Here is a 285,411-nt window from a genome sequence, read left to right as displayed (position 1 = left end):
CTCTTTATTGGCAAAATAAGATTTGACTTTGTCATAGTGAATGGATTTTTCATACATGGAATAATTTTCAAGTGATATTTTTTTGTTTTTTAAGGCAGTTGATTTATGAAATCGTAAATATGCTCCATTGTTATCTTTGTAATCAATTTCATCATTACTTTGCTTTTGCCTTAAGTTGGCATACGAATTTAGATCTTATGATTCGTCGACATTTCTATACAAAGCAAAATTTATAAGCGATTTCTTATTTACACTGAAAAATCGATTAATCCTCTGCAAAGTAAAATTGCCAGTTGGAAAGTTTTTTAAAATTTCAGTTATATTTATCTGATCCTTAAACGCCATCCCTTCATTCATTCATCATTCCAAAATCGTATTAAAAAGCTTAGTAACATCCATTCAGTCGGGTATTTGAAATTAAACTGTGGTTTCTAATGACTATATCTACGTGCCAAGTTTTGAAGCTCCAAAGGTGACCGCATAAAAAAACGAAAACTTACTCAGCTGATGATAATTGCCAAATCTTCGATAAAATTATAATAGCCAGAAAAATCGGGTATTCTTACAATTCATGGATTGAAACTACAAGTATAAAATGTTTGATTTTATTTATGATAAAACTATAAACTAAATATAATAAAATTTTTTTATAAAGAAAATTAGATCAGTGAACTTTGGACCTTCCATTAAGATCGATACTGCTTTACTTACGAATTCTCTAGGACGATAAAGTAACTGTGCATGACCACGAATATATTTAGCAAATTTCAATATTATCTACAGTCACGAGTGCATTATTTCACTTGCTTGCTAATACAAGGATGATGTTGGTTGAGACAAAATCAATAGTATACTGCAAGGATAGGCCCAAACGATATACCTGAATTCTTGAAAGAATATTTGCTTTCATTTTTCAAAACGAGTCCCTATACGCAAATTATTCATCATAAAGTTTTCTCCAAAGAAACTACAGAAATGTGCATACTTCATCGGAACGAACTCACGGGACGGAAACGAGAGAAGAAAAAAATCCCTTACTCCTTGTAATAAGTCTCGTGGCAGAGTGAAAATTCTAGTCATCCGCAGCCCGACAACGCCGACGATGTAAATGAGATAACGCGGAAATTACATTTAAACGCGAGTAACGAATGCACGTACGGTGTTTCGCAGCCCCTCCTCTACACTCCTTATTTGCCGTCTTTTTCCCCGTGATGCTGTATTTTTGCGAACGTTTTTATACTCCCGGTTCTTTTTCCGCTCGGCTCGGCCTTCCTCTCTATTTTTCCTCTTTATCTTCCGGCCCGACCCGCACGAGCTATCTCGCCACTGCTCTTCGCTCCCTTTTTTTTCGCCCCACGACCACTGCCATCCCGTCGCCGGCACTGAAAATGCTCTTACGTATGGAAGATTATCATTGCTCGCAGTGAGATTCGGCCTTGGGAAACTATCGGGCGATCCCATGTTTTAGGTTTTCGTTCTTAATTGCTGCCATAAATATACAGTTGCGTGTGTAGCACTTTTTTTTACCACCTCTTTATATCGTTCGCTGGGTTTTTTTTTGCCTTGAAGGGATTACTACAGCTATGTATAATCTACATGAATTAAGACATTTTATAAGTACCATTTTTCTTTTGCTACTACACAATATTGGCATAGTAAAAAAAAAATTTAATTCTTATACAGTCACGAGAGTGGACGAGCTATTAATTATTTATTAATAGTTGAGGGTAAAACCTTCAAATCAGCAACTTATAGACCCGGGCAAAAACGACCTAGGTATCACTTCTCCATCGATATCCAATAATTTCCCCGAAAAACGATGCCGACCCACACACATGAGTACACCTGCAGAAAGTATGAGCAGAAACGGCATCAGGTAACCAACCGAGAAACTCATTAGCGTGACCAGCAAAAATGAACAGCTGGAGTTAAAGCACGAGGCATATCGGCATCAGCGTGTACCTATTCTCGCGAAATAATGAAGCACAGTCATAAGCACGTAGTGTATACATTCACCCACAATCGAACCCCGATATCGCCGACCCTGTGTACACGTACAAGTACAATGGATGTGGACTAGTTTTGTGTTTGCCCGCTCGTATATTGCCGATGCAAGGGATCCATTCACTTTTTAAGGGCTGTACATACCACCCGAGCCATGCACGTGTGCCCAAAAGAATGGAAATTAATTTTTTATACAAGTGTGGCTCCTTTCCGAGGTATTTGGAAAGGTTTTTTCAGGCAAAATTGCTTATCAGCTCTTTATTCGACGGATCGTTTGGCTTTGCCGTGTTGAAAGGCCTCGGCGCGTCTCTTTTCGAGGCAACCGAAGTAAATAGGAATCGTCGATGTGATTGGCTTTCTTTCGGAACAGCTGGAGCTCCGTCATTTCACGGAGGGCGCGTGCGTTTGAGGGAAATTAATGAGATTTCGCGACGAAAGCTTTGGCTGCCGACTCGTTCTAAATAATTTTACGAGCCAGCCAACACCGAAACGGAGCGTCACTTTGAGCTGAACGTTTTTTTCGTCGTAATGAAAAGTTCGATTGCACGGCCAGCGGATACGTATATAACGTGTGTGTAAAATTCGTTTGATTGATAATTCTTTTTGTCCTTTACCTGGCGTAAAATCAGAAATTGTCACGAGTTGTCGAATGTACGAAAAGTACTAGCTTTTTGCATATGAGGGAGAACTATTATATTTTTTACCCAAAACATAAACGTAGTTATCACAATTTCCAATGAATAGTTGTATAAAAATTCTCACTACTGTTCCAGTTTGACATAATATTTTACTCCACCGCACGAGTAAACAGTTAGTCATTATAATTTATCAGCGGTTTCTCGTGAATTCAAATAAACATTGTATGCATTCGCTGACCCGAAAATTGAATTCCCCTTTTCAAAGCCAAGGCGCGAGAGCTAATAGAACGTAGATGGAGCAACAAAATAAATAAACAAATTCGCTTTCTTCGCGAAGTTTGTACTAGTCGTCACAAGCTACGTTAAATAAGCACAAAGCAAGGAAGAAGTGGGCGGGGGAGCAAGGCGCAAGGGCGAATTACACTGAGTGCACTGAGTAAGCACTGTTTGCGAGTGCCTATATCGGCTACACAAGGACAACACCGACGACGACATTTTGGACGACACAGCCATTAGAGACGTCTACTCGTCGCTTGACACAATACGCCGCTGCACGTCTTACGATGATACGATGTACGTACATACACCGCAGCCACATATGCGCGCGTTTAGTCCTGTTTAGGGAGGACGCGCACGTACAGTAGCAGCAGCAGCACTAACGCTAGGTATGCTGGTGTAATTTTCAATCGTGATGCATCAGCTTTTCCTTCTTCCTCTTGCTCTGCCATTGTGCGTTGAGTTACTGTGTGTGTGTATGGGTGAGTTCGTCCTGTGAATTCATCAAAAATAAGTTGACAAGACGTGCGTAGCCTTCTTGGATTAATTATTGGCGCGGATGATTTATATTCTACATAGGTACATCTTAGTCTTTGCTGTGATGTTGAACGTTGATGACTAGAAGTATACCTTATTTATCTAAAGTTGTCTAAAATTTCATGTTATCTTTATGTTAATGTTTATGTTGATAAATTTTTAACTCAATTTTGAAAGATAATCTAGATTCTAAATATTATCACTAAGCACTTGAAAAATATATTTCAACTCCAAATATCAATTACCTTTATGAATTTGTCGAGAAAGCCCAGAAATAATTGTTAGTACAATTCTGAATTCGCTCATTGACTGTTTACGCATAGTGCAATTACAATTGTTAATTAAGCAATCGATACATTATTTGCATACTCGAGTGAATGTACATTCGATGGCAATGTCGTATAATATTGATAATTAATCAAGGAATTTGGTTGCGGATTAGTTGGTTTGTAATTATTTGCCGGAAATCGACAAAATGTAGTATTAACGAAATTAAATAAATAATCGGTCATGATTGATTGGAAGGGGTTATTTGAACAATAATTTTTTTCACAAACTTTTGAAATCATTGGGTGTTTTACAAAAAATTAAATGATAGAAGTTGAACTGTTAAAAAAGTGTAAAAATGACATCTTTATAAAAATATAGATTCACGTATTTAATTGAAATATGTCGACGTCACCCTATTGTTTTATCTTTAATGTATGAGGAAAAACTATTTGATGCCAACTTTTCTTTCCAAACGATGCAATACTACTTCAGAAAATCGCTTTAAATGTATACTCAATAGAAAAGAGCTGAAATCCGATAGATAAGTACTTCAGATCCTAGAGAATACAATACCATAAATTTTTCACGAATTTTTTCAATTGTGGTTATGGTTATGTGTAACTGAGAAATTACAATTTTTTTTAAATTAATAAACTATTATACAAACTTTAAGTGCAAACCGTGAAAGTTATTTTAAACTGTCTAAATCAACTACAGTACATTAGAAAAATCATTTTTAGATGTAACATCATTTTGAGCAATCAGTAGTTACAGTCAGTGAATAGTCAGACTTGAAAAAAAAACTTAAAGTAATTCATTTAAATATTTTTGGAAGGTACTTCAAGGTACTTCAAGACACGGTACATCTGAAGAGTCGTAAAATATCTTATATCCAGGAAATAGGGCATTATCCGAACAACTTGATGCAAGCCATTCGCATCCTGAGCGTAAATGCATTATTCATGCCTCGCTTCGCATCATCGGGCGCAGAGTATTGAAAAACCGCCTGTTCCACGTCGTTTTCTTTTTCTTCGTCTCTCTATTACTCTCATGTGTGTGCTATCGAAAATTCAATGAGATTCCATGCTGGTAATCGATCGTCTTGACAAATGGGAAATTGTACTACGTTCGAGAAGAATATGATAAATCTACTTTGAAAAATATATTTGACGAAAATTTGTCTTTTACTTTGGATGTAACAAAAGCAAATTATCGATTCTTTGCTATTTTTACTGCTCAGCTAGTGAAATTGATTTGTCAGTGAACATTTACTGAGTGTAAGTTTTTTGAATCAAGAAGTCTTGTAAATGTCATGAGAAGTCATTCGAAAATGTCATTAAATGACTCAAAAGAATCTCGAAATCTTTCAAAGTTTAAAAAAAGTTTAAGTATCACATACATGAAAAATTTTCATCGAAACGTTAAAATACAACCATTTGCAATTTCTACAAATTATCAGTTTAATTTAAATTTGTTTTCTACTTCTGAATGCATTTACTCAAATGATGATTAATCAAAATAACTTGCGATGTACATACAAAACTATAAAACTCACACCTGGACTAAGTTAATCAGCAACAAGCAAATTTTGCGTAATATCTCCTGAAAAAACATGAAACAAACTCATAAGCCGATTCGTTTATTTTTTTAATTGTCTCGGCGAGAAATTTCAAAGTATTCACAGCTGTATTATTTCCACTTAGCTTTAAATACACGCAAAAATTTGTCTTACTTATTCATCGTACTTACAGCAAAAAAATGCCACTTTCATTATTACCGCAACCCCAAATGGCCCCATTCTTTATTTCTCCCCCTAGGCAGCAGCAATTTAATAGGCACTGTTTTCTACCCGAAAAGTAATAAAGCACGAGCAGCCCCTTACCCTCGGTCTCAATACTCATTTCCAAATGAGCAATGCAATATTCAAAAAGTTCAAAACGTCCTAACCCAGTTTTTCCTCTTCGCCGCTTTCTTCCTGTCTACTTTTTAATTTTTATTTTCTCAACTTTCTTCCTTTCTTCTCGCAATATCCCTCGGTTCTTTTCCGACTCAAGCACTTTATTTATTATTTTTTTTTTGTTCGCCCCCACCCCCGGCGCAAAGGGCAAACACAAATACAACTCACCAATGGAGCGCGAAGCTTTAAGATTGTTTTAAAAATTCCACCAGCCCCTTTCATGGAACAATTATGCAGCAGCCGAGGGACAGAGGGCTCAGCTTGCTCGGCAAATATGTCGAAAGGCGGGACACACAATGCGCACAGAAGGGGTCCGCTCGCGTTTCGGAGTAGGCCATGCAGCCAAGTGCCCGTTACGCTGGGCGCGTTTATAATACGACAGAGCAGGACCACGGAGGGGAAGAAAGAAGGGGGTTTGAAAAAATACAGATCAGCCAGTGTATGTGCGCGTGTACCACGCAGCCGAGAGGATAATGAAAAAAAAAAATATATATATAAGCGGTGGACGAAACAAACGAGCAGTGTATAGTGTAAGGTTTCACGAGAGAGAAGGGGGGAGCTTAGCCGAGATGGTGTGTGCACGTACGTGTTCACACAAAAGCAGCGAGCCTAGCTGGATAAAAAGCCCAAGAGTCGCCGAGTCTGCGGAACGCGAAAGGGCTCCGCCCTTGCTTGCGGCCCATTATTCGTCGTCGGATTAAGAGCCGAGAGCTTTTCCCGCATTTTCCAGCCAATTTAACCAGCCCCGGAATTTCAAGGGGCGCCATTCGCGCCGAGACTCTTATTCCGCCACGCTTTTAATTCTTACTTTGACAAAGCGCTCGGGTAAACACGCGTGCTCCATGTACATGTATATTACAATGGGCTGAAATGCGGCCCACGCACTTCGAGGCTTTGTAACAGAGTTTGCGTGAGGTGCATGGGTGTTTGAATATATGGGCCAGGCTGGGCTTTTGTCAAGCGCCTCTGTTGAATTCGATATGTGCATAGAGAACGCGAGAATTGTCGGGGGACGGGGTGGCGATGGGATACAAAAAAATATGCGAGGCTTTACGGATTTTCTTTTTTTTTCCCCAGATAAAAATTGTACAAAATTGTTTGGGCAATATTCATACATTTTCAAAAATCGCTAGTTGGTTACAATTTTTTTTTTTTTTTTTTTTTTTTTTTTTTGTGATTCACTCGATTTTGAAACACGATACCTTATACTGGGCTACGAAACCTATTTTCGTCTATTGATGATTGCTTTTGTAGGTTTTACATCTATCAGATAGGAAACGCTGGATAAAAAAAAGGAAATTTAGTTTGTTACATTTTTATTCTAGTGAACCCTGGTAGAAAAAAAAAACTGCCTAGTAAATCAGAGCTGTTCCTAAAAACACTCGTTAAATTGAACTTTGAGCTGAAAAAATTCCAAAAAGAAACCCAGTGGCTCAACTCTTGCGATTGAATTAATGTTCTTAAAACCAAGGATCATTACTCTTTATATACATTTTTTTTTTTTCTTATCATCTCTGGACGAGCTCGTAAAATTGCTACGATAAAGTTACCTACATTCTCTTTCGTCGATAGTCATCGAAAATTTATGCATGACTCGCAAAATGATTCAAGACTTTTTTCTCGACAAAACCAAATGAGAAGGGACCTGTTAATTTTAGGAAGCTTATTTTCACGCCTCAAGCTTTTTTTCCCATGCAGTTGCTCCCAGTTTGTCATCAATGCGCAGAGCTGGTACCCTGTATATTCTAATGTGCGTTCAAAGTTTACTTCGTAGTTCGAGATTTGCTGCGAAGCTGCTGCGACAGTGACAACTGTTTTGAGACAATGAGAGAAGCAAAGTTCTGAAACACAGTTATCGCTTCGTGCACGTGTGTGTCTTACGACTTTAGACCTTGAGTTTTGTCAAATGGTGAAGACAGCACGTCATTAAAAACAACCCTGTTTGAAAAATATTGTATGAAAATATAGATGTTTAAACCAAATGATACGAGTCTCAATTTTTACTTGGAATCAGAATAAAACTTGACATTTCTGTTCATCCGGTTCCACCAAAAAAAGGAGAGAAAAAAATCGAAGCACACTTTTATTTCCATCCGCAGCTACACGTAGGTGCGCATGAAAAAACAGTGATGCGTGCACGAGCTAAATTGCAGTCACGTCCTCGATCCTTTGTGCGCTGCCACTCTTTCTTCCATCGCCGTACACTAGCCTCGAAAACACACACGCGGAGAAGAAGAGTGAGAGACGGCTACAACGGATGGACCGTATAAAACTATAGTCATCCATTTGCGATCGCGGTCGTGGTCGCACAGTTGCCCGCCCCAAATGAATGAATACCTATGGAACTTTCTCCGAGTCGTTTCCTTTAATTAAACTACATAAACTGGCTATCTATACGTGAAGCTTCAACAAATCCTTTGTAGCACCAGCAACCCCCTTTTCCTACTCTGGTCTGTTAATATGATTGTAGAAATACAGTAAAATTCAAAATAATAGCTCATACATGTTCTGCCTTTTCTCCATTTCGAGTCAAATGTTATAGAAGAACGAGAAAATAAATAAAATATTTCATTAGAGCTAATGGGGGAGGATTTTTTATCAAAAAAACAGCAATGGCCGACTGAGTGGTTTTTCTAGTTGTGCAATGTGGGATAAAACCCTTTTCCAAAAATGGATTGCACCCAAGTAGCTTATCTGTTGGTAATTGAAAAAGATCACATTAAGCCAGCGTGAAAAGGAGCTTTTTTTAAAACATGGCAAGAAAAAAGGCTTTTCAAATTTAAAGGTAAGAGAAAGAAAGCTTTTTTACTGTTTTTTTTTTTTTTTTTTTTCTTAAATAGAACTTGTGCGTTAAAATTAGTAGATTTCGTCACTGGTGCGTATCTCTTCCAGCTATTTTTCTTATCGAGAACGCATCAAACGCCCAACATAATTTGAAAAAACGCCCGAGGTAAGAAAATTAATGTAAATTATTGATGTAAAACTCAAAAGCAGAGTAATTACAGCAGCTTATTTAAAATCCATGATTATTAGATTTTCTTTTATCGTCTTAACACAACTGAAAGCTTGTAAGCACTATCGCAATTAATGAGCCAAATATTAACCAGAAATTCCTTCAATAACGCTCGACAATACTCATCAAAAAAACAACAAAGCGCCGTTTTTCCATCCACTCCGAGTACATCGTTCTTTTGTCCGAAGTAAGAGCTGCTGTGTATCTGCCCTCAGCGTGTACTAATGCATCTGCATTTTGCAGCAACAACGCAACTCGCTCCGACGAAACAAAGTTCCACGAAAATTTTTCCTAAAAAATACACACCATGGAGAAACTTCTTGCTATTCTTCGTTGACCCACATTCACCGCTGAGTGAGAATGGAAAAAGCTGCGATCGATGGCTTCCACCGTAAGCGCATGTCTGCTTGTGCGAAAAAAAAGACGATGCATCAAAGGTGTTTTTCGATGATTGGCAAAGGCCTCAAAACCACCGTGTACCGCAGATAAACGAATAGTCTGACAGTTACAGGTCTGGAGAAAAAGGAAGGAACCAAATCAAATTGGTAATGCTCTGGAGTCGTCATTTTTCTTACAGGTAGATTTTCGCAGCTGGTGTTCGCACCTTCTGGATATTTCCCCTAGCAGCGTTCGTACTTCATTTCCTAAGGCATTATCAGAACTAGTTGCCACTGGCGCGAAGGGAAGCCACGATCGTTTGACTCGGCGCTTAGTTTCCGCTCTTCCCTCTGCATCCGGAAAAATTAATGCCCCAGTGAGAGAGGGACGCGGGGAGGAAAAGTAGGACGAGGAACTTGATTAATCTTGGCTTATTTTCTTTTCTCTTTCCCTTCTTACTCAATATCTTGGAATATTTTATCCGAAAGCGTGATGGATTCGCCCTGGTCCTCGTAGGATAAGAAACTATAGGAAGGGTATTACGAGTAATTTATATGCAAAATAATGACGTTTTGACATGTATACTCTTCAAAAGTTCCGATGATTTATGTCCAGCGAGAGCTTTTACTTTCTTATTTAGCATTGGAAACTTGCAAGACTTGAAAATGGTTCGTAAAACAATCGCATAATGAATTGGACCAGCTTGCGATGGAACGTAAATATTAATTACCTGGTGTACAACGGATGCGAGCTCGTCAGATAACAGTTTGAGCAATTCTCTGCGTAAAGTTGCGTTACACTCGAGTTAAAACAACAGTGGGGCTCTGAATTTACGAGAAATACTATCACACGTAAATTTCAGGAGTTTTCAACTTGTTATATAAATTTTGGACGCACCGTCACTGTGTTTCCTCTCAGCAAGCTGAGCAAACGTTGTGTTATGCAGTAAGTTATTACTTTCATTGGAAATGTTCGGTCCGTAAACAATGAAAGCCACTTGATTTCTATTTTTTCCTTGACAAGTGTTATTGAAACCACATAAGTGGTACAACAAGGAGCGACAGTCGCTACGCACCAGATCAAGTAGATCAGATCGAGTTTGGTCAGCCACAATGAGTTGTCAAAAACACACAGTATTAAAACTACATTCACATCATACACACAAAAACTGCAGATAAGTGGAAAAAAATTCACATATACTTTGGATTATATGCCAAATAATAAACACATGCCAGTGAAAGTAGAGCAGATCGAGTTTAGTCAGCCGAAACTAGTTAGTCGTAAGAACATAAGTTTTATTATTGTTTCATTCACGCCCTACCAAAATAATGATGTATTAAAGCAAATTTATTTATGCTCTGAATAATAAAGCAAAACAATAGAGAACAGTAAGTATAAACAAACGATTCGGTTGCACTGTAGTATTCATCTGATGGTTAGGCTCACTATACGACTGAATAGACAAATGTCAACCGCGTTTCTTATCTGAGCGAGATATTTTTACAACCTCGCAAAACTGTTGAGCGAAGGGGAAACAAAGCCAACTTCCAACTGATATCGTTCGACGTTCAGTCGCTAACTTCTACATCGTATCGTGTGGCGTGCAGTATAGGATAGAGTGTTTGACGTCAATGGCTGACGATCGCAGGCCCGCGCATAGACACTCGCTGTAAATTGTACACAGAGCTTCGAAATACACTTCTCCAAACTTTTCAAGTGCCGAAAAATCAAAGAAAAATCCTCGCTATCCCTGATTTGCTTGAACCTTTGAAAAATAAGTCGAGCAAAGATGACGCTGGAGTCGGGGAGTGAAAAAAGGTACAGCTCAGAAGTTGGAGAGTAGCGAGTGGCAGGGCAGGCGAATTAAGAAAATTCACTTTGGTACTTTCATGCGGGTTTGAATTTCCGGGTCAAAGTTCCTAAAGCAGCAGAGGACGTGGCGTTCGTAGGCTTGACTACTTTTTAGCTGATTCCTTGTTGCTGAAAATTCCCGGGATTATACAACCCCTTCCCTTCGGTAAATTTCTTGGACGAAAATTCATCCGGGTGGCTCGTTGTCTAGTGCAGTTTACTATGAGGAAATTCCTACTATTACTCTTCGATCATTTTCTTTGATGGACTTTAATTTTATGATACGTAGGATTGAACTTTAAGTTGAAGTAATTCATCCTCGTTGACCCATTAACATAAATAGTACAAAATTTTATTTCATCACATATGCGTACAAAAAAGAAAAGAAGAAAAAAAATTTTCATTTTTTTTTAGATGACATTGTATCTCTTACAACTAAAAAATCGAAACCTGAATTTTTTTTCTCTGAAGCGTCCATAATCCTGAACAGTACATTAATTTTAAAAAACTGTACTAAAACACGTGAATTCCTGGTCGTGAGAGCCGATAAAAGCTCTTGAGTATACGACACGACAGCGCCCGGATTCAAATTTAGTGCCCACATGGCCCACGTAGGTACTCCTTAAATGCCTTTATCTCTCTCTCCCTCCAAGTAACCCCATACCTGATCTCTTTATCGTAAATCCCAAAGAATCCCCACGGAAAAGTGAGGGTAACAAACTCGAGTGTTCAAAACAATCGTCGTTCTTCTAAAAAATCTTGGCACAATAAGATTATCATACCGATACCGTAGATATATAATTAAAGAACACAATAGTTGGAGGCAATGCGTGGATTATAAATGACACTCGGTGAGAAAAAATAATTACGTTCTTAGGGCATCCTTTGTGCGTAATCACCCCATCAGTTACGTGAGAGTGGGAAGGGGATGGTAATTAATGATTCGGTAAAGCAGGATCAGGTCCAGAGGAAAGCGAAAGACAGGCTGCAAGAGCAGGAGGTGGGCTAACAAAAGAAGGTGGAGAAAAGTAACGGATGACGGTAAATAAAGCAGTTGTCGAGGGGTAGTTACAGGACCGAAAGTACGGTAATAGAGTGAGCGGACGCGGGGTGTCGCGAGCTAGCGAGAATTACGACACCTCATTTAGCTCGCCGCAACTCCCTTTCTTCGCTCGCGGCCTTCTGGTGCCGAGTTTCCTTCTTTTTCTCGGACTTTTGTTTTTCAACTTTCGTCGCAAGTCACCCCCGAGCTTATAAACACCGACGCAAGCCTTTTACGTTGTAACACGGGGCTTTGTTCTCTCCGCAGTTTCTTTTTCTTTGTTTGCGCACGCACGAGTGGAAAGTTGGTATGAAACTCCGCTCGGGACTGATTTTACATTTATAATACTCCCGTGCCCGGTGTACGTGCGGTTAATTTTTACGTTTCTTTACAAGAAAAAGTTTGATATATACGCGTGATCTTCTTTTTTCATATCATTACGCTCTGGTGAGAATTTATTCGGAATAAGATGAGCTCTCGCTCGGGTGACTTTTAATCCGTGAGCACGGGATGCTTGGGGTAAGTAGTTAATCTCCGAGTATTTTTCAACACGTGTATTACCCGACATGAATTTATATGTACAGATATCTTTTCCGGGTTCAGGTATAGTTTGAATTTAGTAAAATCGGATTATCAAAGTATTATTTACAAAAAAAAAAGTTAAATAAAAATTAAAAAACAACGCGATCAAATGTAATTCCACAGAATTTTTCGCACTTACTGAGTATTATATTGATAAATTCAGTCTCATTCGCGGTTTTGAGCGGATTTTTCATTCCAGGAACCACGATGCGTTTCTCAAAGCACCTGTACCGGCTCACGCGTATTCTCTCGCAGCGCATAATCCGAACGTAATCGCGTTACGCGTGCAACTACACGTACAACCATCGACGTGTTCTTGGTTTACAGTTACTCGAATGGCGCCGTGATTGCGTGTCTCGCTAATTTTCGCTAATGTGCTTTATCGTCAAACGCGAGCTGGATTTTCGCGCGTATATTTTCACTGCTCCGTTTCGTGATTCATGTATTCGCGTACGCGTGACGCCGGTCCTGTTAAAACGAATTACTGTCAGGGCTCATACAATATACAAGTATATTTGGGATATAATTGTGTTATAAGTTGGTGAAAAATTATAAACAACAATGCTTGGTGTATTTGTGCTCAAAACGCGTTATTCGTGTACACGTTTTCAAATGTGTGTGAGTAAAGTGGTACTATTCGAGGAAAGAAATTCCTTTTAAATAGTACTATAAGAATCTCATTAAATCAAATAACAAAATGAATCAAATAAAATTATCATTTATCAATCTAGCATGCCAGCTATTCTTACAACTTTCTATGATAACATAAGCGAGGCAGGTATAGACTCCCATATCTGCTTAAGTTTACGATGTTTTATTGAGTGATATATTTTTTAATCACAAGTCATACTTTTACACAGCAAAGGTTTTTTTGAATCGGAAGATTATGAATTGTAAACGAAAATATCCAACATCTGTTTATTTTTACCCATATATAATCGAGAGCTTCAGCTTTACAGCACAAAACATAATTTTTCTTAGCCAATAATAGCTTTTTTCTTAGTCTAAATAAAACTCTGTACCTGAAAAATCAAAAATCCGTAGTACGTAGTCCTTGTGCGTTCATGCAACCCCTTCTGTAAACTACATGCATACTTAAACTGGAAAAAACCTCCCTCACCTATTTTCGGATTGCACATCTATTTTCCAACGAACTACGAAGAGCGCCGTAAACTCATGCAGATTTATTTAAAGCCTCGTCAGCGCGGTATGATATGAAACACCACCAGCGAGCCCGTGCACACGCCCACTCTTCCCGTATAATACCCGTCTCTTCAATATGCGAATATTTGTCAGTAGGTATACCCCCATAGATTGGCCCCATTCACGCGTCCGCGAGCTCACCACGCTCCCCAAAAGCACATTCCGCGACGCATAGTAGGTAAATCATCTTTATCGCCTCGACGTTCCATCCCTGCGGCAGCCTCGGGCGCCTCTTTCTCTTCCTTATTCGTCCGCAGTGGCGCACGATGGTAGAGCCGGTTGGTCCTCGTTTTTTCTTTCGCTTTCGACTCGCAGTAACTGCATATCCCTTTGCTGAATCCACTTGCGTTTTGCGCTAAAGCCTGATGGCTATGTATCTGAATCCTTGGACCCCATCTCACCCACCACTGAGTGCGCTTCAGTTTTTTTTTTCTTTTTTTTTTTTTCTTCCGTCTCAAGACCCTTTTCTTCGGAGTTTGCAAAGACACTTTTGAAATCTTGAGTAGGAAAATGCTCAACCATTTCTTTCAACTCGGATCAAGCTTTACAAGCTCACTCAAACGATATTATAATTTTAGAAAATTTCAGGGAAAAATGACAAAGAAGAAGAGTCGGGCCACTCCGATGAATAAGTAAGTGTATTTCAAGCGTGACTTGAAATCTGATACTCCCGTAATTTCATAAAACGTTGAAGATCGTAACAAGACTCTGCGCCTTTTTTTTTACGCGGATGCACTGCAACAAAGTAACCACAGGATATCTGATTTCAAATCACATAAGGGAAAGAAGGTTGTAAGCAATATCCCTATTTTGCTTGTGGTGCACGGTATACATACCTCAAAGGGTTATGTAGAGCTTTTTGAGAAAGTTTGAAATAACCACACAAATATTTTTAAAGTATTTGTTGTATGTAACAAAACCTCAAATAATGGAGCCTAACTATCAAGTAAATGGGAGAAGAATTTTTTAATAGAACTTATAATATTATACTGCTCTGTTACTATTTTTCAGCTCTCAAAGTAGTACAGTCCACGTTTGGTCAGACATTACACGCAAGTGGAACTAAGGTGGTTCCTGGTGATTCGCCATGTTGGAAAAATTGAATGACTTATTCATCACGATCCCACTAGCACGTCTTCATTTTTTTAGATTTTTCAACCGTGTAGTTTATGATATGTAGCAGTTCGTAGACAGAAATATTAACATATATATAGGAGAAACGGGAAACGTGCTAAGAAGCGAACAAATTCCGAAACATCTTCGAAACGTGATTTATGACATTCATCAAAAATATATCCACGTATAGAGCGAGAAAAGTAGGACATTATAAAAAAAGATAAAATTAAATTCAACTATACACAAAAATATGAACAAAAACGCAAACAAGCCTCTAGACGCTCTATACTACTTTTCACAGGCGTCTTTGACCCTCTGCACATCGCAAACAGACATTTCACCAAATTGCTTCTCATTTTTTTTTCTCTTACACGTAAATATTTGTGACACGCGTACAATTATAATATGAATCGACAATGTAATATTTTTCTTGATTTTATTGGTAATATTTAATTTCGATTTTCTTAATTTCGAATTACTAGCAAGTTAAAAATTACTCAAGTTTCTCACGATAGTTGTAGCCTTTTCTTATCATAGGACCTATCTTGAATTTAAATAAGTAAAGCAGATATTATAAGTAGTGTAGACTATATTTGATCAGACATCACTTGCGAGTCAAATCACAAGTTAAACGAGTACCGGATCTACAGTAGTAAAGTCCTCGTTTGGTCAGCCATAGTGTGTACGTAGATGTGAATCAAATGTTGAGTTCGTCGTATTTAATTCAAATAGTGTAGCTCGACGTTGGTGAGACATCACGTCTATGTAAAATTATTGCAATTAACAAATATGAAAGGTAACCCAAGTAGTACAATCACGTTTGGTCAGACATCACGACCGAGTAGAATCGTAGATCAAATATCGTTTGCATTCGGTTGTCCCGTCGCATCGAAATGATGCGGAAAAATATTCCCATGAAAGCTTCTAATCCGATCATCTACGCGATACGACGCAAAGCCACTTTTCACGCGTACACACAGCCTAGGGCAATCAGCGAAAAATAACGAGCTCGAGCGTGATGCGGTGAAGTTCAGCCTTCCTCTCACGTTTTTCAAAACAAGAATAAACCCTCCTCAGCGTTAAAAAAATCGAGCCCGAGATCAGAGAGAGCACAAAACGGTAGTCGCGTCGTCGACTGGCTGTACTACATCAACTCCAGCGGAAAATTGCAGCCACGCGCGAAAACTGCGCACTGCAGCTCTTTCTTTCTCTCCTGCACACACCCATCCCCTTGCGAAAGGAAAAATGAGAGAGAGTCTGTTTGTTCCGGTTCGCCGGAAACAATCGGGCTACATGGGAGACAGGTATATCGTCGGCCTGGTCGTTTATACACTACTACTACAACTGCTCGATCCGCGTCGTGCAAAGAGAGGACGGGGGAGAACAGGAAGCGAGCTTTTTCGTCATTTCCGCTCACGCTTGATGCGTACGAGCCGACCACTGCCCTGCGGGGAAATTTTCGTGGTACCTTACATTCCTTCTTTTTCTTCCTCCGACCGTAAGAGTATGAATTCGTATGTTCGCGTGGGTGTAAGTGACGCAAGATTTATACGCGCTCGTTCGCACTGGGCGAATTATACGCGCTCGCGAGTCAGCTTGCTTTTTCTTCATAATACGAGCCATAGGGGGGTAGGGAAAGGGGAACCCCTTCGGTTGCGGAGAAAGTTTATGCGGCGCTGATTTTCGTGTTGCGCGTTTTTTGGCTACTGCGCGCCGCTGAGCTTAAACAGGGAGGGGGGGGGAATTAATTGCCCTTGTTAAAGACGCGAGAGGCGAAGCTGGGGCGAGACATGCCGACTTTTTCCCTCGTCCTCCCCCAACCCTTTTGTTTTGCTTGCCAACCATTTTTAACTGCAATTACGAGCTGAAATATACGTAATGCGCATGGTACGAGCTGTCTTTTTTCATACCAGGATTACTTCTCTCGTTTTGATTGTGAAAATTTTTATTTTTCAGTTTTCAAGTCGTTAATTGTACTGACTGATGTGGAAACTGTTAATGTAAAAAAAAAATAATAATGATAATAATTTTTATTTTGCCCCACGATTTTTACCCAATAACTTAAAATTCAACTTGTAAATTATTAACATAATATGCACGACAGTTATTGTCATCCAACAAAAATTTTGCCGAAATGAGTTAAGATCAACTTGCTGAATAAAAAATGCTGAATCCTAGCCTACTTACTCCATGAACTATTGATGAACTCTAATTTAAATTAACCAAACGATTGGACCCAAAATCCACAGAGATGAAATTCAAAATAATTCTCTAACCCCATCCCCCCTTTCACGAGCTCACCAAACAAATGGCCCTCTCTGCCAAAACAAACTCACCGTCTGCAGTTCATCCAAAAAGTGCATCTAAAAAAATCCCTCCCTCCCTCTTGACCCTCTTGAGCTCTTGGCAAACAGGACAGCTCCTACGAGCTAAAAAACAGGATCACACCAAACACCGCAACGCGACGCCCGAACGCGCAACAAATAGCCCAGCTTAATCTGCCCTACACCCCTAACTACTCTCTCTCTCTCTCTCTCTCTCACCTTGAAAAAACCAAACATGGACTATCGACACCAAGCAGAAAAGAGCACCCGAAGGCGCAGCCTCTCCGCACATAAACAGCCTCCGTGTACAGGACGAAAATAAAGGTGGGATTCTCCGGCGCAACATTGCGCGCGCCTCGGAGCAGAGTCAGGGGCACACAGGAGCCGAGCAGCTTGCTTGAGCCAGAGTCGCGCGCGAGAGCTCGTGCCGGTTGGACACGGGCGTTGATTGTTGCGTTTTCGAGCTATCGGGGGCAACATGCCGAGAGATACGAGACCGGTATAGTGCGCTCAAAGTGAGGTGGTGGTATATATACATAAATATATTTTTTTTTTTTTTTTTTTCATCGAGAACACGGAGGGGGATTAAAGTGCTCCAAAAACCATGCAGCCTGACAGGATAATCGTGGGGTGGTGCTTCTGGTGGCTGGTTTGCACCGCATCGGTGACGCTCGGGGCTCTGCGGGCCAAGGAGCTCGGCGATGGCAGGCGTGAGTCTCTTCTGGCACTTGTTTATTTTCCCCCTCTTTTTCAGTTTTTCCCAGAGTTTTCCGCTCGAGTGTTTCGTTGGGACGGGAGTCTCGTCCCGCCTTTTTCCCTTCTCTGCTTCTTCTTTTTCTCTGCCTCCACTCACTTAACTCCGCTTTATGCGAGCTTTTAGCCGCTCGTTAGGAAACAGCCGTGCTTTTAAGGCTCTCCTTTCGAGGTGCTCAGTCTATCCCGACGCCTCTGTAAGAACCGCGCTGTGTGCGCGCACGCGAGAGAAAGATTTCGCGAATCGATGGAGCTGGAATGTCTTCCGGAATTTTTTTGTTTTTTTTTTTTCTTTCCTTTTCAGTACCCAAGTTTTAATGAGTGAAGGGTTGTCCTCTCCGAGTCCTGCACTTTGATCCTTCGTTGACCGAGCTGAGGAATTTGCAGAGCTTTTACGGAAGGAGCTCTGATTCGAGATTGCTGAAACAATATTTGTTGAAGTGATTACCGAGGGGTCGAGGAGAGCCTCTTGAAGCGCCGTTCGTTGGAATTTTATTACTTTTGAGTGCTCGGTTTTCGTCAAACGCTCGATTCAATGGGAATACGGACGAATTCACATCGTTTTTGCATTTTTTTATTTTATACGCCCGTGACAAAATTAAAATGTTTTTTTTTTTTTTTTTTTTTTTTTCAACCGTGCGTTCTTGTTTGATCGCGGAATGTAAAATATTCAATTGGTAGAATGAAAAACTCAACCCTTTCAACATAAAAAATTCGTTCTCAATTACTGCGGTACGATATAAACCGAGTGCAGAGTAATCATAAAAAATGAGTCGTTTCTAAGATACAGCGGAAAATTGTAAACAAAAGTAAAAGTTTTTACAAACAAATTTCTTTTAACGCATTGCCTTTTTTTTCTTCTCGTGACATCTATCATTATTTATCGTTCCTATGGTCACTGATTCATGCTCGGAATTAATTTACATCGTCTTGCCGAGTCTTAATCCTAGGACTGCAAAAACTGCATTCGTAAATCAAAATAAATCCTCCGTCACTCATGCGCAATGTCACCATAGTAGTTGATCATTTTTGCCATTTTATTGAACGACTGAAATGAATAATACGTTCGATACATCAAATCTGACAGAAACAAGATCTCGAAGCGTTCGATCATTCAAGCGCATACCTCTCGGTGAGTGGGCCCGAATGCTCCGTTTGAACTAAAAGTGTCCTGTCGGATTGGTCCAACTACCATCGTAGAATGCTCTTTCTGCTGGATCTTTTTAACGAGTAATGCTGTTGAAACGCAAATCGCGCTCTAACGAAGAACGAGGGAAATGTCCGAGGAAAAATTTCAGTGGGACCTTATTGAGCTTAATTAAAGTTTTCACGAGGATGAGCTTTTACTTTTTTTTTTTTTTTTTTTTTTTCTTTCAACTAATACTAGTGAGAGTTTGAAAAGGCATCTCTCCGTTTATAGATGCAGATTTTTAAATGAAATTCTGAATAATTGGACGTGAAAACACGAATCAAATCAATTCCGTGAATGCGCGTACCCCGCCTCACTTCCTCGAATGAATAATTATAACTCATCGATGCATAAACCATTAATCCCCGAGTGCACGATAAAGACGTCTGGTGTAAATGTAGGCAAAGAGACATACACCGATAAAATTAAGAGTGTAGGCAAGCACAGCGTGAAAAAAAACAGTCCGAAGCGTATGACAAGCGCGTCCGAGTAAGAGGAGCGGATGCACGTGCTATCCGGAAACCAATTAAAATCTCAGTCCAGTGCTGGCAAAAGCCTATCACTATCCTCGCGGCCATTTAGACATTGTTCCGTACAGCTGCGTTGCCCGGTCGGCAGAATAATTTAACTAGCTGCTATTGGAGGCAAGAGATCGCGAATTATCGCGGTCAGGGTTAGCCCACTTCCGTCTACGAATATGCGGGTGTGTGTACGTGGACGGGAAAGTTCGTCGCGGCTGCTTCTGGCAACTACTCTTCTTTGTCGTCTCTCTGATGGAGTGGCGTGAACGACAGCCCCCGACAGTTTGCCAATCGAAAGTTTGCTTTTCGCCTCTGCATCCCCCCCCCCTTCCGAGGTTTCGTTGTAATTAAATTGTTGGTTATCGAGATCTAGGGCTGTGGGTTTAGTTTTTATCTTTATTTACGATTCGAGTACCATAAGGCTCATAACATTTTGCTTGTAAATTTTATTGCATCGGAAGTAATTTGAAAACTTGCCTGTTGCTCGTGCACAAACACGCAGTGCGCTGAAATGCGCGGAATCTCTCGATGCTTCATCGACACTGAAAATTTATAACAGTCATCCGGCTCTCATATCTGAATATTAAAATATTCGCATGAATCAACAATATTCGTGAAAAATTTTGTTGATATTAAAAAAAAAAAAAAAAAAAAAAAAAAACAACAACAACAATTTTCAATACGCTTTTGAAAATTGCTTCGTCGATTGCTTCGGCAACAAGAGAAAAAAATATTACACACACCAACCCCGTGGAAGATAAAACGGGCGATCAACAATAGCGCTCACTTTTCATTATTATTTCCATCAAATTTCCCTCTCCTGCCAGCCACGAACGGTCTCCACTGAACAAGCCTACAAAAATCGAGAATAAACGTGGCTCGTATATGTATCCTCGATCTCCTCCATCGTTTAGCCCGTATCCAAATCTCCGTCAATACTGTTCTGAAAAAATCAAGTGCGGTATAGCTCGTGTAACGAGCTCTCTCTGTTTCCCGAGCGGTCAACTCTAGCCCGACGACTATGCTGCAATTAATGGTTTCCGATCGAGTACCGGTTCGGTTTCCTGGGACTCTCAAAGTTTCTGCCCCTCTACACTGTACACGCTCGAGAGAAACAGGAAAGCGAAAGAGAGAAAAGTTTTTCTTCACGCAAGAGTGGAACATAGAAAGTTAGGGGGGGGAGGGAGGAGGGTGCGCACTAAATCCCTCCTTTGCCAGTCGAAAAGGAGTGCCGAAAAACTTTCGTTCGCTGCGAGTAGTAAATCTGAACAAGTGCGCATGTAACCAAGTATCTTCTAGGCGACAGTGCAGCTGGTACACACACGTATGGTAGCAAGAATCCAGCGAGAAAAATAAGTCGGTCGAGGGCAGACGAGAAAGAGAATACGACAGTAAGGTTGATTCGTCATTAGCTGGACAGTGTAACGTCTCGAGACGCTTGTTTATAGAGCACACCATCTTCCCTCGAGTTAAAGAGAAACGCGGAAAACGAGTGCAAATGTCACAAGGGACGAGAGACGGGCACAGCTTAATTATCTCCTGGCCATAAGGGGAGTAAGTACAACTTGCTGGAGGGCCACTAAACGCACACAGTGGCGACGGCACACTCGCTCTCTCGATTGCTTTGGTGCTCCGTAGGGCTATCTACACTAGCACTGTCGCTTGTCGCTTCCGGCCATATAAGCGCGTAAACACGTATGCTCGCTGACTCTCTGGTAGTTCCCCTCCGGACTCGAGGCTGCCTCCCTGGTATGCGTGCCAATGTACGGATACCTCGAGTTCGCGGTTTGGGCATAGTAGAGTGTGTATGTGACGACGTTCGGTGCTCACACTTGCCGAGTAAACAGCAGCTTCGTGGCAAGTTTCTGAGCAGAGACGCGTGATTCCTGACAATCAAGGAATTGAGGACGGGAGGCGTTTTAGCCGAGATCCGGGGGTGGCCCCGCCTTGGTTAATGCGAAATACCACTCTTGGCATTGTGCGCCGAATAAGTTTTCCGAGAGGTTGTTGCCGGTGAAACGGAGGCTTTTGTCTCTCGAGCTCTTTTCGCGATTTTGCGATGAGCGCGCATTGTTGCTGCTTGGTTCTTTTTTTTTTTTTTTTTTTTTTAATCGCACGTGCGCTGGGATTCCAAGGGGCGAGGAAAAACGGGCGAAAGAAAAAGAACAAGAGACGATTTTTCATCGCTAGGGAACTTGGGTGGCCTTTTCTCGAGTTTAGCGGATGACGCGGTGGTGGGGGTCTTTGCATTTGCAACGTCACGGCCATCCATCGCGCCGGAGCTGTGGATGAGAGCCCCCCGGCGCTGAAACTCTCGAGCTCGCGTGCACGAAAGAAAAGTTTAAGTACAAGTGGAAGGGATCAGCGCCGCCGCGGGCAGACAGACAGAGTCTCCGGGCTGCTTTGATCGCGGAGTGCGATTGTACTGTGATCGATGATCGCAGCTGGAGAGGTGAGCCAGAGGTGAGGGGAGAAGAAGGGGAAGAAGATACTTTGACATCGGGTGCGCTCCTCGTCTTTTTCTTTATTCTCCTTATGGAGGATGCGCTGCTTAGGAGCCCGAGGCACTTGGTGGGAAGCAGATAGTCTGGCAAAGTTTGCGCTCCTCGGGGGATAAATATCAATTTTCGCGGTAAATAAGCGCACAAGATGTATCGGAGAGGTTTGATCAAAGCTCGTTGTGTCGTGTGCATAACAGCCAATTTTTCTGTTAATTATTTAGCTGACACATCAACGGTAAGCGTGAGTTTCTATGACTGCGTATAGTATCAAAATTAGGCAAGTAGAACTAGGCGAGTTTGGTCAGACGGTTTGAAGCATTTGTACTTCGATGTATTGTCGATTGACATGGGATCAATCACATTTCAATGTCGTTTAGAGATTGATTAATATCATGTTACCAACATAGAAATTAGTGCGAGTAGATGCATGCGAGTTTGGTCAGACAATTCTACTCATGTTTCCAAATCATGCAAGTAGATACATACCAATTCAATCAGACAGTATGTATTATACTAAGCTACATACACTGGCTGATGATGAAAAACTTTCACATTTTTTTGGCCTTTTTTTACTTTGGCGATTGTTATTCGCGCTATTATTGTTTTAATGAATTATGGTACACAATCAGCAAAGTGTATTCAGTATTATGAAGTCTCGAATCTAGTACTAAATGAATGAAATACTACCTTGCTTTTAATAACAAAAATTATTATTATCATTATTGTTGTTATTATTATTTACATTTAGCGAAAAATAAATTGTAAAATATTTCCTCTAACTATTATTCTTGTTCGCTAAACCCGAGCAAGAAACAATTAAGCCGTTCAAGTTATAATCCGATGTTGAATGGCTATTTTTCTGCTGTATAATTTGAAAAAAAATCTATCTCTTAAATCCAAAACGAAAAAAAAAACAACATTTTCCATTTCAACGCATTTCCCTCTTCCATAATCACATATCTCTGTTCTGCATGACGTACTATCGAAACACCTGCAGCAGCAGCCTCTTGCACCAGACCATTTCACAGAGTACCTATCTAGCGAATATTGCATACTTAATACAACACCCAGCGTTGGAAGCACGTGCACCGCACTTCCTTACTTTCCTTTCCCCCGTTTTCCCTCATATGCTGTTTTTTTTTTTTTTTTTTTTTTTTTTTTTACTCCTTCACTCCGAAATCTTGACCTATACGCCGTCATGGGTACCAAAAAAAATGTAGTAGGAAGAGGTGAAGGAAACGAGCGAGGGGCAGGGAGAGTCATCTGCATAAATGATTTACAATACCAGTATTACGGGCTCTGGGGCGACGCGCAAATCCCCGCCTTAGCGGATTACGGGTTTCAGGGATGCGTCGATTTTCGTTTTATTTTCCTTCCAACGATAGAGGCTAAAATTTCGTGTACTGCGTGACGTGTATTTATAGAGGCTGAAATTGCAAATCGGTGTTTCGCTGATGAAAGTTTTATGCCCAGATTTTATGAAGATTGGTGTATTTTTACGACGAACGATTGGTGTATCATTACTTTTATATTATACAACGCTTCAATCCTGGGAATGATTTTTGTTTTTCATTAAAAACAAAAAAAAACAATTCCGTATATATCCTGGAATTCGATCAAAAACGATCGATGTTTCCATTCAAGCGAATCCATTTAAACATCAAAACAATGAAATGAAAATACCGTAGCTCTCACAGCAGGAAAATACCAACAGATTTATTCAACGGTCTCTCTATCGCAATAGGGAAAACAAAAAATCAAGCCAAGAGAGCGTGAGCCCGCAAAACTCGGGAGAATTTAGCGACGTTGTAATATGCAAATGCATTACCAAACCACGCATAAATAATGCTAATACTCGAGAGACAAGACAGAATGAAAGTAATGTTTAAGCTCTCGGAGTGCAGCTTTGAAAGTTCCCTTCAAAGGATTTAAAGACTAGGATTGATATTTAAAACCACAACGGAGTTTCGTTATCAAGTGGCTCAATTGAAACAACTTGTGCAGCGCCCTTTCACCAATAAGTACCAAACCTCTACACGTACGATACATTGATAATTCCAAAATGCGACCGTTAAAAAAAAAAAAACTAACTTTCCAATCTCAACGAGACACCCATATGAGTAAAGTACGATAGTACATCGTTAACCCGTGCTCTGCCAAGCCTTGCAAGGTCTAAATGCAGATAAGACACGGTTTGGCTCCGTAACGGCAACTCACCTCGTTCGCGTATTTACCAATCACGTAGTCTAGCAAAAAGACGCGTGACATGCACCTGGAGCTCTCTCGAGCTCGATACCAATTATCCAATCATTCGCAATCAGCAGGGAGCTCAATTTCGCGTATAAAACTGCACGCCCGATGCAATTACATCTCGCCGTGCTCCAGGCGAAATTAAATTATCTTACCGGCACATCCGCCAAACTGAAAGCGGCATAAACGAAAACACTTGCGAATCTTTTCTCGCGTGCAAGACTATTGTTATACGTATGCTCGCTTCCTCGACCTTATACGGCGAGAATCTCAAGCACGTCCCATCGATCGAAAAAATACAGACGTCCCATCGGAGCGAGCTGTACAGGACAAAACACGATCGAGTGTATAGTTGTACGTAAGGTACGGCAGAGGCAGAGCGCACACAGGCACCTATACAACCACTACGCAAACGCCGGGCCATCGCTCCCGGAAGATGAGCGCGAGCACATATACAGGGAAGGGTTGGAGGGCGGGGGCGCAACGTTGATTAGAGCCACTCGTCATTGGGCTTGCCGTTGAATTACGACGCGTCGTCTGTCCATGCGTGTGTATATGTATACATCCGTACGTTGCTACCCCCTTCGAGATCATACGGAGCTACCGTACTGCATCTGTGTACAGTGTACATGGGGGTGAGTAGTGCATGGTAGTCGTGGTGATGGTGGTGATCTAGTGAGCTTCCCCCGTATACAGCAGTTATGTATCTCAATTCGGCATACCGCGTATCTATACGTGTGTGCACATCGCGCGCAGAACAGGGACGCGTTGTCAGCTACACAGAGCTGGACAGAAAAAAAAAAAAAAAAAAAAAAAAAAAAAAAAAAAAAAGAGTGCGACTTCGGCACGGGCATTAGGTAGCACGTGGATGATGGATGCGAGCCGATGGCGCGACAAAATGAAATTTATTGCCAGGCATTTTTTTGTTTTCTCCCCCTCCTCTTCTTCGTTTTCAATGACTCGCGCGCGAGTAATCCATAATTCACGTGTCTGTAGTTGGCGACGACGGAGAAACCACATAGCAGTGAATTTTCTGAAATTTCCAAACGGAGGAATTCCGCAGGCCGATGGGCCCCGGCCGGCACTTGAACTGACTGACGCTCATTGGTTTTCGCCACGTATCTGGGAACCTAAAGACAGTGTATTTACCGGCTGACGACTCTACTTGCTCAAGATACTTTGCACAAACATTTTCTTCTTCTTCTTCTTTCTATTGGGAAAAAGTTTATACAAAAAAATGAGGTTTGACCCACGACGACAGAATAATGTGGTTCAGTTGTAGAAAGGTCAATCTAAATATTTTCAAATATTTACGTATACTGTTACTCATTTCCATTTTTGTCTCATCGAGCAATGCCCACGAAATTTCGTCGGGATAACTCGCTTTTGATACCCAAGATCCACCACCATAGTTCTTAAAACTTGCAAGTACAAATCATTGTGATCCTGACGATGTGATATCTTACAGTTTTTAAATCAGCATAGGCAAATAATTTTACCAAATAATAATTCGTTCGACTGATTGATACTTTAATGCGTTTCAGCATTGATCGAACGCTGATTTGCTCCCCAACAAATTAATCACCAAACTATGTGCACGGGCATACACTACTTTTAACAAAACTTGCTTAATTAATGATCTCCAGTAGCATCCAATCCCACGCATATTTCACAGCATAGTTTATCAAACCACACGGGCATGCTCTTAACAAAATTTGATTGATCCATCTGCCGCTTCATCCCGAACTCCCGTAAAATATCCGACAATCCATTTTCTCTTGTATGATAAAAGATAACTTTCATCGCGGGGCAGTAGACCAGCCACCAAAAGTCACATCTGAATGCATAACCGAGCACCACCAAAACCTCAGCAATGTAGTCTCAAAGGCACGTTCAAAAAGCCCCTTTTCGCTCGAGGGGAGGGCATTAATCATCCGAACAATACACGGGCCCGGGAAATGACCAAACGAAGGATGGTAGAAAAGAAAGGAAATTCGCGAGCTCGATAATTGTCAGCGTAACTCCTCCCTCCCTCCTCCTCAGTAGTATAGTCCTCGTAAAGCTGACGCGCAGCTGCGGCCCCACCACCAGCGGAGCCGGTGCAATAACAGAGTTCTTACGCCCCCGTCTTCCGATCATCCCCACGGTTCTCTCACACCACCGCCAGCAGTTCCCCGAAATCACATCGATAAATCAAACGAGTGGTAAAACACCGTAGTCGAGGAGCTACTTCTTCTCCGTACCCTCGTGGTAGCTACTTCGTTGTGGGAGTGCGATTCCGGTCCTCCCGATTTCCGAGCACGTGCGCTCGTGTCGTGTATGCAAATGCGTGTGATGAACGTCGGGCTCCGTACACACGGACGGGAGATATAATTATTGCGTATATTTGCGCGGGGGTTATTTTACGTGGCAAACAAGGTTCTCGTTACCCACCTGACTGGATACGTCGGTATTTGTAAAGAAGAAAATATGGGGGAGGATTCAAGTAGCTCGAGAGCGAGCGAAAAATCAAATGTGTGCTTGCTTATTTAATTATACTTATTCCGGGGCTGGAGCATTGGCCCGGCTTTATTAACCGCACAAAATTTGGTCGAGTTTTTGATAGGAAAAAAATTAAGTGTGTTTGGGATACTTTTGTTGCTACGGATATACTTTAATTTACCTGGCGCGGACAAGTCGCTATGCGCTTATGCATCCCATAAATTGTAAAGAAGAATAAAATCCAGAATCGTCATGACAAAGAATAAATATACGAGGTCCTAGAGACCACGAGACACGCGAGGTGCACCGTTAACTAGATAAATCACATAACTGTACTCCGACGGGTTATAGTACATGTATGGAACGGTAAATAATACATGAAGAGCCGGAGGGTGCGTTACACGGGCCAGCTCTTTTATTGCCCGTACGATACGTACACATCACGTTAAGAGAGAGAAAAAGAAAACAAAAAACTACGAGTGCCCGTAAATCCTGGTAACGTGGCCAGGGAACAAATTATCCACAATCACTTACACCGTCGCTCTCTCTCTCTCTCTCTCTCACAGTGTGTCCTAACAAAATACGTAGCACCTTTAAGGTACATCGGAGCACAGCAGTGACATCGGCCTTAAACTATTGCGGTCTGAGGGGGGGGGATGGGGTGGTTTGGCCACAGTAGTGTATATCAACCCCATTAAAGAGCAGCAGCCATCGTGGTGAGACCAGTAGAAGACCGGGAGGTAAGCGATTCCATCGATCGCGTTGAGCAAGCACTCGATCCGGCCGCAACGATTCCCCGATTGGGATCGGGCGCAACGCGAGCGAGCATCCTAAGCTCTCTGCTATTCTCGTTAATCTCAGGTGCAATGGGTACCTCGTACTGTTTGGTTATACTTACGATTTCGTAAACACACAAGCCCGTGCGCGCAACCAAGTTTCGACAGCATCGCGGGAGCAACGGGTCTTATGACACGCGCCATACATAATCCCCGTGGCACTTCAGCCCCGACGTGGCAACTTGTACGACACGTGCGCGCGTCTATCCTCCGAGTTAATTAAAGTCCTGCCCAGCCGCCCCTCGCTCAACTCGGATTCCTTCGTCTCGAAATCGCTCTCGCGTTGCCGGTATCCTTGATTCAAACGTATCGCTTTGAAAACATGCTCAGGTACCCACGGCTGAAGAAGAGTAAATTAATCGTGGCACGACGCCAAACGCGCGCGAGCGGTGTATATCATTTCTAATGAACTCTCCAGCCAACTGATTGATGCGTTGGTAGAAGTATAGGAGAAGGAGGTACCTTTTTGCATGTAAATTCCGACTATATGGTCCAAGTGTATAAGAGGCCCTGCTTTTGATGTGTGGACGCATGTCTATATAATACATACGAGTGTTATTACGAGCCACATCAGCAGCTAGTTTTTGACCAGAGGAGCGAACGGCCCGGAGCCAACTTTGTTAACTTCTCGTATTAATGACGTATACGCGAGGAGGAGGTGCTCGTTCGCTCACCGGCGAGTGTGTATGGGCCGGGGGAGTTGGGGGTGAGTCGGGCAGTACCAATATACCTACTCTCGGACTCGGTGCTATTACGGGCTCGTAAAAAAGCCGCGAGTATACTCGGGACGCTCGTAAATTGTCGAAAAAGCGCTACCCCCTCACTCTTGCCGGTGCAGTGGTCTACACGGAGCCAGGGCGAGCTCGGTGACCTCATCTGTCTCTTTTCCCGTGCCGAATCGTCGGTTTCACCTGCTCTTTTTTTTCTGTTTTCTTTGTATACGCTTTCTGCCTTTTTTCGAGGGATGTCGTGCTAGCTACTTTTCTGCTTCTTGATTTCCCCCCTTTTTTCGCCCCTCGTTGACGGTGTCTGTAACTTTTTGGGCGTCACCGCGTGTTATTTTGAAACTGAGGGTAATTTTTTAGGCTTTACGTTTATTAGACTTACTTTTAGTGGTTAATGCATTCGAAGCTGTGACGAATCTATAAGGGCCTTATCTAATAGGAAAAATAAACTAAGTTATCCTCTGTAATTTTTTTCATTGGGCTTTTCAATGTTTCCATTTGTATATGTAAGTAAGTGTATATACAAAGGTATGTCATACTGAAGAGTTGAAATTTTACTCCAATCCCTCTCAGTCGCGAGCAAAAAACCAATTATTTTTTTATTTTTCATCATATTTGTGGTTCCGTTTCTTCCTTTCAATACAAGCCTTTGAAATGCATATCATAACGGTATTCCATAGTATGAAGATAAAGTTATCTCATAAATTTGAGCGTAACTAGACATCATTATTATGAGAAATGTTTTTTTTCCCCCTTAACTTTACAGTCAGTTGTTACGGCAACTGTAGGCTTCGCTCATGATATATACGAGTGCGATTTTTCATCAATTCAATAATTCAATTTATCGTAACGAAAAGTTTTATTTACAAAATAACAAAAAAAGGTATTAAATAAATGAAAAAAGGTGCAAACAAAATTTTCAACAGCGAAACATTTTAAAAGTTTCCTCATTCCCCTCCCACAAAAAATAATCAAACCAAATCAAATTTCCTCAAATTTGTTTACCAATAAAAAAAAAAAAAAAAAAAAAAAATATTCTCAAACTCGTAAAACAAAAGCGTACACCAATATAAAATACAATGCACGATCAAGCAAACATTTAATCAGCAACAAAAGCGTTTACCTTCCGCTTTCCACACACAAGCCCACTCGCACACTTCGCGCTTGCAAAATGAGTTTGCAAAGAAAAACAAATGAAATATAAAAAACCTGAAAACCAGACATGCGCACGCACTCGCACGCTACACATCAAATTTCAAAATCATGAAGGTCCGACTCGGGTACTCTCTGCGGTGGTGGTGGCCCTTCGCGTGCGTCCAGCCGCAAACCCGCAGCAGCTCCTGTGCCACGCATAAATACGTATATACATAATGCATGCATCCACACGTACTCGAGGGAGGAAACGGACGAGACCGGAGCTCGACAGCTGCTCGCTGGAATTATTAACGAGCCCGACTTGGCCGGCATTAATACGTCGGATGATCACTGATCGCAAGCACTTGTTCCTAACAGCGTCACACCCGACTGCAATTCCGTTCCTCTTTTTGGCTTTCAATTGTTTTTTTTCTTACTCGTGTGCTCATGGTAAATGCAAGACAAATAAAAATACCGAGTGCATGCGGTGATCGGACGAGTCGTTAAAGTGAGGTGCATGTAGACGGCACATCAAAAAACAGTCAATTTTATCGATCATAGGTTGAATTCAAGTGAAATGACCAAATTAGTTGAGGAACGTAATGTTATCGCGTTGATTTGTAGTTGTATGTAGCCAAGTCTGAGGAATTTTGCGAACGAGCAGAGCAGAGAGATGTCTATTCGGGTATCTCCCATGTTGCACCTTAAGTGGGATATTACTGTACCGTTCGAAATTAGATCGCAAAGTCCAAGGATGGTGGTTTGCAGCAGAAGAGGGGAGGAGCGAGTTTTGACTTCATTATGGGTGCGACGGTGTACCGGGTGTCGCTTACGGCTGAGCGGAGGCAGTTTCGCGGTTCACGGGCGATCGGCTAAAGAGACATTGGCTCCTACCTAGGTATTGAAACCATTTTAATGAAAAGGTTAATCGAGTTTTTTTTTTTTTTTTTTTTCCTTCTCGTTAAAAGGAATGGCTATTCATGGTGCTGATTTTTGACTCAGCGAGGATACGAAAATGAAACGATTTCTTTAAAACTGAATGGAAAATGTTGCTAATTTCATTTTTATTTTAAAAACTGCGACTCATGTTTGAAAAGCATACATCAAAAAATTGTAGTCAAAGCGATGATTCATAAGTCTTTAGAGTACTTAAACAGGAATTTTTTTTTCTAACACAACAATCCCTATTCTGTGAATATCTTCAATGAAACAATAATAATCCTCTAAAAATATGCAACTACATGTTTTAATTTTCGTATATAAAATGAAAACATAAAATAGTAGAAATGCAAACAAGTACAACTGTACAGGCAGTACGATTTCCCTCCTCCTAAAATACTTTCCGCGAGTCATACACGCTCGAACAAAACCATTAACTGCTCGTGCTCTACAGAATAATCAACCATCAAACCAAATAAAGTCAAAGCAAAAAAAAAAAAAAACTTGCAACGAAACGAGCCATCAAATAAAAAACACGGAGAGCAGGCTGGTCCCTGTACTGCGCTCTCCGACAAATCCATTAGAGATCGGTAAATAATTGAAAGTGCTCCCAAAGCTCGCGTGATGTCGCACGTGCAGGAACATTTCTTTAAATCGTTAATTTTTCATCTCAAAATACACAAAAACAAATCTAAAGCATACATCGCTCGTCACCCGCACGCTAGGGTGTAAAAGTCCGCAACCCGAGGGTGAGAGAGACGAATTGAAATAGAGATTGCTCGTTAAAGTGAAAGATGCAAAGGACCAGAGAGAGCGAGAGAGGGCGTAAGTGGGGATATGTGCAAGCAGAGTCATTTGGTTTCTGTAGAGAGCGTATATATATCTAAACCAGAGATCCCAAGAGCTTCCCCCTCGGCGCGACTCAAAGCTGCACTAGACGCAGGACGGAGGAGTTGGATAAATAATTACGCGAGCCCTCGCAGCGAGAGTAGGTGTGCGTGCGAGCGTGTGCGCGCGATGAAAAGTAAATTAATCACGGGCTCCCTGGCATTTAGTTTTGGATTTGCGTTGCAAACTCGTGTCTATCGCGCTTTTCGCACTATTCGCGAGTTTATACGTTTGCGAGGGGCTCCAGCTGTAGCTCGAGTACACCCGATGGCAGCGGATACTTTGTGGTATTTTTATTTCGTGTTTATTCCGTGGGACGCTTCAAATCGAGGCTTCGCTCTTGTTTACGGCTGTACGCGTTGCTTTTCGCCAAATGGGGATGATATATTGGGCCGAGCTTGCGAGCCAATGTAACTCGCGTGTATTGTTGATCAATAAGCGAGATGTAACTATGGGGGTTTGCGCCTCGATGCTTCGTGAGCACCTTTTATTGTAATATAATGTAACGACTATCGAAAGAAAATTACCCTGCAAACAGCATATTGTTTACCCTTATGGGTCCCGTAAGATTTTGAAACCTCGTGAGTGAAAAAAGCTCCAAGATACGTTGAACGAGATGGTTGAAAGGAACAAAAGCTCGCGCGCAGAGGGACTTATTTTACAGAACAGTGGAGTTTGGGAAGGAGATCCTCGCAGAGAGGAGGTCACAGGAAACTAACCATCCAGCTTCAATTTCCTAGTTCTGAGCTTTAAAATTCAACAATATTTTAGAGCTTTTCTTTTTCCATTTCACCACGTTCACCATGTATTTTGAATGCATCGCCAATAACGTTATGCCGCAAAGTATGTATTTACTTGAAATCATTAGTACGAAAAGATTGGAATTAATTATTTCGAGTAAAATGAAAATTAGCAACAAAAGTGCATCCCCATGGAATAAAAAAAAAAAAAAAAAAAAAAAAAAACTACAACAAACCGACGAACGTCAAACACACACCGAGTTCACTGTTATTTTTTAAAAACCACCACGAGGACACGCGTCAGAAATACCCCACGAAACCTCCCTGTAGCCGATGCAAATTGTGTACGCCTACCACAGTATCAGCAGCAACAACGACAACAGAAGCGAAAAATCCAAGCGCAACTGTATGCAACGAAGCTCCATTGTCTCGTCTCGGCGCGCACACCTGGCCTGCTCCGCTTCTATCCTCCCGGGCTCCCCAATCCCGCTGATTGTGTCATTAATTTTGAGGCTAGCGAGAGAACGGGAGAACGAGGAGCAGATAGGCAGCCGTGCAAATGACGTGTCACGCTCGCCTGTTTACTAATTCGTCGACGAGACGCGGTGGCCGTGCTCTCCCTTTTCCGCGTCATGGCTGTTTTAAAATTTTAAAACAAATAACGTGGTGGCGTGTGTACCGTTACCGGACGTCCCCTGCTGCTGGTCTTTTAACTTTTCAAAGCGAGCCTTAATTGACATATTTCGACCACGCAGGTAGGCTCCTATGTATATTATACAGGGCCAAACGAGTGCTCGTCAGTTGATCGAGTTGTCAATCTTGGGTACTTTGGATTTATGAAAGATAATAGACCGGGGGAGCCTACCATGGATTCAAGTGTTTCATCGCTGTCTGCTCAGTATTGTTTTACACAATCGAGCCCGTGACAACAGCAGGCTGTGCGCCAACCCTGCCCAACCGGTTGCTTAATCGAAAAATCACCATGCAAAATATAATTACCGATGTGTCTCTCATCAAGTTATCGGATAATTTCAACGTCAAGTTATAGTATTTGACCTACCTTTGTACGCGAGTTGATGATTAACCCGTGTTAATCAGGGTTGGTGTACAATGTACACGGGGCAAGTAGAATTTTTTTAATCAACAACACATGCGCTTTTTAAAATTTCATAAATTGTTTTGATGGATGCTTTTACAAAGTTCAGCAGCGCATTCAAATCGATTTCCAATAGGATGCAGAGTAAAAGGGAATCGTGAAAAACCATCGGTCCGGACAAAAAAAAATATATTAGAGGTGTCGATCCGCGTGTGCGCATATATTCGCGTCTGAGTGACGCTAATTGATTGAATTTTGCCTGATACTCCTACTTCTTTATCTCTGATTGAAATCTCGTTCTGTACATGAGTCGCAAGTCACGTTTCCTGTGTAACAAATAATTGCACGAATAAAAAAAGAAAGAAAAAAACAAACGCATGGCCTATATGAATGAAAAGTACAAGTTTGAAGACGAAGGAATAATCAATTAAATTTAATTGCGTGTCCTCCGTGTGATTGTTAAAGTTTGAGATCCAAATTAATGGAGACGTATGACTTTAGCCCCGAGAATTACGGACTGAGCAGTAACAGCAGATGTTTCTCTGCTCCATAATGATAAGCGAAAACGTTGCGATGCTCCAGATAAAGTTAGCGCAACTATTGTTTTGTATTCATCATCATTAGTGCGATACCGATATTTTTATTTCCAAAAAGTCAAGTGTCAAGTTGGCTAACGACGCGAAAAAGAGACTTGGGACAACAATAATTACAATCAAAAGTAAAAGTACTAATTTCGTGAAACAATCACGTAGAAATTAAATCTTGAGTTTCCTTACACGTAATTTAAGCTAGTCGCGTATTTTACGGAACATTGTCGCAGTGTGCCCAACAGCAAAATTTCCTCCGACGACCCATGCACGGAAGATGCGAGCAACCACTGCATTAAGCCTTCAAAATGCCACTGACTAACGTGAACGATGCCAGCCAACCGTACATGTGCTGAGACTTTTCAGTCAACGGCCCTGTGAACACCCGCACCGCTACGCCCTCGTCTTTTGTTCTTGCGTGCGTTTTCCAGCACAAACGCCAACCATACACGTTAGCGTTTTACCACCACTTGGCCCGTTCTTTTCTCTCCGGGGAAATAAAGGGAGCAGCCCACTGTACTTTCACGACGCGTCCCAGGTACAGATCCGGTGCATCATCGACTCCACTCCCCTCGAGTTCTATTAATGAAACTCTGCAAGTCCCGGCTGTGTACTTTTATTCATTGAAAACACGCAATCGTCGTCCAACGCGTAACCAATTATTTGCAGTGGATGGGAGGGACAAGGGGAACTCCATAGTCCGCAGTAGTACGAACCGCGTGTAGTCAGCCCGGCCAATCAATTTCACACTTCAACTCCCCGTGTCCCGATCAACTTTGATCCACCGGTACTGTAAATCAGGGAAAATTTCAATCGTTACTTACATACATACATACATACGGACGATCTTTCCCGGCCGAGTCGGAGATTAACCTTCTGGCGCTAAAAGCCGCGATAACTCACGGCTTCCCTGTGCGTAAATTCAGCGCGGGACTAACGACTCAAAGACACCTCGCATTAAAATATCCGCCGCATCGCAAATCACCCCCCTCTGGTGATTCATCGATCCATCCACCACCACAGGCACTACCTGCACGATAATCATCTTTTAATATTGCACGACCCCCGCGGAGCAAAACGAAAACGTGCCGAGTAGTCCCCCGAGGAGTCCCCAAACATTATGCAGAAGCGCTGCAGCAAGCTCTTCCATTCATAACCAAGTGGCCCCTGTCTGTTTCTCTCTCTCTCTCTCTCTCTATCTTCAGCCCACCCACAGCTCATTAACAATAATGGATCGGTCTAATCAAGCGGCCCCCGCTAAAGTTGGACCTGCGAAGGGAGCTCTTTTGGTGAACTATGGATGGGCACTGCGACGCTTTCGCACTTTTATCTACCTCGAGTCGAAAAGAGCGGTGCGTGTATCAAGCACACGGCGTTGTGAATCAAAGATGGGGATGTTGTGAAAATTCGAAAGAAAAATGTGCTCCCCTGATGCTGGATTTAATTGCGCGTTAAGAGGTAACTCCATCCGTGCGTGTAAACATTCATCGGGTGACGATGAGCAGGTAGCTTTCCGCTTGAAAGTTAATGCAAAGTAGGTGGGGGGTGTGCTTTTCATTGGGGACTGTCGCGCGAATCACTTTGATATTTCTCGGCGCAAAGGTGCACTCCAATTATGGTCAGCAGAGAACGGAGACGCTCTTGAAAATTATCCAGGCGGCTCGACGTGGCTCTTTCAAACTTGTCGGAAAAACCAAAGTTGTAGGAACTATATGCGTCAAAGGGGGGGGGGGTAGTGAACCTTGGATACCCTTGGGGTAGCACGGAAAATGAAATTTAAACGACGCAAACAAGCATACGTCACACGTACATGGTCCAACAAACCGACCACACCGTCCAGTTACGATGAATTAAGCGAGCGCTGCATCTTTCTCTAGCCCCCTAAATGGAGCCCACGTGGTCGACCAAGCTCGTACATTGGGGTCTAACCGATACGCCGCGTAGCCGACCACCTATACGATACGAGGGTCCCTTGTACACGCGCAAACAGTTAGAAACAAAACAACAAACGGCTTCCATGCGGGTATTAACGGGGGGCAAAAGGGAGGCAACGATACACAGTACCCGTATATGAATGCTGCGGGTGTCGCGAAGCGTTGCGGTGGTCCCTGGGGATGAATCACGCGGGGAAGGCACGTGGATTCACAAATGAGTCGAAAACATGCCCCCAGCGTTTAATAACGGCACCCTAGTTGATTTTTTTTTTTTTTTTTTTTGGAAAGAACAAGTGTTGACACTTTTACTCTCGATTTCATCGTGTTTGTAAAGATTACGAGCAAACGTTTGACTGAACGTGACCTCGCGAAATTGTAGTTGTTTGGCCGCAATTATCAATCACGGCAGGATGTGCTGGTCGATTTTTTACGACCTTACCGATCGTAGATTCGGCTCGTCTCGGAGCTCAATCGGATTCGCCGCAACGCGCCTGCCGTTCCGCAACTCGAGTACGCGGGTTAGGGGGAGAGTAGCTTCGATTTTCAATGAGATCCGATGCCGAGCTTGCCTGGGGAACCAAGATAAATCGACGATACCTATTCACAGGGGAGTTTCGGACGGGCTTCTACACCCGCGCCGCCACTGCAAGACTCCCGTGCGGTCGATTGGGTGTATTTGTGAGGTTTTTTTTCACGCTTCACAACGCGATTGTTAGTCAATTCAATTGCAATGAAACAGCCGGCAATTGTTGAGTTAATTTTGATTAATTCAAATGGTATGAAGCGAGCTTTACGATACAAATTTATTTTAACTTTAATTTTGTTTTCAGACTAAATTATTCGCTATCCTTTGATTCGATGGTATTTGTTTAACTCGAATGGCAATACAAATGGTAAAAAATATACAATGTTACATACCTATCATAATATCCAAGTTTTCATACTTGTTAAAAAGTACAAAAATTATTACGCTCCCACTGGTGTAAACTACGTACACGTGCGCGTGCCCTTTGAGTAATCCACTTATTTCTTCATACTCCGGTACGTGCTAGGATAATTACAAGTTTACCTCGTATCAGCAAATCCTTCGGTCTTTCATATCTACGAGTACGTTTTCAATAGCATCGAATGAAATAATATTTGTATGAAAAAAAAAAAAATAATAATAATATTACCCAAAGTCAAAGGTTGTAATCTCGTTCAAAACAAACTTACGCTTTGTTATTTAGGAGATCGGTGTTGTGAAAATACCGAATTAAACAGATAAATGAGAAATTGCGTTATCCCACAGAACGAGGAAATTTGAGAGAGTTACGTTGGAAGAATTTTACCTCTCTGTCTCTCTCTCTCTCTCTCTCTCTCTCTCTTTGGGGCGTCCAGCTACGCGTCAACTTAATTAAAACATAAATCAAGAGCCGGGAATGCTGAAATTACATTTGAAATCAAATATAGGTGCAGAGACTACAGTGTTATTTTTAATCAAAGTTTTTTATCTTCTCTTTTTCGTGGTAAGCATGATAACCCAATTCCATAATTTTGAGCAAAATTTCAATCCACAGCTTTCCAAATCGATTAGCCCTCCATGGGGTTGGAACTTGAAAAGTGATGAAAAAAAAAATCGACAATCCCATCATTATAACATTTTCGCGGAATCGGGCGAGGACTCGCGCATCAAAAAGACGTAAAAAAACACTGAACCGTGTGGCCTTTTGTCAAAGCTTAGCAAGCATAAGCCTCCCTCCTCGAGCTCCTTATACTTCCGTAATCGAGAGACGAGTCGCAGGGTGGGTACGAGCAACTTTGACAAAAAGAACATCTTGCACGTGCGAGTCTCGGGCAGAGCGCCAGAGTGGCCGTAGCGCAAAGCAAGGGTCGCGCGGAAAATCCAATTCCCTGGCACGAGCTCTCCTCTCGAGCGCGGAGCACACATACACCGGTGTAGTATAGGGTACCGAGGAGAGAAAAAAAGACTCTGGAGCTTACACGCGCTCGCGTGTGCGAGATGATGAATGGAACGTGCAATAGTCGCGTTTGCTAAGCAAATGGCCAATTGCGCGCCACGCTCGAGAGTGCTCGCTACACGTGCAATGTAATGGTGAGTGCGAGCACGTGAGCTTGCCTTGGCCTGGTTGAATTTTGCCTGCTCAATGGGTGTTATTGGGGGATTTTTGGCCTTCCGATCGATCGATGGATCGATTTGTCGGGTGTTATTTTTTGTACCCGGGAAAGCTCGTAGAGGTTTTTTCGGGGCAAGAACGTTTATACGCGGATGGCCATTGCTGCGGAGGACAAGCGTGGGAAAGGGGCTTTTGTGTCGTTTGCGGCGGGAAAGGAAAATTCAGTGCTATTGCTTTGGATTTTTGGGGAAAAAGAACGAATGGAGGTAAGGAAAGGGGCGAAGGGGCTTGAGAAAGCATTGCGTTTTTTATCGAAATAAACTTGTAGCGTTGCAGGAGAGTTTGGTATAGGGCACACGTTCAACGGCCTTTAGTAAAAAGAAATCACCTTTGCGTTTCTCCAGTATTGACATAGTGTGATATCACATGGAAATAAATTTTTTTTTCTTGGTCTAATGTTTCACACAATCGTCTTCGAAATATTGATTATCATCGAGATATAAACTTAGTTTATCTGTTCGTTTCATAAACAACTGTGGTTGTTTTTTTTTTTCTACTTTGGACGAAAATTTTCAGAGAATCAACAGCTTGATGATCATCCTTGATTTTTAGGTAAACCTATTCCACATGAAGAAGTGCCTTAACCAGCAGTGACCTTCCACTGAGAACGAGAAATCAAAGAAAGTCCTGGAAATCAATAAAATAGTCTTTCCTTTAAGTCAATGTTTTTTATTTCAATGTAAAGCTTGAACGGTAGCCTCTGCGACGGTAAAATGGTACAATGGACCGGAGAGAGAAATAACAAACCATATTTCTGAAAATGAAAGACATGTAATAACTCCGGAAAAAGTGACAAACTTTGTTTTTGTTTTCTCGTTAAAGAAAAAACGCAATTACCCGTAAAACTTGTAATTGGCTGTTGTAATGAAAATACAAAAGAAAAATAAAAGCGAGAGGTGCAAAAAAGCCTTTGAAGCGTATTCCGCATCAAAAATTAATTGACCAACAATAATTATACCTACGTTGTGGGTACGTGCCACGCGCACACTCTAAAATTAGTTGCTTTTAAAAAATCCGCTCCTTAAGGAGATCCCACACTATCGCTTGATTGCTAAAGACCCATCAGGCACCCGTAGGTGCGGTGCACACTACCTGATTGTACTCGAAATACTTTTTACAATCACTCCGCGTGTAATATAATTCGATGAAGAAAAATAATGTAAGTACGTATGCGTGTGAGATATTTATATATATTTACAAACACATAAAACCGACTCTCCAGCACAAGAGGGCGTAGCAAAAGTACCATCGTATATTTTTAAGAGGATTGCGCGCGTGAAACGGAAACAAACCGGAAAATCCCACATTACAAGCCCAACGGCGAAAACTCCTCGCTCACGTTTTGGCTGAAAAATTAAAATAATATTCCAAAGAGCGCGAGTAATCCCCTTAACCAACAATGGGGAATAACCCCGGCGCGCGCGTGCAAGAGCCGTATACGCGCGGATGTGAGTGCCGCGCAAAAGTTCAGCTCATTTCCGCGTGTACGTATACTGTATATGCGGTATACTTATTATTGCGGACGGAATAAATCCCCGGGCAATGTACGCGCGAGGGCGCTTCTAATTTATTTTTTTACCCCTTTTTTTCCACCCTCCTCTGCCGCGGAGGGATAATAACCCCTGCACACTCCCCCGGCTGACCGCGAGGCTCTTCATTTATTCACGGCTCTCCCGTCGTCCAGGGTGGCACGGCGACGCTTTCGCAGCGCGCGTCCGAATTTTTTTCATCCCCTACACTGTCCCGATAAAGATTTCCCCGTCTCGGGGAGTCATCAAATTTCCAGCGCGGCAGGATCTCGTCTAGCTGCTGTGGAGCCGAGGGCACATCAGCGACGGAAGGAAAAAAGGATAAAAAATCAAATCGACGATCGAGTCTCTCGTATAGGTACACCGGTGGTAAATGCGGCAGCAGAAGGTATCCTACGAGAGGGGAGAATGGCTCCCGGACGAGATGTGCAATTTTCAAAGGAAGCCGCACACATATACATATGTGCATACACCTGCGATGTAGCCACGTTGCGGCTTTAGTTCTCTTTCTTTATTTCTTTCTTCTTTGCTTCTTCCAGCCTCTCTGAAGTAGGTTAAGGAGCCACAGGCGTACACGCGCGCCCACGCTCTCCTTGAACGTGGTGAACACGCATCTGGACTTCTTTTCTTTTCTCTTTGCATGAATTTTTGTCTCGGGGTTTTTGCGAATACTTTGTTTCGTCCCTTCTTTTCAAGTGTCTCGCCTTTGTTTTTCATATGCTCAAAGGTACAAGTGTGTACCCCATGCACTGAATAACTCGGTAAAAGATATACATACCTGGGCTCGCTCTCAAAACCAAGTTTCTTCAGATCCTCGTTATTCACAAAGTGTACAATTTAATCACAAACAATGACCAATAATAACATCTTCTTTTATTTTTCTTTTACCCTTGAAGCAAAGTATATTCCGCGTGTCGGAGTATCATACCCCATTGGGAGCCCAATGTCAAAGCAGCACACACCTGTGTACATAATTTACACGCGCTCGCGTAAGCAGCGCAGACGTATACATTGTGCCCAAGGACAAGAGTAATTCAAGTCAGCCAATTGACCTTTGAGACTAGAACCTCAGAAATATACATACACAAACACTCGTTACAGAGAATGGTGGTCAAGCAGTAATGATGGTTGTTACAAAATAACAACAATACGTACGACAGGTAGCTTCCATCATCAGGTAAAACAGCTGTACTACATTGCAAACAACAATTGCAGTCCCATTATTTGCTCCTCCGGGTGTATTTTTGCTCTTTTTTCCGCTCACATATATTATCCCCCTCTCGCTACACCATGATCGTTATCGTGTGCATTTATCTATCATACGCATCAAGTTTTTGCCCGTCACTACCAAAAGCGCACCTACGGAGTATACTACAGGCCATAAGTAGGACAGAGAAATGACAGCAAAAGCGGATACACCAAGCGTAAAAACTTAACGAGCTCGCATACCCGGAGCCATAAATGTGTACCCCCCCCCCCCCCACAACAAGCTCAAGCTACGAGGAGGAGTCCCACGACCACCCGAACCCCCATTGTATGCGCCTGTTATATTGAACCCTCAAAGAGCTATACCTCGACTAATTGAAGAGTCGCATTAGCCCGCCAACCCCCTCTACCCTACAAACACCCCTCCCTTCTTATTTTCCCGTTGCTGCGGCACGACACTCGGGAGTTTAAGCGGAAATTGTCGTGTCACGATCGCGGTGCCTGCAGCGTCTACGCGGTCTTTGATGGTCCTCGTTACTTGCTGCTGCTATTGTTGCTGTTGCTCTTGTTGTTTTTGGCTTATAAAAGCAGACGCGTATTACCCATCGTATATAAAGTCGATGCATGCGTATGTATATACTTATATCTGCGGCTTAGAAAAGGGCAAATTATTGGAGGAAAAAAGCGTACATTGTTTTGAAAAAAGTATAGTTTTCATTACCGATACGCAAATACTGTTGATGTTATCACTGGCCCCTTTGTGTCTTCATACATACACACATACACACACACGCACACTTTCATTTGGCTCGTTTGTTCGTTCGTTCCTTTGTTTGTTTATTTGTTTTGCCTACAGTTGGTAGCTTCGTTTCTCCCATACGTAATCACACAAACGAAATTCCTATCTCATTGTTATTCCGTTTGATTCGTGCTCTCTTTCCCTCTATGCGTGTAGTTTTTTTTTTTTTTTTTTTTTTTTTTCATACAAGTTACGAGGCAAAAGTAAACGCACGCACGCAACTACGAATGGATGCGCAATGTTATAGACATGCTAAATTACGCGATGCGAGAGAAATTTTCTTTTTGACTTTGTTGACGGTCGACGCTTGTGTATCTAAGTACATACACGCGTATGAAGTGCAGAAGTATATTATTTGTGTGGGTGTGTGTGGACTTGAGCCTTTTTGAAAGACATTAAAAAAACGAGCTCGTTTGTCAGACATTTTGAGTCATTTTAGGTCAAGAGGGACGCTGATGTTTGGATGTTTATCAACTGCACTGTATGGGTACTTTTGCGTTTTTTTATTGTCTGAAGGGTCTGCTTTTCTTTTCTTCAACTTTCCTGAAAAAAAGTTGCTATTTTTATGTAATTTACGTGTTAACTCGTTAGGTTTTAAATTCATCATGCGCTGATTGCTGTTGGTTCTGTTTATAATGGAATAAAAACTGTACCCAAAATAGTAACATTCAACTCATGAGAAAGTTCGTAAATCGTAAAGGTAATAAAAAAACATTTTTTTTAGTTGTAAGAATATAGTTTTGCGTTATTAATATGTTACGTAGGTCTTGACAATTTTTTCTGCCTCAAACGCTCAATGACAGCGATGAATGACGTTGTAGAATTGTGCTTTCCATCCTCTTGATTCGATTCCAGATCAAAAGATATACAACGCGTGTTACTCCTGTTCGTTTGCACATGTATAACCTACAGCGTCGCGAATCTCATCCCGTACAGCCTCGAAAGTTGCTTCGAGTGTACTATATTTATGTACGTATATACACCTACATCGCCAACTTGGTACTTACAGTAGTTGCTCTCTCGACTGTTTACATCGCATGGCGCACCTAACGTACCGGAAGGTTGCTTACTTTGCCGCTCGCACTACATATAGCTACGCGGTATGTATACCTGGTTTATGTTGTTTGCGAGACTCGTTGCTGTCGACTCACGCGCTTGAATTCACTGCTGTGTTGATAACGCGTTGAACCAACTCATTTTAACGCTGCTCCGTTTTATTATTACTTTTAAGAACAATTTTTTATTAACTTTTTTTTCAAAAAAAAAAAAAAAAAAAAAAAAAAAAAAAAACGGATAAGTGACCATGGTAATACCTGGTTGGAGCTGCAGATGGGAATAGTGAACCGATGGATCCAGTGGCGTTTTGTGCAAAAAATACGACTGAAGCTGCAACAAATAGGGAAACATACGCCATGAAACATACATGAAGAATCGCCATAACTATAAAAACGCAACAGATAAAGTTTACCGAGAAAAACGAGGGTCAAATTATATTTTCAACCAAAACAGTATATAGTAACCGCATACGATCTTTTGTATTGCTATTATTCCCGTCCATCTGCTACTAACTGCTGGGCGGTTCTTATTTTGTTGTTTTCTTTTTCTCGGGCAGCTTCACTTTCCAGTGGATAAACGAACTCTTGTTTTTTGCCGCAGCTAGAAACAAAAACGCGCAATGAAACGCAAAAGACATTCGAATTCAAAGTTGCGAGGAAATTCATGAGACTCTGAACTGTTGTCTCTTACCCATCGAGAAAGTCTCGAGCGCTCGCCCAGAGGAAGCACGCAAGAGCGCATAAAAAAAGTTTGGCGTTGAAAAACTTTCAAGTTGCGAGCAAACTTCGGCGCGCGTGCGCATTTCGCTGCTGCAAAAGTAAGAAAATAAAAAAAAAGGCACGGAGAAATTGGCCGAAACAACTTTGGGGGTGATGGCCTCTTTTTCATTGCCAAGCAGTTTTGAATATCCGCGACTGAAGCGCACGGAGGGGAAAGTTTACAATTAAGTGGTTTATCCCCATCGTATACTTGGATTGGTTCGTGAAACCCGATTTCTAGTCATTATTTTCACTGGATCATCCTTCGAGATTGTCTTACGAAAGAGAAACGCAGCGTATAATTAGAATAGAACCCGCTTGTGCAAAAATCGTGGCAAGTACTCGTACCTTTGCACGGGCAGTAGAGTAACAAGATCTGATGTCCAGTGCCTCGGCGCAAACAAAAAGTATCTCGTCGAGAGCCGGAGAGGGAAAAAAGGAGGCCGAACTGCACGGAAGAGCGAGAAAGAGCAGAAAAGTAGAGAAAGTCCCCTTGGATGCTAACGAAGACAAACGCGGGTCGCATGGGCGTGCACGTGTTTTTCTGCCTCTTGTGCTCTGCAACGTCCTTATGCGCTCCCTTTCGCCGAGGCAAGTGGAGGAGGGGAGGAGGGCAGGACGAATAAATTTTTAACGCATCGTAACGAGCTAGCTACTGCCGGAGAATCTTGGCTCTGCGCTACTTTACCTTGCAATCTCGACGAGCTTTTTTCCCCTCCTTCTTCTTCCATTCTTTTCTTCAAACGCTTATTCTGCAGTCCCCTCGCTCTGTGACTTTTTCTAGTCTCCTTTGCCGATGTTAAGCCGACAGTATGTTTTTAATGAAATCCGACCCAAGGAACGAGGCAGATGCTTTGATTTATTATTCTCCGTATTTGTAAAAGTTGTAGCACTGATTTTTTTTTCATTCAACTCCTGATTTTTTATCTTTTCGGATTCAGCACCAACGAATCAGCAAATTTGTTTTGATAATTTAATTTTCAAAATAATACACACATACCATACAGGTGCACGTTTTGTGAAATAAAAATACGTGTACTATTGCCAATTAAGTATTATACTCGGTTGAAGAAAAATGCGAGAGGCTCGCATGGAGGAATTCTACTTCAAAAAACCAAGCTCAAAAAGAAAAGTGCAAAAGTTCTAGTGCTGGTGGAAAAGCACAGGGTTCGAGTGAGCTTGAAGTGGAAAATTACAACAAAGGAAAAACAAGCTCGGCCGCGTCCTCGAGTCAATTTTCCCTCGCAATTACATAAATTTTTCCCTCCGGCTAACCCTGCTTGCACATTCTTTTTCTCTCCCTCTCAGCCCTGCAGCTTTGCCACCCGTCCTTTATTTACTGCTGCGCACTTGGCTTTATTTTCTCTTTGCGTTTTCGTTTCCATGTCCCTCCAGCAACTGCATGCACGGCCACGTACGTAACGTAAGAAAGGCACGGGCAAGTGCAGAGAACACCCCCTCGCTTGTTCCAAGCCGCTTTGGACTCGTACTACTGTTTTGCACCACTGCTACAGAAAAGAGCACGCAAATACAGAGGAGAAGAAAAACAAAGCTGAAAAACACTGACGCTCACCATTTCCACCCTCTTCCAGCCACAAATACAGGGTACAGTCTAAACATGCCCGATGCAAGAATAGACGAGGGACAGCGAGCGAACGCTACCTACACACCTTCGCGTCTACCCTTCTCCAACCACTGTTCAGCAATGCGCGCATAAATTCCCTCTGAACCATACACGATACTCTCTTGCTTATTTTCCCACAGCCGGTAGCTCGCCGATCCTCTTTCATCCCTTTTTGCCATATTGCGTGCATATGCGTCGGCAATACCTGCCATACATGCGCCACACTCTCTTTGTTCGCGCGCACTCCGGAAGCAACTGGGCTTTATTCGCCGCATTCCTGGTCTACCTATCTCCCGGGATGTAAAAGCATGGGGAAAATTGCACGGGCTAACTATGCGCGCGTATTGCGCCGGGAATAATAATCCAAAGTGCCTTTGGCATATAAAGTAGCAGTTGCTATATCATTGGGTTATCAAAGCTTTGAAGTTCCGTTGCATGATGTCGAATCGGGTGTGCTTTGAAGGCGATACGTTTTTGGAATCATCTTGTCATTGGTGGCTTGTCCAAAGAAAATGAGAATTTTTTTTCTTCATTTGCCGATGATAATCGGAAAAAGGGTTCGTTATTATATGCTTCGATTGGGCATACAGCTATACCGACATCGAGACTCTTCGAGTTCCCATGGCTCTCTACCGTGACGCGTGACCTCGTATATATATTTTTTAATATTTAGACAAACAGGAGGATAACAAATGAAATAATAATCCAGAAAATTAAAAGTACGGGTGGATCGAGTGACGCCAATTAAAATGTATAATGATCGTAAAATTATTACGGAACCTCGGTGTAATTGCTCTCACCTCGGCTGACGATTGTCGCACTTGCTCGAATTTTTTTTTTTTTTTTTTCTCTTTTTTTTCCATGATCCTGTTAATTGAATGTGTTTCCACGATGGAAATTCGATATCAGCAGTTCTTACCTCGAAAATTGGTGTGGGGCTCATTGGATTAGGGCTTCGACGTTTCGAAGTTCGATGGATCATTACGGCTCGACTGAGTTTTTTTTCGCTTTTTTTTTTCACGTGAATTTTATGATTACACTCATTCGGCGGGATTGTGATTTTAATTTCTTTTTAATTTGTGGTGGTGATTATTACGTCGAAAACAATTTTTGCAGAAAAGTAAGGAAAAATAGTATAGAGATTGAAACAAAAGTTTTAATCGAAATCTCAGCGCCACGATGCGATTACTACTACTCGACGATCGATTTTCCGTTCTGAAATAAGCTTTATTCGCCGCGATAAGTTATTGGAAGGGGCTTTCATTTCTGCGAGTAATTGTGTTTAAATTGACAAAAGAAAAAAATCCTAAATCTGAATGAATTATTGCGCAAACCTTATTTTTTATTCGAATGAAAATGAAAATTCTCGTGTGTCTGACAAAACGTAGTTTATACTACTGAATTCATTGCATCATCGATATACTTTTGTTTTTAATGTATAAAATTGATAACATCAATAAATCTATAAACAAATCATTTGTGATATAAAATTAATCCCGAAGAAGTTATCAACTAAATAAACAAACTAAAATGTTTAATGTATGAGAATCAAAATACATAAAATGTGAAATTTTCAAATGCCTGATGAAACTCAGTTGACACAACTGAATCAATTTAATTATCAATTTTTATTGTTATCAAAAGTAAGGGAACAAATAAACTAACAAAAACACAAATATGTTTGCCAAATGCATGGAAATTGAAGTGAATATCATGAAATTAAAAATCCTTGATTGTCTGACCAAACGCAGTTTATACTACTGAACTGATTGCCATACACATATTCACTCCCAATCTCTCTGCACGCATCAAGCGAATCCGTAAACATGACATTATACACGCTTAAACGATATATTATATACTCAACGAGATGAGAAAAATATCAGCTAAGCTCTCGAGTATCGATCTCCACGAGAGATGCAAAAAAAAATTCCCACCAGTCCGTATACGTACCTTTTTCCCTTAGACTCGTACATGACTTAAATAAATCCAGCGTAAGGTTCCCTCAAGTTTTCATAGCTCTCACGAGTATAACAAAACAACGAGAGAGGACGAACGAGGGGTAAAAAGTAAAGCACACAAGTTAAACGTCGGAATAATTAAGACCAAAGCGATTACGGAGGGCCTCGATTTGCAAAAATCGACTATCGATACCCGGGCGGAAGCGTCTTTGTGGAAGAATGGCGTAATCGGAGAAACTTGAGAGCCCAAAGTGTACGAAACAGGGCTTCGGACTATTGTGCGATTACAAGAGCTGCTGAAAACAAAAGGAGTGGTGGAACTTCGGCCGCTCCACCGTTCGACCGCACTGTCGATATCCGGTTTTATTCTTCCTCTCAGGGATACTGAAAAACTTTGATGAAAATGTACGATTTCAGTATTTATATGGCTTGGCTCGATCACCCACGCTAAATGGTTTGAATTTTTTTTTTTAAAGTACAAAAAATCTGAATTGTTATTTTTATTCACCGTAGGCAGCACACAAAGCACAAACCCGTCGATCAAAGCGCGGATCTGCCACCCTCTCGAACAGCAACAAGGATGAAAAAAATGCCACCGTTCAAAATCACCGTGATTAAGTGCCCATCGATTTATTTCGCAATCAACGAGAAATTCCGGCCGTTCCGCATACGTACGTCATACAAACTCGCTGAGATCACAGTTTGCATTGTTGAGCTCATTGATACACAGAAACAGGGGGATGGGGGAGGCAACGCCGGAGTATCACGTGACAGCGCGCGGTATCAATTGGCAGGGTCAAAAATTAATTGACAATCACAATGGAGCCGAGCGAAATTATTGACTCCAACGCGGTGTTAAGCCCATTGTGAATCGCCCGGATGTTTGGCGAGTAGGTCGAAAATTGCGATACAACTGTGGCAAGGTTTCCGTAGAAAGGAGGCTTTTTACTTTTTTTCACATTCGTTAAATCATTCAAAGCAACAAAAGTAAAAACTTTAAGGATGTTCTATGATAATGGAAAGGGGGACAGCTTGAAACGAGCCCTTTCGCACGAAACAGATGTAATGAAAGTCGACGAGATGGAAGATTCGCCGTAAGAGCAATAAGATGGGCCAAAATGGTGCATAAATGCACGTACGTACACGTACGGCCCGTAAAGGTAAAATTTCGCCGTCTCTAACGATCCAGCTGGTACCATTTTGAAAGTACAGTCAATTTATATAACGAGCGTATGGTAACGAGGCGGAACGAAAATTGTTGAGAGATAGTGTTCAGCGATAAATGTGAAATTATTATCTACTACACGCTTCACTGGCTGTTGATTAATAAGCGTCGCACGACGGCTCTCATGAATCAATTGTAAAAATATCCGTAGTGTTTCTCGCATTGCAGGGAGGAGATATTTTAATATTTATTTTCCTCAAAGTTCGTCAGCTCGGGAAACCAGACATTCTTTGCGTGGAGCAAACCCAGGGACGAGAAACCATAAATTCCAGCGGCGCCTTTTCTCCCGTACGCCTCGAAGAAAATTCCAGTGAGGCAAAATCGCTGGCGTCGTAGTAGAGTCTGCGGCGATTGGAAAACATCGTAAATCCAAGTATCGATCCACTGAAACTCCGTGGGCGAATATCCCGTACAACGCGGAGAGATGGAGAGACGCGCGCGCGATCGTCCGGTAATTTGCGATAAATCACGCCATCTCGGTACTTCGGGGTATGATTTTTGATCTCCCTAGGCATTATCCATTTGTTCGCGGAGTGATTTTTCTTGCGGCTCCATTTTATCGCTGTTTTGCATTTTTCACATTCCTTTTTATCTTTCTTTATTTTATTTACCGATAGCAATACTGTTTTCGGACTGTCTTGATTTTTAACGTAACTTTAAAAAAAAATATATCTACCCTACAAGTATGCAGCGTTCCTTTGTTGGACGTAACAAAAAATTACAGTAAAATGTGAGTTTACCATGTAAGGACATTTTTTTTTACCGATAAACACCAAAATATATTTTTCTAATACTCGATGAAACTTGAAAAAACAAAAATTACTTCATGAATACAAGAAAATAACCCAAATCACCTTTCCGTCGAAATATTCCTTACATATACACAAAAGATCCAGCCCCACGAAGTGGTACTCTGATATCTTTTTCCTGCGGTTGCAGTACCACATGCACGTACAGTATAAATAAAAAGGCTTTTCACTCCGTTATCTAACCGGTTGCAGGCTCCTTTTCAGCCACCCTACCCTTGTCCACTTTAAAAGAATTCTTCCCTCCGAATGCCCGCAACGCGCGTATATACCACACCCAAAGGCAACATGACACCGAAAAACAAAAAAAAACAAAAAAAAAACAAAAAAAAAAAACAAGGAGTCGCCATCGTTTTCACCCCACACCGCGCACACAGATATGCAGCACTCGTCGATTTTCTGATCGATGGCAAAGAAAGAGGTGAGAGGAAGGGGGGGTGCACAGAAACACACATACTACACGCAGGCAGCGTAGAGCTGCAATGCGGCTCGGCTTCGTCCCTTGGCCCACGGTTTTTTATCTTCCCTTCTCGGTCTCTCCCACTCCTTCGCTTCCTATCTTCTTCGGCCCTTTGGTATAAGATACAAGAGCCACCAGCTTACTCGCACTCACACTCAAACACGCAAATGCGCTCGCCTTTTTGCTACCTTGTGCTGCTCACTTTTGCCTCCTTTGCTCTCCGCCTATAGTGTTCTTTTTCCTTCGTCTCTTAGCAGCTGCTACGGTACGGCGGCCCGTCTTATCGAAATTCGGCGAGGCTGCAGTATTTCCTCTTTGCTCTGCCTCTGGGCAAAAGAGAACATGAAAAAAGGTGACGCGTTTTTTGTGGAATGAGGTATTAATCCTCCTATAACTCCACCACTGGTGATAAGCAAGTTTCTTCGGTCCATTGCTATCTATGTTTGCTTTGCAGGCCACACGCACATTTTCTATAATGTGAATATGTTATCGTATGGTTCCTTCCATTGCGAAACGTATACCAAATTAATTTTTTATGGGTGTACCTGCTATTAATTTCGCGTAACATAATGCCGTTACGAATGTGCTTGGTAAATTAACTGAGAATCACCCCAAATGCTCCTACCTCCGGTTTTGATTAACAACCAATATTTGAATTACATTCCAACGATCATTTTCGTGTTGCTGTTCTGGCAATTTTGTTTTTATCTTTCGTCTAAAATCTGAAATATACATGTGTAAGTATACACACTACACGTAACTATTTCAACACCATCAAGTCACAGTATTTTTCCAACAACTCCCCAAGTAAATTTTGTAATCCACGCAAAACATATACTATCAGACACGAAAAGTAACAAGAATCTTCGTATCCTCTACAGTGAGCTTTCTGCCAGGGAGAATGTATTTTAAAAGGATTTTCACAGCAAAACACGCATACAAAATCTACGAACTCTAATTAACTCGAAAGAGAAGTAGAATATATATAACTCTCAGCCCCAGAAATAATAAATTTTCCCTCGAGAGCCACTCGTATGAGTGCATACACATCGGCAACGACAGCGTGGTATAAAAAAAAAAAAAGACGGAGCTTTCTTCTTCCACGCGCACCTACCTACTTAGCTCGTCATCCGCTGCGCGTGTGCCGAAATTACGCTCCTCTCTACATTAGCCCCCACTGGAATGTGATTAGCTCCTCGGCGGTGGATGGCTTTTTAATTTCGCGCACCCTCCCTCGCATTCCGGATCATTAGCTAATGGAGAGAGCCAAAAAGGAAGGGCAAGAAAAGTCAGCACCGAAGCAAAGTAGCTTGCACCCAAAGTGCGAACGGGACCAGTCTCTGTGAAGTCATCGATTCGCGAAACGGAGACCGATGAATCATCGGCTCGAGCAAATCATTGGCTGTATTCTGGCCCTTCGACTACCGGTTTCGCTCGCGATCTCCGTGGTGCTTCTTTTCTTCTTTTTTCGTCTCCGCTGTGGCAATAATTCCATCTGCGTGTCTCTCTCTCTCTCTCTCGAGCCAGCCGAGAAATTTAATAAAGAAAACACAATTGTGGGGGAGGGAGCAGAGCCCGCAGATTGAAATTTGTTTGTAGAGAATTTGTATACAGATATAACGGGAAAAGGTGGTGGAGTGATGTCAGCCCCGGGGCTGGTGACACGGGTATCAACGTCAAAGTATCGAAAAATAATTTGATTCAACGGTCCCGGCAGCAAAGTATCGGCATTGATTTTTTTTTTTCTTTTTTTTTCATGCTACAGCTTTTTCTCGCCATTGGTTGTTTGGGTGTATTATAATTGATACGCGATCGGTTGCTGGATAAAAAAAAATGAAAAAGGACGCAGAATAAAAGTATTTTGAATTTAAATTTGAATTTGCATCCATTTAAGGGGCAAAGGGCTTACAACTTTTGGTGTTCGGCTACCCACAAGTTTATACTTATGTATAAAATTTACTTTTCGAACTTTTCTACGAAACGATGCTTTGTAAGTATTTTTTCGTTTCAAATAAAATTTGCCGTTGGTACTTAAAACTGCTATGTGATGAAAATTCGCCGATAAAAGGTACAATAATCATCAGAATTTCATACTAAAGCATGAAGGATGTTGGCTACTAGGATAGCTCGCATGAGTGTCAATTTGTTGGCTCCATTCACACTTTGATGTCCAGCCCTCGCCACAACTTGATTAAATTTAAAACAACGCAGTAACAAGAGTAACATATAGCAACGCGAGTTTAATCACACTGCGCGCCTGCGCTTTTTTAAAGCTCACCTAGCACGCAGTAACGTGCACAAACGGCCTACACAATTATGTGTGTAAATTACGCTGCACGCGCGGGTGATAATATAATTATTCCTGGGCGCAATGAAGCGTCAAACGCGCTGCAGTAGCTCGCTGGTTTATTCTCCCGTGACAACAAGTGGAGATTCCAATTAATTTGGCGACTCGGTCCTCGATCCTACTCAGCCTCGCTGCTGCTGCTGTTTTGCCGCTAAAATTGAATTATCCGCGTGTCCAGCGCCTCCTTCCGGCTCATCAGCTCGTGACTAAAGCGCCAGAGCACGCCCGCTCGTGCAAAAACGCTCGATGCACTATCACTCTATACGTTTCGGGGAAACTGCACCTGCACTTTGGTGCTTGAAACTCGAGCTTTTGCTTCGCTCTACGACTGTTGACCTTTTGCGTGCTCGAATCAGATTCTGTTCGTCTATCGATCGTCTCGATTTTGCTGTTGAATTGCTGGGTTGGTATTTATGTACCGTGTATCATCGATGAAAAACTTTGACATGACAATCTGGTAGGAGACGATTATTCAAATAGGCATAACAATCTGATCCCACTTTGTAGACTCTATACGAGCACAAGGTTATTTTATTGCATGTGCATTATATATCATCGAATGTTTACGTAAATTCAAATTTCTACAACATTGGGATTTACGTGCGGAAAAATTTTTCAAAGGCGGATAATTACACTGAATAATTCCCGAAATAATTCCACGACGATTCACGCAAGTGTGTTCCGAGAAAAAGTTGTAAGCGTTTAATATTATCAAAAATAATCGGTTTTTTAACCATAAGAGTAAGATATTGACGTTATAAAATGTGGGTTTGTTGATAAATGTGGGTGTCGGTCAGGTGTCACATAAAAAAAAAACTTTCTCATTTTTCACAAACTCATCAGCTTAGTAGGTTAAAAATGTCATCAAAGAAACGTCACGTATTCATTTCACTAGATTAACCCGGGAAATTCCATCGAAATGAGGGTATAGGAGCAGCGCGAACATCCCATTGAACAAAACGAAGAGTCCTCCATCATTATCATGAAAATCAAAAACGATTTCCTTTGTCGTTAAAGGTCACCCGCAAAAGAAGACCGAGGCAGACCAAAATTTCACCTCATCTTCCGTCCCCTCCCTCCACCTTCATCGAAAATGGATTCGATAATGGATCTGGGCATTGAGTGGTCCTTTTCTCAGCCACTCCGAATGACCCAGAAACTCTCCGCAAAGCTCATTTATCGCTCGTGGCGATTCTCCTTTTTCTTACCCCCTATCATTTTCACGAGAGTCTGTAACAAAGCTCAGTGGGTCTATATGTGAAGGCCATGCCTTTGGACTTTCGGAAAATTTACCGCTCCGACAAACTCTTATGAATGCAAATTTGGGTGTTTCGAGTAGATCCATTTGTCGGGCTCGTTATCTCGTTTATATCATTGAAAAACCATCCTAATTGATTGATATATGTTTTTTCTAATAATAACTGATTGCTGTCGACTTGCATGATAAATGGGAATTTGTTGTATTTTGAAAATCGTATGAAAATCTCGAGTATGGCTACAAAGTGTGCAGCCTCTTGAAAACTCCAATCCACTAAATATTTGGTAATTGTACGATTCAGAAGTTCAATTACCTACCTTCTAGTCATTTTTGAATGTAATAAATTTCTGTGGATCTATTCAGGGGTATTACTACTTTTAAAAAATATTATAAACACATATATGACTCAAACTACTTCTCAAAAATTACTTCTTTCGCTATTTGAATCATGACAAAAAATGGATGATTATCTGTTACTCGTAACAAATCACAACTGACTTGTGATCACAATGTAAACAGTCTTTGATATATTTTAATAAATTACATCCAACATGAAGTGCAAATTAACGACTAAAACAAAATAAAAAATAAAAAGTCGTTAATTAATTTAATCTGATAGGTATCTTCATCAAGTGATGACCAACAGTATTAAATAAATGACAAAAACATTAAATAATTAATCGCGTTACAATTATTCCACCAAACATTTTTGCTGACAAATTGGCCAATCATCATTATTCCAGGTAAATTTTACAGAGAACGTATCAAAAGCTAACAAACAATAATTCTCCCTGCTTCTGTACTACATCCCTCTACCGTTGAATAAAATAGCCCAAACATTCCCACACGGAAACAATAATATCGTCTCTAGGTACAACTTTTCCCGTATGCGCACCGCGAAGCGGAAATTCCGATACACTCGGTGAAAATAAGTACCTACACGTTTGTTGCCTCTGCGCCAATACCAGACAGGATTGGATAAATAAGAAGACGAAATTAAACGAAATTTCCACCCTCTACGCTCCACCGGGGAATTCGATAGCAGCGACGCGGACAAACGACAGCCACGCGCCGCGCGCTCATCCTTTTCTCTGTCGAAGATTGCAAGCTCTTTGAGACCCTCCCCTCTACCACTGGACGAAAAATCCATACGAGTATCAGCTCGGCATTCCACGTCGACGTCAAACAAGAAGAAACTAAAAAATTTCATTGTAGCACATGACCGCCGCCATAAATCGACGCTCGGATAGGAGTGACAGACCGATAATGCCTGTCGGACTCTAATATCGTCGTCATATCACGGATTTAACAGGACGTGTTGAGGAGCTTAGCTGTTTTTTTCTCTCTTTCCCGCCCATCTAGTACTGACAAGCCGATGTCTGCTTATGCGCACTGCGCACGAATTTTTTTTCCTTCTGGAGTAAGAGATATGAGTTATGTCCGAATTTTTTACGGGCCTGCATAAGTACCGAGGATATAGGCATAGCTTACAGCTATAGCTGTAAACATTGGCCAAGTGTTCTCTTTTTTGTCGCAAAATTACCCAAGTCAATTCAACGAGTGAAAAAGTTGGTACTTCTCACCATCCCCATCAGAGCAATAAGACATGTCTGACCAAGCGTTGACCATTTCTACTGATATACTTTATCTTGATGGTTATTTTGTCAGATATCTCAATGAAAATACGCTATCAGCTGTCTCATGTATTGTCCCTTGAGATCTTTATCAGAGAAAGGGAGAGAAGAAGCGTCTGACATAACGCTGACTGTTTCTACTGATAGCCATTACTCATGGGTGATTTCGTAATAGTTATACAAGGGTGTAAGTATAATGGAGTTGCACAATGAATTGACTTACAAGTTATCTCTCCCGATTTCTATCAGAGCAGTATCAAACGTCTGACCAATCGTTGACTGTTACCATTGGCAGTCATTATTTCGGGGTTATTTGTAAGGTATCTCATCGAAGACGCACAATGAACTAGATAAAAATTTGTACAGCACGAAAAAAGCTGTAAACCACTGACTTGGTAATAATTGACTAAACCATCATTTGTACCGGGAAGGTTAACCGGTGTTGTGCCCTAGAGAATACATATACATCACTCGGTCGAACGATCACTGTCAGACGTCCCATCAGCACGTCAGGGGGCATTCCCCCGTAAACCCAACCATAAATACCTGATAATCGAATAACCGTAAAAGTAGCCTCTTTCCTCATCTCAGTCGCGGCAAAACTCATAATTAAATCTAAATCACTCTCACGCGTATAATTTAACTTTGCCACTAACGAGATACCAGTGGATCACTGCTAACTCGTAATTGAATCGGAGCTCCCTGTCTCCGAATGAAGAGCGAGAGATTACGTGCACGGGCGCATAAGTCGAACCGTACCCTCCACCTCTCCCTCACCTTGAATCCAAACCGAATAAAAACAAAATAACAAGCTCAAAGCTTGCTAGGGGTGAAAACACGTGCAAACACAGAAAGCCTCGGTGCTTCACGCTCCCGGGCGTTTGTAAAGCACGAACAGTTTCTGAGTCGTGAGACCGTGAAGGTGCGTTTGATTGCTTGGCGTTAGGGCACACACGCTCTCGGCTGCAGTTGAAAGAACGTAAAAAGTGTTGTCTTTGGTCATCCTGGCCGAGGGGCGGAGATACTTTTTGGTGCTGTCCCACGAGGGAGGTTGAACAATAGTATAGAGTGCAGTTTAGTGGGTTGTTTTTTAGTTATTTCCCAGCAAGCAGTTGTTCCGTTGACTCACCTTCAAAGAGATTCGATCGGTTGGTCAGTTATCGGAAGACGAGCTCGGTATCTCTTTTTGTCTTTTATACAAAGTAGCAAATGACAAATTTAATTTGACTGTTCCTAAATATATGCAAACTCCGTCGTGGAGTGCGTGAACAGCCACAACGAGCCGACAGGTAAACGTTTCGGGGCATTATGATCATAACGCGCGTGTCATCGTCACGCACGACATCCGAAAAATTGATAACCATTATGCGACGAGGTTTTCGCCCGAAAAAAATCCATTTCTCCCGTTGCCTTTCAGCCGCTACGGCTGTCGATAGAAGGTGGAAAACGTTCCTTACTGACGGAAGCAAAAATCCCTTTTTTTTCCAGCGTCATCGTGCGACGTGGTCTTCCACAGCGACACAACCAAGGCGGGCCTTGTCACGTCACCCGGTTATCCAAGCTCGTATCCACCGAGGACGAGGTGCAGGTACGAATTCCAGGGCCGGGGCAAGGAGAGGATACAGATCGTCTTCCAGGACTTTGACATCCATCGCTCGCCCGACGTCACGAAAGAGTGAGTTTTGTTTTTTCTTTTCTTACACAGAAAGCACAAATATTTCGTCGTTTAATAAAAATTGAAAAAAAAAAAAAAAAAAAAAAATGTAATTTCACAAAAAATAGAAAAAATAAGAGAATCAGAGGACGTTTCTAAACTGATTTCATTCCACAGATGCGAGTCGACGGACGCGCTGGTGGCTTACGTGTCGATAGAGAGCAAAATGGAGAAGATCGACTCGTTTTGCGGCGAATCACCGCCGAGGCCGCTCATGAGCAACGGACCCCGGCTACTCCTCGAGTTCCAAGGCATAACGTCCTCGCGCCACGTCCGAGGCTTCAAGGCCACGTACTCCTTCACGGAGAGTAAGTACGAAGCAAGAGTTTTTTCTTCTTTCGCGGCTAATACGCCGATATATGGGTACCAACTCCTTGTTGGACACAGCACTAACGAAAATCCAATATTATTTTTAACCTTTGATAACTTGGGTCATTCCAACTCGTTCGGTAGTTATAATCGAGTAAAAACTTTAATGGGACACAAAAAAAAAAAAAAACACTTTACACTCGTTCAACGAAACTTCCTTCAACTCTCGTGGGAGAGATATTTCAGTTCGACAATGTAATTGCGCGACACCGTCTGAATAGGTATAGGGCAAAGTAGGACAAACTGCCGCCTCGTATCCAATAAGGGACGAGGCAAGTGATTCTCCTCATCTCCGTCCCTCCCGCCCTCTCAAATATTTATCTCGTCTCGCGTTGTGTACCCACTTCTGCTGCTCCGGCGCACGTGTATCGACTCAACTGGAACGCGTGTACACCCATACTGCGCCTCCCTCGCGAGTAGGACCTCGAGAATTTCCAATGGATTTACACTCGGCTTACAGCAGCAGAGAAGCTAAAACTAAGACTCCGGGTATTTGCGCGCTGCATGCATAAAATACAGGAAATAGAGCGGGGGTAAGGGAAAATATGCGCCTCGCTGGGGCACATTGGTGTGTAGGGGATGTAACGTGCAGGCGCGTCTTGTCTCGTTGGATGTAGAGTTGGTAGGCTGAAAATCACACGGTACTCCCCCAAGTGGCTTCTCGTTGATGCAACCTTTTCTCGTGACGCGTTTCTGACACTGCTCTGAATTATAAATCGATTTGGGAGCACGTGTACCCGATGGGTTATTCGTTTACCTCGTGCACTATACTTATTAGCTCAATTTAGGCGACACAGTTTCCGTATAATACAATACAAAATTGGAACGTAACTTTTGGATAAATCTACGGTGGATGTTGGTACTACTCGGTGCGGCTGTTTGGCTTGTAACGTTAGCGCAAAAAGCACCTGCGGGCGCATCGTCAGCAGATTTCTCCGGTTACAGTGTAAGTAAGGAACTGCCCATGTATTGCCAAAAGACAAGAATATCAGTCTCGGAAAACAATATAACGAGTCAGAAAGCTTTACCTCGTGGTACAATATAATGACTAGAATCCAAGGTTTAGACCGTGAGATTTGCATCTAGCGATCGCCGAAAAGTTACTCGGTTCACGGAAACTCGAAAGCCCCGTGTCTCGGTGTATATATGATGGTAACTCGTGGGGGTTACCAAAGTTCTAGCCGAGTATGCACTGTGCGACTTCTTATACACACATATAGTATATAAAATACGAGCTTATTCGTGTACATATATGTATGGGCGCATTTGCATTTTTCAGCGCTTCCGATAACTTATATATAAAATTGTATCATGCCCAGTGGTGCTGGTTGTACTTAAATTTATGAAATCTCTCTGGGTTTATTAGCCAACCCTGATACTGTCTTAATTGTTATCTCTCCCTCTTCTCGCGATATACACGTATAGAGCCGAATCATTGGGATACGGCAAGTTTGGAAGACGTTCTATTAAGCTTTGGCTAGAAAGTTTCGCTCTGGCAGTACTTATCAAAGTTTTAATTGTTTCAACTGTACCGGCTGTCATGGCGAAATGAAGTGTGTGTGTGTGGGGAGGGAGGAGAATTTCATTTTTTTTTCTTTCCATACAATAAAATTAAATCAAATTAAAACGAGTATTTTCGTTAAAATTTATATGCACATTCATCTATAAACGCACCATTTCACATACTTTTTATACATTTTTCATACTCATACAATGCTATTTTAATAACAAAATCAATATACTTTCCGGTTATTTTAAACAAGTTTTTTAATCAAGGTGAAATTGCAGCATGATTATGCATTTTCATTTTCATGAAGCTGTATAAAAACGTTGTACATAGAACGGCTTTGATTTTGTGATTTTTTTTTTTTTTTTTTTTTTTTTTTTTCAACTTGTAAAAGTATTAAGAACTTTTGATCAAAATTGCGTTTTTAAAAATAAAAAAAATTGCAATTCTAGATTTAAATTCAATTAGTAATTAAAAACTGACCATAACTAAAAGCTTTTCAATGCTACAAAAATTATTCTTTGTTTTTTTTTTAAATATTTTCCAAACCTTTTTACGAATGTTGCGTTTTAAAACCAAACCAATCCATTAAGATTATGATTTCAAGTTTGAATAGTAAATAAAAACTGACGACAAATAAAAATTGGCCAACGCCACGTAAATTGCTTAATTTTTGGTTATTGTTATTATTATTTTAATTTTTTTCATTGATTTCACACGAATTGATTGAATAAAAATCCAAAATACTACAAAAATTGTAGGCAAAAACCCGTATAATATACACCTATACAATGAAACAAAGTTTTGCAACTCCACCAAACACCCATCCATCTCACCTCTTCTCAACATAAAACACACTGCACCGTGACACCAACTCTTTCGTCATCCTTCAGCTCAAGACCATTACATACAGGAGTCACAACCCTCACTTCCCCCGCGAGCCCAGAGACAACATAAATTACCACCTTGCAAGCCCCAAGACACACACCAGCTCTCATCCCCGTGGAGCCCATGGCGCTGCAGAGCTCGACCGCGAAAAACTTTATCAATTTCGCGAATTCCAGGGAGAGAAAAGAAAAGCTAGCCACACACGACTGCCTCAGCTACAGCTGCAAAGTCCCAGCTCGGTTGCAAAGGCCCTACTCCCTATATTCTCCCTTCACTCCCATTGGACTTGGTTTTTTTTTTTTTTTTTTTTTTTTTTTTTCAATTTTCCGGACCCTCCATAGAGCTCAATTATATCGGCTTCTGCACTGCTGAAAGTTAGTTTGACCACCCACGCGATAAGAGAGATTTTCGCAAAAGTACGCGTTTAGCTTGTACGTATACGAATGTACGATAGGTGGAATACGAGGCTGAGTCATCCTAACTTTTTGGCTTTGATACACGTAGAGGTACTTACAGTCCGAACGTTATTTGGGTGTTTTTGGATACTACGGATAAACTCAAAGGAGACCAGTGTAACGTTATTTCATCATTATTTTTTGTGAAGCTACAAAAAATATACCCCAATTTATCGTCAACAGATATTATTTATCGAAAAACCTGAGTTTCCGTATGAGAAATAGGCGCAAGGCTATGTTTGCGTGAGTGTGCCATTTTTTTTTCTACTTATCATCTTTACGCTTCGATGATGTTCGGGCACTCCAGCAACAACAACAACTTGTGCCGCTTCACGAGTCAATTAGAGGACATCGGAGAAGCATAGATCGAAAAGGTCCGATGCTTTTCGATCGAACGGACGTGCTCTGTAATATGCACATCGGGGCAGTGCGTGCGCGTTGTGTATACATAACATGTCAATACGTGACGCTTGAATTTTTTTTTTTCTCTTGGCACGATCGTTCTTTTAGTGACAGATTTTTTTTTCTTTTTTTCTTTTTTTTTTTCTCACAATTTAAAAATGAATGAGCATTTTTGTGATAAACATACAATGTCCCCTTCGGTAAGAGTTTACGTGACGTTTTCGTGAGATCGGAGAAAAAATGTCACATCGGTTTTAAATCTTTTCGTGGATTCCGGAAAACGTCGACTTCGATATGAGTTGATACGATGATAAAAACTGCAGACATCGATGAGATGAAAAATTACATTTTCATCTTTCTCGTGATTCGTGTGGCGAAATTCTGAAAATAATCATCAGTTGGTTGCATTTGCATTTATTTCCAAAGGAGCTACAACACAGTAACATTTACAATTGTATTCACCTACCGCCAATTGCAGTAAATACAGAGGTAGCAAAACAATTTAAAAAAAAAAAAAACCCATTACAAATGAAACAGACGAATAAATGGTGCCTAATGACAAAAGCGTGTCTGCGTCAGAATGAAAGTACCTAACCCCTTCTAATTTTGACGAGCTCAACTGTCAGGCGTAATAAAAAGGAAGAATACCTAAAGAGCAGCAAAAAAAAAAAAAAAAAAAAAAAAAAAACAAAGCTGCCCCGCAAAAGTGAAGTGCACTAAACTAAATTGGACGCGCAACTCGACGAAACAATAATACTAAGAGAGGCGAGTGCCGTATAGTTTTTAGGTAGGGGTGCGAGCGCCGGATTGGCCCGCGGTCAGCTATCCAGTTCTGCGAAGCATCGACGGTTGAAATTCGTTTTTGCGATAAATTCGCGTGCACGACACTCGCACAAAGAGAGAGAGAGAGAGAGAGAGACGAGGGGAATTCAATCCACAGAGTTGGGCGCCTGTCATTTTCAGCGCGCCGTTTTCGCGCACGCACCTCGAGCGCTCTTTTTTTTCCCCTGATGGGCGTGTTTATGTGCTCTTTGGGGCTTGGGAGTAGGATAAATAAAAACGTGGATAAACAAAATACGCGCTGCCCTCGATCTAGGGGATCGTGTATGAAAAATGTCTCTCTGCGTGTGTGCTTGTTTGTTTACCATTTGAAGTATTTTATTTATATATTTTTTTTTTTTTTTTTCTTTTGAAAAGCCCCAATTAAACTTGATCCTTTTGGTCCCCTTTATGATCGCATGGTTTTTTTTTAATTAGAAGGGAAACAAATATTATTCGTAGAGGGAAGGGAACAGTATATTTTTTCGCCAATCACATGTGCCATACAAAAGCTTTTTATTCGTTGGGCAAAAAAAAAAAAACTTGCAAGTGATTTTCAAAAATTTTCTTTTACGATCCGGTAGTTCAACACGGAGCTTTGTTTCAAACACCCAAAAATATACACTTTTGGAAACATGAAAAATATTGCACGCTTAGTTTGAAAAACATGCTTCATCACGTAGCGAAAAATCAAAACTACCCAGAAAGAGAGAAAAAAAAAACAAATGTACGAGTACGTTGCTGTAAGAAAACGAAGGGGGAGCGGATGGGAGGCCGAGATAATAAGAAACAAGGATAAAAAATGAGCAACAACAACTACGACAACGAGGTCTCGCAATGTGAGCACTGCAGCCACCGACAAATGCACTTTTTTTCGTATTTACTGGTAGAATCCCATTCGAGCACGGAAGGGTAGCGTCAGCCTATTTTTAAAATTGTTTACGCTCTCGTCTCTACGCTCTCCCTGTTTGCTGTTTCCGTTGTTACAGAAATAATAGTCTCTCTTTTATATTTTTCTGCAGGCTTTGCAAACTGGAAAAAATTCCGCTCGCGGGGAAAAAACAAAAACAAAAACATTTTTCCTCCCTCTTGATAACGCACGCGCTCTGGCTTTGCAGAAAAATTATAATTGCTCGGCATCAAAAGTCCATCCATCTACCGCATCGCTCTATCCCGAACGCACCAATAAAATGAAAAAAAAAAAAAAAAAACTCGTTTCACGCGCAAGTGCAAGCACAGACACAACCCAATCGACATGTATCTCACAGTCAGCCCGTAGCGCCGTACTCCCCCGGTGGAATAATCGATCAGATCAGCGGGACGCAATCATCGCGACAATACGGACTGCGGCAGCGGTACACGCGCACGGCTTATTTCCCACGGCGGCGAGCCGTGAAATTTGCAGACACGGTTAAGCGTGTACGGGTCGCCACTAAAAGGGGTCGTGTTCGTGTACCGCGCAGCAGTGGACACAATGTGTTTAATACACGGTGGAAGGAACGGTGTGATTCGCGCGTTGCTGCTTCCGACACGGCCGCGCGAGATATTGATACGTGCCCCTGCGGTCGCGTCTCGCCGAACCGCATTACGCCAGCTCATTGAAGCTGACTCGAGGCGTTTTATCTCGCGGAGGGTTGGTCGGAAAAAAAAAAATTATACCGCGGTGTATGGCTTTTGGGCAGAACAAGTGAAAGTATCGGATTCCCATGGGCTCGCTTTACATTGACCATGTCGTATAAACAGAGGCTATTAATAACAGACGTTGCTCTGTTTTTTTTTTTTTTCCCTCGTTCGCAGATTTTGGGATAACAACAGGCAAACAGGAGCCATCGTACCCCTGCGCCTTTGTGTTCAATAGCAACGAGACCCTGAACGGGACCTTCACTTCACCGAATTATCCGGGATACTATCCGCGGGACACGGAGTGCCATTACTTCTTCAACGGGTTGGCCAAGGAACGGGTGCACATCCACTTCTACTTCTTCGACGTCGAGGGAGTTCTGCCGTGAGTTATACTTGTATACCTATACTCATAAAATCCTCATCAAATCTATATACTACACTCGACTGTACGTCTATTAGTACATATGGTCAAATTTACATTACATGTGATTTTACACTTGAGCATTACACGTAAGATGGTACCTGTTGACGTGGCCAGCAAGCAAAATGACCTGCTAATCTGCATTGCACAACTGATTGTCAAAAACAAATTTTCCAGTTTTTCAAAGTATAAAATATCTTTAAATTAAACAGAGACAGTAGAGCCCTACCCGACAATACACACGTGCAACTTGGGTGTTTTCCGAGCTAATTAATTAATCAAAGCCACTGTACCTACGAGCTCTCGGTGCCTTCCCCGTTACGACTCTGCAATCAGAGTCTCCCCCTGCAAACGCATCTCCCAGTCGCGGTAGGAGTATTATTAGTCTTGTTCATCGTGGCCCTCTTGATATCGGATTACAGATGCGAGGCAGTGACGGCGAGCGACTTTGTCGAGTTCTCGAACTACATGACGCGCGACCGCAAGTACTCGCGCCACTGCGGCCAACTGGCCGAGTTCGACGTTGCCTCCGATCGGTCGTTCTTTCGCGTCACCTTCAAGAGCAACGATCGACTCGACGGCACGGGCTTCAACGCCAGCTACGTCTTCGTCAACGAGGAGGACAACTACACCCTCAAGACCCCCGTCGGGGCAGCTGGTCCCGTCGCTACGTCTGGTGAGTTGTGGATTTCGATGCAGATTTTATTCTCCCCCCACTGGAAAACTCCTGTAATTTAATATTACCCTTTGTGGTATTGTATCCAATGGCACGTGGGATTCAAACCGATGCTTAGGCGTGAGCTCTACTGATGATGGCCATTGTTATACTTTGTGCTATTAATTAGAATGCAATACCGTGAAAGGGAGTATGGTAATAACGTTGGATATAATACTGGGGTTATTAATTACCACACGATGCTCAAACGCGTCAAATGTCGGTACTGTGCCCATACTTTCGTTTGTAGTAACTACTGTACAATTAACTTCATGCGTTAATTTAACTATATTAATATAAGAGTAAGCACGCGTCACTGTGAAATTAATGTAAATTGATGCGTTGACAATAATACCCGTGGTGTTTGTAGGAAAATTACTGTTGCACGCGCGCGTATGAACATTGTTCGTTTGACATGAAAACTTGTGCGTCAGATATGTGGTTCCTGGCAATAGTTTAAATAATGTTCCTCGTACTGCAGATCTCGTTTGAAACTTTTATTTCCGATGGCGGGCTGCACACCTAAAAGTGTTGAACTAAGTCAAAGTAGATAAAAGTCTAATTTGCTGGAATGATTTTTTTTTTTTTTTTTTTTCTCTTGTCAATGAATTCCAACATCATAAAACGGACAATTTTTCCAAAAGTTATATACATCTCGATGCGAGAGATATACCGTGCAAAAACATTTTCTCCCGCCTCGTAATTTTCGCCAATCGAACGAATCTCTCTCCACCAATCCCCTCCCCCCTTCACCAAACCTCGCATGGCGAATCCGGACAAATTAATTTTCCACGATCAAGTCCCCCTCGGCCGCTTTCATGCGTAAATTGAGTGCTTGTTAGCCGGTTTGCTCGCACACGTTACATGATTTTCATACATACATGCTCGCGCGCGTGCAAGCGTAATGCTAATGGTCGTTATTGATTGGAGTATAATAAGCAATCAGCCGAGATTTCGCGATGATTTGCTTCGCGCCCTTTCGGCAGTTCATTAATTTGCGCGGATCATACCGAAATGCACGCTCGCGCGGATTATACAATGTTTGGGGTACGTGACTTTTTTTAACGGTATAACGAATGGTTTGTACTCTTATAATGAATTTCATGTCATTTTCATTAATCTATAAAAATAACGGATAACATTCGTATTTCGTCCAGAGGAATTTGAGTGATGCCACTTCGTGGCTAACACGATTACCCACAAGAGTGCCAAGCATTGCTCTGTGGAAGGGGGGGGGGGGGTGAAAAATATTTTCACAAAAAAGACAAATTGTACGTGGAGCGTAGGAGTAGCAAGACTTTCGTGCAGGCAGGCGTGAGACGGATTTTTTCGGATTTAATATGCACGCGTACAACTTTGGATGTACGTGCCCGAGCTTGTCACTTCTGGGCGTGTTTTTTTTTTTTATTTTATTTTTTCTCCCGCGAGGGACGAAAAACATTTTCTGCTCTAAATGATGTTTGGAGGGGGGGAAAAGAGGGACGCGAAGGTGAATTGTTGTGCGCAAACTTCGCGTTACGTGTACGTCATTGAGATGCGCTCTCGGGGAGGGGAGTGGAAGTAGTAGAGCTCGCGTTATAGTCAGACATCGCGTATAGTAACGAACAAGCGGACTGAAACTTTTATGCGGACGGAAGCGCGGTGCTCTGGCGAAGCATGAGTATATTCTTTATGTTATTTTTCGCCTCGCGTCACGATTACGCTGCACTTCAAAATCTTTTTACCTCCTGTATTCAAACGTGAAAAGATGTAGGGAAGAAAGAAAAATTTAAAAAAAACTGCTATATTACGAGCTAACACTCTTGCTTGCTTTTTAATACGTGGATCTATGAAATGCAAAGCAAATAGTGTGTATCCACCAACAGACTTTTTTTGCCTCGTAAATATCCGCTATTATTTACAGGTCACGATCCAAAACCTTTTTTCCTCCGGTCCATCAGCTACATTTGTTCTCCTCGAGCGCAGCTGTGCTCGACGCACAAACAGGCAAAATTTGACGGAACCTAGAGGACAAAAAAAATGAAAAAAGCCACGTTCTTTTCATTAAAGACATTCGCGTGTTAATCAAACGTAAAAGCAGTTGTATTGTAGTTGGACCAAGCAAACTCAGTGTGAGAAAGAGCACGTAATTAACGAACGGGTAAACTGTGTCGATATAATATTAACGTGCGCGATACATCAACAACTTTTATTTTGCACCATTTGATTTTTTTTTTTTTTTTTTTTATACATCTCCTATTCTTCCGCACCCCTGCTCAATCAGACATGCCATTGAAAGGAAGAGAGTCGTAAATTTTTAACAAACTGCAGCGCTTCGAGCGCGCGGATCGATATCTTTTTGCTTCCAATGTGAAAAAAAAAAAAAAAGCTGCCGTGATACGCCAATTTAAAGTTCTTTTAAGCCCCCCTCACACTGGATATTCGCGCGGATAAAAACTCGAGGACGTGTATATACATACATGTGCCTACCTTCACAAATTGCAAAGATGAAAGCAACGATGGATAAAACATAAAAACAACACGGAGGAAAATTAAGAAAAAGCGCAAGAGAAGCGTGGCATCATCAACAAAGTTCTTGATTACGTAACGAATACCTGATGAGGTTGGCCGCATTTTTGCCACAACTGACGCACCTTGGGTCGCTCGACTCTTCGACGGAGCCCATCTCGAGCCCTAACGAAGGGGGTAGGGAAAAAGAATCATTAATACGTAACGAAGAGACCAGATCCGAGAGAGAGAGAAGGGAAGCGAGTGGAAGGCAAGTTATGAGACAGGGGGAGAGAAACAGACCCACCCCGTACAATGTATAATGCAATGTGTCATTAAAAGCAGAGTGATGATACACACCCACTCGCACCTCTTCACTCCGAGGCTCGTTTCTCACCTTTCCTTTTTCCTGTGTAAATACACCCCATTACCCTCTTTCCAGATATGCAAGACACCTTCGGTCTTTGCCCGAGTCGTCGTCATCGTTCGCTTTTACCGCCCCGCCGATCTAATTAAGGCATTCGTAGCACTTGCTCGCGCCCAAAAATCACGTACGCTCCATAAACCCCCAGCGTCGCTTTTAATTTCTTCTACTCGGCGTGAGAGCTGGCTCTTTGGCAACAGCATTGAACGCAGCAGTTGTTTTGCTTTGGCTTCCGACTTTCGAGCCCAATTAACACTTATTGCTTTCGCGAGTGCGTGTACGGGAGGGTGAAAATGGAGAGGTACACGGGAAAACACGCGCGTATGGAGGGTGAGTGCTGGGTATTCATTAACGGCGATGCTTCGCTTGGATGGATTAACCGGAGGGTAAAAAGGGTAAGCTATTTTTTTTTTTTTTTTTTTTTTTTTTTTTTTTTTTTTTTTTTTTTCAATCCATCGAGGTACGTAAAATTTTTCGTCCGAACGGAGCTTATTACGATGGATGAAAAGAGGGTGGACTTTTACTCGTTCGGTCCCGCGTTTCACCAAATTTTGCACGGCTAAAGTATTAACATACGCAAAGTGCGTAACTACAACTGAATACCTATATACTTTCGAAAGGAGAAGAATACACAGTTTGGCCGTGAATGGGTCCTGAGAGCGAATGGAAAAGTTTCCGCGCGCAAAACTTTGTTCCGAAATAAAGCACAGGACTCCGAAAGTACAGTTTCGCGGATTCGTGCATATAATATTCTGTTGGCTCTGAAACGCAAGGTGTGGGTGGGGTGTGAAAATTGTCGCGCAGACGTTCTCGTCTCCTCCGATTCAACGAGAAGGACACCACGTCTCGCCGGGTTTTTAATTAAAAGTTCTTGATCGAAGCTGATGAGCACCGATAAGAATTCGATTGCACGAGTGCTATCGTGGTGTGAAATTAATACTTGCAATTGCCATTTTTGCATAACCAAAAGCTCCCGAGTTTCGCCCCAAACTCTCTCTCCTCTGAAACAAAAATCTTGACATCTCGAATGCACCCTCGATCCGATGGTGAAAAAAAAAAGTGGGATCGGAGTACCGGTCCCTTTAGCAATTTTTAACGCAAATGAAAAGGTTACCTCAACTGTATGTATACGTATGCAAGGAAACATTAAGGGGACCGAGGGATGTTTATGGGGACGTTTCGATTTCGAGAGCAGGGAAGAAGAAAAAGTGGAAGGAGAAGAAGAAGGAGCAGTTTATGGGTCGGGGGGTTCTTGTGGGTTTAACGACCGTTGAGAATCCGGGGCTAGTCATGTTGGGGGAGAGAGTTATGCTCATTTCAGGCCGGCATTCTATGCGCTCGGGCAAAGGTCACGGAACTCTGTAACTTACGGGGGATTTATCCCAAAGTGATGGGATTTCTAGCTCTTTACCAGATGCATAGGCGCACTATTTTTGAAAGTGCGTCCTTTCCTAAGGCAATTAAAGGACTAAATGAAGGTGTACTCTATTTTTTTCTGTATTTCAATCGCCAAAGATGGTACACTTTATAAAAAGTACGTATTTTATTCGCATGAAAAATGGTATGCGCGGACAGGTATGGGGTACACGATATATCCCGGGTGGCTTTTGATCGCGGGAATCCCAAAGGGTGGGGGAGGAGAGCCGTAATGCGAGTAATCCTCCGGCTAAGAGAATCGTGAAAAGAAAAGCGGAGGTTCAAAGAGCCGAGACTCAAAGGGAAAAAAGAAGGGGGTGCGAACGGGCTTGTACACACAGAGAGCTAAGGAGATAAATGGAAACGCGAAATGAGATTTTCCCCCGCTTTTCGTTTACCCATCGCTATGAAAGGTTTTTCCGGCCGATCTAATGGGGTGCGGGCGAAGGGCGGGCTTTATACAACTCTGATCTGCATAAACTGTAATGTAGCTTCTCGCGTGGAGTCAATGAGTTTTGACATCGATTTATTACCGTTTTCTATCCATTACAACATTTTCGCCGACACCCCTCGAGTGGCGAGCTGCTCTTCCCGATCTCGGGTACAGTTGCGGCGTAAGATACTTGAGCCCGTGTGCGCGTACCTATGTATATATATATACACACACACAAAGGCATTGAGCCGCTCTCGAGCTTCCTACTCTCATCCCCCTGTGTAGCGGTGGAGGTGCACTTGAATCCGCTTTGCGCGCTCGAACAGAGTTGCCCCGCGAGTGGCCCCTTGATAAAAGCACACTTGGAAACAATTTATATTAATACGAGGCTCCTCCTCCTCCTTATCGTCTTATTGAAATTTTCCACGCCGAAAGCAGTACAATGGCCTTTCGTTTTTTTGTTTTTTTTTTTGTTGTTTTTTTTTCTCATTAATGTCACTTTCATCCACACGTAGACGAATGAAAAGTTATACCCTCGTCACGTTAGCACACTTGGAATCAAAGTAAAAACCTAGTCCAATCGGATAACTGCCGAGGAAACGAAAAAAGGGGGACCGGGCCCTCGATTGAATTGCACCACTTAGCGCAATATCGCGCCTGTACTTCGATACGCGCCCCGAAATTGCCTCCTTTTCCCCGTTTCTCATCTCCAAAACGCCGATCCCGCCGAAACTTTCCTCTCGTCGGCCGATCTAATAAATTCCCCCGCCCAATCAAAGCATACCTCACCCCTCGCATCGCAACTTTGCTAAACGAGCACCTGCAGCCCACAATACCCGCTTTGTGCCCTCGCGGCGGCGCGTATAATTAGCACGGGCGTATAAGCACAAACACACGCGCCGGGCCGAAATTCAAGCTCGTAATTTGCTGGCTTGTGTTGCGCTGTTACAGGCTGTTGGCTGCTAATGCTGATCCTGCTCGCGCTACTTACGAGCCACCATCATCATCAGCATCGGCAATAGGACCGATCGGCGGCTTGGAAGGGGCAAACTGCCCGAGTTGTGCGGTGGGAAAAGAAGCAGCCGGGGAGCAAGAAGTGACTTTTGGACCCGCTGCTTCGCCGGGAGGAAGAAGAAGGTGCGCGCCGAGCGTTTGTACATAGTACGCGAGTGTGAACGAGAAAGGGGCGACGGCGAGTTTTTCGCTGCTTTGCCGCCGAGTTGCGAGAATGGCTGTTGTTGTTGTTGTTGTTGTTGTTGTTGTTGTTGGTGTCGTTGTTGTTTATGGTTTCGACGTTTTGTCGCGGTGGAGCGGACGTGCAAGAAGCCAACGACGACCTCGATCTTTCTTTTTTTTGTCTTGGGTTCAAAGTTTGGATGAATGATGACGACTTCGTTTGTAGATGCTTAGGTTACTGTCGAGCCATTTGTGTTTTTTTTTCTTCGTTGGGGGCTGTCGTGAAATTTCGACTATTTTCCCCGCGATTAGGAGTTTTTGGAAGTTTAAGGGAGAGCGTGTTGAGTACCGTACGATTCGAGAATTTTATTTTTGAGATGAATATTTTTTGGATACGAAAATATTTACCTATGGATGACGATCTTCATACATGTAATTGTCTTATGATTTTGCGGCGAGTCTAATTACTGGTACTTTTTGATTCGTTTCATCGATTAGGGTTGAAATTGAGAAGGAGTAAGTATTAGTTAGGAAATTTTTATAGGAGTACATTCATTTTTGTCGACCATCAGAGACATGGACAGTCACTGTTTGTGTAAAAATAAACTATAGTATAATCTTACATAAGCGCGAATGTAGATAAATCTTATTTTTTTAAGCTATATTTTTATTTTGTAAATTTATGAAACCTCTATGATTCGATATTTCATTTATGTTAGTTATTTTATGGAAAAAATTGAAAATTTATTTCCATTCTTGAAGTAAATACTTTGATTGATAATATAAATAATTTATATAAAATCCTTACGTGTAAAAACGTTTTACGACATTTACAAATTCAAATTCTCATTTTTTTTTTTTTTTTTTTTTTTTTTGCTGTGTTTTTCGTTAAATTAGTAAAATAATTGTACGTACTTACTACAAAAATTGCACTGCACAATGAGAATTGTAACATTTTTATGCAGAAATATTTCCCTGCTTAAAAATATCGTAAACATATGCGTGTATTGTTTGCATGATAAAATAAAATAAATAAAAAAGTATACTCTGTTTCTAACAGCAACTTTTGCAAGCACTATTATCAAGATTCTTGAATTTATGACACTTTGTTTTTTTTTAATCACCTTGCACCATAAAAAAAATTGTTAATATCAATATTGAGTAAGACAATTGTAACTAAACTTTTTCGAATGACAATCTTAACCTGGCAATAATTGGAGCAACTTTTGCATTTAACTAAATATTTTCTATTGCACTTTTCTACACCAATCGACCCAACTACGAGCTTTTTTCCACCATTAAATTCCATTGTGCAGAGTCACGCCTAAAGTTGGCCTACATGATGTACATACATTACATGAGACTATACATACAGAACCTCAATAGAAAAAAAAAAATATCAAATATACAGTATAGCGTGAGTGCAGTTTGGATGTATTTTAGGCATTTAAACTCGTACGATTATTTTTCAAGGCTCATATAGTAACTGCAGTTTTTAATCACAACATTAATTCACTCCAAGACAAATTTTAAAACGTATAAAAATTCATGGAGCTAAAAAAAATTACTCTTACTCCTTTTTAAGATGTTTTTAAAATTTTTAGAAATTTTTTATTTATATTTAGAAATAAAAACTTTGTATACAGACTGTTTATGCTCATATTTGTTAAATATTGGAATAGTGAGATTATGTAATAGAAATAAGCGACATTACTGTTGTAAAAATTATTTGATTCGCAGCACAAAAAAACATCCATATTTTGATACGATGCGTTGGTCTTATTTTTATTACATCTTTACGAGTACGATAAATTCCCCTTTCGTACTGCATCGTTTTTTCGACTATGCGAGAATGCCGAAAGGAACTTACGCAACCTCCTCGGGGATAAAAGATAGCTATATCCGTTTCATAATGGAGTTCTCATAATGCGATCCTAATGTCGTACTTGAAATCATTTTCCTTTTCTATCCACGATAAGCGAAATACCTTCCATTACGGAATTTAATAATATCGAATCGGATCTGAGTAATAGAAGACCAAATTATACCTCTTCTTTCGTAATTTCATTCGCGCTGCATATTATTGAATTATTTATTCTTCCGTAGTATTCTCATTATATTCTTCCGCTATTTCATTTTGGATAATGTTACGAATTTTCATCAACATCTAACAAATATGGAGCAATTGTAAAAACGTTTTTATGAACTTTTTTGTCTGTAAAAAGAAATTGCAAGGTCCAATTTTCACTATACACATAAAAATAGGTGTTTTCTCCTCGCACCAACGATGATTAATCTTTGTACACGTCATTTTTTTTTACTTATAAATATATGAGAAAACTTATTTACGATATTTAAGATGTTCATTTTTCGAATGGCACATATGCAACAGCTTTCTTAATTGGTACTGTATTTATTATACTTGCTCAAAATTTTTATTAAAATAATGTTAAGCACGTGAGCCAAGTAAATAAAACATGACTGAAATCATGAATTTGAGTAATACTATTTAGATTTTCAATAGATATGTATTAACTAATTATCTGTATATGTATTTTTCATTGAATAATTTTTAGAAAAGTCATTGATGATACAAGCATAAAAATTTTTAAACTATACTTTTTATCGAAACTTTCATAAAAAAATTTTAACTCTAACCACACGTTTACAAACAAAAATTTGTAAAAAAGCACTGCACGTCATTTCAAAAGTTTCTATTACTTAAAATTTCTTTCACTTGATAGGTATATGTACTAATTGAAGTATGCACCTTGTATTCCTGAGTTGAGGGTACCATAAATACAAGTAAAAAATCTTAATTATTTTATGCAGCTCTGTATCTGTAAAAAAATTTTCTCGGAAAATTGTATTCAATCTTACTTGAATATTTTCGTTAAAATTATAACAAAGGTTTAAGACAAAAATACATTTGTAATCAAATATAAGTTATCATTATTATAAATTTTTTTTTTTTTTTTTTTCTAGTTTTGATTATCCGATATGTCATAATTTGTGTATAACTGATGATTTAAAGATGAATAAATAAAAAAATTGTTGTATAAATATCTATATACGTAATGAATGCGCAAATTCAATTAAAAAATTTATTGAATGACTAGAAAATTTTCACGTTAGACTGTTGTGAGTATTTTTTAATATAGGTTTTACGAAATGTTGACCCATTATTTATGTTTCATAGTTGAATTATAATTGATTGATGCGCAAAAAAGAGAGAGAGATAGCATTGGAAAAAAAACTCATATAAAAAAGAGAAAATAAATGCAGGTGAGTGTCATAAATATAAATATGTATAAAATTTGACTATATAGTTGTAAAATTTATAAAGGTGATGAATGCCATGTACGATTTATCGAGCGTTGAAAGCGTCGAAATACGAATAAAAGAATCGAGTTTAAGAGAAACAAAGATGTAATAAGAAAAAATACGTTCTTTCTCCGTTTCTTCTATTCATAGAGATATTAAAGCTGCCTGTGCGACAGAAAAATGGTTTTAAACTGTGTGATTGTTAAAATTGTAAATAATCAAGGACTGTCACTATCACATTGTCATGAAAAATCTCACCCTGTACCAAACAGTGCACTATTAAATAAAAAAAAAATCCTACTACATTTTAGATGACCAATATAAATTTATTTAATTTAAAAAACTTTTGTGTTCATATAATAAAACAATTAAAGTATAATTATTATAGTACGACATCATTGGTAAGTTATTTTTGTTTTTTATATTGATTATAACTATTGGAAAAACGACGGAAATTATCCTTTTTAAATTTGACTCTAATTGTCATATCTAATTGTCAACCAGGGCGATCCCAAAGGTACCCAATGATCGTCCTGAAGGAAATACTCACAAATGAAAAAATCAACTATTTACTTACTAACAGGTACAAACTTCATAAATTTATTTATTGTTGATCAAGCAAATTCAAAATATAGAGAATAGTGAATAAAAATTTATATTTAAAAAATGTAGTCAAGAACTACTTTGGTTGTAAATCAACGAAATTGATTGTACTTTCCAAATTTACGATCTCGAGCTCAATAATTTACCATCGCGACAACACGCCTCTTTTGGAAATGCTGTGGAATCCTTATACAAGAAAACACGTTGGAAAATACATTTTCAGGGAAGCGAATCGATGGGTCAACGAAGCTTGGAAAATTTTTAGTTTACCATGATTTCAAAAATCGATTTGATTACATTGAATTTCAAATGACTACGAAAGGTCTTATTTTTGACATCGTATCTTTTTTTCGGTTTTTCTTATGCCTATAATTGGTAAAAAAATGCTTTTTTAATATTAATTCAATTCTCATTTTCAATTTGATTAAACTACAATTGTTTACGACGTATCTGCCGTATTTCTAAGGCTACACAACATTCAAATAAAAAAACATACACAAGAAATATTCATTTATTACTGACGTTCCGGAACATAATGGGATGTATTAAAAGGTTCTCTATTGTAAAAAAGAAATGTATCATCTCCATTAAATATGTCACTGCACATACAAAAAAAAGGTAAGTGAATAAAAAAAGCTGAAACTTTGAGCTCCTGTGATCACTAGTCGGATTCAGGACACGCGTCTGTCTCATCGGCCTTTTCTCTCTCACTGTAAAAAATATTGGAAATAAAATGAAAAGGACGAAAAACTCATAAGCTCGAGTGATGCGATAGGCGTGGCGTGCCTTTTCCAACTTTGATCTCCCAACATCCTTTTCTTTGTCTTTTGCCAGATGCAAGCCTCAGAACGGATGACAGATTATTATTTTTGTGATTTTTTTTTATTTTTACTGTCGATTTCGGCGTTTTACTATTTAAATTTTACTATGAGACGGAACATGCTCAAAGGAAAAGTTGAGTGAACGTAAATTTGTCAAATAATAGTTGGTTCGTATAAAAAAGACACACACACATAAAATAAATGGATGGGAATATAACATCAAAAGCTTTTAAAAATGAAAAATACGAGCGATACAAAGAAATAAACGAATAACCGTCAGCTGACATTGACGGAGCAGAACATTATTTCAATGTTAGAAAAATATGATACCTACTCCATTAATAACTTAGTTATTTTATTGGTAAATCCTGATAGTAAAATATTATATTTCATCACTTTAATACTATTTGTTAATGAAAAATAAAAAATAAAAATACCCCATGAATAATTTCAATCATTTGCTTAAAAACTCTAAGAGACCTAAACGAGTGCAAGTAAAGAGACGGAAAAGGTTCCAGATATCGATTTCAACTTTCCACCGATCCTTGGTTATGCAAAACTTTTATCACGACTTACGTAACCCACCGACATTTTTTAACTCCCCAAACGCCACCATAAATCGAAACACAGATTTCCTTCGTATAAATTTCAGCGAACGTCTCTTCCTTTATTTCCTTACCCCCCCACGTGAGCCTAGAAAATTTACTTGTATGCGTGCATAGGCGGAGACGTGTACGACCGGTTCCACAAAAATTCGCCATTTAGTTTAAAAATAATTTTTTTTGAATAAACATTATTCTTTGTTTATCTTTGAAACTAGGTTTATTTTGTTTCTAACATTATTTAATACGAGGGAAAAATTGTGGTAAGAATAAAATCTGCATGCGGAAAAAAATGTTGGAACCTTGCGATTTTTTGCTAGCAAGGACGAGATAAAGCTAAACTATTCCAACAACTCGACTGTTATAATATAATAACCCCATCTGTATAGTTAAACAATTTCTTGGAATTCTCGTTACTCGGCTCCTGAGATCTCGAAAAGCTTAGTACAAGCGAGTGCCAGAACTGCACTTATACTCGAAAGTAAAATCATAACTTTCTCTCAATAGACTTAAGCAAAGCTTCAAATCCTGAAAATGCTCGATTCAAAGTGACCAACAAAAATATACCCATAGTCAACAAGCCAAGTTTCGAAAGGACAACAATCAAGGGTAAGCCGAAATCATTCTGGTTGTGCAGGATCTGGGATACACGAGGCTTTCCGCGACGATTATTCAAGCGCCTCGACTTAGCGCAAGTTCATGGTCCACTGCACGGCACCCGATTGTCCAGCAAATATATACACGGTCAGCTAACGCGAACAATAACTTTCCAGCCGAGGAGATTTCCCGTGGCTATACAACCGGTGCACCTTAGGTGGAGCACTTATCGACTGCACCAAATTCTCGCTGTGTACCTTATACCTACATATATATTCCTATCCGCGGTTTATTTCCTGTCTCTCTCTCGTTCAATAGTTCCTTACAAGTGTATGTATGTACGCGTGTGCTTTGTAGCAGCGGCGGTTGTATCGAGAGAGTGATTGCGCCGCGCAAACATTCGCCCTTTTCCGAAGCTGTATTTGAATAAGCCGCTGAGTAAAGAGGCTGCAAGGAGTCACGGGGAAGATTGACTGTGTTAAATCCCGGGAAATTTCGTATTCCAAACGGCAAATATCCTCAGAGGACGGGAAATTGGCACAAAATCTACCACCTGTATACATTATATATACGGGCAACCCCCTATTTTTGTCCTCGGCTGTAATTAATGTTTTCACTATTGTCAGATAATATAATCGCGCAATTTCAATGCACAAAGGTCAACACCGTTACCATTGTTTGTTTAACTCAATTTTCTCTCAATTAAATTCAATCCGAATGCAACAACAATAACGTATACAGTTATCTCGTTGTTTTGTCTTTTGCATTTCTTTTGCAAACTATTGTATTACATGCATTGTATGGTTGAATCAAGCAACAGCCCCCCATGTAACTCTGGCTCTCTATGTGCACACTGTGAGACAACCGGAAAATTATTTAATCACGATTACGTGCAGGTGTATCGTGTACGGGGGGGGGGAGCTACCAAAATCTACAAAAGTTTGGGAACAGTGGAAGAGAATGTCTGCTCGCGACTTCTTGACGAGGTGCTCGAACCCAAGATGAAAAAATATGTAAAAAACCCCGCATCTGCTCTAGGACGCAGCTTGAAATTTCCGTAGCTCCCGGCGATGCAAAAAGTCGCTCGCTCCTGCAACCAGTGCGCGCTATATCGCCAAAAAAAAAAAAAAAAAAAAATCGTGCGACGAAACGTCTGTCTGGTGAGTATAGCCTATAGAGGTTGCGGTATAGAGCCGAGCTGCGGCAGCTGTTTGGGGAGTCAATTTTACGGCTATGCGCGGAAATGTTATCGTTTTCGATGTTTCGATTGACGAGTGAAAAAGTGAGGAAAATGCCTCGAGCACAATAAATTATTGTACTGTTGAAACTTTTTATTGAAATTTTAATGCATTGCTCAAATGTTTTGGTGTAATTACCATTATTTTTCTATCATTTTTCTCCATTTTTCAATTTACGGTCAAGGGTGTCGAGCTTTTCACTAGATATTATACTACCTTCTTTTTTCTAAAAGAAAAGCGCTGGTTAGATTTTTTACTTCAAACTTTTTACGTGCTCACCTACATTTTCCATCATTTTCATTAACTTTGAAGCTGCCTTCCCAGGGAAAAAAAGCACATGCTCCATGAGAGAATAACATTGCACTTACACTTTTTCCCTGGGACGGTAGAAGTGCCTAAGATTTAAATACCTTAGCCAGCCTTCCCCTTTGTAAAAAAAAAAAAAAAACGTGCCTGTTAGATTTTTTCTTCTACTGGCATTATAAAAAAAACTACCCTTTTAGTATCGTGTCAAAATAAAAAAAAATAAAAAAAGCGTACCTGACGACTTACACATTTCTCAGTAACCAGATCGTTATATTAATTAATTTTGATTACATCTTCCTTACTTACAACATACTTATCACGAAAACTCATTATTATCATCACTTTCTACAAATTTTAATAAACTAAAACTGTTAATAAACAAAAACAAAAAATAATAATAATAATAAACTAAAACACTACTAGCAAATAACAGATGTGAGTAATTGTAAAGTTACGCGATGAAACGCGAAAACTGCAAGTGTCTCGCGCGCTCTCTCCTGGTGAGCTTTTTTATGCAAAAAGCCCGCTTCGGCGCTTCGGAGCTTAAAAAAAGGGGGCGCTACTATACACGGTCGCTTTCAGGGCGGCGTCTGCTAGCTGCCGCCCCTCCGCGTCATATATATATCGTGTGTGACTGCACGCGCAGTCGCGCTAGACGCGTCTAACGCGCCGCCGTTTCCTTATTTCTTCGACTCCTCTCCTTCTCCTCATTTTATTTTCCTTCGTTGTTCTTCCTTCTCCTTATATTAAGTACATCCGTTATTTCTCCTCCGTTTCCTGTGCGTATAAGTGTGTATACGGTGTAAGGTGTATAACACACACCCGTTGTGCGTGCATGCACCAGCAGAAGTAATAAAACCTATAGCGCGGGATCAGCTGGTTTGTGTCCCGTGCGTATAAATATATTATCAGCTGCACACCTGCGCCGTTAAACTTATCGTGTACGTTCATAAGAAAATTAAAACTGGCTCATTAATAAATTGTACAGAGCACTGTGAGGCGTGTGTGACACTCGAGGGTACCTGTCCAACGGCAATGTTTTCCCTACAAAGGAGTATACTGTGAGTACCTTAACAATACAGCCAGGTAACGCCGTCTGCCTCTTCTGTGCTCCGAAATTTAATTTCAGTACTGCAAAATACATAAGTATATTGTATTATCTCTTTCGCCCATCACCTCTCGATTTACAGGCGTATATGTACGGGTGGGGGGAGGGATGATAATTGCACACCTGATATGGTTTTTCCTTTCCGTCTCATCGTTGTCCTCGTGGTGTTCGAACGAAGCAGCTAAAGCTTGCAAGCGTAAAATTAAAAAAAAAAAAAAAAAAAAAAAAATTACAAACGGAGAAAGTGTCAGAGCAGTGACATTCGGCCTACCTATATATTCGAGTTGCACACGTGAAAGATAAAAAAAAAAAGACATCAACAGAAAAACATGCACACACACCGTCCCTGGCCTTCGCTCCACATTTAGATCGTCAGCTGCTCGTTATATTATACATACAATATAATAATGCCCGCACTCTCTTACGTATACCTATTCTTCTTCTGCTTTGTCTCTCTATATACTCTCTCTTTTTTTTCATCTCTTTCTCTCTCTTGCTCTCTCGTCCTATATTTTGCCCCGCTCGCACATACACACACTTTTATTAGCAGTGGTGAACACCTTGGCGCTCCGAGAGAAAACGAGGTTAAGCTGTTTTGACCTCGTGCCATGTCTCTAATAATTATATGTCGATGTAGGGGTGTGAAAAAGGACCGCGTCCATTTTTTCGTATCGGACCATCCTGGGACCGCAACCGGGCAGCCCCAAAGGACACCCGTCGATCGGTACACGCAAACGTTAACTTTTAATGTAAACATTGAAGGGACGTGATTTTTTATTCACCCTCCGACAGTTGAATCATGTTATTCTTTAAACTTAATGATTATCTGATTTTTAACGCATACATTCTTTATCAAGAAAGGAAAGTAGGTAGGTAGGTCTGTAAAACTAAAACGATGTATAGAGACAAAGGGTTTCGGGCACGCTTCAAGCATTTACTTATATACTTACGTAGATCGGTATATCGTCTCTGAAATCGAGCGAAATTTTTAATTTTGCAATTGTTATAACAAATAGGCCAAGTAGCCCGATTTCATTGCACCCCCTACGGTGGTCATCGGCACAAACGGATATAAGTAACGAGGGATTTAAACCGGTCGATGACAGAACCTCGTGGCACGTGTCTCCTCGGCTCATCTATATACGGTCGATACTTATGTGTGTGGCAAGAAATAAAGTAAAGGGGGATGATTAGAGAAACAACCCCCTATACTTATGGGCAAGTACATACAAGAACGCGAGCGCCGAAGGTCTTCGTGTGCTACGGATCGATAGAACAAGTCGCGCGCCAGATACGAATTACGCACGCCCCCCGTGGGGTGTCTTTTTTTTTCCTTCTGTATATCCTTCAATTCAAGTATTAGCGTATAAGTAGGTAAATCGACAATTCTGGTGAAGAAAGCGCTGTTTCAGGTTTGATCATTTTGGCGCAGAGCTATGAGCAAAATGAAAGTGTAAGAAACACGTGTCTTTGCACCTTTTTTCCACGTTGACTACAACAGCAGGTGTGATTCGTTAAAGTTGAAACAAAATTTTTTTGTGATAACGCTATATTATTAGACCCTAAAATGTTAGATAACGCTTTATTCCACGAGCACGTCAAGGGCAACACTTTTAGTTGTTGAAAAACGCGTGATAACAATGGCAGATAAGAGCATTAGTCTTCTTATGTGATCGTTGCATGGTTTGGAAAAATCGATAATACGTTTCGAATTGTTCATTAACCTACTTGATATGCGTATGATTTTTATCGCGAATCTCAAATCTCGTGAGAAAATTTTCATGCCGATGTAAGATAAGATAAGTATTGAATTATCTTCCATTTGCGGAGTTATATTGAAAAATTTAGGATAGCCCGACTATCGCTTTTCGACAATTACTCGCTCAAACAGGAGACCATATAATTCCCAAAAAAAAAAAAAAAAAAAACAATAATTACAATACTCTCTGTATTCGATACTATACAAGAACAACCACATCACAAACCACAAAGCCATGCAAACTTAGTTATGATAACATTGCAGCGCGAGAGAGGCGTCCGAAGAATTTTTCCCGCGTCAAATAGTTTCCTGGATCGGAATTTTCCAAGGATAAAATGGGAAAAAGCATTATTGAAAGTTTTTGTATTCTGTTTACTTCGAAACAAGTTATTTTACATATATTTAGAGATACCGCGCTTCACTTCCGTTTATAAGTTCACGGCTGTTTTGCAATCGCATCCGAAAACTTTTCACCCTGTAAATTTATCTCTGTGTCGTGCAAGGAGCTATTGTCTTATCACGTGGAAATTACTTATTAACTCGTGCTTTTACATTCACTATTAAGTTATAAGGTCTGTTGATATGTAAATGAAAAAATTCCAAATGCACCAAATTTAAAGATTTTTTTCAAGCACATCGTCATAGATACAACCCCAAGGGCAGATGCGAAAGTAAGATAAGACGTGAAAATCAATGGCCTATACGACTTCGACAATGCTGTAATGGCGTTGGCACGTGCAAACGTTGGAAACGTCCTTGTGACAAAGTCGAAAATTCATTCATTGTTTCCTCTTTTACATAATGTTGCAAAAACGCTCGAGTTACTGTATTCTATTTTGAATGGTATTTATTTATTCAAAACTGTTTTCATTAAACTAAAACTACGTGATAGGTATATACCTGTCAAATTGAACAAAACAAAACAAAAAAGAAGATATTCAATAAAAGCTACTTAAAAATAAACTCTCTAAGGTAACACAAAATGTCGCAAAATGAAAAGGTAACAAACTTATTCGCTAAGAGTGCTTCGACAGTTCACGTTGGACGTTACCGTAGCGTGTACCAAGCGAAAATTTTCCATAATGACCCGCAGTATGCAGCCTCTTTCTCTCTCTCTCTCTCGCTCAATCTCTCGAGTTTCCGGCTCCGTTCGAAAGCCAGCAATCATAAAATCATAATTCCAAGAAAGTCCATCTCTTTCTTTCTCTCTCTCTCTCTCTCTCTCTTTTTGAACTATGCGGGACGTTCCACATACTTCAAAGAGAAAGAGAGAAAGGGTACCCTTCGTGTGTACGATATAATTTTGTTCATCGAATAACTCACGAAAACTCGCTTCGACCGCTACAATTTCAACTTCCTCGGGTACAGTCTACAATCATAAGCAGTAAAAAATTTTGCACAAAGACCGGACCGATTTAACACGTTTGCAAACATTTTGTAATGTATTTCCATTGAGTACAGTAAAAGACATATTTTTGGTCGGAAAAAAAAAAAATAGAAACTTTAACTACACGTTTCAAACGTGTTGTTTTAGCACACGTGGATTTAGAGTGAGAGATGGGCCGAGCGCGCGATTACACGCCGTCAACGAGGTATTTTGAGATCCCAGAGCCTTTTATTATTTCGGGACCAACGCCTATACCCATGCACTGTTGTAAAGCACCGACTGAATATTATTATTTTCCGGGCTACGGGGTCGAGGCCTGGGAAAGCGGAAAACAGCATTGTACTCCATGGCTATAGTTTCAATGTGACCCAAATATGGGACTGTTAAATTAATTTTTTCATGAGCTCATATACGGTGTAAATTTAGATACCCGATGTGGTTACAAACGAGGATAGAGTCATATTGAGAGCGCAGGGAGAATAATATACAATAGCACGTAATTATAGTAGCGTGCGGTAAACGCGTGGTATATACCTGTATTCGCTGGTTACAGCTATGGCCACGCAAAAACCGGATTGATCTACGCAGCGCGAACGAAACAGCTGTTCGATATGATCATCAGCTGTGCAGATATGAGTCAAGTAGAACGAGTTTCCGCTAATGTCCTTCCCTTCTTTGTTCTCTCTCGCTCTTCCTTTTTTTTTTTTTTTTTTTTTTTTTTTTTTTTTTTTTTTCTATAGCATGTATATAAGTGCACAAGTACGCACTTGAGAGTACATTCTTGCGATTAGGTAATTTTAAACTGTTACGTGTCATTGTTATTGTTTTTAAGTTTTTTATCCATATGCCAGTTTTTAGGATTTTTAAAAAATTAAAATTTCGACCAATCCACGAGAATCAGCGAGTTTCATACACTTTTAAACTCTCAGCTGAGATTATTTTTTTATTTGACTTATTATTTACGTACAACAATAAAATATTAATACACAGTTTTGGAAACAATACTGATGTTTAAAATTTCAACCAAATACAATTTTATAATAGACTCCACAATGATATTTATTATTTTTTAATTTTCGATTTCATCAATTTATTACTAATACTGAATAATAGTCGCTTAAAATACGAAAATCGATAAAATTCGATTCACGATTATAACGGTATCTCCTTTGTTCCGCGATAATTTATCAGAGTTTTATAGTGAAAAAAGTAGCCTTTAACAGATTTTCGTCCAAGTTAATAAGTGTACGAGCTTTCATTTTTACGTAGCAACCTACTTAATGAGATAAGATTAGGTAAATAAAAAAATGATAACGTAAAGCGTGATTTATATCTATGTCAAATCTTTTGTTTGGTTTTATGCTCAAGGTCCAAAGGCACTGAAATACCTGTTAGTTAATCCAATAGTTACTCAATTGGTTCCTTTTTTTTTTTTTTATTTCCAACCTACTAATATATTGTACATTTTATTTTTATCCAGTATTTATGTAATTACTTTTTACGACGTGACGGATAAATGCACAAAGTTTAAAAATAAAAAAAACACGAAAAAATTAGAAAAATGACAACTTTTTTCGATATTTACAAGTCTAATGTAACTTTTCTTTAATGTAAATTCGTTCCAATAATGTTTATAATTTACACCTCGGGGCTCATAAATAAATTTAAAAATAATTTACATTAAATAATACCACTAAAAAATTTGATGAATTGAAGCTTTGTCCTAATTAATTATTGAGTGCAGAATTATTAATAAGTAATTATGTTATCATGGAGTTAAGGTGATTTTTTTGTAATCTAAACTATGTTGTCATGCTCAATAAATTTTTAAAGACTCAACCAACTTGAACCACTCATTCCACAAGCCTTTCGAGCGTGAAATAATGAAGCAACTCTATATATGTATATTCACATTATCTTATGGATAACACCCATACAGTATCATAGTAACACGGTAACCTTGACAAGTAAAGAGCGAGGTAAAGAGTATCGAGTGACCATATACAGCTTTTATTCTACAACTTTTTGCATCACTATATGGCACAGCTTTCGTAGAACTGTATCAAAATGCGATAAAATACCTACGTCATCCACCGAATATAAAAAGGCAAAGTGCGCGTCACCTCCATGATGTATCACATTAATTCTCGCCCCGAGCCTAGTATCATCATGATATAGTATGACCTTCTTTATGTTTCATGATTTCCTTTATATGTTTCCTCTCTGTAGAACGTGCGGGAGAAATGGTAGCGGACCGAGCGGCGCGTGGACTCGGGTACTGCCGGCTGCGACGTGCCGACATTACCCCCAACAACAATGCAGGGACTTACACGAGGTACAGGGTGATGTAGTGCCTATCAACATGGTCCAGGGCATCGGACATCTGCGCGATCCTCGTCTCAACAAGGTTTTATATCTCCCATTGATTAATTAATATGTTGAGTGGAGTAATTAAGTCCATGATGACTTTTGGCGCAAAACGATGCTAATTGAATTAATTCATTTATCGAGTACGGCCAAGTGTGGAGACGTGTTTCTGTTCTCATGCATTTTTAAGCTGTTGTTGTTTTTTCTTTTTTTTTTTTCTTTTTTTTTTTTTTTTTTTTTTTTCCACACGTAGTAAATAACTTGAAGCTGTTAGAGTTTAATTATTATATTTTTACATTGAAAAATGTATACTTTTTTCGCTAAATTAAAACTATCTATGATTAGATCTGCATTTTGTGTTGAAAAAATACATGAATAATAGTAGAGCTCTGAGAAATTCTTTGACCGTGCGAAATGGAAACTTCATTGAGAATGTAAACATATCGATTTATTAGTCGAACGCTCGCAAATCAAATAAGCTTGAGGCAAGTAGCTATGTTTACATGAAAATTTCAAAATGGTTTTAAAAAAAATTTCGATTGTAATTGATTTATTACTAATTAATCATTTAATAATTTTCAATCATCATAAATTTAATACCTACTCTATGTAAAACTCTTATAACTTATCACCTATAATTTTTTACAATTTTATAGCTAAAAAAAAAGTAAATTTATTTATTAACTTGTTTTTAAAAATCCCCAATTTCATATTACAAAATTTATTTTATTTTATATTTTGTACAAGCTACAAAATTAACAAATAAATTTATAAAATGTGTATGAACATGCTCCACATCAAATTTTTAATTTGATTTAATGTCCATTACATTATTAATTTATAATATTAAAAAACAATTAAACTTTACGTTTTTTAAAATTTTTATTCGCCATAATTACATTATCTGCCATTTACGTAATTTGTAATTAGAAAAAATACAATTGTTTGTTACTTCTATAATTTTCAATCGAAAATTGTTTAATTAAAAATCACCAAAGTATTTTTTTTATTATTATTTTTTTCAATTTAAAATTAAAAATAAAATAGGTAAAAAATGTGTCATTAAATTAAATACGTATCTAGTTTTTCACGCTTTTGGTATGTATTAAACAAGTAATAAAGATTTGACATTCAATTTAAATATTTGGTGCGAGGAAGAAAAATATTAACCCAATATTATCGTGCTCGTATTAGAATAGTGGTATATTTGCCTCGTTCATTTAATCCATCTTGACTTTGAAGAATTTCTATGAATTCTATATTTCCTCTGTATGTCATGTATTCACACTACCTCTACGAGTCAGATTGACCTAAAATAACCTTTTGATTGCGTGACAATCGAGTGTTTGTAACGGATAGTACATAATTCTAAAGGTTTTTTTTTTGTTATACCACACCCCGCTATAATATTTCTCGGGTCCAAAAAAAAAAAAAAAAAAAAAAAAAAAAAAGAACAAATTTACTCTGAATAATGAAGCCACTGACGAGAACAGTGCGAAGCTCGTTTGTCGAGCGTGAAAAAATAATGGAAAGAGATGGGCGAGGAGCCGAGCAAACAGTAAAGCCGGCGATTATAAAATTTTTAAAGGGCTTAGCCTTCACGCTGGAGGAGCGAATAGCACTGGGAATCCACGGGCTCCAGCCGCCGAGATTTAAGACCCAAGAGGAGCAGCTGGCTCTGTGCAAAGCTTCCGTAATGAAGTACACCGAAGACCTGAACCGCTACCTCTACCTCGTCGAGCTTCAGGTAAACGAGAGTGTGAATCCTTGATGGGATGATAAATATAAGTTCGTTCGTTAGATTATTGAGAGCCTTTCCAATATTAAACAACTCAAGCTTTTTTTTCCCCATTTTCCGTGTGTTCCTCTTATGCGGAAGAATGGGTGTTTTAAATTATACGCAGGTATACTTGCACAGCAGATTTAACTGGGAAATAACGTTACGTGCGTGTTGAACACTCTCATGAACGGGAGTAAGTATACGAGTACTTATAATGGTTGTTTTTTTTTTTTTTTCCCCCGACTGTACAGGAACGAAATGAGCGATTGTTCTTCCGATTGTTGAAAGAAAACATTGAGCAAATGATGCCGATCGTGTACACACCAACGGTTGGTCTTGCCTGTCAAAAGTTCGGGGTGATATATCGTCGCCCGCGGGGTCTCTTCATCACCATCTACGACAAGGGACACATCTACGAGATCCTCAACAACTGGTAGGTTGCCTATGCAATTTTGCAAAAAAAAATACAAACTCCCCCTCCTGAACTGTAAATAATTACATTCAATGTACATTTATCGTGTTTCGAAAAAATTTCATCCATTTTGGGATTCTCTTATCTAGAGTTTTTTTTTTTTTTTTTTTCTTATGCATCAAATTAACACGAAATATTAATAAAAATGTGTTTATCTGCTTTTGCCGAGCGCGTGAATTCCGCGTGTTTTCCCAGTGTAGAGCCGAGACGGCCAAGGATAAATGACTATTTTTGCGCTCCGATGCGTACAAGCTAAATGTAAAAATATAATTGGCTATACGCACTTTCGACCACGCGGTGGATGAACGCGCGTTGCTGGGCTACACCTGCAAATACTGTCTCGCGTGCGAGCATATTTTTTTTCAACGACACCATAATTTAAAATGTGATGGTATCACTGAACTGATGCTACCGCGCGCTCTATAGAAACCAATCATCTCCGATTCTACCGATATACTTACCGATCTATTGGGGGAAAAAAAAAATCACTACAGGCCCGAGCAAGCGGTGCGTGCCATCTGCGTGACGGACGGCGAACGGATCTTGGGGCTGGGCGACCTCGGTGCCTGCGGTATGGGCATTCCCGTGGGCAAGCTGGCCCTCTACACGGCCCTGGCCGGCATAAAGCCACACCAGTGCCTGCCGATCACGATAGACGTGGGCACGAACAACGAGCAGCTGCGCAACGACCCGCACTACATCGGCCTGAACAAGCCGCGCACCGTCGGCCCCGAGTACGACGAGCTCCTCGACGAGTTCATGTCCGCGTGCGTGAAAAAGTACGGCCAAAACGTCCTCATACAGTTCGAGGACTTTGGCAACCACAACGCCTTCCGGTTCCTCGACAAGTACCGCAACGCCTACTGCACCTTCAACGACGACATACAGGGCACCGCGGCGGTCGCTGTAGCCGGGATCATCGCCTCGCAGAGGCTCACCCGGAAACCCATGAGGGACAACAAGTTCGTCTTCCTGGGAGCCGGAGAGGTGAGCCCCCATTTTCACCCATCGATGTACCCAAATGTTTGTTTGGGTTGGCGATGAAAAAACACCATTCCCTGTATATGCGAATTTAGGCGGCAATCGGTATCGCGGATCTGTGCGTGCGAGCTATGGAGGCCGAGGGCTGCTCCAAGGAAGAGGCACGCAACAACATATGGATGCTGGACATCAACGGGCTGCTCACCACGACTCGGAAGACCGGTGACCTGGAGGGCCACAAGATTTTCTACGCCAAGGACGTGCCGCCGGTGAATACGCTCGCCGAGGTGGTCAAGAAAATCAAGCCGTCCATCCTGATTGGTGAGTCGGTGAAATTCATCATTTGCCAACAACGCACGCATTGTGTGCTTGACTTTTTTTTTTTTTTTTTTGAGAAAATTGTTTATTGTCATTTATGTGTGTGTATCGTAACGCAGGCGCTTCGGCAGCGGCCAAGACTTTCACACCGGAGATCTTGCGAGAGATGGCCCAAAATAACGAGAGGCCATTGGTCTTTGCGCTGAGTAATCCGACGAGCAAAGCCGAGTGTACGGCCCACGAGGCTTACGAGCACACCGAGGTAAATTTTATTCGTACGTGTAAAAAAAAAGGAGATAAATTAAAATTAAAATGTTTTTTTTTTTTTTTTTTTTTTTTTTTATTACCAGGGCAGAGTTCTATTCTCGTCGGGCTCGCCTTTCGGCGACGTGAACTACAAGGGTAATATCTTCAAGCCGGGCCAAGGCAACAACGCGTACATATTCCCCGGCATAGCCCTCGGTGTGATAGCAACCGGCTGCCATCACATACCCGAGGACATGTTCCTGCTTTCCGCCCGCGAAGTCGCTAATCGCGTGACCGACGAGGACCTCGACCAAGGTAGCCTATACCCGCCCCTAAACGTCATACAAGAGTGTTCCATCGACATTGCCTGCAAGATCGCCGACTACGCCTACAGGCATGGTAATTAATGATGCACATGCATATATACACATATTGTATTCGAATTTTCATTGCGTTTTACGGAAAATTAATCGCGTGTACCGCACTTGATTCTTTGCACGCAGGAAACTTGGCCAGTGAGTATCCGGAACCAAAGGACAAGCGCTCGTTCATCATAAGCAAAATGTACGACTGCGACTACGACAGTCCCCTGGCCAACATGTACACGTGGCCCGAGGGCTTCAGCAATCCGCGCACCTTGCCCGAAAAGTGAGTACCTCACACTCGAGTGACATTTATTCGTAAAACTCGCTGCAACTGGGTGATGGCTGCAGGGTATATACCTTTCAATACCTATATCTGCACTTGGAAAACGAAAATCGATGTACAGTTTTATAGATTTAGAATACGCAGCGTAATTGGAGACAATACTCTAAACTTATATCAATGATGGCCCAATCACACGCATGCTATAAGTTTTTATCGGTAGTTGATCTAGCTGTAGTAATATTTTAATCGTCTTTCGCAGTAATTTTTTCATTGTATCAGTGTGGTGTACACTTGATATTGAATGTTTTTAAGCTTGAGTAACCGCTTATTATTAACTCACACCAATTGACTTGTTCTGACGCTAATAAGCTTCAATGCCACCATAGAAACACCATAACTTGCTTTGAAAAAAAAAAAAAAAAAAAAAAAACTATCCTATCAACGCCACGATACCGATTTAAAACGATATTTCGATCTAATCACCACGACGATGTAATCGCGATAGAAATAACGGTTAAGTGTTTGATCGGCATAACCGAGCATCGATCATCACTCCCGCAATCAAATGAAGCAATTATTACTTAATGCTTATCGAGGCACAGTCACGGCAATGCGGGCGCCACTCGGTCTCGATTGATCACTTTGAGAAGCAGTGCACAGCTGTCTATATATCTACACGCGTATAAATTAACAGCACGTTTATGTACATGTATTGCAATATATGCACAAGAGAGTCTTTTCATTCTCTAACCGATCACTGAGTTTAAAATTGAATGTCGAATGTTAATTGACGGTGCTAGGGAGGCTAGCGACTGCTGATATTTTTTTTTTTTTTTTTTTTTTTAATGTATGCTTTTATGATTATATACTTATGACCTGCTTGGTCTGCTAGTTTATGGTTAACAACTAAGGAGCGGTAAAACAGACACTCGCACAAAACATGGTTTTATAGATGTGTTTTTATGTTTTAGCAGATAAATTTAAGCATCAATAAGACGTTTCCTCGTCACTTCTGAAACTTATTGACAGATTAATTTTTTCTTTATTTTCATAGCTTTTACCGTGATATCGAACTTTTGTGGTAGCCGGTCGAAGATAAACGCCGATGACGATACGTGTATAACACACGAGTAGTAGACGGTCGTTCCTCGAACTACTCCAAAGTGGTAAATAAATTACGATTATTTATCGACATATATATTATATACCTGTATATTCATAAATGTATTCAAATATTGTCGTTCGATTGATATGTACTATTTGCAACCAATCCAACAAAATGATTATATTTGGAGTAACAACTGCAAGCGTCCCGTTGAAATTACATTCATGTGGCCGTGACTGATAATTATGAACATTCAACCACCCAAGCGATTCGAAATCAAAACAAAGCTTTACTTTTCTCCCGCATGCGATCATAACAAAAGAAAAAACAAAACTTTAACGTATCTACAAAAAAAAGTCCAACGACTGCACGCACTGTATTGGCAAGCAATATTTACCATGTATTTTTGCATGCATGATGATGTGTCCTTATGAAATTTAAAAAAATCAGCCATAAGCATGCTTAGGACTTACGAAAGTATGGATTGTTATGCGAAATCAAGAGCGAGTAAATGCACGTATCCTTGGCTGCAAACGTTTTCATAGGTTTTGCAATCACAATAAAAAAAGTGCAACCAGCATACACACCATTCTGGGAGGGATGAAATAGTGATTAACGCGGTACATTATGTATTAACTGAGGGTGCATTTTTGAAGAATCAAAAAAAAAAAAAAACGTTAACTCAAAAAAAAAAAAAAAAAAATCATAGAAAATTTTTCTTATCCAACAGCTTGTAACATGCCTGATCCCGAAGATCTCACGAGCAAGGCAAGGATCAAAAGGGTCGTTCTACATAATACAAAAATATAACAACAACAAAAGTACACCTGCGCGCTTACGCATCCCTGTCGCATATAAAACACACATTTAGCTCAGAATTCAGTCTTTTTTTTTTTAATTGAAGGTCGCGCTAATGTTTTGGATTTCATTGAAATTACTGTGCGCGTCTCGATGAGTTTGAATTGAAAAAATTGCACACGCCGCTTGTATACCGCAAAAGCTATAATCGTATCACCGTGAACGTTTCGCAATTAGTAAATTTTCCACGTTGACGTTGAACATATTAAGTACACGTGTGTTATACCTAAAGATTGATGATTAGAGGAGAGGAAAAATTGATTATTGAACGTTTTGTTTTACCTACTACAAAGATTTGAGTTTTCGAAGACTTTACCATACCATTGTCGTCTCGATAAATCGACTATATATCATATATTGTATACTGCCTTCTTCTTCCTTTTATATGACATGTATACACGTATCACACTCGTTATTATATACATTTCATTCATGTTGACGTAGCGAAAAGCTAATAGCTGTTCGTTTTTATTAATTTTTTTTTTTTTTTTTTTTATTGTTATACAACGATCGTTTAAAGTAACTAAGAGTGTTTCGATGATAAAAGATGTATTCTTTGATTTATATATGTGTGTTATACATATAAATATCTAAATATACACGCGTTCATGTAACCACGTGATTACCCAAAAGTAATAATAATAATAATAATAATAATAATAATAATAATAATAATAATAATAATGTAATACACACGCGCTAAAAAGTGTATACAACTCCATAGTTCAAATACACGACGAAGAACCGAAGAGAGTATTTACTAATAAATATTTACTATTATAATTACGACCGCGCAGTATGTTTTGAATTTTGGTACTTACGTTTTTCAGATTGAATATTCGGTAAATGTTAACAATTTATCTCCAATATCATAACGTACGCTAATACTTATTGAGTGTTGAATAAAAATCACAAGTTAAATGGTTAAGCCGGGAGAAACAAATCTTCACTGTTCAAGTAGACTTAACTTAAACATAACTCAAATGAGATGAAAAAACTTAAAAAATTGATTAAATTATTAAAATAAAATAAAACCTGGATTGTGTGATTCTTGTCGATAATGGAAAAAAAAGTTTAAAAAAAAAAAAAAGAAAAAAAAGACTTGTATTATAAATGTTCAATCTTCTTAAAAAATCTTTACAATTTTCTATAAAAATCTTCGTTGTGTCGCGCTTCAGTTGAAATGTATTCTTTGTGCATACCGTTGGCTCTGCTGTTAAAATAAATAAATAAAGAAGTTGTCCAATGCTGCAAAAATGTGTACGTGATAAAAAAAAAATAGACAAACAAAAAAATGTAATTGACACGTGCTATAAAAATCGTCGACCGACTGATAGAAGATATCACACGAAAGCCAGCAATTGTGATTTCACGAAGAATAAATAAAAATAATAAAAGCAAGCAACAATAATTAAATACTTACAACAATTTACGACAACAGTATTTTTCGTATATATACGCATGTGTATATATACACATGTATATTTACATTTTACAAAGCAAAGCTGTGTAAACTCGTGTATTGAATTTTACAACCGACGCAAAGCAGAGAGGCTTTTGTTAACATGTGGTTCCTACGAGTACGCGAAAAAAAATATAGAAAAATTTTAGTTAGCCAATTGTCAATTAGATATGAATTTCTATTTAATTGATATGTCACAAATAGGAAATTTGATTTATTTAGCGAATTACTTGATTCTCTGGAAGGAAAAAAAAAACTATAATGAACACTCGACGATGTAGCATTGTGTGTAATTTTAAAACGTTTGAAAGTACATCTACTCTTTGTAAATGTGAAATCGATATTTTCTATTGTTGCGCTGTATCCTTCAGAGAATGGATAAATTTAAAAAATTGAAAAAAATATTGTAAGACAGAAAAATAAATATGAGACGTTAATCGTTCTTATAAATTCTTTTATTTGTATAAACACCATCAACATGCATCTGCATACTTTACAATATTAATTTTTTTCTTCAGCATCATCATTCATAATACTATGCTTTCAAGAGCCCAAATGATGACGAGGTTTCTGCAATATGCAAGAAAACCGAAAAAGTAACAATCAGCAGTGTTTCATTTAATTCAGTCAACAGAACCCAGAATCCGACTTTGAAGTAACTGGGTAAATAATTTGTTTAGTATTTGACTAAGTGATCATAGACCCAACTAATATATAATTTACCTATATATTATTCTTTGTAAGAAAAGTAAAATATTTAAATCACATTTATCAAAACAGAATATTGTTGATCAAATCCTATATAACAATCAGACATGACGTAAAACTGTAGTCTCATTGGTCCTGCAAATAAATAATATAATTCTTGTTGTATTAAAAAAAACATAACTCTCAATCCAATCAAATCTAATCGCTCTCGAACGAACTAAGATTCAAAGAAACTCGAAATAAACTCACCAGGACATGATGGCGTCTTGAACTGCAGGTAATGCATCTTTCGTGGTCCATTGATACCAGCGACACGCTTAAGAGCCCACAACTCGCAATTTTCTACGTCTCCCAAGATCAGGAACCAGCCCTCATCTTTAGGTCTATGGAAGCGCGGACAGTGTGCTCTTAATTGTGACTGTGAATGGTTTTTCCGCTTTGTGCCCACCACTAGCGTGTACTCGCTATCTCTGTACAGCGATATGTATTTTTTATCAGCACTTTCTGCTATCTCGATTTTCTCTTCTTTCTCCGTATATTCTAGATCGCCTTGTAAGGCCAGGTCTATACACAGTATTGGCATTTCTTTTGCGACTTGGTGGATCTGTAAGTTAATAATTTATTTTCCCAATCAATAAATAGATAATGAATTTCATTCTTCGTTACTCACCTTATTTACTTGATCGTCGATAAACTCATGCAACAAATGGTTGGCCAAACGGCCATAATTGTTGAAAACAGTCGCGCAAAACGCTGGCAAGCTCTTTGGAAAATCTGAGAACAGGTGCAGATGTTCTTTTTCGATGTATGGTAAAGTAATCAAGCTGGACTCGTCGATCCATCTAGCTTGCAGCACCATCTGCATCAAATGCATCACTCGAAGTGTCGAGGAGAGTAAGCCACGTTCCGCAACTACGTCAATCATAGCCTTGAAAGGTGAATTAAAAAAAAAAAAAAAAATTTAATTACATAAATCATAAATTTTTAGGAAGTTTAATTTATCAGTATGCTTATTTACCTGTAATATTCTTATAGACTGATCGAGTACGGATTTTAAATCGGTATAATAATCAGCGCAAGGCAATGGTAGTCTCGAAAAGTGTGCTTGCAGCAATAAGAAAGTCTTTGTGTTTGATGAATCGTATGATAGTCGTTCAACTGGAAACCGGCACATTTTGGCTAGTTCCCTATTTGAAGAGAAAAAAAAAAAAAAAAATTAATTTTGAATCGCACCTATTGATTAATAAAGAACATAAGATAAGCTTACTCGTTGAGTAAATCTTCGTTGTGTCTGACGGGAAGCTCATCGTACTCGTGGGAGTTGCACATCACCCTTAAGCATTTTTCCAAAGAAAGATTGTCTACTAAATGTTCGTTAAACATAGCGATTGTCTGATGTGACAAGTAATAATATGAAGCGATTCTTCCTAAAGGAAGTGAACCTATGCACTGTTCCTCCTGTGGAAACATAAAAAATTGTCATATGTTAATTTGTAGCTAATAGGAATGCAAGTGTTGAAAAAAACATAATTACCTCGTCATTATATATACATTGGGATTCAATGAGCAGCGTTAGGGTATCATCTACCAACTTTGACAGGTACGAATTAACAAACTCAGGTTCCATGCTATCGAGATTATAGTACTTGGGGTTCTTTAATAATCTGCGGAAAAAGTAAGTCCACGTCAGATAATCCAAGAACTCTTGTTTCGTCTTGATGGTTCCGGCCACAACTTCGGCGTTGATGTGATCGGGCAATACTTCGAGCAAACTCGACTCTACGGGGAAAGGCTCGTACAAAAAGTGTTTGTAAAAGTTTTTCTTGACATCGTGAACGAGAACGACAGCGACACCAGAGCTATCGAACTGCGGCCGACCCGCGCGACCCATCATCTGCAATACGTCCGTAATGGGCATGTCCACGTATCGCTTCGTCTTGCCGTCGTAGTACTCGGTGCCCTTTATCACAACCAAATGAGCCGGGAAGTTAACACCCCAAGCCAGTGTCGCTGTTGCAACTAGGACTTGTATCCTGTTGTTGACAAACAGCTCTTCCACCGTTTGACGATCTCTTTCTTCAAGACCAGCATGATGTAGACCAATCCCGAATGCCAGCGTAAGCTTTAGATTCGCGTCCTTGATGTTGTCCAGGATATTATCCATCTCCCGTTCCGGCATATGAAGCCACTGCTTGGGATTGTCTTCAGCAGCTAGATAGGCAATGAGGTCTAGTGCAGTGAGCCGAGTCTGACGTCGCGACGAGACGAAGATGAGCGAGGGACTGTGAGGGGCGTGCTGTCGAATGGCAGCGAATGCCGGCTTATTCATCGTCGCCATACGTGGACAGTAGTGTTTGCCTGCAAATCCAGCTATGTGCACTTCGAGAGGTACCGGTCTTACTGATGGCCTAAAGTTGTACAAACCCATCTGCGTATGAATAACATTTTTTTGTTTCATTTCATTGAATAATATATTACCAGTGTAAAATAATACTCATGAAAATTATGTTTGACAAACCCTTTTTATTCCAAGCCAGTGACCCAAGTCAATAGCATTAGCCAGAGCCGTTGAAAGTCCGATGATTCTCAAAGTTTTTGACGTGTGCGAGGCGATAAAGTTTGTTCTCGAAACGATAACTTCGAGAACTGGTCCTCGATCTTCACCCAACAAGTGTATCTCGTCAATAATGATGAGAGCCACTTTCTGCACGTAATTTCTCGTCTGCCAACTTCTACTGATACCATCCCACTTTTCGGGCGTCGTGACGATCACATCTGACGTTGAGATTACTTTTATATCGGGCGTGACGTCGCCCGTCAACTCAACCACGCTCTTGCCCAGTAGTCCACCTAGTCGCTTGGTCCAGTCTTTCATTCGCTCTCTAACCAAAGCTTTCAACGGAGCGATGTAAACAACCTGAGGAAATTGTTAACAGTTTAACCATAAGGACCGATTATTTTACAAAACAAGACAGTTATTCTCCACGTACCTTTCTATCTGGTTCATTTTTGAACACTCTCATCATGGCTATCTCGGCAGCAATCGTTTTGCCTGAACCTGTGGGGGCTCCCAGAAGTACGTTGTGGTCTGTGTGATACAGACAGTGGAAAATTTGTGTCTGAATAGGATTAAAATGAGTAAACTTGTATAATTTCTGAAACTCTGAAGCATTTAACGCCGTGACTGGTAATGGCTGTAGTTCTAAAAGGTCTGCAAAAAGGAATTTCAGGTTTAAGTAGCGATGCAATTGAATCTGCTTTGGTGAAAATTCAGAACAACGTAATTTGTGATCTTACCAGTGTGCGGTGGATGAGATTCAGGTAAAATCAAGCCTGAAAGTCTCATAGCCTCAATATACTCGCAACCCAACCAGCGGTCGCTCACAGCTTTTATAAAATACTGATTAGGCAGTGGTTCACTCAGTGGAATCGTCATGACCAGATCTTGTCCAGATGCCGTCACTACCTATTGAATATTAGATTTAAAAATTATTATTATTATTATTGCATGCCCAATAATTGTAACACCGTGATAATTGGAATACTCACTTGTTTTTTCGTAATTTGAATGTACTCGTAGTGATAAATGAAATTGCTATCTGGATCTTCAATCCACAGCCAAAAAGCTTCTGAATTCTTGCCGTGAATTCTGTCGTTCCACTTGAAATCGGCAATGATTTTTACACGGATCCTCAAAACCGTGCGAGTTATGGGCTGCAAAGTAGCATCGAATTCCAGAGTTGGAAACTCGTCGCAGCATTTTTTAACAAGAGCTGCCCACCTTTGGTTGCGAAGTATAATTCCTATTAAAAATTAAATCAATTACGATAATTTGTTTAAAAAAATTACAATAATTAATTTTTAATAATCGAACCGATTTCTTTGACATCCATTTCCCGCAATCTTCCAACAGTAAGATCGCGTTCTTCAATTTTTACAATAACTTCAAAAGGCAAACAAACAAACTGGCGCAGAGCACTCATGTGATCCCATTGTTGTAGCTCCATCATCTTTGCCATCCCGAGCACTCGACTGGCCATGATCGCGTTATTTTTACGAAGCATCATTTCAAACAAAGCTCTACATATACGCACTGCATTCTACAGAGGAAATGGCACTGACTTACTGAAGAAAATTTTAAAGTAAATAAATTTACGTTTAACACTCTTACCTGCGTGATGTACGCTTGATCTGACAGCAAGGAAAACGACTTGACTCTTCCTCTCGAGAGGAAAGTCTGAATCAAAATGTTTACTTTTCCATGTATATTTTCCTTGCCTCCTTGTGGTATAACTTCGCAATTTTCTGATTGCAGCTCCTCCAATTCTTCCATTTCATCATCTCGTACTTTGAGTTGTTCAAATTCTTGAGAACGAGATACCAATCCAAGAATGTCTGCCTCAGTCATTATCGGCTTCATCAAATCGTTAAATATTTCTATCGTATCGTATTTCAAATAAAAGTAACTTGCAGTTCTTCCTAAATCTGAGCACAAAAAAATATTATTTAAATGTATAATGTCAGTGTTTACGATACTAATGAAACGTTCGCTGAATTTAGAGACAATGCAAACCTGTAGCATTCAAGTCACCAGTGGCAGTATTATATCGGATCATTTTGGCCTTGTCAAGCGCCATGGCTGTATTGTGTATAAACTCTCTTCGTTTTTTCTCCAAATTGGGATCATCAAGTATTGTCTGATATTCTATGCCGTAAGCCAAATAATTCAATCTCATTCGTACAAAAAGGTATGTATAACTCAGCCATTGGACGGCTTCCTCGACGTTTGATACTGTACCCAAGACTATCTGTCAATTTTCAACACATTAAAATACATCAAATATTACTTCAACAAACTTGAATAAATTTACGTACTTCAGCATTCAAATTATCAGTCAAATATTTCAGGAAGCTGCTTTCAATGGGAAACTGATTGGTCAAAAGGGACAAGTAATGCGACAGCTTGTCATGAGATGTAATGATAACTGCGTGTCCAGATGTATCGAATTGCGGTCTGCCAGCTCGACCAAAAATTTGTAAAACGTCAAGTATACCCAAATCCACGAAAGATCCATGTTTTGAATCGTAAATTTCAGTTCCCTAAAAAGTAGAGTGATACATACATATTATTGAAAAATAATTATTTATAAAGTTTTAGGTAACACTGTCCAATAACTTACTCGAATTATCACAGCATGTGCTGGTAAATTAACACCCCAAGCAAGCGTTGATGTACAAACAAGAACTTTGATTACTCCTTCTGCAAAGTATTTTTCAACTAAATTTCTGAAAAATAAAAATCACATTAATGAGTGCTTTAAAAAAAATTAATAGCACACAAAAAAAAACTAGTTTCGTACCTGTCAGTGCGTAACATTCCTGCATGATGCACCGATAAGCCGTGCTCAAACAGTTCACCAAGATACTTATTGGGAGATCTGGCAAAAGCTTTGTGTGCCAGCTTAGAGCCTTCCTCAGACAGGAAAAGGGCATGAGTTCCATTTTTGAGTGACAATTCTTTTAGAACATTTGCCGTTCTAACTGTTGCGTTTCGAGCATGAACGAAAACCATTACCTACAGAAATATTAAACAGTCATGAAATTATATTTTTCGAATCTGTGAAAGTATAAAAATATTTCCCACCTGATATCCTTCGCGAACCATTTCGATCACTTGATTGTAACACACGAGATCCATATCGCTCATTTGCTGCATTGGCTTGATTGCTTTGACGCCAATAAAAGTCTGACTAAGAGGTACAGGTCGGAATCGTTGATCAAAGTAAAATAGTCCCTTGTACGGGTTTACCCTCAAAAATCGTGCAACATCAACGTAATTCGGCAATGTAGCCGACAAACCTACGATTCTAATCATACTTTGAGATGATTCAACCTACCAAAACATACATAAGATTAGTAAACGTTATTCTATTCGATTAACGAGACTGAGTGTATATTACACCTACCTGTCTCAGAGTGCGAGCGACAAGAGCTTCAACGACGGGTCCACGATCTCCGTGAAGCAAATGCACCTCGTCTATGATCAACAAACGGACAATGTGTGTCAGTGCAACGTCTCCAGTACCCTTGCGCGTCACGACATCCCATTTTTCTGGCGTAGTTACAATCATTTGCGTCTGCAATATTTCAGCTTTTGTTAGCTGCATGTCTCCCGTCAATTCTCGTACCGCGATACCCAAGCCTCCTAGTCTGCAAAAAAAAATTTAATATACAAGATTGTATCGACTGATATTGCAATTGAATATATCGTATGATTTACCTTTTACTAAAATTAGCGGTCATTTCAGCGGCCAAAGCTTTCATCGGTGCAATGTAAACTATTTTGAAATCATTGGTTTTCATAATACCATTGTCTATGTACAACTTTATTTGATGCACTATCGTTAACAACGCGACATTTGTCTTTCCAGCACCAGTAGGCGCGCAAATAAGTAGATTTTCATTTGTGTGATAAGCAGCATCAAAAACTATACTTTGTATTCTATTTAATGATTCCATGCCCTTGAATGCCATTTGTCCAATCTGGAGTAATCATGTAAAGCGTTAAAGATGGATTATACAAAGTTCCTTTTGATATTTCAATTTAACACCAACCTCATCCAAAGACGATATTTTAACAAGCTTGTTCCCAACTGTTAAAGGTTCCATGATTGGAACGGGAATGTCTACTTGCTCGCAAAGTTGAGAATCTTTTCTCCTAACGTTTTCAGGCAAGATTAATTTTTGACCTGACACATAGCCTGAAAATAAAAACATAAAAAATCATGATTTTATTAGCCCCTAAACTAACTTCATTAATTAAGTGTTAACATACCAGCTGAAGCTGTCGCATTCAATTTTGAATCAAACACAAACGGGTATACTTCACGAGCAACTATAGGAGCAATGATTCTATTCTTTTTAAACAGTGGCTCTGTTTTTGCAGACAGAGCTTCTTGTCTTTTTAATCGCAGGTCCATGGGATTAAACTCTTCTTCTTCTTCCTCTAAATACTTACTCTCAAACTTACTAGCTACCTTTTGTAATTTTTTTTCTTCTTTGCGCACTTGTTTCTTCAGTTGTTTTTCTTTTTCCGAATGAACTATCACCTGCGACGCTATTTGAGGCTGCTTTTCTATAGCTTTAAAGTAACGAGTTTCATTGATTAGAAGACTGCAATGAATTGAAAATTTATAAAGATTAAATTAATTTACCATTGAAAGTTTTTGACAGCTTTTGGGCACTCTGCCAAGCCACAATATCTTTTTTATGCTCTATTAAGTACTCTATAAATTCGATGCTGTCACACCCTAAGAAATCAAATAAGTCAGCCTGAATCGAACTTGGAGGTGATTTCAGCTTTTCAAACGTGATACTCGAAAATTCGTCATATGACATCACTGTCTTATACTTCTCAAACGCTTTTTTCATACCTTGATTCACTCTTTGTCTATCAAACTGAAATAAAAATAAGGTATGAGATGTTTTTTTTACATGAAAACCTTATATTAACCACGTACTTCTGTTTTTTTTGTTGCTACTGTTTCTGTTTGTGACATTTTCATCAGTTTATCAAATTTTTCAGTTATAATACTATCCATGTTTGGTTTACTCATATCATGAAGCATGTCTGTTCTAGGCCAATCAACCTTACCATCAAAGGAATGGTAAGGTATATTTGCACCAAAAATTTCGGGATTGAGATCATTATCTGTTTTATCACCTTTCATACTTAGAATAGAATCCAAATCATCCTCTGGTATCATATTCCTGATTTCCAACACAATCTGTAATAAATTATGCATCATTAATTATATTTGAAAATTCTTGTAATCCGAAGTTATTTACCTGTGTAAGATCTCTTAAAGCTCTTTGATCAGATGTACCAAGCAATTGCTTTAATTCTTCCTTTGTATGCTGACTAACAACTTTCTCCTTAATTAACATTTTAAGCACATAGAGAGATAATTCATTAATTATCTCAGCAATTTGTCCCTCTATATATCAAATAATAATATTTTAATCAATCAAATTTAATATTTTAGAAAAAAATGAAAGAAATTCAGTGTTTGTAATATAGTTGTTACCACAAATTTGTGATACAATCTGATGTAGCTTGTTGAGTAATGGTACCACATCTTTAGGCAACTGCTGACAAATTTCATTCCAATTCAAATCTCTGTAAAAAATTAATTGATATCAAAAAATTGAATAGAATACTGTATGAATTAACATAAAATTAAATTTATCATTAAAAAAAAACTAGTACAAATAAACCAAAAAATATTGCACTCCCTACTCCCAAATATGGCAATCAACAAAAAAAAATTATAACTATTCAAAATGAAAGGAGATGATACTACTAAAAATGAAAGGAGATGATACTATTAACTAAAGCACATCAAGTGTCAACGATTACGATAATCAATGTAACTTTGAGTAACCTCATGAACATACTTTTTAAGTCTAGCTGCAACCTCCTGCCTCTTTGCGTTCAGATCATTGTCTTTCAGTTCTATTTTACGACAAAGATCCGTAAACGCTCGAAGGGCTCGAGTCAGGCGCGGCGGCTCACGTATGTTTGAAGCGTGTCTCATCGTTTTTGGGAAAACATGTATAAATGTTTACACAATTTTAAATAAAAATAAAAGTATCGTGCAAGTAAAGTAGTAGATTGCGGACAATTGTTCACCACACTCGCCGACACTGCACTGTGGCAGAAAGCTTCAGCACGTATGCTCCAGGTTCCAGGTATGCCAATAACAAGGACAGATAACCTACTGTCGCTGCCGCTAATTTTCCCCTCTTATATGGGTGTTTTCCGCAATCGTCACCTGCAGCAAGTAATAGTGGGTTGCGCTCTACGTTACCATCAGGTCAGTAAGTCAACTATATACCTTGAATTAACTGGCGCTCTGTTCCGTAATCTGGCCAGTTAAAATAGCAGACGACAGTCAACAGTGATGAAATCTATATATATAGCGCCAGTTTAATTCAAGGTATATATAGTTTTTTTTTTTTTACAGTGTACTAACCTCTGAGACAGTCTGAGCTGTCTGAGAGGTATGTACTATGTACACCACTAAGGTATATATAGTTGACTTACTGACCTGACAGTCACGTAGAGCGCAAATTTAAATTACTAGCTGGTGACGACGATTGCGGAAAACACCCCAAGCGGCGTTACCACCACGACCTACGTAACTTTACAGCCTCTGATTTTATCATTCTGGTAAAGAGAGCACGGTGTAAGTTGTACGTGAAGTTATGTGTAGTAATTAAAAAAATTACTACTAAGTAATGCCATATGGTCGATTTTATTAAACCATATGAATATCAATATTTTTGGAGGTCGACTTTTGAATGGAAAATAAATTGTAAACTTGCCGCAAACAGCACAAACCATGTCAACTTTTTATTATCTATCTATTTAATTAGTTGCGGCTGGTTTATAATTGGTTAAATGGCTCTAATATAAGAGGTAATGATTATTTGGATCAGCGCCATCTAGCGTTGCGAATTTCTGAACTAAAAAGTGGCCCTAAACTTTTGAACCAGAGCTTTAGCGCGTAGAGCCATTTAGTCAGTTATAAACCAGCCGCAACTTATGGTGAAGCTATAGAATAAAAAAACAACGATACATGAGTTTTTTGCGGCAAGTTAACAATCTATTTTTTACTGAAAAATTTATCTTTAAAAGTATAAATACATAGGAGGTCTAATTTTGGTAGAAAGTAGATTGTTAACTTGCCGCCAAAAACACACGTATAATTATTTTTTTATTTTATAGCTTCGTCATAAGTTGCGGCTGGTTTATAATTAATTAAATTGCTCTAATCCTGAATGCTCTGATTGAGAATTTTAGGAGCCACTTTTGGCCAAAAAATAAAGACCGCTAGATGGCGCTGATCCAAAAAATTATTGCTATACTTACAGTAAAGTCACTTTATTACTTATAAACCAGCCGCAACAAATTTTGTAGATAGATAATAAAAAGTTAACATTTTTTGTGCTACTTGCGGCAAGTTTACTATTTATCTTTTACCTTAAAATCGACCTCCAAAACCATCAATATTCTACTTATCTTATATTATGGCTCTTAAAATCGATAGTATTTACAAAATTACAATACTCTAGACCTTTTACCATTAACTCATGTGAGCAAAAATTAATCAGTCCATTAAAGAGACAACCAAAGAAAAAAGGCCTGAAAAAGAAGCACAGTCACACGAAAAGTCTCATATAAGAATGGAGCATTGGATCTCACTTGATCAGAGAAGGTTGGGTTCTTTGTTTACTTATAACACTTAAAATTTACATCTCTGTAATAAATGTATTTTTCAATTAGTGAGATCCGATGCTCCATTCCTAGGAGACTCTTCGTGTGGCTGCTTCTTTTTAAGACCTTTTTTCTTTAGTTGTCTCTTTTCGACTGATTAATTTACGTGTATATTTGATCGTGATTTACGATTTCTGTAACACAAATTTTGTTATGTACATATTATATAAGTTAACTGTTTATTGGAAATCTAAAGTTGAAGGGCTGTTCTTTCATTAGTTAATGGTAAAAGGTCAAGAGTATTGTAATTTTGTAAATATTGTCGATTTTATGAGCCATGTAAGGTAAGTAGAATATTGATGGTTTTGGAGGTCGATCTTAAGGTAAAAGATAAATAGTAAACTTGCCGCAAGTAGCACAAAACATGTAAACTTTTCATTATCTATCTATAAGATTCGTTGCGGCTGGTTTATAAGTAATAAAGAGACTTTACTGTAAGTATAGCAATAATTATTTGGATCAGCGCCATCTAGCGGTCTTTATTTTTTGGCCAAAAGTGGCTCCTAAAATTCTCAATCAGAGCATTCAAGATTAGAGCAATTTAGTCAATTATAAACCAGCCGCAACTCATAACGAAGCTATAAAATGAAAAAATAATAATACATGTGTTCTTGGCGGCAAGTTAACAATCTATTTTCTACCAAAATTAGACCTCGTATGTATTTATACTTTTAAAGATAAATTTTTTAGTAAAAAATAGACTGTTAACTTGCCGCCAAAAACATACGTATGATTGTTTTTTTTATTTTATAGCTATAAAATGAGTTGCGGCTGGTTTATAATAGGCTAAGTAGCTCCAAGCGACAAAGCTCTGGTTGAAAAGTTTAGGGCCACTTTTTAGTTCAGAAATCTGCAGCGCTAGATGGCGCTGATCCAAATTATTATTACAGTAGAGCCTTGTAATCAATTATAAACTAGCCGCAACTTGTGAAATAGATACAAAATAAAAAGTAAACGATATTTGTGCTATTTGCGGCAAGTTTGTAATGTATCTTTTATCCAAAAGTATAAATATGTAGGAGGTCAATATTTAGGTAAAAAATAAATTACAAACTTGCCGCAAATAGCACAAATATCGTTGACTTTTTATTTTGTATTACCAAAATTAATTGCGGCTGGTTTATAATCGATTATATGACACTACTGTAATAAGAGTAATAATTTTTTCCCCACAACACAAACGCTACAGCGCCATCTAGCGATGGTTGTTTAGAAGATTTCTTTGTAGGTTACTCAAAAAACTCTGATTAGACTTACATTTGTAAATGAAGATTTTTGTAATAATTGTTTTGTTGATTGAATTACCAAGTATGTAGTATTTATTACTTTTTGTTTACAATAGAATCCAATTTTTAAGTCTAGCAATTTAAATTAATGAAAATCTAACTTTACATGATCCATACACCAAAAAATTTAAAAGATCATTATTATAGTGTTGCAAAATTGTTTACAGGTATCTAAAACCATATTTACTCTTAATTAAGAGGTATTACTAAAAAGAAAAAATAAACTTTTCATACGTTGACATAAGCGTAAGTAATAATTATATTTTGAAAAATTTTCGTATTGAAGGTTATAATAAGTAAAGTTGTTTTTAGAGTGAAATTCGTGTGTTGAGAAATACCTAACATTTCATCGAAATGAGTTCTAAGGTTCTTAATAATAACATCCAGGATGTAGACTTGGATCCGGTAACGTCGAAACTCATGTTGCAACCAAAAGACTTGGTTAAACTGTTGGACTTGTTGGATGAAGAGAATGCCAACACACCATTAGAGACTTTGTCAAACCAACTGCATTCAGCATTTCCAGCGTGTAAACGCTTTAAAATAGGCGTCACCTTACTATTGCTGTTGCAGAATGTTGACCTGATGCCGAGAGAATTACAGCGAGCAGCTACAATCGCAATGCTCTTTGATCTGTATAAAGGCGAGCCCTTGGCATCAACACCATTTGCACCAGTAAGTATGCATTGTTTTCTGTGTTTTAAATATTCGTCTTTGAATTTAATAAATAACTTTAGTTAACTGTTAAACTTATAATTAACTGTATTATGGAGTCATACTTGTTAAATCATTAATTTTTTTGTAGGTATTTGTTCAAATTTTAAGGACTCCTGATGAGAATGTAGAAAAGGCTTATTTTTTCTCACGTTGTGAAAAGTATTTGGTAGCAAGTTTAATGAATCCAATGACATACAGGGAGACTATGAAAAAAACACCAAGACAACTTCTTCAAGAGTTATACCATTTGAACACTCCACCACAATGTGATTTAACCGAGTTAAAAATGCAATTAGCTGAGCATCAATCCGAAATGCCTGCAACCGCAAAGTGCGGTACATCAGTCGTATTATCTGAAGGTACCAGAATTGGAACAACTAATCTAAACGAAGACTCAAAAAGTATAGGCAAAAGTATTTTGACGTCTCTTGTCATTGGGCCAACGCCGCCGTTTTCCCAAACTTATAAGCCCGAATTTTTAAGGCTTGTACCTCCTATACATAGATCCACAATTGATGAAGTGCCATGGATGAACATGTCTGAGCCAAATCATTTTAAATTAGAATATGACACAAGTATGTGTGCATCAAACTGTGTTGGCGCTGAAGCTAAAAGACTTATGACAAAAGCTTACAAAGGTTGTCTAAGTATATCACAACAGCAGTATCTTGTAAATGCTCTGCAAAAAGATTCCAAGCTTGTTTACCACATAGGTTTGACTCCACAAAAACTACCAGAGCTTGTCGAAAATAATCCACTAATTGCCATTGAAGTTTTGTTAAAATTAATGCAATCAAACCAAATAACAGAATATTTTAGTGTGCTTGTAAATATGGAAATGTCACTTCATTCAATGGAAGTTGTGAACCGACTAACGACTACAGTTGATCTTCCTAAAGAATTTGTACACCTCTACATTAGCAATTGTATTTCGACGTGTGAAACTATTAAAGACCGTTACATGCAAAATCGATTGGTTCGATTGGTGTGTGTATTCCTGCAGTCTTTGATCAGAAATAAGATCATCGACGTTCGAGAATTATTCATTGAAGTACAAGCATTTTGTATTGAGTTTAGTAGGATAAGAGAAGCAGCTGCACTGTTTCGTCTTCTAAAACAGCTTGAATCAGGTGAATTAAATTCAACAAACTTAAATTCAACTACTCCATCAAAAAGCAAAGCTGAAATAAGTTAGGAGGCTGTTTTTACCTTTTATTTTAAGTAAAAATGCCGCAAGTCATTTTGTATCCGAGTGTATATTTAGATATGAATTTATTTTTAAGAAAGACATAATTGTATATAATTTTTTTGTCACATGAAAAAAAGCTTAGTTTAGTTCTTCCAACCGATTATAGTCGTACTAGTATTCAATCTTTAACTAATTTTTCGAAGATTTGAACAAAATTTTGATATTTATTTATTTTAACAATTCATTTAATTTTTAAAACATAAATGTGATGATGTTATCTTCATAAATTCTGAACCAGTTAAGACATTTTCGAAAAATCTTTAAAAAATTTATTGAAAAATACTTTTAAAAACTTGGAATGCATATTTTTTTCCTGGTGTGGTTACAAAATCACAAAAAAAAATTCTGCAAATAAAATTTTTGTAAACGATTAACGTTGTTAAATAGCTTAAGCAATTTTAATAATTTTTTTTTCTTTGTAATAAACTTTTGTTTTTGTATGATTATCAGTTTAAAATATATTTAGTATAATCGAATACTGAACGTATACACTATTTTTTTTTTTACAATAAATATTTTCAACTGATACAAATGTGTAAATATATTTTATTAACCTCGCATTATGTTAAGATTCCACTTTTTATAAACAATACGAGCATTGATAATTTGAAGCAATAATCTTATGCACACATCTTATACTTGAATCAAGTGTATGTGAATAAGATAGCTAATTTTAGTATTTTAAATCAGCGAAATATTAATCAAAATCAATAATTTGGAAAATAAGTTTTTCCAGATTTATATTATAACACAAATATATATAAATATATACTTATTAATACATGTGTATATACAATGTGATCAAATTCTTAATTTGCAAACTCATATAAAATTTGAATAGAAAAAAAAAATATTTCCAGTTACAAAATACAAGGTAAATCTACTTCATTAGCTTATTTACTTATCACTAATCTTACATAATTACATATAATTGAGTCATAACCCTGATTGGTTAAACTTTGCAAGCTTATAACATTTTTTTTTTTTTGGACGACTATTGTCTATCCAACTATTATATATGTACAACTATTTCATTTCATTTTTCATCAATTTATATAATTACAGGATGAACTATCTAACGTACACGCGTTTGATAAATGACAAAAAACATAAACACCTCGACTTAGTCGACAGACAGTTCTTTACACTTTTTAATCCTATCTTTAATAAGTTCTGGTATCACTCCTGGCATGCACTTTTGTGACTTGTCTTTGAAAAGTTTTTTGCTGAAATCTTTTTTTATTAATCCCTTGCCTTTCGAAGTCTTTTCGATCTTTCCGATCCCTCCAACTATGGGCAAGCTTTTTTTCTTTACTTTGGCAGCCAAAGCTTGGGGTGACAAACCAGGCCTGACAGAACCAGACCCGGGCAATTTGTACTAGGCGCTCACTTTCATCTTCTTTTTACGTTTCTTCTTTTTTTTATCTTGGTACTGCTCCTGCTTTTTAACTATGCACATGCGACAATACCAATCTTCGTTATCAGCGGGAGCTACTTGAATTCCAACACATACCCTACGAAAATAATAGATACGTTGTCTTAATATGTTTCAATGTTTTAACTACTCTACAACTTTTTGTAAATAAAATTAAATGTACTTACCAATGATACCAAGCGTCACAGTCATCACATCCTATCATAGGAGATCCATCATCCTGCTTTCCGCAAGTAGGACAAATCCATACAGTTCGCCCACTTGCGTCCTATAATATTCGATTTATTATAGAAATATATGTGTGGAGTAAAAGTTACTGTAGCTCAACCCATCTTCCGAAAATAGTAATTTTCAGTATTTTATAATTGAAGTTTAACAAACAATTTTAATGAACTTGTCAATGATAATAAAACGTTTCACAAAATTTTTAGTAATTAATATATGAATGGAAGCAATGAAAAAGTAAGTGTAAAATGGCAATGAAATCTGAAATATCATTAAACCTGTAGCTTGTTACTTTAATGCCTAAAAATGAGTCGACTACTCAATGCTAATAACTGATAATATAGCAATTTACTAAAATAATTTGGCACACTGAATAGAGATAATAATGATGAAAATAATAAGCCATGATGCTTTGGAAATCGCGAAAATTAGTTTAAAAATTAGAAAAAGGAGATTAAAAAAATCAATGGACAAACCGAGAATTGAGTAATTGATTCCTATCTTGTACAGACTCTTTGCTCTCGATATAAATTTTCTTTGAAAAATGCAAAAAAAAAAAAAAAAAAAAAAAAGTATTTAGAAATTTGTTGAAAGATTGAGAGAACTTCGCTGTGACGTGCAAAGATCCTCTCTGGGATTACTCACCACAGTAACAGCCGATTTCGCAGTTAACGCGAGCCCGCCGTTTTCTTTATCTTCTTTAGTACCGTCCTTTTTCGCAACCGCATCTGCTTTTGCCTCTGTGGCATTCAAAAGCGACGTTTAAGAATCTAACTTAACTCAATATACGAAAAACTACTCGTGCAGACTTTACATGCAAAGATAATTACGTATGATAGTTAAATAAACTTTTTTTTTACCAAAATTTGTGCAAACTTCAAAAAGCTTGTGCTTAGATCAAATTATTTATTAATTTATCAATTGATTAATTTGTGAATTTCGTTAGAGTAAATATTTCAAATATCATAAACAATATTTTATAATTGGAATAGTTAATTTTTATAACAATAGTTGTATTGTTTAGCCAATCATTGTAAGATGTTATTGTGAAAATTTTATTGAATTTATTAAATTAGATATTTAAATCAAAGTGTTGTAAAAACCTTAGTAATTATAATTACTAAAAATAAAGCATCATAACTACCGTGCACTTAAAATTGATAAATTAATTAAATGAAGTAATAGTATAAAAGTATGACACTTAGACACGCAAGAACTAAAGAAAATACAAACAAGATGTAGTTTTACCTAATTTTAAGCAAATTACGTAGTTGACTAGATTTAATCAAATATATTAGAGTTAAGGTAAAAATAACCGTGTATTAAAGATACAGCTTGCAAATTACCGACTTGAGACAAAATCGTCAGAATGTAACGGTTTAAAAATTCCAGATGGCTCATTTTTAACGAAAAAAAAAAGTAAAAAGATAACACTAAATTGTGAACCAGAAAAGCTAGAGCAACGTAAAGAAAATAACTAACTAAAATAATGGACAACAACTATACCATCACCTTCTAGAAAGGTTACAGAAGATTTGAGAATAAATAAAGATAAACAGTTGAGAAGATGCAACAAAAAAAATCGTGAACATAATGGAATGATTGTTGGAATGAGGATAAGGATGATATTTGACCATTTGTTTGAATCTTGAATCTTGTACATTTGATATTCCCGTTGATGGATTGAGCTAACTAATTGATACGAATAAAAGCAGCAAAAAATGTTAATACATTAACCTTTAAAATACTTAGGACCACATTTCTGGCCATATAAAATCATAAGTTATTTTTAGAAACTATTTTTTTCAAACGTACAATATTAAACAACACTTTATAGCAATTTTTTAATAATTAGTTACGCACTTTCTAAGTTTAATATACAATACAGCAAGTCTTGTATAAAGGAAAAAAAAAATTTTCCAACTAAACACGTAATAAATATTAAAATAAAATAATTTTTAAGAAAGTAAGAAAATTTACTGCTTATTCGCATCAATACGCACCTGTAATGCGTACACTTACCGTGAAACAATACTGCCTACTATCTAGTGGTTTGAGGGAGCCATAGGACTCGGTGTAGGAAAAAGAAGCTTGGGGCGAGGGTTCACGATGAGGTAAGGTTTTAAAGACAGGCTTCTTAGGCCCACGAGAATTAAGAGCAAGTGTTGCACTAGAAAAATAAGCATCCAAGGGCAAAGTGGCGTAAGACTCGTGGATGCCTTCCAGTTTCTTACTTGACTTCTGCTTGGGTGGCCTTGTCACTAAAGGCGAGATGCGCGCCAGTTCTGGTGTTGGCTCACGTTTTATTATTTCATCCTCTGGTTTCTTTGGCGGCTTTATCGTACTGTATAGAAAATGAAACAAATAATTAAACTAGTTTGCATTCCTTCTGTTTTAAGATGATTCTAATCTCTACGTACATTTTCTTCATCAAGGCATTATCCGGAGTCGGTGGTCGTGGCGAGCCTCCAGCTGGTCCCAGTTTAAGAGTAAGCTTTGGAACACTTTCAATAATTTTTTCTTCCTTCTAAAAGAGAAAATAATTTATCGTTAAAGCACTTGAAATTTTCATGCCATAAAATTAATATACACATACACATAATTTTAATAATAAAAGTGAAATGACCACGAAAAACTTACTGCCATCTTTTTGTTCAGTTCTTTTTCTTTTCTTTTTTCTTTTTTTTCCTTCTTTTCTCTTATTTTCTCTAACTTTTCCTTCTTCTCGCTCTTATCCTTCTTTTCTTTCAGCTTTTCTCCCTTTTCCTTATGCTTTTCTTTCTTTTCCTTCTTCTTTTTTAATTTGTCTTTCTTTTCTTTCTTATGCTCTTTCGATTTCTTAAAATTCGAAGAAAATCAAATTAACTGAATTCAAGTTTATAATAAAAATATACACGTAACGATTGAAAAACAAGTCTTTACCTTTTCATTCTTATTTTTTTCTAACTTGGAAGGTTTAGCAGTGGTTAGGGCAGGGGATGGAAGCAGAGGTACATATGCAACGGACGGTGTTGTAATCGGTACAAGAGGAGTAGGTACTCCGATGGGAACGTTGCTCATAACCGGTGGCTGGTTGACTAACAACGACTGGTTTACATCGAAATGGAATGGCTGAGTCACGAGTTTTGATTCTTTATCGGGACTTCTAGAGATCTTCGGTTTATCTAGCTGTTGCAGTGGCTGATGCTGGGCCTGCTTGGCAGGAAAAACCTGTTGCAGCAACTGCTGCTGATGTGGATGAGGCTGTGAAGGTGGGTCACCACCAATAAACGAAGGCGGTACAAGCGGTGGTCGAACACATTCGAGCTTGGGCCTGAAAAAACGCTGGCCCAACATCATTGCTGGGTTGGGGGCACCGGGTATCGACGGTATGCCTGATAAGCCTTTCGCGGCCAGCGGCAACGGAAACATTGGATGCGGTATGAGTCCGGGGGCTGTCGGAAACGGTGGGAAAAACGGGAACGGCAACGAGGATGGCATACTCTGATCACGCACAGTGGCAGCTGGTGGAGGTATTAACTGCGGTTGCATTTGATCTGGAGCCTGCGGCGTCTTTGGCCGATCTAGCATGTTCAAGTCAGTTACAGAGTCATTCGATAGACGAGCCTGTACAAATCAAGAATTAGTTTGTTATAATTGGTACTCTTTACATGATTAACTTCAGAGATATGTAATAATGGCACGGTTTCAACAATAATAAGTAAGGTACAAAATTACTAAACTAAACATACAAACGCACATAAAGCCTCACCTTCTTTGGACTTATAATATTCTTAGGAGCCTTAATTTTTGGCTCCTTTTTCTTGCCACCCTTTTCTTTCCTCTTTTTCTTCTGCTGGTCAAAGGCCATAACTGGGTTCGGCACACTCAGTTCTGGCGTCTTTGGAGTGCTTGGTACTCGAAGCTGAGACGGTGACATATCAAACATAAAGCCGTCCGAGCCTGGGCTCATCATACTCATCACGTTGTCTTCTGAAGCACGTACCAAATTGTTGTTTAACAGCGAATTTTGTGGTAATATCGGTTTCTTGTCTTCCTGTTTGATCATCGGATCGACCCGATATCTTTCAAGGTCCGTTACATTAGGAAACAAATTTTCCTGAGGAGCTTCTTTGAGTTTATGCTGGGGATCCGAAAAGACTCGATCTTTGTCTTCTTTAGGCTTGGACGAAATTTTTTTGAATATGTTCAGCTTTTGCTTGTCTGGCTCAATAGGCAGCTTGTCAACCGATTCATCTTTACGTTCATTCATGAACGGGATACTCAAATTCGACAGATTGTCAGATTTCTCAACCTTTATTTTACTCACGTTGTTCTTTGTTTGCTTTGGACTAGTACCAGCCAGCTTTCCTAAAAAATTTTTTGGCAAATTTTCAACTACAGCTAACCGTTTATGAAAAAAAAAATGATGCACTGTTCAATTTATCTTGCAGTTTACCTGATATAGGAATATTAGATGGCCCAGCTAAATTGGAACTGATAACCTTGGCTCCAGACTTGGCCCCCTTCACCTTAGCTACATCCTTTGTTCCACCCAATTTTTTAGTTTTAACGTCCTTAATCTCGTCTGGCTGAAACAGTGTGTCTTTAGGGATTGTTTTTCTTTTCTTATTCTCCTTATTTTCCGGCTTTCCATCCTCGGTCTTCTTCCTAGTTCTCTTTAATTTCTTTTCTGCTTTAACTTCAGGTACACTGGGCTGCGTAGACGGTTGTGTCTGAGTCTGTGGCTGAGGATGCGGCAGTGTTGATGGGGGAGGCAGAGTTGGAGGTGAGAGTGGAGGCGGAGATTCCGGGCGCTCCTGCTGAGGAGTCCTTGCCTCGGGAAGCTTACCTTCACGAGCCGTTGACAAATAACCCGAAGTCGTCATAATCACACTATGAATCTCACGAAGCGGACGGCTCTCTTCAGACAATTTTGAGCGCTTTGTAACAGCCCCATCAAACGAGACTGGATCGCCTGGCCTCTTGAAGACAGCCTGATTACTAGCTTTTATAGGACTATCTTCGCTTGTTTGTCCATTGAAAGATACTACGTTATTATTATTATTGAACTCTTCCTCAAAGCTGTTAGTCACTTGATTCACAGCACTTGTTGCTTCTACTTCTTTAGCTTCCATTTTGTTATATTCTTCTGCAAATGACATCAGTTTTTTTTGTAAAATCGATCATATCTTTGATTTTAGCATTAAAAAAAAAATTTTCCACCTTCAACTTCGGGATACATGGCAGGCAAGTGTTCATGAACATGCACAGGTCGAGTAACAACTTCTCGACTACCTGGCTTTAAAAAATTCAGATGGTTTTCTTTGTGAATAGGCAATTTGGGTACAGATATAGCACAAGGCACAGGTTCAACATTTTTTATATATTCTGCTAATTCTTGCAAATCAATATTCATGTCCTGAAAAGCTAAACCTACATCATCCAAATTGGCCTCACATCTTCCTACTAAAAATAATAATACTTTGTAGCCATCTGTATTAGTTTTAAATAATTTACTGGTTGTAACTTTGAATATTGAAAAATTTATGAATTCTGTAATTTCATCATTTTTTGAAATTGTTCGTGTATCACCAGGTTTAAAAAATTCAATAAGTCCAGAAATTGAAAATACATTGCATGCACTAATGATGATTGATAAAGTTAAATATCTAAACAGAAACTAATTACGGATAGTATTCAGGTTCAGATAATGGAAAGATAAGTTTCAAAAAAAAAAAAAAAAAAAAAAGCTTATCTTATAATGAAAACTCGTTAATGCTCTAATTGCTTTGTTCATACATTGGTGATAATATTTTAAGCTGTGCTAAAGAATTCTTTGCTCATCAATTTTAAATATTCTAAAATTATCAACCTTTAACAATCTTAGTAATCTGTAGTAACAACTTACAAACTTGGGAATACTGTTGACTTAGTTTTGAAATATGACAAATATATTCTTGCATTAGATCAACCATAAACTCCAGTGGAGTAGTATGAATTGAATGCCAGCCTATAGTCTGACATATTTGTGCCACTACGACCTTCAAGACATTTCTTGAGTACTGGGTGGTCATTTTGATCAATTATGTCTGTAAAATAAAAAAATACCATAAAAAAGTTGAATAATACATTATGGCTGTGATGTTAGAAACAACACAAGTTATTTTGAACTATAAAAATACTTTTTACAAAGTCACTAATAATTAGCAAGATATATCTTTAACGCAAAAGTTACCAAGTAAAATAGGTAGAAAACATTTTTTTATTAAATATAAATACTCCTTTTCAGCATATGTTTAACACCAGTACTTGACATTACTAAATTTAGGAAATTTAAAAGTATTCAAATAAGAGTAAGTATTTAAAACCTGAACAGAAAGTAATCAAAGGCATTGACAAACTTCTATGATAAATTGCACAATAGATAAGTAGGTAGTATTGTTCTGAAGCATATTAATACAGTGATAAGTATTTGAATTATTTATATCATATTTACATGGTAATTGTAAAACTTAAAAAGAGCGAACTTTAAAGTGCGGTCCTCTTACCCTCGAGCCCCTATACAACAGTAGCGTATTACACACAAGATTCGTTCACCTTACAATCCAGGGACGGTCGGGGACGGTGTGAGCGAGTCGGAGACGAAAGTGAACAAGTGCTCTTCTCCCACTTCTCCGATCGTCCCAGCGATGGGATATAGTTCCGGCCAGATTTGGGAATTCTCTAGGACCCAACCTCTCTGACGTGGGAAATCACTAGATCAAAAAAAAATTAGTACCAAAGGTGACGCGCGAGATTCAAATAAGGTCCAATAACACAAGCATCCATCACCTGATGACCCGGGGCGCTTACTGGCCACTCTTTTACATAAATAATTATTAATAAATAACACAAGCGCCTATCACCTATTGACCCAGGGCGCCTACTGGCCACTCTTTTAAATAAATAATTATTAATAACACCAGCGCCTTTCACCTTTTGACCCGGGGCGCTTACTGGCCACTCTGTTGAATAAATAATTATTAAAAACACAAGCGCCTATCACCTTTTGACCCGGGGCGCTTACTGGCAACTCTGTTGAATAAATTATTATTAGTAAATAACACAAGCGCCTGTCACCTGATGACCCACGGCGCTTACTAACCACTCTTTTACATAAATAATTATTAATAAATAACACAAGCGCCTATCACCTATTAACCCGGGGCGCCTACTGGCCACTCTTTTAAATAAATAATTATTAATAACACAAGCGCCTATCACCTATTAACCCGGGGCGCCTACTGGCCACTCTTTTAAATAAATAATTATTAATAACACAAGCGCCTATCACCTATTAACCCGGGGCGCCTACTGGCCACTCTTTTAAATAAATAATTATTAATAACACAAGCGCCTATCACCTAATGACCCGGGGCGCTTACTGGCCACTCTTTTAAATAAACAATCATTAATAAATAACACAAGCGCCTATCACCTGATGACCCGGGGCGCTTACTGGCCACTCTTTTAAATAAATAATTATTAATAACACAAGCGCTTATCACCTAAATACCCGGGGCGCTTACTGGCCACTCTTTTAAATAAATAATTATTAATAACACAAGCGCTTATCACCTAAATACCCGGGGCGCTTACTGGCCACTCTGTTAAATAAATAATTATTAATAAATAACACAAGCGCCTATCACCTGATGACCCAGGGCGCTTCCTGGCAAAACTGTTAAATAAATAATTATTAATTAATAACACAAGCGCCTATCACCGTATTACCTGGGGCGCTAATTGCAAATCTAGTAAATAAATAATTATTCATAAGTATGTCAAGCACCTTCTTCCTGAGGATCCAGGACACTTGTTTGCAACACTAATAAATGATAAAAAGTTGATCGATAACATATTAATTATATCACAATTTTGATTGCCTATCTAGTACGACAAAGATCTTTTTAATTGGCGCTCTTGTAATTACTTGATAATTTATTATTCAGTAGTAGCTAGTAAGCGCCCCGGGTCATTAGGTGATAGGCGCTTGTGTTATTATTAATTGATTATTTAACAGAGTGGCCAGTAAGCGCCCCGGGTCATTGGGTTATAGGCGCTTGTGTTATTTATTAATAATTGTTTATTTAAAAGAGTGGCCAGTAAGCGCCCCGGGTCATCAGGTGATAGGCGCTTGTGTTACTAATAATTATTTATTTAAAAGAGTGGCCAGTAAGCACCCCGGGTTATTAGGTGATAGGCGCTTGTGTTATTTACTAATAATTATTTATTTGACAGAGTGGCCAGTAAGCGCCCCGGGTCATTAGGTGATAAGCGCTTGTGTTATTATTAATTATTTATTTAACAGAGTGGCCAGTAAGCGCCCCGTGTCAATAGGTGATAGGCGCTTGTGTTATTAATAATTATTTATTCAACAGAGTTGCCAGCAAGCGCCCCGGGTTATTAGGTGATAGGCGCTTGTGTTACTAATAATTATTTATTTAAAAGAGTGGCCAGTAGGCGCCCTGGGTCAATAGGTGATAGGCGCTTGTGTTACTAATAATTATTTATTTAAAAGAGTGGCCAGTAGGCGCCCTGGGTCAATAGGTGATAGGCGCTTGTGTTATTTATTAATAATTATTTATGTAAAAGAGTGGCCAGTAAGCGCCCCGGGTCATCAGGTGATGGATGCTTGTGTTATTGGACCTTATTTGAATCTCGCGCGTCACCTTTGGTACTAATTTTTTTTTGATCTAGTGATTTCCCACGTCAGAGAGGTTGGGTCCTAGAGAATTCCCAAATCTGGCCGGAACTATATCCCATCGCTGGATCGTCCGCGATCGTCCCTGACCGTACGCGATGCGCAGTTGTACACGTTAGGTTAGGTTAATGCTGTATGAAAACAATAGTTTGTAAATAAATAAGTGCAAATACAAACAAGTTTGTTTACTTTTTGCATTAATGATTAATCTAACCTAACGTGTACAACTGCGCATCGCGTACGGTCAGGGACGATCAGGGACGATCGGAGAAGAGCACTTGTTCACTTTCGTCTCCGACTCGCTCACACCGTCCCCGACCGTCCCTGGATTGTAAGGTGAACGAATCTACACTCACGTCATGATCAAAACAACAACATACAACAGCAGATGCATGACAAAATTGTGTAATGGCACAGATTAAAATCAAATTGCATTAAAAAATGATTGAAAAAACAAGAGCTATAAAACAACCCAAGTACAACACGAGTGTTCCACGCCACAACGACAGGCATTAAAGCGCGGGACCTAAATCCATATCAGATTCTGCTGTAAGAGAAAGAGAGAAGAAAAAAGAGTGTACGAGCTAACTCTTACCTGCTTTCTTGGCTGTATAACTTCTCACAATTAGAAAAAAAAACAACTGAGACAAGAACAACGATACACTTGACAACGTAATTGACAATTGTCTACATTTAGCTACATTGCAAAAAATATATTTTCACGCCGAAGAAGACAGATAAGCGGCACGACGTAAAACGGGAGCTCTGCGAGGCACCGAGCGTCTCCGCCATCTTGGGGAAGGTGTGAAACGCGCTCTCTCTGCCGCCTGCCCTGGCCCCCTCCGATCTGGTCTCAGCCGTCTCAGGTTAATAGACCAATCACCAATGAGACTACTCAAACTACTTATCTTCAAATGCGCAGAGTTTTTTCTACGCCCAGTGTTGGATGAAGAGGATTCCCGCAGAGAAAAGTACATGAAAGTTACTGTCTCTGTCACTAACATACAATGTCAACAAACTTCAATATTTTTTACTGTTTTTACTCCCATTATCCCATGCCACCCGATATTTCGGAGTTTGTTGACATGCGGAACCCAGCGAGCCCAACACTGTCACCGACAGTTGGTACAGGTTGACGCTAGCGCGGCCCAGCGGCCAGCAGCGGCCTACGTAACTTAACTGCTGGTAGCATTTGCGGAAAACTTACAGCTTACAGCTTACCAGCCTCTGATTTTGTATCATTCTGGTAAAGAGAGCACGGTGTAAGATATACGTGAAGTTGTGTGTAGTAATTATAGTAATCATTACTAAGTAGTACCATTGATTGATTTTATTAACCCATACAAATAGAATATCTATATACTTTTGGAGGTCGACTTTTTGGGTAAAAAATAAGTTACACACTTGCCGCAAACAGCACAAACAATGTTTAATCTTCATTTTGTATCCACAAAATTAGTTGCGGCTGGTTTATAATTGATAAGATGGCTCTACTGTAAGTACAGTAATAATTATTTGGATCAGCGCCATCTAGCGGTCTTTATTTTTTGGCATTTTGGCCAAAAGTGGCTCCTAAAATTCTCAATCAGAGCATTCAGGATTAGAGCAATTTAGTCAATTATAAACCAGCCGCAACTCATAACGAAGCTATAAAATGAAAAAATAATAATACATGTGTTCTTGGCGGCAAGTTAACAATCTATTTTCTACCAAAATTAGACCTCGTATGTATTTATACTTTTGAAGATAAATTTTCGAGTAAAAGATAGATTGTTAACTTGCCGCCAAAAACAAACATATGATTATTTTTTGATTTTATAGCTGCAAGGTGAGTTGCGGCTGGTTTATAATAGGTTAAATGACTCTAAACGCTAAAGCTCTCCTTCAGAATTCTAGGGCCACTTTTTAGTTCAGAAATTTGCAACGCTAGATGGCGCTGATCCGAATAATCACTACTATATATACATATTTACAGTAGAGCCATGTAATCGAGTATAAACCAGCCGCAAGTCCGTGCTATTTGTGGCAAGTGTATACAATTTATCTTTTGTACTAAGTGGCAAGTGCTCTGTCTATTTGATAGAATATTTTTGTAAAAACTTTGGCAACATGTGTGGAATATTTTGCTTGATTGAATGTACAACAAACAAAACTAAACCATCTTTTCCTACAAAATCTTTCGAGGTAATTTATCAATTTGACAATTTTCATAAAAGAGAAAAAGGTCTGTTTAAAACTGTACAACATAAAATATTTCTAAACAGTGGACATTATGCAAAAACGTAATTGCAAATCGAGGTCCTGATAGTTTAAATGGCTTAGAAGAGAGTATTGGAGAACAATGGCACATTCAATTTTATGCAAGTGTTTTGTGGATGCAAGGCTCACAGCCAGTGTCTCAACCACTTGTTGACTCTGATTCTAATATACTTTTATGGAATGGAGATGTTTTTTCTGGGAGTTTGGTACATATTTTTTTTCTGTAATTTAATTCTGTTTATCATTAGGTGACAGTAAAAAAACTGTGTTTTCTGTTTTAGTTTGAAGAAAATTTATGTGACAGCAATATCGTTCTGACAGCTTTGCAAAATTCAACTGATATCTATTGTACTATGAAAGAAATCAAAGGGCCTTTCAGTTTCTGTTATTATCAAAAGTCTTTGAAACTTTTACACTTTGGAAGGGACCGATTTGGAAGGCACAGTTTATTGTTCAAAACAACTGAAAATCATGACTCATTACTGTTGACATCTGTAGCTGGGAAGGATGTGAATAATATTGTGGAATTGCCAGCTATAGGGATTTTTACTGCAGATTTCAGTAATGAAAAAATTAAGTTTGGCTGTAGTCCATGGTATGAACCAAATGAGAGATTTTTTAAAGTTCTTGATGATTTCAGTAAACGTTTCAATATTCATGTTGATGTTGCCAAAGTAGAATACTTACCAAAGCTAGGAGAATTGTTCATAAATATTTTAACTGACTGCAATGCGGGTTTTTTAAGGTATGCTGAAATAGCATCTGAGACCACAAGTTTTGACAAAGTGATGGACAATTTATTAAAAATCAGTAACATCCGTGTAACTGTAAATAATTTGCTGTCATTACTTGATGAGTCTGTAAAAAGAAGAGTTAAGATTATTCCTAAGTTTTGTAGGAATTGCACAAAGCTACAATCGGAATCTATAAATTCTTGTCAGCACGCAAAAGTTGGCCTCTTATTTTCTGGTGGATTAGATTCAGCTATATTAGCTGCTATTGCTCATAAGCACGTTGATAGCAATGAAACGATAGACTTGATAAACGTTGCGTTCGAAAAGAAAAATAACTGCAATTTTGATGTTCCAGACAGAAAAACAGGAAGGCAAACGTATGATGAATTACTGAAATTACACCCCGAAAGAAAATATAAATTTATTGAAGTATGATTTGAATTCAGGTACTTCTTTCACTAAGTTTGACCTGGAATACATTTAAAAAAATTAATTAATTAATTTCAGGTTGACGTTTCTCGAAAAGAATTAGAAAAATACAGATCTACTCAAATTTTCAATTTAGTGTACCCACTAGCTACCGTGCTAGATGATAGTTTAGCATGTGCAGTTTGGTTTGCCAGTAAAGCCAACGGGATGATATGTCCAGAAACGGAACCATACGAATCAACTTGCAGAGTATTATTGTTGGGAATGGGGGCTGACGAACAATTCGGTGGATACATGAGACATAGGACAATTTTGAGGCGTAATGGATGGGAAGCTCTTACCACAGAATTGAAATTGGAATTTGACAGGATTTCTGACAGAAATTTAGGGAGGGACGACAGAATGGTGGCTGATCATGGCAGGCAATCTCGATTGCCGTACTTGGATGAAGATTTTGTCGATTTTGTTCAAAAACTTCCACCTTGGAAACGGTATAAAATTCATACTTAAAATTTGATATGATTTCCTCCTTTGTCCATCCATTTTATCACTCAAAATCTGTTCTCGGTTCCGGACTTTATTGTTGTCGGCCATAAATCTCACGGCCCATTGATGCTCTCAAATAAAAATTTTGCATAACAATGAAAATAAAGTCATATTTTCCTTGTACAGGTGCTGTCCAACGGAAAAGTTTCCAGCCGGTCTAGGCGACAAGCTTTTACTGCGTCTACTAGCACACAGCATTGGTCTGCGCACAGCGTCGAAACTACCAAAGCGCGCTTTTCAATTCGGCTCGCGCATTGCCGACGGCAAAGAGAACGCCAAGGATTTATCTAAACGACTGTGAATTCGCACAAACATTACCTACCTCTTAATTGTAACTAGCAAATCAGCTTTCAGTCTTATCTACTATCCAATACAAATACAATTCTTATCTTTAATACGTTGCGGGTATTTTGTTGCTACAGATTTAATGACACCTTTACTTTTTATGCACGCATTCGCTCACCCGCATTCGTAACGATCCAGTTTCTGTCGCAATTGTTCTGCTAAAAAATGTACGAAAACAGCTGTAACCTGCAGGAGAAGTTCAACGCATACCTGAGCCCACCACCAGTAGGTCTGGAACAGGAGTACCGCGTGATATTCTCGCCAAAGGCCGTCGAATTTCTTGTCGATCTGTATCTGCGCTTCCAAAGTAGAGTCGATGAACTGTACGCGGCAAGACTCGAGCGAAAGTACGCGGGTCGCAGGATACCCAAATTCTCCAAGAACAATATCACCGACAGCGACTGGAAAGTCGCACCAGTCAGTAAGTTTGAAAATAATTTTTCTCACTCACATGCGCATCGTCCGTTTTAAAATTAATCGAACAGCTTGACGTTACAGGTGAGCGACTACGTAACCGCCACCTGGACCTCGGGGATGTCAGTCCGAGTGACTACATGCGTTTCACTGGAGCCCTAAAAGCGCGCGTTCAGGGCATCCAGGTCGACTTCGACGATGGCCACTGTCCCACCTGGCAGAACCAGATAATTGGCCTGCATAACGTGTACCGCGCCGTGCGCAACGAGATCCCGAATGTGCCTCGTTTGGCCGATGCCCCGGTGCTGTTGTTCCGGCCGCGCGCTTGGAATATGCTGGAGCATAACGTTAGCGTATCGGGACGTTCGGTACCGGGTCCGCTTGTCGATTTTGCTCTGCTAACGTTCCATAATGCCAAGTTACTGATGGCGAGCTACTCTTCTGGACCATTTTTTTATTTGTCAAAGCTCGAGAGCGCTCGGGAAGCCAGATTGTGGAACGACATTTTTACTTGGAGCCAGCTAAAGCTGCGTCTACCCTATGGCACGATTAAGGCTTGCGTGCTGGTCGAGAACGTGCTTGCAGCCTTCGAACTGGATGACATTCTGTATGAGCTCAGGGACCACTCGTTGGGACTCAACTGTGGCATGTGGGACTATGCGGCTTCAATAATCGCCAAGTTTGGCGAGGACTCGGCCTTTGTGCTGCCGGACAGAAATAAATACGTGAGCATGGACAGGCACTTTATGAAAAAGTATATGGTTCTAGTCGTGAGCACGTGCCGCAGACGAAGTGCTCCCGTTACCGGTGGTATGTCGGCCAAGCTCTTACCTCCTCGGAAGTCGAAAGATTTTGATGATGTTCTTCAGAGCGTTATTCGTAGTAAACTGACGGAGATACAGGCTGGAGTGGATGGTTTCATAATTTACGATCTAAATCTAGTCGAGCACATGAATGATGTGTGGAGCGAGTACGGGGGAGCCGCACTGCGGAGAAGTATAGATTTAGAAAAATTCGAGGAGGTAACGGAAGCCGATCTATTGAAATTGCCCGTGGGAGGAGTAACCGAAGAGGGACTCAAGCATAACATTGCGGTCGGGATACTGTTTATCTTCCACTGGTTGTGCGGTAAGGGTGTCTTTGCTTTCAAAGGAGCCATCGAGGACTCGGCGACTGCTGAGATCTCGAGAGCCCAAGTCTGGCAGTGGATCCGATACTCGGTCGCGATCGAGGATCGAAGCACTGAGACTTCTCCAAAGGCTGTGGTCACGAGGAAGCTCGTCTTTGAAGAAGCTACAGGCATTTTTGAGAGTTTCATGAAGCTTTACGGAATCAACAACTCAGCCAAAGTCAAGCTAGGCGTTGCCTTTAATTTGTTTTTGCAAATTGTCAATCAGCGGGAGTTTCCGGACTTCATCACGACGTACCTAAACGATGCTTATGTTTTTCGTCAAGTGTCGGCTAATCTTTGAATTTTTTTTTTTGGTATACAGATTGGGTTTTTGAGAAAATAAAATTAATAAGTATATACTGCCTTGAAACGTTGCTTGCACATGCATTTTAATAAAAGACAAACTGCCCTGATTGATCCTTTTATAAATTCCCTCCGCGTACTTTTAGCAGAGACGAACTTTGACCGACAATGTGTGAGATGACGTCTTTTTTCTTTAATTACTAAAAATTACATGTCGAAGCATATGTCAATAATGGTCAAACTATAACCTATAAATATGTGATGGACATGGACACACTGCTGTTTGCACTCTCCGTATAAACAATTAAACACTCAAAGCGCTCAAAGCCATCATGCTTTTGTCAACATGTCAAAGTCGACGAGCCCGTAAAAGAGCGCATGAGAATCAACTGACACACGAAAGATAAGATTTGCTGAACAGATTTGTCAAATGGAATGACAAATGACAAAACTGCCGTAGCACCATTAATATGAGAACTCGCAACTTGTTTTGTTGTAAAACTTGTTCCATAGAGTAGATGCGAGATACTTGGAAGTTTATCGTCGTAGATTGATGTGATACGTTTTTCGTGATTTCAAACCAGCAACTCAACATGCTACCTGAAAAAATAGAAATATGTAAGTAAAGAAATATGGATGTTTAGATTGTCGTTAAACTCAAACAATGTTTTTTTCTTCATATTTTATACCTCTGATTTGTGGATATAGCTGTGATACCTCAGGATTTAAGACATGAGGAAACAATTGTACAAATTGCGGAAACTCTGGATGACTTGAATTTTGCGGTGAACCACATATTTGATTCTTTGAACAAAAAAATTGCAGAAAACACTAAAAGGTAAGTGTTTTGTAACAATGATACAAAATAAATCGATTTATCATCGCTACTTTTAATACAGGCTTGAGGATATACGTAATCGAGCTGCAAAGGCTCAAGGAAAGCTAAATTATCTTCAGACAAATTTAAACATGAAAGCTGTAAAACTGTACTCGGCAGCAAAATATCCAGCAGCTCACACTTACCGTGAGTACGAACTAGCTATAAAACCCAAGATGAGAAGAGAAATCAAGCCCTATGAAATTTACAAGAGTCCAGTTCCAATCTCTGACAAATTAGAAACTCCATTAACCATGAGTAGCAAAGTAGAAAATGGACAGTATGCCAGCAGTGCTAACATGCAAGAAAAATTGCAGTTTTATTATGTCAAGTCAACTAGCTCAACAAATGATCATGAAACTGAGAAAGATCAAGCCAGGCTTAATGTTTCATCTGTTAGTGCTCTATTGCTGTGTAATAAAAAAGATTATCGGAGTCGTGTTAAGATACAATCTACTGAAAACGATTATAAAAGCAAAATTGAAGATGCACCAGATTCCATCTTACAACCTTGGCATTCTTCTGAAATGGAATCTCCATCAAATTACATGTATGCTCCAACTTTAGGAGAGGTATGTACATTTGTGTTGCATCGAACAATGGAATGAACAAGATGTTTAAAATGACATAAATTTCAGGTGCCGCTAATCGACGTTCCTCTGTCTTTACCCGATTTGCCAGGAATCGTGGATGACGAGCGCTTTGTTCTCGATCTAAACTTTCAGAGTCCCATAGCACCATCCTCTGCAGTTGCCACACCGACCACTCGTAAGGATCCACCAACATTAGGATCAACAGAAGAGCAAGACTCGTTTAGAAAACTACAAACTACTGGTACTACAGTTCCAAAAGCTTCAACATCGACAGAGCCATCCCCAAAACCTGTTGTACTCACGCCACCAGTTCCTGTTCAGTCGAAAGTAGAGGCTCCAGCACCAAAAGAATCAACTCTGGATGCGCCCAGTCGACTGGATGCACCTCCACCACCTCCACCACCACCACCTCCTCCTAGTTCACCACCTGAGTCAGAGGAACTGATAAAACAAAACAAAGAAGCTTTGATAAAGCCAGCCTCAGCGAAGATTCCAATTCCGGACGATAGAAACAATCTTATGGCTGCGATCCGAGATGCTGGAGGTGTTGGCAAAGCCAAGCTACGACACGCCACCCCGGTTGATAAGGCCAACGATCGGTGGTCGTCAGCTTCCGTAGGCAATGATCTCATGGCCGATTTACATGCCACTCTGGCTTTACGACGAAGGGGAATCGCTGGATTAGCGACAAATCCTCTAGTGAGGCTTTCGAGCATGATACCACCACCACCTAAACCTAGTGACTCGTCTGATCGCAACTCTGCGACTAGCGAGTCCCAGGACGACGATGGCTGGGAAGAGTGAAACAGAGTTTTTGATCATGGACTAATAACGAAAGGGCGGTTGTTTTGATAAAATAAATTTTATATTTTTTTTTGTGCTAACGATTCCTTTGTACAATTTCTATGTATAGTATTATTACAAAAAGATGGCTTCTATCTTTATTTATGTACATTTTCGAGATTTAAGATAATTAACATTCGTGGCACGACATTCGGTCATTTGTATAAAAATTTTAATATTATTTGTATATTATTTGTAAAGGCAAGAAGTTCGATTTTTCAAATAAAATTTTGATACAAATGATTTATGTATAAAAATATAAGTCGCATATTATATACCATACAGCTATTAATTATTATCGTCAACTCCAAATAAAATTATATATTCAGATATATTTTTAACATTATTATCCCTTTTCTCGATATGTTAGTAAATATTGAAGCAGATATTTCAATAGCGTTGGATTAAACATTTTGTAAACATATATAAACTTTTTATGAAAATAAATGTAAAACATGTTATTAGTTTTTTGCCAATTTTAACGTTCGGCTCGTAACAATGTACATATGAGATTGCACATAAAATATTTATATCCAAAACTTTCGTATTAACTTTCAAATACTATTATTCAATTCTTTTTCAGTTATACTATATGGAAAATCGACAAAACCCTAGGTTTTATATCATCAATCGGATTCGCAGATGGACTAACGAGTACATCATTTTTGTCTCTATAAAAATTGTTTTAAAATCTATATACTAAATCGAACACATGGAACACAGACTTAGCCAACTCGTTAGCCAAATTCCGATATCAATTATTAAAATATTAAACGCTCAATCGAACTATGTATTAAAGTCGGGAGCGTAATTCATTGAGATTATCAGATCCTAATATAGGGTAATATTTATACGGGCTACGCGGCAGAGAAACAACGTTAATTTGAATCAACAAATCAACCAAGATAAAAGAAAAAAACTATTAAAGTGCCGCATAGCTACCATCTAAAATATATCAATAACATCGATTCGTTCGTTGTTCGTTGATTCCAAAACCTTACCGAATCACAAGAATCGTCGAAAAAAAAATCCTAGAGAAGCGAGTACAATTTTTGATAAAAGAATACCTAATGATAATAATAATAACAGTGGCAAGTTGTTACAAGTTCGGCGCTACCCAGTCGAGGAAATTTTTGGCAAGCTCGAAGCCGAGGAAGCAGGCAGCGTTGGCTGGGAAAGCTCGCAACATGACAGGAACGACGCCCTTGTAAAGAGCGGCTGGTCCCTCGGTCTTCATTAACTTCACAAAGACCTCTCTCACGCCCCTTTTGTACGTACCCTCGGGTGCTGTAACGAATGAAAGTTTTTTTTTTTTTTTTTTTTTTTAATTATGTTTCGATGATGAAAAAAAAAAAAAAAAAAAAAAAAAAAAAGCATTGTTTCAAAAGTCACGTACCAGTCTGGAGGCGGGATTTCAGAACGTCAGGTGGCATGCCTACGATCCAGTTGGCGATTCCCGCGCAGCCCCCGGCGGTTATCGTCGAGAGCAACGTGAGACTGCCGTCCTCGGCCTTCAACAGTCTTTGCAAGACTTCGTAGGTCGTAAAGTACACTCCACTGGCAGGTACATCTGAAAATATACGAAAACGAAACGAAAATAATAAAAAAAAGTTGTCCCTTCCATATCACATTATCGTTACACCAAAACGATAAAACATAAAAGGCGTCCATGAGAAAAAGAGAGAGGGAAAAGGGAGTTATTGTATTATCAATTAATAATAGAGAGAAAGATGCGCGTGTGGGCGCTCTCGGTATAGATAATAGATAAAAAAAAAAAAAAAAAAAAAAAGGCACACATCCTGTGCGTGCGCCAGATGGAGGAAGCCGCTGCAGAGCGCGCGGATATACAGCGAGAGAAGGAGGAGCTGGCGGTGATAAGCCGCATCGGCAAAGTTCAGTTCTTTTCGGTCCGACTGATCGACGGGCTTTTGGAGCTGTGCTGCCGTTGTCCTCGTGGTGGAAAAATAATTACTTCCAACGCGTCTTGTTGCTTTCGACCCGTTATCGTTACATCGCGTCGGTGGACAATCAATGGTTTTGCCATGGGATACGTTAAATTTTTTCTAAGCCTCCTGGTCTTGGTAAATCCTTTTTTTTTTTTTTTTTTTTTTTTTTCGTAGATATATATTTACCATTGGTTGAAAAATAATATGTTGTTTTAGAGATGGGGTGCTGCCCAAGTCGTCGACATTGGCGGCGTCTGGGAAGTGAAATGCCCACGCGAGTGCTCCTGCGAGTATTTGCGCTACGAGGACCTGCCTCTTCATCAATGGATCAATTCGACCAACGATTTTGGGGTATTGGCGTGTTATTGTTACATATTTATGTAGTCTGATGCATGGTATATTTTTTATTAGAGATTATGAAAGATAAGTCAAACCGTGTAAACTGTTATAGAAAATGATGTTCGAAAAATAAGAAAAACAAAATTAATAAGGATATTTTTGACTTTAGGGCGGTTCGATGAACCAAGTTGACGAGGACCATCCGCTCGCTAACGAACTACTCAGGGTCGCAACGTGCGTGGTTTCCGAAAACCCGATGAAGCTACTGTCGCAGTTACCCGGAGATTTGCAAGTCAATCATTATATTAAGGATAAAAGGGAAAATATTGTATTTTTTCGTCGGTTCTAGTGAACCATTTTTTTTTTTTTTTTTTTTTTATTCTTCATTGCAGGTATTCACGATCTTGGAATCGGGCACCGGCAATATCGAGATACTCCTGCAGGCTGCCGACATGCAACGCTTCACCGACCTGATTTCGCTGGACATTCAAGGACTGGACAGCCGAGATCCCTCCAAGAGCAACAACGTCCCCATGCACGAGAACGACAAGAAAGGCATCACTTTATCAGCCGACACGCTACTACCACTGGGCACAACTTTGCTCTATTTAAACCTGGAACGAGTCACTTTGACAAGATTGAGCGTCAAAGACAAGAGCAAGGCTAGTCTCATAGTCAAACGCATGAATCCTCCGGAGGAAACTTCTCAAGTGATCTCCAGCATTAATCAGACCACGGGCCACAGGCTGATCTTCCTGAGTCAGCAAATGGGCGCCAACAACGACGACAAGGAAATCCTGCCCTACGACATTTACAAGCAAGAGGTGGAGGGCTACAAGGATTCTACAGGGCTTTTCACCGGCCTGGGAGTTCTGACTCATCTTCGGGTGCACGACTGCGCTCTCAAGGACATATCCTGGCACATGTTCGATGGCCTCGACAGTTTGCAGTACTTGTCGCTGCAGAAAAACGATTTAAAATTCATTCCTGAATTTTGTTTCTATGGAACGCCTAATCTCAGACTGCTGTCGCTTGCTAACAATCAGCTGCTGACACTCTCCAGCGTCGATTTGGCAGGGCTTTTGTTGCTGGAGAAGCTCGATCTCAGTGGCAATAATTTAACTTTTTTGTCAGAACTGTCGTTCCCACCCTTTCCGGCTCTGTTGGCCGCCGACTTCTGTGGCAATCCTCTGGATTCGATTTTTCCGAGGTACGTTTTGTTGGACAATGTCACCATATGGTTGTTCAATATTTATGATAAATTTACTCAAGTATTGTTGTAATAAAATTCCATGGTTTTCAGCACATTCGAAATAATGAATAAAACAACTCGACTAGAATTAGGTGGAAACGTTGCAAAACTCAAGCTGCAAAAGAACGTGTTCTTAGGATTGAAAAATTTGCAAGTTTTGCATATTTACAATCTAGACATGCCAGTGATTGAACGATTTATTTTTCAAGGGATGCCGTCTCTGACTGAATTAAAATTAAGAGGAAACATTACAAGCATCGAATTCGATGTATTTGTCGATCTTAATAATTTGATTGACTTGGATCTCAGTCACTGTCATATTACAAAAATATCAATGGATGCCTTCTATGGCCTGGAAAACGTTAAAAGAATTGATCTTTCTTACAATGATATTGAATACATTCCACCAGGGCTGTTTTCCATACAGCAGCAAAAGAAATTGAAGGAAATCATTCTCACTAAAAACAAACTACTGAAATTGCCTGTGGATTTTTTCAAAAACTTACGAACCATGAATAAGCAATTTCAAATACAAAGCATAAGATTGGATGGAAACCCTTGGAATTGCAATTGTGACATGACAGCGTGGAATCCTCACTTGGTATTAAAATTTTGTTAACTGGCATGAGTAAGAAGTATAAGCATGATTGATCAAACAATATTGTTTTCAAAACAGGTGAACAGGGCTAAGGAAACGGCCCCCAGATGCTTTACACCTAAATCCTTGAGAAACTGGGGTGTCTTTTATGCTCTTCGCAAAGGAGGCTTACAATGCAAATGGCCAAGGCGACGCAGGCTTAGGAGGAAACATGCTAAAATAGGTAATATCGATGATAACACCATTACCAGTTAATCGAATATTATGACTCTAATAAGTGGATACACACGAGCCAACGAAATTTGTTGTATGAATATCTCTGAAAAATGTATATGTTAAAATAAAATGAACCAACTTTACCTCTTAAAAGAGTAGCACAAGAACCTTTGAATATACTCCGCAAACCACCTTCAGCATACAACTGTTTAACACAGTCAACTGGGCCCCTGTACTTTGGCTTGGCATCACCTTGCTGTATCTGCAGGAGACACTTGATACGCTCTCCAGGGGCCATAATTACTGTGGTAAATATTCCACTGAATGCTCCAGCATAAAATAACTGTAGCTCATTGAGTTTTTCGTCTGGTGTCTTTTGCTGCAGCTTCTTTCCAATGCCAAAGCCCAAAAAACTCATGGCAAAAATGGGAGCAACTCCAACAAGTGGTGCTCCCATTCCTAAAACGAGACAAATATCAGGTAAACAAAAGCATGGAACAATTGCTAGAGCAAATATTGCAAGTTTTGAATATGTACCTTTGTAAAATCCTCGAAAGCCTTCCTTTGCAACTGTCTTTTTGGCACAATCCCATGTTCCTGTATAAAGTGGCACTTGGTTAGGTCCAGCAATTGGCATAGTCTGCAGTCGTACCTAACGAAACAATAGCCAAAATCATGAGTTTATAATTTTACTTATTTTAAAAAACAAACAAAAAACAATCTGCTAAGCAAGTATGTAACCTTACTTTTATCGTATCCAAAGGATGACCAGCCACAATAGTACAGACACCTCCAAAGCCTCCACTAAGGAAATATTTAATCGGACTGACATTCTCCGACATTTTTGCACTCGCGTATCACAAAATTAAATGAAAGACAAATAAAAATAAGAACTTAATGCTTATTCCGACTACACTTATTGTCTGCTACACTTGTCGCTGTCAACGTATGTCCTTAAAAATACGTCAGTAAGTATATGCCTACTTAATTATGCAAACCATATGATTACAAATCAATGTATTTTTTCTTTCTTTGTTTTTATTGTTCATCTACACCACGATAGAAAAGAAAATAATAAATATACCCGCAGTCGACAACTGCAGCAGTAAAACTGGCTAATAACCAAATACCCTCTCGCTGTCACCGTGTCGTACAAGAGGGTCAAACTAATCGAGATTCAGATTGCGTTTTATTAAACCCAATCATCGGATCGGAACCCGCGCGAGCGTAATATAAAGCTAAAAAGTATGAATATAGCATAACTACAGTATAGTTAAAACTAAGCCGAGCGTGTAAAAAAGCACAAATCATCGACAAGTTTTGCAAACATTATATTTTTATCGATTACCCTATTTATTTCAACGACTTTTCTTTCGTTCCTGTTTGATTTTTCTTGCGGTTGGTTGAATTAAAAAATAAAGTTTTTATCTACTGTTCAATTGGTAGTGGATTACTAATATACTCGTCATGCTTAGTTTTTTAATTTATGTAGTGTGTTGTAGGTATATTCAAACGCAGCTTCTCAGTTTAGCACTCTGCAAATAATTTATCCGGTAGAAATATGAATAGGTACTTATCCACACCTTTGTACGTTGGTCTACTATTATTGTATCATACCTTTGAATCGTAATCCTTACATTATTATTAACTTAATATGTAGGTCAAATTCAACGAAAGATGCTGTAAATTGTGGGACAAAGCTCTAACTGTACTTAACTTCTAAACCGGACGCCAGAAAATTATTATCTGTCCTGCTATACAACTTTATTTATACATTTCGTTAGACTACATAGTTAACTGAAATGTAATACAACTGATTATCACCGATACATTTTAAATCTAAATTGTTGTTCCCTTTAATTCATTACTGTTAAGTGCTAGTAATAATTAATTAATTAATTCTTCCATTTTCCCCTCCTCGCTCCTTCAAACAAAAACAAAAAAAATTAATTCTTCCAAGTATTTCTCATGGGAAGATTTTCTCCACCCCATCCAGAAATAAAATAAATAATTTTTAAATAACGTAATAAATGACCTACTCATGTAACCGAAAAATAAGGTTTAACACGTACCTTGCCAAATATAAACAAAAAAAAAATGCAAACTTTATTTGTCAATCGGAGGAACAGTGATTGAACGTCATAATTATTTAGTGGCCCTGAAAAGGGCCGGTTGTTTAAGTTGGCGTCGAATTTATCCGCCAAAACCGTAGAGGGTGCGTCCTTGCCTTTTGAGTGCATAAACTACGTCCATAGAAGTGACGGTCTTTCTTTTAGCATGTTCGGTGTAAGTCACGGCATCCCGGATGACATTTTCGAGGAAGACTTTCAGGACACCTCGAGTTTCTTCGTAGATGAGGCCAGAAATCCGCTTGACGCCCCCTCGACGAGCAAGTCGGCGAATGGCGGGTTTAGTGATACCCTGGATGTTGTCACGTAGCACTTTGCGATGACGTTTCGCTCCACCCTTGCCCAATCCTTTACCGCCTTTTCCACGACCAGTCATGATTACGAGATAATGCGGGCTATGGAAGCTATTAGGGACCTTCTGCGCCTGGCTGTCAAAGGACGTATGATCGTATCTCCAATCCACCGGCGCGCCGCTCGTCCTCCAAATCCACCCCCTCCACGACCCCACTCTGCTTCGAGGTGGGGGAAGAATTTTTGGTCTACGTTCGTGGAGGGGGTAACGTTTCTGCACTAAACCGGCTGCGACTTGGAGGGGGTAAAATTAGAACCTGGCACACATCACGACATCAAAGATTCAGTATGCCATCGTCAGTCAAGCAGACATCATTGTATATTTCCCTATTCATCTACAATGGCTCGCACGAAGCAAACTGCCCGCAAATCTACTGGTGGTAAAGCCCCCAGGAAGCAATTAGCTACTAAAGCTGCTCGTAAAAGCGCACCAGCTACCGGAGGTGTAAAGAAACCACATCGTTTCAGGCCAGGAACCGTCGCACTCCGAGAAATTCGTCGTTACCAGAAGAGCACGGAGCTTTTGCTGCGCAAAATACCCTTCCAGCGCCTAGTTCGTGAAGTGGCTCAAGACTTCAAAACTGACCTTCGCTTCCAAAGCTCTGCTGTAATGGCACTCCAAGAAGCTTGTGAAGCGTACCTCGTTGGATTGTTCGAGGACACGAACCTGTGTGCCATTCACGCCAAAAGGGTGACCATCATGCCCAAGGACGTTCAGTTGGCAAGGCGCGTTCGTGGTGAACGTGCTTAAGCTAGCACTTCATTTAAACCGGCCCTTTTCAGGGCCAACAAATTTTTCACAACGTTACTTATACTCCTACGTGTATATCTGTCATGTTTAAACTGCATAATTAAGCATAAGAACGGGTGCGGGTACTACGACCTCAGCTCCCTAGTTCTGTTACGACCTTCCCGGAAGCTTGTAGAGCGTACCCCGACGTTCGAGGACACAAACTTAAGCGCAACTCACTTGCATCTGAAAGGATCATGCCCAAGGACGTTCAGCTGGCAAGGCACATGCGGAAAGAACGTCCCTGAGTTGGCAAATTCAACCGGTCCTTTTCGCGGCCAACACCTCATTAACAACGTGACTTACCCTCTTTTTCTGAGATAATGAAATTCTCTGTGGTTTAGAAGGAACGGTTAAGTCGTGCGAGCACTAGGACCTTGTATTCTTAAGCTCCGCTGTGACGGCACTCCAAGGGCTCGTAAAACCTAACCTTGTTCGAGGACACGAACCTCTGCAATTCCCGTCAAAGGGTCACCACCGTGCCCATCCCCAAGAGCATGAAATTGGGGAGTGCGTGCATAAGCTAGCGATTGACTTTTTAAGGATAATATTTCATAACGTGACGGCACGTTATCCGACATGAGGTACCTGCTAATCGTGTGCAAGCACTACGAGGCATCGAAGTATTTTACGAGCAACTAAACAAGCGTATTAACATTTACACTAATAATTACTTCTGTGCATGTTTCGCAAGGAGTTTAGCTGCATACTTGGTAATGAAAGGCTCGTATTCTTTTGCAATTAAAAAATTAACGTTTGATGAAAGAGTTGTGACAATAACACTTAGTTTTAGACCTGTATTACCCGTAATCAGTGCAACAATTTTTTTCCATCTGAAGAGAAAACTGCTAATTAGGTAATTAGCAATTAGCATACGTGACAATGGCCTGTAAGCTCCATCTTGAGTGTAAAAAAATTTTTTCCAAGAAAACGCCACTAGCACCCCTGACGGAGATTTTTCCGGAAACAAAAAGGCAAAATCGCCAACGGGCCACCCCCACTACTGCCTCTTTCTCAATGAGCTGGCTTGTGATTGGCTCGGAGTAGCTGCGATCGCAGCAACGCCGAAAAAAATCGCCTGTCAAAAAAAATGCCCACAAGGCATAGTTAAGCTCTGACTCGTTGCGCGACAAGTTGCATTGAAAAATCTAGTGTTTGAACAATGACGGGACGTGGCAAAGGTGGTGCAGGAAAGTCTAAGGCGAAATCCAAGACGCGGTCCTCCCGTGCGGGTTTGCAGTTCCCGGTCGGTCGTGTCCTCCGACTTCTGAAGAAGGGCAACTACGCCGAGCGTGTGGGTCCTGGAGCTTCGGTGTATCTGGCCGCGGTACTCGAGTACTTGTCCGCGGAGGTTCTCGAGTTGGCTGGCAATGCTGCCCGTGACAACAAAAAAACCAGAATCATCCCTCGTCACCTCCAACTAGCCATTCGCAACGACGAGGAATTAAATAAGCTACTCGGCAACGTAACGCTCGCCCAAGGGGGTGTCCTTCCCAACATTCAAGCTGTGCTTTTGCCCAAAAAAACCGAAAAAAAGCAATTCAAAGAGTAATCTTAGTGGAATACAAAAAAATCGGCCCTTTTCAGGGCCAACAGTTACGTTTGACGTTGACCACTTCTCATCAGTACTGGTAAGATTGTTAGCTATTGATTTATATTAATAAGTTATAAACATATATTCTCTTACGTCGTTTATTCGAAGAAATTTCACGTACCAACGTAGCGTCCCATTTCACGAATAACTTTAATATATATATTTATAAAAAAATGTATTACGTGCAATTTGGCATGTGTATTAATAAACTTTCGTTGTGATTGGAGTAAATTTGACTGCTATGTGAAGTTTCGTACGATTTCGATATTTAGGGGTTTGTGGACATTAGAAGTGTAACTTTTGAGATACTATAATAGAAAAATACAATAAACGAATATAACACGCGCTTGGATTATCTGAAACTCATCAGACAGTATGAATATTGCTTTTAAACTTATGCAAGTAAACAATAATAAATGTAAAAAAATAAAAGTAATAATAACATTAATTGATGCATCATAATTTTAGTTTTTTTAAAAATGTTTGGTTTATAATTTTTCTACACAAATTATGTAAGACATTTATTTTTCGTTTGATAAAACATTTACTTTGATAAAATATTTACGATAGTTAAATAAAACTATAGGTCAGATAAATATATATATATATTTTTTTTGTTTTATTCATTTTCAATATACAAATTCGCCTACAGTATAAGGAACTACTGAATATAATTTAAACGTAATCGCCTCACATCGCTGTTATACATTTATCACGAATCATTGCGAGTTTGGTTTTATATTTCTGAGCGTAAAAAGCACTTCTTACGTAATCCATCTCAATTGCCTTTTTTCCGCACATCAAGTTATTTTCAAAATGGGCTGAGTGAACCCTCTCTCGCGTGAGAAAATATGTTGCATATCTATATATTTATGTCTCTCTCTCTTATTTAACCTTCATTGTGCAGGCATAAAAAATACGGCAAATGCATATATTGGAATTAGCACAACACCCGTGAGCATTTAAAAAAAAAAAAACATTCAGAATATACAGATCTATTATACTGTACTCTGATTGATTTACCTTTTTACTTGTATGCGTAAGTGGTATTTCAATTAATTCTTTGATTCGGTAATTTCAAAAATATACGCTAAATAATTTTTCCACAGCATAAAATATTTTCTACATTTATTTGCGAGTTTATAAGCATCCGAAGTATTTAGCTATACTTAATGGCAGCAGCCACACGGAGAACACAGTTTTATACATTTTTGTTTGTTTAATAAAAAATAACTGAGTGCCTGATGCGTGGCATTGTATACCCGGATGTTTTTTGTTACTTCCACCAAATACGAAATAATCAGGAAAAGTTACACCATTCGACAATTATTCAATCAAAGAATTTGGTTCATGTATTGTCTACCCTATTATCATTTATTTACATTTGAATTTAGTTGACACTTCTCATCACGCTACTTTTATAAACGATACTATAATTATGACATTCATGTTTTCTTACTCCGACAAGTTACCCATGTTTACTGTGATAGTTTAGTACATTCTGTAACATTCAATAATTTTAATAGTAAATAGCTATTGATAGAATTACAAGACAGAATTTATCATTGTTATTTCTACTGTTTAAGGCTACAAGAAAAATAGTCAACTCTTTGTTTTTTTGCATTTCTTTTTTTGTTCGCATTTAGTTAAAACACATGTAGTTAATGCTCTGGAACTTTTGAAGCAAAATAATTGGTTATTAAGTCTATAGTTAATACATGAATAAAAATGGCTATTCTCTATTGTACACATCCAAGTATTTCCTTCAAGAAAATAAATTTTATCTAGGAAGAAACCTGATATTTTCACGTTGTCGCCAAATGTTTTGCGTACGATTCATACCGGCAGTTTTTATGCATCCAAAAAATTCAATTTGAGTGTTAATGTTAAAAATAATTGCACTAAAGGTAATCTAGTGGAAAAATAACAACTGCTGACGTGCTTACAACGATGATGGCATTGAGTTTTATACCCAAGTAATTTTCCTTGTTTTCAAAAAACCGTAAATGGTAATCGAGTGAAATTGTTTTAGTTTTCCAAAATTCTCTGTTTTCTGAATTTTTGTCATTAATAGTATGCATCCTTATGGCACAGTGTAAAAATTTGGAACTCTTTTACTTCAAAAAATGATTTAGGGTCGATTGTAAAACAAAATCATGTGTCTATTCAAATGGTAAGTGTATTTTTACGGTTTACAGTGCACACGCGTACTGATCTCATCATACTCTTTACATTACCTACGCAAATGATTTCAATCTACTGTAAAATTACACAATTATTATGATTATTTAACAATCACAACGTGTTTTTATTTACAACATGAACGAACAATTGTAAAATATATATTTTGTACATAAAATTTTTACATTAAAATTCTTATGGTGTCTAAGTATTTTCTATATTTTCAGTGAAACAATCTCGCATAATTATATTTTTTACATAAACTTTATTGAATGAAAACAAAAAGTTTCGTATTCTCTATTAAAAAATAAAAAATAAACGCTACCATTTTGTATATGTACAATTTTTATCAATAAAATTAGTATTACGATTAAATAAGTATAATAAAATTACGTTTACAGCGTTACATTCAATCCACTGTGGTATTGTCGTAATTATATTTAAATAAATTATAACTTTGTTCATCAATTCAAAGTTCGAAACAATGTATTGTACGTGCCGATAATCGATCGACACACTGTCAACATACATCAATTTCAATACATTATACTGAATCATAAAATTTGGCAACACCTCAAGCATGTAACATTATATAATTCATGTATATACCTACACTTGTTTTTACATGATCAGTGTGTATTTATGTACTTAATTACTCAAGAGAAAAAAGAAATAGGTAACATCTATGCAAAACTGAAATTATTCATAACGACGTATCGCTCATCTGAGCTTTTTTTCATTCACATTTAACCTACAAGGCTCGACTAACATTTTCATTATTGTTTAGGAAGAAAAGAAAAAAAAAAAAAAAAAAAAAAGAAATAATGCGACTACCAAATAAAAAAAAAACACTCCAAGTAGGCCCTTACTTCGAGCTCGTGACAGAGAGCAAAAACGTCCACGTAACGCTCTGCTGCTCTCGCAGGAGTTAAGTAAAACGAAAAAACGCAACGTGCCGGAGTCAACGAATCACCCCGTAGTTAACAAACAAGCCAAACCTGGGGGCGTTTGACGCATCCAAGCTGCAAGCGTATTAAAGGTGAGCCAGGACCTCGACGGCGGCGACCGGAGGCGTTTGATCGCCGCTCAGGATGACGGGCTCGCTCTCGGTCTGGACGATCCTGACGAGGTTCGCGTCCTTCTTCGAGGGCACGAGGAGCGAGCAGGTGCCCGCGTCGTTCTGTCGGCCACAGTAGCTCGGCGGCCGGCTCTCGCGGTTGTTGGCCGCACTCGTGGCCTGGTGGTGGTGGTGGGTTGCGGCCACGACCCCGGCGACCGGCGCGTGGTGGCTTGGACCGTTGCTGCTGTTGGCCAGTTGGTGGTGGCCCGCCGGACCGGCGTAACTGCCGGTGTTGGATCGGTAGGTCGGCGGTGGCGACGAGGTCGGCTGCAGGCGGTCCAACAGCAGCAACCGTAGCCTGTACTCCTGCATGCTCGCCTGGAATTCACAGAATATCATTGCTGGCTATCTATAACATTTTCCTTGGCTTTTCTTAATCACTTGTACAAGTTATACATGTATAAGAGTATCATGTTTCACGGGTAAGTGCACGCACGTACATGTACATGTATTTTCGAGGGCAGGCCAATCAAGAGCACAGCGGTGTATCGCCTACACCCGCATGAATTTGCAATCAACGCGGCCGGCGATAAGCTGCTGCGATAAATAATCGTGCTCGTTGCAGGATGTGTACGTTTTTTTATTTATTTATTTATTTTATTTTATTTTTTTACTATTTTCAATTTGCCCGAGCCGCGTTTCATTAGAATGCAAGGCGGATATGAAAGTCGCAGTAGCAGGCTGGGGAGGGAAAATCCGTGTAAAGGTATGTATATACCTTTCCCAGTTTTCCTCCTCCAGCGTTCCTCTTAATATGCGAATTCTTTCGTGCTTTCTAAAATTTACTGCGCTACGGACGACGTCTTAATTTGAAAAAACAAAAAGACAAATATGAAAAGTTACGCGAGCACGTGCACACAACAAAGTTGTAAGAAAATATTTGGACGGCAATTATCAGTGCCCGTATATGTATGTATATTATGTTACGAGTGTAAAATATTGTTCTTTGTGTAACAGAGCTGTAGCGCTCCCTTGGGAAATTTGCGTTTCTACGTTAGAGCATCAGTCTCCTCCGGCTTTTTTTCCAACCTAGATTTTCTTTTTTTTTTTTCTTTTTTTTTTTTTTTTTTCAGTACGAACAAAACCTGTTCTGCATACGAAGATACGTAACTTTAGGGGAGATTCGGGCGATCTTTCGAAACACGTCTTCAAAGTGCCCTTGTAGCTTCACGCGAAGAGACGCATTCGATGAGTTACTGCGAGATTGGGAGTAAAATTTATTCAGTTGCACGATTTGTGAGAGTGAAACGGTAGAAAATAATCTCGTTCAGTTGTACACATGAAGCATCGTGAAGTCGTTCAGTAATACATATAATTAAAATATGATGTATTGAGCAACAAAATAATAATTATACGTGTGGCGTAAAAAAAAAAAAAACAAAAAAGTAACAATTGTTGCTTTTGGACACTTTATAGCAACGATTTTACATCAGGTGTAAGAAATAAAAAGTCGGCGTAAGCTGCAACGAAGGAAAAAAAGAAAAAGGCATGCGAATAATGTTTGAAAAATAAAGCATCACCTGATAGCTCGGTGGCGGCGTCCTGAACTGGAACTCGGGGTAGATCATGGCCGCGTAAGGGTGCATCGGCCGAGCGGGTGGTATTCTGCCAGAGATGCCGGGCAGCCCGAAGAAGCCACCACAGGCCTCGCGGCTGGTCACCCGCCACGCGACAGCGCTAACCGTCACCAGCACCACTCCTATGCCTGCAACAAACATTTATACAGATCTTCAATTGCACGTATAAATTCACGCGCGAGTGACAACATATATGTATTATAAATAATATGTTGCACAGACTACCCCCCCAACCAGCTCGATCGGCGGGGAAAAAAATGCCTTTCCGTTCGCCTCGCTCTTTGGAATTTTTTTTCCATTTTCAGGGTGCCCTTTCCTCCTCCTCCAATCGACATTCACCTATGTCCGCCGCCCGTCAGGACAATAACACCGCGCCGCTCGGGTGTGAAATATATCGTTCGGGAATCGAGTTATTTGTCACAGAAATCCCATCGCGGGGGGAGGAAAAAAGAGCTGGATAAAGGTTGTCAAAGTTTTTTAATTATATGGGCGGATAAGTTACGGTGATGGGTGTTGCGGGAACGAGGGACGGGTGTAAGCGTACTCGGGGACCATAAGTTCGAGGATGGGATGCTTTGTTGAATAATTTGTTACGGAGGAAAAAGAGACGAGGGGTGCGAAACTTTTGCGGTCTGGACGTTTATTATTCGGAAGTTCCGAGGAGTTATTATTGTTTCCCTCGCTTGGGATCGATATTATATACGATGGCGATGGCTTTGGGTGTCTCTTTCATGGCGCTGTGGATGCGTCATCCTGTCAATTGAAACGTTAACTGTCACGACTGTCTGCGATAATCTTAGGTTCAAGTGACCAATGGTTCGGTACGCGCCCAAATTGAGTTACATTGGATTTTTGCTTGCAGCTAGGATCGAAAGTTTCAGCAACGGCTTTAGCAGTACCCAAACAAAAAAAGTAGGTACTTGCGGTAAACCTGGTTTGTTTACAGATGAAAACAAACGAAATGAGTTCATTTTCCTCGTTGACGGCGGCGTGCATCATAAAAGTCATCGGTGCCTTTTTAATCTAGTGCGCGCAGAAACCGCAGCTATCGCGTTTCTAAAAACCACAACGCCATCCGGACGAGCCCCACCACGCGGTAGACTAATCCATTTCTATTGGGTGAGCTCACCGTAAGTATACGCACGAGTCCTTTCGAAAGTTGTGCTCTCTAAATTTCTCGGAGCAGGTGTACAAGTGTACTTTGGAAGGATATTTTTCAAATAAAAAGGAAAACAATTTAACGGTACTCTTTAATTGAAATTAATTTTCAGCGAAACCCTCTGCTACCCACACGCGAATGGACCTCTCAAAAATGTATGTATTTATGAAAAAGTGTCACCAATTCGATAGAAGACGTAGACACGTCCCACCGTCTTGTCTTACGCAAAAATACGATAAAAAATCGTTGAGCCACACCTATACTTTACCCCACGGTTTGCTGAATAGCGCAGTGCGCGTATTAAACCCAAAAAAAAGTGTCGAAGGGGGAGAAGAAAAAATGTGCACCTGAGCAGTTAAATTTTTGTGAGGCATAGAGAGAAGCTGAATTCGAGAGGCGAAACGGAGGAAGCGAATATTTTACTCGCGAGGCAAAACAGCATAACAATTCGTATATACCAAACGTGTCACGTGTGTGCACGTATCGGAGAAAAAAAGTCACCTATTGCGTTGCGAACCTTCCCCTCGTGTTCGGTCCTCGACAACACTCGTCTTTGTTTTAATATGCGTTGTGTGCTACGAATTCCGGCCTTTGCCCCGTGTTCTTTTTTTTCCCCCCTTCGATGACTTCTGCCTCGATAAAAATAAAATACAGCAATAAACGGAAGACAGAGAGTCCATACATTGGATGACATGGGAACTTAACTGCGTATGCCGTTACCGTTTACTTATTCATCGCAATTATCGATCATTCGAGATACCTATCCGTATATATTCGTCGAAGCGGAGAGTACGTAAATCTTGTCGGTTTCTCTCTTTTTCTTTATACCGTCCTGACATTTGTGCAACCTTAGGGCATGCGGGTACCTTACGAGGAGCCTACCTCGAGGGGATAATCGATATTTCAGGGATGAAAAGATCCCACGGACGTACGTGCGCGGGGTAAACCTACGTATTGGTGTAGGTGGTGGAGAGGTACGATTGGATTTAAAGCCATGGTTTTCGAGTGTATTGTATATAAGTACATAGGTATGTATAATACCAGTGACACAATACTCTCTCCGAAGGGAGGGGATGGGGAGTCCTTTTCGAGATCGAGGGAACAGAGCCCTTATTTTATTTCAGGAAAAAAGTATAATACGTACATTGGATGAAATGCTTTCATTTGTCTCTTATTCTTCGATTATTTAAACACTTGATGTATCATTGGTCCTTGCATGGACTATTTATTGGAACTTGAAAGTCAGTCTTTTTTGTAGCCAATTGGTCGTATTTTTTGCACTTTCCTTACGCGATTTATTTTCTCTGGCAAGCCAAGAAGAAAACTCATTCATACTCTATTCAAGGAACATATTGTAAATTCAGTGGCCCATCTATAAATGACGTGCATACAGTCATTGTTACAGTCACGACACCAACCCAAGCGTATGATTCCTACATCATATTTATATACATCTCGTTTTTAATCTTCGTCATCACAGTTGCAGTGAGAAAAAGACATTCTAACAGAACTCAAAGAGTCGCCCAAGAGAGGGTACATCATTCTTTTTTTTTTTTTTTTATGGGGAGGGGAGTAAAGAAGGACCAAAAACTCATTCGTCTCGTCAAGGATGACGTTCTACAAGTAAAAAAAAAAAAAAAAAAAAAAACAAGCAGGGGCTGCTATTAGCAGCTGAACAGTAACACGAGCGCCGTCGTCATTGTCGCCCCTCCCTCCTTGTTTGGTAGCATGACGAATTTTTCGTCCTCCTTAGGTATGGAAAAAAAATTGTAGAGAATGAAAAATGCGGGTCGACCCTCGATTTCTCCCTTCCTCCCGCACCCTATTTTCCTTCATTATTCGGCGATGCTTTACCATTATATATATATACACGCCACTAGCCTTCAATTCAGATTCACATAGTCAACAATTGGTTCTAAATATATGTATATATACATATCCGTATTGTATTGGAGGTATAACAGAAGGGATACAATTTTTTGTGGAAACATTTTTTTGGCGGATTTACGACTATAAGACGCTGCCTATTATTCCTTTGATTTCTTTTACGAGATACTCTTGAGACTGTTTGTTTTTTTGAGAAAAAGGCCTGCGATGAATGCGGTATCTTTTTTCATAGTTTGTATTACCATTGAGACGGATTTGCAAGATTTATATAAGAGACGTGGAAAAAAAAATAAACGAATAAATGCAGTCTCATGTTTTAACAAAAGTGTACAACTGCAAATTATAATAAACTTTCTTTGGTCTGGTGAAATATATATATTACGATGAATGAACGATCCAATAAATTACATAAAGCGCAATATCGACAAAGTTTTTTCCATAATAATTATCATATTTAATTAAACACATTATTAAAAGAAAATTTTAAATCAATTTAAATACACAAAGTAAATTCTAAGCGACCTCGTAAAAAGTTTCAATAAAAAAAAAGGAGGTCTGCTTTGGCCCCCGCGTGTTAAATTTAAATCAGCGTGAGTTACCTCTTTTTTGTTCTGGTACAAAAAATACAATAATGCCCTCCTTTGTTTCTCACGAAAAACCAGAGAGAGAATATTTATTTTCTTTTTTGCACATTGCGCGTAAGACTTTCCATAAGTCTCCTCTATGACAAATATAGCCAAGGCGAGAAGGCAAACAAGGTCCAGGCCTTGGGCGTACGGTAGATAGGTACACAAGGAACGAGAGCACGTGCGAAAGATGAAAAAAAAAAGGTGCAAGGAGAACTTATTCTATATATATATACCAGCAAGACTCGAGAGTCCTCTTTTATCCCCTTGCTCACTGGCCCACCTGAATCTCGAGGACTCCGTTAGAGAGGATGAACTGTGGTTTATTTCATTTTAGACGGGAGGGCTCCCGCCCGCGGGCTGATTCTATTTTTTATTACTTACTTTCTCGCGGCGTAAATTTCACTTTGCTTCGAAGCTCGAGCTGAGAAAAATCACGCCGCGCGTTTGAACTGATTTTTTACTTTTTCCCGACTCACCTCGAAATATTGATGCAACGAGAAAACAAAAACTCACGCCAGTAAATGACACGACTCTATCATCGCTGTCGAACTTTCCGTGACTAATCAGTATAAAAAAAAAAAAAAATTATAATAACAATAATAATAATAATAAAGATAATGGCCAGTGGTGGCGTTAATCACGTGGGTACACCGTATAAATATACACACGAACGAATGAGAGTAAACGCGAGCTGCGTGACACGGCTCATAAATTCTCGTACGTAGAAGACCGTTGTCCATTCATCCGTTCACAAAGACACGTATGAGCAGTAAAAGCGCACCCCCCTATTGCCGCGCCCGAAAATTCAAACCGTAAATGTATTGTGTACCAGTGCAGTGCTCCCCCCGTGCACTGCCCTTCCTTTCACTCGACGTATCATACGCTCGCTCTTTTCCTTGCTCTAATCTCACTAAAAGCGTCAAAGAAACCCATGCGGCGTCCCGACTCGCGCGTCGACCCACCCTCTCTCGCCGAAAAGAAAAAAAAAAATATCTTCTGCGAGTGCTCGAGCGTATACAAGGAAAACCGGGGTATCCGTGGTAAAAAAAAAAAAAAAAAAAAAAAAAGAAAAACGAAAAATGTAATAAAAGTGCATAAACACAGAAGAGGAAGAGTGGCTCAAAGCGACGGAAGCGCAAAAGAGCAAGCCGGAAAAAGTGGAGAGAAGGGAAAAGGAGTTCAAGCAGGATCGTATTGAAAAACATTGGACGGGGATGATTATGAAGTCAACAAATGTTGGTTTTTTCCCCCCAAGTCAGTGATGCACACTCGTCGAGTTTGGGGTGAGGTGGTCCTATTGTTTCACACTGCGGAAGGTATGGCGTTAATGAAGAGAGAATACGAGAGCGTTTGACGAGATTGTACAGGTACTCGTGCTGCCATGCGATGACATGAAAATACGAAAAACACAAGAACAATGTATGACGGACTGTTTTTGTTTTCCACGCTTTTGTAGTTTTTTTTTTTTCTCTTGTTTTTGCTTTACAAAAAGCTTTTGCATCAAAAAGGCAAAAGGTGAGGTAGCCTTATTACGAAAATTTAGCATAACAGATGCTCCGTCAAAATGGAGTGTTCAATTTGGAAATACGTTCAACATTGGGTTGAAAATATATTTTATATATATGAGTGAAATCCTGTGATTAAATGATCTGAAATGAGCTCCATCAAAGATTGTCTTTGATAACATAATTTCAATCACCCCAACCCACTTGTCTCATGGATGAAAAAAAAGAGATCTTTTTTTGTCCCCCAATTGCTATAGGCACATCTCATCGGAAACAGATTCCAACTTCAAGCGGTTTCGCAAGCCCCGCGCTCGAACCGCGGAAAAAAGCTCTTCGCGCTTTCTCCTCCACCCGGAAAGTTCAACCAACCGCGACAAAGACTGGAGCAAAGTTCAAAGTCAAAAGCTCCCTTCTCCAACGACTCCGGCCAACTTGACTCGGCTATACCACCTCCTTACGCCACTTCGCCCTCGTACGTGCACTCGCAGCTGCGCTCGTGCGCACCAAACAAGCGCTCGGCGAGCCTTAACCCCCTTTTTTTCCCCTCCCCCCAAACCTCCTCTCCTTTGCTTTGCCCCGCGCCCATTTGATCCGCGCGAGCTGGCAAAAGAGCTTCGTACACACACACACACAGCTTGTTAAACGTCGCGTCACCAGAGCAAAGGACACTACATCGCGCTACTTTGCCAAAGTCGTATAGCTGCGGCACTCGAGGGGATATTTTGCAGCCTTGATGGCTGTTTAAGGATGTTCCTTGAGCGCGGCTATTACGTGCGCGCTACACGCGTGCTGTATATACATATTAAAGTGCACGCAGCTGGTATACATATATACGTGCAACACTCTTGCATGGACGCGTGTCTATTTCAATTGATCTTTTGTTCTTCGAAGGTTTTTTTTTTTTTTTTTCTTCTATTTATACTAAAATACGCGAACAATTGGCTTCCGCGCCCAAAGTCCAGGAGACAGCGTGCAAAGGAGAGATCAAAGGAGTCTCGGAGGTGGTCTGCGTATAACCGCGACCATCACTGCACGATTAGCTATAAATACATTTATGTATTTGTAATGCAAAGTAGCAAATTTTACGACTACGCCCTTGGCCCAATTACTTTTACGAGCGAGCGCTTGCACGGCCGATGATGCTGGTTCGGCTTGTATTAATTAGCATCGTTACGAGGCCATTGTTGTTATTTTACCACCAAAGGTCTTGCGCTTCGGGGAAAAAAGGTAAAATTAGCATGGCAAAAGTCGCACGTTAACTTCACCAATGGTCTATCATTTGATTTACGCCTCTCTCTCTCTCTATCTCTCTTACGGCCGAGCATGTCCTTTATATTTTTCTGTACTAATTTTTTCACACTAGCGAGAAAAATGTGCTCTCTCACTCGAAAGTTTCCCTTGAAATGGAAATTTTAATGCTCTCGCGGGAAGCGACTCACGGTTTGGTGAACGCACTTTTGGAACGATAAAAGGTTGTTTTAATTGCCCGATGTTAAACGCTATAATCTACAGGCCACCGACATTATCCGTTTGTTTGAACTCTGTCGGCAAACAAAGCGCGTTCCTATACTATACAATTAAAAAAAAAAAAAAAAAGATCCACGAATATTTCTCAATAAGAAGGAAAAAAAGTGTAGTCACCCAAGCACGAGTGGATGAGAGACCTACCCTCGAAGCCGATCTTTCAATCGGTGCAGAGTAATATTATACTCTTAACATCCGCCAAAATATTTCAGCTGCATGCAATCTAGCAATCAAACGAACAAACCATATGCAATACCAAATCGCATGCTCATATGTATATAATACATACCCAACAAAACGCGTACATTATACTCAAGCGATGAAAAGATAGATCGGCTGTCACGACACGCGTCGACTCTCGCGAAAAGCCCACACCAATAATACACACCCACCCATCGTAACACGTAACGCTTTATTATTATTATAATGTGTGCAGTGTACAGCAACAACAACAACATCGCTGCAATTAACGATTTCTCTCTCGGCGAGGCTTTTCAATGAGCTAGCGCGTATAGAGCGTTCGCTATCAATGCCCCCACCGCCCCGTTGATTTTCCTCTCGGCAATCGAGCAAACGTGTGCACGCGAGCGCATCATATGATGCACCGTAGGCGCGTCCATCTATTCTTTTTTTTTTTTTTTTTTTTCTTTTAATAGCCACTACAATGTTATCGAGGCTACATAGACTTGATTTTCCTTTTTTTTCTTCCTCCGAAGCTTATACCGATCGAAGGTTAAGAGCAAATCGAAGGCTCCGCAACATATATAGGCTCTTTGTTTCTCTACGCGCCTACATTTGTCGCCTGACGTAACCGCGTCGAGGAAAAATCATGTGTACGTTGCACAATTCACGCAAACACACGGGCATATAGACGAGGGAACAGGTAATGATAAACAAAATAAATAACGCGATGGCAAAGTTTTTCTCTAGTTGTCAATAATCGCGAATAATTGGTAGAAAAACCTCTAGTAAAGGTCAATTGAAGGCTGTAAAGGGTTAATCCGCCAAAGTGCAGAGGCCTCCCGCGACTTTTCCTTTATCCACAGCCGAAGAAGCCTTCGTTACTCGCTTCTGCGCCATGGGCTTTGATTTTATTCATACAGGCAGGGGGGGAAAAAAGAGCAAGGAGAGCCAAGCGTACTTTTCCGCCAGCGCGCTTTGTTTGCTCAAAAAGAGCAGCGGCAAGTGCCGATTCAACTCACCCTCTCTCTTGGTTTGAGTGCCTCGGTTGCTTTGAAATGCATGATCGATCGAATTTTCGATGCTTCATAGGAAGGGTTAACGGTATACGTAACACTGACGCCGAGCGGCGTATAGAGAAGCGTGTAAAAAGGAGACAAAGGCCGCTGATAATTGTGTACGAGAGAAGCGCTGGCTAACAGGTTTCACCCATCGTGCATACCTACTACTTACCGATTTTTTTACGCCGATCGAATACTTTGTTATTGCTGATGACGTATGTCTTAGTGTTTACTAGTTTGTGGCGAATAAAACGTTTACGGAATTTCAAACAATTATCGACGTAGGCAGAGGTATACTTGGCTGCTGTTTGAAAACAACGAGTGCTGATGCATTCTCGTGCTGCGTATACTATACATGTTTTACATTGATTACAAAAACATCATTGATCCAAGGTCTTGTACGATTCTTTGCGACTCCTCATTATTGAAAATAGATTCAACAGTTCAAGAAACTCGAAAATGTATTATTCACGGTTCAATCCGCTAACCAGACTAACGAGTCAACGATTCTTAAAATATTATGCGCCATATCATGCAAAAGAAAAAAAAAAAGAAAAATTCCAGACGTGCACATGGAAGCTGAACTAACTTGGCTTTGCGTGAGTTAATGAAATTGCAAGGTCAACATTGGAAAAACAAAAAAAAAAAAAAGAACTAAGTGCTCGGACGCATAAATGAGCTATATGCAAATGTGTGCCCTCGGAAGCGTCGAGCAGGCGAGGAGGAATCGGCGAATAAATTAGAAAATGTGTGGAGAATCGAGGGAAAGAGGCGCACGCGGGGATCCGGAGAGCCAAGGCGGATAGTTTGTAAGGTAAATAGAAAATACTTAAGATGGACCGCGAAACGAAATGGAAGAAATTAAATGTAACAAAACAAACAACTCGCTACCCTGTAATAAATAAATACATCGTTATGTGCGACTGACACATCCATCATCAGATATATAATTTTTATAACTAAAAAAACTTCATAGAAAGCGTGTACAATTGATGTGTACTTATACACACATGATGTAAGTACAAATTTGATGCTCAGTTAATTGTAAGTGGCTGCATATTGACGAGTGGAGTGCTTGATTAGCGGAAGCTTCTGATTGCCCGATGCCTTGATTGACCGAAGAAAGTACGGCGTAGCAATTCAGCTCGAGTATCACGGCAAGCCAAAGTATCTATACACTCGTTTCCGGAGGCCTTTGTTCCTCCACATATGTAGCGATGAACCCAAACGATCGAACTAGCATCATCAAGTATCAACCCCTACTTTTCAATCAATGGACAATTTGTCGATCATTTGTTGCCCAGCAGCACTTAGTATTACGTATCTCGAGTCTGGAAGGGGCATATAGAGCAAACCTGCAAGCGACAAAATTTGCCGCTCAAAACACGTGCTATATATTGTACTATTCTGTTGCCGATCAAAGATTTTCCCTTCACTCGAGCGAGCTAACACGCGAATATCAAAAGAACCAATGCACACCTCCGTGTCGTTCCTGTCAACCATGCCATCAGCGTCACACTCGATTAATATCTTTTCGACCGAGCGAAACGAACGGAAAGAAGGAGGAAGAAGTAGTCACGTAGGTATAACTACAAAATATATGCAGTGTAGAGCAACTCATCCTCACACATATAGATAGTCTTGTAGAAGAAAGGGGGTGAGAGATTATGCTATCAGCCTGCAAACGAGGCGCGACGATCTACGCGTTCCTCTCTCCTCCTTCAGGGGGGAGGGGGGCGACTCTGAATATCCCCAGGACTTGCGCCTCGTCGACCTGCAACGCGTATCAAGTACGAGGGCTCGTGTCGACAGGCATATCCAGCGGGAGACGAAGCATACGAAGGGAAAAAAAAAAGAAGCACTCGCAAGAAAGTGTGAGGTTGCTGCGGCCACCGGATGGAGAGACGACGAGTTCGATCGCGTGGAGGAAAAGTCGGAAAAGCCGTGTGTGCATATGGGCGTCGTATCGGACGTAGCTTTAATGTGCCCTTATTTTGTGGGAAAAAACAAAAAAAAAGAATTTTGTTTCGTCCTCACGGTAGCTCTGGTAAGTACAGGTACGTTGAGTGATCGTTGCAGGCAATCGGGATGAAATAATGGCTCTTTAATGGGGAGTAAACTACCATTCAAAAGGAATAACAGAAAATATACGTGCCTAAGATACACGGCCGTGGAATTTTATTGCACGTACATATTATATACCTACTCTTATGAATTAAACTTCGATATCGAATGTAGGAAATTTTAGTATTTCAAGTTATTGATGGGCGTGTTGTTTGTTTTTCTTTGTGCAAACAAGCTTTTTTGAGAAAAACCAATTGGCGCTCAATATATATGTATGTATATATATATTTTTTGCTTTATTTTCCGAAACAAAAATCAATAACTCGTCTGGTTACACCACTCGCCCCGTCTCCTTGATCCTCGTTCGTGTAAGCAGGATCGGGAAAAAAAAAAAAAAAAAAAAAAAAAAAAAAAAGTAAATAATGAAAAAGCCCATGTGCCGGCACGCCGAGTACGTACGCGTGTACGCGTAGAGCGAAGCAGAGGGAACAAAGCGAATAGTAATGAGAAATCGAGAAAAAGAGGAGCTCCAGAGGAGGAGGAGGCGGCTGAAATATCGAGAGGAAGAGAATTGGGAAAAAAAAGAGTACGAGATGGAGAGGCAGGGCTGCTGTTTTGCACGTGGAAATCGAGCGCAGATGCTCGTATACGTAACGTCGAGGATGAGGAGAAGAGAGAGAGATCCGCGTTATATGTATATACATGCATTGGAAAAGCTGAAAAGAGGCGCACAGACGTGAGAGTAGTGCAGGCTGTCAGAGATCTCGCATGAAATACATATATTTTCGCGTGTATGCATTCGTTTACCCATACTTCATACATACGTTGCGCGCAGCTATCTATATACATGCGATATGGCCTCGAATAACCAACTCGTGGGTTGGGCTCCCCTCGCCTGCACGTCACCAGGTAATGCGAATACACTGTGCGTAACTATACGCGGACGTGGGGGCTTTTAGAACATTAAATGTGCATTTTTGCTTACCTCCTCTGTTACGGATACCCACTTGTGTTTTTTATCATGGATATCAAAAATGAGCTCTTTTCATTTGGATTAGTGAACAATTTTTTTTTTTTTTTTTTGCTATAATAAGTTGGTAGCCACAATGGCTCGACTTTGAAGGGATATTTAGCTAATGCATCGTATTTTACCATAATTACTGCACCTTTTTATCATTAAAATAAACATTTAAGATAAAAATCCCGTGGCCTCGAAAAAAGACGATTTTTCGAGCTGTACGTAACTTCTCTCCCCATAGCGTGAGCAGCAGCTGGGAAAAGCCGTCGCCCTCGTTTCTCTTTGTGGATTAGAACTCAGCCGAAGTAAGTACCTGTCGTCGATGTATAAATTTACATGAGGCAAAAAAAAAAAAAAAAAAAAATTCCGAGTGTACTTGAGTAGCTCTCCTTCATCAACATATACATAATAATGTGCTGTGGTAAAATATTGTTGGATGCCAAAGTAGTCCTACTTGCACAATGAGAGAAAGAAAAAGCATATTCTTGTGAAAAAATTCGAGAATATCACTCGCAAGTGACAATATTCACAAGCAACTCGAAAAAACAGAGCATCAAACCATCATCCAACATCAAACGCAGATCTGCTTTTGTGCTGAAATCGTAAAGGAACTTTTCAATATAATGCCGTGCACCACACACCCATCAAACGAGATTTAATGGGTCTCGGGAGTCTCTTAGAAGAGACTCGGCTAAAAAAAAAAGGGGGGTGTACACGCATCAACCAGCAGGCAAACAACAATATTAATTCCCGAGTTTTTAAAATGCTCTCTCTGTCTCGTCTCCGCGTGGCGAGAAGATGCGCATTAAAAAGGAGAGCGTATCCAGCGTCATCGCCCATACTATACACGGGAGGGACGAATGCATTTTTTTCCAGCTCCCCCCCCCCCCGTCCTCCTTCGTTCTCCCTTGCGGGGGTTGGAAAGCGCGCGGGTATATGAATTATTGATGCGCCGCGTTCGCACACGCGTACTTAAACGCTCGTGTGTGCGCTCGGAAACTCGATGGAAAAGGAAAGCGACGCGTATACATATCGGGCGGCTTCCACGATTAGGTTCTCCCTGTGGCTTTTATTCGGTGTTTTATCCCCCCCCCCTTTTTTTTTTTTTTTGGTGCCCGCGTGCGTGAGTAACACGAAAGGGGATCCCGATGTAAATGCCCCTCGCCCGGGAGGGGAACTGCCCGCGCGTGAGGGATGAATTCATGTCGGGATTAGGGAAATATCAGATTTTTCGTGCCACTCGAGTTATGTCGCGCACCGCTCGATGGGGGGGGGGATACGTTCGCTTGGACTCGCTTGATTTTATTGCTCGATAAATATTCATGTGTGCCACGTTGGATTGATTGTCTACTCCGCGTCTCGAATATGCTTTTTTTTTGGGCTGTAGTCTTGAAATGTTCTTTAGATAATCTTTTTATATTGTTCAGCACGAATTGTTTTTATTTTTTATTTAACACCCGTGACTCACGTTTCCAATTGATTGAGCGGGACACAGCTACAAAAGTCATGACGATAAGTGCCGATTTACCGAAATAAAGCGTTTGATATGTTTAACACTTGGCTATAAGCGGAAGTAAGGAATAAATTATGAATGTACATCGTCAAACGACACACAAAGTAGTATGGTATTACGCAGTGCCAGCTAATACTACAGAGGTACGTGTCAAGCTCAGCCCGGCTTGTATTACTCACCGCGAGAAACTTCATTTATCACAATTTAGTTGAGCCGGAATTTCACTTACTCCACTTGCTCTGGGGTCGTTTCGAGCACGTATATATAGTTACTTCCAACTGAGCGCGAGCAAAGTTGTTTCGCCGACTCGGATGGTTTTAATACAGCTTTTTCGGGGTTGAAAAAACGCGAGGCGCAAAACTCCCCAAGCGGGGGTTAGTTGGATGTCCCAAATGTACGCGAAAAGAGATCGAGTGATGATTTTTACACGTTTTTACGAGGCATTAAATGAAAGTCTTTAGATTTTTCCATAAAGTTTTGATATCGCGAGGTTTCACGGTACGGTGGAAAAGATTAATTGGTGCATCAAGATTGGAAACTTTTTTCCTCTAATTAGGAAGAGCTGTCATCATCGGTAAATGAGACTCGAGGACTTTTACACCGTAGTAATGAGGATTTTCGTCGCAAATAGAAAATTTGAGAGCTTACTCGTAATTTCACGTTTGCTTGGGTTATATTTATAAGTACACCCTCGGGCCGCTGCTTTTTCATCGAAACCAATTATCAATTAATCTCGATTGGATGAAAAAACTGACTACCACCGAACTGGCGATGTATTAATTATCATACAAGCAATAAAAATTAAATTAAAAAAAAAAAAAAAGTAAGTGGAGCACAGCTCACGCGAGATGCAAAAACAGAGAAAACTAGACTTCCAAAGTGCATTTTGAAAAAGAAAAAAAGGGGAAAGGTCGCGCGAGCAAACGAGGGTAAATGTATCGAGGAGGACCAGAAAAGCGTGCATATAATATATACGACGTGTAGCTGCATACGTCAGTGCGTCGAGCGTTACGGTATGTATACACGAGAGCTCTCGCGTCTCTCTTTCGGTCGCGCGAAATGTGGGTCAAGGAAGCCAGCAGCCCGTCGAGAGGACGAGCCCCGGAAAGTTTCGGGCGCTCGGTTGCGCACTGTACCGTTGGCGCAGGGTCAAGGACGAAAATGCATCAGCGTCCCGGTTTCCGGGGCTCGGCCCCGCTCTCGGCGGTGATGCTCATTATCATTATCATCCCGTGCGTGCGTAATTTGGCCTTTTTTTTTTTTTTTTTTTTTTTTTTTTCATCAAACTAGTGTGTTTAGGGATGTGTTTCATTTGCATACATTTTTTTTTTTTTTAATTCAGGTAAAATGTACATCTCGCTTTATTCAGGTTACGTTATCGCAGAGCACGTCCACGTATAGATAAGTACGAATTTTTTAGATGAGAGAAAAGAGTCCCGATAGTGACTCAAAGAGGACTATTGGATATTCTTCTTTTGTCGAATCGCGTACAGTTGAATCGTATCCCTTTATTTTTCCCAAGCAACGCGATATACTGAAATATCGATGGGCAAAGTCTTATTCGCGTGCACAGAAATATCTTTGTTGCTTCCCGTACCAACAAATACACGTGTACAGAAATTAAAAAAAAAAAAAAATGGTCTCTGCATTCCCAGACTCGCTCTCAAGTATCGTAAGTCAATCGGGCACGCCGCGCGATACAGCACGATCATCAAGCCGCAGTGAAACGCAATCACGCGGGCTAAACGTGGTGGTGCATCGAAATTGTACAACCGATGGAGTTTCTTCTTGACTTTGGGGGGCCCTCTTCCTCAGGCGCATTGATTTTTCAACGCAACAACGGTACCATAATGGAAAAAAAAAAGGGTAAGTACTCACCAATCATGAGGAGGGCGACGGCTATGTGGTCGCGGCCGGTGGCCCTGAGCCCGCCAAGCAGAGCGCCCGCGCTCGCGCACACCAGCCCGACGACACCCACGCCGAAGATGGACCAGCGCACCGGCGGTGAGCCCAGGCCGCAGCACTGCTTCGGACTCGCGTCCCTGCAACAGGCGCAAACAATAACACACATGCGTCATTCGACCGTGCATACACAAGCTCATTCTATATGTACATAAAATCTGTCGCGGGTGACCCAGTGAAACATACACCAAGCCCTGCCCCAGCTCGTTTTTTATACTTTTGTACAAAACGGATAGGGGAACGTGGGGCGGAGGTGGGCATAGCCGATAAAATGGGCATGCAAATATTTAAAAATAAAAACATATTTTTAGCTGAATCCTCTGTAATATACATATACAACATCAATAGTTTCTTTATCCAAACAAATTTACCGGACTAAAAGCTTTTTTTTTTACTACGAGCTGATTCAACTCTTAGTCGAAGATAACCTACAAAAAAAAAATTTTTAATCACTTGGCAAATTTATTATATATGACCTACATAATTATCCATGATATTATTCGAAAGCTTAGATCTTTAACTTTGACAGGCTATTTTTTTAATTTTTTTTTTACTTGTAATAAAAGAGTTATTAATAAATAAAAAATATGTGTTGCAAGGGTGGGAATGGGCACCAAGGTGGGGCGCAAATGGGCCCGAGCAAGAAAGCAGTTCCGCATCGAGCGTCTGCTATTTGTAGGTATAGGTATACCAGTTGTATGTGGTTAGCTGTCAGCTGTCATACTTTATAGGTTAGACTATTTATTTTTATTTTTGTTGATTTTTTATGTAGTTTTTTAAATAGTTTATAAAAGTATCGAAGCCAAAAGTAATATCGAAAATGAAGGTGGCGAAGCCTATAAAAATTAATAAAAAAAAGTTAAAATTACAATCCAACCAAGTCGATATACCTACAACACATGATACGATTAGTATTAGTAATACGATTGATAGTGTACTTAACTCAAATATTTGCATCGAGGAAGATTGCATCTAGATTAAAAATATACCAATTATTTTTCAAAACGATATCTAATTCTTTATTTTAATTATTTTTCAAAATATATTACTTTTGAGTGTTGTATTAGCATGAATCAATCCAAAGAAATGCGATAATATTGTTATTAAAATGTGATTTAAAATTACAAGAGATTAATACTTAAAAATTATGTATATTATATTATTTGTTACAATATTTTTAATACGAATACTATAAGTACTGCAAAATAAACTTAAATTTAAGATCAGTTTCAAAACCTACACACTTTCATACTGGGTGCATTATTTATCCGTGCCCATCCGCGCCCCACCCCCTGCTCACCCGTACCCTATGGTGAGGCACGAGTGAGCAGTTTAGGATTTTCTCGTTCTTCAGCATAAAAAAAATATATATTTATAGATTAAAGTTTAGCAAAGTATGGCACGGTAAAGTTAAGGTTCTTACCGTGTCAATAACGCTTGGACAATAATAAAATACTCTAAATTGTTGTCACAGTGAAATAATGAAAAAAAGGTGCCCACCTCCGCACAGGAGTACCGAGAGAACAGATGGATGCATCTCTGTGTACAAGCGCGTGTACATATATAATATGCACTACTTCTTTTAGGCGAGAGTAAATGCACTCAGTGCCCGCGTGAGTTTGTTAAACCCCGACTGTAATGTCGCGGCGTCTGTCCATATCTTTCCGTATCTACTTTTTTTTTTTTTTTTTTTTTCTTTTTCTTTTTTCCTCCTCGGCCGAGCTATACGAGCTCGTGGCGAGTGGAGGTTTTATTTGTCGCCCTATTGTAGAGCTGGTCGACCGACGTTTCAATGCGATTATACGGATTAGAAGTTTTTTTTTTTTTTTTTTTTTTTTGTTTGTCAATGTACCACGCGAGACCCGAGGGTGATGCGTATTACACGCTTGGAGGAGATGTGAGTCGGATTTCCTCGAATCTATTTGGTGAAGTTAAAATAAAAATCCCTATAATAAGTCACTTACAAACTATATACAACGTATATATACTTAATACGAGAAGAAGTTTATCTATAAAACCCTTCGAATTTATATTTGCGTAATTTAATTTAAAAAATGTGAACTTTGCCTCAAAATCTCTTGGCAACGTCTACGCGCGTAATCATCTAGTACACCTGACCTGAATTTGCGAGAAAAGAAAACGCAAATACAACCGTGACGGGGCGCAACTTCATTTTCCTCGCCGCGGTTCGTAGGTATATAATATACGAACCTCGCCTTCTCGGGCAACTCCGCGCTCGGTTAGCTCCTATATGTACCCACCGTCTTCGTTTTCTACACGCATATACATCCGTATAACGTATAACATAATAATAATATTGTATGCACAGCACTTCCTCCGGAACGCTCCCATACTGCGCGTTCTTTCCTCCCAATGTGTGTTATACTGCTCCCCACGTTACGGTAACATATACGGCACTACGTTTAACTTGGTTGAACTCCTTCTGCTTGATTCTCCTCGAAGAAGTATAGGGTGTAGGTATACGCGAGGGCGCGCGTTGGTACATCGGCTCCCGAGAAGATTAAAGGGTAGTTTAGGGCAGTTTGGTTAATCAAAGCGGGTTAGTTGCGCTTTAGCCTTTTAGTATACCGTGGACAAAAAAAAACCCCCCCTATCTTGACGAATATAATTTATGGTGTTATTAGATTTTTTCCTTGTTGGTACGGTGGTAGGTTGGGCAATTTTCGTTCGCCAGCCCCTTGAAATATGACGGAGGAGGAGTTTTGGTCTCTTTTTTCATTTCCTCCCTCATACGGGCGGTGTACTTATCGAGGGAGAGGTCGTTCGCAGTCGTCTTTTCGAGGTGTGGATTGAGTCGTTCGGATGATTTATGCCACGGTGTTTACGGCTAAAGCGGATATATGTATATATAGTTACTACGAGTACACGCGAAACTGTGCGTATATACTGTATTGCGCTGTATTGTACACTTATTGGTCATTTGTATGTAGATTATATGAGGATTATGGGGTCAGGGTCGATTAAGTAGAGGAGAGCGTGCAGGTGAAAACTGTATCTCTGGGTCAATGAGATAATGCTCATAGATTATGGGGGCTGTGTCTAGCTTTCATTGTCCTGTAAATAATGTCTAATGGTTTATTGTGCGTGTTGTATATATACATACGCGTAGCGAACAAAGCAAAGATATATAATAAGCTATATGCATACGCTACGTGGCGAATTGACGGAGGATAAAGTATGGGTATCCCGTGAATTACGATTTTCTACTTGGAGAGAGTGAAATTTCACGGGGTCTAGTCGCCGTTGCGACACGAAAAAGGGATCGCTGTAGTTGTGACCCGGAAAAACACCAATTATCAATGTAGATGTAGATACACCCAAGTTTCAAAAGGACTGCTACACAGCAGATGGTTTTAATTTGCATGGAAAAAAAAAAAAAAAAAATTAAAACTCGTACGCACCAGCCAATAAAAAGAGAAACTCGAAATCAAAAGCACCCAACACACTCTATATGACGCAAACTAAAATCGTCGCGCCTCTCTTATGAAAAGAAAAAAAAGATATATAAATGAGGACAAAAGGAGTGGAAAGGAAGAGAGCCTATATGTATTATGTACTCATTTATACGCGTTTTGTTTATTCATTCAATACGTAGGTACACACACAAAGGCCCATCAAGTGGCGTAAAAAAGGGGCGTACTTGCGTCGACAATCAAAGAGCGATTTGCGGCTGGCTTTTCTAGATTCTCAACAAGTATACGTGTTGTGCGCGTATACATATTATGTACATATATGTACATGAGTATAAGTACGGGGCGTTTTAATTGTTCGTACGAACAAACAGCGAGTGATGAATTGCTGGCGCGTAAGTAAGGTGTATACGCGCGCGAATAATCCACAAAAGAGAGGAGGAAAGTACAAGCACGCTCGGATGCGCGATTATCTCTCTTTTTTTTTTTCCATTTCAAAAAGAAAGAAAGAAAGATAAATACACGGTATACAGAGGCGCGTGCATATATACGTATATTTCCCACGGCTATGCGCGTCGGTGTACCTGTACGCATATTCGCACTTAACGAGTGAATGGAAGGATTACGAGCCGATCTCTCCTTTCCGCGGCTCTGATATTACTGTACAGTGTAGCCGTGGTTGTACCACTCGACGACGACGACGACGTGTCCCGATGAGGGCGTCGAGATTACGAGGGGGCGAAATATTTATCCGCCGCCCCGAGGCTTCGTCTCTCTCCTGCCAATCTCGAGGCGTCTGTCGCCCCTCGCCTGGCGAAAATCAAGCTGCTGCGGAATGCAGCTCCAATCTCGTCTAATTATTATTTTCAATTTGGCCCTGGCTTCGCTCGATTGAATTTACGTCTGGTCCACGCTCCCTTTACCCCTCGTTTCCTCTCTGTTCGCCGCTTGAGATACAAACGTGATTTACTCGCGGTGTGTATACAATATATTACGCTCTCTCTCTCTCTCTCTCTCTCTCGTTTTATTGAACAAAAAAAATCGATATTAAGACGTATAAGAAAGTGGAAGTGATACCCGAGACTGTGCGCTAAAAATTCATTGTTACGAGTACAGGGATTACAAATGCACATGTGGTAAAGTTCACACGACACGCGAGAGTCAACGATTTGCCATCTCGATATAATTGTTGCGAATGGCTCTCGAGTGTGTGTCAAAAGATACGTTGAGTTGATTAAGACGAGCGTTTTACTTACAGGTTTTGCGTGGAGGCGTGAGAAAATTAGATTCGCCTTTTCGTTCCTTTTTTTTAAATAATTAAGTCGTTGCAAAACTTGGATTATTATTATTATTATTATTTTTTTTTTTTTTTTTTCAATGGCTGTTTTGTGATTACAGTGAAGAATGAACAATGTCAAAATCATGACTTCCGAGAGAAAGTTTCCCAAGTGAACAATCGCGTTTATCTTTTCACTCGTTCCTACAATAATACGGATATACTCGTTTGGTCTTTGGAAAGAAAAAAGCTTGACCTATTTTCCCTCATTACGAAAAGTCATTTAAGCCTGAAATGAAAGAAGTAACCCCAAGTGGCACGCTTTACGATTCATAAAGAAAAAAGAGAAAAAAATACAAGCAGTGGTGAGAAATAAAAAAAAAAAAATAAGGACAAAAGATACTAAACAGCAGCCGGCGGGTGTTACGCGCCGAGAAGAATGGGAGTCCTCGTTCCTCATTTTTAGAGCTAGATAGTAAAAAAAGTCGAGGCAAGAATTTCAATTCTTTTTTTTTCTTCTCGCCGTGCCCATACGCCACGTATACCCCTTTGGCCTCCTGTCATTCGCAACCAGTCGACAATTACCGGCCGCTGCGCGTAATCGTGTAATTGGACCCACGTGCATTTCTTGGGCTTTTCTTTTTTTTTTCGCCATGGGTGTGAGAACAAAAAGTTAGATGTACCGAAATGGGACGAAATTTTCAGCGCGGAAGTAATTTTCCCCGACGAATCGTATTGTGCTGATTACATTTTTTGTATTGCACTTTATGTTATTGGTAAAGGATATGTAAAATAACATGATTATTTGAGCTGCTGAGTGGCTTTTGCCACGAGACACGTATACACTTGGGCCTATTGTTAGTCGAGTTGTAACGAGGAACAACAACAAAAAACGCTAACATGTATGTGTCCTCCAACTAAAGAGAACGACTCGTACGGAGCGGGTACTTGGATTTATTGCTCAAACAAAAATCTCAGTTGCGCAATTCTCCGTTCGCACAACAACCGGGTGTGCGAGCGTCTCGTTTGAAAAAAATTCTTGCTCACACCACTTTTGCCAACGACGATCTCCTCGCGCAATTACAGAAGAGACGGTGAAACTCTTATCAGCAGCGCGTGAAAAAAGGGAAAAATATAATACAATGAAAAAGAAAAAAAAAAAACGGGCCTGGAGTTTTTTGCGAAACGTTCGAGAGACAAAACGACGCGCCTACAAGTGTGTCCGGAGAGAAACGCACAAAACTGCGCGAAACCGGGCCAACGAAAGTCGTCATTGTCTTATTCTTTGAGCAAAAGTAGTAACATCTTCCTGCCTCAAAAAGTTTTGTACGTACACCACAGTTGATTCACATCTGTTTTTTTCCTATTTTTTTCTTCCCTCCTTTGCCGTGTAGGTACACAAGAGTCGTTTGACGGCTCATTGCGTCACTTCTCGGGTATACATTCGTCGGCTCCGATAACAACAGCCCGTTATCAACGCCTCTTTGGATTTTTCCGATGTACGTTCCCAAGGAAGCGGGGACTTGTCGAATATTTCCACTGAAACGCGGGACGCTGGGAGAAAAACCGCTAGGTATAACGCAGTTTTGAGCTCGTAACGGGTTTATTGTCCGCGGACTACGCGCGTGTGTGTTGGCTGATTTTTTTTTTTTTTTTTTTCGTTCCACCGACTTCTGTATGCATCTATAAATGTCTCTCCCTGTCAAACGGATCGAGGATAAACAAGGCTGTAACGGGAACTTCCGTCCGCTCGTGCACATAATAGGAAGGAGCGTAACAATTCTCGCAAAGATTTGCTATACCTGCGACGGAGTATACGTTGCGTGCAAAAGTATGATGCGTGTGTGCCGCAACGAACGGGGGAACGATATAAGGTTTCCTTTAGTCCGTTTGGTTCTTGTATACATTGAAGCAGGTACAGTTTTCCTTTTTTTTCCGTAGCAATCCAAAGGATAACTGGAGGAGCAAAGTTATTTCGTACAGGTGTTTAAACCCAATGAAATCTGATTGTGTTTATGGAAATTTGTTGTTTTTTCGTCTCCACTTGGGTACGATGTGACGCGTTGTACCGTTTGTGAAAAAATCCAACGAAAAGATCCACGCCCATTTTCAGTTGCCTAAGAGAATCATCAGTTGTTCATTGTACACCGTAAGCGATTCGATGGATCATAATTACAATTTGCTTCAAGCAAACAATTTGATCCATGAGACACCGTAATTGGCAAGGAAAAAAGGGTTTGTAAATTTTCCGAAATGGCCAAATGGGAGGTTTCCAAACAAACACTCCGTTACTGAGGAGATTTTTCGCCTTTCCCCCTCCCCCCCCCCGAGAAATAAAACGATCTCTTTTTAATTTTTGAGAACATCTTTTTTTGAAGCTTTTGTTCATCTTTTCTGCAACAGTATAGTTAGTAGGTATATATAACTAGTGACGTTAAAGCAGCGCAGGACTCGTTGCCGATTTTTTTTCCACGAGACATTCCAATTTTACGGATCAACCGCATATTTAATCCCGTACACATCACAATTATTCAAAACGCATCGAGACGTAGAAGCTCACGTCCCCATGTACCAAGCGTTTCCCAACATCGCGTTACTCAACACGATCCATCCATTACAAATACACCAGATACACGGACGCTGTATATATATTTCAACGTCGGCCGAGTCAAGGGATACGCTGCTGCTGGGCCAGAAGATCCGTATGGCAATCGATCAGAGGGAGAGAGTCCGTCAGTCAAAATAAGGCACGTAGGCAAACTCGTAAACTGTCCGCAACCGAGCGTGCACTATTAGGTACTCTGTACCAATGGTCCGCGAGCCGATATCCGAAGCCGCAGCAGCGCACGTCCATCCGATTTCCATTTGACCGCACGGAGCCAATAATAATCATCATAGACGTCATCCACTAACGTACATATACATATATACCCACGCGTGATTCAACAAACGCGCTCTTGGGCAGATGACAAACACGAGAAATCGTTTGGTATATAATATAATACATGTATACCTGATGGAGTTTGGTTACCCAACGGGGCACGTGTAACTAGCTATACGCGAGGAGTACAATATAGCCCCCACCGCCCGATGGACCCCAGCTTGCAAGGTAATGGAGGTAGAGAAGGGACGAAAGTTGCGTTTGTTTTGTACACCTTTTATACGTCCACGCGAAGGGGAGAGCGCGAGAGGGCCGAAGAATATTAGATGGGTATGTACACGCGTATTTACCATAAGGACGGCGTTTGCGTGCGCGACCGTTTGGATCGATCGAGGGTGACCATTGGGCACCTAATACGCGTGTGACTCTTTACAATGTTGCCTCCTGTTGGGTCGCTATTGATGACGATGAGGGAGAGTTTTGACCACTCCGAGAGGGGTCAATAGTGGCCGGATTCTATACATGTACCCTTTTGTTGCCGTTGGGGCTGAGTGCGCGGTGGAAAAATCTGTGAACATTTTTTTGATTTGCTCTCGAGGTGAACAAAAATAAATGGGGCCAAGTTTTTACTTTCTCACTCGCGTACACGCGTTATAGCGTTGTTCCTTTTACTTGTCGTTCAAAACAATTATTCCTACAGACTCCTTGGACACGTGAAATAATACCTGATGTTTGAATCACCACTGTGTATAACCAGCTTGAAAAAGTGCGAGTTGTACGGTGACCCAGTCGAGAGCGGGAAAGATACTTAATCGTGCAGGAGAAGAAAACAACACGCCGAGGTCATCGCCACCGCTGCACTCGTCCCATTTATTCACGAGATTTTTCAGCACCAGCCAAAGATCCATCGACCCGCAAACGGACTAAAAAAAAAAAAAAAAAAAAAAACACCCCCCCAACGAGCGACGATAAGGTGTATTATATATACCCACCGAGACGGCAAAACCAACCGACCGACCGACATAGATAGTGCCCACAAACGTATACGACCGAATGCACAGAGAGCACAGCTGGTGCGGATGTAAAAAGGAGTGCCCCTACACATGCGTCAGTTCGCGCAAAGCCACAAGTGCGGTTTTCCATCTCGACCCCCTATTGGCACACACTACGGATACTCCGTTCTCCGTATATACATACCGGTTGTATATAATATGGTAATGGCACACGTATACGAGAAAAAATGGCCCAGTGTTTGTTGACGAAACTTTTCAATTTGTCGAAGCTTCTTTTCTCCTCCCCCTCTCTGTTGTACTTGCGGGCATATAATGCAACACCCATGCATACATCCTCTCGCGAGAGAAAAGCTGCACAACGCCGCGATTGGAAAATGGATAAAAATTCTACGGCGCTCCATATTCGTTTGATTTTCTTCCCCGTTTGCGCAGAGTTTTGCACCTCTTCTACATTTCATTGAATGTAAGGCATCACGTGCTTGCACAAATAATACACGTACAAAGCAAAACTCGACACCCTTAGAAGCTGGTTGGAAATGGAAAAAATTCTCATTTTGCGAAACGTTTAGTTTTTAGTTATACGTATTTTTGTATTCATTATTTATCGCGCGCCCATTTAACACAATCTCGCAAATACGAATAAGTGTGAATTGTTTTGTGTATCTTGTTAGATTATTACAGTGATAGTGCGATCGGACGAGGTCAAGGTGTTTTATAAACATTTGTGATGATCTTACTTTCTCTTTGTTCAATTTGTTGCAATAAAAATTATTTATCATAATATTTTAAGGGTCTTTACTATAATAAATGCGATCCACAGTTTGCGTATACAATTTTGTGTTTTAATTAGGAATAAGGGATTTTAGGAATAACAATAGAACAAAATCAGATTCAATTGCAAGTATGGTTGTTTGAATGACAATAAAAAGTCAGGCTAATCGACAACAGAGATATTAATGTCAAAAGAAAAGTCGATCATTAGGGGCTAGACTCGATCACGTTGACAATTTGTGGAAAAAAAAAAAAGTAATTATGGCTTCCAAAAGGATCTACTGCAAATACCAAGTAACTCGTTCATTTGTAGGAAATACTGCAACTAATTAACTGTAAAATGAGGTTGATCAAACTACACAAATTCTGTACAAGATCGACACAACATTGAAGACGTCACGAACGTAAACTCATTCGACCAAATGAATCAATAAAAATTGAAATATGGGACCGTGAACACTCCGGAAAAAAGCCATGTATCCTCAATAATAATGCAATTACCGGCCGAACGAACGAGAGGGAAAAAAGGCTCGAAGCCGCACGCGATCGGAATTAAAAATGTTCGCCGGGAAAAAAAAGGGGGGTCGGATGGACCTCCATCAAGATAAGTACATCTCACGCCGAAAGCTTCGTTGTAAGACGGACGCGAGGCCCGAGACCAGTAGCCCATCGCTTGCTTATTACGCACTCGAGCATCGCCATCAGCTACATCAATTTCGCGAGAGATGACGCAGGCACGAAGGCGAAGGACGTCCAAGAGAAAAAAAAAAAAAAAAATCCATCCAAGAGCAGCGAGATATGCTGTCCATGCTTTAACGGTACAGGCGGGCAAAACGAGATCGCGCGGTCCACGTTGCTCGAGTACGACCGAGACTCCTGGTTTTTTTTTTTTTTTTTCCCACTCGAAAATCACGTAAATCAGGTTGTATGTACACAGCGAAAACACGCGCTCCACGTGTGTATAATGGGACGTTGTGTATACACGAGCCCTTATGAATATCAAATGAGCGCATACGGAGCTCGCCGATCGATACGCTGACCGACTCGCTCTGATCAAATTTGTCGACAATACCCGAGTAAAGGGTGTTTCTGTTTACACGCGGGGCTTTGACGATTCAACAGAGCGTTTTTCGCGCATAAGTACAGTCGTGCCGTTTAATACCGGTCACTCACCGATTCCGGAAACAACGAGTGCCACTCGATCGCGATGAAATCAAATATTATATCGTCATCGCCCGTCGCGCAACCGAGAGTATAACAATATACGTGCAAATCGATCCGGAAATTCCGACTCGCTGCCGCGTGCGTGTGAAATTCAACGTGTTCCAATACACGTGCATGTATGCGTTCGGAGAGGGGGGAGGACAATCTAAATTCCTCGGGCTGAATTTCAGAGAGGCGCACACGAGATACTTAGGGAAAGCAATATCAAGTGTGTATACGTACGCGCGAGGATCTTGGGTGCGTTTTTTTCCATCCGCGAGACATTTACAGAATTTGACAATCGCCGGGGGGGCCGAAAAATTTGCGGAATTGGAACACGCGGCATATTTCTTGTTCCCGGTTCGCTTTTGTTTTGCAAATCTTTTCTATAGTACGTAAAAATCGGCCCTCTTTTATCCGGTGAGCATATTACGGACATTATTATTATACCGTGCGAGGAAAAAAAAAAAAAAAAAAAAAAATCTCGCTATGTAGGTCGGGTGCGCTTGGTACTTTCCAGCGGTAGCACCTTCTCCTCTCCCATCCTTATGTTAATGCGCGCTTGCATTGAGCAACGCGGAGTAAGCTTACACGCGCCGCAATAATAAAAACCTACATATGAGGCGCAAACTCTATCAATTAGGACTCCTTTGGCACTAAATGCGATTTCGTCATTTGCAGTTGATATTGTGTTCCTGAGAAAATGAAAAAAAAAAAAAAAAAGTATACACGGTTTTTATCATTTTTAATCTAGCATAGCGCGGAGAATAGAAAAATAAAAGCCAGTTGTGTGTGCAGCGATTGCATCAGAAACATAATATAAGGAGATCCAAAAGCGTTGATTCAATTACTCCCTTGTTTCTTGTTTAATACAATGTGATTATTAAACGAGCCACTTAACGTTTTAGAAAAAAATAAAGATGTGTTTTCATTTTATACCCGACAAACTATGCGTTGAAAGATATTATACGCATGGAGCCCGTATCGAGTGTACATAAACGATATATTTTGCAACAGATAGCATTTTTGAAACCGTGTAGCTTTTTAACGCCTATCAATCGCATAAGTACCTACGAATAGCATTTTTGCAAATTACCCGCATATCTATTTACCCTGTTGTACTTGAGAAATATGACCATACTATGTACATGATGTTAAGTTACATCGAACACGTGCAACATCCATCAAATGATTACTAAACCCTCACTTATTGTCTTAGACACCATGAGAAATTATTTTCTCCCTTTTCCTCCATACGCTCCATACCGATACATAATAATTCGTGTTTATGGAGACACGGTCAAAAACTCAAGTTGCCGGGAAGTATTTTTTCGTGTCATTTGTATGGACAGGCGCGTACGGGGCAAAGGGAGCATAGGGAACATAAATCAGTAGCGACGGGTATCATTAATCGAAACTGGCGCCCATTGCTCGGAGGAAAAAAAAAAGGGAGACACGCGTAGAGGCACACTTTTGGCGTCCTGCATAAATAATTGTACGCACACGAGCCCTCTTTTTTTCCCCCCCGTACCTGCATCAGTGCACACGTGGACGTGCACAATAAGAGTCGACGGCACGATGGGTCGCGCAAAAGGCCGATGGGCTAAATATAGCGACGAAAACGACACACATACGCGAATGTTGAAAAAGAGAGGAGAAAAGAAAAAAAAAAAAAAAAAAAAAAAAGAGAGGAATCCGGTCCGTACCAAGTAGTGTGGTGTACGTGTACGCGTACGCCCCCGTAACTCCAGCGGGCACGCGGTACGGCCGCGGTGATCTCAATTTCAAGTCTCGGGCTCACTTTCACGCGGCGCAGAAATAAGGATCTCCGAGAAGAGAGAAAAGAAAAAACATAACCCACGAGCAGTTGAACAGCAAAAAGGAAGAGGAGGCGGCCCACTCTCTTCTTTGGATTTTCGCGAGCCGCTTTCCTGCTCCTCCCCGCAGCAGGTATACACACACGGGTGTGTGTCTATTCGACGCAGTTGCGGGAAAAAAAAAAAATAGCGATGGGTATAAGTAAAATAATATGGGAGAATGAGAGTCGCAGTTTCTTTGCGCGAGGCGGACCGGTAGTTGCGCGATTTTTCGCTCCGCCCGTGCATCTTGAGACAAGGTTTTCACGGACACGGTCTATGAATATTGGCAGCCTTTCCAAGTTTTTTTTTTTTTTTTTTTTTTTTTACTAGTCTCAGAATTCTACGGGATGCACAGCAAAAAAAGGGGACACTACAGCCGCGACCGAGCGTTCCTCGATCCCTCGTCCAGCTGAGTGAACGGGATGGACTACTTTCGTTTCGGATGGGATTATAAGATTTGCGAGATGGAAAGGAGATACCTTGGACTACGAGCTGTAAGCTTTCGATGGATGGGTATGTATATATTTATATGGTAGCGAGAATACGTCGGACGTTATATTTTTTTCTCTTTTGAGAAGCATGTGGGTTTTTTTTTTTTTTCTTCATGTTAGCTGTATCGAGCTGTGTAATAAAGTGGGAAATGTATATATGTATAATTACATATGTTCGGATTGAATTAAACTGGATTTTAGATGATGGATGGCGTTATTGAAAGTACATCCGAAAGTTTTCCTCGTTGGAAAATACAGTTAAAGCTTTGCAGAGCAGAGTACTTACTGTTTCTGATTGCTGTACACCAAATCAACGGCAGCTGGAAATGATACCTATATCGAGGTAACATCGCATCGGACGAATGCACATAAAGCTTCTGATGCACGAATCTATAAGATGGTATATATACATCCACACATCGCAAATCGCCAGATCTGCAGCTCCACATCTCACAGCTGTATATACCAGCGCATCGGAAATGGCCACACATCCCATTCGGGAGCAAGTGCTTTCTAACGGTATTCCGTTCGCAGCATGTACCTTGTAACGTACACTTTAAAAATGAAATTTCATTTCGTATACGCGTGAACGTCAATCGTCAATCATTCGATCTCAGTATACACACGTGTGTAGGTAAAGCTCACTTGGAGAGGCTGAGAAGAAAAAAAAAAGGTTTGTTATACAGAACTTTTTTTTGTTCCTCTCCTCTCATAGTTGGTTGGATGTGGAATACCCATATACAATATGTATATAACCTACACATGACTTGCGGAATCGAGTGATGATAATGGACGTGTTCATTGCGAACCAGAGAACCACAGAACCAGTCGGGGCATTGTTTGACGCTCGAATGCTACGGCGAGGAGGAAGCCATGGAATAATGTATGTGTGTTTACGTACGCGAATACACCCGTAAGCACGTGTGCTCAAGTAATTATAGCGCAAGTGTGCGAAGAAAAGATGCGGCGAACCGCCTGGAATTCGTCGAGTTGAGCTTTTGGCTTCGGAAGCCCGATTAGGACATTTATTAGCGGTGTGATTGTTGATGATCGCGCGTCGGACGTTTTACGTAACGAGTCTACGTACTTTTTTTGCTCCTGTGATTTTTTTGTTTTGTTCTCATGTCTGCCTTTATGCTGGATTTCGAAGGTAGTCCGAGTACCGATAATTACCATTACATGAGGATTTAACCATACCTCTATAATTTTAATAATACTAGATTGAAGTTGAGTGGCGAAGAAATACAGGGGCCATGAAGAGGGTATCATTAAAACAATTAAACTTCTACCTCGGAGTTGGGACGAGTTTTTTCCCAATCGCCTGGCCAATGACCCAACATTTTTGGTACATACTTGGTACTCGACAATGGCGTAATGTATAACGAAATCGGTATGGCGAGATGACGGACAATGCGCTCGTAATGTTGGATGCTCATTCGTGGACTACTCCTTTTTTATTCACTGATCGTGAGGTTTGATTGTACTTTCATCACGATTCACGCCGTCAAACACGCGCATCTCCGTAAGAAAGTGGGAACGAAAAATGAAAAATTCGATTATGCATCGGCATAAACGATCTTTTCCCGATGCCAACGGCAAAAAAAAAAAGAAAAAAGGATTTCCCTCGAGAGACACGTCGGCGGCCAAGAGGACAACGACTCCCCTGTCGTTTCTGAACAATGCCTCATCGCCGCATTATCGGATCCATCGGGATAACTTTGACAGAGTCAGTCGGGGCCCGTCTCTCCCTTTTTTTTCTCTTACAAATCACAAGCACAGCTCGCGATAGAATCTGCGATTTCGCCAACCGGCACACGGGCTTTAAGGCACGTACTTATACACATAGAGATAATGAAGAGCGTATCCGCTTAATAAGCGCGCATATTTTTTTCCTTTCGAGCCCTGCAATGTCGCAATTTACAACGGCGATACTTTCCCAGGCTGCGCCTCGCCAACTTGTGCGTCCAATCGTCACGACGATCATCGCCACCACCATTATATCATACTCCTCGTCCACAATCGTATATATGTGTGCAGTATTGGTGAATATTCTATGTGTACATCGGCACAATGAAAGGAGACGGCCTCGTAATAACAATCATCTCCAGCGTGGAGCGTCTATTACTGTATGCCTCTACGACACATGTGTGCAGCGCAAAAAAGAAAAAGAAAGTGTGTGCGAACAACTACTTACGCACTATACTCGCGCAATTACCTACTCGAAAGGTGAGGTGGTTGCTGTTGTTGCCTCGCATGTAACACGCCGAAGAATAATACGTTTCCGGCGCACATGTATGTATATGCGGAAAGGATCCTGTATAATTAATTATGTGCGCAACGTTTTTTCATAGACAAAAAATCGGTTTGGTGTGCAGGGGAGGCTTGTCCCTTCCGAGATCGCGAGCTATTTGCCTTTTCCCTCGATCGATCACGGTGACTTGATTTTCCGATGAAAGTGTAAGTAGAAGAAAACGCGGTAACGATTTCGTTCCAATACCGATTGTTAGAAAAATCGGTTGATTTTTCGGCCTCACGTGTAACGGCACAGCTTTGCGCAACATTTTTTTTCTTTACCCCCGCACAGAATGAACCAAAGTACCTAATGCAACGCGTGAAACTGCAGTTGGCGATTTTTCGATTTAATTACCGAACCGGGGAGAAGGAACTTTGGTAATTTCCTGACCCACACGTGCATACACGCACGCTCCACACGTACACGTGTAATTATTTAACATCGCCCGAGTCGCTGCGTCTATATGCGTCTCGTTTCTCAAAAGACAACCTTCACCGCGTGAACGCGTAGAGCATTAAACTGCGACCACACCGCGAAGCCTTTTTTTCCTCTCTCTCTCTGTTTCCCGTCAATTCCACGCTCGGCTAATGGAACTTAATAACGCAACTCTCGGGCGTCTACGGTTGCGCGACAATCGTCGAGAAAAAAACAAAAACAAAAAAAAAAAAAAGATAGACACGATGTATATAATTGTACCCTCGAGAGAGAGACACCCTTTTTCCACGCGAGTATAACACACCAACCTTCAATTATTACACCGCGGAGGGAACGTAACAACACACATTGCAATGGGGTTTCCATGAGGCACTTCGGAGATCCCTCCGTGCCGTTTTCCCTCAATACCTAATCATCTTTGGCCTGATAATTCACGGACGCAGTAGTTTGGACGTACGGCATGTTGTATCCACCAGAGACGAGTAGACGACGACTAATCTCTCTGTCTGTCATGTCAGTGCCGCAACAATGGGTACGAGAGCGAGCGTGTACCACGTCTACCGGCAGAGAAGTAGTAGAGAGATTCGAGGGTATACCGCTCTTCTCTGATTAAGCCTAGAGAGACTGGCGCTTTAATTGAACGTCTTCCTCTCTCTCGTTGTACAAAGGCGAGAGGGCTCGAAAGGGAAGAGCTTTCGGCAGGGAGAAGAAAATCGAATACGCTTACACCCCGAGCAGCTGTGGTTTTTTGCTTTACCGAAAATTCGCTTGTCCCCCACATCCTTCATTTTTTTGTACTTGTGGAGATATATTTTTGATATTTTAATGCACTTTCTGTGACAAGTTTCAAAATATTGATCAGGCCAGCGAGTGGAAAGACAAAAAAAAATTTTAATACGTTGGCTTTATTTTCACTCGTCCGTAGTATGTTTTATAAGATAAGCGTCATTAAACTGCAGCGTTGTAATGGATAATATGAATCATTGCGGATAGAATCGTCACATATGAAAATAGATATTTAAAATATAAATAATAATAAGTCGTACAGCAAACACTATAAAAGAAACTATAATACGAAACAGAAATTGTACAATGTTCATGATAAGTGCAGGAGTTTTCCTAGTAATAGTGGAACCGATAATGCTGAACAGCATCAGTTCAAAAATCCTTCAAATGGGTTATTGAATTAATCAATAATTATATCAATAAGATGCGCGGTCATTCCAATCCGTATTCCTGCGATTTTGTACAGAACGCTAAAAAAGTGGATCAGCGCCATCTAGCGTTGCAATTTTATGAACTAAAAAGTGGCCCTAAAATTATGGACAAAATACGACGGTCACAATAGCGCTCTATCCAGTTCTGAGATCGTCACTTTTTCTGAATATAGAAGAGGGGGAAGAAAAAATTGACCGTCACACGAAAAACCAAAAGACGAGTTGGTTACCCCCACCATTCGGGCAAGCTACGCTCTGATTGGTTCGGAGTAGCTGTCGACTTTTGATACATTCGTCTGCCATTGGATGTGTTGTGGCTACCCCGAACCAATCAGAGTAAAGCTTTCTCGCAAAGGAAAGTAGAGGGGGAAAGAAAAATTGACCGTCATACGTAAAACCAAAATTGAGTCAGACACCCCCACCATTCGGCCAAGCTACGCTCTGATTGGTTCGGAGTAGCCACAACATACCCAATGGCAGACGAGTGTATCAAAAGTCGACAGCTACTCCGAACCAATCAGAGCGTAGCTTGCCTGAATGGTGGGGGTAACCAACTCGTCTTTTAGTTTGTCGTGTGACGGTCAGATTTTTCTTCCCCCTCTTCTATATTCTGAAAGAGTGACGATCTCAGAACTGGATTGAGCGGTATTGTGACCGTCGTATTTTGTCCATAATTTTAGGGCCACTTTTTAGTTCATAAAATCGCAACGCTAGATAGCGCTGATTCACTTTTTTTTGCAATTTCAGCATTTTGTACATTGTTACGTATAGGGGTACGCTACTTCAGTAGTGCGGTAGCTTTTGCAACTTTTATAACTATTGAAGTGTCTCTTTCTGGATAAAACACTTGTGAGGTATATTGATTGAGATACCGAAGTTTCGTGAATTGCACTAATTTCTGAGTTTGTAATGTGATGTGAGTATTGGATCAATAAACATCGAAAATTACCTCTTAAGAAAAGTCGTTAATTTTCGATGGTTATTGTTTGTTTTTGACAAAACTGTTCATAATTAATTTTATATTGTGATTATGTATTACCTCATTAATAATTTTTGAAATTGAGTAAGAAACTTGACGTGTGACAAAAGACAATGAACTCAATGTTTATTTCTGCACATCCTTTAATTTAAGTAGGTACTTGCATGTCCAAAGTGAAATCAGTTGTTTCTGAGACTAACAATCGTTAATAAAATTTATAAATGCGTATTATATTGCGTATGGCGGTTTTTTTCCTAATCGCTATATCATTAATGAGTGTATGTTTTTTACAGAAGCACAAACTTTGCATATATAGAATGAAAAAAATGATCATTTATAGTTTGAAGATTTCACACCAATTTTGAAAGATTTTTGATTTAAAAAGAACCATTAGTTATGGAAGACGAGACCAAAAAATCTATTTACGAAGCAGTTTGTTCTAGGGAAGTTGATATTTCGAGAGTTATTTTTTTTTTTCCCAGTAAGACTTTTTATTGATTTCGTTCTTTATTTATTTTAATTTTGTCGTCTAACTCTTAGGAATCCGTCTTCCGTAAATGATTATAATAAAAACTTTGCAACACCGCTACAATTGGTCTATGTTCACGTTGTTACAGCTAGTCCTAAACCAGATGACGATAGATTGCCAATATTACAGCTGCTCATTGATTATGGAGCAGGTGTAAATAAGCGAGGAATAGGAGCTTGGTTTAGATCACCACTATATACACTTTAAAAAAACCAGGTAAAATTTTTTTTATCAAAGAAATCGGACAATACAATTTTTTTACATTAAATTTTTCAGATTAATGGGGTGAAGGTTCTTCTTAAATACGAAGCTGATCCAAATCTTTCAGATGTAGAACATCATACTGCTTTAGGCGACGCAGTGTTGTGTGGTCGAGATTCGAGTTTATTAAACTGCTCCTGGATTAGAATGCCAATACCAAAATTGAAATTTGTGGGTATACACCATTACATACAATTCGTGAAACCAAATTAAATCACGCACCAGCTACTCCTAAGTTATGGGTAGGACGTCAGAATTTTTATTTCATAAATTTACATTCTCCAATTTGACATAATATTGATTTCAATATGTAATAGTGCAAAAAGTGTGCTCTCATTTTCAAATCTTTGCTTCAAGCATGTAAGTCAAGTCAACAGGAGCTCATTGAATTTGTACTGAGGCACGCAAGCGAAATGCACTGATTTACGTCAATCACTTAAAGATAACAGAATTCTATTACACTACAAGTATGCAAAAAAAACCCCTTGATCTGGCTATCAAAAGGAGGTAGTTGTTAGACATTGCAAAAGAGATTTTTGTTTTATCTCATTAAACGGGGAAATTCATCCTCCCGCATCCACAGCCGTACCTGTCACGTTAAATAATAAAACATAGATAAAGTTTCGTCCCTGCGGACACGTAATTGTGTTTAATTCAGGATTAAACTAATATTATTATACCGCGCCAAAGCACGACAATGAAATGCATGTATTTTATTTTATTTTTTTAAATCTTTACAGCAGTGAATTAATGTACCATTTTCATAAACGTGTTTTTCACTTTACCCCGGAATAATAGGCACTGTTACGACAATCCTGCAATTATTATCGATGTTTGAAAATATAGTATACGCTTGATGAATTTAATAACTGCCCGAAAACAACAGTCCCAACTAAAGCTCCGTCTACGTTTGGTGCAAGATCGGAGGGAGAAAAACGTGCCATTATTCGGAGCGTAATAATAACGATAAAATCAGATTACATCAATTTTAATGGAATCCTCAAGGAGCATCAGCTGCGCGAAACACCGAGGCTCCGGCGAAACGAGTGATTGTACTCTCGTTCATTGCTTCATAACAGGGAATCTTGTGGCTTGACGAAAGTAAGAATAATACCATATTTTTTTTTCGTTCGGCTCCGGTGAAACGGCTCATACCGCGCATTTAATTTGCAAGTGTATTATTCAGATCACCGCGTTGGATAGAAAAATTAATGGCATTACTTGCGGAAACTTTTTTTTTCACATACAGAAAGCCAACTAATTGTGTGTACAAATTAAATTGAATATTAAAAATCAGACAACTATTTTTCAGATTGATTGTTGTACAATTTATTGATATGAAACTTAATAACGCATTTTGGGTTGTTTTTGTGATACTCAGTCATTTCAGGACCTATGGGCATTGTTCTCAGCTTCCGACTTTTATTTCCTCTTTGGAAAAAAATGCTGTTTACGATAACTTTACGCACCACTTCATTCCCACCCTGATCCATTCAACGTACACGGTATAAACAAACACACCCAAATCGCGTCCGCATTCGCGAGTTTAGTTCTCTGCGTATACTTTCCTTTTGTTCCTGGATGAAAGCACAAAAGCACGAAGCTAAATTTCCCCCCCAACATCCTCCTTCATTTGTGAGCATGGGCGTATCGGGGCCCATGCATCTACCCACCTCCCACTAACGCATTACAGTCCAAACACAAAGGCTCGGAGATCCAAAAATATTCTAAACACATTGTAGGGGAGCTTCGTGAGATATCGGAAAAAAAAAAGTTGGATAAAAACGCGAGGGCACGCGCAGCAACGTGTAAGATCATAAAGTTATAACGAGGCGCGCAACGATAAAACAGCTGCGGGGAATGAGTATGGGTATATAAATTATACACGAGAGGGGCACGCGCATTGTATATGAGTATATTATACGTAGAGAAGAGTTAACTGACCTGCCGAAGGCGGAGACGCTCGCCGGCACGGGGAAAGGCAATCCGAGACTGAGGCCCCTGAGGCCCAGGTGGGGCGGGGGCGGGTGCAGGAAGCCGCCCACTGGCCCGGCCGGCCCGACTAGCGGCACCGCGCCCGTGGCGCCCCCCTGCGTCGGCTGGTGCAGCGCCACCGGGCCCCCAGCGAGGCCGGCACAGGCGGGCCCGGCACCCCCGACAGACCCAGCTGCGGCGGCCCCCAGTAGGCCCGGGTATGTCGGCGGCAGGCCACTGACGGCACACGAGCCCCCGACAGCCGCCGCCGCCGCCGCCGCTGCCGCTGCCCCGTTCGCCCTTTGGAGGGCCCGGCGATGGTGGCGCCGCAGCCGGCGCTCCCGCCTCCTCGCGTCGCGCAACTCCTCCGAGAGGAGATCCGTGTGGTGCTGGTGGCTCGGGACCAGCAGGAGCGAGGGCGACAGCTCGGTTTGCGCCTCCGTCGAGGCGAACGACCTGACCGGGGTCTGCTGCTGTCTGTCGCTGGCATCGCTCGTAGGAGCCACATCAGGTGTCACCTGCCGATCGAGGCAGGGGGGCTCGACGCCGTTGGTATTGTTGCTCGCAGGGGTGGTGGCAACGGTCTCGCCGCCGTCCACCCTGACGACGCTCACGGGCCTGGGGGCACTCTCTGACAGCGCCCCGGCCATAGTACGCCCCTGGACATGGATCTCCACGGCAACGCGCCTCCTCGTCGCTGCTCTTTCTCTCCCTTCCTCCCGGTCGTGTATCGGCGCGCCTCCCTAAGCTCCGCCGAGGTGATCCTTTGTTCGGGAGGAGCGGCTCGCTCGGTGTATCTTTAACGAGGCTAATTCAGCCCGCTTGCGGTTGGAATTGAGCCTCTCACTTTGCCAAAGACGTCGGCGACGTTGCTTGTCTCTTCCGACGGGCGCACGGTGCTCCACGAGACATGTGCCGTGTATACACTTATATACCTGTGTGCGCTCTCGCGTGTCCTTTTTCTTTCTTCTCCTCCTTTCTTTTTTCCGCTCGCCGCCACGAGAGAGACTCTTGCTGCCTCGCTTCGTCTTTTATCTGCTCTTTGGGTGTTTTTTTTTTTTCTTCCTTTTTCCTCCTCTGATGCACCGGAGGAGCTCTCTTTTCTCGCTCGGTAGCTGGTCGGCAGCCAACGAGGGAAGGGAGACGAAAGGATGCGACTCCTCCGATCGATGGCTCAAGGACTTGCGGCGGCAATTACCAGCGTGTAATGCTGTTTGTCGCCGGCTCGAAGTTAATTTGTTGTACAGACGAGAGTTTTCTCGCGCTCGAAGATATGCCGGGGTGTACAGCATATGTATATACAGCTTGAGGGCCAACGGTGCCGTTGCTGCGGGGGAGGATCGGTTGCGCCCCCACGTGCTACCGATGAAACTGTACGAGGGTGGTGGCCGTCCCGTGTGGGCGAGCCCTTAAATTAACCCGCCGACGCTTGCGGGAGAAACGATGGTCGACTATCATCGTCGCCTTGGGCACGGCGACGTGTTTCGTTGCCGGTCGAACTCTTCCTCTTCGCCGGTGGCTGCCGACGCGAGCGCGAGACTCATGCTGATGACCATCAGCGCGGATCACGGAGAAGAAGACCACCACGACTCATTCCGGTTCCCGCTTTCCTTGGAACTGGTCCGCGTCACGGGCCTCCTCGTCCGCCTCACTGAAACACGTACAAAGAAACAACGAGCGCTCGGTTATTATCATTATTGTTTTTGTTATTTCAAGCATATATATATATATATAGTCAAAGGGGGGACAGCCAGAGTTTTTCACTCGGACCCGCCCATGTATTGCCTATGGGTGTACGAGTGTAAATTGTCAGAGTATAGGAGAAACAGCTCGCGCGGAACGCGATTATTTCCTTTTGTCCGCTCGCGTGATCGGTACGTGTGTCGTTGAAGGGGGCATGGTTGTCGGTATGGATTAATGGGAAATCGGGGGAGCGAAACGAAAAACAGGTGTGTTGGTATAACGCGTGCTTATAACGGACAAGCACCTCGTTCGCACCTTGGTGCTGTTTTTGCTTTTCGATTCGGAAGTATACCGATCAGACTGTTGTGAGTTCTCCCTACCTTCTTTCGATCGAGATCTATGCCCTCGTGGGGTGACTTTTCTTTTCTCCGGATCGCGGTGATCGATGAATCGGTATGGTTGGGGCCTTTTTATCTGTCCCCCAATCGCAACTTATGCATATGGATTTCAGCTCGAGACTTTTTTTTTTTTTTCACGGACAGTACTTGTAACCACGTACTACTTGGACCCTAGGATATCCGTAATCAAAGAATATAATCGATGCTCGTACTGTCATGCTCACAAATTGTAACACGTGATGTCTGTGAATGAATTTCGCCACGGCGCCCGTTTTAGTGGGAGGCAATTTAGTCTCGCCAACTCTATTTGCGGGGGTGGGTCTCGTTATCGAGTACTTACTTGCGTGAAAGTTATTGCGATGATGATTTTGTTAATGACGAGAAAGCGTGAAACCGGCACCGTTGTCTGTCGGAACACTCCGAAAGCATTGTTTATGGGCGTTGAAAATCAACTAGGCCAAAAGTAAATGTATATGCACTTGCCATATCCCAATTTGGAGTGTATATCGTTTTATGGTAATATTATTAACAGTGTAAATGTGATCTCGAGAATGATGATAAGGAAGTATCTTGTGATTCGGATTCTATATACCTTTTTATGCAATGCGAATGAGATATTTATGTAAATAAGTAAGTAATCGACGTTCGTTTCAACATAATAGATATTTTTCAACGCACGGGAAATTTATCACTTGATCATCTAAGGTCCACTCCAGTGATCCGTATATCTCTCAGAGATGAGGTCAAAGTTCAAATATCGATCATATAACCAAAACTATGCAGCAGCTTGATCAAAGGCAAATGAAAATAATCCAAGTACCTATTCAATTAAAAAATAACAAGAACAACAACATTATAAAACTCAACCAACTGCACCATTATTCAGTCTCATTTAAAAAGACTTACGTAAGAGGCGCCACAACCCGAACAACCCCAACCTAATAGAAGGTTAATACACCGGATGGAAAAATAAAAAAATTATAACAGGGAGGACGGGGCGCGCAAGAGCCAAACTTCACATAAATCCTTACCTCCGCCAGACACCCGAGCATTGTTCCGTACCTATACCTACACCTACTTACGGGAAAACATTTTGATTGGCGAGTAGAGCTAAATTGTGTGGCGGCAAAACTTTGAAAAATAGCGCATAGGAAAGAAAGACGTGTAGAGAGAAAAAAGGGAGGGCGAAGTCCGCGGCCAACTCGGTAACTGTACGGGCGTATACGTTACCGTCGTAAATTACCGTCGCGTTCGCGCGATCGTTTTGACAAACGGTACCTCTCCTCTCCTTCTTCCCTTTACTCGCTCTCTTCTCTCAGCTGCTCTCGGCAAGCGTGCGCCCATATACCCATCCCAAGCATGTATTATTATAGCACGTTGGTACACCAAGTAGCCCGTACAGAGTGCGAACGCCCTATAGATACTACATAGGTACACGTACGTCAGTTCCATGGGCTCGACAGTAGTCTTTTCAAAATTTCCATCGCTTTTCACGCGCACGTTCGCACACACTTCCATACATGCACACACCTCTGCAGCTTTCGATGGCAAATGCGACCGACTGACCGAGAGCGCGCGTTCGCAGCTCACAATGGTCATACGGGTACGCGTGTGTCTGTGTATGTGTAGTTTAGAGATCTCGCGCTTATGGACCGTATCCACTACCGTAATGCGAACAGCTCTCGGCTAATTGGCTCTCCTTGCGCTCCTTCTCGAGGGGCCATTCTTTTCTCTCTCTCTTTTTTTATGTAAAGGGGAGTTCCGTTTTTTTTAGGCCCGCGAGTCGCGGTCTTTCTTCCGTTTTATCTCTCATACGCGTGCCGGGGTTGTTACTCGTTTAATTAAGAGAAGATAACACAATGGCCCCGCTAACGCGCCCAAAAGAACGGATGTTTATGATGCGAGGAGAAGTTGCAGTCGAGTTACGAGGTCCCTCTATTGTCGTGCTATTTGTTGTTGGAGGGCTTTTGTCACCATTTTTTTTTCCACGAAGTATGAAAAATACAGATTTTTTGGGGGGATAAATATTATTACGAGTGTCTGTATACTCGAGGAATTTTAACCAATATGGTTTTGCAAAAATGATGACGATTATAATTATGAACAAGTTAAAAGTTAATCGTTACTTAATGGACAATGATGAATATCAGATGTTTTGATTAATTTAGAAATGTTTTTTTGAAACGCAAATTTTGTAATCAATGATACTAATAATTACTTTTACTCTTGTATTACAATAAGTTGCACCTAAACAATTTTTAACAGTTTGTGATCACGAAACAAAAAAAAAACCGAGGTTTGGGGGGAACTGAATTTCACTCGAGTTTCCCCGAGTAGGTATAATCTCTATACACTTACCCGTGACAATCGCTCTCCGCGCGATTTACAAAGACTCGGGCTACATAAGTATACGGTCGATTAGTTCGACTTCCGTACTTTTACTCGAGCCTGACTTTTCTCTTTCCTTTTTCCCATCTTATATGGGTACATCTGTTGCAACACGTACTCGATAGCACACCGATCATTGTCACGTAAAAATTTTTTACTCCTAGAAACCAAGATTACCCACTGCGGGCTAATACATTTTGTTTACGGTCAACATTATTTCTATCTGTTTTACAAAAAAAAAAAAACAGCGAATATTCGATTTAACGTTTGCAATAAAATAACCGGAATAAAAATCCTTATTAAATGTAATCCCTTTGGGCTGAAATTTTAAAAACCTGTTTCCATGCACATAGTCCACGAGTCGGGTTGCAGGTTTATTTTTGTTTCGGCTCCTACACTGTGACTCGACAATCCAATGTACAGTTACTGCTATGGAGGAGAAAAAAAAACTAATGATACCATCAAGCGCGGAGCGATATATAGAGTCCAAAGTGATCCTTTCATCATTTTTATTTTCTATGATGAAAAAAGAAAAGTTTTCCCGCCAAACGATACTTTACTCGGAAAAATATAGCGGATTGTTAATTTCAGAAAAAGTGTTATTTTCTTTCCCACGTACAATCGATATATACGTACCTATCTCTTATCTCAATGAACCCATTAATCATAGCTCAAATAAATTTAAAAAAAAAACCGTGGATAGAAGCGCGAAAAGTCCCAGGAATGAAAGGTAACGCCGTGATGAGAGTACCCGATCAAAAATAGCTCATCGAATCGTCAATTGGCCCCTTCGGGGCACGGTATGCCCATTCGTCCTTAAACTCCTCGTAATACCCATCAGTTTCAGACTGACAGAGGTCATACATGTTCAGTTCCCGTAGATGTAAGGGCTTCGTATTTTCCGCTGCTCACACGTACATTCGTCCACGAGGGGCCCTCGCATTTTCCTGAATACAAAGTAGGAAGCAACTCCTCGCGCGAACGAACTGTGGGGGGGAAAAAAAAAAGAATACGGCGACCGTACACCGTGCGGCAAAACGACGAAACGGGAAAGCGGGTCATGTACCTATACCGAGACGAGCCACGCGCAGCTGGTACAAGCAGATATACAAGTATTTATTATGTACGCATATTATGAGAGCCGAATCAAATGGGTACGCGCTTACCCACACACTCTGCTCGAAATAATCACCTTGACGGTGTTCCCCCTCATGCATGGGTATACCAGCTGTTTTCTACCAGGTACTGCACAAATGTCGTCAAAGTTTGAGGATTCTTGTTTCGTGAAAGTATGGTTAAAATTATTTATCACCGGGTTTGAGCTTCGATACGTTAATGTTCATAGCCAAAATTTAAATTTCGTTGTTTACCTCCTACGGAAATGATGTAGAAACTAGTTTTATGCGAGTAATCTCAACTCGTCTGTTTGGATTAGGTTGGTCTCTAATCATAAAAACCAACCGTTTTCAAGAAGACATTACAACAGAGAATAAATGAATTGTTATGCAGTTTTCAGATGACAAAAATCTTGGAAAATTAGAACGATCGATCCATTTCAAAGCTTTAGTTTTTTGCCCCAAGAGTTTTTCCATTCCAAATTTGCATAAAGTGGGTTTTTTACCAAATTTATCGAGGTAATTGATGGAGGAAGGGTCTGGTTGGATGTTAAGTAAAAAAAAAATTTTAAAAAGTATTTCTTTTATACTGGACCACTGCGCGCATCCAACAAGCGACAAAGAAGATAATGAACCACTACGGAAAAGAAACCGATCGATCGGAAGAGGAAGGAAAAAAAAAGGCGGAAAGGACGTAGAGAGCGCGCTATTTTCCCAAGTCGATCTCGCGCGCTCTCAAGCTTCTCTCCTGCCCGCTCTCCTAGGACACAGCTGTGCCCTCTGCAATCGCCAAGGAACTCGACAAACAAAAACAGAGGATCGAGTACTTGGAGAAAATAGCGAGTGAGTACTCAGTTCAGCTGGAAAATTCCATCCAGCTAATAAATTCTTTAAAAGCCTCCAACGAGGAGAAAGATGCGACCATCGCAGCACTCCTTGCGAAATCCCGGCAAAGACTATAGCCAGGCTCGTCTCCTGGAAAAATCCCAGGAAGAAACTGCAGAAGATAAAGGTCAACGGAGTAGAAATCGACTGGAGCTACTCCGCCAAGTACCTCGGCGTAACGCTAGATCGTCGACTCACGTACGTTCGGCACATCAACTGCACCCGGGACAAGGCATACGGAGCTTTCGTGCAGCTAAAGTCCTTCTTCTTTCTTCTCCTATGCCCTTTTGTCTTCTAGGGGAGTGGTCCTCACGGACCTGTCCCATGCGGGGAGGTTAGTTTTTAGTCGGTAGGCACACCGGGTGAATTCGACACTACCACCGGATTAGCTGGGGTGTCTATGAAGATTTTCCCCTCCCCGCTCCATCAAACAAAAAAAAAACAAAAAAAAACACTCAAACGCGCAATGGAATATACTAGGCACATGTACCATAAATGTATATATATTCCCGGTCGGGGCACTCAGATTTTTTCTGATGGTTCTTGCCAGGTATCGAATCCATGAAACCGACTTAGGGATGAGGCTTAATTTTAAGATAAAAAAAAAAAAAAATACAAAGTGATTTAAAAATAAGAATAAGAAATGTGAAAAGTTTTCTCGATGACTGGTCCTGCGTTACCGGGAAGATATACAATACAAACATACAAGCGAATATGAAGAGACATGTAATGACAGCGAAAAAATAAGAGAAATGTGTACAATGATATGATGTAACGATATTTAAAAAGACAATGTAAAATGATTCAATGAATAAAGGAAAGGAAAAGTGCACATACCCATAGTAGGTCAGTACACTATAATATAAAAAAACAAAAAAAAAAAAAAAAAAAAAAAAAAACCATATTTAATGTGAAATCCTCTCGGCGGCCAGGCATCAGCTCGCGCGATCGGAATCGTTCGATCGGCTAAAGCGAAAAGAGCACCGGAGCGGCCAGACTTTCACTCGGCGGCTGCCACCGTCTAACTTTACCGATACACACGTATATACGGGGGATCGGTAAGCCAACAGTAACCCCATATACACACACAAGCTCTCGGATCAGTGCACTTACACACGGGTTATGTGTATACTTTTGGTAAACGTGTACTCTAATATACACCCACACAAACGAGCCATTCCTCCGTCGAGTCCCCGTTCTTTCTCCGATGCCCAAAGTTTTAAATGCGGGAGGAGAAAGAGATACTTTATCCTCTTTCTGTAGTGCCTCGACACGCGCGGTAGGTTTACAGAAAAGCCGAGTAAGTACCTCACCTGGTTGGCTGGCGTTGCCGCTGTAAAAACGCTTTTTCTCTCTCTCAAGAGCACGAGCGCGCGCGGAAAAAAAAGGGCTAAAGAAAATTGTTGCCGCTGCTTTTACGGCAGCTTCTTGTGTGATAAAGGGAAGGAGAGCTGTGCAAGTGGCGTATTGTAAACACAAGCGCGCCCTCGAGCTAATGGACGTCGCGGTGCACGGGCGTGCGAACTTTTGGCCCCCTTATTTTTCGATAAGTACATATACACATACCACGAGTGCACGTGTATTTTCTATGATGCCTTTTTAATTAAAATTTTTATTAAGAGCGAAACGCGTTAATTAAGCCCAATTAAAGTCAGCAGGTCCAAATTACTGTAATTTCGAGTCCAACGCTGCTAACGAGAGTTGAGTTTCCGCGCGATGACGCACGTACCAGTCCTTTGCCTCGTTTATTTTCGCGATCAGCCTCGCTATTTACCGAATATCGATTATTAAAAGTGTATTTTAAAAGCTCGGGATAAATATGGTAATCGAAAAGCGCGGGTTTTATTAGGCACTCGAAAAGACGACACTCATAAACATATATTTATATTTTGTACACGACGTCTTTGAGACAATTTTTAGGTCATGATTTTTTCAACCAATGAATAATCATTGAAGGACATTGATAAAGTAACTTTGTAATATGATGTCTTGGGTCCCAGAGATACATACTATATTTTAGAGTTTCTCATTCAACATTGTGTTTGTAGAATCCGTCCGCGTACATAAGTGCTTATTACATGTTGCTGTCAACAAGTCTGTTTAATATGATTCGATTTGAAATGTTTTTCGAAATGATCGGTTTATGTAAAACATTTTATTTTTAGTTTTTGTAATCATTCACAAGTTGTATCGATGAAAATGAAGATTTCTTCATTTTACTTGTATTGTACCAAACGATTTCTCGACTGTATCGATGCCAGTTTGCGCAATCTTCACAAGAATCTTTCGTATTATCTTGTGATCTTAAATAAACGCGGCCAGTTGTATTATCACCAACAAATATATGCGCAATAAAATCCCAAGCTCTGCAATCAGTAACGTACTGAAAAATAAATTACCTAATTCAAAGGCAAATACCAATCGTGCGTTGCTTTCATAAAATATGTAGGGATTACAGTGTAAAATGGTTATATACTAAAAAAAAAAAAATCGCAAGATATGCAAGCCGAATAAAATAATTAAGACTCCGATAACGCTACTTTTCTGTATTTATATATACATCCTAACGGATCGTTTGCATTAATTCGAATATAATGTTGCTACTGAAATTATTACTCTTACGTACGGTAATCTGACCGTTAAAATAAACTTCCGGTCAATTTTAATTGTAAAATCACATTTGAACGTAAATACTATTTGATTAATGTATGTGAAACTCAAAAGCAGTATTTGTTTGAACCACAATAATTACTTCAACGGATAATGTGATTGAATGGATGATAATTGTTTCAGCTTGCAAATGTATTGATCTGAAAATGCAAGTACGTATTCGTATACAAATATTTATCTAAAATAAATAGGCATATAACTCTGATTTACGAAGATATCGCTGAGAGCAATATTTTTTTTACTGCTGCAAAAAGACACGTCGATGGAAAACTTGATTTACCGGTATTTTCAAAATAATTGTCTTTATACCCACATTAACAAGAGATTCCTCGAGTTAAATGCCTTTTTTTCCAGCTGCGAAACCAGTTTCATGAGAACAGAGAAAGAAGACGTTGAGATGCATCGTTCTCTTTCAATGACTTTTTGTTTTTATATTGGGATATTTATATGACGTTGAATAAAATTAATTGGCAGATTTAGCTTTATAAAAAATACAACTTTTAGTGAATTATTTTACAAGCTTTTACTACACGAATCAGGATACAGCAATTTATACTTTTATTTCTTTATTCTTACAAAAAAAAAATTGTTTTTCATCCGTCTCCTGAACAAGCTGTACTAACTAAATAATGATTTCTCGATCCATTTAAATTATTTCCCGTAGACAATGTGATAAAGAAAAAAAATGTACTAGAATATGATCTAGGATTTTAAATACATGGGTACTTTGTTCATTTGAAACTATCAAAAAAAATATTGCACCAAAAAAATAAGGTAATGGCTCAAGTTTATGTTATCAACAAAGAGATTTAAAAAAATTTTCATCTCATTGCCGTTAAAGATTAAAATAGCGATTTAAAAAAAAAAAAACCCCGTAATCTTGCAATATATTCGAACCAAACTAATTTCCAAGGCATCCAATAAAATTCGTACCATTACTAGTAGCTAAGTTTCGTACAGTGCATCACGTAAGAAGTACAGTTCGTCCTGTTCTTTACAATTCATCGACTGCATCGGCAGCATAGGGTACGCGGATTAGGTACCTATTACAGACAACACAACGCGCAGGTAGGTATAGGCATGCAATTTAAGAACATGATTATGAAGCCACGACCATAACGATGAAGAGAGAGCATTTTACCCTTTTTGGCTAGCACTTGTGTGTATACAAGAGATCAACTAGAAAGATGGAAAAAAAAATAAAAAAAAAAAATAACAATAAGATAGGACAAGGGAATCAAGTGCACAGTAGGACAGAGATACATTGATGATGGCTACAGGAGCAACAGCAGCACGAAGGAGAAAAAGAGAGGCCGTCCGGTGCACACTGTCCGTATAACAGTAGCATCTATCTATCATGCATCCGTGTACCTATATATTCGTACACATGCAAGCTGTATTCAAGCAGGAAAACGGGCCCGCGCGCTCGTGAAGAAAGTGTCACGGAACGGAGCTCATCCTCAATAAATAAATAAAAAAAAAAAAAAAAAAACATCCCAAGATTAGACACACACAAGGAGCAAGCTAACAATAAACAACGCAGCTTCGTAACGGCTATACTTAGTCGGTCGATGGCTAATTAAAAATAATTTTTTTTAAATGTGAACAAAGAAAAAAAGGAGCGCAGCGTTGCTTGTGCATTGTTTTGTCAAAAAAAACACAAGTACTGTAGTAAAATGTTGGTCAGGAGTTGGACGGATATGCTGAATTCGACGAGTAAGAGTAAATGTACAAGTATACTAACCGTAAATGCATCGAGAGAGCCGTTGGTCCTTCAATGCATTAGTTCATACCATGTGTGTATGCACAGGAACAAGATGATACAAGCAGTCTAGGTATAACTTATTCGCCAACAATGAAACAACTCAGGGGATCATAATGTATGATGATAATGATTATTACTGCACGCGGACAATGGGCACAAACAAACACACACGCGGCACAAATCGAGAAACAAATTAGATGCGTAGAGAGAAAGAGGCAGGACACGCGTTTGCCAGCGAGTCGGGAGAGGGATATATGTATGCAGGGAAGGAAAAGAGTCCTTTGGACTCGCCCGCTAGAGGCAGCGTCCTGGCCGTGAATGTTACCTCGGCGGCATACGGATACAGTAACAATGTATCCTTGGGACACTACTCCGGAGGATAAAACACCAGAGTTGCCTTACGCGGGTGCATGAACATTCGTGAACATTTGACAATAACTAAACGGAAAAACCGGAACGCGTGGTATGCGGGAGAGCACGCGACCACGACGCACAACTGGTAAACACGCAAACACTGCGTTGTAGTATTGTAGGTATACAAGGTGATGAGAAAAAAAAAGGTATACTTTGTACCCGCAGAAGTGTGCACTGCACGCTTTGCGCGACGGGCGAGCACTGAACACACGGCGAGAGCGAGCACTGCAGCCCGGGTGAAGGTATCGAGGGGACGAAGCGAGGGGAACGAGGCGAAGAGAACGGCGGCGGCGGCGGCCCAGGGCGCACGCGAGGAGAGAGCTGGCATGGTGCTGGAAAAAGAGAACGGCCACACCGGCGCGCGGGACACGCGAGAGAGTGTACGTGTGTACCTACGTGGTTTTGAATTCCCGCGTCGTGGGTGTAAATCTCGAGCGAGAGAGCAAAGTTTGCCATCAGCTGCAGCGCTGGATATGTAGATGGATGGGTGTCAGGATATCCTTGGAGCTTTCCACCTGAATTCGTTGAGCCCCATATACACAAGCCTACCTCGTGCTTTAAAGCGACAAAAATAAATTTTTTTTTTTTTTTTCCAATTGATTAGAGATCGACGAAAACGTCGATACTTGAGGATCCCACTGAATCTTCACAGAAAACGAGTCCAAGTCCTAAAGCAAAACAGCACAATAGCACAATATATAATTGACAACGTTTATATCAGCATCTAACAACAGTTACTCGAAAAATATCTACTTAGCCATTAGTTCGTGTTCTCTCGAGTGCCATTCTCGTCTTAGGTAATCAAGCAAATGGTCCATAGACAAGTTTCAAGAATAGGACTATGACTAATCGTCTACTATTTACTTGATTACATGTACAAATTGCTACAATTAAATAAAAAACGTAGCGCAAAAGTTAAAAGTCAGAGCATGTCCAACGATTTCCGTGGTGCTACAAATCAATCGCAGAAGTTGTAATCATTCGAAATAAAAATTAATTTTATTCAAAAAATGATTGTTTGTGACTAGGTGTGAAAATTTAAAGGGATTAAAAAATAAAGGAAATGCTGAACTTCCACACTACATTTGCCTACCCTTACATCTGCGCTCACGCGCGTATACATACTTAGTTAGGGCAACTTTGCCAATATTACCATTGTCTCTTTAAAGACAACCAAAGATCTGATCTTTTTAACTTCATTTGATGTGAATTCACGCAGCTTCTTACACCCAACCAGCCAAAATAACAACAAATAAATGCTAGTGACTGCGGTTGTCGGGGTATAGGATGTATTTTGTACGAAAGTCTATCAATCACATAATCATGCACCAGTCAATAATGGGACCGTCGGCATCGTGTAGTCAAAAAATACGTACATCGGCGACAGAGTCATCGTACTTTTTTTTTTTTTTTTTTTTTTTTTTTTTTTTTTTTTTTTTTTTTTTGTGTTCCCATTCAAGTATTTGTACGCGCCCTAGATGCTTTGTCTTTCTTCCTACTTACTCGTTGGTTATCACTCTGATTGCCCAACTCGTGGTGAGCATAGCGACTTCGAATGCGTCCGTTTTTTCGGCGATCGTCTCAGAGAGCTGTATCTGCTTGCAAATGGTAAAAGCTAATCGCCCCTGATGGAACCGCAGTGCTTCATTCGTGGTACCCACTATTGAGTCGAGCTGCGTACAGGTGAAGGACTTTTGATAAATGATTTTTTTGTTTCTTAGGCTATATTGATACGTGCTCTTCGGTGAAAAATGCTTATTGATGCTCCCGACTCAATGAAAAACTACAATTTTAAATATTTCGAAAAATGAATGTTTTTCAGATACATTCTTCATTTGATAGGTCAGAATTTTTTTTGGTATGCTTAACATTTTTTTTTCATCGCCCCATATCTCGTTTCTCGATGAATGGGGAGCATTAACGAAAGGTTGGAAATCGCTTCTGCTTCAATGTTACCAAGTGTCATCCAGTTATTTTGCTGATGCTATTATTACGCAATACGCATCATTGCTCTAACTATATTGACATTTTGACCTCCAAGCTCCCATAAACGATGTTTTTTATCGATATTTTTGGTAGTGATTTATCACGATATCGATATAAAAAGAAGCGATATCGAAATCCCATGAGGAAAAAACCACGAACACTAGGTTGGGTGTATACACACAAACACAATTTCTACGCGCGGAATTTAAAAAAACTATTTGGTGATTGGCTAATTGCCAAATATATAACGTATTGGTGATATTCAAACTTCGCGCGTAACAATCAATGGCGAGTTGAATTATTTAATTGATCTATTAGTTTGTGTATTGCGAGCTGTTATGTAGTTTAAATTAATAAAGTTTGTTTAGTATGTATCTGTAGTTCTAATAATTAAAGAGAGCATCGGACATGGGGTTAAAAGCGATAAATAATTTGTTGAAACTAACAGTGTTAATGCAAGTTTTTTTAATAGTTATTAAAATTAATGTATTATAAGAAATATTCATTGATTAATTTATAAATTGTAGAACGTTTTTATCGATATTTTAGTATTAGTATCTATGAATTTTAGCCCGATTTCTTGTATTATCAATAATTTTTTAGATGAACATGCATCACTAGTAATTAATGCACCGCGGGACACATTTGCATTAAATCATTGATACCTGAACCCGATAATGCATATAGTACTACGTTTAAACTACTTTAGTGGCCCTGAAAAGGGCCGGTTGTTCAAGTTGGCGTCGAATTTATCCGCCAAAACCGTAGAGGGTGCGTCCTTGCCTTTTGAGTGCATAAACTACGTCCATAGAAGTGACGGTCTTTCTTTTAGCATGTTCGGTGTAAGTCACGGCATCCCGGATGACATTTTCGAGGAAGACTTTCAGGACACCTCGAGTTTCTTCGTAGATGAGGCCAGAAATCCGCTTGACACCCCCTCGACGAGCAAGTCGGCGAATGGCGGGTTTAGTGATACCCTGGATGTTATCACGTAGCACTTTGCGATGACGTTTCGCTCCACCCTTGCCCAATCCTTTACCGCCTTTTCCACGACCAGTCATGATTACGAGATGATGCGGGCTAGAGAAGCTAGTAGAGACCTTCTGCGCCTGGCTGTCAAAGGACGTATGATCGTATCTTCAATCCACCGGCGCGCCGATCGTCCTCCAAATCCACCCCCTCCACGACCCCACTCTGCTTCGAGGTGGGGGAAGAATTTTTGGTCTACGTTCGTGGAGGGGGTAACGTTTCTGCACTAAACCGGCTGCGACTTGGAGGGGGTAAAATTAGAACCTGGCACACATCACGACAACGTAGATTCAGTACGCCATCGTCAGTCAAGCAGACATCATTGTATATTTCCCTAGTCATCTACAATGGCTCGCACGAAGCAAACTGCCCGCAAATCTACTGGTGGTAAAGCCCCCAGGAAGCAATTGGCTACCAAAGCTGCTCGTAAAAGCGCACCAGCTACCGGAGGTGTAAAGAAACCCCATCGTTTCAGGCCGGGAACTGTTGCTCTTCGAGAAATTCGTCGTTACCAGAAGAGCACGGAGCTTCTGCTGCGCAAATTGCCCTTCCAGCGCCTAGTTCGTGAAGTGGCTCAGGACTTCAAAACTGACCTTCGCTTCCAAAGCTCTGCTGTAATGGCACTCCAAGAAGCTTGTGAAGCGTACCTCGTTGGATTGTTCGAGGACACGAACCTGTGTGCTATTCACGCCAAAAGGGTGACCATCATGCCCAAGGACGTTCAGTTGGCAAGGCGTATTCGTGGAGAGCATGCTTAAGCTAGCTATTAATTTTGACCGGCCCTTTTCAGGGCCAACACAATATTCACAACGTAATTAATACTCCCATGTGTATTACCCCTGAATTGTTAAAACTAGTGCGGGTACTGTGACCTTGGCTTCCTAGTTCCATAGTAACGACGTTCCAGGAAGCTTGTACAGCGTACCTCAATGTTCGCGGACACAAAACTTAGCGCTACTCACATTGAAAGGATAACGCTCAAGGACGTTTAGCTGGCAAGGCCGTAAGGGTCATTATCATGCTCAAAGACCTTCAGCTGGCAAGGCGTATTCTTGGAGGACGTGCCTAAGCTAGTAATTGATTTCAACCGTCCCTTTCAGGGCCAACATAGAGTTCATAACGTGACAAACGCTCCCGTGTGTATTACTCCTGTAATTTTGAAACTCCTACGAAAGGACACGTCAAAATAAAGTGCAGTCTTGCTCGAGCGCTCGTATCGAACGCACGCCGGTTACGCATCGCTGTTACTCAGACTTGAGTTCACTCTACACGGCCCTTTTTCAGGGCTACCTCTATTTCTCTTGCCGTAACCGCGATTTAGTTGCGCCGCGCGACTGTTTCTGTTAAATCTTACACCCGCGTACACGCCGCCCTCAGGGGTGGCCCAATTGGCTAGCCCTTCACTAGGGCACAGCCAAACAATGAGCACTGTGGATAATCCACAATTTAGAGTCAGAGTGACTAAACTCTTTCAACGCGCTGTTGGAAGAAACAGAATCCTCATCTTTCATGAAGTCCGCGCTCAATAGTGCGAGTGAAGGTGACAACAGTGCACAATTCCCCGCAATGTCTATCAAGACAAACAGCCGGCCAATGGACCAGCAATCCCTCGAGCTCAAGAGCCGAGATCCGCGTCAACCAATGCAACTCAGCGGGAACGCAGCCCACTTTCCTGGGACACAGCTGTGCCCTCTGCAATCGCCAAAGAACTCGACAAACGGAAACAACGGATCGAGTACTTGGAGAGAATAATGAGTGAGTACTTCGTTCAGCTGGAAAATTTCATCCAGCAACCTAACGTGCTTAAGTGCTCCAACGCGAAAAAAGACGATTTCTCGTTGGATTGTTCAAGGACACGAACCTATGCCATTCACGCCAGAAGGGTGTCCATCATGCCCAAGGACGTTCATGCTGGCAAGGCGCATTCGAGAACGTGCATAAGCTATCACATCATTGTAACCGGCCTTTTTCAAGGCCAACACATTATTTACAACGTAACTTGCACTACCTGTAAATCAATATTAGAATCTAATGCTCAATGGAACTTGCAAATCGTGTGCGAGTACTATGACCCTTGCTTCCCAAGCTCAACTGCAGTGTTGATCCAGGAAGCTTGTAAAGCATACTTCGTTCAAGGACACGGACCTCTGCAATTACCGTCCGTAGAGACACTGCATGATCAAGAGCATTCGAGGAGAGCGTGCCAAAGATAAAGGTTGACTCAAAGATAAACAGCTCGTACTTGTGGCACTCAAAAAAAACGTATAAGACTAGCGACAGGGTACCACTGTGTTTTACTTTTTTGTCTTCTAGGGGAGTGGTCCTCACGGACCTGTCCCGGAGGTTAGTTTTTAATCGGTAGGCACACCGGGTGAATCTGACACTACCACTGGATTAGCTGGGGTGTCTATGAAGATTTTCTGCTCCCCGTTCCATGAAACAAAAAAAAACAAAACAAAAGACTGTTTTACACTTGTTAGCATAACAGTTATTTTTTAGCTTGAAAGAAAACTGCTAATTAGCAATTAGCATACGTGACAATGGCCTGTAAGCTCCATCTTGAGTGAAAAAAAAATAAAATCATGAAAACGCCACTAGCGCCCCTGACGGAGATTTTTCCGGAAGGCGGAAACAAAAAGGGTACTTTTAAAATCAAAATCGCCAACGCTAGATGGCACTCATCCTCAAAAATAACCGTTTTAGCTCACAAAGAAAAGTGAAATGATGAATTAGCGCTTACGATTAGGTCCTCTACATCCTCTCAACTTTAAAAAAATATCCAGATTTCTTTTCTGTAACTTTATTATTGCTCACAGTTGGATAATTTGTTGGAACATCTTTCGACAATAGTAAATTACTAGCAATTCTGCGGACCATCCCCACTACTGCCACTTTTTCAATGGGCTGGCTTGTGATTGGCTCGGAGTAGCTGCGATCGCAGCAACGCCGAAAAAAATCGCCTGTCAAAAAAAAATGCCCACAAGGCATAGTTAAGCTCTGACTCGTTACGCGACAAGTTGCATTGAAAAATCTAGTGTTTGAACAATGACGGGACGTGGCAAAGGTGGTGCAGGAAAGTCTAAGGCGAAATCCAAGACGCGGTCCTCCCGTGCGGGTCTGCAGTTCCCGGTCGGTCGCGTCCTCCGACTCCTGAAGAAGGGTAACTACGCCGAACGTGTGGGTCCTGGTGCTTCGGTGTATCTGGCCGCGGTACTCGAGTACTTGTCCGCGGAGGTTCTCGAGTTGGCTGGCAATGCTGCCCGTGACAACAAAAAAACCAGAATCATCCCTCGTCACCTCCAACTAGCCATTCGCAACGACGAGGAATTGAACAAGCTACTCGGCAACGTAACGCTCGCCCAAGGGGGTGTCCTTCCCAACATTCAAGCTGTGCTTTTGCCCAAAAAAACCGAAAAAAAGTAATCCAAAGAGTAATCTTAGTGGAATACAAAAAAATCGGCCCTTTTCAGGGCCAACAATTGTAGTTGAAACGTCGCAACTATTCCATGATCGTCTATAATGTTTTCAGATCTCTTAATTTAAATTATTTAATTCATTATAGAGTGCAGGTGCCTTTATCAGGTTGTAATTGACACTACCGCCGGAACAGTCGGGGTGTCTGAAGATTTTCTCCTCGCTCCTTCATACAAAAAAAAAAAAAAAAAAAAAAAATGTAATCTAAGACATGGAGCGCCACTTGTTTGCCTTGATATTCTTTACCAACAAAGGAGCTTTTGGCTTGGAGACGAGTTTTCAGTCAATCCGACTCGTCGGACACAATGTTGTAACTTCTTATTTTACTAGTTTTTGGAATTTTGGACTCCTGGGATATTGAGTTCACTGGTTATCATTCGCAAGTTAAAAACGACCACACGCGTCAATGTCTTGGTTCATATAATGCCCTTTTTACTCATCGGAGGATGGGATTCGAAAAGTTTTTAGTTCTAATTGTACTACGTACATTTAAAACTTGTAAATAAAACGATAGTAACGATCGTTACAGCTTATTATCTAAATAAAGTGGAAATGAGGATATGTGTTCCATGCATAATATTATTCAGGCGTATTTTATGTGAAAAACCGCTTACAGTTTGTTATATTTCGAAAATTCGTATCGAGCTTGTAGAGTGTATGTGTATGTACAAGCAACGCAGGTATGTAGACTCATCGATCAGCTTCGTTTCGCTTATAGGTATTAGGTTTACACGAGTAATTGATTTGCGAGAGCGGAGCAAACGTTCCTGAGACTGATAGGCGGGTTTATTGGAAGCGAGGCGATGATTGATTTTGGAAATGGGAAGGCTGGCCAAAGGCATATGAGGACGGCAGGGGTTCGACGCTGCTGCCATGGGCGCAATATTAGGCTTATCGGTTGTGTTCACGGAGATTGCGATAACGAGATTGTGTCTCCCCCGTATGTACAATGTGTTGCGGCGTTAGTTTGGGGTGTTTTTTTTTTTTTTTTTTTTTTTTTTTTTTCCTTGCTTCTCGTTCAAACAAGAGTGACCTGAATTAGGAACTTTTTCAATCTCAATTTGTTGTTTCAGTGTTGAAATTAACCACTTCCAAATATTTTGGACAAAAAGCACTCAAGTTGCGAAGAAATACATGCAATTTAATATTCCGGATTACTTTAGATAAGGATTTTTAAGATAGATATTATGAAATTAGTTTTAGATAAAAGTGCTTGTTTGTAATGATTAAATAATGCACATATAAATTATTGTAGTTATTGTGAATATTTAATACGAGTATTTGATCACGTTGAGTCAAAGAAACGTCTATTTAAAAAAATGATTTGTCAATTCAAGGGTGTTCATTTGTGTTTCAGGGGGAAACAGACAGACTGAATTTTTATTTTGCGATTGAATCGAATACATTGGAATGAATCAAATAATTGTTTCAATCCAACAATTAAATCACAATGCATAATTAAAACTTCATAAGTGCATCAATCGGAGAAATCGGAGCACCGAAGCCGCTTAACTCTATACCTACATGTAGTTGTATGTATATATGTATCGGCCTTCGACTCCTTCGAGACGTTCGAGGTTCGAGAGCACCTCCGAGCTGATGCTTTGTTTCAGTGTACACACGGAACTTCTGTCGCCTATTCTGTTGCGTCTAGTTGTTTAATTTAGTTGTTTAAGATGGCTGACGACGAGTTTGACAATGACGAGTAAGTATTTTAAAATACTTTAATGTTTATAGTTGATATTTATAAAGTAAATTTAAATCTTTTGTTAATATTGATTGAAAACATTGTGCGTTTGACTCTAATTCTAACCTTAAAATGCTTATGTACAGATACCCATTCGTTTTTAATTTCATACAATATTTTTAATCTTATCAGGTTAATGCATTTTTCGTGATTGTATTAGCATATTCACACGTATTATTTACTGCGTACGAATGAAACAAATCCTTTTTGCTAAGCTTCATTGGATGTTATATGGTTATGTTTCTGTTCATCTCTAAGTTATATCTAAATTAATATTAAGAAGTTTGTTTCTGTTATTGTTCTTCAAATGTTTTCAACTGATATTTTGAAATCTAGGGTCGATGAATTCGATGATGAAGAAGATGATAACATTGAAATGGACCAACCAGAATATGAGGCAGAGAACTTTGAAATAGTTCAAGCAAATGAAGCTGGTGGTAGTGGTGGTGGTGTACAACAAAGTAAAAGAATTACCACCGGCTACATGACAAAGTAAGTTTTTCATTGACGTTAATTTTGTTTTTTTCTTTATGTACTGACTTTCACACAAGTGTGAAACTTTTCATATAGATATGAGCGTGCTCGTATTTTGGGAACCAGAGCACTACAGATAGCCATGTGTGCGCCTGTCATGGTAGAATTGGAAGGTGAAACTGATCCCTTGCAAATTGCAATGAAAGAATTGAAACAGCGCAAAATTCCAATTATTATAAGGCGATTCTTACCAGACCACAGCTATGAAGATTGGGGAATCGATGAATTAATTATAATTGACCATTAATTCCTAAGAGAGTAAAATAAAGTTTTATGTGTAGCAGTCATTATTGTGAAATTTAAAGTAAGAATCAACTGTAAATATGTGAAAAAGTTTTATTAAATGCTAATTATCAAAAAGAATAACTTAAGCGGGTTAGTTATTTGAACAGTGTCGTATGATATGTTATCAAGTGTGAAGTGCGTTATTTGATTGAAACATTCCTTAGTTTGTCTGCTATAAGATTTTCATTGCTGGGTGTAAGAAGAGGATTTCCACTCCAGCAGGCAATCCCACTTCCATTGACTACAAGGTCCACCTGTAGTTTTTCCCAAACTTTCTTTTTTGGATTCAAAACCTCATCGGGAGTTCCACTTTCATATCCCTCAACAATAACTTTGTCCCCAGCTTTACTGTTAACTGGGGGCCTCAAAGGTTCAACTGCTCTTACAGGCTCATCCCTGTAATAAAATGAATCATGTAAAAACTTGACTTTATTTCATAATTAAGCAACTAAAGACTTACACTGATGCACAGAGAACCATCCCATGTGATGCAACTCCTCTAAGATTAGCTGGTTTCAAATTAGCTAGAACAACTACCATCCTGTCCTTCATTTCTTCAATTGGAACATAGTTAACAAGACCACTAACAATGGTTCTAGGCCCAGACTCTTCTCCCAAGTCTATTTTCTCTACGTATAAACTGTCTGCATCTGGATGTCTTTCCACTTCAACAATTTTTCCAACCCTAATATCCAATCTTGAAGGAACAACTTCATCAGCTACTGGTTGCGGCTCTGTAAAATATACGTTTAAATTAGGTGATGAATAAAATAGTTTTGTGATAATAATAAGATAAATAACTTTTTATTACTTTGTTTTTGAGGAGGTGGATAGGCTTTTGAGGTAAGAGACTTGAGTTTTCCATCATTTGCAAATTCTTTTCTAATAGGATCCAACACTCTATTTATATATACTTCTACTGCACCTTTTAAGTCACCTGGATGAATCTCTTGTTTGGCAAAAGAACTTTCAAGGTCTTCATAGTTGCCAAAGGTAATGTCACCTCCTGGAATAATATAAAAAAAACAGTAGAAGATGAAATAAGAAATTTACTTAACAAATAATAATGAAATATGTACCAAATTCAGCAGATCTGGGTACAAGATACTTTTCATCATCTTTTAAAAGTGGGAAAAGAACAGACTTTGAAAATGAAAGAAGCCCATTGTCTGTAATATTTCCTGGCTCGCAAAAAGCTTTCTTCAATTTTTTTTTAACTGATGCTGCATTGTCTAACAGATCAATCTTTGAGTCTTCCTCTGATGAAGACATCTTGGCTCCAGCTAATCCTGGTACTAAAAAATCACACTGATTACGCAAGACGTCGGTATAAGCTTTTCTCTATTTTATTTAAATTAATATGCTCAGCTTACTCATTGGGTTCATTAGATGAATACGTTTTTCATATCCCATTGAAGGTAAATACTTTTCAGAAAAAGTAAAAATTTTTCTCTGGTCTACACCTCCGAATTGGGCATCAACTTTTAAATATTCTTCATCCAAGGCCTGCAGACCAGGATACATTAATCCAGATAGTAATGGATTGGCTATTTGCTTAACTACTTCTGCGCCAGCTTTTTTTGCATCATGTTCAGTCACAATAGAACTCAGCCTGTATAAATCTAAAGTATATTCTCTAAAAAAATAAGATTTCAATCAATATCTGATTTTACTAGTAGTAAAAAAAAAAAGCACATTGTAGACATAAAACTCATCATATTACTTGGACAACTGATAATCTGTTCCTTTAACAAATTTCAATTTATCCAATGGAACGTCAATGGATTTTAGCATGGATTTAATGATAGCCTCGTAGTACTGGGTTCTCAGTTCCAGTAGTTCCCAGGGAGCCTTCATGTTGTCAAGATAAGCATGAAGATCAGCAAAAAGTATGGTAACCTCGGCTCCAGCTCTCAAGAAATCAGCAATTTTGATCATTGGTACAAAGTAGCCAATATGAGGCTTGCCAGTGGTGGCTGTACCCCAGTAAATTTTCAAATCCCTCTCTTTCAAAATTGCTTTAAGCTTCTCGTCTCCTAACCATTCAGCCAAATCTTTAGTAATCAAGCTGTACTTCTCTTCCCATTTCAGTTGATCCATTTTTGTGGATCTGTTGTGGCTGCAAGCAGTGAAATAAGAGCGGCTCTGTTTACGCTGGAGAGGTAGAGACTGATAGAGCAGCCTTTGACTGAAATTTAACGTTTTTTTTAACAAAATCGAGTTTTTGTAAATACATTTGAAAACATTGAGACCTTTCATTGGAAAAACAATTAAAAATAATTATAGACCGAAGCTTTGTTTAAAATTCGACGTACTTCTCCAGTGTACCTTCAGCCGAATTATCACTGTTTAATTGTCAACGTTAAGAAATAATAATTACAAATATGTTGGTTGTCGTTGTCATTTGTTTACGCATGCGTGAGGGACCACGTGCTGACGTGCACGGTGCATTACTGATTACTGCATTAATTAGTATTATGATTTTATCGAAAAAACTGTCACTAAATACTTACAAAAAAAATTTTATCAACATTTATTTAACTATAACTCGTATTCCCCAATATAAATTCTACACAAGTTTTGTACAAAACTAACAATCCGTCTATGCAACATTCACAAATTTCACTTATTATCATACTACATAAAAAAATATAGGAAAACCGATTTTATTTGATGAAAAAATCTTACAAAACCATGCAAAAACTTACAGAAAATTAAAAAGGAACAGTGTAACTCACGATGGAACGCAAAAAAACACCTCACCTTTCGTATGTTCTCCACTTCTCCTCCACTCTCCAGCTGTCGAAAACACTGCACGCAGCTTAGCTAGCAGACGTCTCAAGCGGCTCTAAAATATATAGGTATAACTATCATCTACTGACGTTTTTGTGTTTTAGGTGACGAATAAAAGCATAACTCAGGTTTTGCCGTTTGAAATCAAATTAAGAAATATGAGTTAAGCTTTTCTTCGTCCACTGACAAAAATTGGCTATATTCGATGCTCCGGACACCCTACGGACATTTTTTTGCTTTGACATTTAAGAGCGAAGGTCACCGATGAAGCTGGATCATCCCCGAGGCAAAAAAACGTCCGTTGGGTGTGCGGGCCTGTTTGTTTGTCGAGGGATGAATAACAGCTCAACTCAGATTAATTGAATGGTATTTTAACAGGCCAAATTTAAAATGTGCTTTTCTTCGTCAACCGAAACAAAATAACATACGTATGGTACAAGAAAACAAGGTAGGTCCATGAGCCATACCAATTGTTTTCTTGTACAATGTTACTTACTAATTTTTTTTCACCAGTGTGTTGCCCGTGCACCCGCACCCGCACTTCTCAGATATAGGTGACAATTTGCGTCAACCAAAATGTGTTTGAAGTAGTATATATACCTTGTTCTAAGAAAAAAAGAAAGAAAAATTGAAGAAGCCGCTGCTAAGGAGCTCAAAACGTTTCATGACAGTTTATTCATCGACTTGTCAACGTTTTTGGAGAAGAGGTTGGAGTATATGAAACCTTCTGTACGAGCACTCATAAACATCGAGATCAACTATTACGGTACAGCAACAAAATTGTTTATGGATTTGATGCCTGAGTCTACGGGTGCTGCATGTTCTTCGACAAGCGACACATCACTTTCGCATGAAGAGGATCAGAAGACTATGGACAGTCATTTCGAAAAATTAATGGAACTCACAATTGTGAAAAGTGATAGGCCGCCAATATAATTAACCGAAAGTATTTGTCTTTTGATTCCAAATGAATACTTGTGTATTCAGTTTTTTGTACAAACTTTATATTATTTACCGTTATCGTTGAAAAGATCGTTAATTAATTTTTTTTATCTTGATAATATTTTTATAGAAAAAAGGAAAAAGACAATCGTTCCTACAGTTATGCTGTTTTAAAATATTCTTGTACATAAATCCTACTTATGATGAGCTTATTTGTATATATTACGTACACACGCTAAATTTAAATAAATACGTTGAACAAACTTTCATGTTTTTACCATAAATTACGTGGTACCTTTCTATAAATATAGCAGAGAGACGTCTCATCAAAATTTTAGATCGCGCAAACGGTGCATCATCACATAATGATGTCAGACAAAATAACGTATACCATTACGCTTTATCAGGTATTATCTTACGTCCGCGATTGGGGCGCGGCCAGTCTGATGTACAAAGAATATTTATGGAGCTTTTCACATGATTAAAAATGATGGCCTATATTGTTTTAATTTAGATCAAAATAAAAAGTAACCCAATCGAGTTGGATATTTTTTAATTCAATAAATGGAAATACTCTCACCACTGCGAGTCGGTATGGAGTGCAATTATTTCATTCTTTGAAAAGACAAATTTTACTTCCTCTAAATTAGTACATTTTCCGTCATTTAGAATAATGTGAGCAATTGGTTGCGTTAAATTTTGAAATGTGTTGTGTTTCATCCTAAGATATACATGTATTTTAGATACCACGAACACGAATATGACTACTTTCGTAGTCTGTAAGCTTTTATCGATCGAATTTCTTACTCATCGGTACGGAAATTCTACGTTTGGGTGAGAGTTCCATTGTCATGTAGCTCGGTAATTTCATCATGCAGACATTCCGATCAATACCCATGAGGTAAATTTATCATCAATATACAGATGTATGTGGATACACGCTTTATGCGACATGGTTAACTAATTTAATTGAAGTCCATAACTGTTTGAAGCTCCCTACCTTGATAGAACCCCAAAAGGTAAGTAATTTTAAATAGAACGAAATTTGTTTAGTTTAAAGAAAAAAAAACTGCAGATAAATGGTTTCAAGGGTTTCCTTCATTATTTTTTTGTTGACCCTTTTGTTACGTGTCTGAAATTTAACAACTTTAGTAAAAATAAAAGATTACGAAGTATCATACAAGTTAAATAATTACAAAAATTTTTTTTTCCGGAGCTCCAACTATACATGTATGTATGTACTACAGAGAGTACTATGTACAGCAATAAGCATAATGAATAATTTAATGCTCGCCAGTACATGTACAGCACAGCTTATGAAAATTTTCGTGCTTCTATAGTAAAAATCAATTGCCTACCAAGTATAGCTCACGCATAACAAAACCTCTCAACGAACTCTAGCTCGTGTTGAAAAATAATATTGTCGAGATAGGTAAAATGTAATGAACAATTCCACAAAAAAAAAAAAAAAAAAAAAAAAGTCGCATGGCACCAGTTGTAGTTTCCCAAAACGAGTAATTTGTTTTTCTAATGGACAATTTTTTCTCCTCACGTGCTTCTAGAAATACTGTGAGAGAAATTCATGCTGTGAAACAGATGCCATAAATTTTTTTTTTTTTTACTTTGGACGGATGGATAAAAGTGTAGGCCCCCTGCCTTCTCGTAGTGATCACCTTATGCTCACGCATTTCCCAATACTTATTCCTTTTTTAATGATAATTTTTTTCCAGAGAAACATCTATAGACGTAACTTTTGTATAGGTGCAGACGAAACATTAACAAGTAGTTCGAAACTTGCGCGCGTTCACCACGGGGGCGTCCTCAGGAGTCCCACCGACCAATCACCAAACACCACATAGCCGCGACCGAGATGGTTGACCAATCGAGCCGAAGAAGTTCCCGAAGCTTCTGCGCGTCCGGCTTTCTCGGCACTCCCTCTTGTCACCTCAGTGTACACGAAATAGGGTAAGCTGTAGGCGGGTATACTTGCCCTAGTGTAGTCTCGCAATTGAACGGATGATGAAATTCCTGGTGAAACTGTACAGCAGTCATAATCGAACCCTCGAGCCCAGGGACAGTCGCTACCGTCAGAAGTATTTTTACCGTCCAAGCTAGTGGTCGTCTCTTCGTGTTGTCGTTTGCCTATACGACAGGTGACGGAGCGCTCCAGCTGACATGGTGGTTGAACAATCGGGAGCCATGAGCGCCGTGAAGAGCGTCATCATCACCCTGCCTGCCAAGAGCTTGTCCGCGGCGAAGACGGGCAGATTGACGCCCATCCTCGTCGACAATATTAAAATGGAGAGCGGAGGCGTGGGGAAGCTCCAGGCGGGCAAAAATTCACCTGCCACTGCTGTCGTTCCAAAGAAGGCTGTCATCTTTAAGCAGGAGAACTTGCAGGAGTTGCAGGTCGTGCCTACTATGCTCAACCGAGGCAAAAAGCGCAAGCTGGATCATCTCACCTGGGAGGAAAAACTACAGAGGAAGTGAGTATACCTGAGTAGTTAAGATGGTTGTTTACTTCAGTTTATCGTTTTTTTTTTGTTTTTTTTCTCTTTAAAATTTCGTAGAGTATTGGTTTTTCGGTAATAAATTTGTGTTTGGCATAATCAGATGACGCAATACCGAAACATGTCGCGTCTTTTGAAAACACTATTTTTCCAATATGGATTAAACATAACTAAGTGCAGCATACGTTAGATTAATTTGCGTTTTTATTTTTTAACGACATGTTTAATCTGAAACTATTATTACAACTACCAATCAACACCTCACTAAGTTATAGCCAGAAACTTAATTAATGTTTAACGACCGTGTTAATGACGCAATTATAAATTTCACATGAACTCGTTATATCTTTTGTTCTCCGATACACCCACCCGAAATCAAACATGAATTATCGCATTTGACACAATCGATTCTACAGTAGCTTTGTTTTACTTTATCTTTCAGAAAATTGAAAAACAGAGTGGCAGCCCAAACCTCGCGCGATCGTAAGAAGGCCAAGCTCGACGAGCTGGAAGAGTCGGTGATGGCCTTGCACGAGAGGAACAATCAACTGGAAGATGAATGCTCAAAGCTGAGACTTCAAAACGAATTACTTGTTACCGAGATACAGCAGCTAAAAAAAAATCAGAATTACAATAGTAAAGCCACCAAGGAAGACGTATGTTCGATGTGTCAAGCCCGTGTCAACTGCGCTGCACCTACGCTGGGATCAGCAGTATCCCCGATAATTGACCCTCTGCAGCAGGGTGGTGTAGCACAGAAGGCACGAGCTGTGACGACGTTGAGCAAGAGCGCCAGTGTGGTACTGAAAATCTTGACCCTCTACCTCCTCTCGAAGACCTATTTAGCGAATTCCAAGGGGAAAATGGAAACGAGTACATTGAACGACTTGAAGAACTCGCCGAGAGCCTTATGCGAGAGGTTGCCGCCCAAGTGGAAACAAATTCTCCTCACACAGATGAACAGGTGATTATTTTTATTATTACTTTTACTTTTGTCGTGATTGTTTTTTCGTAACTATAACTATAAGTAATTTAATGTTTTTGCTTACTTTATTTTTGTAGGATGCAGTCGAGAAAGAAAGCGCCTGCGAACTTGACATTACAGAAGAAATGGTGGGGCAGGCATCAAGTTATGTGGAAGCCGATGCGACTGACGGAAACATAGCAATGGTGATGGATGTGGAATTGAGCCAAGCTCAAGTAATTCCGCAAGAAAATTTACTACCCACAGATATGATACCGACAATTACATTGAACGCATCGGATCCCATTACAATCGCCGATAACATTGTTCAAATCAAAGAAGAGCCGATGCAAGATACTACCACCGAGTTGGTCTATGGAACATACGACGAAGCTACCAATTGCATCACGATTATCTATCCAGAAGAGGAAGTTGCGCACTTAACCACATCAGAACAGCCACAGAGCCCACAACACTTACTTTCGCCCTCATACTCGTACGATTCCATGTCACCCCAGAGCGTACATTCCGAAGACACTGACCTTGTTACACCAGTTGCGACGATGGTCAGTTGTAAGTCTGATTATGTGCATTCAGATGCTGGCTATGAATCGCCTGAATCACCTGAGAGTGTTGGAAACGATGCTCTTACGGATCTTTGGCAGGAGGACTTTCGCGAGTTGTTTCCCACCTTGGCTTGAAAGAATATGAATTGTGTGCTCTTTGTTGAATCGTGAGATTCACTTCTGGCTGTGATAAATTTGCGTTGACTAAATATCCTAAATTTATTCAACTTTCGTTATTTTTGTATATTTCGTTTTCTATCACTACATTCAGGATCACCGATTGTAAGCTCACCTGAGATGAGTTTCATTAGTACTGTAATCATTCAACTAACATGACCAAGTCATTTATTTGTCATTTTGATTAATCGTTACGTTAGATAATAGTTTCGTCGTCCATAGCGAATTAAGATTGTAAATACTGTTACAGGCGATTGTGTATGGTTCTTTCCTATTTGTAAATAGTATTTATTTTAAGGTATCAATAAATATATGCATTTAAAAATATGTTTATAAAAACAATAATAAATAATACCTTGATTACTAAAAACAGCATCTTTTTTTTATTACCTTGTGAAGAATCTCTTGGTTTGGAATCGTTGAAGATAATAAGAAATCAAAACATATTTCAATTTAAAAGGCCTTTTAATGTTTCATAATTGTTATTATTAATTAATACAATAATTAAGTCATATTGCGCTTATGATCGTAACTGTACAAGTATTCATAAGACTTACAAATACGTAAGTATAAATATAAAACAAAGTTCAAAAATAAAACTTTAATGTTCACTGGATCCTTTGCTTAGTACAATTGTCATTCTATAAATAAAAATTTTTCCCCCCAAAGGAATAAGTTCCTCCCAGTGAAAACTGCGTTATTATTTTATTGTAAAACAAATGTAAATCGGCATTAGTTGAAGAAAAAAATACAGGCTGATTAGCACCTTTAAATCGTTATTCAATCTATTATTAGAGCAAACTGTTGTATCTTATCGACTTACAACACAATTGTAAAACACGCGCTGAAACGATGATCGATGATTTGGTGGCGCCATGGCATATGCATATTCCAAAATGTTTTTAATTTATTAGATCAAAAACAAGGGTAAAGAGAGTAAAATAAGATCGGAAGCATCTCAGAGGGAGAAGACGATAGTTTCGCCACTGGACACTGCGTGGCATTGATTCTTAAATGTTCTCTTTTTTTTTTTATATTTTGTTTTCTTTAAAATCTAAATCCTTACACATGTATCAAAATTCACTTTCATTGGACTACACGATTATTGGCTCAGTGTGTGTGTACTGCTGTACTGTATATACTTCACGTGAGAAGGAAAAATACGTTTTCCCAACATGTAACACATTAATAATAAGTTTGCGCTTATTATCTTACAGTCGAACCTTCAACTGTACATATTTAATTAATGTACCTACACAAAAATCGATTCCACGTGTAAAGTGTTTCTTTTTTTGCTCGTTCGTTCTATCCATTCGTTTGTTTTGTTCGCGGTATCGATCCGAGGAGCTGTGGTTACAGAACTATTCATCTCGTCACGTATTATTCGTCATTACACGTTAGCACGTTTGGCATCCAAGTGGTGAAATATATATATTATACCCCTAACTAGCGGTTTTAAATTTTTACTATATATACTTTGGATCATTTTAAAAGTCGTAAACGTATGGCTTATTCCTTTATATACGATGTATGATACATGATAGTTTTTATTTTATTATACTACACAATAATTGTTATTATTAGCGCACTGATTCTCGAGGCTTGAAGCCACGAACGCGCATACATCTTTGTCGAAAACGTTATTTTTGTTAGTTGCGTGTTCTCGTCGAAAACTCTATCTACAAACTCTCGTGATTAAGTGTACACACATTTATATCGTAACCGACGACCTTTACTGGACGCTGGACTGACTGGTCCTTTCTTATTCTTGGTCCGATAGCCTTTAGCCAAAAAGCTTTTCGAAGCAGCCGTGGCAGTAGGGCTTGTCGTTTTGTTCTTTGAAGGTGCCCTTGTTCAGCTGCTTGAGACAAAAGGCGCAAACAAAGTGCTCCGGATGGAACTTGCGGAACATGGCCGTTATGCATCGACCTGAAACCGAAGCCAACATATCATTATGATGCCTACTCGTGTTGAAACAGCTCGAAAAAAATACGGCAAATCTCGAAAACGGATCCGTTTAATTTTAAAACGTTTGTTCGTTGCTGTACCGTCGAGCAAACGACTCTTGGGATCCACCAGAAGCTCAAAGATTTTCTCGTTTGAACGGCTGATTGATATATTATTGCGCAACAACTGCATTGGCAAAGACGAGAGACGCATTAGCCGGACGCGTCACTTCTTTAAATACTCAGGTATAAGCATACGGTTTGTAAACACCCGACGACTTTTGAGTAAATGCCTTCTTATTGCTTCTTGAAAACTAATGGTATACTTGGTTGTTGATGCTAAGAAGAAGAAAAAAAGAAAAAAAAAAAAAAAAAAAAAAAAAAGGTACCTGTGATGGGTTTGTGGCAACCGGCGCAGAGTGAGCCTCGCTTGGCGTGATAGTGCGTCTCGCAGTAAGGCTGTCCCTCGTGGTCGAAAAAGGAGCCACCCACGAACTTTTGCCGGCAGTCCTGTAATTGAAAAAACAAACACAAAGTTACCTGGTTAGTATTTAACAAGATAATCAATGTTTTTCTTTTTAACGACTATCAATTGAGTTAGCTCAAACGATTGTTTGTTTAAACTTATTGTTTTGTATCGAAATTTACTTTTACAGACTAAGGGAGCTGCATGTATAGAGTTAGAAATCGAGCGACGAGTTAGAATTTCGAAATACAGCCTTGATGCGCCCAAGTAAGTAAGTGTAGATGAGATTTTTGTTTTTCACGCTTGAGAGTTATCTAATATTTTTATTTTGCTCAACATTTAACTGCTTATACTCTTACAATGTACTTTTTTTTTTATTCCTGCAAATAAGAACAATCAGACGTGCTATTGTTCATTCACAGGAAAGATACCGGATCGCGGGACCATTCGATCGCTTTTTCAACAAAATTCAACCTACTTCCGTGCCCAGCAATGCCTTTCAAATCAGCGTTACGAGCACGAGTATGTTTTTTTTCCTCCTGACTTTGTTTGCATTGGCGGAACAATACGCGCTTCTACTTTTACAAATCGGCAGACCGGAAATTTTCCTCAGAGCCGAGCGTAAACTCGGTTGAACTTGAATCGAAGCAGGATAACATTTGTTAACTCGATCTCGAAATGGATTCAGGGGGTGAATGAAAAATACAGACGCTCCACCGATCGGGCTCAAATTAGAAGCCCCCGATCAGTTGCGATTTGAAAATACACACAATCTCGGAGCGCCGATTTTTTCCAACCGGTCAAAATAAATCGAGCGCGCAGTTATCCTGATCCAAATTGGCGCGGTGCGGCTATCAGCACCGTTAATAATACCAGAGGATTTAATTTTTGGGCGCTTTTGTCATACCGATCCGGCGTATAAACATACATGTGAGGGCGCGATCGGTAACACGGCTTAAATATAAACGAGGAGATCGGCACGGCGTAAGCATCACCTATGGAGAATATGTAGATAAGACGCTCTTGCGTCTCCCGCAGTGGCGAACAAATATAGAGCGTGTCAAAGAGAGCGAGAGAGAGAGAGATCGGCAACGTCGTGCTCGATTTCGACACAGCGCGCGTCACTGCACACGGCACGCCGGTCGAGGAATCTCCGAATATCGGCTGAATCTCTAGTCACCGACGTCGTCGTGTCCTTTGCTCTCGAGGCCACGTGCAACCTTGACCCGATCGCTATACAACAGAGACTGGCGCAAGATGCACTGCCCACGACGGGAGGATCTCGCGCCAATCTCCTTCTCTACCTCGTGATTTTGTTTTTGTTGTTGTTGTTTTTTTTTTTTTGTTTTTTTTTTTTTTTATTTCTTTTTTTTTTTTTTTTTTTTTTTTTTCGAAAATATAAGTTTCAGTACATATAATAGAAACAATTTCTTCGCAGCTCGCGCGTACGCGAGTGCTTTCACCTTTTCAACGACGTTAAATAGTGGTACTCTGCACGCTGTATATCTTATGTTTTTTTTTTTGCGTCACCCCCATCGGGTACATTTTCATTTTTCTTCCTTTTTTTTTTTTTAATTTTTTTTTTGTCTTTGTCACACGAGCTGGCGCAGAGATTTTTCTTTCTCCGCGTGTCTGTATGGTGTGTGTGTGTGTGTGTATGGGTTTGCTAGATAAAGAAAAGGGTGAGGGGGTTCATCCATTTACATCATGTTGGCGGGATCCTGACTCTTTTGAGGTCAAGGATCGCGCGCTTCCTGGAAATCGTCGTCACATGCATCTTCGGGACTTGGTGTGTTGCATCTCACGTGTCTAAGCTGGTGTAAAAAAAAAGGGGTCAACAGGGCTCCGCATCAGTTGGAGCCCGGAGGTCATATGATTTCGGAGCTATGGGGGGGGGATAAAATGTGTACTTGGTGAGAAAGAAAAATCCTCCACGGTGGTCCAGCTCGTTGTCACATCCATATCCTCTCGCGCCCTCACATTCACCCGGAAAAAACACGCACGCACAATCTTTCCCCGCACTCGTACCCTTTCCTCTTCGCGTCATCCAATCGTAAACATATCTTTTTTTTTTGTTTATTTTTGTTGTTTTTTTTTGTTTTTTTTTTTGTTTTGTTTTCCTTTCAAATAAATTTCCTCCCATCTACGAGCCCGCCTCACGCCTCTTCCTCCTCGCCGTCCTCCTCCTCGTCAACGCCCACGCACTTGGGGCACAATGGCTTGCCCTCCATGGCGTAAAAGGACTTGCCGGATACCGCCTGTTTGCAATCCTGCAAATATATGCACAATGACAAAACATATATACTCGTTCGTTCCCGCGTGCCGATGGCAATATACAACGCTCTCGTGGGCTCTGTCAATGGTACACGTATGAGCAATAACAATACCAATGCCATCAAGTGTATAGTCGTGCGAGCGGCCTCACACGCCGTTGGCATTTAAAACGCCGCGTATAAGCTATAGGAACAAAATAAGGAAAAAAAAAAAAAAAAAAACAATATTGAACAACTCCAATGGTCCACGGGTTTACCGCTGCGTTTGGTGGGGCTGAAACGTGGGCGTGCAAACATATATAGAAAGGAAAAGGAAATAGGGAAAAATCCATACCCGACAAACGAAGCAATCCGGGTGCCACTGGCTGTTCAGGGCGGATATGTAGTTCTCCATGATGGCGCGATTGCAACCTCCGCACTTTGGGGCGAACATGTCGAAGTAGTCGTCGCGGCAGTACGGCTTGCCGTCCCGCTCGTGGAAGCCGTCCTCGCCGAACTGCTTGCCGCACTGGGCGCAGAAAAAGTGCTCCGTGTGCCAGGTTTTGTCCAGCGCGGTGACGCATTTCTGGAAAACAAAAGCCAAAGTATAAAGCCACGGTTGGCACTCGCAGCGCGCGGCTCGTCGAATCAGGTCGTACATCGAGAATCGGGCCGTTGCAGTAGGCGCAGCGGGGCGAGAACAGGTTGTGGTAATCGGGCTCGCAGTACGGCCGGCCCTCGCGCTCGAAAAAGTTCCTGGTGCCGAGCTCCTGGTTGCAGTGGGCGCAGTTGAAGTGCTCCGGGTGCCATGTCTTGCCCAGGGCGGTTATCACCTGCAATGGTGATCCTCGTTAGGTGAAATTCGCCTCGGCAAGCGAAACATATGACCGGCTTTTTGCGCGGAATCGGGGGCAAAGAGGGAAAACACGCGTCGGCTCGTTCAGAGTTTACGCGCGTGTGTGTGTGTATGGTCGAGGCCAGGTGGCGGCTGCAAGCCAAAATAAGCTGCACTTGCAAGCTCGGCCGTATAGGATTTATCTCTCGGGTAAAAACAGATATTATTGTAGTATTATATATACGTATGCGCTCTCGCGGTCCACTTTTTGGACGGCGAGTGAGCATACAGAAAGAAGAAAAGGTGTGGGATTGACCTGTCCGACGATGGGTTTCTCGCAGGCACCGCAGCATCCCTTCTGGGTGGTATTGACTCCTTGGCGGCTCATGTCTGCCTGTAAATTGCCGAGCATAGAATCCAACTGGTTCTGCTTGATCGAGTGGGTGACCGCGTACTCGTACTGATGACTGGTGGCCGGGTAGTGGCGGGTCGTCCGGGTCTCGGTTACGTGATGGATAGTGCGCGTCTGGCTGTTGTCGTGGTGGTACTGGCCCGGGACCCCAGCTGCTGATGCCGATCCACCTCCAACCACCGCAGGCAGAGGACTGCTCGACTTTACTTGCTGCTGCTGCTGCTGGTGATGATGATGATGATATTGCTGCTGCTGCTTGCTCGGCTTTGCGTAAGCCGAGTCTGTGGCACTGCTGTTGGAGGAGCCGGTTGTGGTGGTGAACTGTCGCTGGTGGTTGCTGCCGTTGATCTGCTCGGTCGGAGGTTCGGCAAAAAGACCACAGTTAAAGTTGAGCGCCCCGCCGTTCACGCGTTATTTTTGCAGTTTGGTGTGCGCGCGGTCGAGGAGCCGATGGCTACGTCGCGCGTGGAAGGGAGGAGCTTTCGCCGGTGGTGGGTCGTACGGTATACTCGCGAGCAAGTGTATTTTCAGGCGCGCGTACGCGAGGTTTTCTATAGACGGGAGGGGAGACGGTGACGACACGCGGAAAGAAGAGGAGGAACGGAGCGGCTCCAGAGGCCGGTGTGGATGTGCGGGCGAGGGGCTTCAAAGCCGAGGAAAAAAAGATACAGAGAGCTTGCGACGCTCGCTGACGCACGTTCCTTTTTTTTGAAATCTTTTTTAAAGCTGTTAAGTAAAATTCGGTTTCGAGCATAGGTGATACATGTGATCCAGAACGAGATGATGGATACCGGTTTGGGAACTGAGAAAATCGGTGACCGTCGATCGCGAAACAAGTAATCCCTCGATCCCCGTGAAAACGGTAAAGAAAACGTCGGTTTATATCTCATCTATGTACTTAACTGTGATGGTCTGATGTACAACGAGCTATATGAAATACAGGAAATCGGGCATGATATTATTTTTAGCGATGGAGCAAAAATATTCCGCGGAAGCGCTTCATCACCACACAGCGGGGCTTACTGTACGATCTGATACCTTGATCGCCGATATACCGATCCGTTTATCTACTGTCGATGGGCCAATCGTCTAATAAACTCCGCGGAAACAGCGAGTCATCGCTTCTTGTCTTATCGATCATGATTCATATTATACAGCCAAAAAAAAAAAAGAAGATTTATCATCCTTTCGATAAAGTCACTGTAACCGTGCCAAATGGAGCTTTCACTTCCTATATATGTTGGATGGTCCAGAAAAGCATTCCCTGGGAGGGGCGGACACATCCGAAAAGAGAAAGACGCGGAGATGCACGCACGCGGGACGAGCGAAAGAGCTTCTAGGCGGAATGGAAGTTATTTCGGTACCCCGGCCGGCCAAGAATGGCCAGGAGCTCGTCCCAAAGTCAATGAGGTTCGTTTCGGCTTAGAAAGCTCCCTCGTTGTTTTGATGTTTTTTTTTTTTTTTTTTTTTTTTTCAATTTTTCGTGACGGTACCTACACAAGGCATATACATTATTCGTGCATGGAGCATGTCACACGTCACTTGGTTCTAACGATACCGGTTTGTGTTTAGAAGCACACGCGTACACGTTAATCGTTGACGGATTGGTTTTTTTTGAGCTTTTCTGAATGTACTGTAAGAATTGCTTTTTTTTCTTTTTTCATTTTCAGTTGACTGCGACAAAAAAAAGGTGAACGAGACGTCAGATTTGAACTGTCACTCTTTGTTTTCCTTGATTATTTAATAACTCGGTTCGCGGAAAAAAAAAAAAAAATTCTACAAACTCATTATTAATCACGTAACACTCTAGCGCAAGGTTCGATGTAAGTGTTTCCTCGCGTACTTGTATTTGTATAATGATGCGTATTCGCTCGTGCAAAATAAGTAAACAAATATAAGTGGAGCTTCAAACGACCTTTAACTTGGGCCGTACGTGTATTTCGAACGAACTATTCTTGGCTGAACTTGCGCCGCTTCGTTCGAGTCCGAATAATTGGAAATCATTAACTTCCTAATTTCAAAATTATTTCTTCTGGGTGGGCCAAAAAATTTTTCGAATATTTATAAACCGACCAATTTTCCTTTTTTTTTTTTTTTATCGTTAATAACATCGAAGGACGGGTATTCGCGCGCAAAACGAGGATTGTCGTCAATGTTGTTTTTTCTCGGTTAATTGAGGAGGTGTTACGCACACCGGGAAAATAATCCAGGGACGCCCAAGATCCCCCGTCAAACGCTTTGCAAACAAATGCGTGCAATTTCATTTTATTTATTTTTTTTCCTGCCCCTAACGCGTCCGTCCAGAAATACAAGATCACCGCAGGCACCTTCGGATGCGTTTTCAGCGGGTTTCCCAACTCGCGTCGAGGCGATAACTTTTGCTCGGGTATAAAAATATATGAGAGGGAGACCGTTAAATTTTTATAGTCTTCGAGCTCGCCAAGTGGCACAAATAAATTATGCAATGAAAGAGAGAGAGAGAAAAAAAATGGTATTTGGCTTTTTAAAAATAGGAATTATTTTTCGTGGAGCGAGAAACGGTACAATTTGCAAGTCGGTGTATGGATGATACGAGCGATATGTTGTGAGCTCGGTTGTACAAGTACCTTGAACTCGGAGAGCGAGGCCATGAGATCGTCGAGCTCCTTGGTGGCGTTGCTCGCCGTGTGGCCGTTGCTCGTCGCGTGGTAGGCGTCGCGCGACCTCAACGATCCCTGCTGGCTGGACGGCGGTTGCTGCTGGTACTGGTTGTGGTAATAGATCCCATCGGCCGGGTGGACCTCCGTGGTCGTCTCCTCGACGGTCACCCTGACGCGCTGGCCCTCCGATGGCCTGTAGTCCCTTCGGAATCGTGGATGAGAACAGAAAAAGACGTGCACTCGTTTGCCAAAGGTCCGGGGAAGAGTGCAGAGACGAGCAAGAATACGGGGCACAAGGGGTTGACTCGAGGGAGGGCTTGGCCTCGTATCGATCGCGTTGAGCGCCTTTGCCAAGGGGTGCGGCCGACGCACGTGTGCCCTACCTTGCGTGCTGTCATCATCAGTACTTGGGAGCCGTGGTTCCCTTACCCACTCGCTTTTTACACCCATCGGATGTTGGGTGGAACAAAAAACAGTGTTTGCCCGTGTATGCTCGGGTGGTGCGTGGCTTGTAAACCCGAATATTTTTGCCGGGCGAGTTTGGTCCCGGCACCATGTAGTTCCCGAATGGTGCTTCGTAAGTACGCAACTTTCGTGCTTTTTTTACGGATACATCACACATACTACACTTATTATCCCACATTTTTTGCGACTAGTTTATATCAATCGTTCCTCTCGCTGTAGTATATATAATGTAACACAACAACTACGCTTACCTTTGTGTATAGCTCTGAAAAAATGTAAAGCGTACAACTGTACAGCTCACCGGAGGAGCGTTGTTTTGTCCGACTATACTTATCGCCGATATGGGGCAATATTGACTCATCAACAGCCGATTGCGAAGAATAGAAAAAAAAAAAAAAAAAAAAAGTTAACCAAGCGCGCTTTTCAAGCCTCCGTTACAACTTATCGGGAAACGCGTGAGGCGTCGTAAAAGAAAAGACGCGGTCACGTCCGATGGAGTGATAAGATGCAACATGTACAGGGATGACAACACTTGTGCAGAGCAGAGTGGACTCGAATGAAAAGCCATACGCGTGTACTTACCCGTTGGGCATTCCGGTGTTAAGCTCCTCCAGTAGGGAATCCACGGTGGGCCTCGCGTTCGACATGCTGCTGGTGGAGCGCAGCATCGGGCTGGTCGTTCCGCCGTTTGTCGCTCGAGTCTCTGAAAATACGGGGACACGCGACCAAGGGATGATAATTAAACCCCTTTCCATCATTTTTTTACTCATGGTCTCCCAATGTGTATAATAATGTTACAAACCGTGAAAAAAAAAGGGGGGGAGGGGAAGGGGCACGGTGGACGGATCGAAGCTGAAAGATCGTTTGGCCGATCGTGGGTTATACCCAGAAACCGTTACGTTATTACCCAGGTCCGCGAAAGAGTTAACGCGCTTGGCTGGCCTCCAACTTGGCTTTTGGGCGTACGCGCGAGACAGCCGGGCACAAAGTAACGAAAACACGCGTCGTTACGGGACGGAAGGTCGCAGCTGGTGACAACAACGACGGCGAGGATGATCCGAGCTCGCATGATTAGCTACGAGTACACAACGGTTGCAGTATACAGGCCGTTACGCGATCGATTGTTCATTCGAAGCACTGAATCTCGTTGGACTCTCGTTTGACGGACAAAAATCACCGAAAAACTGCGAAAGGTTGGCACTGGAGATTACTCATATCTCTCTCTTTTTTTCTTTTTTAATTATTAGCTTACCATCGATGGGCTTTCCCGGAGTTTCGGAAGAACAATACGTGGGTGGACTCTTGGGAACAAATTAATTATAATATAAAGGCAGACCGACGTGAATGCTAATCTGACTGGCCATGATACTCGAATTTCAGCGCTACGTGTATATTTTAGTTTCCACTATAAAATTTCGGCTCGTTGGACTCGGGGGGGGGGGGGTTCGTCTCCTTTTTTCTTTATTTTCGGAGAGTCAAGTCAACCGTCCCGAAAATAACATTTCTATATTAAAAAGAAAAATAAAAAACAAATCTTTATTCGGGAAACTATGGGTTTTTTTTGTTACATATTTACGTAAGTTTGGTTATTTCAGTGGCTCATTTTTCTTTGATTATCAAATAACAACCCCTGGATTGAGTAATTGTGATCCATGACATTTAGATGTGATAAAATCAATTAGCGTGAAAGTCGGACAATGAAATTAATGGCTTTTTATGTACTACAGAAAAATCTCGAATCAACACAATTAGATAAAGAAAAGGGGGAAAAAAAACTCACCTCTATCCTGCGCGTGTGAATTGTAACGCGCGTTGCTCAGGTCCTGCAAAAGTGTATCCAACTCGGACAAATTGTTGTTCAGCGATGGCGCTTTGGGCCCATTTCCGGTTTGGTTGTAATGCCCGGCATTACCGGCTGTCCTCGCAGCTTCCTCGATCGCCTCTCGATTCTGATACGTGGGCTGTAACATTGGAGAAAAAAAAAAAAAATTCCTTCCATTACATAATTGCCTCACGTTGGTCCAAAGTTTAAAAAGTAGATCTTTGGCCCACATTGGTCGTAAAATATCATGGCAACGTGTTAACACGGTTTTTTGAAATAACGATGAGGTATCGCGAGGTATTAAAATCAATAATATTTATTCGCGCGGAGGGAAAACGTTCGCTCCTTGACTCGTGTATCGAACGCTTGCAAACACACCCACGCGAGCGCGCGATTCGTACGAATTCGCACCAATGACTTCATAAATCAACGCTTAACGAGCATCGCGAGAAAGACAAGCCGTGGGCCTTTTTTTTTCTTTCATCGACTGTTTGTCATTGAGTTTTCATAAAATGTGAAAACTCCATCCGAAAAACCCTCACACAACGAAAACGGGTAATACCGATCTTATCCAGTTCTAGAAAGAAAACAAAGTGATAAATCACTGGCGAAAAAAAAAAGTGCACACGGTACCAAAGACCCATCGCCGTCGCACAGTTAAACTCGAATATCGGGTCCAAAATGTCAACATCCATCATACAATCCACGCCTCGTGATCGGCTCTCTCTCTCTCTCTCTGCCTCTTGATGCCGAAAATAATATACCGGCGTCTCGTCGCGCGAATACTCATTCGTATAATATCCTATAGCATGTTTATACACGTGTACTTGCATCGAGTACTGCAACATCGAGTTGTGTACTCGGGAGATGAAAGTTATTATTGCCGGTGGGTAGCGATGGCGATTAATCAAACAAGCGATCGCGGGAAAATTGGCGGAGACGCTCGATCGCCGACCGAGACGCGTCCCAAAAGCTCGGTATTGCGTGCATATATATACGTGTACAAGCACACGCGTCGGCGTAACGCGCGAGATGTAATGAGAGGACGACGCTGAGATGATTTTCGCGCATTATTTTTGGACGTGAGCGAATTTTGAGTTTAGTTTAAACTCGGCGCGTGTACCTTTACAAGATTGGAATAGAGGAATGCATAATCGCGTTATCTAAAATTTGATCTGGTTTGCCTCGTGGTATATGAGCACTAAAGAGATATATGTTATACAAAATTAAGCTGGATCTGGCAGCCAAATCGCAGTAGCAGTACCGTCAAACACCAAACTTCGTCCTGTCTTTGGACCAAGGAGAATTTGGTATTTTACGCAGAGTAATTACAGAGTAACCAAAATAAATTCAGCGGGTCCATCCATTCGCGCAAAGTTGCAGCTCGTTTAAAGCTCTTTCGATTGTTTGATAAGACAAAACACTCTAACTTTATTCCGATCTGAGTGGCAATCGATGAAACAATCACATTTTTGTAAGTATAATTTACCCGTCACAGCATACCTTTTTTCCAGAATGAAAGGAAAAGGTACGTCTCAAGGCGAACCAAATTAACCGTACAGAGCCGAAAACCACGGAACACGGGTTTTTCAGTGTTGGCTGTGCGACACGTATAAACTTTTATTTTTATCTCGTGATTTTTTACAGACCTCGACGTGTGTAGGTACATATAAAATTGGTCTTTGATGTTTTTGCACACTTTTTAAAATACGTGTAAGGCTTGACGTGCAGGCTTTTAAACCACTTGGCCCCAATAACCATCGGTCGATGAAAATTATTATTTTTGTATTATTTCACAGTGGGGGAGTCGATTATTCTTTTTTTTTTTTTTTTTTTTTTTTTTTTTTTTTTTTTTTTTCTTTTTTGCTAAAGATACACATGATGCAGGCATTGCGTTTCAAAATAGAGGATGGGGGAACATTCACAGGGGCAAGTATTATTATTCTTGGCTGGCGGACTCTATCCAAAATATACATATACCCACGTAGAGCTATACACGTACACGTGTGGAAAAATTAATTTTCAAAACAACAACAACTGCGTTGGATGAAAACATGTTGAACAATCAATGTGAGGTTTAAAAAAAAATTAAAATGAGAAATAATAATAAGATAAAAAAACTAATCAGATTTCAACTAGCACACCGTACAAATAACCGCGTTAAATATTATTATTTTAAGTAAAGCAAAGGACTTTCAATATTATTTTGGTTTATAATTACGGGATGAAAGTTAATAAACTCTGAATTGAATTATCAACGCTTAAATAAAATCTGACACGTCTCGGGCTGGCGCTACGCCATCGTCTTCGTGACGAAGGGAGTACTAAACGAATAAAGTGCGAACGTTGTCCACGTGTCCTTCGATAAATATGAATTCCGACAAATGCGAATCTCTTGGGTTATGATCAATTTATAATCAGACATTGCGACGTTAATATGTAGGTGTTACATTGAATTGCACTATGTATTATTATTACATTAAACACGAAAACTCGTGTTTGAAACAGACGGTAATTCATTGCCCGTTGAGTTTATGACTGTGAAATTTTCAATTGTTTTCTAAATTACAAAAGAACTCGATTCACCCGTGATTCTCGACTCGATCAACATTTTCGATTTCATTCAAACCTAAAGGAAAGGATAAAATCATGTTTTATACCATTTCCAATACTTTTTTTTACGTCATCAGTTGTCATACTGCATACTTTTCTTGTGTAAACGCAAAGGGTATATACAAACCATTAAAAGACTGGCTGGTATACGCGCGAAGCGAGTGTTTGTGGATTGATTATAGTTTCACGACCGACAATAAATGCATAATTTCATTGTATTAAAGTGGCTTTTCTCACGTATAAGTACTTGGGGTTCTAAAAATATATTGGACAAAAAACAAAAAAAAACCACGCAAGCCAAAGTGTGCAGCACCTCTTGAGCGTGTAACGCCCGACTGCCACTGCATACGCGGAAACACGCAGCCCAAATTTTCCGCCTGTCATGGCGTAACGCCTCATTAAAGCGCGTTGCTCGAAAGGAGCATATTCCCTTTGTCTTTATCTTCGAGTTTTTCGCTTAACAGCATTGGGGTACATAACGTGTTTTGGAAAAATCGAGGAGAGCAAATCGCGCGGGTAATCAATGTTGTTTCTCTCGAATCTAACGTGTGGAGGCGTGTACGCATAAAATACAGGTATACGTGCCGCAAGTTTACCGAAGCTATTTTCGGGAGCGGCACAGACTACGTTTTGAACAGTATTGTATCTATGTACGTGGGTAATAGCTCCGGTGAAATACGGCGTCGTGCGCAAGCGAGGCCTATCGCCTGGTCCGCGAAGGTTTAAACAGACTCGCGTGGGATTCACGCTTGATTTCGTGGACTTTGTTCATTTTTATGATTATTACATTTTTTTTTTTTTTTTCGAGCTTTTTGCAAAGGATATGCGTAAAAAAAAAAAAAAAAAAGAAAAAATTAAAATCGATGTACATCGGTGACTTTGTTTTGTTTGATAAGAATCGTATTAGAGTGGCCGTGAAAATTTATACGTTTTTGATACTCGGTGGAAGATAAATCGTCGTTAATCTAGAATTTTTATTTTCATTCGGTGGGATTGTAAATGACTCGTCATTCATCTGCTGATAAGACAACATTATGGACGCAATGATGTACAAGAGTAAAATTGTGTAATAGATAATGACTCATAATTTTATTGAGCTCATCATCGAGAGTATTAGAAACCATCGAACTTTTTTTTTTCCACTACTAATGAGAAATACTACTAATCAAAAATAATGAGACATTGCAAGGTATTCCTGGTGTTGTATAATTCGGAATAATGAATATTTATAGAAGAAGGAGACATTTTTATCGATGTCGAATTTATTTATACAACGCGCGCTCAGCTATTGATGACGAGCTCGCATATAACAAATCTAAATCGAGAAACGAAGTTTAATTGGGGGGAAAAAATCAGACGGTTATTAACTGTATGGTTGAATATTTATAGATGTTAGTTAAAAATTACATAACAGTCCTGTCCGGTGTCTCGCTTGGATCGATTTATTTGGCTTAAATTAACGAATTCTAAAAAAAGCTCTTGCGAACCAGTATAACACGCGTCATTTATTTATTATTTTTTTTTTTTTTCATTCAAAAAACATTTATAGGGTTATAAAAATTGATCAAGCCGTTGAAAATAAAAATATGATTTGTGGATTTTAAAATGGACGAATGAAAATTATCCACGAAATCGACTGAATGTCAAACAGACGTCATTAACACATCTCATACATAATTGATCTTTCGTGTCATCAATAAATTAGAGATATTTCGAATGAAATTTAAAATCTGAGAGGTCCATCTTTCATACATAGTCAATACATCAAAACTCCAGACTCAATTTGAGTAGCCGATCTCGATCTTTATTCTCACAAAGCTTGACTAACATGTCCATTGGGAATGCAAAAAAAAGTATAATCCATCCACCTACCAACGTCCATATCATCAGCATGTCAGTCACGCCATTGAAAAAGACAACAATAACGTAATCATCATCGATTCAAATCACGCGCGTGTGTGTGTATGTGCTCGATTCATCTTCGCGGCCAAGCGCAACTTACCGATTGCGACTGCAACGGTGGCGTGCCGCGGCTCTCGTAGGCAGTGGTTGTCTTGTACGGGACGGGCGTCGAGGTGACGGCGTGTGCCGGTGGCGCGCGCGTACCGTTAAGAGATCCGTAGCCGGGCGTGCTGCCACCACTACCGCCTCCGACGACTCCGGCACTGCTGCTGCTGCTACTGTTGCCGATCAGGCTCGTGTCCGGTGAGACTGTGTTCTGCAGGTCGGCTAGCAGGGCGTCTGGAATTCAACAAAAAAACATCCCACCTGTCGTTATTTTTTCCAGTTCATTGGGACGTTAAGTCGGTTTATTCGCTATTTTTTTTTTTTCTACGAAGGAACGCGGTTTCGTTTTCTGTCGAAACTTATGATTAATACCGATCCATCTCGAAACTATCATTCAACAAGTTTTCGAGCAATGTTTATATGAGTAGTACCTGCGCCTAACTCCATTAATCCGGTTTTGCGACTAACGCTAATCCCAACTGAACTCTGCGAACCGATTTTGATTTGTAATAAGTTAAAATCGTTATTTTTTAATTTTTGTCTGAAAGTTAAGTATAAATATGAAATCAACAATTTGAGATAAATATAAGAACATAAGTGTATAAGACTTTATTCAGCATTACTATACATAAAAACAAAAATTAACAAGCGCACCTGTAATTACGTATAACAGAATAATTATTTATGACTAGTAAGTAATTTCGTGTGAGAGATTAACTATACTTTTTTATCCTTGAAATACTTTTTCAATTTTTTGGGTATAGCTGGTATTTAGTTTAAGTTAACATAAATGTAATCGTGTCGATTTTACGCAGCTGTGAAATATCATTATCGTTGTACAAGAGAATTTTATATCGTCGTATTTCATAGAATAACGTTTGAGGGGAATTTCAGCCAATAAATGACTAATCGTGAAAAATATCACAAACGAAAATGTGCGAACAATCTGAATGATAAATAAGTATTTTCGTTGGTAATTATACGTCGTCGTCTTCATAATTTACTCGTGTTTTCGTGAAAATTCGTTGAAATCACGCGAATGAATTAGTCATCTCATTATACAGTGTAATGAGAAACAGTATCTCTCATAAGCAACTTATTTATAGCAAAATGTAATTTAGAGAGCCAAAAATTAAATTAACTCGCCGAAGGAACGTTTAACATTAGTTTGTCATTCCATGTGATAAATGTTGTATGGAAGTGTCCATGAGCCAAAACAGAGATAGAGACAATTTTAAACTTTTTTTACTCTCAACAATATCACCCATTGTGGATAAAGTTAATGTTCAATTTTATTTATAACTTTGTAAATATCTATAGTCGATTAATCAATTCTAGAAACGAAAAGAGAAAACCAACAGTTGCAGAGACGACTGTCGCAAAAAACACCACTTTATCGACACATTTAATGAAATTGAAAAATTTCTTTTTTTTTTTCCTTCCACCGTAAACATAGATTACAAGCTAATATTCATTGCAAACCTAATAAAAATACGCAGTGAATTCGTCAGGCTAGTTTGCAAGGCGCTAAACACCAGCTGCAAGTACAGCGCACCCACGCGTATCATATACACACGCAACGTGCGACAATCAAAGCAATCATCGTCACTGGGCTCGTATATAATAAGAGTGCGCCAATCGAACCTCGACGGCGACGGTCAAGGTGAATATACCAGCCATACACAATCTATCTCGTTAAAACAAAAAAAAAAAAAAAAAAAAATCCAGGGTCGTCCCCCCATTTGAACATCAATTAGTAGGCAACCTCTCGATACCTATGAAGACCATTGAGCCATGCCATTGAGAAAAAGGTCTCTCTTGCAAAAGCCAATTAATCATTTTGAATTCCACAATTCGTCGCCCTATAAGTATTAGCTTATAGAGAAAATTCGTAAAATCCGTGAGACGAGGAGGAGCTTACGCAAGCACCGATGCCCCTGTATGGGCGATGTATAGTCGCGAAGCTCCGTATATAATGCATCTGGTGCGTTTTAATCTCGGACGAGACAAGCTGCGGCACGCACTGCTCAACACATAACTAAGTATATACCGATGACGGCTGCTTCCCCCCCCTTTTTTTGGTCGTCATCGCGCGTGTGTAGACGTGTGCGTGCATTATTTTGATGAATTAACGCGCAAATTGGGGAAAACGAACGGTGCCCGCGATGATAAGCTCGGGGACACTTGCGTCGCCCGAGAGCTTTTTTGGCTTGCGTATATAATGAGGATTTCGTTCTGCTTATACTTTGACGTGCGGCTGCGGTTTGGAGAACTCTCCGATGTTTATCTGTGGGCTCTGGCCACGCGTTGTTATGCAATACAATGCAACATGGGTACATATATACACGTAGGTGTGCGGAGCTTTCGAAGCTTGCGGTACATTTGCTGCGATATCGATCAATGCAATTTGGGTACTTAAACTTTTTTTTTTTTTTTTTTTTTTGATCGATTATATACTCATCTGTCAGAGTACGAACGCGACAGTACAAAATAAAAGCTCTATAGGCACCCGATAACGTGTAGTAACCACCGGTTTATCGGAACCAGCTCTGATGTAATTTCAACGCGAAGAATGCTACTTGTACGTGCGTTGTAACAAATATCTTTGTTCATCTTGAAATATCGAGTAAATATTTCATAATTACAAACCGAAATTCAACTGTATCTAAGGTATGTACAACGCAAGAGCACACGATGACGAAATTTTTTTTCCAAATTCCACAATGGCCTATTGTGCGCCTACATTTTTGTCGACGTGGAAAATTCAATACTGTCCGCTCTTGTGCTTTGCAAGTCCATTTATCGTACGAAAAATTGCGAAGAATCCTATACCACATAGGCAACGATCAAACATACCTGTACATAATGTACAATGATACGTGTCCGAGAATCGCGAGAAAAAAAAAACTTAACAAGTCGTTGCCTTGTTTGGGCCAAATAGGGAGGGTTTCGCAACCCGAAACGCTCGACGCGTTGCACCGCGTAAATATAGTTCAAAGTCGGAACCGCAACGTGCTCGTTTATTAATAACAAAACGGAGGCCGAAAGAAAGGATGAACCGCCTTTTTTCGTATACACCTACCACCCGAAAATGTATAAATACGCGCTCAACGCGACCTTGCGCGCAAAGCTACGCGAGCAACCGATGGCTATACGGGGAACAAAAGCTTTTTACGTTTTGTTGTATTACGAGAGTGAGGGAGGGAGGAAAAACAAATAAATAAATAAACAAACAACCGGAACTCACTCATATTCTCCTCCCACTGTTTGTGCTTCTTGAGGGTGTCGGTTTTCAGCATCTTGCCGTAGAGGGGCGAGCTCGGTCTCTCGAACTTGGACATGGCTTCTTTTTTTCTTTCTTAATGCTCGCAAATTAGGAGGGAAAAAAAAAAGAAGTGAGAAATAAGGCACTGCGGTATCAACAATTATCGAGAGCCACTCGTAACTCGCAATCACTCGATACGACGCAACGGCAACGATACAGGTACAACGTAGCCAAGTCAGTCGCCTGTGCGTTACAAGTGTACGTACCCGTATCGCGAACACACGTGTATATGTATATTATATTTTTTGCACACGGATGGGAGTGCGCGTGTTACGAAGAGCTGTTTTTCGAGGGAAAATAGGCAAGTGTGAGGTATATTGCGCGATGGGTAGCCGGTGTCGCGTCGGGAGCGCGCGTACGTGTACATTAAAGCGAAGCGCCCCGTGCGTTGGCTAGCCGGAGGGGAGTTGTTCTCGGCTACCGCCGTCTCCTTCTCCTCGAGGGGGGGCCGGCGTGGCCCGAAACAAATAATAAATCGCGCTGCACGCTAGAGCTCGGCTACTAGGTGCACGACACGGGTTTACCGGCGCTCGGAAGGTTGGCCGTGCGCTCGGCGCTCAAGTGCCTCGGGTTGCCGAGCTTGCAGGTGCTTTGAAGCGCTGAGCTTGCAGGCTCGTTTGGGTGAGCTTTTTTTTTCATTCGGGCAGTATCGCAGAGAGAAATCCTTTATCAATTTGTTTTTTTTTTTACTTTATTTGTTGGGTAGCAAGCTTTGCGATTGAGAATTTCACTCGTTTAACGCCAATCGAGAGTGAGCTTTTGAAAGCTCGTGCTGGGCAGCAGTGTCTTTTACTCCTCTTCTCTAGCACAGTCCAAGGGCTACATACAGTACCTAATGTATATAGGTGCTCAATGTAATGAGTAAATTTTACTACACCGTTTCCCGGAATTTTCTAATAGTCAAGCACATGGATCGCAAGCTCGCCTTTGAGCTTTAGCCCGCGGCGGTTGAGCACAAGAGTCGTGTGTGCGGCCAGTGGACAGGAATGCAGATCTTGTACGCTCGCGTGGTTCTATTTCACGCGTGTAATATCGAAATTTACAGCAGGCGGTTCTGTACGAGCTTCGAGCTTGAGCTTCTATACGTTGAGTGGTAATTTAATCATAACAAAAATTGTTTTTTTTTTTTTTTTTGTTTTCATCTCTGATGCGTGCTGCATATGATTTGTTATCAATGGGATTATTGCTGCATTATGTAATAATTTACAAACTATTTAATTGAGGTACATGTATGTATGTAAGTGCATACGTACATACGTAAGCATTGTTTTATAAAAAGACCCAAGGATACTTTATTGCATCGAGTGTATCATGGAATTGCATAAAAGTTAATTAGTCGATCATCAGAAAACTCCTAATAAGCAATTTGCAAGGCAGTGGCGAAGGTACAATATTGTATGTACTTCATTTTAAGCGTGGTTAATTTGTTACATCATAATTGTAAAATGCAATGAAGTACTTGCACGTCTTCGGCCATTTCTGCAGTAACTACTTACACTCTTTGATACATAAAAAAACTACCTAGCGCGTAATAACAGCAACAACGATGTGCGCGTATAAATTTACGATGCAGAAATAACGATGGGATGACCCGAAAATAACTATACTCCATATCCACTTGTTCTGGGTTGCTACATGTAATCTCAAGTGGTCTCGCGTGCGTGTAAATACATCTTTTCAGTTCCGTGTGTGTTACGTTACCAGATATCAATTTTTTTTTTTTTTTTTTTTATAATCAATTACTCGAGCTAATTTAAATTACTAAAAACGTATTTTTAAAACTTGTTTTTGCCATAGTACATCAAAACACTGTCACGGACAATTGCCAAAACACACCCACAAGAGCGTATAAGAGGACGCGCGCTTCCGTCAGGTATTTCATAAAAATTCACTCGAGCACAGAACTGAGGAATAATAAGACAATCCTCGGTTGGTCGAAATACACGACCTCTGGCGATCTATAAAAAGTCAGCGAGGGATTGACTCCAGCTCACGCACAAGCATATCCATTTCCTATCTTGCAAATTCTTACGTTCATTAAAGAAACGACCACGCAAGCCGCCTACGACGGGCACGAAAAAAAATAGCTGTTTCTCTGATTTTTTTCTTTTTTTTCTCTTTCCTCGAGGTCGTCGCGTATTATATGTTTCTTTTCTCCCGAGCATCGGACAAATCTCGCGAGAGATTTATCGGCCTTGCGCACTGCTCGAACGAAAATTCTATTGATTTTTTTTTTTTTTTTTTTTTTTTTTTTTTTTTTTTTACAAACGAATTCTGGTGGAAATTTTCACATCGTATTATGGGAGTGCGAAATAATTATTAGGGATGAAGGATTAATGATTTATTTTCGACTCAAATTATGTCGGGGGATAATGAAGCGGCTTACCTAGAAATGGGCCGCGTATCGTGATGTATTTATTGTTTCACTGAAATTCATTCACAACGCTAAAATTTTCGGTGAACCTGTAATACGGTCAAAGGCACGGAGCAGCCTAATTTTAATCGTCCAACGAGTAAATTTTGTATTTTTATGGCTTACGTAATGATAAAACTTGTTTATTATGGTAAAAATGACGTAAGTGATAAGGATTATTATAGATGATTGCGAGTTTCAACAACATAATGGATGGCAATAAATATTGTAAAAATATTTCATCTTGACACGAATTTTCAAAATATCCACTTCGAAATGCATTAGTTAGAATTTAATTGCAATGGTATGATGAAATGAACTCTGTGTATAAATAAGTAATGAATTCGTCATGTTGAACTTGTAATTTATAGCTATAAAAAAAATTTATGCTTATTATTATGGTTACTAGCCGAAAATAACTCGCGATTTACGCCTTTTTCTTAATCTGTTTTATTTTTATTGTTATGATACAAATTGAATCAGACATGGCAGGTATGGAAATGCCACGTATTTCATTAATAATTTTTCCCCATTGATTGTGAAATGCGTAATGTCACAATGTTTGTTTTTTCAAGTTTTTTTTTTTTTTTCATCTTAAATGAATTAATATGTATGAAAAATGTTACTCATAACCATGCTTATAATTAACTATACAAGAATCTTGAATTCATTTTTTTTCTCGTTATTAAAGTTGTATTCCAAATTTAATGGTTTCAAAATTCCCGCCTATTAAAGACAACGTCAGGGAGCCTGTACATGGGAGACTTGCACTTGCAGGTTCAGGTCAGATCGCCATAAGCCCGTGCGAGTGCGAGAGAGAGAACATATTTTCTTGCATCTCTCTCGCACTCGCACGGGCTTACGGCGATCTGATCTGAACCTGCAAGTGCAAGTCTCTCATGTGCAGGCTCCCTCAGCCAATCAAATAACTGCGATAACTATACCATCATCTCGCATGCACTCACACAGTCAAATTATACCACGTGGTGTGACCCACGACAAAATTAAACAAAAGAACATCCTTTCAAAACATTAATTACTTAGCTTTACCTAAACTAATTTATGGATTATTATAATTATTTTCACGAAGAAACAGCCTTTTCTGTACACTTACATAGTACATACATATTAGATCGAGAAAAAGCTTATTGAAAGTAAGACAGAAAAATCAAAAGTACCATAAAAAGAGGGGATACAATGAAAAGACAACTTAACATAGTGAGACGCAATAACGTTACACGTAAACTCGACTGATTCCCCACAGCGCAGTAGACATAAAAAATCCACACGAGCAAACAAACCCAGAAAACGCACATTTGCTTTGCCCCATCATTATTCACTCTGAGCGTGAAAACGACTCTGTTTACTGCTAATATGCTCGAACGAGCGCGAGTTAAAACGGTCTACGTTGCGACGACCGCGACCAATTGCCAGACGGGACGTCTCTCGGCGAGTATCCGCAAGACTCCCTTTTGTCGCTTTTTGGAAGCCAGACAGCAGCACTGGACATGTACTTTTAATGATCGTAACTCCATTGCAACTTCTAAATATTACAAATGGACTGTTGCTTTTTAAATACAGTATGCAATTAAATAATATTCTAACATCAATGAATTAGTGACTTGACAAGGCATCGGTACTATCAATAGAAGTAATTGAACGTTTGAATGAATTGTAGCCCTGAAAAGGGCTGGTGTGTAAATTTTCTATAAAATGTAAACGTGTGGTTGGCTGGTTGAGTAAATTAATCGAAGCCGTAGAGAATCCGATCTTGTCTTTTGAGCGCAAAAATCACGTCCATGGCGGTAACAATTTTTCTTTTGCCGTACTCCATGTAAGTGACGGCGTTACGTATGACGTTGCGAAGAAAAGCTTTCAGAACGTCGCGAATTTGGTCATAAATCAGAGCAGAAATGCGCTTAACCCCGCCGCGGCGAGCAAGTCGACGGATGTCGGGCTTCGTTATCCCCTTGATGGTATTACGGAACAATTTTCGGCGCTTGGCACCACCTTTTCCTAATCCCTTACCAACCATTATGATTCCACAGCGAACACCGAGCTAATGATCGCCCAATGCTTCTCCAGTGCGCATCGCTTACCGTCTACCCCCACTTTTTTGGAAGTCTAGAGAGCATGTGTGTGTATGCGACATGGATGTGTATATTGTGTCAATGTGTCGAGCGAGCCACAGGCCACACACACTGCCACAATGCCAGAAAACAATTTCCCTTCTCTGTCGTCTGTCAACATATACAGTACACAGTACACATTTCCCTACGGTGCTATCCTTATTGTCATTGTTTTTATTTTTATATCGAACGAAGCAAAAACTAGTTTTCAAGCGAGCGCTGTTGACATTAGTTATTTACACTCCTTTAATAATAATATGTGATAAATTTACAAATAGTGCCATAGTGCGCGTGAAAAGTGGTGTTGAAGAATGTGTTCCGTATAAGATACTGTTCCACTATAGAGCCAAGTGAACGTTGGTAGCGGTGTGTACAGAGCAATGACAAAACATTTTTTTTACTCGTACCTATAGGTACGGATGCACAGTGAGAAAAGTACCGTACACGGAAGTGATTTTGGAGCGAGCTCCTCATTTGCGTTCATTACGCTCACTGAGCTAGAAAATTTTTTGTAGCACGTTTTGAAGCTGCTTTCAAAAAAAAAACGTTAAGTTGTCAATTTTTTGTTATAATGTGCACAATTTCTCAGATTCCATAAGTGAATGTACGTACGGTTTCGCAAAGTAAAATGTATATGTAATAAAAAGTGTGCCACCACGTACTTGCAAAAGTACTTTTATATCGATTGATCGGTCCTTTTCAGGGCCGTCTTGCTTATAATGGTTGATCCTTCCTCTAACTCCAGGCAATCTCTTAATGTTAATCACTCACGACCTATTTATATTTAACGGGCAAATTATACCAAAGAGGCACAAAATATGTTTTTATAATGTTTTACAATGTTATTTTAAATTGTTCAAACATGTAAGTACTATTTAAATGTATCATTGACTTGAAATCAGAGCAGAATTGGTAGTTTCACTACACGTGTCACTGTAGGTACATTATAACGAAAATAGATAAACATTTAGTGTTAACGATTTTTTTTGATTATTTAAACATTCTATATAAAAACTACGTCTAAAAATTGCTGACGCATTTCATAAATACCGTAAATCATGATGCTGCGTTTTTTTACGGTAGAAGCAGTTTGGTATGTATATATGATAAAACATGCTCATGTATTGTATGTGTACCACACGGATGAATTCGAGGTCCAAGCGATGAACACGCCAAATTCTGCTGCTTGTTTGTCATTTTTCGGTATTTTTTGTTCTTCTTTCCCTGCCGGTTGATGGGAATGTACGCGCAAGAGCGTCTGTGCACAGGTTCCATACGGCTGCGTGTCCAATCCACGGGACAAAATTGTAAATAACCATGTATTATTCTCAACAGCTCGTACGAATGAGATGTACCCGAGTTGGGACACGTCGGGGGAGAGAGAATGAGATAAAAAGAGAGGAATCTCTCGGAGACTGCTAATAATAGGGAGAGTCGCACTGTGGCCGTTTGTGAACATTGTACGTCGCGTTTGCTTTTTTGCTTTTGTACGGGGAAAAACGAGGAAAACGTAGGGACGCGCGAAAATACACTTCAGCGTTCAACGGCGCGCGATAAAATATCAATTCGCACGCGCAAGATGATTCATTGGGCATCGAACGCGCGGCGTTCGCGTAAGAGATACTTAACAAAAAAATCCACGAGTGGGTACACAGGCACATTAATAATTCCCCGGAGGAGCACTTAGTTTCCCGTTCTCTCTCTCTCATTTTGCTCACTCACCAAACCATTCATCAGTCTCTTGCAAGTGTTCTTGCTATACTTATTCCCTTTTTTTTGTATCTCGTCGTTTTACGCCACTCTCTTGCTTGCGTTTCGCCGAATCACTTCAATGCCTACGAGGGACATTTGTTTCAACTTTTGCCCGAGACGGTACACTAGGCTCATTTGTACTTTGATGCTCTAGTGGACGAAATTTTTTTTTTGGAGCAACGCGACGCGTGCACGCGAAACTGATTGATCACCGAAGTGTAGTTCGCGCATGTATACCCATACCCACAATGTACTCCTAATGATAAACATTGTAGTTTTTTGGTGTAAATATATTTAAACTAAACAGCGATTCGACTTGGAAATTACGTGGTATTTCTAGTTAACTATCAAGGACAACTTGGACGGACTGTACCTCAAACTATGACGACCCGTGGAATTTTCCTCTAGCACAGAATGATCACTTGAACAGGAAAAAAAAGAACTACGCACGTAATGCTCGTTCGATCTATCCCGTATGCTTGACTGATTTCACCTACGCCGAGGCTACGACTAAAAGGCGATCGGCGTTTAACGCGAGTGGGCAAGTGCTGGGCCCTCCTTTTTTTTTTTTTTTCAATTCCCCACCTTTGTCGTAGCTCTCCTTGTCGTCGACCCATACATTGTACGCCTTGCCATCGGCGGGAGTAGGCCCCGAGACGACCACGATCATTCTGATCTCATCGACGGCCGACAGCGCTGGAATTACAATGCACCTTGGGTTTACTCCATCGCCCCGTCCTTACGTACTTATCCATTGCGTTCTCTTCCTTACGTTGCAACTAACCGAACCGTACTACTGGCGATTTTTTAATCAGATCGACCGGCGAGGGGGCGTTTCTACGTGTTTGCTGTTGCTCGTTCGACACTAGTTACGTTTATGGAAAATTAAGCGACTCGTTGCGCTTAAGGGCCTCCAAGGGTCGTTTGTGGTAATGGGCCACCGAAGTACCTATCAAAGTGTGTGCCAAACGCTGCTTTAAATCAACGTGGCTGTGGCAGCTCTCAAAGGCCACGGTAAAATTGTGTATTGTTACGAGATAGGTAAGGCTTTCCCATGGGAGTCGAGCCGAGGACGAATTCAAGGAACAACGACTCGGGCGCGTCGAAATAACCGGACACTTTGGAGTGGGCGCGGAAAAATTGTTCACACTCGTCAACGCCGGCGAGAGGATATACAGCTTCTTCAACGTTGGCGTTAATTAGAGTCGTCAAAATTGTAGAGGCGAAATGGCCAACTTCAAAGCGGCCCTTCCTCTCCCTTGGTCGCGGTAGATTTACCCATTCAACTCTCGAGACAAGTCGACTTTTGCAGCTTGCCTATACCACGAATAGGTGCATATTATATAGGCCTTTGGGTTGAAAGGTCTTCCTTCCTCTGGCGCGTAATTTCGTAAGAAGTGGAGTATGCTCTTTGCGTGAAGCGTTTAGTGCACGCTTTAAATCATTTTTACATTTGCACAATATACTTCAATGTATTTAATAAATAGTCTCATCATTTGCCTCAACACGATATCGATTGCTGGGTTTTAAATGCGTGTCATTAATAAATTTATAGAGCCCAAGCGATGCGACTATCGTTAGATTTCCAATACTACAAAAAATACTCGTAAAGTATGTAGAATACCGATGACTTTTAATGTAATCGCGTACACACCATCCTCCGTGCATAATCACGACAACTTTGTCATCACGAGCTCATTAGAGAGAAGTATATTTACCATAATTAAATTTATCTTAGCACTTTTGAGATACATTTTAAGAAGAGTCAATTTAGTGGGGGAGAAAAAAAATAAATAAAAATGATTGCGCGGGTTCGCCAACGCAAGAAGAAGAGAGAAAGGCGAGTATACAAACGAGAGCCTCATTAGTTGAGCGATCAAGCTGTCGTTGCTCGCAGGTCTGGACCGGTTGATACTCTCCCGAGGGATACGCGTTTTATTTTTAGCCCGGACGAGTATTACCACCAGCGGCGTTGAAATCGACCGGCGATTTTCCCGCCAGTGATTTCAAATTTGCGGATGGAAATGGCCCCCTACCGTGAGAAAGCTATTTCTCTTATCTCCGCTGTAGTTGTGTAATTTTTTTTTTTTTTTTTTTTCTGAATCTAGTTAGTACACATCAAACCAGAAGCGATGACAAGGCAACGATTTAGTTGTAATTTAAAAAGAAATAGAAAGCTGGCAGGAAAAAGTACACGGGTTTTTAGCCAAGTCGATGAGAAAGAAAGGAAAAGAAAGAAAATTATGCAAATGAAATAAAATTATTCACTAGCAAGGATTATTCAGATGGTTCGAGGTTCTATCCAAACGCGTAAAAATCCTTGAATCATATATTTAAAAACTCGAGCAATACATTTGCTCCTGATGGCACGTGAAACGATGTCAATGCTCCAACCTTCGCTGCAATCCAAAACTATACTAAATAACACGCGATCTGCGCAATAAATATATTTTTTTTTTCCCCTAATCGAACGGTGCTTTCACTTTTCCATTTCAGAAGAGAAAACGATAAAAAATTCAGCATCATCTTTATTTGTATCAAAAAAGGTTTGCCACGCTTTTACACGTCTAATTTATTATTACTTTTTTTTTTTTTTTTTTTTTTTCATTAGCGCATAATTATGAAATAACCTCCAGAAGTTGTAATAACGCGGCTCATACAGACCAAAAGTAAAGGGGAAAAAAAAATGTCATCCGCAAACTTACATCCAGGTGCCAGGCTGTTGTTCTGCACAGTGACCCTGTACGGCTGATAAGAGTATCCCGGCTCGACCTTGCCATACATCGTCCGATCCATATTTTTGGAATATATATAAATTTTTTTCTTTAAAAAAAATGAGTCACGTTAACAATACATCACCACGCCGACAGAGCTTTTGCACTAGTGCTGCGTGCACTGCTTACCACTTGCCGGCTCGAACTTGGATGCACCACATCAATTATTATTCGTAGCAATAGCAGCAGTACGAAGTGATTGAAGGAAGAAAAAAAAAATAATAAAAAATTTGTACGCACACAAGCACATTAAACGAGTGTCAACTAGGGTAACGTCCATCAGGGCCATCACCAGCGGCAACGCACATATTTGTCTCTTTCCCTCTCTGTCTGTCCATCTAAATAAAACACCCGCACGTATATACAAACACATATGCGCGCACATAACACATGAAATGAAAAAAAAGGGGTTTCCAACAATAACTCCCGGCTACGGCGCCACGATGATAACAATGATGATGATGATGAGGACGACGTGCAAATGGTAAGCGCGAACTGCTGCTCGTATAATATCAGCCGGCGCTTAGACATACGCTGTACACGCGAAAGAGTGGGCGAACGTGTGGGTATTATCCGTGTGTTTGTGTGCTCGCGGCTATGAAGAAGAAGAAGAAGCCGCTGAACTCTCTGCTCGGGAGTGACTCTTACTCCGGCGCACGCACGTGGTGGACCAGCGGTCGTCGTTGTCGTCGAGTCGAGCCGAGGGAGAAAGAGAGGGATAGGAAAAGATCTATTAATACGATTTCGGCAAGAAATAAAGAGAGAGAGGCGACGCTTTCTCTGGGTCTCCTCCTATTTTTTTTTTTTATTACGGTCTAGTGTTATTATCTTGGGGGAGACGCTTTTTTGGGGCACGGAAGAGAAGAAAAAAAATGTCAGAGGCGATGGGAAAGCTCGGATTTCTTCATTGTTTGTTTTGATTTCCTCCAACATTATGGCCTACGCAAGTATTGGCAGTACAGCCCATTTGCCACGCTGTATGTATGTACGCATATAAGCACATGCAAGCTCGACGAAAGCTCTACAGAAAAGCGAATGGTGGAAGAACTACCATACGAATAAATAAATTTATATTGAAAAACAAGTTACCACGTTTGTGTGCGCCTCGATATTTTCGAAGCCCCGAGGGCGGGTGGGGGTGAGGAGCAATAGCGCGCGCGAGCTTTGCAAATGTTTAAGTGCACTTGACGAGCTGACATCGAGTCAAGATCACTCTAATTGCCCGCGCGTGCGTTCGAGCTGGACGCGCGTGCATGTGTCTGAGCGACGGTGTTTTCGTTTCGAGAAAATTGGGGCGTGCAAACGTACATGGTTTTTGCTGTATACGAGTATACAGGATTGGATATGACGTCGAAAACTTCATTGGATCCACCCCTTGTTTTTTGGGGGGCAAACTTCGTCAAGGAGAAAATAAATTCATTTCCATTTTTCGATACGTTTTTCAAAGTCCAAGTTTACGGAATGTTGTCAAACTCCTTTGCTTCGTCGGAGACTATATTCATACTTCTCTTTTCGTTTCGATAACAATACTATTGAGCAATACGCGGGTATTATGCTTAGTGCAGCAGTTTCCGTTTCCCCGATTTTGAGCGAAATTATAAATAAAACCTGCGCAAGCAGTCCAGTCGGCGACCGGACGTACTTGCATCGTAGCCCTTATATTTATGTATACCCGCTCCTTAATTAAGTTCATCTCCCTTCTTACAGTTATACGTTTTATACGCAATCTATTTGCGTCTGTTTCCGCTGCGAGGCTGTAGTTATGATGCAGAAAGCGCGACGACTCCGCGCCGTTCTCTACCGCCTCCACATCGTTTTTTTTTTCTTCCTTTTTTATTTGCTTGTTCTCCATGTAATTTTATCCGTTTCTTATTAGCTTTCGAGATGCGCTTCTCCCCTTTTTTTGCGATTTTACGTATTCCTTCACGACACTGTCTTTGGATCTCCCTGAACTGGGGATCACTCAACATTTGAGCTTTTCATTGGAAATAAAGTGCCGAATTGAATTCACACCTTACATGGTTCAATCGATTCAAGCTGTTTTACCGAGGTTTTACAGGACCCTTAAATATGTTTACATTCCTTCTCCATGCCTCTGTGACGAGAATGCGAAATGTATCTCGAGAGAATCTCAACTTATCAAATAATATAACGCAGTCAATGGTTGAACAACTACCGCGTACTGGCTAAGAATTTGTTTTTTTTTTTTCCCTCCATTGATGGTCCCTAAGACAAATGTTCAATAAACACATTCGTGCAGTAAAAGAGACATGTGATGTTTAACACAAAGCTCTTGCAAGTTGGAGTAAAAGATGAATAAAAGTAATTTCGTGCCTCGCTTTTTCCCAATTAAAGACAAACATTCGAACGGGCTCGCGCCTGCAATTTGTCGGTTGATGGCCAAACGAGGCGAAATCGAAGCTAATCGAGCAAATAATAGTAATGTCCCACTGGCGGAATATAGAACACGGAGCCAATGGTCGAGTGCTGAGCCAAGTTGCCGAGCGTGAGGCACGCGAGTGGGAGGAGAGAGACAAGAGATGAAAAAAAAAAAAAAAAAAAAAAAAAAAAAACGTGCCGGTTGGATTGGCAGAAAGAACGTGTAGTGTGGAGAAATAAAACAAGGTGACGCACGGACACCAGAGCCGGCATAGGAATTCGAAAGAAAAGCATCTCTCGGGGCGACGAGCGCGCGATGGATCGACTCTTCTTCTTGGTTGACCCGATGGGAAAGAAAATTTTTTTTTTTTTTTTTTTTTTTTTTTTTTTTTTTTTTTTTCATCTATCGATCACAGAAAAAAGTGGAGTTTGTCCAACAATTACGTGCTTACGTAAAGAAATGATGACATCAACTTTATCAAATAACGATACACCTCTAAATACACAGCAGACACGCTTGAAAATGGTACCTACAAACATGTGTATCGTATAGCAAAAAAAAGCGTTATAAACACACCATACTCACCCGCAAATTGATAGTTCATGGTGTGTGTCTTCGCGCGTGTTATCGGATGCTACAGCTGTGCAATCGGCATTAGCTACATCCCGAATCGCGATTGTTGTCCAATAGTGTTCAGTACTTGTACGCACTTGACTGCGATTGGCACTCGTGTTGAGAACAAATTGTCGACAAATTTAAACCCCATGAACAAAGAAACGCAAAAAAAAATTACACATTGATGAACCTTCGTCACGTCGCTTCGACAATCCAAACGATGGAGAAGAAACAAGTCGCAAAAATCAATGAATTGCAATTGCACACGACCGCAAACGCGAGAATCGAGGCAATGGCTATCTGTCCCGACGTCAGTCCCACAGAGTTTGCAAATATACTGAATTCGATCCTCGACAACCAAGTAGTTCTTTTTCCCTTTCGCAAAATCTTACCACCTATATGATATACACCACACGTAAGATTTCCAGTGCACCCTTGTATATGCACTTCAAATGCCGGTGTGTATATTTATTGGCTTCTGTCTCTGGTTACCACAACCGAGGCATGCACACGTGTTTTCGTTGTACAGAGTGGCGGCCACTGCCGATCGACCAACAGCGTAGGTAAGTACGCGTATGGATTGTGTGCCCATACCCGCAAAGTTGAGAAAAGGATAAAATGAAAGAAGCAAAACGCGCACCGGCAGCCGATTACGTAATTTTTTTTTCTTCTTCTTTTCTTTCGTATACTTACTTATTTGCGCACACGCGTAACATACCTTTGGCAAAAAGTACATGCTTTGTGAGCGTAAGTCCATCGTTGCGGTGAGTGGCATACAAACGCGCTGATGGAGAGGACATTAAAAATATACGCTCTAGCTCTTTTTCTCGCCGGACGCGTTGTCCCCGCTTCAGCGGACAGCTGGCATGTGGTCGCCACAGTCTGTACATAGGTGCGGGTGCATATGGACGCATTATTATTGCATGTTTTTTTTTTTTTTTTTTTTTTTTTTTTGTGAAAGAAAACTCCATTTATTGCGTCATTGTGACGTTAAAACTCTCCCTTTATTTTTTGTTACTGCGTTGCGCGTAATAGCGATTTTGATAGCTTTCGGATGGTTCCGAGAACGAGCTCTCTCGACAAGCTGCGTCTACGCAATGTGTCGAGAAAAAGTCCATACACGAGCTGAGAAAAAATATACCTTTGTGGTTTGCTTTTTTGGACATTGCAACTAAAAATAGCCTTTCAAGTCGAAGTGACGCACGTGTACATATGGGCACGAGTTTTGGCTTCTTTTGGAGGCTCCGAATGATTCAGCGATGGCCATTTATTACTGCTGCCCGCGCACACTGTTGTCTAGTTGCGTTTACAATTTGCGACAAAAGAAGAAAAAAAAAAAAAAAAAAAAAACAACATCTATCCAGTAATTTATAAGACATCCGTGCGAGAAATCGTTTATTACATGGGTATACTAAAATTGTATTTTATAAAACGTGTTTGCTGGTTTGCAGTATAGGTGGAAAGTCACGTACGCTATTTTCCCGTGCCTCGTAAATTTGAACGATCAGAAAATTGTGTACCTACAACTCGGGACAATGGAAGCAGTAGCCTGTAAAGAGAACGACACGAAGCTCATTGCGCGTTCCGTGGATGCGTAGGTGGTGTACACGCGAAATAAGAGCTGGGACGCCGGTCGCTGACACGTTACGCGCACCAGTCCGTACATTGGCGCGTAATCGAACGCTCAATTTACCTCTGACGTAAAAACAGACATCCGCAATTTTCGGATCGATCAACCAACTATACGACGCACCAAAGGGTCTAATAAATTGCTCGTTTCGTTTATACGGCAGCGTTTAATTGCAATTTATCTTTTTCAAAGTGATGCGGATTGGATGCAATAGCGTGTGTTACTTTTTTCCCCGATGAATTGTTTTTTACGCCAACTAAAATTAATTTCGAATTTGCTTGGTTTTTTTTTTTTTTTTTTTTTGCCACTATCGAGAGGTAAGAAAAAAAAAATTCCTTCTTTTTAATCAACTCGCGAGTCATAAATCAAATTTGTCTGGCGTGACGAGCAACTGCAAAAATCGTACGTTTGCAACCAGCGAGAGTGAGAATACGAATTCAAACAAGCATAACGTGAACGAGTGTTAAAAATAAACTGGTTAACGATAAAATGTACGTACAAACCGATTTTTTCGAGCTTCGCTTTGGCTCGGCATTCTTGCACGGAGGTGGAATATTTTATTTTTCTTTTCCCCGCTTCTTGTATGGAAAACAGTCGAGCTATAGTTCGAACGGCAATATCTTTCCATGGGATTTTCTCGGTGAAATACGTGACTTTGCGATAAGAACTTTCGCGCATTTTGCACGGAAATTTTTGTCCGAGCTTCGCGCTACAGTTGGCATCGGTTCTTGCGCTGCGGTACTTTGCAAGTTTAAAGAAGGGCATTTACTTAATCAAACGATATCGAACGAGACGAAGAAGCCGCAGTGTCGCGCATTGAGTCACGCGGCTCAGTGACCGCCCACGATTCGCCAGCTGTCTTCTTCTTGGCTCCGAAATTTATTGAAGCGTACCACAACGTTAATTGTGTGTCCGTATTAGACTTTGTGGCGAGACCATTGTCGTCGTTAAACACTTTTCAGTTCGTTCGATGGTCAAACCTGTGGGAGGATTCATTTAAACTATTGTACCTATGGGTTCACAAACATTCATACAATAATTCCAGGAAATTGATGAACAAACTTATGTATACTCACTTTAATCAAGTATCTTGATTCCGTTAAAACCCTCGATATTCTAATGTGCATCAGAAAATTGTATGAAATGTTTGCTGCATGAGAATCGGCTCTAAATGTTAATTGATTAACGTGCAGGTGCCTATCGAAAAGCAAGGTAATTTGAAACCAATGCGAATTTTATTTTACCTCATCAGCGTAGTATATCTATTAAGTAGTAATCATTCAACAAGATCCAAATATCCATGAAATCAAAACAAACGCATCCTCCCTACATCTTTTCATTTCGCAATCTCCACTCACAATGACATAAATAAAACCAACTAACAGCTGTGGAAGAGGAGAGAAGCCTCCCAAAAGATAAAAGTGCCTTGAAAGGAATGTCGCCACGGCTACATATTATCAAAGCTGTGCACATAAATATACCAACTACTATCGCATCATCGCATGTTCATCCAATTAAAAGGGAGGCATAAGATTCTTATACGCACGCCTCTATAGAAACTATACTTACTTTTGTTCTGGAATTTCTCCCAGCCAACTACGAAAACATTTCTACTCATTTTTGAGAATATAGAGGATATAAAAAAAAAGTCATGACTACATGGATGTGCAGATTATTGTTAGGGAAAAAAACGTTAATTTCGGAGCCGCTGCATGGGTTCTCTCTCTTTCTTTGAAGGCCAAACAAATAAGACGTGCGCTCTTTATGTATGCGAAATCATTGATAACCTCAAATCAGCGAAAGACGGACGTGCAGTTGTATTTTTTCAGATTACAGATTAAACCGCAGTTTCGGGGTGTACTTCATAAATTATCATTTTAATACGCAACACAGCGCAAATGAGGGAGTAAACAAAATACTGGAGTCAAAGTAAGGATTTTGAGGTTACAATCTCGCTAGTGATGCTGCGATCTTTCCGGTTGAAAGAAAAAAAAAAAAATTACTTAGTTGCTACGCACTCACCAAGATCATCCATGACGTCGTATGTTGGTTCGCCGGCCGTGGGCTCCACTTGAGTAGCAAAAAATATCGAAGAAACAAAGACAGAGCCGCAGGGGTCTAAACAAATCTGCCGTCAGAATCTATTTACACAGAAACGTCACAACAATAACATGCAGCCGACACGCGAAGCACTGAGATGAGCATAACGAGTTGATAAAAAAACACACACGCTGCACTCACCGCACCCGTTTTTTTTTTTTTTTTTTTACTTGTGGTAATTATATTGCCGATCGAGCATATACACACGCGTAAATGTCATAATGTCGGTCGAGAGAGGAATTGTTGCTGAGAATTGGGCACACACAGCACGATGCGAAAAAATAATACCTCTCTTCTCTTCGCCGTCAAAAGTCTGTAAACGTTGAAGGTTTGCACGCTGATGGTTGGCTGGATGGCTGATGGTTGCGTTCGGTTGCGCTATAGGCACACTGATGCACACACGTAAAATTTAACTTATGCTGCTCCGATCTTTCTCTCGTTTCGCTCCGAAATTCCGTGCGGGCGGAAAACTGGGGAGAAGGGAGAGAGATTGAATGTATACAGAAGAGAGAAGGAATGATAAGAGAGAGGAGGGACTGAGGGAGCGATAAGAGGAGGGTGCGGATGAATGCGACGACGACGTGCATCCTGTGACGAGTTTTTTTATGAGAGGCCGGTTTCCTTCTTCCTTCGACGATGACGCTGATGGACTTTTTTTTGTTTTTGGCGATATAACGTTCGGGCGTGGAACAATTAGATGGCGGCTTTTTTTCTAGGCTTGAATGGGCACTATCAAGTCGAACTGTCAAATGAGTTCCATGTTATTTGGTTTAGTTTCGTACAATGGTTTTAAGAATCACGTATAAAAACATCACATTTGTTTAACGCCATATGTTAGTCAAATTATAATCTTACAGCGATTGGAGTGGTTTGAAAACACGTAAGCTACCGATATTCACTAAATTTAAGGTGAAAACTACGAAGGATCACATGAACAAACTACCGCACAGAAGAGGAATGCATCACGCCATAGAAGAGCTCGATTCGTGGGATGCAGGGATCGCGTCGATGAACAACCGACAGATAGACAGACATACAGCAAGAGCTGTGTATCGCTGTAGCAAAGAGTGGCTAAGAATTTCCGGCTGCTCAGAAACTAAAGCTGTAAGACATGAAACGGTAAGCAACTGCGGAGAGAGCTGGAACAGGACGGGCTTCCAAAAATGGTCTTATCCACGGTAAACGAGATTGCGCGCTAAAACGTATAATGCAGCCGAGAGCAGGTGGAAAATTCGTCGTGTGCACCTGCATATAGCTATAGCTGGTTACGCTTGGTTTTTTTGTGGCAAGTATGTATTTACTTTTTTACAGCAGGCCCCTTGGTGGAAAATGTTTAACTGTACGTATATATTTTTAAAAATATATTTTCAGCGTTTCGAGGAATTGCAGTTAGTGCTGATTATATTAGGTAGATGACACAAATTACATTTAATTTTCTGTAAAAATTACGTATTTTTAATGCAGAGATGAGGAAATAACTTACTGGCTAGAACAATTTACATTTTTTACAGTTCATCAATAAATACAATACTTCACATGTGAATTTACTGCATCCGCTATTTACCAAGTAGAAAAAGTAAACGAGTTTGCCACAATTTTCTTCTTTTTTTTTGGTACAGCTGCTGCTGAACTCTCTTTTTCTGATCTGCAATAGTATAATTTCAATAAAAATCAGCATACAGTTACATAAACAGTGTTCATACCATCCACCAATTTTATAATAAAAGAAACAAACGTACGTTTCCTCAGATTTCGCGGGATTGAGATACTTTCCAACACCTGCTCGATAAATCTTCAAAGCTTCTTCTTTTTGTCGCTTGGGAGCATTTTTTTCTTCAGCTTCTTTTTTTAGTCTCTCCAGCTCTTCAGATCGTTCTTTAACCAATTGCTCGTCCACTTCTTCATAAGGATCAACAAATATCTGTACGGCTTGAATAAAGATATTTTCAATCGGTCGATCCTTATTGTCAACTTCAATTTTTTCAATCTCATTAAGTGCATCTAAGCCACCAACAATTTTGCCGAAAACTGTATGCTTATTGTCCAAATGTCGACACGAACGAAACGTAATAAAACTGTAACACAATCAAACACATAAGACATGTGGCTTAAACTTTGAGCTTTTATATAAAGATGTTAAGACTGACAATTGAGATCCATTCGTATTAGATCCTGAATTAGCCATTGAGAGTATTCCTCTTCCTTGGTGCACTAGATTGGGCTTAAACTCATCTTCAAATGGTTTTCCCCAAATAGATTCACCCCCATTGCCTGTATTTGTTGGATCCCCACCTTGAATCTGATAAGAAAACATACCAATACAACATACTTGCATACAATTCAAAGTAGATATGAATATAGCTCACCATGAAATTTCTGATTGATCTGTGAAACTTAGTGCCATTATAGTAGCCATTTTGACAGTGTTTCAGAAAATTTTCACAAGTTTTTGGAACTAGATCGCAGTGAAGTTCTACGTTTAGGGCTCCAAAATTTGTAATTATTTTTGCATACCCTAAAGAAATTTATGTTAATAATAAAGTGTTTCGATAAAAGTTCTGTGAAATTCTTACAAACATACCTTTCTTTTTTACTCTCTCATAGCGCACAACATCCTCTTCAAGAACTGCTGCATCAAGTGTAAGCACTCTTGGCATCACAGTTGAAGTAAGACCAGCAGCTGCTGCTCCAGTTGAATAATGAGCCTGGAAAATACCATAATTTATTTTAATTCCTAACAAAAACTGTATAACAAATTTTTATTTTTTAAATTCTTCTTACAGCATTAAACTTATCTGCTTTGGCTTTTTCGACTTGTTTATCTTTTTTAATTGGTTTGTATTCACGATCCAACTCACCCAAGATTTCTTTTGTTTCCATCGACACAGTTTTGAGCTTTGCATTAGGATTACTTCTGTCTCTGATTGTTTCTAGAATTAATGAAAGACTTATCGAATGAAGATGAATATAGTGTGAGCATTAACAATAGTAAGGATAAATACTTACCTTCATCTTCCACTCTGATATTGTTCTTGACATGATGAAACAAGGTCAAATTAAATTTATTTGCTTGAGTTGGGTCTTGAATGGTGATAAGATCTTTCCTAGCAAATGGCTCATCTGTGATTAAATCTTTCCAATTGCGCGTCTTAATATTCAACTGTTCCACGGCCTAGTTAACATATACCAATGAAAATACACATCAAAATTGTAATAACTATGAAGATAAAAAAATGATGACCTCCTGTAAGAAAACATTCCCAGTAGTTTTGACCGCCACAATGCGAGAGGTATTTGTAAACGCCTTGAACAACACGGGACAGTGATACTGGCCTTCTGCATTTTTAAAGAAATTCAACTTAGTTAGTGACTTTGCATCCAAGGGTTTACCAGTCACAGGATTGTGCTTGTACTGCTTTATGTAAGGTAGTAGAGCTTCCAGATCAAATATATTTCCCTGAGCGTCGCAGTAAGGATTTTTGAAGGGATTCAGACTCAAGCAACAATGATCGAATGGTAACCTTCGAAATCCACCATCATCATTTGACTGTGATGAAGTACCTGATACCTTTCCACCATAGAGTGTTGTCCATTCGGTGTAGGTAAGGTACCTAAATTGAAATAATAATTTTCCGAAAAAACAACTCAAGTATTTAGTCTGAATAACATGCTTATGTTTGTAAATCTGGGAGTCTCAAAGATGAAAACTTACATTTTATCTTTTTGATGCTGTCGCTTTCCCATCTTGATATCTTTTCAGAAAACACAACACAAAAAGTACTTGTACAACCTCTGCTTACTTGAACACTCCAAAAAATAAATGAAGAAAAACAGCTGCAGGAACCAGAAACGGGTAAGTTCCAAAAATCAGATTTACCGTGTGAATGACAACGCTGCTGTCAATAAAATGTCAAGTTGTTTAGTATAGGTATGTTTGGGGACCGAGATTAATGCAGATTTATGCGGCCAGCGCTTGTCTGAACTCCGAACTTCAAATGAACAAGTTGTTAGTTTTCGTCGGCAGTTTTCACTCATATATATTGTTATTATAGAAAGAGAAATTAGATCTATTTATAATCAATAATATTTCCAACAAAAAAAACGCAGCATTCGCCGGAGTCTCAATACTCGGTGTAACTTGTGATTTTCATTAAAAAGATCAGCGCCATCTAGCGAGGCTGATTCCACACTAAAGTACCATATTTCTTTTGGAAAAAATTCACTAGCAAAAGATACTAGGCTAGGGGATTGAAGGGTTATATAGGGTGTATTCCGCAAATGCTGCCAGCAGTTAAGTTACGTAGGTCGTGGTAACGCCGCATGGTCGGGTAGCGCTAGCGTCAACCTGTACTAACTGTCGGTGGGTTCCGCATGTCAACAAACTCCGAAATATCAGATGGCATGGGAGCGAAAACAGTAAAAAATATCAAAGTTTGTTGATATGCGGAACCCACCGACAGTTAGTACAGGTTGACGCTAGCGCTACCCGACCATGCGGCGTTACCACGACCTACGTAACTTAACTGCTGGCAGCATTTGCGGAATACACCCATAGTCCGCAGGCTAAGTATACGTCCTTAACCGCCTTTTTCACTAACGTTTAGAATAATGATTGAGACAATCAATGATTGTATCATGAGTTTTTGTATAAAGTTCAATTTATACAAATAAGTTGGTAAATATAGGCACACATGATTAATATTTAAACATTTTAAGCTGTATAAATATATAACATAGATTCCAAATATGCATTATTACCGCTGGAATATGCTAACAAAACCAAATATCCGTCTTTCTCACCCAGCAAAATAATAGGTATCTGTATAATCCTGTATCAATTTATTGCACACATGCGAAATGTTCAATGACAGTAAACAATGACATAATTTCAAACTTTACTTTTAACTCTTCATTTCACACGTAATTTTACAATGCAATTGATAAATTATTATTCATACAAAAGTATTAATATTCTTATAGGAGGTCGATTTTCAGGCAAAAGATTATTTGTAAACTTGCCGTAAACAGCACAGCCAATGTCAACTTTTTATTTTCTATCTACACAACTAGTTGCGGCTGGTTTTAGCGTTTCAGATTTCTAAACTAAAAAGTGGCCCTAAAATTCTGAAGGAAAGCTTTAGATATTTTAGGCCCTAGAGCCATGTTGTCAATTATAAACCAGCCGCAACTTATTTGACAGATACAAAATGAAAATTCAACATTTTCTGTGCTGTTTGCGGCAAGTTTACAATTTATTTATTACTCGAAAGTATAAATATATGGGAGGTCAATATTCGTATAAAACATACACTGCAAACTTGCCGCAAGTAGCACAAACATCGTTAATTATTTATTTTGTATCTATTTCAAGAGTTGCGGCTGGTTTTTAAGTGACTAAATGGCTCTAGGGCTAAGCTGCCTAAAGCTCTCCTTCAGAATTTCAGAAGCAATTTTTGGCCAAAAAAATCACGACCGCTAGATGGCGCTGATCCTAGTGATTATAACTACTTATAGTAGAGCCATTTAATCAATTATAAACCAGCCGCAACTAATTTAGTAAATACAAAATAAATAGTTAAAGATAATTGTGCTACTTGCGGCAAGTTTGCAGTGTATGTTTTACACCAATATCGACCTCCCTTATATTTACACTTTCGGGTAATAGAAAAATTGTAAACTTGCCGCAAACAGCACAAACATCGTTAATTATTTATTTTGTATCTATTTCAATAGTTGCGGCTGGTTTATAAGTGATTAAACGGCTCTAGGGCTAAGCTGCCTAAAGCTCTCCATCAGAATTTCAGAAGCAATTTTTGGCCAAAAAAATCACTACCGCTAGATGGCGCTGATCAAATGATTATTACTATACTTATACTAGAGCCATTTGATCAATTATAAACCAGCCGCAACTAATTTGGTAAATACAAAATAAAAAGATAACATTGTTTGTGCTGTTTGCGGCAAGTTTACAATGCATTTTTTACACGAATATTGACTTCCTATATATTTATACTTTCGGATAAAAGATAAATTGTAAACTTGCCGCCAATAGTGCGAACAATGTTTACTTTTCATTTTGTATTTATCAAATTAGTTGCGGCTGGTTTATAAATGATTAAATGGCTCTAGTATAAGCATAGTAATAATCATTTGGATCAGCGCCATCTAGCGGTAGTGATTTTTTTGGCCAAAAATTGCTTCTGAAATTCTGATGGAGAGCTTTAGGCAGCTTAGCCCTCGAGCCATTTAGTCACTTATAAACCAGCCGCAACTCTTGAAATAGATACAAAATAAATAATTAACGATGTTTGTGCTACTTGCGGCAAGTTTGCAGTGTATGTTTTATACGAATATTGACCTCCTATATATTTATACTTTCGGATGAAAGATAAATTGTAAACTTGCCGCCAATAGTGCAAACAATGTTTACTTTTTATTTTGTATTTATCAAATTAGTTGCGGCTGGTTTATAAATGATTAAATGGCTCTAGTATAAGTATAGTAATAATCATTTGATCAGCGCCATCTAGCGGTAGTGATTTTTTTGGCCAAAAATTGTTTCTGAAATTCTGATGGAGAGCTTTAGGCAGCTTAGCCCTAGAGCCGTTTAATCACTTATAAACCAGCCGCAACTATTGAAATAGATACAAAATAAATAATTAACGATGTTTGTGCTGTTTGCGGCAAGTTTACAATTTATCTATTACCCGAAAGTGTAAATATAAGGGAGGTCGATATTGGTGTAAAACATACACTGCAAACTTGCCGCAAGTAGCACAAACATCGTTAATTATTTATTTTGTATCTATTTCAAAAGTTGCGGCTGGTTTATAAGTGATTAAACGGCTCCAGGGCTAAGCTGCCTAAAGCTCTCCATCAGAATTTCAGAAGCAATTTTTGGCCAAAAAAATCACTACCGCTAGATGGCGCTGATCCAAATGATTATTACTATGCTTATACTAGAGCCATTTAATCATTTATAAACCAGCCGCAACTAATATGATAAATACAAAATAAAAAGTGAACATTGTTCGCACTATTGGCGGCAAGTTTACAATTTATCTTTTACCCGAAAGTATAAATATATAGGAAGTCAATATTCGTGTAAAAAATGCATTGTAAACTTGCCGCAAACAGCACAAACAATGTTATCTTTTTATTTTGTATTTACCAAATTAGTTGCGGCTGGTTTATAATTGATCAAATGGCTCTACTACAAGTAGTAATAATCATTTGGATCAGCGCCATCTAGCGGTAGTGATTTTTTTGGCCAAAAATTGCTTCTGAAATTCTGAAGGAGAGCTTTAGGCAGCTTAGCCCTAGAGCCATTTAATTACTTATAAACCAGCCGCAACTATTGAAATAGATACAAAATAAATAATTAACGATGTTTGTGCTGTTTGCGGCAAGTTTACAATTTATCTATTACCCGAAAGTATAAATATATAGGAAGTCAATATTCGTGTAAAAAATGCATTGTAAACTTGCCGCCAATAGTGCGAACAATGTTTACTTTTTATTTTGTATTTATCAAATTAGTTGCGGCTGGTTTATAAATGATTAAATGGCTCTAGTATAAGCATAGTAATAATCATTTGGATCAGCGCCATCTAGCGGTAGTGATTTTTTTGGCCAAAAATTGCTTCTGAAATTCTGATGGAGAGCTTTAGGCAGCTTAGCCCTGGAGCCGTTTAATCACTTATAAACCAGCCGCAACTTTTGAAATAGATACAAAATAAATAATTAACGATGTTTGTGCTACTTGCGGCAAGTTTGCAGTGTATGTTTTACACCAATATCGACCTCCCTTATATTTACACTTTCGGGTAAAAGATAAATTGTAAACTTGCCGCCAATAGTGCGAACAATGTTCACTTTTTATTTTGTATTTATCATATTAGTTGCGGCTGGTTTATAAATGATTAAATGGCTCTAGTATAAGCATAGTAATAATCATTTGGATCAGCGCCATCTAGCGGTAGTGATTTTTTTGGCCAAAAATTGCTTCTGAAATTCTGATGGAGAGCTTTAGGCAGCTTAGCCCTGGAGCCGTTTAATCACTTATAAACCAGCCGCAACTTTTGAAATAGATACAAAATAAATAATTAACGATGTTTGTGCTACTTGCGGCAAGTTTGCAGTGTATGTTTTACACCAATATCGACCTCCCTTATATTTACACTTTCGGGTAAAAGATAAATTGTAAACTTGCCGCCAATAGTGCGAACAATGTTCACTTTTTATTTTGTATTTATCATATTAGTTGCGGCTGGTTTATAAATGATTAAATGGCTCTAGTATAAGCATAGTAATAATCATTTGGATCAGCGCCATCTAGCGGTAGTGATTTTTTTGGCCAAAAATTGCTTCTGAAATTCTGATGGAGAGCTTTAGGCAGCTTAGCCCTGGAGCCGTTTAATCACTTATAAACCAGCCGCAACTTTTGAAATAGATACAAAATAAATAATTAACGATGTTTGTGCTACTTGCGGCAAGTTTGCAGTGTATGTTTTACACCAATATCGACCTCCCTTATATTTACACTTTCGGGTAATAGATAAATTGTAAACTTGCCGCAAACATCACAATCATCGTTAATTATTTATTTTGTATCTATTTCAATAGTTGCGGCTGGTTTATAAGTGATTAAACGGCTATAGGGCTAAGCTGTCTAAAGCTCTCCTTCAGAATTTCAGAAGCAATTTTTGGCCAAAAAAATCACTACCGCTAGATGGCGCTGATCAAATGATTATTACTATACTTATACTAGAGCCATTTAATCATTTATAAACCAGCCGCAACTAATTTGATAAATACAAAATAAAAAGTAAACATTGTTTGCACTATTGGCGGCAAGTTTACAATTTATCTTTCATCCGAAAGTATAAATATATAGGAGGTCAATATTCGTATAAAACATACACTGCAAACTTGCCGCAAGTAGCACAAACATCGTTAATTATTTATTTTGTATCTATTTCAAGAGTTGCGGCTGGTTTATAAATGATTAAATGGCTCTAGTATAAGTATAGTAATAATCATTTGATCAGCGCCATCTAGCGGTAGTGATTTTTTTGGCCAAAAATTGCTTCTGAAATTCTGATGGAGAGCTTTAGGCAGCTTAGCCCTAGAGCCGTTTAATCACTTATAAACCAGCCGCAACTATTGAAATAGATACAAAATAAATAATTAACGATGTTTGTGCTGTTTGCGGCAAGTTTACAATTTATCTATTACCCGAAAGTGTAAATATAAGGGAGGTCGATATTGGTGTAAAACATACACTGCAAACTTGCCGCAAGTAGCACAAACATCGTTAATTATTTATTTTGTATCTATTTCAAAAAGACTAACTGTTGGTGGGTTCCGCATGTCAACAAACTTTGATATTTTTTACTGTTTTCGCTCCCATGCCATCTGATATTTCGGAGTTTGTTGACATGCGGAACCCACCGACAGTTAGTACAGGTTGACGCTAGCGCTGCCCGACCATGCGGCGTTACCACGACCTACGTAACTTAACTGCTGGCAGCATTTGCGGAATACACCCATACAAAAGTTTCAAGTTACTGAACCCGGAAGTTAACGCCATCTAGCGGACGTTTTTTGTTTTAAGCGGCAAAGAAAAGCACAACTCAAAGTTCAAAGTTTGCCCTTTAAAATGACAGACATTTAATTAAATTAAGCTTTTCTTCCTCTGCCGACAAACATTGGCTATATTCGACACTCCGGACACCCTAAGGACATTTTTTTGCGTTGACAAGAGCGAAGGTTGCTTATAAAGCCCGATCACGCCCGAAGCAAAAAAACGTCCGTAGGGTGTGCGGGCCATCAAATATAGCCTTTATTGGCGGAGGAAGAAAAGCTTAACTCATATTTCTGTCATTTTTTAAAGGGCATGAATCTGAGTTGGGCTTTTCTGGGTCACCGATAACAAAAAAATGTCAGTAGGGTTTCTGAGCGACGACCGAACTGTACTAAAAAAAATTTTTGACAAAACATACGACGGTCACAATACCGCAAAACCGAAATGACGAGTTAGTTACCCTCACCATTCAGCCAAGCTACGCTCTGATTGGTTCGGAGTAGCTGTCGACTTTGGTTGCATTCGTCTGCCATTGGATGCGTTGTGGCTACTCCGAACCAATCAGAGTAAAGCTTTCTCGCACAGGAAAGTAGAGGGGGAAAGAAAAATTGACCGTCACACGTAAAACCAAAATTGAGTCAGACACCCCCACCATTCGGCCAAGCTACGCTCTGATTGGTTCGGAGTAGCCACAACATATCTAATGGCAGACGAGTGTTTCAAAAGTCGACAGCTACTCCGAACCAATCAGAGCGTAGCTTGCCCGAATGGTGGGGGTAACCAACTCGTCTTTTAGTTTTTCGTGTGACGGTCAGATTTTTCTTCCCCCTCTTCTATATTCCGAAAAAGTGACGATCTCAGAACTGGATTGAGCGGTATTGTGACTGTCGTATTTTGTCCAGAATTTCAGGGCCACTTTTTAGTTCATAAAATCGCAACGATAGAGAGCGCTGACAACCGAGTAGTGAGCTACATCGCTAGTATCGCTATACATGATACATTGAATATAGATCGAAGTGGGGAGATGTGTGGGACAATCGGGACAGTCCACAGCTGTGTAATACTATCACTGAAACGAAAGCTGCCGAGTTGCCGACTAATCCCGACTAGACCCGACTATCCCATAATGGTGAAGTAAAAGCGGAGCCGGTAATGGCGCTGCCGGCAATGCACAGAGAACAGAGAGTCGGAGTCGGGTCGGAGTAGCATTTTTTTTTCCAGTCTGCCCAGAAGAGCCGGGTGCAGCTGTGTTTGTACAAAAAATACACTGATATAATAAAAAAAAAATTTGACTTGACCTCGTCTCGTAGTACAGAAGTTGGGTTAAGTACGGGTGAAGTGTGCTGGAGTTGAAAAATTCGTCACACTGTCAACGACTTAGTTAAAGTAGCCGATAGAGTTCGAGAGTTATACCTTAGTAAGTGATGGTTTGGTTTATCCTTCGAGTGTGGAGTGTGGTGGAGGACGAAGACAGCATTTTGTTTGTTATTCGCTCGGTATCTTTTAAATTCTATTTTTACAATGCCGGCTTGAAAAGTGTTAAGAGATTCAAATTTTTTTGGTAGACGTGCTTTCTACATCCTTTTTTTTTTATCACCGTTTGTAAAACGTAAATTTTGTGGTGAAACAGCTTTGACCAGTATTTGGGCATGGTTAATTAATGGGAACGTTATACACCTACAAGTCTTTCAAAGACAATGACAGTCGGTTGCTGTTATTGATAATCATATATTTTGTTTAAGGTTTCATTTGGGTAATTGAAATGTTGAATGCCTTGTTTGAAGAAGCTTCTATGATAATAAAGAATCGATGTTGTACCTCTGCTTGGAGTCGTTAAATGCTCATTTTCTTCTTTTTTATCTTTAAATCAATGTACAGGTATACTTGTACAATTAGATCAAAACAAGCATAAGACTTGAATTCATTTGCTTTACTTTTTGAGAAAAAGTAAAAATCGAACCACCTAAATCGTAATCATCGGAAGAGTGTCCATTTGTTCTGAGAGCAAGGAGAGTGCAGTGAGCGGGAGGGGAAGAATATATCTATAAACCTTGTACTCACACATGCATGTGTAGGTACTGTGTAGCGTTGGCGTACGTGTGATGGGATGCGAAGAGACGGAGCGCCGGGCCGGCTCCTCTCTTACTCTCTCGCACGCCCGTCCATTATTACAAAACGCGTTAACGCAAACTACATGTAAAAACTTAAAGACGCATGCTAGTTATTTTACAGGATTATCTGTGTTATCTCTTATCAAAGAAAGAGATCGTACAGAGTGATAAGGAAATTCAAGGGTTAAGTTTAAGGGTAGTGTTTTAGTAGTGAATGACTCTGTTTTATAAATATAATTGCTACAATTTTGGAGTCTTCGTACTCAATTTAAGTTCAGAAAAAGGTATGTATACTTCTTGTGCACCTTGTATACTAAGCAGGTCTTTCTATTGATAAACTCCCAATGTTTGCTAAACCTTACTGGTCATCATCGTTTTATTATTCTGCCTCAACTCACATTGTTCTATTTACTATCAATTATTAGTCCTCCAAACATGATTAAGAACGTAATGCAATTGTTTTTTTCTCATTGTTGTCATTCTTTTTTGTCAACCAATATTTGGTTACGAATCTTTCTCTTTATCTCTCATTCTCTCTCCCCAAGTGTCCACACCATCATCAGCATTAACACATTAACACATGTACGAAAACTAGCTTTTATCACGCTCTTTCTCTGTCTCTCTTTCTTGATCTACCCGCACATCTACAACCATAAAAACAGATATAAGTATACAAACCTATAGAAAAAGAGTGAGAGAACCCTTGTGATCTTGCTCTCTTGCTTTCTCGCACTCTCGCATAAGAACTTGGTAACCTAAGCATATTATCGTTTTGGGAGAATCGCATTTCTCTTCCCTTCTGATGTGTAGGTAATATAGGTGTGTATCCTATCCTACCTATAACTCTACTGCTCCATACCTCTGGCTCTGGCTGCTGCTATCTTGGCACAGCTATAGTGAGGCACAAGCAAGTGGAGCCGTGTTATTGCTCGCTTATTTATTTCTCGTTTAATCTTACTCTTTTTCTTTTTTTTCTACAAAAAGGAGGGCGAATTTATATACGCGCGTGTGTGTGTAAGTTTGGCACCTTTGTAGATGTACATTACAGAAAGGAAACTGGACATAAGTCAGCAATCGAGTTTTTTGAAAATTTACTACATGTGGGTGGAAAATCTAGTGATTTGTAATACCACCTGTAAATAATAGTGCAAAGTCTAATCACTTTGAACAAAAAAAAAAAAGAAAGAGTTGTATGAAGTAAGAAAATTTTGGAGCAGCCCTTGAACCACTCAAGTTTTTAGCTTAGTACAGAGCTAGTATAGATATGGTAGTAGGTAGAGTATCTAGCTCTTTCTCTCTCTCTTCATCCTCTCCTCCTCGGTCCGAGGCCCGAGGTTCAGCGCCCTCGGCCTAGTAGTAGTCGTCGCCCGTCGTCCCTCCGATCGAGCTGCGGGTTGCGGCACGCGCTTACACAGCCGTGAGCAGTGCATGACATTTTCGTTTTAACACTTCGAGTCTTTAACAAGTCGTTGTAGTACTTATTTTTTAAAAAGATACCTTTTTTGGATCCTACTTTGAGTAGATGATCTAGTTGAGAGTAAGTTAAAATGCGAAGCGTAGAAGAGGTTGTGAGGTCTTCTAGTCCAGGCGTAAGTGACGCTATGAGCTTCTTTGACACGAGATTTGTAACCTTTTTTGGTTGTGACGAATAGTAATGAGGTGTTGAAAAGTGCAGATAAAGTTTTGAATTGATCTCTTTTGGGTGATAAGAAGTGTTAATCAGAATGCCAGATTAGAAATCTTGCTTTGAAATGCTCTTGAACTTTATGAAAGGTTTAGAGTTAGTTGATTTAAGGTAGACTTTTTCTAATCAGATTGGAACTAGTAAAAGTTTTTAAGCTATCCAATGAGATCTACTGTTGTTGAGGAATTAAGTTCAAAATAATTGCTTATTCAAGCATACGATATTTATTAATAATGCAGAAAAAACTTCCTTTAGTCTCAAATATTTTATCGAACAAGTGTGTCCTACAGTGATTTCAACACACAGTATAATTAAAAAAATCGCGTAGGCTATATTGTTCATTCTGCTATCCTGTATTAAAAAATTGTCAATTACTTTAAAATCGTTCTTTAATTACTACACGAGTTTTACGAAGATAAGGTTAACTAAATTATTTTACTTGCCTTCTGGACAACAGCCAAGTTTCAAAAGATACATTAGTATCAATGAATCATTTCTATAACTTTACTTGAAAAGAAATAAACTACATTTTTCAAACGTATAAGTTCACGAGTTATTTTATTACTGATCATATAATTTTTGTTCAATTATATTTTTTTTAAAGACAATACCTCTGTACTTGGTATACAATTCTAATATAACTTATTCCAAATAACTAAAAATGTTAATAAATAGTTTACACTTTAGTCCATTCATTCTACTGTTATAGCTTTCATGTAGCTTTGTATTTTTTTTTTTCTAGAAACATGGCATCAGGAGCAGGGTCTAGTGGTACTGGCAGAGGTCGTGGATCATCATTAGCTGACAACAAACCAGAAAGTAAAGAGTCCAAACCTAATCCCAAAATGTCTAAGGCCTTAGGTACCTCTGCTAAAAGGTAAACAACACTGATTTATTTTTGATAGAAAATTAACTTTAAAAGGTATAAGTAGACTGAAATTTTTAATATGTTTCAGGATACAAAAAGAATTAGCAGAGATAACTTTAGATCCACCTCCGAATTGCAGGTTAGTTTGAATATTGAAATTATTGTAAAATTTTGTACATTCAGACTCTCTAGTTAAACTATGGATATATTTAATAGTGCTGGACCTAAAGGTGATAATTTGTATGAATGGGTTTCTACAATTTTGGGACCACCAGGATCAGTATACGAAGGTGGTGTTTTCTTTTTGGATATACATTTTTCTCCAGAATATCCTTTCAAACCACCAAAGGTGTACATTTTTTACGATTTAAATTTAGTGATCAATAAACAGACAATAATAAAGTTAATCGATTGTATTTTTTAGGTGACTTTTAGAACACGAATTTATCACTGCAATATAAATAGCCAAGGAGTGATATGTTTAGATATCCTCAAGGACAACTGGTCGCCAGCACTGACTATATCAAAAGTTTTGTTGTCCATTTGTTCTCTTTTAACAGACTGTAATCCTGGTAAGTGTACTTTTCCGTCTCATTTTTGAGAAATAAAACAGCTGCTTTTGGTTATTCTTTGAAAAAAATTGAATCTGTTAATATTAATATTACAGCTGACCCTTTGGTAGGCAGTATAGCAACGCAATATATACAAAACAGAGAAGAACACGATCGCATAGCTCGCCTTTGGACTAAGCGTTATGCGACATGAGCAGCGTTAGTGCATAATTTTAAAGAGCTCCTATCAGTCTCATGCCAATTTAATAGTTCACACATTATTCAGAAAACGCTGCTGACTCGGGTAATTTGTAAAATGTTTTTCTGGACAGATTTCAAGTTTAAGCAAAAGACATTTTCGCATTCACAAGGGAATTTCGCTGTCTGTCGTAAATATAAACCCTTGCTAACGGCGCTGGTCTTCAACGCTCGATCCACATCCCCATTTTGTGTCAATTTACAATTCTAACAATTTTTCCTATAACCTTAGACATTAAGTCGTTGACTGCGCGAGCGTGAATACATATTTACGACAGAACGTTTGTTTCTTCCTTTAGAAGTAAAGACTAAAAAGCTCAAACTGCTTTTTTTCTTGTGTTTAGGTCGAAAGTTATTTAATATACTTGCACAGTGTGCCTGAAAACGAACAATGTATAGAAAGTGTCGAAGGCATGAGTGTGAAATGGAGTATTTTTTTGTTTGGAATAAATTTTCAAACGGCATAGAGGAGAGGAGGGAATTTCAGAATGATTGAATAGAAGAAAAATATAAAGATTGTGATGGAATTATTTTGAAAGGAGGAGAAAAGGTACCGCGACGAGCTAGTATTTAATTAAGAAAAGTAAACACACGAACTAAAATAAACGATAAATTCCTAAGTTGTAAGTGTAGGTACTTAGACTGTAAGGTCGATACGAATGAGTAATGTAAATGGGAAAGGGCCCACACACGTCTCCCGATCGTTGTGTCTTTTTTTTCGTACTCATTAGATGTCGGGACTTTTATATGCTTTATTGTTTCTTAATCTTGATTACTTTTATTATATTATTCACCTCTGCGGTTTTTTAATTAATTTTTGCTGAGCATACGTTTTGTTGTATCAATATTTTGTTATCCGTTAAATTGTGACGATTTTTTTATATAGATATACAAGTTTTTTGTTCATACAAACAGTTCTATCAATCAACTTGAAATGAATGAATAAAAAGTAATGAAATGAAATTAAGGTACTTGCCTACTTTTAGATGAAATTAGTTTAATTAATTAATAGATAATTAATAATTATCTTAATTTTTATAAGCATATCTCATGAATCAGTACAATGAATGTGTCGAGATGAATAAGCTAATTATTTGACTGTAACGATCACACTTTTTGTATACCTAAAATGAATTTGAAATCCCAGGAAATGAATTTTGTGCTTTCACTTGTATAATATTTTATAATATGTGTAATTTTTTTCTTAATTACCAAAAAAAAGTGAGCTCAAATGCGTGTAGCGTTTATACTATTACCGAGATGAAGTAATGTGGCGTTGTGTACTAAAAATAAAAAAAAATGAAACAATTAAATAAAAAAATTGTTTAATAAAAGATAATCAAGCTTGAAACGTTCATGTTTTGGTAAATTTCTTATCGAAAATTGCCTAAACTCAAGAAAAAAAAATTAAAACAAGCCCAATGCTGGCAAATTTTCTATGAAACAAAATATTTATATCCCCATTTTTTAACCAAGGAGGTGGAAATATAATACGCGAAGAAAGATTAATATCAATAAAAAAAAACTCAAGCAATGTACTATCCTTTTGATGCTTCCACGTTATTTTTGTAATAAGCGATAGCGTTTTGAAAAAAAGCAAGGCGGACTATATCCACTTTGTACATAAATGGACTCTGTGCGTGCGTAGCCGTTCGATTAAATAATAACAATAAAGTTAAAAAAAAAATTTATAGGTGTCTGTAAAATACTGTATCTTAGTAATAATTATTGTCATTAAAAAAAAAAAAAAAAAAAAAAAAAAAAAAAAGAAACAAAGTTCTAGTAAAGGATGCATACAGGACGAATTTCACATGTATCAGAAATCAATACAATAAAAACAGAAATCTTGATTTGATGCGATCTTTTACAGGTCATATGTATCTCTAAAACATCTATTGCAAAGGATTTGATATTAAAGACGAAACAAAATAAATAAAAACTAGAAATAAAGAGTAATATTTGTAAACTCAGGTCTCAAGTTTGCTGCGCTAATCGTTCGGATTCCGCTGCTGCTTTTTAATTCGGAATTTTGTATCATCGTTATTGCTACTACCAAGTATTACATAAAAAAATACGAAAATTGCAACTCGCGTACCTCGTACGATCCTTCAATTTTATAAAGTTGCCAATCTTGCAAATACACACAACAAACGTTTGTATGTTCCTTATACCCTGAAAAAAAAAAAATAAAAATAAAAATAATTGCGAGAATTTTAAATATTCGAATGTGAAAAAATACGAATAGTTTTCCATTAGTTGTATGCGTTTACAGATTTTTTTTGTTACCATAGAAAGTCGCTCGAAACCAACGTCTATAGGATTTGCATTTTAATGAAATCAAATATAAAATCAAATAGTTACTTAGAAAGATATTTATGTTTTTATGGCAAATGATCTATATAATTCATAAATATTATTATTTAATTATATCTATGTTGTTTTCTCTGGTAACTTCTTTTTTTTTTTTTTTTTTTCATACCCGTGAACGAATGTTATTTCCAGTCGATGAAAATCTTTAAAAAAAATTGTACGTTGCTTCTGACTGAATTAATGAATAAATGCTAGAGCAAGAAGAAAAGTGAGAACAATGTACTTATTTTACTTCTACTGGTTTTCTTTTGTAATTTGCAATGTGAACCGTAGCAGTAATCGGGGACGAAAGTTACGCCAAAATCACTTTATTCAGAGAGACAGTCCAGTACAGATACACTTGTACCTATTCAATTAAAAAAAAATTTCGTGTAAATAAATTTACTGAGACTACATATTTGTATTTTCCTTAGTTTGTCGAGTTCTGTATAATGTATAGTAAACGTGTGATGTTTTATTCAATTTTAATAGCAGTACAATGAAGAAAAAAAAAATTAAGGGAAAGAGAAAGCGTGTTTGATAAGAAAAAAAAAAAAAAGGAATTTTGGATTACGGTTTAGTAATTGATGAGAAGAAACTTATATAAAAAATAAAGTATGAAATTAATAAAAACGTTAGGAAGTCCAGGGAAGTCGAATTTGGGGTGATTCGTGCAATGAATCGACGAAGATGACTTCGCGTGTTGCGTAAACTATAACATTGGATGGACAAAGAAGAGAATCTCTGTCTGATATAATATAGTAAGTGTTAGTAAGTGAATAAACTGATGTACTAAAAATGTTTACTATTTAATTTTTGCCTCTGTCAAATGTATTATCTATTAAGAAACTAGTAAACAATTATTACCGTGGACATTTTTTTTTTATGTACAAAATTTACTATGATGAAATTGGTGATCTGGAAAATATATAACTGCATTTATTAATAAACTAGGGGTTGGAGAAAATACAGAACACACCAAGAATTATTTTTATTTTATTTATTAATACGTATCATGAATACTAGACAAATATGTGCCACGAAAAGTTGCGTTAATTTCCAAAAACGCAAAACGAAAGTTGAAAAATAATATTTAACTTCCTGCATTCAGCGCATCTGAAACGATGAAATGACGTGTACCTACACTCCGAATTTACATGGTCAGGTGAGTGGATTACAAACATTTGTGCTATACTATTCAGCCAAAATAGATTTTTGTAATCAATTTATAAATTTCCTTGGTTTCACTTTTTATTCCCGTAATGTTTGTAATCGTACAGAATTATACCAATGACTGTTAATACTGATTATAAATCATCAGTCTTTTTGTTGCTTTTGTTTCACTTTTCGTAAATATTTTCGGTAAACAAAGTATCTTGCGGGCCTGGTAAACAAGTCAAGTTGAAACACACTTAAAAAAAAAATATATATATATATATATCGAATTAACGATCGAAAAGTATAAACACTTTGCTTTACTGCGGTAGAAAAGAAAAAGGAGCAAGTGCTACAATATCTTATCGAGTTAAAGCGTCACAGCGAAGCATATGCATATTATGGCAAAACCGGGATTAATTTAAAACCTATTTGCAATACAATGGACGTATACAATAAATGTTTTTCGTAAACACTCTTTTGTCATTTTTATAGAGATGTTTCTATTATTAAGATTAATTCTGGTTATTCGCAATATATACGTTATATAGGCACACTCCTGTTCGATACTTCAATCAACATTGAGAATAAAAAAAAGGATTCGATGATTGCAGTTAATAATTAACAACTAATGACTCCAACGCGCGTACGGAAAACACTTTTCTGAATATCGATCCCATGACTCTGTGGAATATTTTTTCTTCCTCTTACGTTATAGACACAAGCAGCCGTACAAATACAAATATGGAGGTCACTTTGTTTATCGAAACTCGTTTGATACTATTGAAATAAACGGGTGAAACATTTGAACTTGGTCTTTTATCCATTATTTTTTAACATTTACCGTACGCACGCGTGACCATTAATTTTTTCAGCAATGTTTTCACGAATGTTTCAATCGACATTGAAACACTGCTTAATTTATTCCTAGACATGTATAGTATGTAGTAATAATAAGGCTCGTTCGCTTGCAATGCGTATGTTGCTTGTCTTATTTAATTATTAATTCGTTTTTATTGTTTTCGCTTAAAGCTAGACAGAATACATTTATTATTATTATCGCAATCGGACTACGATATATTAGCCTACAGAGAAAGATTGTTTATCACACATAATAAACGAGGGCCAAGTTCTTGGTCCCGATTGATGAAAATTTATTTTTGAATTACTTTCTTCGTTTTTATTGAAAATTTGAGCAATTGTTTATTTTAGCGTATCTATGTACGTATTACAATGTCGATCGTAAGAATGCAATGATAACGTTAAACTGAACACGAATATTACTAAACCGTAGAACAAATCTCGAGTATAGTAAAAAAATAGATAAATGAATCTTATGATTAAATTTACATTTTGTAAAATGTAGGCAATACAAAGTAATTAGCTCAAATTTGCAAATACATTGTACATCAAATCTAAGTAAACGGCGTCTATTTTACCTTTAAACTTTCAATTTTTTTTTTTTTCTTAATAATCAGAACTTGAATATTATGCAGTACTTTAATTAAAGGTTATTCAGTTTAATATCAACGGTACGTGTATGTATGCTGTAAAACACAGTAAAATCACAAGGGTACTGTATACTACTCAAAGAAAACTAGTACACCACAAACATCTTATTGTACAGTTTCGCACAATCAAATATGATGATATTATACATAAGTATGACGCATGATTTTTTTCTCAACATTAAAAAAAAATACAAAATTCAAATGGACCTTGATGGAAATGAAAAAAAAAAAAAAAAAAAAAAAATGTGTCTTAGTAGTTTACAACGTGGAAAGTTACAACCAAGGCTTAATGTTATATATAATTTGCATACCTGATGTATAAATAAACAGTAAAAAAAAATAATTATGCACGTGTGTTATTGCACATTATCTTCTAAATATAGATCGTGCGTCGCTCACGTACGATACTTTCAACTCGATTGCCTTCATACCATAAATCTGAGTATAATTGGACAGTATACATTAAACTTTTTTCAGCAGTTTTTTTTTTTTTTTTTTCTGTTCTCTGTAGTTACGTAAGTTGTTTAACAACCAACGTCACAGAAGAAAAAGAGACGTACGAAGACTTACGTACCAGAGAGAAACGATGGGCACGCGAAACAATTTTCTCGACTTCCGTTCGGAAAAAAAAAAAAAAAAAAAACCATCCAATCTACCGATCCCATAGCCATTTTTTTCTGCTTTCAGTTAATGCAACAACTTACTGCCTTTACATTGTATCATTTGTGATCGCAAGTGCGTCTTAAGTATATCTTAATTGTGCTGCATGAAACACCTGAATAATTTACTTTTGGAGGTATATTTTGCGTACACATAGCCGTACATTCAAACAAAAGGGTATAAATATATATATATATGTATATATAAGTAAGTGTTGACTAAAAGCCGCGATGGTTGTTCTTTACCGTTGTTGCTACTCTCTTGTTTAAAAAAATTTGTATTACCTATCAATGCACGACGGACAGAGAGATATAATGAGAGATAATATGCCTCCTAAGCAGTGGCTGATCAGTGCGCTGTGGTTTCGCTGTAAGAGTAAAAATATCAGATCACTAAACATGAAGGTCAAATGGTGCACGGCAATGAAAGACAAGTAAACTATAATATATGTGTGTATGAATGCGTATCATATGAAAATTGTTGCCATGTAGTGCGTTTTTTTGATACACTTTATGTGAGCAAGCGCAGTTAGAGAAGAAGCAGTGACATAGCGTTAAATAGTGCGGATTTTTTTCCCCCAAGTTACGTAGTTTTCTTTCAGCCACTTAAATTCAGTTACAGAAGCGTCGGACAACTACTTAACACTTAAATTGACAAATCGCAATAACCACTCTGCAGGTATCGTGTGAAATGATGGAAACAGGCATGTTATGCCAAAAAGTGATAAATAGATGTTGAATGATTATGTGCAATAATGTTAATCGATTAATCACAATTTCACCACATATATACGTTACGTGTGTCAGTCTATTTATACATACATGAAAATCTTATTACATATCGACCTAAGAGAAAAAGCTCGAAAGCTGCCACCACATAGTCCCAAGTCGACATAGAAACAAAAAGCCACCTCATCAGCCGTTTTACTTAGCGATGTATACAATGACTCAATATCTAAATAATAAATACAGTGTGTTACACAAAATGCTGTTTTAAATAAGGGTTGATTTTTTTTTTTTTTTTTTTATTTATAAAAAGAAATAATTATAATGATAATATTGCTTATTGTCAGTCTATTGACAAATTGTTAATATAAAGTTTGGTATAAAAAAATGTGTATAACATAGAAAAATAATTGACAAAGTGAGTACACGTGTGCCTACAAAAGTTTGGGTAGTACCTATAGTTAGTCATTTAAACTTAGTCTTTAATTACTATTATTATCGATTTTTTTAACATCTAAAACTGTCGACTCAAGCTTTTGTTTTTTGGTTATTCAGACTTTTGACACAGTCAATATTGTCTCAATAGCCGTAACAACTACGTAAACTTTATAATGTTGAAAAACAATAAAATATTCTCTTAATCGTTTGATAAACATGTTGGACGAATTTTTAAGAACTAAGAGTAGTTATCAATAGTATATATATATAAATGCGTGTAATATTGATTGGGTAAATATACCGTATAAGCCATAAATTTAATATACATCAGATGCGTGTACTTTTGTATCTACATAAAAAATTTTAAATGAAAAGAAACAATGATTTTTGTTTTAGGCATAGCGGACGACAAATTTTGCAGTCGTAAGATGTACATAATGGAAAAGAACTTATTATTGATCTGAAAGTTTTATAGCAGATTATTTATTAAAGGTGAAATTGTCATTATTTAAGAATTATAGGGCTCGAGTAAAATAATTTGAATAATTTTTATACAGTATTTCTAAAAAATTGTTCATTATCATATCGTTATTGAACTTAGTTTACATCGTTAGTAATTACTATCATTAGATTTGGCAGTTTTTATTTGGTAAATGTAGTAATTGCAATACTACTGAGACAGCCAGTCGTGAAATCACGTGATTAAGAAATATTGATAAAATAAATGATTTTTGAAATTATAATTTATAGTTACGTTGTGCATGAACGAATGATAAACAAAAAATAATAGTTAGAAAAAGGAAAAGTAATGAAAAATTTGTGCACAGATCTCATAGTAGTTTTCATTAGCATTAATAGAAAATAGAAATTATAGGAGCCTTTGTCCTTGGCGTTATACAGTATTATGAGTGTGCAAGTGAGCCAAAACTAAGTACTCTATTTAGTTTACACCACATACCCTGAAGCGTCCTCGCCCATCACCATAATTGCCACATTGAGGCGCATACAACATTAATTGCAAGTATCAAGGAAAAAACACAAATTAGGTGGTTCTCACCTCCAATTTGTATTTTCATTTTGGCTCGCATATACATCAAAAGCTTTTTGATATTCACCACACAAACGAACAGTGACAAATCAAAAATATAAAACCCTTAAACATGAAAGTTGTTTTTTTTTTTTTCTTCACAAAACATATATTTTAAACTTAAAAGTGTGTGCAAAATATTTTGATCTTAAAAAATACATTTGATTAATTAGTTTTTCTTTTAATAATATATACACATGTAATAAATATAATGCATATATGTTGTTAATGTACATGTACAGCAGACAAAATATTTCTGTGAAAAAGGTGATGACACACAAACAGCCGTTTCATGTAGAAAAAAGAAAGATAAGTTTGTTAATTGTACAGTACGACAGATCAAGTACACCCGTAGAAAAAAAAGTGTGCACACGAAAACGTGTTTATTATAAAATTGTTGGTAGTAATGTTACAAATAGACGTATAAAAAAAGTGAGAGGAAAAGGGATTATTATTTTATGGTTTTTTTTTTTTTTTTTTAATTTTTCGACATAAAAAAGTTATTGAAAGATCGTGTCAGTCAGCTTACACAGTCTCGTACTCGCGACGGACCGAACGAGCCAGGCAACACGCAAAGATCACCCCGAGCAGCTGAAACAGAAAACAAAAACCATTCGATTTGCAATTATATAAGTATTCTTTTTCGACCATTAATGTGTATGACAACACACATTGGAAACCTAGAAAACGAGCAACGAACATGAGTATACTATGTGTACGATGAAATACCTGAACGAGAGCGACACCGATTCCAACGCTGAGCAGTATGAGCCCGTTCTTCTCGAGCGTGTTCTGAAGGGCCTGTTTGCAGCCCCTGGAGTAAGGGCCCGGGTCGCTGTTCAACTCGCAGGTGCGGTTGTTCATCGGGAGCTCCTTGCAACAGGTCCCGGGCAGACGATTGCCGATGAAGCCGGCGCGCTGCCAATCGGTCGGCCCATGCACGCCACAGCACTCCAACTGCGCACACGTAAGCAATTTTTTTTTTTTTCTTTTTATTTCGGATAACAACGAGGCTAAAAAGTTCGCTCGGAAGATTTCTTTCAAGCGCTTAGCGATCGAATGTAATACTCAAAGTGCCGCCACACACGTTAGATATACGCCCAACCCGTTTTCATTTTTCCTTTCGCGCTTCTCCCCCTCGGCGTAGGTATTATCCATCATCGCTCCACGATACTCTCTCGCGAAATACTTACAACAAGCAGATTATACGCGCTAAATCGCGTTACGCTCGCGTCACTGGGTTAACACAGGTACAGTCACGCGCCACTCCCTACCCCCTTTGATGGTAAATTAACCGCTGCACGCGCTTGATCTTGAGATACCTTAAAGTGGACGATGATGAATCTTCTTCCTCTTCCCGGCTTCTTATTCTTTTGTTATCTCCCCCCCGTGATCTCTTCCGCCCGCGCGTGCTTCTCTCACCTGTACACAGGTATACAATGCATATATATAATCCACGAACTCGCTTTTTCCTTGTACCGAATAACTTTCTTCATACATTGTGAGAACTTGCATTAGAACGTGGGTTTTCGCGTGCTTTACACGTGTATAGGTTTTCGACGCGCTTATGCAATACGAATGAACTTTAAAATATAGTGTTGTCACATGCATCAGGCGGGAGGAGGAGGTAAGAATCTCCCCTCTGGTGTACCTGTTTCCCTGATGCTTGAGGAACGAAGCGACACACGCGAATCCGCGACTTATCTAGCCGCTCCATCTTTTTTTTTTTACTCTTTACCTTTTACATAACCACACGCGCGTTATTATCTTGAGCTCTTGTATGTTTTTTTGTTTCTTTTATCTTTTACGCGGCTACATACGTGCACGACAGGCTGTAATCTGGATGTACATACACATCGGGTCGCATAGTTGTCCGCGTCTCTTTTTAGAGTTGGCTTGTTTTTTTGCAGCTTTCTTTTCCTACGCTTACTCGTGTGCTAGTAATAATGGGCTCTCCCTGTACTTATCGCGTGTCCTGAAAGCTTTTTTTTTTTTCTTTGTCGTCATCGAAGCTACGCGTCGTCGTTCGAGCTCTTGTGGGTTTTTTGTATCTTTGAGACATGACTGTTACTTATCCACTAACCAACATAGGAAAAAAAAAAAAGTGCTTCGGATACATTATTTTGTTTTCTGTAGATTCATGCGGTACATGTCAAAATTAGGTACGATTGCGAAACGTGCACTATAAAACTAAGGCAAATCTGTTTCCTTGGACAAAAACCCCACGGGATATCATTGAATTGAAAAAGAGAAAAGATAAATAAATAAATTTGTAGCAAAGCAGCAAGACCAATTAACGGTACATAAGCGTTATGAGTCTTGGTTGGGTTGATTAGTTCATGCCACTTTTATCCGTATTATATTTAGTGTTTTATTATAATTATTATTATTTTTATTATTTTGGACTCCAACGTGTCTTGCGGGTTCGAGTTTTGTACTTACATACTCTGACGTGCAATGGGAAAAATATAGCGAGTCATAAAATAACTGTATAGCCCACGCGTGTGTACACATTCTCAGACGTGGGTGTGAGGATACATGTACGTGTGTCCGGCAACGTGAGATATTGATTGACACTGTGCTTAAACAATATAGCTAATATACCCCACTCGCTGTCGTGCTCGCCCGATCTTTTTTTTTTTCTTTCTTGCATAGGTAGTGCCTATCCTATTTTTTATTTTTCTGCACGCTGTAAGTACGTATTCAGTATCGTTGGCCTTTACAGCTTATCTTCAATGATAATATAACATGCGAGCGGTGGCTATATTTTTTAATGCGAATAGGTATTATGTTGGTACATAGTTTGTTTTTTCAAGTACACATGCACGGCCACAAGCGTCTTGCGAAACATAAAGTGTGCTGTAATCCTCTAGCAATACCTTCATACATATTCAGCGTTGGAAAGTATACCTACGAGATTCGTGACTACTTATAATTACTATTATTACTATTTATGATTGTTGTAACTTAAATTAATTATAGCCACACCAATCATCTCTCGATATGTACGAAACGGTATAAGCGCACCGTTTACCTGCAAAGCGTCAAAAATAATTAAACCGTTGCATGCCTGCACTAACACCTAATCATTACGACAGAGGAAAGGAAAAAAAAAAAAAAAAAAAAAACTCGTCACCCACGAATGGCTTTTTTGTCCTTCCCTTATAAATTCTTATTAATATAAATGTAAAATAGGTGTTATTTGCCTTTATTGACACTCCTAGGATTTCGCGCATGTTCCTCAAAGGATGTAAATACATTTAGTGCATTGAATAAATTAAAAAATTGTGGCCCTGAAAAGGACCGATAAGAAAAAAAAAAAGAAAAAAAATAGTGGCCCTGAAACGGACCGGTCACTCCAACATTCGGCATCAGTTCGACGCGCTTCATCGTCCGATAACCCAACATTGCGCAAAATCACGTGCATATTATACTCAGGAATACAGGAATTCGCTCTCGCAACACGAACCGTGTGCCCACATGATGTGTATAATGCATCTCCTGGCTTGCGTGTGTACATCGGACGTATTAGCAATGATCCTGCGCGACCCCCTTTTACTCTAATCTTACATCTTTATTCATGGTTCCGTCCGATGACGCATTGTACCCGGCCGCGTCTCCATTATACCTGTGGACTGAATTACCATAACGGTGTACGAGGGCGAGATATTATGCCGAGTTATGCGAGTATAGAGGTACAGTAGAAATTGACAGCGCGACAGGAGTTATCGACCTCACGCGATGTGTATACTCTCTCGCGGTTGATTGTTTGATTGTCGTCCGAGTGCACACGTGGGCAGAGTTTATTACGCGGGACCTCGGAGCGCGAAGCATAAGGTGCGATGATAGCTCTCGGGATACAGAAAACGTTTTAATTTCCGATGAAGGTGGTAAGGTGTCGTCGACCGATGCGAGAGATTTGAGCGCGTTGCTTTGGTAATTAGCATTGGTAAGCCGATGCTCCGCACGATCAATCGGTTCGAGATCGTCATTGGTTAATGGGATTACACACAGTGGACTAGTTGCAGCTGCTTCCATCGAGTATAATGAGTATATAAGCCCGAGCCGGTGATGTTAACGTGGGCGCGGTTTATCGACTCGCACGCGTTTACGTTTCAAAGACCTGCACCCGACAATCGCGATGTCTCGCGTGTAAAGCTTGTGAAACCTCCCGTGCTTGTTGGTTTTATTTAGTTCTTTACTTATTCTTTTTTTATCTTTATCGTTTGAGTAATCGATGACTCCGTACATGTTACATATATCATACAAAGAATTTCACAAGAAAAAATTTATGTATTTTTCAAAAATGGCTGAAATTTTTCCTCAAAAAAAAAAAATTTTGTAATACACTATACTAGCTATTCCCCCCCCCTTCTTGTGACATCCTTGTATACACCCTTTATGATCAACTTACGTCATACTGTATGATATCCCAGGACTGCTGGTAATCCTTTCTCGTGTTGTACTGGGCGAGGGTGTCGTTGAAGCAGCTCTCGAGCATCGAGTCGACCTTGCTGCGCATCATATAACCAGTAATTGCAACTCCCGTTTCCAGTGCGAAGATCAACAGCAGCAGTAGCGAGAACTGCAACAAATTTTACGTAATTTTTTTTTTCTTTTTTACTTCAAGTCTACACCCAATGGACGATCCGAGTTTGACGGTCCGTATACGTATACATATATTATACACGTTGATTTAAATGCACTGCAGTTGGTTTAAATTCTTCCAAAGACAAGGCTAATTGACCGTATTGTCACGAGAATTGCTCATCTTGCGGTTGCGTGACTAATTGCGATAGTCAAGGGGGGAACGAGGAAAAAAAAAAAAGTGAGAGAAAGACACAAAAAGGCGCGCTTTTATCGTTGAGTATATAGCTATTATTTCACGAAACTAAGATCAATTGTTGGTCCACGCAAACATTGCTGATAACGATAATGAAAAAAAAAAAAAAAAAGTATACAGGAATTGAAATTAAAGGGATGACTCTTACCGTGATGATCATGCAGTGGTTCTCCTTGACGGCTCCACAGCAGCCGAAGAACGAAGTGGTGAACACAACGACGCCGACGACGATCACGAGTACCGGTACCATGAACACCCATATGTTGACAAAGTTGCTGTAGCCCTTGTACATGATGAGGACGGTCGCGCCCGCTGCTATGAACACGATCCCGGTTATCTGTAAGAGAAACTTTTGTTTAATTCTCTGCTTTTATATATATATATCATGCGGTTTGGCGTTGTGTATCTAGATTATTCAACAGGTTTGTGGAATCAATGGTGAAGGAGAAAATTAGACCGGACTGAGTAGTAAATACTACCTAATAAGATAACAAATTTGTCGGGCGATGTTATTCTAAAATGAGTACCTATACAGTGCCCATCAGTGGGCCATATATTCACAAGAATTTTGTAATATTAGTTTATCCTCTTGTGATGGATTATTAAAAGATTACGCCGCTGTTGCGGTTGGCTCGGGTTGGCTCATCATTAATCCAAGCCATCGTGAAAATTCGTGCCGCGGGAAAACTAGTTTTGATCAGCCTCGGTGCCTCGGATCATCGGGTTTAATTAGATAATGGCGCTAACGGCGGGGAAAACGAGATCGAGTTTAACTTCGATCGAGAGCACTTTCTCGCGTCCGAGCTGAGGTGAACACGATATTATACTCACGCGTGGAAATGATATTTAACTTTTGTTGTTACAGATGTTACCTTGAAAAACAAGTGCCACGTTATTCGTAAGAATGATTCTTCATCATGTATAATTTGTTCTTTTTCAATTGAACTATCCGATACATTGCGCGACAAAAAAAATTTTTTTTTTCTTACGCAATAATTCCTTTTTATATACCATAGCGTACCCAAGTTACTACATATTACATGGATAATATTTACAACAAATCATAGTCTTGTTACGCAACAGTAGGTAGTATTGATTATTACCATTATCATTACAGGCTTTTGTATTTGTAAACACACGTGCTATGTAATCCATCACGAGATGCCGCGCTGATACCTATATCAACTTATATGAACGAAGAGGACAAGATAGAAAAATCGTCCTCTGCATTCATACGCTGTATGCGGAAATTTTAAACAATGCCATTTTTGCGCGAATCCGTGTACATTTAAAAGCAAATAAAAAAATAAATGACGAGGTAACTACGACGTCGAGAAGCGAGTCGATCGATTAGCCGCTCTCCCTCTCTCGAGACAACGCAATCAAGTGCTTCACCGTGCAGCTCGTCTCCCGCTACGAAAATATCCAATCAATGATCGGAGGAACAGGTATATATATGTACATAGAAAGACAAGAGAGCCGATTTCATGTGCTTATCCGAGCGATCGAGATTTCCGTCTCCCCGTCGTCGTCGTTGACATAGGATATTTTTCACGAGACGATGCTACTATCCCCTTTTTTAACTCTCCCTGCCTGCGTGTAAATATACACATATACGTGTACCAACAAATATATATATATATAAACACACAGAAGCACTGGTGTAACGGAGGATGTGCCCAAAAAAGGAAGAGAGAGAAAATATTCCCACTAAACGGCGCTCCTGCTGCATTCGAAATATTAAAACGTATGGTCGAGCTAATTAAATATTATATATTTATACACTCGATGATGCGAGGAGTTGGTGTATTAATTACGTACACCTGCATCCAGAAGCAAGCCATGTATTGTACACATTTTTATAGCAAAATTCAGTGCAATAAGGTATACATGCGGAAGCATATTATGTATATACCTATGTATAAAAGAGAGAGAGCGTTGACACGAAGGAGCTGATGTGGCGAGGATGTACCTATGTGTTGCTGCACTATTATACCAAAGTGACACGCGTAGGTAGGCGGTACGGAAGAGGAAGGAAATCGAGCGTATACACCCGTATTGGTACCACCCACACCTGTTTTATATACACACGTCTGCACTAGACGTCGATGGAGCTCGTATAAGTTAATTTTAGTCGTTGTTATATATATGGAGTGTACTCTTACAGGAATCTGCGGAGAAAGTAAGGAAGAGACAAGAGCAAGAGGAGAAAGGCACCTAAAGGTATATATTTTACGAGTGAAGATGAGAGACTCATCAGTTTGTGCCCTTTCGAAGGTACAGAGTCACTTTGAAATTCACCCCTTTAACGAGGACTAATGGAAATATATTGGAAATGACGCATGTATCGGTATTATATGGACTCGCTCGTTTCAAAGTTGGCGCGCTATAGCTTTCGTGATGTTAGTTTGGCAGAATAACTTTGATGATACGAGTACTTATACGAACAACCCATTGTGCTCCGCGTGTTTCGATATAACGAAAGCATCGTAATATCCTGGGGGCGGGAAAAAAAAAAAAAAAAAAAAAAAAATACATCATGTATGTATAGTCCAAGCAGTTTGCAAAGCACACGCAACCCAAGCGCGTGTGCCAGCGCATTACTTATGCAGTTTCAGTTCCGGAAAGTGCAATTTTCCCGAGCTCGTATGACGTGACAATGCTCCGCGGTGAGCGCGTGCGAGGGAGCAGCGCCGAGATTATTAAACAATGATCGTTACACGATTTTCCCTCCACGTAAAGTGCGTGCACCTTTTTCGAGGAACGACGAGGCTGCTTTTTTTTTCGCGCGATTTTTAGCAGGAGGGTGAACTTTTTTGTTTGTTTGCTACAATAGCCAAGATGTCGAGGAAAAACTGCGAAGCAGAGAAATACAACAACATGGAGCAGAGCATCTCCTGGCTGTAACAAAAGCACTCGATCGACCGACTGTAAGTATAACTTGTATAATAATGCTTTCCGAGAAACTTCGGCGAGCGAAGCGACGTTTTATAGTTAGACCATATGTAGGTATGAGGGGGAGTGGACTCCATAAAGCATAATGAGCGCGAGTACATTTTTTGTTGGGTCAGTTTTTTTTTTCCTCTCGCGAGGCAACTCTTTACACACTATACACAGGCAGCGTTGGCAGCAGGTAGTCAGCAGAGCGGCTGCAGGAAGAGGAGGCGAGCCGCGGTGATTTTCAATCAACTCGTTCTTCGTTCCGTCAACCTGCACTGCTGCTGTTGACAACAAACCTCTTACGTAAGTATACCCAACTTTTGATGGGTAAGTTGGCGACTGGTGCCGCGGTACCTGTATATAACGGGATCGGAATGACTCTTACGTAAGCCACGACTCTCCCCGCCTAATTCGATAAATTGAATTCTCATCGCTCCGATTTTCTCTATAAAATTAACGTACAGGTGGTACTTTTTTGTTTGCTTCTTTTGCCTTTCACAATGTAAGCGTAAAAACAATATCAACAATATATCCTCAACTGCTACAGCGATATAGAGATATATTACGTAATACAATGAGTGTATATATGAGGCTCTTTTACCGTCAAGCTTGAATCAGATGGCGCCAGGGCACGTCGCGGCTGTCATGGCCGTCTCACTCACACAACATTACTTTTCAGTGTTGTATGTACATAGGAAATTAAAGTGTAGTGGTAAAGCGCAATATTTGAAATGAATAAGGAAGACAAGAAAGAATATTATGGGAGCTTAAAAGTTTCAGAATTGAAAAAGCTTTTAAAAGGGAAAGGAGCAAGAGTCAGTGAAAGAAAAGCAGAACTCGTGGACAGGTAAGCCATGACTTGGGAGCGACAAAAATGTTGGTCTCCCAATTGCTTCGAGCCACTTTTTTTTTATCACACTATCAGAAGGAAATTTAAATTTCACTTTCTTATCGCAGGATATTACACTGCACTTCATTTTTCCTACTATCTTTAAACGTAAATGCAAACAAAAATTGTCTGCAAACAACAGCAATCATTTACAAAGGTTATGTCTTCTGCTTTGCTCATTACACAGATAGGCTCACGAACGCAATACACAACTGTAAATTTGACGGTGTGTAAGTATGACAGCCGCGACGTGCCCTGGCGCCATCTGATTCAAGCTTGACGGTAAAAGAGCCTCATACGTATAATACATAAGAACCATCAGCGTCGGGTGTTCTACAACGATTACTCGTTGTTGCAAGCCAAGCCGGAGTGGAAATCAATAAAAACAACAACTCTATGCGTTCCACATTGCTGTAGGTGCTACTTTTACTGCACACCCGACGAAAGTGCAAGAACATCGATCTATATGGGGGCACCTGTAAACAGCAAACTACAATTTCTCAACTACAGACGAAGCAATTGCAGCAAAATAAACGTACCTGAAAGGGTGTATGGGACGCTTGTACATAGGCGCGAGTTACACTGCTTTTGTCCATGTGCGAGGATTAGAATAAATTAACATCAAAATAACTGGAATACATGTCGAGAAGTCCTTGTAAAAATTTCGGCTATTCATACAATCAATGATTGTTTGGGATAAGAAGATTAGATTTAACAGCTATGAATACAAGGTCTAGAATTTTTTTTTTCATAATGAAATTATTATTTTTTTTTTTTAACGGAGCCTGTTTAACTGTAGTTAAGGTACATACGCGTGCTTTTACGTTGATTAGGTTGAGTGTAAGCTCGAACGTAAACGTAAAAGAAGCGTGATGGTGATGTTCCTATAGATTGCCTGCAGTAGATCATTAACCAAATAGGAGCAAGCTTCGCTCAGCTGCTGTTGTTGCTACTTGTACTTTAAGAGTATGGTTTTTGCGGAAGTGTATGTTTGGAATGAAAACAGCAAAATTTTTATACTATTAATATAGTGGCTCATTTAGTTGCCATAACAGCGAAAAAAAAGCCACCAGAACTGCCGAGACGTAAATGTACGAGGTTTGCGGGAGGAATGTTATTAAAAGTCTTAAATAGTGCAATAGTAATAATTTTGAGCATTAAATTCATAAATGACCGTTTACAAGTCAACAACGATGCAGGTATTAGAAAATAATGTGATTGAGCGAAGCTTTAGTTGGAAAGTGGTGGAAGGGCTTCCTTTTAAGTGCCATCTAATGGACAAGTACACGATACATGACTTTGAGCCTCAAAGCTTTGCTGTCATACACTTTGCGGTTGCATGTAAGTAGATGCAAGCTCATTTCGGTAAGACACAACACACTCACGAGTATATATTTACTTTTTTATTCAGCTTACAATTATTTTTATCATCAAAAGTTCTGCTTGACGTAAATGGCAATTTTTCTTTCGAACATAATGTATCACTATGTTGGAACGGAAAATGTACATAAAACCTTGGTCATTTATCATTACACGTCTGTTATACCATCATAATACACATCTCTGAATCCTATCATGGAGAGATCGAGCAATTGTCTAAAGCCTAGTCAGGACAGTATACGTCGTTGCATTCATCTATACCCGGCAACGACGCCGCTTTGTCTTGACACCCTCTTTTTTCCCTCCCTTGCACGTACACGTCCAGTAAGTAGCGAATATGTAGGTATCGCGTAACACATGCACACCTCCCTCGCGCGTCAGGGATTATCGAACGCCGACTGCGACGACGACGACGACGCAAACATCAGCAAAAGGGAATACAAGTATCCCAAACTACTTATACAGATATATGGAGAGAAAAAAGTGGATAACATGAGAAACCTATGGTAACCAGTCGTACAACACACCGGTCTCGACGACGAAGACAACAATAGACACCTATTCGCCGTCTACATACAACGCACATATTCATCTAACAGCCCATAACAGTACTAAGAGGGATTTAAATCGCTTGGTTAGCTACCCTACATCTCAAAGAATCGCATTTTATTTAGGGATGAATATAAAGTCCTGCAGGACGTAGGGCATGGCGATCCGGCGAGTTTTCAACCCCGTGACGGATGACGGTTACCACTGCGCAAGCTCTGAGTCTCCCCTTTCTCTCTCTATCTTACGGGCCAAATACTACGCATTTTACACGAACGCGCGGATGTGTGTGCGAGGTTGTTTTGTTTTTGCAGATCTTTAATTTTCTCGCGTTGCACCATCGAAGATAATAACCCCTGGTAACAGATTCCACTTTGACAGGTATCGTGAGTTACGAGAGTTACCAATACGGCGAGGAAAATCTATTTTTGAATCACGTACAATAAATAATTAATTGAAGAACAAAATTAGCAGTGCTCAAATGATACGTATTCACTAGAATTTCCCGGAAAAAATAAGAAAATGTAGCTGTGTCCCGAGGGACTGGGCAAATACTAGGAAGATCGATCGGAGACGATACGCTTATTAAAAGCCACGAGAGAAAGGACACAAAGGAACGGGGCACAGGACGAGGACGCGGAATCAAAACAACGAAAGGGCGACTTTACTTTCGATACGCTTGTATAATATATACCGATAATAGCAACTTGAATTCTACTTACCGCGAATATCAGGTTGAAGAGGAACAGCACGTATTTAATGCACGCCATGCCGCCGGACACCATTTTTCCAACTTTAGTTTGCTTACAAACAACTCGGTAATAAAATTATACCCTTCGCGAGCGCGCACTGGTTGTACCTATATGTAATTTGCAGTGTGTATATCCTTCGAGACAAGGACAACGCGCGTGCACACGAAACAGGCTTGTCGATCACTTTTTTGCACACCCTAGTCGGCGAAAGGAAAAAAGAAAACACTGTGTAAGAATGGCTTATTGGCGATCTTCGATCTATGCGGAGTGCATGGATAACTGTCAGTGATGGTCAGCAGCTTCGCGCGGTATCACATACACCGCACATATATCAAGTACACACAGCGAGTACAACAACCTACGACGTATGCAAACAAACAGACCCAGCTTGCTTTGAGACAACTGCGCAACTGACCAACAGCAACTCCGCAGCAGACTAGACTCTGCAGGTTCGCTCTCCTCTCCCCTCCACCAAGGGACGGTCGCCTGGTCGCCTCCCACCACCCACTCGCACTATATGGCGTATACTGTAGCTATAGCACGAAGAGCAGAAGAATCAAAGGATTCGCAAATATTTGTAGGTATATGCATGTGTATGAAAAAAAATCGGATCATTGTATTCAGCTTGATCTGGTCACATATATTACCCAGTCATTCTTTTGTTTCACCGTAAATAATCAAATAAATGTATTTATCTCACTTTTTTATACATCAAAAAAAGTAGTAGCATACAAAAATTACCGAAATTCAGTAAAACGTGTGGTTTTTAATTTTAAGTAGCTGAAAGTTATATGTTTACCTCGAAATTATTGTACATAGGATCGTTTCTATTTAAAACAATATCTCAACATGCTGTATGACAAATGTGTTTAGAAAAAAAAATTTACAACAGATGAAAATCCTATTTTCGTATATTACTTATAATCTTTATTGTTAAACTCCGGCGATTTACTTTATAAATTATTTAACAGTAACTTTACCTTAGCAAAATAAAATGAAGCACTAACTCGTTTCTGTATTACTTTCAAGGCAAGAACGAAATGTACAAAATTTTGAACTAAAACTTCTTCATGCGTTCACCTTGTTTTTGTTCAACTACACATGTCATTATTAACAAATGAATTGTTTCTTTATTATATAAGATACTGCCTTTATTTTGAAGACAACACAAAATGGTATGAATATTTTTTCTGAATTTTGCAAAAGTCTAACATACTTAAATCATTGCGCGAATTTTATATAATTTTTTTCTAGCTTATACCCATCCCTGTGCTACTGCACAAAGCCTATGGTTAAAACATGTGTCTACCCACGCATACGTAGAAGCAGGTATCGATTAATGCAACTTCACGTAAAGTAGCGCACAATGCACACGACGGCACGATTTATGATCAAACGCGATTATGGTTTTTTTTTTCTTTTTACTTCAGTTATGGATTTCATTTTTTCAATAACATTTCAGTTGTCATAATTATTGATACGTTACTTATAATTGTACTTCGGATACAGTTTAGGCTGTTTCGGTAAATATTTTTCTGTTCACAAATATTGTTTTTCTGATCGATGATACTCGTGCTGAATAATAAATGATGCACGTATGAAAAAAAATCGAACATACGTTTATTTTTTATGATATTAAAAAAAAAGCTGTATGTAATTTGTCATACTGAGAATGCGAAATCTCGATTTTTGTTTTTCAACAACTGATTATCAAAAGTATACCCGTACCCGACAAAACCGATGACTATAAGGAAAGCTCGACAGTTTGATGGGAATTCCCGGACGTCTCGACAGATACCCAGGTATATACCCTCTCGCCCTCCAGTACAGTTAAGATAAGTAAAATTCGCATCCTTGAAGAGGAAGAAGGTAAGTGTATCGTCTTGATTTTGAGATCTTAAAAGATGAGATATCTCGATTTTAAAATAAAAATGTTTTTTGGACATTCGGACCTTAATTTAAAAGCCCGTGAGTCTGAATGGATCGAAAGTCTATTTGTTTGCTCAATCTGTAAGAGCAACTACTCATTTAATACTCTAACTGAGCATACCATTATCATACAACTACTTATCTTTTGCTTTTGACGACAATTTTCGAAGGAAACGGAAAAATCATTAAGTCGCTGAGTGACGGGAGAAGACGGAGTTATTCGTTTGATGAAAGTATTTTTGGTATTTGTGTACGCATATATAAAGTCTTTTGACGCATACCACGCCGTAATTAATGTTTCGAGAAAGGATGGGAATGTCGAGGATTGCACTGGGACTTAGAAAGAATTTAATTTGCTTTTTCGTCATCCCCGACAGTAAAGTTTTTTGTTTACGTCCGCTTAGTAGGACGTAAAGCGACAAATGTACGGCCGTTGGATTTCTTTACGTCCGCTGAGCTAAGCGCTTCTACGAGGTCCGTGCTCTCGAATGCACACTGATTATCTATCTATATACATGAGATCTGTAACGAATAAACGAATATTGGCATATATATGGCGGCCAAGTGTTGTGATATAGTTGTATTTTTTTTTGACGGCCAGACGCATAAGCGCATTGTCTTTTCACGTTTTCAATGCCTTCTGCTAACTGCTGTCCGCCTTTATCGTTGCGTCGAGTCGGTTCACGCCTATATTAAATATAGCGTTGCCCATTTTTTTACCTTCTCTTACTTATCGTTTACCGTATGATCTGTTTCTCGTCTCTTGTGTACGTGTAATCAAAATAACCGCTACGTGTTTTTTTAATAAAATTTATTTCAAGTTTAGAGTCGCTTGTAGGTAATGGTGAATAAATTTTCATGGTTTTTGGACTGTTACCTTGAAAGGCTCGCGCTCTACATGAAAAAGCACATTTTCAATACATGGACTGGAAAACCAAGAATGAAGTATCGTTTAATGAAAGTTCTTTTTAAGTGTACTTTGAAGAACTCCTTATAAAAAAAAATATGTATTCTAGCATTCACTGTTGAATTATGCGTATGTTTTTTTGTGATCGATCGGTCAGTCCAATTATTGGGCACGTTCGTTTATCCATCGTTCGTTCGTTCGCAATTCATTAGGACCTCGGTGTATAGGATCAATGCTTGTAAGGAACGTACGGTTCACTGCGCGAATCATTTTTCCCTGCGTTAACCAAATCAACCTATTGAACAAACTTTCCTGTACGGGATGACGAAAAATTGTATTGGGATTATGCCTCTACCACGTGACCTCAGTATATATATGACTAATATAGATGCGAAATAACACAATAACATAAAGCTCAATATCTTTTTAAGTGCGAAAAAAAAATAAAAACAAGATTCCTCCCATAAGACCTGTGTTATTTCGCATCTATGTTAGTCATATATATACTGAGGTCACGTGGTAGAGGCATAATCCCAATACGTCACTCGGCCGTATAAGGTGGCTGATGTACGGCCGCGTGGAGTGGAGCCCGAAGCGAAGCCGAGGGCGACATCACGCGGCCGTCCATCAGCCACTTTACGGCCTCGTAACGGCAATCGCCGCCAGCAGCTACATATATGTAAGACGTGACAACGTTGCGTGGTTGGGGGCGCTACTGTCAATTTACTGGTGATGTGATCCGCAATCCCGCCAGCAGTAAAGCAGACAACGTCAGTCTACTTGCTCTTTTTCGTGACATTTTTTGATTGTAATCAAAGCTTATTGTGCTAGACGTAAACAAACACGCAGACCAAAAAAAAAATAGTTTCAAGTGCCAAAAAGAAAAATGGAAATAACAGCTTTACTGCTAGCGGGATTGCGGATTACACCCATACTATTTCATACTTATTCCTAATACAACATAATGAAAATATTTCAAAGCCATAGAAAACAGTTGGGCTAATCAAGCGTTACTTTATCCATTTTTCTTTTTTAATAAATTGAAAACTCTTTGTTCCGTCCCTTTGCTTATTTTTATGCTTGATTCTACGATGAATATGAAACGTACGACAGGTGGCAGAAGTAAAACGTACCACGATATTACTTTGTACTTGTATGTATCCATAAGTACTAGGGGAGTTAAAAAAATTGAAAAAGTACCGGAATTTCGTTGAAAAATTGATGATAAACAACAATTACGTGGCTTAATTTATACGTACTATATATACATGTGAAAGAATAAATTCTTTTGGCAAATCAAGTACATGTATTGATAAAATAAAAAAAAAAAAAAAAAAGTAATAGTATTTATGTTTTATTTGTAGTTTTTTTGTATCGCTTACGATAGTTTATGTATGATCTTATTCATCTTATTTGTTATATAATATAGTATGAAATTGTAACGAATTTAAAGAATACATAAAAAACAGTGACATCTGAGTAACAGGTTCGACATCTCAAATGTGAGCTGTGTGTTATATTACAAGAGATGCGTTAGAGAATGATATTACTCGCTCAAGGTAAGCGTGAAAATTGTAGTCTGTAATCTAGTAGTAAAAAGTAAGTCAATGTATTGCAACATTAACATAAACATCATTAAATATGTGTATTTATCAAACATAATAATTTATGGAACAACTTGTTCCAGTGACGTTATTTCAAATGACCTTTTGACAGTTTACTGCTTTTAACTTTATAGTACTATCCCTACACTTGCCCCGAGCGATCGATCAAATGCTTTAATAATTTCGTAATTTCGACATTCGCACGCAGGTTGAAGGTAAAAAATGATCCAGTTCATTGATTCAACTTGGTTTAAAAATGCAAATCCAGCTCCACAGCCCAACGTCAATAATAGGCCAAAAATGAAAGAAAACTATGTCATAAGAAAAAAAAAAAAAAAAAAAAATGCCCACTATTAAAAAAATCTCACAATAGACTCGTTATCGGAGCTCTTATCTCGTACGGCTACTCGTATCCGATGTGACGATGAAAATTACCGAGGTCCTCCCTCTCTCTCTTTCCTTCATTTCAGATAAATTTTTTTTTTTTCCAGACACGCGTGTTTAAAAACGCGCTGAAATCGGGGATCGGTATAGAGATTGGCAAAGCCCGGTAAAAAAGCGTTGAAACGACAACTGATGGCACCATCAGTAATAGCAAACGGACCCATAAATCAATGATCAATCCACCCACGTCCCCCCGAGGTGTTAGCAAATTGTGGGCTTTCACCGCCATCCAACTCATGTAACTCATAAACTCTCTCTCTCTGAAACGAGCATCCGCTTTCTCGTGCCATTTTTTGAATGATCGAAGACATATTATATTCGTAAGTCATGCTTGACACCTCTTAATGATGACACACAATGGCACACACCTCGAATCCTCAAATATAGGTATACACGATCGAACGACGAGGACACCCTATAGTCATTAAACAACAAAGTTTCACGCAAAGTAAGTATAACGTACATAATACAGATCACGACGCTGCTATCATCCAGCCGGTGTGATAAAAATACGCGCTTGCGCACGCTCGTGTAGTGCTAGTGGTGGTTTTGCTTTTAGCGCGCTCGCTACGAGACGACGTTCACCATACTCGGGCCGATAGTAGCCAACTTAGGAGCTCTCGCTTATATATAGAAGTAGTAAGCGCAGGTGCTCTCTCGCGTATAGATAAGACCGCGTGTCGTACGATACTCAACGGCTAGCTAATTTCTTCGCTCCGTGTATTTTTCCTATTTTGGCTTTTTTTTTTTTCCCCGCTGCTGTAGAACGTACTGCACTCTCGGTGCACGGCCAACCGGAGCGACAATGGGCTGGTTCAGCAACAACTTTGGAAATCCGCAGTACATCAAGTACCTGCTCTTCGTGTTGAACTTTTTGTTTGTGGTGAGTTCAACGTATTTTCTTTTGGTTTAACGAGGGAAAAGGAGCGTCGATCGCGTGTTTTTTTTCAAGCGATCGATCTCGCGCGGATACGCCGTGGGTGTGCGTGTGTCATATGTTGATGCCGCGACCCTTTGTTTATCAATCGGGAGACTTTTGGGTTCGCGTACATCCACGCCTTTACCGCAACCAAAGTGTTTGGGTGGTATAGTTTGGTTTCCCTCTGTAATCGCGGTGGTTGTATCGCTTGCGTAATTTGCGCCAACGGGTGCCAATAACGCGAAACCGAAAGAAAAAAGAAAAAGAAAAAAAAAAAAAAAAAATGACGTACATCGATTGCGAAGAAGGGCCTTTAAATAATTCAGAGGGGAGACCGGGCGTTTTTCTAGTCCATTGGGGCTCTGCTCGGCCTGTAAAGTAAAATTGTTGTTTGTTATCGCAATGAATATATTCACTCCAAATATTTACGTTTTTTGGTAAATTTTGTTTGCGCCAGACGTGACTGGAATAAAATTTCAAATTGGTTTTTGGAAAATCGATTACAGTGGGACTAACGAGCTCTTCAGACAATTATTTCGTTATCGTCGCCGCGTGCATTGTAAGAATATGCTCGTTATACGTTGTCGGGTCCGGAAGATTGTTATCAAAGTAACAAAATCGTGAATCCAAGCGTGAAAAACAATAACATTCTATTAATAACTTCACTACACTGTGCACTCACATGGGTCTCCAAAAATAACTCGGTTCATCAATTTCGATGGAACAAACTTTTAGTTTTTCTGAGAATTACATTTAATACAGATATGTTTTATCTCAAAAATGAAAATGTGTACATTATCATAGTAGTTATTGTAATGGAGCTATCAACGAATAAAAGATAAAATAGCTCACTTACAAATGAATATCTAATGTGACTGATATATTGGGATTAAATTGAATTACTTTTTATTTTTAAATCGTCCTTCACAATAAATAGGTCGTTTAAAGAGCTCCGATATTAATTTATTTTATAATATTTATTTTGCAGATTTTTCTTGTTGACAGTCGATAAGTTTTGCAGCAAAATATTTTACGATAACCTTATTTACGAAAAATATTCGGGAAAAATTGAAAAATAATTTACTACTCGTATTACAATAATTGTTGTTTTTATAAAAAAAATTGAAAAAAAATCTCGCTGCGGACAGGATTCGAACCTGTGCGGGTAGAACCCAATGGATTTCAAGTCCATCTCCTTAACCGCTCGGACACCGCAGCTCTAGACGGCGACAACGCGAAATATCATGATGCCATCACCACGTCAAATACGCGACTTTCAGTTATTTAAATTTCAATTATTTCACAATTGGATCATTTATTTAATAATTTTTTTATTTAAAATGCCATTTATATGGACAAATAAATGTGACGTTATCAAAAATTGTATTATTACAATTATAATTATTAATTATTTTAAATAAATACCGTTTAAACTTTAAAATCTATATTTTTAATAAAAAAAATTGAGCATTCCAACGTGTTAAAAAAAATAACTCATGTAAAAAAGTTTTATCGAAAAATTTTACAACAATAAAGTGATCTCCATAAATTCTAAAATAAATTGTGAAAAATACATTTTTCAAGCATCGACTATACTTACGTGTATTACAATAAAGTATTCCGTATTTATTACATGCATTAGGGTCACGCGAGTTCAAAGTAACAACAAACACAATAATAAAATAAGAGTAGAACGAACGAAGCCGGAAAAATGACTGACATCTAATACATACACATGTAGTGCTGTAGGTATATATCTATACTTGGTTATACACGCGAGTGAAGACTTATAACATATTATATTGAAGATTGCCTCGATAAAGAACAACATCAAAGACATACAAGATTAAACCCTATAAATTTTTAAATAGTCGAAAATTTGTTCGTCTTTAATTAATAACCATACATTGAATGAAATTTTTTACAAAATTAATTGGCACGACTAATAATTACAACAGTAGACTGAGAGTTTATTTGTTTACTCGTGTTTTTAGATCACCGGCATAGTATTGATAGCAATAGGATCTTCAGTGACGAGCTCTTACTCTCCGTACCACCATCTCCTCGATGGCCAATTTTTCTCCATCCCGACACTACTGGTGACGATCGGCATCATCATCTTCGTCATAGCCTTCTTCGGGTGCTACGGCGCCATGAGAGAAAACTACTGTATGATCCTCACGGTACGTATACTTTGTCAACGAAAACACGCTTACGAAATCCATAAAATGTTTTCTAATGCCCTCCCCCTTTTTTTTAAATTATAGTTTGCAGCTTTTATGACATTGATCTTCGTCCTCGAGTTGGCGGCCGGGATCTCGGGCTACGTTCTCAGAGGCAACGCCCGCGAAGTGGTCGAACACAGCATGACCGAAAAAATGCCCAGTTACACCAACAACTCCGAAATTTATGAGTTTTGGGACAGGATTCAGCGAGACGTATGTATTTATATTTCACTAGAAAAGAAAAAAAAAAAAAAAAAAATGTCTTTCTTCCTCCTCGTTTAAATGTGTCATCGTTGGTGTACAGTTCAAGTGCTGCGGTATCCACGAATCCAAAGATTGGATCGAAGCTTGGGGAAAGGCCAAGCGTACAGATTGGGTGGAGAGCAAGGCACTGCCCCTGACTTGTTGCCAGATCGAGGATGGGCTCACTGGAAATTTCACCTGCGCCATAGGCACCAACACAACGGCTATCCACGGAGTTGGCTGCGTGGACAAGATCATCGATGAGGTTCGAGGGCACGCCTTGCAATTGGGCGGAGTTGGATTGGGCATAGCGTTTTGTCAGGTAACTTTTTTTTTCTTCCCCATACCCCGAAAACTCGTGTTTGCTTATAGTTGTTACAAAAAAAAACAAAAAACAAAAACAAAATTCTCTCGTAGGTGCTGGGTATTTGGTTCGCCCTGTTCCTCGCCAAGACGATCAAGAAAAATTACCTGAACATGTAATCCAACGGTTGCTGTAACGCGACAATCGAGTGACGTTTTTTGCATGTACTCGTACGACGATTGGATTGTTTGTTTTCAACGTTTGGAAGAGCTAACAATTTTGGACCAAGAAGATTTTAACAATTTTAACTGATTTGGGTTTTTATACTTTTTTGTTGTTGTCTGTTTTAACGCTTATAGGTACTTGTTAAAAAATACAAGGTTTAGACAAGTTTTCTTTTTTAACGAGATTTTTAATCAATACCCCATTAATAGACAAGTCATTCCTGTGGTGAACAAACTTACGATCACGACTATACTTCACGCGTTTTTTCAAACAATGTACGTCCGCCACAAATATATATGTATATAATATGTAAGCTGTTCAAAAAATTACAATACAGGTTTATAAGTACTTATGTCTATTTCTTCACGTGCACGATTGTTTTTATATTCATGATGTCACGTGGAATTATCTCATGGTTGCTGCATCTAATCCGATATTTGTATGATATGTTTAGATTGGACGATTTTTCGAAACTTTGTAAGGCTCTTGGAAAGTTTTGTATCTCAAGTTCTGTACAAATAAAATGAAATTGAAACAAAATGCGATTTTCTTGTAAAATGATGTAAAAAATGCTCTTGAAACACCTGAAGATCCAGTTGAATGACGTACCTATGTTGATTAAATCGTACGTGGATAAGCTGTTTACGAAAAACATTTTCAAGAATAAGAAAGAAAGAAAGTTATTTATTATCAAAAGAAAATAACCCAAAAAATCATCGCTACCGTCAATTGATTAACAAATGAAATGGTCTTGACGCCAATAGTGCGACAAGCAGCAAAGGAATCACACACGTATGTCTTATGAGCTACACATATTTACAATTTATGCGTATTTATTTCACAAGTAGGCATAAGTGAGATAAGATTATACACGTAATCTTGAGTCTTTTCTTGTCGTCTCGTCAAAGTCGTTATCAGGTTCGGGAGTACACGATAACTCATAACCTTTTTTTCCTCATTACCTGCGTAAAATGTTGTAACAAGTGCAACTCGACTCAATCCAAAAGGAATTTTCAAGAGGCAATCTGCAATTTTTAAGATTGGCAACTAGTGCGTATCGAATTTGCAGAGCTTTAAGCGTCGAATGAGATTTTTCTATCAATAGAGTAATGAGATTAACCAATTAATGCTGTTCTATGGTCAAGATCACAAACTGAGATTTAAATTTTTATTATCAGACCGTATGCTCGTAGAATGTGAAAAAAAAACAAATCACTGTTGCCGCCGTTAACAATAGATATAGCATCGTTTATTCACACTTTGTAGTACGTTACTGTACGTATATATATATATATATATATATATATATATATATATATATATATATACTGTAGATTCTTACCTATATTATACTGTAGAAGAAAATACTATACTATAGTCAAAATTCGATTAACGTTCTTCTAAGACTAATGGTACAATAAATAACTGAACAAAGAAGGTTGGCGCTGTTAATACATTTCTGTGATTATACTACAATAACTTGTGTACTTACTTCGATAAAATATACATCGTTAGTTTGTATATCATTGCATGTAATTGAGCTCAGGATAATTAAAATTAAAAATAATCGGGTATTTATGTGCATTAAAAGATGCACGAAACAAATGCTGTAGCAACGGAAAGACAATGATAAATCACAAGTGTCCTATTATATAATATATATCTCACGCTTCATAAATCTTTACAAAATTATGAAAACGTTTGAGGGGAGAATTTTGATGATTTCCAGTGCCAAATGTCGCGTGCATATAAGTTTAAAAACAATTCAGGTAGACGGAATGCGCAAACTGCTCGATTTTAGCGCAGTGCGCAAAGTGAGGGCTTTGCACACGGGTTAGCATACGTTATAAAAATTACACCTACACTGAAAAAAAAATTTCGTTCTAACAAAAAAACTTTTTTTTAATCGAATAAATTATTTTGAAAATACAAACAAAAAAATATTTTTTTTGGAATTAATAAACAGATTTATCTAAATCATATAAATTTATATTTTGCCCTAATAAATATTTAATTGCAGAAACTATCACTCATTTTTGAAAGTACTAAATATTTAACTGATACCATAATGTATTATTTGCTTTAACTATATCTAATAATGATTTGAGCAAGAATGTATTAAAATTTAAAAAATATTTATTTTTTTTGAAAACACATCAAATATTGTTACATAAATATTTATTTATTATAAAAAAAAGAGTTATTTAATACTAATAAATATTTATTAATTCTGCATTAATATTTTTTAAATTAACATGTCAATTTACTTGGAATTAAAAAAAGATTTATTTCAATCAATAAACACATATTTAAGTCTAAAACGCTTGTAGTTAAAATTAACAAATATTTGTTATCACGAAATAAATATTTCTTCAACTACAGTGAATATTCATTTGTTTCAAATAAACATACCATATAATTAAACACATATTTATAAAGTGTGAAGAAATAGTTATGAAGCATTAATAACTATTTATCAACTTCGCGTGAGTATTTATTACATTGACAAGTGCATTTATTTGAATTGAAAAAAAAATTGTTTGTGACAAATGAATAAATACTCAAATCTAAAAAATGTTTATTTGGTTATAACGATATTTTATTTGTATCAAATAAATAAGTATTTAAATTTAAAACTTTTATTTAAAAAAGCCTACAGCACACTAAATATTTTTTTCTTTGTACTAAATATTAATCAGTGTGTAATACATATTTCTTAATGTTTAAAAAATATTTATTTGATCCAAACCCAACACATTATTGTAGAAAAAAGTTTTTTAGAGATAATAGAGTTTATGCCTGGAAACATACATTATTTAATTGATATTAATCAATCATTCCTTATGTTTATAGTGTTCCATTTATTAGGGTTTAGCATTTATATATTTGATTAGCGGTTTCACATTTGATATAGCTATGTAGATATATGTATTATATTATGTATTTTGTAAGTTGATGAATTATTATTATCATTATTATTATCACTATTGCTATTATTATTATTGTTATTTACACTATAACATTATCTATTTATAAGTGGACAAAGATATTATATTATTAAAGAGCTGAATTATTTGTGAAAAAATCCTAAGCTGACTGGGATCGAACCCGGGTATTCCGCGTGGAACGCTGACACGTAGACCGCTGACCTAAAACCTGTTATGCCTCCAGAAAACAAAAAACTTATACAATAGCTTTAAGGTGGCTCCAGCGCCTAGTGCCGTATCAAAATGGGGAGACTAAAATTAATCATTATTTTCTTTTAAATATGGTATTAAATTATCGTAGAGACTGTTGTTAGCCATATTCTACATTTTATCTATTACTTTAGTGAGTCAATATAAAAAAACAAAAAAGTTTTATGGTGCCCTAATTGATGAACTGTTACGGTACGCTCCTAAGTTCAAGAGTAGTTATACCTATATATATGTACTCTGCAGAATGCAGACAGCTGAGAGCTGACTTGCACTCGCAACTGTATACTTAGTCTCCGATTATTTAAAGATTTTGTTCGATAACAAGACACTTTTCTCATGTCATCGAAAACTGCGTAATAATATATACAAGATAGTATGTTTTTTTACACCTTACGGGTTATTTATATAAGTGCAGCAGTAGGTTGTATATCGCGTAAGCTTGCATTTCCTATCTAACCCGTCTTAAAACTACGATTTTGTAAGCATGATTTCTTACAACTTTCATCGTCAACCTTCATTTTTTTTTATACGAATAGAAAGATGAGAGTTCAAAGAATATAATTCAATTTTATTAACCTAGGTTGGGTTATTTATAATTTTAACGTTGAGGACACTGGAGCCACCTTAAGGTAAGTTCGAGTTTGACACCAGAAAATATTTATGAAGAATGAAGCATTAGTTTATTCGAATGAAATAAATATTTATTTATACACAGCATCGCATATTTTTTTTAAGCTTAAAGTACATTTTTTTACTTCAACTAAGTGTGTATTTAAACTGATAAAATGTTTATTTGTATAAATCCAAAAACAATTATTTTAAGGAATACAAATAAAGAAGTTATTTAGTTCGATCGTAAGAGTATCGATATTTAGACTTGTGACGCTCACTATTTTCTCCGACCATCTTTTGACCAGCAACCCATTGATCGTGTAGGTATGCTTTTTAGCTAGAATGATGGTGAGTTGATGGTCGGAAAGATGGCCATTCGTCATCATTTTCACCATAAACTGGTGTGTTTATGGTCGAAATTTCTATCAGTGTAAAATATTTAGTATTTATTGCACCTTCACCTTAAAAGTTTTAATACGCAGGTTATCACCACTGTATAATCAAACTTAATGTTCAACAAATACATTATTTTTATAATTTTAAAATCAGCTAAAATACTCACAAATACTTATTCATATGAAAACCAAGTTCACTAATATTTCGTCTAAGAAAATAAATATCTATTTGGACCAACTAAATATTCAATTCTTCTAAAGACCAGTACTTACTCGATCTAAGTAAATCATTTTATATGAATAAATATTTCATCAGTTTGAGTACACCATTAGTTGACTAAAAAAAAAGTATATTGAGGATAGCAACAACCAGAGGTAATACTTACAAAAAAAATATTTAATCGAATCAAATAATAAGTTTTTTGGTGTTTAGTCGATGTAAATGAATATTTATTTTGACCAACTAAATATGCGGATCTTCTCAATACCAGTACTTATTTGATCGAACTAAAGAGTTTCTTTGTTTGTATTCTTAAAAATGATGTGTTTTAATCAAATAATTATTTATTTGGATCTATGAAAATAAATATTTCATCAGTTCGAATACACCATTAGTTGACTAAAAAAAAAGTATATTGAGGATAGCAACAACCAGAGGTAATACTTACAAAAAAAATATTTAATCGAATCAAGTAATAAGTTTTTTAGTGTTTAGTCGATGTAAATGAATATTTATTTTGACCAACTAAATATGCGGATCTTCTCAATACCAGTACTTATTTGATCGAACTAAAGAGTTTCTTTGTTTGCATTCTTAAAAATGATGTGTTTTAATCAAATAATTATTTATTTTGATCTATACAAATAAATATTTCATCAGTTTGAGTACACCATTAGTTGACCAAAAAAAGTGTATATTTAGGATAGCAACAAACAGGGGTAATACTTAAAAAAAAAATATTTAATCGAATCAAGTAATAAGTTTTTTGGTGTTTAGTCGATGTAAATAAATATTTATTTTGACCAACTAAATATGCGGATCTTCTCAATACCAGTACATATTTGATCGAACTAAAAAGTTTCTTTGTTTGTATTCTTCAAAATGATGTGTTTGAATCAAATAATTATTTATTTGGATCTATGAAAATAAATATTTCATCAGTTCGAATACACCATTAGTTGACTAAAAAAAAAGTATATTGAGGATAGCAACAACCAGAGGTAATACTTACAAAAAAAATATTTAATCGAATCAAGTAATAAGTTTTTTAGTGTTTAGTCGAAGTAAATAAATATTTTCTTATCTTAAATATGAAATTATTTTACTTAAAT

At 39.5% G+C, this 285,411-nt stretch overlaps 26 protein-coding genes and 1 non-coding gene across 45 annotated transcripts; 15 read left to right on the top strand and 12 right to left on the bottom strand.

Annotated features, from left to right (window-relative positions):
- Positions 1–17,795: 17,795 nt before the first annotated feature.
- On the top strand, positions 17,796–70,088 carry Sol1 (CUB domain-containing protein Sol1). Its single transcript, XM_014360291.2, has 6 exons — positions 17,796–17,901; positions 56,094–56,280; positions 56,437–56,627; positions 62,557–62,764; positions 63,226–63,479; positions 69,230–70,088. The coding sequence occupies exons 1-6, from the start codon at positions 17,796–17,798 to the stop codon at positions 69,298–69,300; spliced, it is 1,017 nt and encodes a 338-aa protein (XP_014215777.2). The 3' UTR covers positions 69,301–70,088.
- A 7,506-nt stretch (positions 70,089–77,594) lies between these two features.
- On the top strand, positions 77,595–91,865 carry LOC106644706 (NADP-dependent malic enzyme). Of its 3 annotated transcripts, XM_089595918.1 has the most exons (12): positions 77,595–77,835; positions 77,934–78,006; positions 83,429–83,606; positions 85,155–85,313; positions 85,598–85,779; positions 86,313–86,805; positions 86,895–87,120; positions 87,237–87,379; positions 87,468–87,762; positions 87,867–88,011; positions 89,066–89,177; positions 89,847–91,865. In XM_089595918.1, exons 2-11 carry the CDS (start codon positions 77,981–77,983, stop codon positions 89,094–89,096), a joined length of 1,878 nt encoding a protein of 625 aa, XP_089452044.1. In that variant the 5' UTR covers positions 77,595–77,835; positions 77,934–77,980; the 3' UTR covers positions 89,097–89,177; positions 89,847–91,865. The 3 variants fall into 3 exon arrangements, with proteins under 3 accessions (XP_089452044.1, XP_089452043.1, XP_089452045.1); XM_089595917.1 differs by having other exon boundaries at positions 77,595–78,006; XM_089595919.1 differs by lacking the exon at positions 89,066–89,177 and having other exon boundaries at positions 77,595–78,006.
- Positions 91,866–91,884: 19 nt separating this feature from the next.
- On the bottom strand, positions 91,885–100,866 carry obe (activating signal cointegrator 1 complex subunit obelus). The gene is made up of 26 exons (XM_089595916.1): positions 100,602–100,866; positions 100,232–100,323; positions 99,993–100,141; positions 99,665–99,931; positions 99,359–99,602; positions 98,980–99,285; positions 98,760–98,905; positions 98,425–98,687; positions 98,111–98,354; positions 97,789–98,037; positions 97,505–97,719; positions 97,325–97,430; positions 97,020–97,244; positions 96,718–96,952; positions 96,316–96,629; positions 96,019–96,244; positions 95,694–95,947; positions 95,442–95,610; positions 95,135–95,355; positions 94,663–95,061; positions 93,679–94,572; positions 93,412–93,602; positions 93,163–93,331; positions 92,815–93,072; positions 92,394–92,748; positions 91,885–92,279 (listed from the first exon to the last, which is right to left on the bottom strand). The coding sequence occupies exons 1-26, from the start codon at positions 100,739–100,741 to the stop codon at positions 92,194–92,196; spliced, it is 6,417 nt and encodes a 2,138-aa protein (XP_089452042.1). The 5' UTR covers positions 100,742–100,866; the 3' UTR covers positions 91,885–92,193.
- Positions 100,867–103,761: 2,895 nt separating this feature from the next.
- Positions 103,762–106,190, top strand: Not11 (CCR4-NOT transcription complex subunit 11). 2 transcript variants are annotated; one of them, XM_089596127.1, is made up of 4 exons: positions 103,762–103,791; positions 103,937–104,015; positions 104,082–104,444; positions 104,575–106,190. In XM_089596127.1, exons 3-4 carry the CDS (start codon positions 104,124–104,126, stop codon positions 105,679–105,681), a joined length of 1,428 nt encoding a protein of 475 aa, XP_089452253.1. In that variant the 5' UTR covers positions 103,762–103,791; positions 103,937–104,015; positions 104,082–104,123; the 3' UTR covers positions 105,682–106,190. The 2 variants fall into 2 exon arrangements, with proteins under 2 accessions (XP_089452253.1, XP_089452252.1); XM_089596126.1 differs by having other exon boundaries at positions 103,785–104,015.
- A 75-nt stretch (positions 106,191–106,265) lies between these two features.
- Positions 106,266–117,197, bottom strand: Taf3 (TBP-associated factor 3). 3 transcript variants are annotated; one of them, XM_089596125.1, is made up of 12 exons: positions 116,716–117,197; positions 113,286–113,466; positions 112,601–112,843; positions 112,154–112,526; positions 111,806–112,087; positions 111,147–111,729; positions 110,318–111,001; positions 110,036–110,233; positions 109,816–109,922; positions 109,412–109,739; positions 107,338–107,438; positions 106,266–107,249 (listed from the first exon to the last, which is right to left on the bottom strand). In XM_089596125.1, exons 2-12 carry the CDS (start codon positions 113,449–113,451, stop codon positions 107,114–107,116), a joined length of 3,201 nt encoding a protein of 1,066 aa, XP_089452251.1. In that variant the 5' UTR covers positions 113,452–113,466; positions 116,716–117,197; the 3' UTR covers positions 106,266–107,113. The 3 variants fall into 3 exon arrangements, with proteins under 3 accessions (XP_089452251.1, XP_089452250.1, XP_089452249.1); XM_089596124.1 differs by adding an exon at positions 108,041–108,135 and having other exon boundaries at positions 109,630–109,739; positions 111,147–111,745; positions 111,834–112,526; positions 116,716–117,195; XM_089596123.1 differs by having other exon boundaries at positions 109,418–109,739; positions 111,147–111,745; positions 111,834–112,526; positions 116,716–117,195.
- A 975-nt stretch (positions 117,198–118,172) lies between these two features.
- LOC106644693 (asparagine synthetase domain-containing protein 1) lies at positions 118,173–120,576 on the top strand. Its single transcript, XM_014360322.2, has 6 exons — positions 118,173–118,304; positions 118,385–118,585; positions 118,661–119,542; positions 119,621–120,033; positions 120,215–120,419; positions 120,511–120,576. The coding sequence occupies exons 1-5, from the start codon at positions 118,230–118,232 to the stop codon at positions 120,387–120,389; spliced, it is 1,746 nt and encodes a 581-aa protein (XP_014215808.2). The 5' UTR covers positions 118,173–118,229; the 3' UTR covers positions 120,390–120,419; positions 120,511–120,576.
- Positions 120,577–120,586: 10 nt separating this feature from the next.
- Positions 120,587–122,334, top strand: LOC106644694 (ureidoglycolate lyase-like). Its single transcript, XM_014360324.2, has 2 exons — positions 120,587–120,854; positions 120,932–122,334. The coding sequence occupies exons 1-2, from the start codon at positions 120,599–120,601 to the stop codon at positions 122,317–122,319; spliced, it is 1,644 nt and encodes a 547-aa protein (XP_014215810.2). The 5' UTR covers positions 120,587–120,598; the 3' UTR covers positions 122,320–122,334.
- Positions 122,335–122,589: 255 nt separating this feature from the next.
- LOC106644702 (WASH complex subunit 1) lies at positions 122,590–125,026 on the top strand. The gene is made up of 4 exons (XM_014360340.2): positions 122,590–122,939; positions 123,030–123,159; positions 123,221–123,770; positions 123,837–125,026. Exons 1-4 carry the CDS (start codon positions 122,915–122,917, stop codon positions 124,593–124,595), a joined length of 1,464 nt encoding a protein of 487 aa, XP_014215826.2. The 5' UTR covers positions 122,590–122,914; the 3' UTR covers positions 124,596–125,026.
- On the bottom strand, positions 124,640–130,144 carry colt (carnitine/acylcarnitine carrier protein colt, mitochondrial). Its single transcript, XM_014360341.2, has 5 exons — positions 129,732–130,144; positions 129,523–129,637; positions 129,130–129,444; positions 126,031–126,204; positions 124,640–125,921 (listed from the first exon to the last, which is right to left on the bottom strand). The coding sequence occupies exons 1-5, from the start codon at positions 129,825–129,827 to the stop codon at positions 125,734–125,736; spliced, it is 888 nt and encodes a 295-aa protein (XP_014215827.1). The 5' UTR covers positions 129,828–130,144; the 3' UTR covers positions 124,640–125,733.
- LOC106644701 (uncharacterized) lies at positions 126,559–129,123 on the top strand. The gene is made up of 6 exons (XM_014360338.2): positions 126,559–126,715; positions 126,797–126,931; positions 127,089–127,211; positions 127,312–128,129; positions 128,223–128,772; positions 128,848–129,123. Exons 1-6 carry the CDS (start codon positions 126,677–126,679, stop codon positions 129,022–129,024), a joined length of 1,842 nt encoding a protein of 613 aa, XP_014215824.1. The 5' UTR covers positions 126,559–126,676; the 3' UTR covers positions 129,025–129,123.
- Positions 130,145–131,159: 1,015 nt separating the features above from the next.
- Positions 131,160–131,490, bottom strand: LOC106644704 (histone H4-like). Its single transcript, XM_014360342.2, has one exon. The coding sequence runs from the start codon at positions 131,488–131,490 to the stop codon at positions 131,179–131,181; it is 312 nt and encodes a 103-aa protein (XP_014215828.1). The 3' UTR covers positions 131,160–131,178.
- Positions 131,491–131,805: 315 nt separating this feature from the next.
- Positions 131,806–132,216, top strand: LOC111643314 (histone H3.1). Its single transcript, XM_023390926.2, has one exon. The coding sequence runs from the start codon at positions 131,806–131,808 to the stop codon at positions 132,214–132,216; it is 411 nt and encodes a 136-aa protein (XP_023246694.2).
- Positions 132,217–133,417: 1,201 nt separating this feature from the next.
- On the top strand, positions 133,418–133,871 carry LOC106644683 (histone H2A). Its single transcript, XM_014360309.2, has one exon. The coding sequence runs from the start codon at positions 133,418–133,420 to the stop codon at positions 133,805–133,807; it is 390 nt and encodes a 129-aa protein (XP_014215795.2). The 3' UTR covers positions 133,808–133,871.
- A 3,006-nt stretch (positions 133,872–136,877) lies between these two features.
- On the bottom strand, positions 136,878–185,347 carry LOC106637153 (uncharacterized). Its single transcript, XM_023389799.2, has 5 exons — positions 184,726–185,347; positions 173,813–175,493; positions 153,146–153,309; positions 138,671–138,855; positions 136,878–137,468 (listed from the first exon to the last, which is right to left on the bottom strand). The coding sequence occupies exons 2-5, from the start codon at positions 174,490–174,492 to the stop codon at positions 137,064–137,066; spliced, it is 1,434 nt and encodes a 477-aa protein (XP_023245567.2). The 5' UTR covers positions 174,493–175,493; positions 184,726–185,347; the 3' UTR covers positions 136,878–137,063.
- Positions 185,348–187,894: 2,547 nt separating this feature from the next.
- On the bottom strand, positions 187,895–188,208 carry LOC106637138 (histone H4-like). The gene has a single exon (XM_014349806.3). It carries the CDS (start codon positions 188,205–188,207, stop codon positions 187,896–187,898), a length of 312 nt encoding a protein of 103 aa, XP_014205292.1. The 5' UTR covers position 188,208; the 3' UTR covers position 187,895.
- A 314-nt stretch (positions 188,209–188,522) lies between these two features.
- LOC106644705 (histone H3.1-like) lies at positions 188,523–188,933 on the top strand. The gene has a single exon (XM_014360343.3). The coding sequence runs from the start codon at positions 188,523–188,525 to the stop codon at positions 188,931–188,933; it is 411 nt and encodes a 136-aa protein (XP_014215829.2).
- Positions 188,934–191,220: 2,287 nt separating this feature from the next.
- Positions 191,221–191,598, top strand: LOC111642957 (histone H2A-like). The gene has a single exon (XM_023389812.2). It carries the CDS (start codon positions 191,221–191,223, stop codon positions 191,596–191,598), a length of 378 nt encoding a protein of 125 aa, XP_023245580.2.
- Positions 191,599–193,230: 1,632 nt separating this feature from the next.
- RpII18 (RNA polymerase II subunit RpII18) lies at positions 193,231–194,290 on the top strand. Its single transcript, XM_014349805.3, has 3 exons — positions 193,231–193,354; positions 193,733–193,888; positions 193,967–194,290. The coding sequence occupies exons 1-3, from the start codon at positions 193,326–193,328 to the stop codon at positions 194,175–194,177; spliced, it is 396 nt and encodes a 131-aa protein (XP_014205291.1). The 5' UTR covers positions 193,231–193,325; the 3' UTR covers positions 194,178–194,290.
- On the bottom strand, positions 194,253–197,852 carry TyrRS (Tyrosyl-tRNA synthetase). Of its 5 annotated transcripts, none has more exons than XM_089595906.1 (8): positions 197,505–197,852; positions 196,979–197,063; positions 195,939–196,334; positions 195,589–195,851; positions 195,295–195,510; positions 195,027–195,221; positions 194,676–194,949; positions 194,253–194,611 (listed from the first exon to the last, which is right to left on the bottom strand). In XM_089595906.1, exons 3-8 carry the CDS (start codon positions 196,313–196,315, stop codon positions 194,356–194,358), a joined length of 1,581 nt encoding a protein of 526 aa, XP_089452032.1. In that variant the 5' UTR covers positions 196,316–196,334; positions 196,979–197,063; positions 197,505–197,852; the 3' UTR covers positions 194,253–194,355. The 5 variants fall into 5 exon arrangements, with proteins under 5 accessions (XP_089452032.1, XP_089452030.1, XP_014205290.2 ...); XM_089595904.1 differs by having other exon boundaries at positions 195,939–196,403; positions 197,505–197,851; XM_014349804.3 differs by lacking the exon at positions 197,505–197,852 and having other exon boundaries at positions 195,939–196,403; positions 196,924–196,995.
- Positions 197,853–199,830: 1,978 nt separating this feature from the next.
- On the top strand, positions 199,831–202,537 carry Xbp1 (X box binding protein 1). The gene is given in 4 exon segments (XM_014349807.3): positions 199,831–200,436; positions 200,903–201,209; positions 201,212–201,424; positions 201,523–202,537. Coding segments are annotated over 4 exon segments (1,434 nt in total). The 5' UTR covers positions 199,831–200,125; the 3' UTR covers positions 202,126–202,537.
- Positions 202,538–202,613: 76 nt separating this feature from the next.
- On the bottom strand, positions 202,614–237,138 carry Pax (paxillin). Of its 4 annotated transcripts, none has more exons than XM_089596111.1 (11): positions 236,665–237,138; positions 217,620–217,858; positions 212,963–213,143; positions 211,765–211,885; positions 210,685–210,919; positions 208,336–208,426; positions 207,983–208,302; positions 207,491–207,664; positions 207,187–207,417; positions 204,503–204,623; positions 202,614–204,096 (listed from the first exon to the last, which is right to left on the bottom strand). In XM_089596111.1, exons 1-11 carry the CDS (start codon positions 236,675–236,677, stop codon positions 203,951–203,953), a joined length of 1,872 nt encoding a protein of 623 aa, XP_089452237.1. In that variant the 5' UTR covers positions 236,678–237,138; the 3' UTR covers positions 202,614–203,950. The 4 variants fall into 4 exon arrangements, with proteins under 4 accessions (XP_089452237.1, XP_089452236.1, XP_089452235.1 ...); XM_089596110.1 differs by lacking the exon at positions 236,665–237,138 and adding an exon at positions 232,983–233,045; XM_089596109.1 differs by lacking the exon at positions 236,665–237,138 and adding exons at positions 212,368–212,382; positions 229,949–230,045 and having other exon boundaries at positions 207,983–208,426; positions 211,765–211,876.
- Positions 224,991–225,397, bottom strand: LOC111642961 (histone H4 type VIII-like). Its single transcript, XM_023389836.2, has one exon. The coding sequence runs from the start codon at positions 225,395–225,397 to the stop codon at positions 225,107–225,109; it is 291 nt and encodes a 96-aa protein (XP_023245604.2). The 3' UTR covers positions 224,991–225,106.
- A 1,057-nt stretch (positions 237,139–238,195) lies between the features above and the next one.
- On the bottom strand, positions 238,196–240,797 carry LOC106637128 (RING-type E3 ubiquitin-protein ligase PPIL2). The gene is made up of 9 exons (XM_014349793.2): positions 240,455–240,797; positions 239,984–240,353; positions 239,749–239,914; positions 239,524–239,672; positions 239,324–239,447; positions 239,109–239,257; positions 238,890–239,041; positions 238,482–238,817; positions 238,196–238,387 (listed from the first exon to the last, which is right to left on the bottom strand). The coding sequence occupies exons 1-9, from the start codon at positions 240,484–240,486 to the stop codon at positions 238,303–238,305; spliced, it is 1,563 nt and encodes a 520-aa protein (XP_014205279.2). The 5' UTR covers positions 240,487–240,797; the 3' UTR covers positions 238,196–238,302.
- A 6,644-nt stretch (positions 240,798–247,441) lies between these two features.
- Positions 247,442–253,576, top strand: Ubc2 (ubiquitin conjugating enzyme 2). Of its 7 annotated transcripts, none has more exons than XM_014349761.2 (6): positions 247,442–247,745; positions 250,866–251,000; positions 251,080–251,130; positions 251,208–251,340; positions 251,416–251,563; positions 251,659–253,576. In XM_014349761.2, exons 2-6 carry the CDS (start codon positions 250,870–250,872, stop codon positions 251,754–251,756), a joined length of 561 nt encoding a protein of 186 aa, XP_014205247.1. In that variant the 5' UTR covers positions 247,442–247,745; positions 250,866–250,869; the 3' UTR covers positions 251,757–253,576. The 7 variants fall into 7 exon arrangements, with proteins under 7 accessions (XP_014205247.1, XP_014205248.1, XP_014205251.1 ...); XM_014349762.2 differs by lacking the exon at positions 247,442–247,745 and adding an exon at positions 248,438–248,723; XM_014349765.2 differs by lacking the exon at positions 247,442–247,745 and adding an exon at positions 249,357–249,453.
- A 3,872-nt stretch (positions 253,577–257,448) lies between these two features.
- Positions 257,449–271,494, bottom strand: LOC106637103 (CD63 antigen). Its single transcript, XM_089595832.1, has 6 exons — positions 271,046–271,494; positions 264,717–264,905; positions 264,140–264,310; positions 260,455–260,682; positions 260,255–260,316; positions 257,449–257,842 (listed from the first exon to the last, which is right to left on the bottom strand). The coding sequence occupies exons 1-6, from the start codon at positions 271,106–271,108 to the stop codon at positions 257,824–257,826; spliced, it is 732 nt and encodes a 243-aa protein (XP_089451958.1). The 5' UTR covers positions 271,109–271,494; the 3' UTR covers positions 257,449–257,823.
- A 5,035-nt stretch (positions 271,495–276,529) lies between these two features.
- LOC106637127 (CD63 antigen) lies at positions 276,530–280,405 on the top strand. The gene is made up of 5 exons (XM_014349791.2): positions 276,530–276,842; positions 278,873–279,061; positions 279,146–279,316; positions 279,408–279,668; positions 279,764–280,405. The coding sequence occupies exons 1-5, from the start codon at positions 276,765–276,767 to the stop codon at positions 279,827–279,829; spliced, it is 765 nt and encodes a 254-aa protein (XP_014205277.2). The 5' UTR covers positions 276,530–276,764; the 3' UTR covers positions 279,830–280,405.
- Positions 278,015–278,096, bottom strand: TRNAS-UGA (transfer RNA serine (anticodon UGA)). Its single transcript has one exon. It is a non-coding gene; the product is annotated as a tRNA-Ser (tRNA).
- Positions 280,406–285,411: the final 5,006 nt, after the last annotated feature.

The sequence above is a fragment of the Copidosoma floridanum genome, unplaced genomic scaffold, assembly GCF_036245765.1.
Source record: "Copidosoma floridanum isolate Cflo_tuat_1 unplaced genomic scaffold, Cflo_Japanese_pri ptg000029l, whole genome shotgun sequence".
Classification (NCBI taxonomy): domain Eukaryota; kingdom Metazoa; phylum Arthropoda; class Insecta; order Hymenoptera; family Encyrtidae; genus Copidosoma; species Copidosoma floridanum.
The sequence above is the reverse complement of the archived record's forward strand: the minus strand, read 5'-3'. Positions and strand labels throughout refer to the sequence as shown.

Excerpts from the sequence above, each read along its gene's own strand:
- Sol1 (XM_014360291.2), top strand. The coding sequence starts at position 17,796 with ATGCAGCCTGACAGGATAATCGTGGGGTGGTGCTTCTGGTGGCTGGTT. Across the intron at positions 17,902-56,093 it reads GGAGCTCGGCGATGGCAGGC|CGTCATCGTGCGACGTGGTC; the intron begins GTGAGTCTCTTC and ends TTTTTTTTCCAG. Across the intron at positions 56,281-56,436 it reads TCGCCCGACGTCACGAAAGA|ATGCGAGTCGACGGACGCGC; the intron begins GTGAGTTTTGTT and ends TTCATTCCACAG.
- LOC106644706 (XM_089595918.1), top strand. The coding sequence starts at position 77,981 with ATGTTTTCCCTACAAAGGAGTATACT. Across the intron at positions 86,806-86,894 it reads TCTTCCTGGGAGCCGGAGAG|GCGGCAATCGGTATCGCGGA; the intron begins GTGAGCCCCCAT and ends ATGCGAATTTAG. Across the intron at positions 87,121-87,236 it reads CAAGCCGTCCATCCTGATTG|GCGCTTCGGCAGCGGCCAAG; the intron begins GTGAGTCGGTGA and ends ATCGTAACGCAG.
- obe (XM_089595916.1), bottom strand. The coding sequence starts at position 100,741 with ATGAGACACGCTTCAAACATACGTGAGCCGCCGCGCCTGACTCGAGCC. Across the intron at positions 98,355-98,424 it reads ACCGCTAATTTTAGTAAAAG|ACTAGGAGGCTTGGGTATCG; the intron begins GTAAATCATACG and ends TTTTTTTTGCAG. Across the intron at positions 95,062-95,134 it reads AAAATGAACCAGATAGAAAG|GTTGTTTACATCGCTCCGTT; the intron begins GTACGTGGAGAA and ends CAATTTCCTCAG.
- Not11 (XM_089596127.1), top strand. The coding sequence starts at position 104,124 with ATGAGTTCTAAGGTTCTTAATAATAACATCCAGGATGTAGACTTGGAT. Across the intron at positions 104,445-104,574 it reads CATCAACACCATTTGCACCA|GTATTTGTTCAAATTTTAAG; the intron begins GTAAGTATGCAT and ends ATTTTTTTGTAG.
- Taf3 (XM_089596123.1), bottom strand. The coding sequence starts at position 113,451 with ATGACCACCCAGTACTCAAGAAATGTCTTGAAGGTCGTAGTGGCACAA. Across the intron at positions 112,844-113,285 it reads TCAACAGTATTCCCAAGTTT|TAGGAAGATGTGAGGCCAAT; the intron begins GTAAGTTGTTAC and ends TATTATTTTTAG. Across the intron at positions 107,250-107,337 it reads TGTGACGCTTGGTATCATTG|GGTATGTGTTGGAATTCAAG; the intron begins GTAAGTACATTT and ends TTATTTTCGTAG.
- LOC106644693 (XM_014360322.2), top strand. The coding sequence starts at position 118,230 with ATGTGTGGAATATTTTGCTTGATTGAATGTACAACAAACAAAACTAAA. Across the intron at positions 118,586-118,660 it reads ATGTTTTTTCTGGGAGTTTG|TTTGAAGAAAATTTATGTGA; the intron begins GTACATATTTTT and ends TTTCTGTTTTAG. Across the intron at positions 120,034-120,214 it reads AAACTTCCACCTTGGAAACG|GTGCTGTCCAACGGAAAAGT; the intron begins GTATAAAATTCA and ends TTCCTTGTACAG.
- LOC106644694 (XM_014360324.2), top strand. The coding sequence starts at position 120,599 with ATGTACGAAAACAGCTGTAACCTGCAGGAGAAGTTCAACGCATACCTG. Across the intron at positions 120,855-120,931 it reads CTGGAAAGTCGCACCAGTCA|GTGAGCGACTACGTAACCGC; the intron begins GTAAGTTTGAAA and ends TTGACGTTACAG.
- LOC106644702 (XM_014360340.2), top strand. The coding sequence starts at position 122,915 with ATGCTACCTGAAAAAATAGAAATAT. Across the intron at positions 122,940-123,029 it reads ACCTGAAAAAATAGAAATAT|CTGTGATACCTCAGGATTTA; the intron begins GTAAGTAAAGAA and ends TTGTGGATATAG. Across the intron at positions 123,160-123,220 it reads ATTGCAGAAAACACTAAAAG|GCTTGAGGATATACGTAATC; the intron begins GTAAGTGTTTTG and ends CTTTTAATACAG.
- LOC106644701 (XM_014360338.2), top strand. The coding sequence starts at position 126,677 with ATGGGATACGTTAAATTTTTTCTAAGCCTCCTGGTCTTG. Across the intron at positions 126,932-127,088 it reads ATTCGACCAACGATTTTGGG|GGCGGTTCGATGAACCAAGT; the intron begins GTATTGGCGTGT and ends TTTTGACTTTAG. Across the intron at positions 128,773-128,847 it reads CAGCGTGGAATCCTCACTTG|GTGAACAGGGCTAAGGAAAC; the intron begins GTATTAAAATTT and ends TTTTCAAAACAG.
- colt (XM_014360341.2), bottom strand. The coding sequence starts at position 129,827 with ATGTCGGAGAATGTCAGTCCGATTAAATATTTCCTTAGTGGAGGCTTT. Across the intron at positions 129,638-129,731 it reads ATCCTTTGGATACGATAAAA|GTACGACTGCAGACTATGCC; the intron begins GTAAGGTTACAT and ends TTGTTTCGTTAG. Across the intron at positions 126,205-129,129 it reads TTGTGCTACTCTTTTAAGAG|ATGTACCTGCCAGTGGAGTG; the intron begins GTAAAGTTGGTT and ends GTATATTTTCAG.
- LOC106644704 (XM_014360342.2), bottom strand. The coding sequence starts at position 131,490 with ATGACTGGTCGTGGAAAAGGCGGTAAAGGATTGGGCAAGGGTGGAGCG.
- LOC111643314 (XM_023390926.2), top strand. The coding sequence starts at position 131,806 with ATGGCTCGCACGAAGCAAACTGCCCGCAAATCTACTGGTGGTAAAGCC.
- LOC106644683 (XM_014360309.2), top strand. The coding sequence starts at position 133,418 with ATGACGGGACGTGGCAAAGGTGGTGCAGGAAAGTCTAAGGCGAAATCC.
- LOC106637153 (XM_023389799.2), bottom strand. The coding sequence starts at position 174,492 with ATGGCCGGGGCGCTGTCAGAGAGTGCCCCCAGGCCCGTGAGCGTCGTC. Across the intron at positions 153,310-173,812 it reads AGCGTCTCCGCCTTCGGCAG|GGACGCGAGTCCGAAGCAGT; the intron begins GTCAGTTAACTC and ends CGCCTGTTGCAG. Across the intron at positions 138,856-153,145 it reads CGTCGCCCTCCTCATGATTG|GCATAGGAGTGGTGCTGGTG; the intron begins GTGAGTACTTAC and ends TGTTTGTTGCAG.
- LOC106637138 (XM_014349806.3), bottom strand. The coding sequence starts at position 188,207 with ATGACTGGTCGTGGAAAAGGCGGTAAAGGATTGGGCAAGGGTGGAGCG.
- LOC106644705 (XM_014360343.3), top strand. The coding sequence starts at position 188,523 with ATGGCTCGCACGAAGCAAACTGCCCGCAAATCTACTGGTGGTAAAGCC.
- LOC111642957 (XM_023389812.2), top strand. The coding sequence starts at position 191,221 with ATGACGGGACGTGGCAAAGGTGGTGCAGGAAAGTCTAAGGCGAAATCC.
- RpII18 (XM_014349805.3), top strand. The coding sequence starts at position 193,326 with ATGGCTGACGACGAGTTTGACAATGACGA. Across the intron at positions 193,355-193,732 it reads GACGAGTTTGACAATGACGA|GGTCGATGAATTCGATGATG; the intron begins GTAAGTATTTTA and ends TTTGAAATCTAG. Across the intron at positions 193,889-193,966 it reads ACCACCGGCTACATGACAAA|ATATGAGCGTGCTCGTATTT; the intron begins GTAAGTTTTTCA and ends CTTTTCATATAG.
- TyrRS (XM_089595906.1), bottom strand. The coding sequence starts at position 196,315 with ATGGATCAACTGAAATGGGAAGAGAAGTACAGCTTGATTACTAAAGAT. Across the intron at positions 195,852-195,938 it reads ACAGATTATCAGTTGTCCAA|AGAATATACTTTAGATTTAT; the intron begins GTAATATGATGA and ends TTATTTTTTTAG. Across the intron at positions 194,950-195,026 it reads TCCACCTCCTCAAAAACAAA|AGCCGCAACCAGTAGCTGAT; the intron begins GTAATAAAAAGT and ends TATATTTTACAG.
- LOC111642961 (XM_023389836.2), bottom strand. The coding sequence starts at position 225,397 with ATGGTTGGTAAGGGATTAGGAAAAGGTGGTGCCAAGCGCCGAAAATTG.
- Pax (XM_089596109.1), bottom strand. The coding sequence starts at position 230,039 with ATGGATCGGACGATGTATGGCAAGGTCGAGCCGGGATACTCTTATCAG. Across the intron at positions 213,144-217,619 it reads CACCGTTGCAGTCGCAATCG|CCCACGTATCAGAATCGAGA; the intron begins GTAAGTTGCGCT and ends CCAATGTTACAG. Across the intron at positions 210,920-211,764 it reads AACACCGGAATGCCCAACGG|GGACTACAGGCCATCGGAGG; the intron begins GTAAGTACACGC and ends ACGATTCCGAAG.
- LOC106637128 (XM_014349793.2), bottom strand. The coding sequence starts at position 240,486 with ATGGGAAAGCGACAGCATCAAAAAGATAAAAT. Across the intron at positions 239,258-239,323 it reads TGAGAGAGTAAAAAAGAAAG|GGTATGCAAAAATAATTACA; the intron begins GTATGTTTGTAA and ends AAATTTCTTTAG. Across the intron at positions 238,388-238,481 it reads CCCGCGAAATCTGAGGAAAC|ATCAGAAAAAGAGAGTTCAG; the intron begins GTACGTTTGTTT and ends ATACTATTGCAG.
- Ubc2 (XM_014349768.2), top strand. The coding sequence starts at position 249,475 with ATGTACATTACAGAAAGGAAACTGGACATAAGTCAGCAATCGAGTTTT. Across the intron at positions 251,001-251,079 it reads TTAGGTACCTCTGCTAAAAG|GATACAAAAAGAATTAGCAG; the intron begins GTAAACAACACT and ends AATATGTTTCAG. Across the intron at positions 251,341-251,415 it reads ATCCTTTCAAACCACCAAAG|GTGACTTTTAGAACACGAAT; the intron begins GTGTACATTTTT and ends TGTATTTTTTAG.
- LOC106637103 (XM_089595832.1), bottom strand. The coding sequence starts at position 271,108 with ATGGTGTCCGGCGGCATGGCGTGCATTAAATACGTGCTGTTCCTCTTC. Across the intron at positions 264,906-271,045 it reads TCTTCAACCTGATATTCGCG|ATAACCGGGATCGTGTTCAT; the intron begins GTAAGTAGAATT and ends TTTCTCTTACAG. Across the intron at positions 260,683-264,139 it reads GGGATATCATACAGTATGAC|TTGGAGTGCTGTGGCGTGCA; the intron begins GTAAGTTGATCA and ends ACGTGTGCGCAG.
- LOC106637127 (XM_014349791.2), top strand. The coding sequence starts at position 276,765 with ATGGGCTGGTTCAGCAACAACTTTGGAAATCCGCAGTACATCAAGTAC. Across the intron at positions 279,317-279,407 it reads GGGACAGGATTCAGCGAGAC|TTCAAGTGCTGCGGTATCCA; the intron begins GTATGTATTTAT and ends GTTGGTGTACAG. Across the intron at positions 279,669-279,763 it reads TGGGCATAGCGTTTTGTCAG|GTGCTGGGTATTTGGTTCGC; the intron begins GTAACTTTTTTT and ends ATTCTCTCGTAG.